Source organism: Hyla sarda, chromosome 6, assembly GCF_029499605.1.
Source record: "Hyla sarda isolate aHylSar1 chromosome 6, aHylSar1.hap1, whole genome shotgun sequence".
Taxonomy (NCBI): domain Eukaryota; kingdom Metazoa; phylum Chordata; class Amphibia; order Anura; family Hylidae; genus Hyla; species Hyla sarda.
This window is the reverse complement of record NC_079194.1, coordinates 148510137-148776105: the sequence shown is the minus strand read 5'-3', so window position 1 is coordinate 148776105 and position 265969 is coordinate 148510137. Positions and strand designations below refer to the sequence as shown.

At 44.2% G+C, this 265969-nt stretch overlaps 4 protein-coding genes and 1 long non-coding RNA gene across 13 annotated transcripts; 2 read left to right on the top strand and 3 right to left on the bottom strand.

Moving 5' to 3' along the window:
• Window positions 1-32985: 32985 nt before the first annotated feature.
• On the bottom strand, window positions 32986-44240 carry GINS2 (GINS complex subunit 2). Its single transcript, XM_056525514.1, has 5 exons — window positions 44050-44240; window positions 40305-40419; window positions 35570-35669; window positions 34503-34629; window positions 32986-34137 (listed from the first exon to the last, which is right to left on the bottom strand). The coding sequence occupies exons 1-5, from the start codon at window positions 44137-44139 to the stop codon at window positions 34012-34014; spliced, it is 558 nt and encodes a 185-aa protein (XP_056381489.1). The 5' UTR covers window positions 44140-44240; the 3' UTR covers window positions 32986-34011.
• A 50910-nt stretch (window positions 44241-95150) lies between these two features.
• On the bottom strand, window positions 95151-127484 carry LOC130276322 (uncharacterized). 3 transcript variants are annotated; one of them, XR_008845081.1, is made up of 4 exons: window positions 127389-127484; window positions 118356-118485; window positions 117585-117647; window positions 95151-95652 (listed from the first exon to the last, which is right to left on the bottom strand). It is a non-coding gene; the product is annotated as an uncharacterized LOC130276322 (long non-coding RNA). The 3 variants fall into 3 exon arrangements; XR_008845080.1 differs by lacking the exon at window positions 127389-127484 and having other exon boundaries at window positions 118356-118963; XR_008845082.1 differs by lacking the exon at window positions 127389-127484 and having other exon boundaries at window positions 95151-95649; window positions 118356-118963.
• A 14298-nt stretch (window positions 127485-141782) lies between these two features.
• Window positions 141783-151842, bottom strand: EMC8 (ER membrane protein complex subunit 8). Of its 2 annotated transcripts, none has more exons than XM_056525513.1 (6): window positions 151711-151842; window positions 150133-150345; window positions 146204-146280; window positions 145302-145371; window positions 143687-143781; window positions 141783-143070 (listed from the first exon to the last, which is right to left on the bottom strand). In XM_056525513.1, exons 2-6 carry the CDS (start codon window positions 150340-150342, stop codon window positions 142911-142913), a joined length of 612 nt encoding a protein of 203 aa, XP_056381488.1. In that variant the 5' UTR covers window positions 150343-150345; window positions 151711-151842; the 3' UTR covers window positions 141783-142910. The 2 variants fall into 2 exon arrangements, with proteins under 2 accessions (XP_056381488.1, XP_056381487.1); XM_056525512.1 differs by lacking the exon at window positions 151711-151842 and adding an exon at window positions 151279-151460.
• LOC130276319 (cytochrome c oxidase subunit 4 isoform 1, mitochondrial) lies at window positions 151753-179451 on the top strand. Of its 2 annotated transcripts, none has more exons than XM_056525510.1 (5): window positions 151753-151885; window positions 153990-154063; window positions 158173-158337; window positions 158686-158817; window positions 179167-179451. In XM_056525510.1, the coding sequence occupies exons 2-5, from the start codon at window positions 153991-153993 to the stop codon at window positions 179301-179303; spliced, it is 507 nt and encodes a 168-aa protein (XP_056381485.1). In that variant the 5' UTR covers window positions 151753-151885; window position 153990; the 3' UTR covers window positions 179304-179451. The 2 variants fall into 2 exon arrangements, with proteins under 2 accessions (XP_056381485.1, XP_056381486.1); XM_056525511.1 differs by lacking the exon at window positions 151753-151885 and adding an exon at window positions 151908-152048.
• A 3699-nt stretch (window positions 179452-183150) lies between these two features.
• LOC130276318 (dual specificity protein phosphatase 22-A-like) lies at window positions 183151-253077 on the top strand. 5 transcript variants are annotated; one of them, XM_056525504.1, is made up of 8 exons: window positions 183151-183177; window positions 183272-183321; window positions 192406-192439; window positions 192695-192777; window positions 210543-210592; window positions 233965-234039; window positions 235298-235469; window positions 251943-253077. In XM_056525504.1, the coding sequence occupies exons 2-8, from the start codon at window positions 183301-183303 to the stop codon at window positions 252135-252137; spliced, it is 630 nt and encodes a 209-aa protein (XP_056381479.1). In that variant the 5' UTR covers window positions 183151-183177; window positions 183272-183300; the 3' UTR covers window positions 252138-253077. The 5 variants fall into 5 exon arrangements, with proteins under 5 accessions (XP_056381479.1, XP_056381481.1, XP_056381484.1 ...); XM_056525506.1 differs by lacking the exons at window positions 183151-183177; window positions 183272-183321 and adding an exon at window positions 187301-187514; XM_056525509.1 differs by lacking the exons at window positions 183151-183177; window positions 183272-183321 and adding an exon at window positions 189573-189606.
• Window positions 253078-265969: the final 12892 nt, after the last annotated feature.

Genomic DNA, 265969 nt, shown 5'->3' with positions numbered 1-265969 from the left:
TTGCTGGTAAGTCAATGATAAAATAATCAGATGAAAATAAGCAGCAGATCAGCTGCAGAAAATCCGCACAAAAATCTTCTCATGTGAACGAGCCCTAAAAGTAAAATCATGAATTGCACTGACTGTTCTTTAAAAGAAATAGCTATTAAGAAAGTAATTTTCCAGATCAATATACAGATAAAGGTTTTAACAGAACTTTAGTTAGATTTACAAGATCATCATCCCAGTGAGGATGAAAGTTGGAAATTGCTTGGTTTAAAGTGGTTTTTCATGCCAAAAACTACTGATGTCGTACATAGGCCATCTATATTTTTGCCTGATAAATCTCTCCAAGCAAGAGGCTGTTTCATAAACCTTTTAATCCATCTGTGGCTAGCCAGATAAGAATCATAAAATGACAGAGATGAAACCTGAATCTAATCATTTTAGTCCACTTGTCAACCCTGCCTAGAGGTATTTGAGAATGTGAGATGTATTTGGGTTTGCCTGATGTTAATGTCAACAACAGGAAGAAAAGATTTTCCAGATTTTTAAATATATAATGTACAGACTTAGTCAGAAAGTTCCACAAGATGTATATTCGCCATGTTTGGGTGCAATGGGGTTAGAGGGTCTACAGATTGGTAAATGGACTGGATTGCCTACGGCCTGTTTTCATAAAACTGCAAAAAATATATTGAAGGAGGGATTTCAGAGCTCTCTATTAAAAAAAAAAAAAAAAAAAAAAAAAAAAAAAGACATTTATTATACTCTTCTTGACAACATGGCAGACCATACATAAAACTAAATCATCATAAGTTGGCAGTCCTTAGTATAGGTTATGCATGTACTTATATGGGCTTGAATGTCTTTAGTAGAGATGAGCGAAGTTACAGTAATTCGATTCGTCACACACTTCTCGGCTCGGCAGTTGCTGACTTTAGCCTGCATAAATGAGTTCAGCTTTCAGGTGCTCCGGTGGGCTGGAAAAGGTGGATGCAGTCCCAGGAGAGAGTCTCGGACTGTATCCACCTTTTCCAGCCCACCGGAGTACCTGAAAGCTGAACTAATTTATGCAGGAAAAGTCAGCAAACGAATCACTATTACTTCGCTCATCTATAGTCTTTAGTCTTGTCTCAACATCTTGGGCAGCCCCTGAAAGGGCCTGGTGACTTCATCCAGCATGGAGAATCCATCTTCTTAAAAACGGCGATTTATATATATATATATATATATATGTGTATATATATATAATTCTTTTTATTTATTAAATGACAGTTAAAAAAAAAAACAATCAACAGTATAATTTACATACAAAATGATCCCCTCTTATTATCCCACCCCCACCCATATATGCCTGCGTGGAGAGAAGAAAAAAAAAGGGTGCCTCCAGCTGTTGCTAAACTCCCAGCATGCCTGGACAGTCAGTGGCTGTCCGGAAATGCTGGGAGTTGTTGTTTTGCAACAGCTGGAGGCTCCGTTTTGGAAACACTGCCGTACGATCCGTTTTTCATTTTTATTGGGGGGGGGGGGGGACAGTGTAAGGGGGTGTATATGTAATGTTTTACCCTTTATTATGTGGTCTAGTGTAGTGTTTTTTCGGGTACAATCACACGGGCAGGTTTACGGTGAGTTTCCCGCTAGGAATTGGCGCTGCGGCGGAAAAATTTGCCACAGCTCAAACTTGAAGCAGGAAAGCTGTAAACCCGCCCGTGTGAATGTAACTAGTACATTCACATGGGGTGGGGTGGGGGGAACATGCTCGTGCATGCAGAGTGTGTGCCTCCAGCTGTTGCAAACGTACAACTCCCAGCATGCACGGTCTGTAAGTGCATGCTGGGAGTTGTAGTTTTGCAACGGCTGGAGGCACACTGGTTGGAAAATACTGAGTTAGGTAACAGAACGTGTGTGCCTCCAGCTGTTGCAAAACTATAACTCCCAGCATGTACTGATCGAAGGGCATGCTGGGAGATGTAGTTCTGCAACAGCTGGAGGTACATAACTACAACTCCCAGCATGGCGAGACAGCTGTTTGCGCATGCTGGGAGTTGTAGTTTTGCCAGATTTAGAGGGCCACGGCTTAGAAACCACTGCACAGTGATCTCCAAACTGTAGCCCTCCAGATGTTGCAAAACTATAAATCCCAGCATGCCCAGACATCAAACAGCTGTCTGGGAATGCTGGGAGTTGTAGTTTTGCAATATCTGGAGGGCTACAATTTGACGACCACTGTATAGTTTTCTCCAAACTGTAGCCCTCCAGATGTTTCTAGGCAACAACTCTTACAAACTTTAACCCCCCCCCCCTGCCCCTGATCTACTATTGGTTGGTCGCTTCTGACCGACCTAAAGCATGGATAGGAGGGGTTACCCCTGCCATCTCACTCCTATCCCTTCAGGGGGATCAGGGGTGTCTTGGACAACCCCGAACCCCCTTATTTTCCGGGTCACCGGAGACCCTGAATCGCCGGGGTTAGCAAGGAGTGCCTGCTGATAGATTTCAGCAGTAATCCCGGTCCAGCCAACACGAGACGGGGACCAAAATTCCCACGGGGGTTAATTAGACCTCTATATATATCCTTCTTAATGATTTAATTCGCCCTTGCGAAGCAGCTACAAAGGAGGTTAAATAATGTGAAGTATTAAAAAGTGCATCCTTATTAGAGGTGTTCCTAAAAGCCTCTCTGCTCTGTAAATACCAGAAATTTTTCCCAGTGTCTGTGAAATTCATTAGTAAGCAATTGAAACGTGATTAACTCCCAATTTCTACTAATTTGCCCATATATTTAATCCCCAACCGTACCCAAAAGCCTTTATTAAATTCCAAAAAGTTTGAGTTTCCCCATATTGAGGTAAACTCAAGACTATTTACCACTTACAAATTTGTTTAATTTTACTCCCTTCCTTATAATACAACCCAAAAAAGGACACAGATTTAAATATGTCTCTCCCTGGGTGCGCTTCCAGGACTTCTATTATCTCATCATATTTTCCTTCAAACAAGTTCAGCATCAGATAAATATGAGCAAAGTCCAAGCTCAGGATGTGCAATAAAACTTAACTTTTAATTATACAATATTAATAGAGTACTACAAAACAAGTGATGTGTAGTGATACGGTCAAAATAAATACTGGTCAGTCCTCGGGCTCTGCAGGGCCCAGCCAGCCCAGTCTGACCTATCACCTAGGGTGCAGCTATATGTCACACCACAGGGTGAGAAATTTCATATACCACAACGCGTTTCTACCTACTGGTATATAGCAGGTGTCATCAGGAGGTATCAAAAATAACAAATATAGAGACCAACATACTAGGACTTATAGTGTATAGTATCCTGTTAAGAAACAGACCTCTAATAAAATAAGTGACACAGTTTTTAGTGACCAAGGAGCCTGCAATTAAGAAAGCAGATAACTCTCCCTACATTAGTTGCTCAGTTTGAGCCAGTTCACAATGTAACATAGAGTTATAACCGTGAATCCTGTGGGAGAGAAAGGCTATCCCTGCTAATCACTAGTTATGTCACAAATGGTCTGTGGTAGATCTCAGCAGAGTTCCCGGTTTCCACCTGTGGAAAAAAGATATAGAAATACTGATGTTGAGATCTATACCTGTAGGGAAAGATTCAGTACTGTGCAGAGACAGACTGGGGGACTCACGGTTAGCTGATCTGTAAAGCGTGTAGACGCTTCCCCGTCTGTAGCAGGGTACCGGAGGTGTCCAGATATTCTCGCCTACTGCGGCGAGAGCTGGTGTCTGACGTCACTTCCGCCACCAGTGCTGCTTTATACAGCGCGGCGCGGCGCGCCCCCCATGATGCGATAGGGAGGCGTGCGTGTCAGTAAGTAAACAAATGCACGCACTGTCAGTGATACTTAGCATATGCTAGTACGGTGACGGTTTAAAGATATCGGCATTAGTTGCGACACAATGGTGAGTATTATAGACTATAGACTCTTCAACAGAGAACTGGACAACCTTATGCTTATGGGACTTATAGAATTGATGGAGTTACGATACTCACATCAATTCCTCAAGTCAGATTGGACCGGGATTGGTGTATTCCTGATCCTAAGTGTTCAGTTTAAGTGAAGGGTTCGCTGATTGGTCAGGGGTATGATCCCGACCAGGCAGAGAAGTGACGCTAGATAGAGATAAAACAGACATCCAGGCGGTCCTCAATATCCACCAACTCCAAAACAGGTGTATATTAGTGCAAATATGTAATGCATGCGACATGGCAATAGATTGTGACAGGGGGTAGGGGGTCCCTAATATGCGAGAGGGAGGGATGTAACATGGCCCTTGGGAGCCTACTCTATCCTTAATTGGCCCTATTATGGGGACCTATTGCCTAGGCGGGGTGGCCGCCCTAAAAAGGGCGGTCCCGCACAGGAACCTCCTAAGCTGGGCCTGTTATGCCCTGTCATAAAGTGGAGGTGATGATAGCTCCTAGCCGACCGACTAAGGTCGTCCCTGACTGCCTGTATAATCACCCGAGTATTATTGCCATGTCGCATTATAAAAAGCATGAAAATTGCAGCTGCTCATTTAGACCCCTAGGTGCAACGGAGTCTAAGAGGTAGATCCATCTACACTCTTTTTGTAGAAGGAGCCTATCTGTATTGCCCCTTCTATCTGTATTGCCCCTTCTATCTGTATTGCCCCTTCTTAGAACATATAGGCGATATACGCAACATGCGAGACACGTCAGTAGCAGTACATATTAACACAGTACATGGAGGGGCAATGAGTGAAATCAAATTTGTGGGGATAGAGAGAGTGATACCATCAGATAGAAGGGGCAATACAGATAGGCTCCTTCTACAAAAAGAGTATAGATGGATCTACCTCTTAGACTCCGTTACACCCAGGGGTCTAAATGAGCAGCTGCAATTTTCATGCTTTTTATAATGCGACATGGCAATAATACTCGGGGTGATTATACAGGCAGTCAGGGACGACCTTAGTCGGTCGGCTAGGAGCTATCATCACCTCCACCGTATGACAGGGCATAACAGGCCCAGCTTAGGAGGTTCCTGTGTGGGACCGCCCTTTTTAGGGCGGCCACCCCGCCTAGGCAATAGGTCCCCATAATAGGGCCAATTAGGGATAGAGTAGGCTCCCTAGGGCCATGTTACATCCCTCCCTCTCGCATATTAGGGACCCCCTCCCCCCTGTGTCAATCTATTGCCATGTCGCATGCATTACATATTTGCACTAATATACACCTGTCTTGGAGTTGGTGGATATTGAGGACCTGTAAAATATGTGTAGCTCACTTAGGATAAAAGAAATAATGTGCTTGAGGTTAAAGGTGTTGCCTTCACCCAAAAGGCCTAATGTAATATGTAGAAATTATAAAAAAAAAATATTTATGTGAACCAGTCCTCAAAAGCACAGGGGAGAGAAAAAGGAAAAGACTAGTGGAGATGGGATCCAAGAAATGGTCTTTATTATATAAAAAGGATATATATGACCAATCGCCTAGCAGGGCCCTTGCTAAAGGCGAATGGAATATACTGGGTAAAAAATAGATATAATAAAAAATACAGAATATAGTAGGATTAAAATGAAATAAATATGATGGGTAAGTAGCACCAAAGAAAATTCATTAATTAAATATCTGCTGTATATATCAGGAGAAAACGTTCTCAGTCCATATAATTCATAGGGATATTTCAATGAAAAATCCACAAGAAATGTCCAGAATGAAAAGTCACAATTAGTTTGGGTGTGTCCGGAGTAACGATATATGGTAGTGAGTGTAGCGACAATAGCTACAATAGGAAATTCATGGACAGGTAATGCAGACAATGTGGCAAACACTGTCAGCGATGAAGATGTCAAGTCTCGGTGCACAGCACCACTCACCCTCCTTTGGAGTCCTCAGGTCCGGGCTGGCACGGCTGAGTCCAGCACTCTGGATATCAATGCCCGCCTGGGTGGTATGCTGGGTGAATGGCTGAATCTCCGGGGGTCCGAGTGTCCTGGGCTGGCACGGGAGGCGTCCGGCCTTGAGGAGGATGATGTCCAGGAGTAACTCTGCCGACCGGGGCTGTGAGAGGATGCAGGTAACAGGTGGTGCGGATTGCACGTATGAATAAGGTGCTAACAGTGCGCATGCAGCAGTGGTCCCGGAATCGCGGACATCCAGCTGTTGCAATTGGAATATGGCAGATACAGTCTATTTGAAGTGATATACAATTATGGATAAGGTGCAGATAATGGGCTAGACGCGTTTCAAGGCCGCGGGCCTTTTCTTCGGTCTAAAGTAAAATTGACGAAAGGTCGATTCGGAAGACCAATCGGCTGCTAGCAGAAGGTCGTACAGTGAACCCCCTGAAGTAACCACTTTAGTGGCCATTGCCCCTCTAGCAGAGTGGGCGCCAAAGAGGGAAATATCGATCCCTGACATTTCCATCACGAACCGCACCCATCTGGCCAGAGTGGCCGAAGATACTGGGTGATGTGGCTGGACATACGAGACAAGCAATTGTGAGTAGTCTGAAGAGTGTAGAGTTGCTGTGCGCGATTCATATGCTTGCAGGCAGCGAACGACACAAAGTCGCGGATGTGATGGAAAAAAGGGATAGAAAACTGAGTGCAATCTCGTTTTGGTTCTATGAACCACTGAGAATTTAACCCCTTCCGGCGAAAATTGTCGCCTAGAAATATCTAGGGCTATCACATCTGATACCCTTTTAATGGAAACTAGACACAATAAAGCCGTGAGCTTGAGAGATAAAACCTTCAAGGAAAGGGAATCGTTATCTTCCCAAGAGGAGAACATCTGTAATACTTTGGAAACGTCCCAAGTTGTGTGATAACGTGGACGTGGGGGGGCGTTTAAATTTCACGCCGCGGAGAAGACGACACACCAATGGATGTTTGCCTACAGGGAAGGAGTCCACCGGACAATGGTATGCCGAGATGGCGGACCTGTATGTATTGAGTGAACTATATGATTTTCCCGACTCATTGGACCCCAAAGATCTTGTAATGCAAGATCCCGCGTCCAGTCGCTGTAATCGATCAGATAGCGGGAGTTCAAGTCTGCCAAGCAATTGGACACACCCGGAATATATTCCGCTATTGGGACAATGTCTCGAGAGAGGCAGAAATGCCAAAATTCCGACGCAATGTCCGCCAGTAGTTTGGCTCTGGAGCCCCTTAGGCGGATGTATTGCACCGCCCCAACATTGTCCATGCGTAATAACACGCAACAGTTGGACCTCTGAGGAACGAAGCTCTTGATGGCGAAGGACGCCGCCAGGAGTTCCAACGCATTGATATGGAGGGAAGATTCGTCTACGGAGCACGTCCCTCCTGTGGTGGACTGGCCACATCGAGCCCCCCAGCCTTGTCGGCTCGCATCTGATTTTAAGATGACATCCGGGCTGGAATTGAAGATCGTCTTGCCGTTCCATTCTACGGCATGACGAAGCCACCACCGCAACTCTTCCTCCGATTCCTGACAAAGATTGACTTTGTTCGCGTAGCGCAGACCTTGCCGTAAGTGGAGGGTTTTTAGGCGTTGCAGAGCCCGATAATGAAGGGGGGCTGGGAAGATTGCCTGAATTGAGGCCGATAGTAAGCCGACTATGCGTGAGATGACTCTCGGCGATACCCGGCCCTTCTTCAAAACCGCCCTGATTTCCTTGCGAATCGAGGCCAGTTTGGACTTGGGCAACCGAAGAACTGCTTGTCTGGTGTCCACTAAGAACCCCAAGAACTCCATTTCCTGAGCAGGGGAGAGAATTGACTTCTTGTGATTGATGAGGAAACCTAATTCCTCCAGCAATGTCACCGTCCATTGTTTGTGTAGATTGGCCTTTGTTCTGTAACTTGCCATGATTAGCAAGTCGTCCAGGTATATTATGAGGCGTACACCTCTACATCGTAAAGCGGCTACCACGGGCTTCATTATCTTGGTGAAGCACCATGGAGCTGATGATAGACCGAAAGGGAGGCAAGTAAATTGCCACATTCGGTCCCTCCATTGAAACCTTAGAAAACTTTGGGAAGAAGGATGTATGGGCACTGTTAGATATGCATCCTTTAGGTCTACTTTGACCAGCCAATCTCCCGGAATCAGAAGGTCTCACAGTAGATGGATCCCCTCCATTTTGAAGTGACTGTATGTCACGTGTTGGTTTAACTGCCTTAAATTTATCACCGGTCGATAACCCCCATCTTTCTTCTTGACTAAGAAGAGGTTGCTTACGAACCCGGTTGATAAGGGGTCGACCTCCACTACCGCCTGTTTTGATATCAGTTCTTCTAGTTCTATGTCTATGAGGCGTACATTCGGAGGTGAAAAATGAATGGGGTGTGGTCTGATGTTCATGACCGGCTTTGAGAAGAAATCTATGTGATAGCCCTCTACTGCCGCTAGTATCCAAGCGTCTGCTGTAATAGTGGACCAGACGTGGATAAAATGTCTCAGCCTGCCCCCCACAGGTATGTGTGAATGATAGTTTAGCAGGATACTCACCGGTGAGTTGACGAGATCGGGGGAAGCCTCTGCCACCTCGTCCTCTCCATGGGCGTCCTCGAGGAGGGAAAAATGGGTCCGGCTGTGCCACAGGAATGGAGTACTGCTGCTGCACGGGCGAGTATGGTTGAGCGGAAGGTTTAGGGTAGGCCCTGTAATAATTGCCCCGGCCGGCAGATCGGCCTCTTCCTCTGCCGGCCTTGTTAAAAACCTTGGTCCCTGTAGCGGACTTCTTCAGAGAGGACTGGGCCTTATCAAGGCTGTTAAAGGCTGTTATATTTTTCATCAAGTCATCGCCAAACAGGAGACCATCAGCTGAAGGTCCTGGTTCAGACTCCGCCAGATGTGAGAGTTGCGGGTCGAGTCTCATTAAAATTGACCTGCGTCGTTCAGTAGCACAGGTCGTGTTGGCTGATCCTAAGAGACAGATGGCACGTTGTGCCCATCCCCTTAATTGGATTAAATCCACTGGTTCTTCCGTGGCGGCTGCCTGCTCCGACAAGTTTAACATCTTGGTCAGCGGACCCAGTAGATCGAGAATACGATCTTGTATCGTTTTAAAAGATCGTTCAATGCCTTTTTTTTTTTTTTAGCATATTTTCCTAATTTTGTCAGATATTTAAGAAGTACTGGGTCAATTTCAGGTGTAGTGGCAACTTTTATTAGGAATGAATGGTCTGGGGCATTCCGCCCTCAATTTGTTCCTATTTGTTCTATCCAGTGTTCTCCTTGTCCAGTATTCGACATACTGGGACACTTGTGGGAGTGGAGCCCAGTCCCCTGATCTGGGATGGGAAATGGCATCTGGATTGAAAAATGGCTCCCCTAGGGAGTCCAAAATGGCCTCGGATGGTAAATCCGGGTTGGCTTCCTTACAGGTAGCCGTAAGCCCAGCCTCCTCATGCTCTGATTCAGAGTCAGTGTTTGCTACCACTTCGGACTCTTCAGATGATATGTCGTCCGACTCTTCATTGAAGGAGTCCGGCTTAGCCCGTCTGGCGGGTCTAAATCTCTTTTGGGGTATCTCCTTGGAATCCAAGGGTCGCTCAGTATCAGGATGGCTGGGGTGGCAGGCCGAGGAAGGTCCTGCCTCATGCATGGATTGTACTTCCCCTGCCGGGGAGTCGGAATAGGCATTCAGGTGCCTACGTTTATAAGGAGCTTTGCCCTTTTTGACAACCTCAGGCTGAGCAGCAGAAGGGTTAATGGAAGATACTAGAGCTGCTCGAACTGATCTGCTTATGAGATCTTGTATATGGGCAGCCGTGAGTAGTTGGGGAGTCTCAGGGGTTAATCCCGGACCTGTCATCTCACTGTGGGGAAGGTTAATGTTAGCTTCCTCTGCCCTATTAAATAATTCTGACCAGTAATACAGATGAGACTTAAATCAGTAGGACACAGATCACTCCGAAGTCTGTGAGTGCTCTGTGATCAGGCCCAATTAAGTGGAGTACAATATATATACAGTCTAAGAAAACCTACAGTATATCTAGAAGTATACCGCTCTCCTCACCGCTCGGCAGCAGACTGACGAGGAGGAGGTAACTATAAGCAGACTTGCGCCGTAATCTCGCGAGTATACCGATGCGAGTACTGTGATTGGTTAAGCGGCTGCGCCTAGTAGGAGGCACGCCCCTCTTCCGCCCACAGACGCGCGCGCTCGGACCGCGGCGGGAAAGATGGGAGGAGACGGAGAGTGAAAAGAAAATAGTAAGAAAATAGTAAGAAAAGAGGAAAAAACAGGAGGACAGCGCCGGGGAATAGCACCACGTTCCTGTGCGATATATATATACTAAGAATAGGTTACAGATAGAAGTGGATTGAAATTAAAGTAATAGGCAAGATGTGTAAACACATAAGGAAATAGAAAGAAAGAAAAGATGAAATTATGAATAAAGATAAGCGCTTATCTAACCAAAACGCGAATCTTCATAAAATTCTACCACAGTGTATACTTATAGATTACAATACTTATCGTATCTCTGCCAAGAGCAGAAAGAAAGAGGAGGGGTTTTATTAGAGAAGACCTTTATATAGGAGCCACTTGGTTAGGAGTGGCTACCAGAGTTGCAAGGACTGCTGGGAAATGTAGTCTTTTGAACCATTTACCAAAAGAAAATTATTTTCTGTTTGAATTGCATAAAAAATTTAGATAGTTTTCTGCTATGGGCATTAATAAAGAAAGATTAATGCATAAGATATGAGCCTCCTGTCTGATATATAACTCTATGTTACATTGTGAACTGGCTCAAACTGAGCAACTAATGTAGGGAGAGTTATCTGCTTTCTTAATTGCAGGCTCCTTGGTCACTAAAAACTGTGTCACTTATTTTATTAGAGGTCTGTTTCTTAACAGGATACTATTCTCACATAGGACTATACACTATAAGTCCTAGTATGTCGGTCTCTATATTTGTTATTTTTGATACCTCCTGATGACACCTGCTATATACCAGTAGGTAGAAACGCGTTGTGGTATATGAAATTGCTCACCCTGTGGTGTGACATATAGGTGCACCCTAGGTGATAGGTCAGACTGGGCTGGCTGGGCCCTGCAGAGCCCGAGGACTGACCAGTATTTATTTTGACCGTATCACTACACATCACTTGTTTTGTAGTACTCTATTAATATTGTATAATTAAAAGTTAAGTTTTATTGCACATCCTGAGCTTGGCCTTTGCTCATATTTATCTGAATTTGATGCTGGATGCCCTTTATAACCTGGGAGATGCGTGGACCCCAATACTAACTTCTTGCGCTATATTTAAACAAGTTCAGCATATAATTTAATATGGGGTTATTCTTCCCGTTCTTGATATTTTGTGCCTTAGCAGCTAAGAAATAGTTATAGAAATGCAGCAACCCCCATCCCCCCTCACCCTCTAAAAGGGTCATATTATTTCTATACTTTATTCGTACTCTCCCTTGCCCCCATATTAATTTATTTAACAGAGCTTCTACTCCTTTAAACCAGTTTCCCGGTATCCACATGGTCCCTCTGATGACATACAGAATCTGAGGCAAAAGAACCATTTTTAATAGTGCCACACTCTCTGCTTGATTCAATAACACCCATATATAAATTTTTGTCTTAATCTTAAAGAGCAAGGGCATTAAGTTTGTCTTTACAAATGAGTTTTTCCTGGCCGAGATATCGATTCCAAGATATTTCAACGTAGCCCCTTCTTTAAAAATCGTTATATTAGAGACTTTCGGTATGGTCCCATCACCGGGAGCAACGAGGATTTGGCCCAGTTCACTTTAAGGCCTGCAACTTCACCAACTCATTAACTATATTTATAATTTTAGGTAGCATCGTTTCCGGATTATTGAGGAAGAGTAAAAGATCATCTGCGTATAACAATACCTTATCATTCACTCCTAACCCAAACTCCGTTGATCTCCTCAATAGCTCTGCTAGGGGCTCTATATATAAGACAAAATAGGGGATAGGGGACACCATTGAAGCATGCCTCTAGAGAATGGAAAAGGGTCAGTTAACCTAGCCTACCATTGATGATGATGATACTGGCCTTTGGATCTCTATAAAGGAGTTGAATCCATTTACTCATTCCTTCACCAATATTATATTCCTCCAACAGTTTCCAGAGGAACCTCCATTTCACCCTGTCAAAGGCCTTCATTGCGCCCAATGACAGGATGGAACGGAGGGGCCCACCATCTACTTCCAGGTTGGCAAACACCCTTGCAATGTTTTCTTGAATTAACCTACCAAGAATAAATCATTATTGATTTGGGTGAATTAACTCCGGCATTACTTATTAGCCGACCTGCAAAAATTTTCCCTAATAATTTAACGTCACCATTTAAGAGATATATGGGTCTAAATACTGCTGGATCCCCTACATTATCCCCTGACTTTTTGGGTATAAGGGTTATATTTGCCTCTAACATTTAGGGGGATAGTGTTCCCATTTTCCAGGATTAATTTAGTACAACTAAAAGTTTAGCTAGAAGCACCTCCTCCCACTCTTTGTAAATAGTGAAGGACAGTCCGTCCGGGCCTGAGGCAGAGGACTCAGAACCTTCCTTTACTGATTTTTTTATTTTTTATTCCTCCATTGTTATAGGGCTATCCAGAAAAATCCCTTTGAGCCTGGGATATACTTGGAAGCACCATTTCCCCCATAAGTGCCTCGTACTTACTCTCCACAAACTGTAGTTCAGATTTATAAAAAGATGCATTAAAACAGAGACAAACCCGTCCCAAATTTCAGAAGAAGACGATGTCTCTCCATTTGGTTTAGCAACATTAGTTAACTCTATAGGACTATTTAAATTTGTTATATTTTTTGCCAACAAACTACCTGGCTTGTTACCTTCAATAATTTTTTTTGATTTGAAAAGTGAGCCTTATGTTGATTATTTTTTTTGAGTTTGTATGATAAATAAGCCTCATGACTTCCCTTCAAAGAGACATAATTTGCCTGAGATGGATCCTGCGCAAACTGAATTTCCCTCCGCTCCAGCCCTTCTAATACCTGAATTGCTTTTTCTTAACATTAAATTCTCTGAATAGTAGCCCCCTCAAGAAGGCCTTCAGACTATCCCAGAACATCAATATGCTAGCGGAGGAATAATTCAGTTCCCCAAATTCTTGGATTTGTAATTTAATTAGATCCTTCCTATCTAATAACGATATCCAATGAGAGTTAATTGCAAAGTTACGGAGTCTACCCAAAATAGATCCACCCATATCCATCTCAGTGACCACTAAACAGTGATCAGAAAGATGAGGGTGGTATTTGACCTTACTTTCATGTTCCTTCAAGATGGTAGCCTCAGTCTCCGCTTCAATCTTAAAGGAGTTCTATAATGCAACTTTTTTTTAGACCATAACGTTCCTCTCTGCTTTACCTTTATGCAGAATTGTCATCCCCCAAGCTCCCTTGCTTCTGTTTCCTGTCCCTCTGTGCCTCCCTCCTCATCCCCCCCTCCCCATTCATTTCAATAAACACACCCCTCCCTGCAGCACATGCCGCTAAAGCCGCTGTGAGGTGGTTTTTTGCGCCCCGCGAATCCTTGCCTCCGCTCCTCCCCCAGCTCTCCGAAGATTTCCAAAGCTAGAGCTGGGGGAGGGCAGAGCAAGGGGAGATAGAAGGTACACGCCCCCTCTCTTATCTCCCCGAGCTGAGGACGCAGATCTCCACGGGGGGAAGTACACGCCCCCTCTCTTATCTCCCCGAGCTGAGGACGCAGATCTCCACGGGGGGAAGTACACGCCCCCTCTCTTATCTCCCCGAGCTGAGGACGTAGATCTCCACGGGGAGAAGTACACGCCCCCTCTCTTATCTCCCCGAGCTGAGGACGTAGATCTCCACAGGGAGAAGTACAAGCCCCCTCTCTTATCTCCCCGAGATGAGGACGTAGATCTCCACGGGGAGAAGTACACGCCCCCTTCCTTATCTCCCCTGCCTGAGCTCTGACTGTGTTTACTGTACACAGGCTGGGGATTCATACACTTCAGGGACTGGGAATAAATCTCTGACTGGGGATGATTTCTATGTGAGGAGGAGGGGGGGGGTCCCTGTTATGTGTGTGTATGCTGGGAGTTGTAGTCCCTGTTATGTGTGTGTGTGTATGCTGGGAGTAGTAGTCCCTGTTATGTGTGTATGTATGCTGGGAGTTGTAGTCCCTGTTAGGTGTGTGTGTATGCTGGGAGTTGTAGTCCCTGTTAGGTGTGTGTGTGTATGCTGGGAGTTGTAGTCCCTGTTATGTGTGTATGCTGGGAGTTGTAGTCCCTGTTATGTGTGTATGTATGCTGGGAGTTGTAGTCCATGTTAGGTGTGTGTATGTATGTATGCTGGGAGTTGTAGTCCCTGTTGTGTGTGTGAATGCTGGGAGTTGTAGTCCCTGTTAGATGTGTGTGCGTATGCTGGGAGTTGTAGTTCCTGTTAGATGTGTGTGCGTATGCTGGGAGTTGTAGTCCCCGTTATGTGTGTATGTATGCTGGGAGTTGTAGTCCCTGTTAGGTGTATGTGTATGCTGGGAGTTGTAGTCCCTGTAAGGTGTGTGTATGCTGGGAGTTGTAGTCCCTGTTAGAAGTGTGTGTGTGTGTGTGTATGCTGGAAGTTGTAGTCCCTGTTATGTGTGTATGTACGCTGGGAGTTTTAGTCCCTGTTATGTGTGTGTATGTATGCTGGGAGTTGTAGTCCCTGTTAGGTGTGTGTGAAGGTATGCTGGGAATTGTAGTCCCTGTTAGGTGTGTGTGTGTGTGTGTATGCTGGGAGTTTAGTCCCTGTTAGGAGTGTGTGTGTGTATGCTGGGAGTTGTAGTCCCTGTTGTGTGTGTATGCTGGGAGTTGTAGTCCCTGTTAGGTGTGTATGTATGCTGGGAGTTGTAGTCCCTGTTAGGTGTGTGTGTGTATGCTGGGAGTTGTAGTCCCTGTTAGGTGTGTGTGTGTATGTATGCTGGGAGTTGTAGTCCCTGTTAGGAGTGTGTGTGTATGCTGGGAGCTGTAGTCCCTGTTAGGTGTGTGTGTGTGGTATCCTGGGAGTTGTAGTCCCTGTAAGGTGTGTGTATGCTGGGAGTTGTAGTCCCTGTTAGCTGTGCGTATGCCACTGGTTCCCAACCAGGGAATGCTGGGAGTTGTAGTCCTTGTTAGGTGTGTGTATGCTGGGAGTTGTAGTCCCTGTTAGGTGTATGTGTACGCTGGGAGTTGTAGTCCCTGTTAGGTGTGTATGCTGGGATTTGTAGTCCATGTTAGGTGTGTGTGTATGCTGGGAGTTGTAGTCCCTGTTAGGTGTGTATGCTGGGAGTTGTAGTCCCTGTTAGGTGTGTGTATGCTGGGAGTTGTAGTCCCTGTAAGGTGTGTGTGTGTGTGCGCTAGGAGTTGTAGTCCCTGTTAGGTGTGTGTATGCTGGGAGTTGTAGTCCCTGTTAGGTGTGTGTATGCCAGTGGTTCCTAACCAGGGAATGCTGGGAGTTGTAGTCCCTATTAGGTGTGTGTATGCTGGGAGTTGTAGTCCCTGTTAGGTGTGTGTATGCTGAGAGCTGTAGTCCTTGTTAGGTGTGTGTATGCTGGGAGTTGTAGTCCCTGTTAGGTGTGTGTGTGTGTGTATGCTGGGAGTTGTAGTCCCTGTTAGGTGTGTGCATGCCTGTGTTTCCCAACCAGGTAATGCTGGGAGTTGTAGATTTGCAACACCTGGAGGCACCCTGGTTGGGAAACACTGGTGTATGCCCTGTAGAGGTGTGGTGAACTACAACTCACAGGAGACTACAGAGGCAGCATGCTGGTGTTATACCACAGACTGAAGACTCCTGAATGACACATGCTGGGAGTTGTAGTCCCTTTTGTGTGTGTACACCAGTGTTTCCCAACCAGGGCTGAGTTATATTAGTAAACAAAGAAGGACGGTCCAGCCCAAGGTTGCAGGTAAAAGCAGTGTTTTCTTTATTGGGTAGTATTCAGACAGAACATCAGCCGACGCGTTTCGGACCTACACCCGGTCCTTAGTCATGGCATGCCATGCATGCGTCGGCTGATGTTCTGTCTGAATACTACCCAATAAAGAAAACACTGCTTTTACCTGCAACCTTGGGCTGGACCGTCCTTCTTTGTTTGCTGCTTACACGTGGTCAGGGACGCTGCTGATCAGGCCCGTGCACAGGTGCAGGTGGCGGAGGTGAGCTGTCGGTCAATCTACTCTGAGTTATATTAGTGTGCTGTGTATAACTCAGGTTTCCTCGGGCTGCAAGGGGGAGGACGAACTGCACGGGCTGGCTTCTGCTTTTTCATGGGGTGCTCATTAGCCCCTTAAAGAGGACATGGAAATGAATGGGGTTTGTACAGGACATGAACATCACTGTATGAACCCTCTGCATTTATATGTCAGCGTTCACACAGGAAAGCAGAGATGCACAGGGTTCATACAGGGAAGCAGAGATGCACAGTGTTCATAAAGGGAAGCAGAGATGCACGGGGTTCATACAGGGAAGCAGAGATGCATGGGGTTCATACAGGGAAGCAGAGATACACGGGGTTCATACAGGGAAGCAGAGATGCACGTGGTTCATACAGGGAAGCAGAGATGCACGGGGTTCGTACAGGGAAGTAGAGATACACGGGGTTCATACAGGGAAGCAGAGATGCACGAGGTTCGTACAGGGAAGCAGAGATGCACGAGGTTCGTACAGGGAAGCAGAGATGCACGGGGTTTGTCCAGGGAAGCAGAGATACACAGTGTTTATACAGGGAAGCAGAAATGCACGGGGTTCATACAGGGAAGCAAAGATGCACGGGGCTCATACAGGGAAGCAGAGATGCACGGGGTTCATACAGGGAAGCAGAGATGCACGGGGTTCATACAGGGAAGCAGAGATGCACGGGGTTCAAACAGGGAAGGAAGGGAAGCAGAGATACACAGGGTTCATACAGGGAAGCAGAGATGCACGGGGTTCATACAGGGAAGCAGAGATGCACGGGGTTCATACAGGGAAGCAGAGATGCACGGGGTTCAAACAGGGAAGGAAGGGAAGCAGAGATACACAGGGTTCATACAGGGAAGCAGAGATGCACAGGGTTCGTACAGGGAAGCAGAGATGCACGGGGTTCATACAGGGAAGCAGAGATGCACGGGGTTCATACAGGGAAGCAGAGATGCACGGGGTTCAAACAGGGAAGGAAGGGAAGCAGAGATACACAGGGTTCATACAGGGAAGCAGAGATGCACGGGGTTCATACAGGGAAGCAGAGATGCACGGGGTTCATACAGGGAAGCAGAGATGCACGGGGTTCAAACAGGGAAGGAAGGGAAGCAGAGATACACAGGGTTCATACAGGGAAGCAGAGATGCACAGGGTTCGTACAGGGAAGCAGAGATGCACGGGGCTCATACAGGGAAGCAGAGATGCACGGGGTTCATACAGGGAAGCAGAGATGCACGGGGTTCATACAGGGAAGCAGAGATGCACGGGGTTCATACAGGGAAGCAGAGATGCACGGGGTTCAAACAGGGAAGCAGAGATGCACGAGGTTCACACAGGGAAGCAGAGATGCACGAGGTTCACACAGGGAAGCAGAGATGCACGGGGTTTGTACAGGGAAGCAGAGATGCACGGGGTTTGTACAGGGAAGCAGAGATGCACGGGGTTTGTACAGGGAAGCAGAGATGCACTGGGTTTGTACAGGGAAGCAGAGATGCACGGGGTTTGTCCAGGGAAGCAGAGACACACAGTGTTCATACAGGGAAGCAGAAATGCACGGGGTTCATACAGGGAAGCAAAGATGCACGGGGCTCATACAGGGAAGCAGAGATGCACGGGGTTCATACAGGGAAGCAGAGATGCACGGGGTTCATACAGGGAAGCAGAGATGCACGGGGTTCAAACAGGGAAGGAAGGGAAGCAGAGATACACGGGGTTCATACAGGGATGCAGAGATGCACGGGGTTCATACAGGGAAGCAGAGATGCACGGGGTTCATACAGGGAAGCAGAGATGCACGGGGTTCCTACAGGGAAGCAGAGATGCACGGGGTTTGTCCAGGGAAGCAGAGATACACAGTGTTCATACAGGGAAGCAGAAATGCACAGGGTTCATACAGGGAAGCAAAGATGCACGGGGCTCATACAGGGAAGCAGAGATGCACGGGGTTCATACAGGGAAGCAGAGATGCACGGGGTTCATACAGGGAAGCAGAGATGCACGGGGTTCAAACAGGGAAGGAAGGGAAGCAGAGATACACGGGGTTCATACAGGGAAGCGGAGATGCACGGGGTTCATACAGGGAAGCAGAGATGCATAGGGTTCATACAGGGAAGCAGAGATGCACTGGGTTTTTACAGTGGTCTTCATGTCAGCATTTATTGTACTGCAGCTTTGAGAGAAAATCCATGTCAGGAGGGACGTACAGGAGAAATAACACTGTAGCACGTACAGCTTCATCCAGGGGAAATTGAGAAGGAGTAGAAAACGGATTTTGGCCCGGGTTTGTCCAGGGAAGCAGAGATACACAGTGTTCATACAGGGAAGCAGAGATGCACGGGGTTCATACAAGGAAGCAAAGATGCACAGGGTTCATACAGGGAAGCAGAGATGCACGGGGTTCATACAGGGAAGCAGAGATGCACGGGTTCCTACAGGGAAGCAGAGATTCACGGGGTTTGTACAGGGAAGCAGAGATGCACGGGGTTTGTACAAGGAAGCAGAGATACACGGGGTTCATACAGGGAAGCAGAGATGCACGGGTTCATACAGGGAAGCAGAGATGCACGGGGTTCATACAGGGAAGCAGAGATGCACGGGGTTCATACAGGGAAGCAGAGATGCACGGGGTTCATACAGGGAAGCAGAGATGGACGGGGTTCATACAGGGAAGCAGAGATGCACGGGGTTCACACAGGGAAGCAGAGATGCACTGGGTTTTTACAGTGGTCTTCATGTCAGCGTTTATTGTACTGCAGCTTTGAGAGAAAATCCATGTCAGGAGGGATGTACAGGAGAAATAACACTGTAGCACGTACAGCTTCATCCAGGGGAAATTGAGAAGGAGGAGAAAACGGATTTTGGTGGCAGCCGCCAATTGAAATCTACACTTGCAGAATTCTGCAAGTGGGGTTTTAGATTAAATCATTACGTGATAGCCTGGGGGAGTAGGGTATGGGGAGTGTAGCTGTGCGGTGACTAAAGGGTGTCTGGTTAACCCTTGCTATTTGTGACGCCAGGGTGAGGGCTCCTCTGTAATGCTTGTCCTACCGCCACCCTTCCAAAGAGCGATAGGGAGGTATAGAATAATTGAATGTCCACAACCGGAGAGTTTGCTGAAAACAGTTGGATCTGTTACTGAAGATTGTATGCAAACTTCACAACAGGAACAGTCTCTACAAATGCAAATTCTCTTGGAGATTGACAAAGGTTGGGACCTTAAGCAATTTAGAGTCTTTAGGATAATATCCGTTGTTCCACTGGATTTAGGGGATTTAGTTGCGGTCCAGTAGTCACGCTAGCTTTAGCGGGGAATAGTTTAGAACTCACGGTTTAGGTTCTGCTGAGGCCGTTAGGTTGTTAGGCCTAGAGTGTCTTTGAAAGTTGTGCAGATCCGTCCTGCTAGTCCGGCATCCACGAGAGCAGTAACCCAAGAGAGCGATCATTGGCTACAGCTCCCTTATATGGGCAGGGGCTGGACTAGTGCTAATTTGTCTATACTGATGTCAATCACCTTCACAGAGGATTATGGGTAACATGTTACCCAAGGAACTCCAAAGGTCCTCAAACATACCATAGAGGATTTAACATGGTCACATGAACGAAGGTCCTGCGACGCTAGCAAGGTAAGTATACTATACATTGTATTAAATATACATTATTACCAAATATGTCCACGTATAAACATTACAGAATTAGAGTAGAGGAGAGGCGACTAGGGGCTGTCCCACCTGGGGGACCCTACCTGAGCGTAGTTACTCTGACTTTAGGGACCACCATACAAGGTACGGTATGCAATACGGTTCCGGGACACCACAATTAACCTGTCTAGGACCAAGGGGCGTACCCGTACATTTGAAGCCAAAATTATTTTTTTTTATGATTCAAAGAACAGAGAACTTTATAGGAAGTTTTCATAATGGGCTAAAAAGCTCAAATCCATATTAACTGTGCTGTATTGTCTTCTCGCTGTATGTCCTGCTGTGTCACCATCTCCCCCCTACTTCCCCCCTCCCAGTCGCACCCTTATTTATGTAGTCTATAGTTCTGTAGCTGGATTGTCTTTTCTCCCCATGTCCAGCCTAATCACCACTCACCCCCCCCCCCCTTTTTCTTATCCCTATCTGTAGTCTATCGTCCTATATCTATACAATTTATGTCCCAACTTAGTGTGGATTCTTCACATATGTGGTTTTAACCCCTGCATATTTTTGTGAGATAGAACCTGTGTGTTTTCTTCTTGTGTGCTCAGAAATGCTTTTGGACTTGATAAAAGGGAGGAATCCCGAAAGCGTGTCTCTACAAAATACTGTTCGTCAAAAAAAAAAAAAAAAAAATACTGCAACATCCTATGATTTTGCATCCCTGGACTAATATGGCTACACCTTACTAGATATACATACACACATACATATATATATATATATATATATATACACACACACACACACACACACATACATATATTATATATGATCATAGTCAAAAAGAAATGAATGGGATTATATATGCAGATAAAAAGTCATATAATGAAAGAATTGGACCCTGTGATGACAGGGGGGTAGGACCAAATGAAGGGTCAGTCAGGGTGCTGGGTATATAGCCTGACACAGACCCTTTGATGTTCAATCCAAAAACCCAAAACAGTTCTAGATCCCTTGGATGCCAGAGAGCCGAACTCGAAATTTTTTCTAGATTTGGCTCGAGACATTTTGTCTATGACATTTTCTCCTCGCCAGTCTTTTTGTACTCCCTTAGGCTGGGTTCCCACTACGTTTTCTCCCATACGGGAGTGCATACGGCAGGGGAGAGCTAAAACCTTGCGCTTCCGTATGCGCTCCAGTATGTAATTCCTTTCAATGAGCCGACCGGAGTGAAACGTTCGGTCCGGTCAGCTCATTTTTGCGCCGTATGCGCTTTTACAACCGGACCTCAAACAGTGGTTGACCACAATTTTCACTCCGGCCGGCTCATTGAAATTAATTACATACGGGAGCGCATACGAATGCATACGGGAGCGCAAGGTTTTAGCTCTCCCCTGCCGTATGGGAGAAAACGTAGTGGGAACCCAGCATTACTCGGGCAATTCAAAACTTCGTTGATTTTATTTCAATGGTCCCTTTTTCAAAATTGGTGGTGGCTCTGCAATTTGGACATTGTCCACACCTAAAGAAGCCTTTTAAATCTAATAGTGTGGAAGTAGTTTTTGTGTTAGTGGTTCGTACTGTAGGGGCCACTTTTATACTTAAATTTGGGTCTCTAGTGTAAATGATGGGTGGTTTAGCAAGGAGATGTTCACTTTATCTTGACATAGTAAAGGCCAGTATTTGTTAATAGATTCTATTTTACGATATTGTGTGTTAAATGGGATAATACGTTTAGAATTGTCTTTGTTTGAAGGTACATATGTATCAGTATTTTTGGGTGTAAAGAAAGTTGATCCATCCAACCTCCGAACCTTCTCAAGGGATGGTAGAACATTTGCTGGAGGGTATTATTTCACCATGAATTGATTAGTTAGAGTAATGGCTTCTATTTCAAATTGATCATTGTTTGTACAGTTGCGTTTAAATCTACGGAATTGGCTGGTTGGAACATTAACCAGCCACTGTGGGAGATGACAACTACTGTGTAGCATGAAGCCATTTTTTTGCCACCTGTTTATGTGCTGCAGAATTCTACAGATGTTGGACTGATGTGAGGAGTAAATTTGAGGTTTCTGTTGGAATTGAGAGTATATAAAGCCATCTAAATCTTGTCTGGATCCACACAGGACAAAGGAGAGGTCATCGATGTAACGATGCCATGACACCAGGTCTCCGCCCAGCTGGGGAACAATGGTGGTACTTTCCCAATCAGCCGTGACCAAATTGGCATAGCTGGTGCCCATGGCAGTGCCGTTCAGCTGAAGATAGTGGTCAGGGCCAAACATGAAGTAGTTGTGAGTTAATATATAACTAACGCTATCCAATATAAATGTGATTTGGTCCAACAGGAGATCTGCATGTTTTATGAGTGTATTCTGAATAGCTTCTATTTCTTGTTGACGATTAAAGTTTTTCCAGTGGTGAAAAACTTATCCCCTATCTTAAGGATAGAGGATAAGTTTCAGATCGATGGGGGTCCGACCGCTGGGGCCCCCCGCGATCTCCTGTACAGGGCTCCGACAGCCCGCGGGAAGGGGGCGTGTTGACCGCAGCACGAAGCAGTGGCTGACACGCCCCCTCAATACAACTCTATGGGGGAGCCAGAGCGCTGCCTTCGGCAATCTCTGGCTCTGCCATAGCGATGTATTGAGGGGGCATGTCAGCCGCCACTTAGTGCGGTGGTCAACACGCACTATCTGGACAGCGAGTCTGGGCCCCATGCAGAGAGATCGCAGGGGGCCCCAGCGGTTGGACCCCCCCGCGTTCTGAAACTTAGCCTCTATCCTTAGGATAAGGGATAAGTTTTTCACCACTGGACTAACCCTTTAATGACTGTATAAAGTGAACTAACATCTCATGTGCCCAAAAACAAGATGGATCCCATTTTATTTATTCTTCAAACTGAATGATTTGGGTAGTGTTTCGTAGGTATGATCGAGTCAGTTTAACATCTGGTTGAAGAAGTTGGTCGATGTACTGAGGTAGACTGGCTAGCCTGGAGGTGGTTTGTGGATTTTGGGTATGGTATAAAAGACTGGCATACGCTTGTGTGTGCCAGTGATGAACTCAAATTCCTGTTTTGATAAAATACCTTTGTCTCGAGCTCTTGTGCATAATGGATCTAGCTCATCAAAATATTGTGAAGTGGGGTCACCTTTTAATTTCATATATGTAGAGTTGTCATTAAGTTGGGAAATGCATTCTGCTGTGTAGGAGGATGTGTCCATTACCACAATTCCTCCCCCTTAGTCTGCTGGTCTGATAGTTAGACGAGAGTTGTTTAATCGACTTGGTTTCACTTGGTGTAAAATTACCCCATGTGTGTCTATAGGTTTTGATTTTTCTAATATTTTCCACAGCTATTTTAACCCCTTAAGGACTCAGTTTTTCAGTACGTTAGTTTTTTCTCCTTACCCTTTAAAAATCATAACCCTTTCAATTTTGCACCTAAAATGACATATTATGGCTTATTTTTTGCACCACCAATTCTACTTTGCAGTGAAATTTGTAATTTTACCAAAAATACACGGCAAAATGGAAAAAAATATTAATTTCTACTTACGTTTCTACGCAGTGCATTTTTCAGTAAAAATTACACCTTTTCTTTATTCTGTAGGTCCATACGTTTAAAATGATACCCTACTTATATAGGTTTGATTTGGTCTTACTTCTGGAAAAAATGAATACGTTTAAAATGGTCATCTTTTGAACCCTATAACTTTATTTTTCCGCGCAGGGGCGGTATGAGGGCAAATTTTTTGCGCTGTGAGCTGAAGTTTTTAGCGGTACCATTTTTGTATTGATCTGACATTTTGATTGCTTTTTATAAGTTTTTTCATGATATAAAAAGTGACCAAAAATACACTATTTTGGACTTTTGAAGTTTATTTTTATTTACACTTTTTTTTTATGGGAAAAGGGGGATGATTCTTTTATTAGAAAAAAGGGTTAAACAATCTTTATTAACTTTTTTTCACACACTTTTTTTTTTTTTTTTTGCAGTGATATAGCCCCCTCTAGTGGCTATAATACTGCACACACTGATCTTCTTCACAGATCACTGCCATGCATTAACATGGCAATGGTCAGTGTTATCGGCGGTCGATTGCTGGATTTCAGGCTTGGAGCAATCAATTACTGATCAAATGCAACGGAGGCAGGTAACGGACCCTCCGTTCACGTTCTAGCTGATCGGAACATCACGATTTCACCACAATGGTCCCAATCAGCCCGACTGAGCTGCCGGGAGTGTATTATTGTATGGTTGGAACTTAATTGAACTGACTATGTTTTGATCGCTTTTTTTTAATGGTTGTTCCACCTCTTCTATGGCGTCCTCTACGAATTATTCGGTTTGCTATGGTGGGAGTGGTAGGACTAGTGGGGGGGGGGGGGGGGGGGCTGGGTGTATTTGTGCTACTGTTTCTATGGTCTGGATGATTTTGCATGGTGCTAATGTCTGTGTAAGTGTTGGTTGTGGTAAGTGAGTGTATTGATGTGTGTTGAATCTCGAGTGGTTGGGTGCATAATTCTTGTATGGGTGGTGAGAAGAATGGTAATGTCTCCATGCTGGTCTGCTTATTTGCTGTGGTACCTTTGACCACTAGCAGCAGTATTGTTTTAGTAATTTCTATTATTGTCCAAGCAGTGAACAGAGTGTTCAGCTCACCCTCAGCAGCCCCAATCGCACGGACTGTGCAAGGCAAGCACCACTTCAAAAAGGAGAAAAGAGAAATGTCCAGCGCAGATGGTCATGCAAGGATGAATGTTCTTTATTGAATAAAAGCCATGACAGAAGCAAAGTAACGTGTTTCAGGTGCGTTAGCACCCTTAGTCGTACATAAAATAAAACCACAAATGTCTGTATATTTATAGGGGAAATGATGTGGCTCACAGGGAAGGCAGCAGGTGAGATTAATCAAACAGCCGCCCTCCCTGAGCCCGTAACTTAACCCTTCACAATAATAGTAGATCTATACAAACTTAAAATCTCGATATAGAAGAAAATGTGCAATTTATGTGCAATTTATACAAGTAGAAAAAATATATAATAAATTCACCAAAATAGAACATACCGTGTTTCTCTGAAAATAAGAACGGGTCTTATATTAATTTTAGTCCCAACAAACACACTAGGGCTTATTTTCAGGGTAGGGCTTATTTATTTATGGGGGCTGCAGGAGTGTGGAAGATGGCTGGCTGTAGCAGTGTGGAGGATGCCGCACCCCCCATCTTCCACACTGCTACAGCCCCCCCATCCTCCACACTGCTACAGCCCCCCCAGTCACCCATTCCCCCGTCGTCCTCCACACTCCTACAGTGCCCCCCACCCCTCTGCCATAATAAACTACGGTACCTTACACATTTCATTCGGAGACCAGCACTTCCCCACTTTTGTCCGTACCGTAGCGTCCGCAACTTGTACTGTACGGGATCTCCTTCTGTTGCAGAGCAGCCGGGTGCAGGGACACGTCTGTGACGTCGGCCGTGCATACGCGTGCACTTTTTAAAGCGACAGCGTCCCTGCTCTGGGTCAATTATGGTAACTTGCCGCAAGGGGTCTGGTCTGCGGGCATTACTGGCGGCCGTGGTCCAGATCTGGACCGCGGTCCGCCAGTTGATTACCCCTGGCCTAGGTCTTATTTTTGGGGTAGGGATTATATTGCAGCCCACCCTGATAATCCTGCTAGGGCTTGCTTTTGGGGTAGGGTTTATTTTCGGGGAAACAGAGTAAGTGATTGCAAAAAAAACGCATATGTCACAATCGGTCTGTCTGAATATGTATCGAGCGAAAATAAGACATGTACCAAACAGATACATATTGACAGAACACCAGGATAAAGAAAAAATGTATATTAAATGTTAGGTGAGTGGTTACCAACATATCTGTATATCATTTAAGTTTAAAATGTATGCGTTTAAGTTATAAACCACAGACCCAACATATAGGGAAAGTCACTCTTACACAAGTCTCACGAATATAAAAAAAACATTAAAAAAGCAAATTACTCAGTATATTAAATGTGGAACTTGTAAAAAAAAAAAAAAAGTGACAATTGCTAATAATGTAAGATGACATCCTGTCGTTTATTAAGACCTTGAGGTGTTCTAGTTGCAAGTTTGATAATCCAGTATACCTCTCGGTTGAGTAATTTCTGTTTGATCACACCACGTATGGGCAAAAGTGCTTTTTCAATTGCAGATAAACGAATGGACAAGAAATCTCCACCATGGTGTTGAGCACAGTGAAGGGATACTGCAGATACGTTCCTGGAGTTAAAATGGGGAATGTCAGATAGATGTTTCCTAATACGTGTTTTGAGGCCATTAGTCGTGCATCCCACATACTGTAATTTACACGCCGTACACGACAGGAGATATACCACATATTTAGTATTATAATTGATGTATTGTTTAATATTATAGGTGGCTCCTGTCGCGTACGACGTGATAACAGATGTGGGAGACAGGATGTTACAACAGGTACATCATGTGTGTCCACACTTATATGTCCCCACAGTTTTTAACCAAGTAGAAGATGATGTATTGTGGGAAGAAAACAAAGAAGGTGAAAGGGTCTGACCAAGAGTGGGAGCACGCTTAGCTACATATCGAAAACCTGCACTCATTGTAGATTGTAGTGAAGATCAGATGTAATAAGTGGTATGTATTTTTTCAAGTAGTTGCATATTTGGGAATATTGAGCACTGTACTGAGTAGAAAAAGTTATAGTATTAGAGCTGACTTTAGCAGACTGTTTGACTTTAAGTAGATCATCTCTGGTCTTGGATATAGCAATTCTTTTAGCGCGGTCTAATGACCACTGGGGTACCCTCTGTGATGTAAGCGACGAGACAGTGTCTCCATCTCCATAGAAAAATCTTGAACGGTAGTGCAATTTTGTCTAGCTCTAATAGCCTCCCCTATGGGGAGATTATTGACCACATGTGAGGGATGACACAAGCATGCATGTAAAGTAGAATTTACTGCAGTGTCCTTGCGATAAGTTGTAGAAATTTTTTTTTTGCATTCTGTGTCACCCCTCAGAGTTAAGTCAAGATAGGACACTGTTTGAAAAAAAATGATTAATAGTAAAATGTAGATTACAAGTGTTTGAATTAAGACTGTTTTCAAACAAGTTAACATTTTTGACGTCATCACTCCATATAAATATCAGATCATCAATATATCTGCCATACCAAATAATGCATGGCTTGAAGACATTAGATGATGAAAACAAGTAGAGATGTTCCCAATATGACATATAGATATTTGCTATGGAGGGGGAGAAACAAGCACCCATAGATGCCCCGGTGGTCTGCAGGAAGAACTGATCATCAAACATAAAAAAATTGTGAGTGAGTAAATAATCCAAAACCATGATCATATATTCCTGCAGACCAGCGGGGTATTGGGAATACACAGACAAAAACCATGCCAATGCTGTTTTAGCATGGCTATGGGGGATAACAGAATAAAGTGAAGTAACGTCTGCGGTAATCCACGAAAACTGTTCAGACCACTCCAAATTCTCAACAGCTGATAAGAGGTTTAGTATCTTGAATAAAGCCAGGAATTGTTGGAATGAGTGGCTGAAGGAGGTTGTCCAACCAGGAGGATAGGTTCTCATTAAGAGAACCTATCCCGGCAACTATGGGTCTAACTGGTGGAGGAAAGCAATTCTTATGTATCTTGGGGAGTGAATGAAAAATTGCTGTTATAGGATCTTTAATTTTAATATAATCGGCCTGTGATTTAGTGATTTAGAAAAAATGCCATTCTGCTCCCCAAGATTCTTTAAATGTTGTTTGAATATGGAGCAAGGGTTGCTGGACAGTGGTCTGTATGTATTAGTGTCTGATAATTCAAAATTTAAATAAAGTGGAAAACAAGTTAAAGGATCGAGTGGGCGAAAAAGACAGTCCCTTTGACGTCACTGCCCAATGCATTCGGCCACTAGGAGGGCGACTCCTAGTGGCTGAATTTAAAAGTGATTTTAAACTGTTTTAAAATCACTTTTTTTTAATTAAAGTATATTAGAGATATGTTGTAGTACTTAAGTACTACAACATATCAATTTTTTGATTTCATGACAGTGCCCATTTAAGATTTCTTCCCATTCCACTTTGAATGCATCACAGTAAATTGTGGACGGAAATGTTCTTATTCTGAGACCTTTTGGGATCATTTTATCTTCGAGGTATTTACGTAATGTGGAAAGATCCCATGTGAGTCTCAGCTCTTGAATTAACGCTGATTCCAATTGTGACATATTTATGCGTAGGTCTACAACCTCCTGCTTATCTTGGCTGGCATTATTCAACAGTGTATTCATTTTTAATGCACGAACCTTTCGATCCTGTCCATTTAAGGAACTGTCCAGAGCAGCATATGTTTGCTATGGGGATTTTTTCCTGCTCTGGACAGTTCATAAATTGGACAGCAGAGGTCAGCAGAGAGAACTGTGGTCATGACATCAGAGGAAATGCATTTCTTTTTTGGATTTCTCTTTAGTATACAGCCCCTAAAAAGTACTAGAAGGATTAAGATTTTTTTAATAGAACATTTACAAATCTGTTTAACTTTCTGGCTCCAGTTGATTAAAATTTTTCTTATAAAAAATAAAGTTTTCCATGGGAGTACCCCTTTAACCCCTTAAGGACTGAGTGATTTCACGTTTTTGCATTTTCGTTTTTTCCTCCTTTCCTTTAGAAAATCATAACCCTTTCAATTTTGCACCTAAAAATCTGTATTATGGCTTATTTTTTGCGCCACCAATTGTTCTTTACAGTGACAGTAATTTTACCGAAAAATCCACGGCGAAACGGAAAAAAAATTCATTGTGCGACAAACTAGAAGAAAAAATGCCATTTTGTAAATTTTGGGGGCTTCCGTTTCTACGCAGTACATTTTTCTGTGAAAATGACGCCATATCTTTATTCTGTAGGTCCATACGGTTAAAACGATACCCTACTTATACAGGTTTGATTTTGTATTACTTCAGAAAAAAAATCATAAATACATGCAGGAAAATTTATACGTTTAAAATTGTGATATTCTGAGCCCTATAAACTTTTTTATTTTTATGTGTTCAGGGCCAGGGCCGGCCTTAGGTGTTCAGGCGCCCTGTGCAAGCTAACCTTGTGGCGCGTTCCCCCCCCCCCCCCCCAATTACCCCATAAACATACGCAAAGAGATACAAATATTTGTCACAAATATTTTTATATCTAATAAGTCCCCTGCCCCCTTAATCAGTCCCATGTACCCCTTCACCAGTCCCCTGCTCCCCTTAATCAGATGCAGTATAATTCCCCCACCACATTAGGTGCCATATAGTTCCCCCACCACATTAGGTGCCGTATAGTCCCCCACATTAGGTAGAAGCAGGTTCCCCCTCCCCCCAACGGACTCTCTCTCTCTCTCTCTCTCACACACACACACACACACACACTTACTTACCTGTCCTCCGCTACGCTTCTCTCCGGCGTCGGCCTGACGAGTGACGTCACTGACGTCCTCCTGTGCGGGTCTGCGGAGGTATGTCACATGTGCGACGTCCCTCTTCAGACTCGGGCCGGCTAGCCAACCAGAGAAGCAGAGGAGGGCGGGGTAAGTGAAACCTCCCTGTGTAATGAAGAAAACTGTGCCCTGAAGCGGAATGTGACCTTCCGCATAGGGACACAGTTGAGGGAGGGTAGTGGGAATGGAATGAGAGGGAGCGGCCTGCAAAGCAGAAAACTGTGTCCCTGTGCGGAGGGTCACATTCCGCTACAGGGCACAGTTTTCTTCATTACACCGGCATTTAGCGCTGCTTGCCCGAAGCAGCACTAAATGTCTGAAGAAGTTACCTGCCCGGCGCCAGGACTGCACGTCGGGCAATACAAATTACATATACCTGGTGCGAGCTGTGCCGGCCGCCCGGCGCCCCTGTTGCTACGGCGCCCTGTGCGGCCGCACAGCTCGCACACCCCTAAGGCCGGCCCTGTTCAGGGCGCTATGAGGGCTCATTTTTTGCGCCGTGATCTGATGTTTTTAGGGGTACCATTTTTGTTCTGATCAGACTTTTTGATCACTTTTTATTCACTTTTTTGTGGTATAAAAAGTGATCAAAAATGCGCTATTTTGGACTTTGGAATCTTTTTGCGCGTATGCCATTGAACGTGCGGTTTTAAAAGCAGTATATTGTTATAAATCGGACATTTCCGCACGCAGTGATACCACATATGTTTATTTTTATTTACACTGTTTTATTTTGTTGCTAGGAAATGCCGGGTGATTTAAACTTTTAATTCAGAAGGAAATAACTGAAAGGGTTAACTTTTATTTTATTTTTTTTTTACACTTTTTTTTTGCAAGCTCATAGCTCCTATAGGGACCTATGAGCTTGCAATGGCTGATTGCATACACAGATTGTTGCCTTGCCGTTGCATGGCAACAAGCTGTGTAATCGGCGGTTGATTGCTCCATGCCCGAGTTACAGGCTGGAGCAATCAGAGCCGGGACGCCGACGGAAGAAGGTAGGGACATTCTTCTCTCCAGGTAGCTGATCGGGGCATCGCGATTTTATCGCGATGACCCCGATCAGCCGGGAAGCATTTACTTTCACTTCGATGCGGCGCTCAGCTTTGATCGCCACATCGGAAGGGTTAATAGCGGGTGGCCGAACGATCGCGGCCGCGCGCTATTAGCCGTGGGTCCAGACTGTGAATAGGCTCCGGGACCATCCCACTATGACGCTCATACGTCCTAAGTCCTTAAGGGGTTAAGGACCAAGCCCTAGACCAAGACCAAGCATTTTGGCCTTAAAGGGGTACTCCACTGAAAACCTCTCAACGATAAGATGTTAGCTTGCACAATCTCCGCTGCAGCGACCCATCATTCGGTGCACAGAGCGAACTCCGCTCCGTGCCCAATGACTGGCGATGCAAGCCGCCATGCCCCCTCCATTCACGTCTATGGGAGAAGGGTATGTACAAGCAGTCAAGCTGAAAGCTTCCATGTTCTGGACGCAGCTGCCGGCCCGGATATCCCCGCGATTTAACATCTTATCCCCTATCCTTTGGATAGGGGATAGAGGTTTCCAAAGGAGTACCCCTTTAAGGACCGGGCCAATTTTCATTTTTGCATTTTAATTTTTTCCTCCTCTTAAAATCCATAACTCTTATTTTTTCACCTACAGACCCATATGAGGGCTTGTTTTTTTGAACAAACAATTGTGCTTTGTAATGACATCATTCATTTTACCATATAATGTACAGCGCAACAGTAAAAGTATTTGCGGGTGGAAATGTATAAGAAAACATCAAATTTTGCAACTTTGGGGTGGGCTTTGGTTTTTACGCAGTGCACTTTATGGTAAAAATGATTATATTTATTCTGTAGGTCAAAGCGATTAAATCAATACCCAATTCATATATTTTTTTCTATTATTGTACTATTTAAAAATGCTAACTTTTTAACAAAATTGGTATGCATAAAAGGTCATTTTCTGACCCCTATAACTTTATTTTTTCATATATGGGGATGTAGGAAGGCTAATTTTTTTGTGCTGTGATCTGTAGTTTTTATCTGTACCATTTTTGTTTTGATGGGACTTTTTGATCGATTGTTATAAATTTTGTTTCAAAAATATGATGTGGTTAAATAATCGGTATTTTTGGAGGTTAGGTACCGTATTTATCGGGGTAGACCACGCACCGGCCTATAACACGCACCCTCATTTTACCAAGGATATTTGGGTAAAAAAAGTTTACCCAAATATCCATGGTAAAATGAGGGTGCGTGTGTGCGCGTGTATACCCCGATATACCCCCAGGAAAGGCAGGGTGAGAGAGGACGTAGCTGCCCGCTTCTCTCCCCCTGCCTTTCCTGGGGTCTAGAGCCCTGCTGCCGGCCCTTCTCTCCCCCTGGTTATCGGCACCGCTGCCCGTTCTGTCCCCCTGACTATCGGTGCCGGCGCCGATAGCCAGGGGGAGAGAAGCGGCGCCGACAGCCAGGGGGAGAGAAGGGGCAGCGGCACCCATTGCCTCCCCCCATCCCCAGTGGCATAATTACCTGATGCCGGGGTCGGGTCCGCGCTGCTGCAGGCCTCCGGCGTGCGTCCCCTTCGTCGTTGCTATGCACGGCGCATGACGTCATGCGCCGCGCCGTGCAGCGCATAGCAACGACGCTGGGGACGCACGCCGGAGGCCTGCAGCAGCGCGGACCCGACCCCGGCATCAGGTAATTATGCCACCGGGGATGGGGGGACAGAACGGGCAGCGGCGCCGATAACCAGGGGGAGAGAAGGGCCGGCAGCAGGGCTCTAGACCCCAGGAAAGGCAGGGGGAGAGAAGCGGGCAGCGACGGCCTCTCTCCCCCTGCCTTTCCTGGGGGTGTATCGGCGTATAACACGCACAGACTTTACGCTAAAATTTTTAGCCTAAAAAGTGCGTGTTATACGCCGATAAATACGGTATTTTTTACGTTTACCTTGCGGGATCAGAAACATATTTTAAAAGTTGGACATTTACGCACTTGGAGATACCAAATGTGTTACGTTTTTTTTTTTCTTTTTTTGTAAAATGGGAAAATAACATTTTTTTACCCCCCTTATTAGGTTTTATATAATTTAATAAACTTTTTTTTTAATTTACACTTTAAGTTATATGCAATCATTAGATTACATTTACTGTATAATGCTATGCCTATTTTTCCATTAAACTTAAAGGGGTACAACAGTGGAAAACATTTCTTTTTAATCAACTGGTGCATGAAAGTTAAACAGATTTGTAAATTACTTTTATTTAAAAATCTTAAACCTTCCAGTACTTAGCTGCTGTATGCTCCACAGGAAGTAGTTTCATTTTTGTCTGTCCACAGTGCTCTCTGCTGACACCTCTTTCCTTATCAGGAACTGTCCAGAGCACGAGAGGTTTGCTATGGGGATTTTGCTCCTGCTCTCTAAAGTTCCTGAGATGGACAGAGCTGTCAGCAGAGAGCACTGTGGTCAGGCAGAGAAGAAATTCAAAACGAAAAGAACTTCCTGTGGAGCCTACAGCAGCTTATAAGTACTGAAAGGATTAAGATTTTTAAATAAATGTAATTTACAAATCTAAATAGTAAAGTAGGGATTCAGCTCACCTGTCCCAGCATGTGCAAGGACAGTCTCAAAGTTCAAAGTGAATACCATAGGAGAAGGTGGAGCCAGCACTGAGTAAAAACATTCCTTTAATCAAGTCATAGTTAAAAGTCCATATAAAAGGCAGGAAAACTGAGCACTAGGACAAAAGTGCATTAGGGCATAGAAGGAGCACCTCTGGAACCTGACGTGTTTCAGGCCAATTGGCCCTTAGTCATGGCATGACTATTCATTTTTCCCCTCAAAACACTAGATTTCCAACCACAAATTTACACAACGATCTTTCACACCATCAAAATTCTTTAAATTGGCCAAGTTATATGTAAATTTAGAGTAAGAGATCTTTTCTTGAGGTTCCTGGTACCAGTCTTAGGTCTAAAGAAATAATGTCAAAGGTTACTGACTGTTCTGTGCTGCCAGCCTAGGAGAAATGTTCCCAGAAGTAAGCTGGAGCTTCCACATAAATTTTTAAATGTAGTGACTTTTACTAGAGGATAATTAAATCATCACTTTAAAGGGGTTGTTGAACACAACTAAAGATTTTTTGTATGGGCTCAGTCTGACATTTTTGTGGTTCTTTAACAAAAAAAACAAACAAACAAAAAACTTTTAATCTGTAATAAATTAAGAATAAAGCTGCATGTGAGTAACAGAGGAAGGTAACTAGTATTTATTTTACATTTGTGAACAGGTCAGGTGGATGCAATGCTGAGATGCTTCCACAGACAGTAAATACTCAAACTGCAATTTCCACACTACAGTACATCACAGTTCCTATGTGCTTGAGCAATTATTCTTGTACGTGTAGCTGGTGTCTGGTGAGCGGACATTCACTGTGTCTACACTGTCCTGCAGCAGAAGTACATTTCAGTCTCACTTGAAGCAATAACAGCAGAATACAGGAGGTATACATAGCCTGTCATATTAGCAGGGCAGGGTAACAGCAGGTCTCTTTCACTCGTCTGCTGTAGTCCAGGAGCACAGATATCTGTATGTGCCAGGGAACTAAGCTTTGGCATGGAGAACATAATAGAAAGTCACAATGACCTCAGCAAGAATCTAATTCCATTCCACTTTTTAATTATTTTGGATCGGTGGGTGGGTCAGTATTCCTGGGACTGTCCATCCTCTGAGTACTGCAGGCTTGTTCGTAATTTATACATGTGGTTTAAAGACTCCGTGAAAAAAGTTCCAATGGTGTTAATTTCCATCAACGTCAAGTTATCCAGCTGGCAAATGAGAAAAGAGACTCGTGACAGCAGGGAGTGCACGGGCAGGTGGACAACTGCATGCATTTAAGCCGGATGCAAAATTATTTAGCCAAGTTGGATAAAGGCTCAAAGAACCACATTTATCTATTAGTTCCTAAAATGACAAAGGCACTTAAACTTTCCAAATCTGCACAATGGCTTTAACTCTCAGAACAGACACATTCTTAACCCCATGTCACTTTTTATTCTATGAGTAGCGTGAAAGCTCTGGATTGCCAGCAGTAACTAAATATTTACTTTCTTAATTTTATGTATATAAAACATCATTTACAAGAAAATTAAGAACAAAATCACCCATATCACAATTCTGACCCTGTCTGTACCTTGGCATGGGCTTCTTGTTCCCGCACAAAGCTGTCAGCTGACAACCGAAGCTTGGCAATTCGAGTATCCCATGTGTCCTTAACAAGCGTCCTGATCTCATCAGCCTTTGGGATGTTGTCGGAGGCACTAAGGAGAGCAAACAAATACAGTGGCCAAGATTAATCAGTCTGCCTGACCCAAAAATTGTGGTAATAATTTACACGAGATGTGACAATAACAACTAATATATGTGAATAATACATTTAAAGGAAATCACCTGCACTAACCTGTTGGTACAGACAGGTAGTGCAGGTTACACTGATGACAACCATAGTTACCCAATCCGTTCTTTGCTCCGGTTCTCCTGCTGGGGCCAACGGAGCATGGGTGGAGCTTCCTGACATCACCGCTGCTGTTTGCTAGCAGCAGGACCCAGCAGAGAAGCAGCAATGGCAATGAGAGGAACCTCCACCCATGCTCCAAATCAGACCAATAGATAGAGTGAAAAATATTAATTCTCTATATAACACTACTAAAACTTTATTATATAAAACATCTGTAACATCTATGAAAACGCTGCTGATCTATACAATAATATGTAAAGACAACAATCTAAGAAATTGGTGTAGACTAAATAATACTGATTTATCCATTTGACTGCAATGTAAAAGTAAAATAAAATCAAAGAACGAAAGCACTTCCAGCTCAACCAAACATGACGACCTGAGCACGGATTCAAATGCTGGACAGCATACCAGTGCAACAAAGACAAGAGGAATCCAGCTCTGTAGATGCAATAGAATCTTGGCTTTATTTCAAACCAGCACACATCATCTACGTCTTGTCCATGTGTGCTAGTTTGAAATAAAGCCAAGATTCTATTGCATGTACAGAGCTGGATTCCTCTCGTCTTTGATGTCAAGGTCAGTTATTTACGGTCTAGATTTATTTGAACAGAGTCAAGCCCAAATAATTTTTCAGATTATATATTTATCAGGAACCAAAGGAATCAGTCACATTTTCTTTTCTATCAGTTTCTATTTTCTTAGTTTACTTACATTATATATTTCATAGACCTTGTACTTACTGGTTTAATAATAATTTAGTAAGTTCCATGTAATGTGGATTAGGCATTGGTGTAAAGGTATCCTCTCTCCTTTCATTGTCTCTCATTTCCTCCAACTTTTCTAAAAGGTTTAAAATGTATAAACAATTAATTACTTAGATTTACATTACTACCACCCACAAAACCAGCCCAGTAACAGAAACCAAAATCTTTGTGTGTATTTAAGAAAGAAGGTCACAATATGAATTTTTACAGGAAAGCATTGGAGAAACTAGTACTCGTTTTTTCCTCCATGCCTTCTAAGTGCCATCATTTTTTTTTTTATATTTCTATCTTCAGACCCATATGAGGCCTTTTTTTTTTGGCACAACCAGTTGTACATTGTAATGACATCACTCCGCTTTACCATAAATTGTTTGGCAAAACCCAAAAAAATATTTGTGTGAGGAAATTAAAACCAAACTAAAAACAATTTTAAATTTTTTTTTTTTTTTTACAATATACCGTAAGTATGTTTAAAATTGCTCTATTACTTTCTCATCTTTCCGTATATGGGGCTGTATGAGGGCTAACTTTTTATGCCATGATCTGTTGGTACTACTTTTAAAGTATAATTGGTGATCTACTTCTCTGGTCCGCTAGAAGGAAGACCAGAAAAGAAGACCCATGAGAGACCGGAGGTAGGTGAGGGAACCTCCGTAGCCATCTCTGCTCATTTGATCTCCACGGTCGTGCCAAGGGTGATCTGATGAGCCATGCAAAGCCTGCTCATTTCCGCAATTGTTATATTATGTGCTCCGGCCGCACACGCTGGCCGGGAGCGCATGGTCCCGTTACCTGCTGCTGGAGGCAAGGCTGGGAATCTCATCTAGGGACGCGCCCGCATGCGAGCCCTAGTAAGTTACTCACTTGGTGGTTCTCCTGCCCCAGCCTCTGCTTCTCTGATCCGGCGCATGTGCACCGGAGCTTTAACATTTAAAAGGGCCAGTGCACTCAGTGTAATTCACCTGTGGCTCATTGATAAATTCCTCCACCCTCCTTACTTCCCTTCCAGATCTTTGTTGCCTTGTGTCTGAGAGAAAGCATTCCTGAGAGTTGCCTTACCGTGTATCTGATCCTTTGCTCTGTGACTTGACCTTGCTCCTCTGCCACCTGCCTACTGACCTCCTGCTACATCCTGACTACGCTACTTTGCCGCCTGCCTGAACCTTCTGCTATCCGGACTACAAGCTGCCTTATCCCTCCTGTGTCTCGCATCGCCTCAGCTGCCTGTGTGGTCGAGCCGTGCCAGGGGTAGCCACCTGGGTGCCGCCTACCGCAGCAAGTCCATCCCACTTTGCGGCGGGCTCTGGTGAAAACCAGCGGCACCTTAGACTCTGCTCCCTGGTACGGGTCGAGTCATCTGCCACACAGGTCCAGCGGATTCACATACACCGGAGTTCCTGTCTTCTGAAACGTGAGTGTTACAGTAATCAGTATTGATCACGGCATTTGAATAGTTAAATGGGCACTGTCAGATACAAAAAAGTTTTATATGTTGTACATCTTTGCAAAACATTAACCTTGCTAATATACTTCATAAGAAAATTGTATTTCCTTTTTATGGAAATCATGGCTTATAAAATCATAGCTTTGTCCAAGCTGAAGCACAGGCATGGAGAAAGTCCTATAAGTGGGGGTGGGGGCTAGTGGGCTAGTCTGATAGGACAAGAGAGCGCACAGAGGAGTGCTATCAGACAGAGAGAGCGCACAGAGGAGTGCTATCAGACAGGAGAGAGAGGGCACAGAGGAGTGCTATCAGACAGGAGAGAGAGCGCACAGAGGAGTGCTATCAGACAGGAGAGAGAGCGCACAGAGGAGTGCTATCAGACAGGAGAGAGAGCGCACAGAGGAGTGCTATCAGACAGGAGAGAGAGCGCACAGAGGAGTGCTATCAGACAGGAGAGAGAGCGCACAGAGGAGTGCTATCAGACAGGAGAGAGAGCGCACAGAGGAGTGCTATCAGACAGGAGAGAGAGCGCACAGAGGAGTGCTATCAGATAGAGGAGTGCTAGCCCACCCTCACTTACTGGACTTTGTCCATGCCTGTGCTTCAGCTTGGACAAAGCCATTATTTTAAGCCTCTTGGGCATGGAGTTTACCAGAACTTTACAGGTTGCAACTGAGTCCTCTTTCACTTCTCCATGACGACCTCACAGAGCTGGTGAACGTTAGAAACCTTGTTTGAGGATGCCCCACAGATGCTTAATAGGGTTTAGGTCTAGAGACATGCTTAGTCAGTCCCACACTATTCTGTACTTGTTTTGGTTTCATTTTTTCAATGTTTACTTTATTATGTGTGCCAGTGTGATTGCAACAAAAAATACAATTATATTTTAGCAAAAAACAACAAGACATTTTCCTTTAATGGCACCGTGTGCAGGCTTGATTATTGCGGCAACAGCTATTGATTTTATCGGTGAAAACCAAAAGGTGTACAGCATTCGAGAGAGCTTCGCTATGAAGCTAAAGATGGAGCTTCACTATGAAGGGGTGTTCTAGCAGTAGACACTGGGGGAGGTCACTAGGATACACCATGTCTGACTAATGATCTGAACTCAGGGAAACCCAGTGATCGCTAAAATGAAAGCGGCTAATTTTTTTTAATAAACCATACATGGCAAAGTAAAGTTGATGAAAGTAGACAATTTCGGCAAAAATAATCATTCGTCGGGAGAAATTTAACAATAACTGATTTAGCCGACCAATGACAGAATGTGATTGTCTGGTAAGTAGGCTGTGTTTAAAATCTTTTGTTCTCAAACGCTCAGAAACTAATATTTTAACCCCTTAATGACACAGGACGTATATTTACGTCCTGCGCCGGCTCCCGCGATATGAAGCGGGATCGCACTGCGATCCCGCATCATATCGCGTGGGTCCCGGCGCTAATCAACGGCCGGGACCCGCGGCTAATACCACACATCGCCAATCGCGGCGATGTGCGGTATTAACCCTTTAGAAGCTGACCGCCGCTTCTAAAGTGAAACTGAAAGTATCCCGGCTGCTCAGTCGGGCTGTTCGGGACCGCCGCGGTGAAATCGCGGCGTCCCGAACAGCTGATCGGACACCGGGAGGGCTCTTACCTGCCTCCTCGGTGTCCGATCGACGAATGACTGCTCCGTGCCTGAGATCCAGGCAGGAGCAGTCAAGCACCGATAATGCTGATCACAGGCGTGTTAATACACGCCTGTGATCAGGATGAGAGATCAGTGTGTGTAGTGTTATAGGTCCCTATGGGACCTATAACACTGCAAAAAAAAAAGTAAAAAAAAAGTGTTAATAAAGGTCATTTAACCCCTTCCCTAATAAAAGTTTGAATCACCCCCCTTTTCCCATAAAAAAAATAAAAGTGTAAAAAAAAAAAATAAATAAACATATGTGGTATCGCCGCGTGCGTAAATGTCCGAACTATAAAAATATATCATTAACTAAGCCGTACGGTCAATGGCGTAAGCGCAAAAAAATTCCAAAGTCCAAAAAAGCGTATTTTGGTAACTTTTTATAACATTAAAAAATGAATAAAAAGTGATCAAAAAGTCAGATCAAAACAAAAATCATACCAATAAAAACTTCAGATCACGGCGCAAAAAATGAGTCCTCATACCGCCCCGTACATGAAAAAATAAAAAAGTTATAGGGGTCAGAAGATGACCTTTTTAAACATATAAATTTTCCTGCATGTAGTTATGATTTTTTTCCAGAAGTGCGACAAAATCAAACCTATATAAGTAGGGTATCATTTTAACCGTATGGACCTACAGAATAATGATAAGGTGTAATTTTTACCGAAATATGCACTGCGTAGAAACGGAAGCCCCCAAAAGTTACAAAATGGTGTTTTTTTTTCGATTTTGTCGCACAATGATTTTTTTTCCGTTTAGCCGTGCATTTTTGGTTAAAATGACTAATGTCACTGCAAAGTAGAATTGGCGACGCAAAAAATAAGCCATAATATGGATTTTTAGGTGGAAAATTGAAAGGGTTATGATTTTTAAAAGGTAAGGAGGAAAAAACGAAAGTGCAAAAACGGAAAAACCCTGAGTCCTTAAGGGGTTAAAAGAGTTCCCAGAAAGGTAGTTCATCCTTCCTTGATCATGTATGGCCAAGTTTAAACAGCTGCAATGGCCAATGTGACCTAAAATGTGTATGGCAGCATGTGTAAAACAATTGTTTATTAGGCGATTGCCTTTTTAGAGGAGTACTCCCGGAGAGAAAAACTTACCCCTTATTCACAGGATAGGGGATAAGTTGCAGATCCGGGGGGTCCGACAAATGGGGCAGTATGCGGGAAGGGGGCGTTTTCTGTTACCAAGCGATCGCTCTACCCATTGAAGCAGACAGGCTCCCTGTCATCAGCTGACTAGTGAGTCAGGTCTCGGCAGCATTGCAAGCTGGAAAAAATCTGAGACAACAGTCATTTTGTATGCTGTTAAAAATATTGGGGTGAAAATAACAGAAGAATTGTGAGAAAACCGTCACACACAGGTACAGACACTATATTATCAACTACACTAACTTCACAGCCCCTGTAGCATAGTCAAATAAAAAAAAAATCCTGGAATACCTCTTTAAGGGACCAGTGGTGTTTTCCAAGGTCCAACTCTCAGACATTGATAGTATAGCCTAGCATCATGATATCACCATGATATGACCACACAATTCAGCCTTGGGTGATCCCTTTAGGCATACACAAACACAGAAGGGACTCTCTTACCAACATCCATCCACTCTGGAGGAACAATGCGGCATTTCTGACGTTGCTTCAGGTTAATGGCCAGCCACAAAGGCACGTGCACAGGGAGACCAGGGTTGAAAGGACCTATGTCACCCTGAAGAACAGAAAAATTAGGTAAGGGCACAAACATGTGGGATTCAGAATTTCATAAAAAAATTCAGTTTACCAAATATAAAACATAGGATCCACCCAAGTAGGAATCCTCCAGCCACCCCTGTGGTATACGCCCTGCCCTGTTAAGTGACCTTGAAGTGAGGGAAGGAGCTGCAGTCGCTTCATCACAGTGACAAGGGGGGGGGGGGGGGGGGGGGGGGGGGGGGAATAGAAATGGGGAGATGTGGAATGGGCGGTGGGCATAAAATAGGTGGATAGATGTGAAATGGAGGGGATTTCACCATTTATTATATCGAATTGCTTATCGAAATCGCAATATTTAGGCCCATAATTGCACATTTTCCCCATATAGTGCAGCCCTCATATTTATATATACACACACTAGCTGAGTACCCGGCGTTGCCCGGTTTTTCCTTCCTAATCCTTGTTGTGGAGTAAAATCAACAGAGGATGCTTTTGACTTCATATCCCATCCTCATATATTGTTGTCATATCCCAACCCCATATCCCGGCCCATAATATGTGTACCCCCCCCCCCCCCTCTCATCCCCTTTTGCACTTGTCCCTACCCCCCCCCCCCCCATCTTAATCCCCTGTGCCATTATTCCCCCCTACCTCTGATCCCCTTGTGCCATTATTTCCCCCCAGCCCCCCCCCCCCCCTCGGATCCCCTTTTGCCATATCGGATAATAATGGCACAAGGGGTTTAAGATGGAGGGGGAAATAATGGCAAAAGAGGATCAGAGGGAGTTGGGAATAATGGCACAAGGGGATTAAGTATCGCATTAGTATAAAGGTAAGCACACACCATTATGAAAATAAGTAATTTTATGACCGCGGACATACTTTCACCCTTTGGGGGTGCAGTCACTAAAAAAGGTTGAGAACCACTGACTTATCGCAAATTGAGAGGAGCGATAAACCAAGGTCTCTCAGTTCACTATGCTCATAGGCTTGAGATGTCAGCATAGTTTAACCTGTTGGGGATGGAGGGCGTACCTATTAGGGATCGACCGATATCGTTTTTTTAGGGCCGATACCGATAATCGGTGGAGGTTAGGGCCGATAACTTATACAGATATTCCGGTATACGTTATCGACTATCCCCCCGCGACACCGCTGCAGTTCATTGATTTAAAGCGGGCGCTTTAAATCAATGCACTGCAGTGGCTTTTGCGGTGCCATAGGCCGCCGCCACCCGCTTCTCTCCCCCTGCCTGTCCGGGGGTCCTGAGACCTATCACCGCCACCGCACCCCCGAACCGTGACCGACCCCCCCGCAACGCACCAGCCCCATTGCCTCCCCCATCCCCGGTTTTATAATTACCTGTTCCTGGGGTCCACTCCACATCTGGCTCCGGTGGAGTCCTCCTGAACTGTCACTGTGCGCACTGACTGTGACGTCACGTCACTCGTCACTGCGCACAGCGTAACGCAGGACGCAGCAGGAGCAATAAGTAGCGTGGGCTCCGGGAACAGGAAATTATAAAACCGGGGATGGGGAGGCAATGGGGCCAGGGCGATGGGGAGTGCGACGCGGTGCAGTGGGTCAGGGGGGCGGTCGCGGTGCTGTGGGGGCGGTGCGGCATTATCGGCATTGCCGATACCAATAATGCTCAAAATCGTGATTATCGGCCATACCGATAATTGGTCGATCCCTAGTGGTGACATTACAACTGACCATGTGACAGTTAAAATATAAAAGGCAGTGACATCACTGTTAATCCTGTTAACGACGCAGGCCATACATTTATGCCCTTGATGTCTATGACTTAACGCCCTGCCCTGTTAAGTGACCTTGAAGTGAGGGAAGGAGCTGCAGTCGCTTCACCACAGTGACAGTCAGTAACTGGACACTCACCGCTAGTGATGGCCAGCGGATATACAGGAGGTGACATCACTACCTTTCATGCAGTATACAGAAAGTGACATCACAACGTTCCATGCAGTATACAGAAGGTGACATCGCTACCTTCCATGCAGTATACAGGAGGTGACATCGCTACCTTCCTTGCAGTATACAGGAGGTGACATCGCTACCTTCCTTGCAGTATACAGAAGGTGACATCGCTACCTTCCTTGCAGTATACAGAAGGTGACATCGCTACCTTCCTTGCAGTATACAGAAGGTGACATCGCTACCTTCCTTGCAGTATACAGAAGGTGACATCGCTACCTTCCTTGCAGTATACAGAAGGTGACATCGCTACCTTCCTTGCAGTATACAGAAGGTGACATCGCTACCTTCCATGCAGTATACAGAAGGTGACATCGCTACCTTCCATGCAGTATACAGAAGGTGACATCGCTACCTTCCATGCAGTATACAGGAGGTGACATCGCTACCATTCATGCAGTATACAGGAGGTGACATCGCTACCTTCCATGCAGTATACAGAAGGTGACATCACTACCTTCCATACAGTATACAGAAGGTGACATCGCTACCTTCCATGCAGTATACAGGAGGTGACATCGCTACCATTCATGCAGTATACAGGAGGTGACATCGCTACCTTCCATGCAGTATACAGAAGGTGACATCGCTACCTTCCATACAGTATACAGAAGGTGACATCGCTACCTTCCATGCAGTATACAGGAGGTGACATCGCTACCATTCATGCAGTATACAGGAGGTGACATCGCTACCTTCCATGCAGTATACAGGAGGTGACATCGCTACCTTCCATGCAGTATACAGGAGGTGACATCGCTACCTTTCATGCAGTATACAGGAGGTGACATCGCTACCTTTCATGCAGTATACAGGAGGTGACATCGCTACCTTTCACGCAGTATACAGGAGGTGACATCGCTACCTTTCACGCAGTATACAGGAGGTGACATCGCTACCTTTCACGCAGTATACAGGAGGTGACATCGCTACCTTTCACGCAGTATACAGGAGGTGACATCGCTACCTTTCACGCAGTATACAGGAGGTGACATCGCTACCTTTCACGCAGTATACAGGAGGTGACATCGCTACCTTTCACGCAGTATACAGGAGGTGATATCACTACCTTCCATACAGAAATGATAATACACAGGCCGTGTGGCAGTTATAATACAGGAGGTGACATCACTACCTTCCATGCAGTATACAGAAGGTGACATCACTACCTTCCATGCAGTATACAGGAGGTGACATCGCTACCTTCCATGCAGTATACAGAAGGTGACATCGCTACCTTTCATGCAGTATACAGGAGGTGACATCGCTACCTTCCATGCAGTATACAGGAGGTGACATCGCTACCTTTCATGCAGTATACAGGAGGTGACATCGCTACCTTCCATACAGTATACAGGAGGTGACATCGCTACCTTCCATGCAGTATACAGGAGGTGACATCGCTACCTTCCATGCAGTATACAGGAGGTGACATCGCTACCTTCCATGCAGTATACAGAAGGTGACATCACTACCTTCCATACAGAAATGATAATACACAGGCCGTGTGGCAGTTATAATACAGGAGGTGAGGCTCCTGTACACGGCTCAGAATACGCTGTAATAAGTGTATAACTGGTACTTGTAGTTCCGTATCTGCTTAAACAGTATGGGACGACTTGCCAGGCTAACTGCAAGTGACGCACGTTCTCACCCCGATGAGGTACACCTTATCCAGGCTGAAGTTGGGGATAATGGACACCAGTTGCTTCTCAGCCAGAAATTCCACCTCAGAGGATTCCATCTCCGCTCTCCAGGTGCAGTCTGCCTCAGTCAACAGTTTTCCCGCGCTGCCGTCTTAACCAATCAGAGGCTAGAACCATTGTATGACGCGAATACTGTTCGCAGTCAAAGCCTCGTTCTGCAACTCATCAGGTAGTTACCGGGAGTGAGTCTTGGAACGCAGAAGCCGGAAGTGTCGCGCAGTGAGTCGTTATCCAAAATCTCATTACCTGTATGTGATGATTTCCTTTAAACTCCGAATTCTGAATAATCCACCAAGTGGTCACTCGGGTATAAAGCTTCCTTATATTATGGTTTCTTCTGGGCAGATTGGGACTGTCAAAATGCATTGTTATCCAACCAGTGTGTCTCCAGCTGGTTGGGAAACACTAGTGCAGTGTATTCTAAACAGCGTGTCTTCGGCTGTTGCAAAACAACAACAACTCCCACCATGCTGGGAGTTGTAGTTTTGCAGCAGCCGAAGACACGCTGTTTGGAAAACACTGCACTAGTCTAAAATAAAAACTGGCTTTGTTGCCCATGGCATCCAATTCGAGCTCCGCTTTCCTTTCTCAAACAGCAGTTTAACCCCTTCATGCCTGATGATATATATGTACAAGCCCCCTACATGACAGATATGTATGTAACCACAAGATTGCAGCAGAAGCACAGCTGTTTTACACAGCCAGGCTCTGCCAAAGCTGTAGGAATCAAAGTAAACATCAATCCCCACAGTTTAACCCCTTAACAACCAAGCCCATTTTGGCTTTAACCACTTAGGGACTCCCCATGTCGGCAATCGCCAGTGAATTCACACCAGCGATTCTGGTGATGTTGTAGAACACCCCCCCAATCACCTCCTGTATCTATGGGGAGGTGACGATTTCGTCAGATCCATCATCAAAAAAAAAAAAAACTGATAAGACCTCTGGGGGTATTTTTTCCAAAAATGGGTCACTGAGTCACTATCATCGGGGACTTTTTATGTTGCCTCAAATGTGCAGCACTCTCTCTCCATCTGAGCGGGTGCGCATTTGAGGTAACAGGTTAGGGACGAGCACACACATCACATTCGCAGAGTGATGATTCAGAGCATAGGGTTTGGGGTGGGCATATTTTTTAGTTTTGGCTATGCTCTGGGTCACCATTCTGGGAATATAACCTGTTTTATAATTTTATGTCCCACTGTACCCCAGTTATTTACCCCATGTAACGCTCCTTGAGGGCGGGGTCCCACTGTTCTGGCTCCATAGGCAGCTATGCAGAAGCTCAAGGCCCTTGACTGCGCTCCTGCTCTTCTGTGACCGGTGTGCACCCGCAGAGCTGCTAACGCCCAGATATGAGGTATGTCCTTACTCCAAAGAAATGTATTCACAAATTTATGGTGACATTTTCTCCTATTACCACTTGTGAAAATGAAAAATTTGGGGTAACCCCAGCATTTTTGTGTTTAAAAAAATAAATAAAAATAAATACAATTTTCCTTTTCACATCCCACTATAATGAACATTTATCAAACACCTGTGGGGTGTTAAGGCTCGCTGTACCCCTTGTTACGTGCCTTGAGGGGTGTAGTTTCCAAAATACTATGCCATGTATTTTTTTTTTTTTTTTTTTTTTTTGCTGTTCTGGTACCATAGGGGCTTCCTAAATGCTATATGCCCCCCCCATTTCAGCAAAATGTGCAAATGTGACTCCTTCTCTTCTGAGCATTGTAGTGCGCCCGCAGTGCACTTGATGTGTACACATTGGGTATTTCCATATTCAGAAGAGATGGGGGTTACACATTTTGGGGGCATTTTTTCCTTTTACCCCTTGTAAATACCGTATTTATCGGCGTATAACACGCACTTTTTTAGCCTAAAGTCTATGTGCGTGTTATACGCCGATACACCCGCAGGAAAGGCAGGGGGAGAGAGTCCGTCGCTGCCCTCTTCTCTCCCCCTGCCTTTCCTGGGGTCTAGAGCGCTGCTGCCGGCCCTTCTCTCCCCCTGGCTATCGGCGCCGCTGCCCGTTCTGCCCCCAGACTATCGGTACCGGCGCCCCATTGCCGGCACCGATAGCCAGGGGGAGAGAAGCGGCGCCGACAGCCAGGGGGAGAGAAAGGGCAGCGGCACCCATTGCTGGCGCCGCTCCCCCGTTGCCTTCCCCCATCCCCGGTGGCATAATTACCTGGGTTGGGTCCGCGCTGCTGCAGGCCTCAGGCGTGCGTCCCCGGCGTCGTTGCTATGCGCTGCACGGCGTGGCGCACTGACGTCATGCGCCGCGCCGTGCATAGCAACGACGCAGGGGACGCGCGCCGGAGGCCTGCAGCAGCGCGGACCCGACCCAGGTAATTATGCCACCGGGGATGGGGGGAGGCAACGGGGCAGCAGCGCCGGCAATGGGTGCCGCTGCCCCTTCTCTCCCCCTGGCTGTCGGCGCTGCTTCTCTCCCCCTGGCTATCTGCGCCGGCACCGATAGTCAGGGGGACAGAACGGGCAGCGGCGCCGATAGCCAGGGGGTGAGAAGGGCTGGCAGCAGGGGGAGAGAAGCGGGCAGCGACGGCCTCTCTCCCCCTGCCTTTCCTGGGGGTTTATCGGGGTATACACGCGCACACACGCACCCTCATTTTACCATGGATATTTGGGTAAAAAACTTTTTTTTACCCAAATATCCTTGGTAAAATGAGGGTGCGTGTTATAGGCCGGTGCGTGGTATACCCCGATAAATACGGTATGTAAAATGGGGAAAAACCAGCATTTATGAGAAATAATAATAATTTACACATCCAAAGTCGTCAAACACCTGTGGGGTGTTAAGGCTCAATGTACGCCTTGTTACGTTCCTTGAGGGGTGTAGTTTCCAAATAGTATGCCATGTGGTTTTTTATTTTTTTTTTTATTTTTTTTTTTTGCTGTTCTGGCACCATACGGGCTTCTTAAATGTGAGATGCCCCCCAAAAAAACAGTTCAGAAAAACTCACTCTCCAAAATCCCACATAGCACTTTATGTATGTATGAGGTATTTCCTTTTTTGAGAGAAATTGGGTTACAAATTATAGGAAGATTTCTCTCCTTATACCCAAACTTTTTCAATGTCATTTTGAATACATTGAGTGCTGCAGTTTTTGTAATGGGGTCGTTTATGGGGTATTTCTAATATGAAGGCCCTTCAAATCTACTTCAAAACTTAACTGGTCCCTTTTAAAAATTCGATTTTGAAAAATTTTGTGAAAAAATGGAAAATTGCTGCTGAACTTTGAAGCCCTCTGATGTCTTCCAAAAGTAAAAACATGGCAACTTTAGAATGCAATCATAAAGTAGACATATTGTATATGTGAATCAATATATAATTTATTTGGAATATCCATTTTCCTTATAAGCAGAGAGCTTCAAAGTAAAAGAAAATTTAAGATTTTCCATTTTTTTCATCAAATTTTGGAATTTTTCACCAAGAAATGATGCAAGTATTGATGGCATTTTTCCACTAACATAAATTAGAATATGTCACCAAAGATAGATAGATAGATAGATAGATAGATAGATATATATATATATATATATATATATATATATATATATATATATATATATATATATATATATATATAACCCTACATGTATAGTAGGTAAGGGTACGTATTTAAACCTCTAACACCAAAAAGAACCGTACCACAACAACAAAAAAGTAATAAGATTTAAAAGGTAAACTTTATTAGTGCAATATAATGAGGAAAATGATAAAAGATAAAATTAAAACAAAGAAGTAGTAACAATAAACAGGCACCAGTAAACATACAAAGATATAGGACAATGGTAGGACCCAAGTACATTAGAATATACAAGTATAAAAAGTAAATGCCAGAATAGCTGGTAAGGTACAAGAATGATACCTCCCAGAAGTACACAATTAAGGGTGCCAAACCATACCTACACCTGAACCCCAACGATCGTTTCGCTATTATGCCGCTTCTTCAGGGGGCGTGCACGCCCCCTGAAGAAGCGGCATAATAGCGAAACGATAGCGAAAAAATATCTTTGTATGTTTACTGGTGCCTGTTTATTGTTACTACTTCTTTGTTTTAATTTTATCTTTTATCATTTTCCTCATTATATTGCACTAATAAAGTTTACCTTTTAAATCTTATAACTTTTTTGTTGTTGTGGTACGGTTCTCTTTTTGGTGTTATAAATTAGAATATGTCACGAAAAAACATTCTCTGAATCAGAATGAAAGGTAAAAGCATCCTAGAGTTATTAATGCTTAAAGTGGCATTGGTCAGATGTGCAAAAAATTGGCCAGGTGAAAATGGGCAGGGTCCTTAAGGGGTTAAAGAGTACCTTTCATGATCTTGTTAAATTTTATAATGCTCCCCATTCACTGCAATCATGATGAACCCCCCCCCCCGCCTTTATTTTTATTTGTTAGTTCTCTACCTTGACATTGCTCTGTATTTTCTGCTCAGTCTCAGTCAGATTCACAGACTGGGGAGGGGTTTTACCCAGCAGGTGTGATATCATCTGAAGCCATTCAGGGGAGAACTTACTCCCTACCTCTGCTACACACAGCCCAGACCAGTTCAGGTGTGCAGCTGTCGGGTGTGTCCCTTTTTGTGGTCTACAGACTTCCAGACAGAGAAGCCCTGTTTTCCGTCAGCCTTTCCCAGGAGTGTGGCAGGCTCCTGGGGAGGGATTTCCTGCATGGAGCCCCAGGAGTCCCGGGCCTCCACTTCCCATTCTTCCAGGCTGGCGGGGGGTGGAGTGCAAACAGCAACAGCCATTATTCCGGCTGGAGGGAGAAGATCAAGCAGAGTCTGCAGCAATGCAGGCTCTGCTTCCCCCGCAACGGTTCAAAGCCAGAGATCCAGCAGTGGAAGAAAGGCAGGGAGAAAGAGCGTGGAGATGTGGGCTGAAAGAGGGCCCAAAGAGTCCAGCTCCACTTACTGCTCCCGCATGGCTGCACGGTTTGTGGAATATGACCGCTGCAGTAAGGAGCACAGGCTATCGAGAGAAGATCTGCATGAGGCTCAGAGTCTGGCAAACTCTGGGTCCAAGAGGAATAAGTCTAAGCCTGAGCAGCTGTCCGGGCATGCTGGGTGTTTGTAGTTTTTAAAATCATAGCCCTGAAAGATGAGATTGTGAACCTGGAGGAGCGAAGAGCAGAAATCCTGGAAGGGAGCGGTCTCTTCAGGGTGAAGCTGATGAACGAGGACTGGTTTGCCACCATGAAATCCCCAGGTAAGGAGAAGGTGGATGATAGGGAGAGTAGTGAGGATGGCGGTGAAGGTGTAAAGGAGGAGGAGGAGGGAATAGAAAGTGTACAGGAAGAAGCTGTAGCTACTCCATGTGATTTGCAGACAACCCAGGACAGCTACATAGAGCCAGCTTAGGTGGCGCTGCCATCAAGTGTGAGTGAGGAGGATGACCTGGAGAGTGAGACTGGGGGACTATTGAGGGTGATTACAATGCAGGAGTCCCCAACCCACCTCCAGCATTTTACCTTTGGTGATGTCCAGTGTGAGGATGTGGCAAAGAGGCGTAAAGTAAAGAAACAGAAGACCAAGTAGACAGTGCAGTATGTGGTTCTTCCTTTCCAGCAGTCAGGGCCAGCTGCAAAGCTGGTTCAGACTGCTGGGCCCCCCAGACTGCCAGACCCCATCTCTGAGGTGGAATGGAGCCAGCATGGGGGGGTATAGCATGGCGTCAGTAAAGGCTGCAGGTGCAATAGATTTGAAGCCCACCCATCCTGCTGGTAGGGAGGGGGAGGATGGGCTCATGGTGGGCAGCTCTGGCACTACAGGATGGCCCCAGGGTGGCAGGAGGCATGTCCAAGTGCCAGAGGTGATTTTTGCCGCCACGTGTTCAGGGGATGGTTCCCCGAGTACTTTGGGAATTACCGGCGCTGTGGGGCACTCCCCTGTGAGGTGGGGAGTGTCCGGGCGCCAGTGGCAGAGGGTGATGGATCTGTGTGCTCCCGGGGGGGGGGGGGGGGCGGTCCTCCGAGTATACCGGCGCTGCAGGGCACTCCTCTGTGAGTGGGGGGGGGGGGGGGGGGAGTGGCCGGGCACCGGAATCATCCTCAGATCCCGTGCGGTCGGGCAAAGCAGGTGCTGGCATTGTGGGAGGAGCTGGAGTGCTCCGGGTGGGGCAGCCCCAGACTCGGGTAATAACATCAGCCATGGAGGAGGAGCCATCGGCTTTGACCCCAGCAGCAGCTAAGCCAGAAAAAAAGACTTGATTTAAGCCAGCTGTACTAAAAGTCACAGCCAGCCCAGAATCTAGTAGTCAGAATAAGAGTGCAAGATGTGAGATTGATGGGTGTTGTGGATGAGAGGAGTGTATGTGGGAGTGTCAGTGGAGTGAATGTTGGTGGGAGTGGTAGTGGTATGAATGGGAAGTCTAGTATGGATGGAAATAAAGAGGATGAGAGTAGTGGTGTGAATGGTCGTATTAGTGGGTCTTGGTCTGATCCGGCTGCACCCCTATGCTGCATGAGCTATGCTAATGTTGCTGCTGGGGGTTCAGGGAGGGAAGGGATGGGGGGAAGGGATGGCCCGGGGGGTGAGGGAGAAAGAGTTTAAAGGGTTGTTTGTTTTTTTTTCTCTCCCCTACTTAAAAGATGACTCTTAAGTTAGTAGTCTGGAATGTACGAGGGATGGCGGACAGAATTAAAAAAATGTGCAATCTTTGACGCTATTCAGAATTGTCTGCCTGCTAGAGACACATAGGTCAAGGGAGGAGAGAATTGTGGAACGCAGGTGGTCCAAAGAGGAATATCACTCCGGATTCACCACATATTCCTCGGGAGTATCACTCTCTATCCATCGGAAGGTGCCCTTTGAAACCAAAAACGTTAAGGTAGATAAATATGGGAGGTATATTTTTTTTTATACGGAATGTGGGAGGTTAAGCTAATTATTCTGGCATTTGTTTATATTGTCGTCCCCCACCACCACCCTTTTTAGAACAGATATCTTGCGGGATCTCGTAAGATACTGTGAGAATAAAATCTATGTGGCCCTTTGGATTGTGGGGGATTTGAACAATGTGATGGACCCCAGTATTGATAGATTCAAATTAAGGAAAGTAGTTAGTGGGAAAGAAACTGCCCTAGCGAGATACTGCGGGGAAATGAACTGGGTAGATGTATGGCGCAGACTAAACCCAGGGAAAAGGCAATACTCATGTTTTTTAGTGCCTCATATAACGCGGCCTCTCACATAGATTTGTGTCTTTGTGATAGAGGTGCGATGGCCTGGACTAAACAGGTGACTTATAAATCTAAGACTGTCTCTGATCACTGTCCAGTGGTGGTTGAGATTGGGGGACCAAGTGAAAGGGGGAGGAAACCGGGGTTCCGCCTCAACCCCCACTGGATAGAGCTGATAGATGATCGGGAATGGTTTTTGAAGGAATTAGAATATTTTTTTTTTTGGGAAACTAACAGTAATTCTGCGAGTCCCCAAATAGTATGGGACTCTATGAAAGCTTACCTAAGGGGACTATACATAGGGAGAATTAAAATGGAAAAAAAAAAGCATTATGCTATAGTAGAAACGAGTTTGAGGGAAAAAGTCGCTGCATTGGAGTTGGGGGATTGGACCTCAGATGGAATACAGCTAGCAAAACTTAGGAAAGCCCAGGAAGAACTCAAGGAGTATCTCCTTGGAAAAGCACGAAATAAAATGAAATTCTTGGGACAACTTAATAATTTTGAGAAGGGAAAGCTGAATAAAATGCTCGCTAATTTGCTTAAGAACAGAGGGGATGATAGTGGTATTGTGGCTCTAAGGGGGGAGGATGGAAATGTAGTGAGCGATAAGAACGAGATAGCTTAGAGGGTTGTCGTTTATTTTTATTTTTTTTCTACACTTTATACGGGACGAAGTGTTGATAGGAAGGATCTGGTGGACTTCTTGAATAATATTAATATCCCTGTTTTATCTAATGAAATGAGTAGTGCTTTAGAACAACCCCTTACGTTTCAAGAAATTGAGGAGGCTTTAGCATCAATAAATGGGAACACATCCCCTGGCTCGGATGGCCTCCCTTTTCAAATATATAGAAGGTATTCAACTTTCCTGCTTCCGAAGTTGCTAGGGACAATTAATGAATCCTGGAAGGGGGGGGGGGGGGGTCTCCTGCCTAGATCTATGCGTGAAGCAAATATCACACTAATTAGGAAGAAAGATAAGGATCCTTTAGACCTGGGCTCATATCGTCCAATATCCCTGTTAAATACGGACGTAAAAATAATTGCAAAAGCTTTAGCAAGAAGATTAAGTAGTGTTATTGCATCAATGGTGGGTAAGGAACAGGGGGGATTTATGTCAGGGAGAACTGTGCATGATAATATACACCAGGTATATGAGGCAATTCAGTGTGATACCGGCGGCCCCCGCTCCATCCTGTCGTTGGATGCTACTAAAGCCTTCGACAGGGTGGAGTGGGGATTCCTATGGGAGGTTTTGAGGAGGATGGGGGTGGGCCCCATATTTCTGAGTTATGTACAGTTATTGTATACGAACCCGGAGGCCAGTGTAATACTGGACGGAATTCCATCTACCCCCTTTGAAATAAGTAGAGGTACGAGGCAGGGGTGCCCCCTTTCACCCTTTATCATTTATATAGAGTCCCTGGCAGCCAGGGCTGTGGAGTCGGACGAAATTTTGGGTACCTGGAGTCGGCAAACAATGCACCGACTCCTACTAAATTTAGATTTGAATTAAAAATTTTAAAAAAAGCAAGTTTAAATGTCCCATTTCACAAAAAGTTATAATTAATGAATTCTCTACTATAAGAATAAAGATCAATGCATGCAGTGCCTCATGTAACCGCAAAACAAACACATTAAGTGACTGTGAAGAAGCATGCTTTTCATGTGCTTTACTATATGGCACACAACGCACAATTAGGAGCGGCAATAGTTATACTTTCCATAGTGTTGTGTCCTGCTGTTACAGGAAACCCATGGGTAACTTAGCCTCTCACTGATAAGGGATTAAGGAAATATGTTTTTTGCAGGACTAGAGACACTTGCATAAGTGAAGAGAATGGAGGGTCAATAGTTCAAGACTGAAGCTGTAAACCATTGGAAAAACTGCTGCCATTCAGCTAAGGCTGTAAAAACTTGTAAACTCGATTGTTAGCTTAAAGGGGTACTCCGCCCCTAGACATCATGAGGGGCGGAGCCATGATGTAGTGATGCTCCGGCCCCTGTATCGCCCATCATTACGCACAGAGCGAACTCGCTCTGTGCAGTAATGAGAGCGCGGTGCCGCATCGGCAATCCCGGGGGTCCCCAGCAGCGGGACCCCGGCGATCTGACATCTTATCCCCTATCCTTTGGAAAGGGGATAAGATGCGGCACCGCGCGCTCATTACTGCACAGAGCGAGCGAGTATTGACGGGCGATACAGGAGCTGGAGCATCGTTGCATCACGGCTCCGCCCCCTCATGATGTCACGGCCCGCCCCCTCAATACAAGTTTTTGGGAAGGGGCGTGGGGGTCATCACGCCCCCTGCCATAGACTTGCATTAAGGGGGCGGGCCGTGATGTCACGAGGGGCGGAGCCATGATGTCGCGCTGCTCCATCCCCTGTATAGCCCATCATTATGCACAGAGCGAACTCTCTGTGTAGTAATGAAAGCGCGGTGCCGCAGTGGCGATCCCTGGGGTCCTCCTTTGGATAGGGGATAAGATGTCTAGGGGCGGAGTACCCCTTTAAACTTGACTATGGGATTCTACTAGGGAAATCATGTTTTATACGAAACCCCCTTCCTGGATCCTCCCACTGCCCTATCTTCAGCAGCAGATCAGCACACAAACTGTTCAATACAGTAGACTGTTGGCTTCCCAGCCAGTAGTCCTGTGGTAATGACATGTATGTTGCCTTTCTTTCCTTCAAGGAATGTATAAAATACATTCACATATTAATGCAGAGAAGTCGGGGAGTCGGAGTTGGAAGCACAGAAAACTCCGGAGTCGGAGTTGGAGTCGGAACATTTTATCTCCACAGCCCTGCTGCCAAAGGATAGGGGATAAGATGTCAGATCGCCGCGGTGTCGCTGCTGGGAATCCCCGCTGCGGCACTGCGCTATCATTACAGCACAGAGCGAGTTCACTCTGCACGTAATGACGTCACGGCCCACCCCTTTCAATACAAGTCTATGGGAGGGGGCGCGGCGGTCGTCACGCCCCCTGCCATAGACTTGCATTAAGGGTACGGGCCGTGATGTCACGAGGGGTGGAGCCATGACGTCACGCGGCTCGGTCCCCTGTATCGCCCGTCATTACGCACAGAGCGAACTCGCTCTGTGCTGTAATGATGGTGGGGTGCCGCAGCGGGGGTCCCCAGCACCGGCACCGTGGCGATCTGACATCTTATCCCCTATCCTTTGGATAGGGGATAAGATGTCTAGGGGCGGAGTACCCCTTTAAGTACTCGGCCGTTTTTTTGCAATTCTGACCACTGTCACTTTAAACATTAATATGAAATGCTCTGAAATGCTTTTACTTATCATTCTGATTCCGAGATTGTTTTTTTCGTGACATACTCTACTTTAACATAGTGGTAAATTTTTGTGGTAAATTGCATCCTTTCTTGGTGGGAAAAATCCCCAAATTTGATGAAGAAAATGAAAATTTTGCATTTTTCTAACTTTGAAGCACTCTGCTTGTAAGGAAAATGGATATTCAAAATTATTATTTTTTTTTTTGGGTTCACATATACAATATGTCTACTTTGTTTGCATCATAAAATTTGAGTTTTTACTTTTGGAAGACACCAGAGGGCTTCAAAGTTCATCAGCAATTTGCACATTTTTCACAAAATTTTCAAACTCACTATTTTTCAGTGACCAGTTCAGTTTTGAAGTGGATTCGAAGGGTATTCATATTAGAAATACCCCACAAAGTATTCAAAATGACATTCAGTAAGTGTTTTAACCCTTTAGGTGTTTCACAGGAATAGCAGCAAAGTGAAGGAGAAAATTCAAAATCTTCATTTTTTACACTCGCATGTTCTTGTAGACTCAATTTTTGAATTTTTGCAAGGGGTAAAAAGGCGAAAATTTTTACTTGTATTTGAAACCCAATTTCTCTCGAGTAAGTACATACCTCATATGTCTGTTAATTGTTCGGCGGGCGCAGTAGAGGGCTCAGAAGGGAAGTAGCGACAAATGGTTTTTGGGGGGCATGTCACCTTTAGGAAGCCCCTATGGTGCCAGAACAGCAAAATAAAAAAAAAAAACACATGTCATACCATTTTGGAAACTAGACCCCTCGGGGAACATAAGGGGTAAAGTGAACCTTAATACCCCACAGGTGATTCACGACTTTTGCATATGTAAAAAAAAAATATATATATATATATTTATTTTTTTGCCTAAAATGCTTGGTTTCCCAAAAATTTGACATTTTTAAAAAGGGTAATAGCAGAAAATACCCCAATATGTAACCCTAAACTGTTGCCTTGAAATACGACAGGGCCCCAAAGCGAAAGAGCGCCATGCGCATTTGAGGCCTACATGGAGGGGACTTGCATAGGGGTGAACATAGGGGTATTCTACGCCAGTGATTCCCAAACAGGGTGCCTCCAGCTGTTGTAAAACTCCCAGCATGCCTGGACAGTCAGTGGCTGTCTGGCAATACTGGGAGTAGTTGTTTTGCAACAGCTGGAGGCTCCATTTTGGAAACAGTGGCGTACCAGACGTTTTTCATTTTTAATGGGGAGGGGGGCTGTGTAGGGGTATGTGTATATGTAGTGTTTTTTACTTTTTCTTTTATTGTGCGGTAGTGTAGTGTAGTGTAGTGTTTTTAGGGAACAGTCACACAGGCGGGGGTTCACAGTAGTTTCTCGCTGGCAGCTCAAACTTGCAGGCGGATACTTACTGTAAACCTCCGCCCATGTGAGTGTACCCACATTGGGGGGGGGACATCCAGCTGTTGCAAAACTACAACTCCCAGCATGTACGGTCTATCACTGCATACTGGGAGTTGTAGTTTTGCAACAGCTGGAGGCACACTGGTTTGCTACTTAACTCAGTGTTTCACAACCAGTGTGCCTTCAGCTGTTGCAAAACTACAACTCTCAGCAGTCACCGACAGCCAACGGGCATGCTGCGAGTTGTAGTTATGCAACAAAGCAAATGCACCACTACAACTCCCAGCAGGCACTTTAACTGATTGTGCAAGCTGGGAGTTGTAGTTATACAACAGCTGAAGGTACACTTTTCCATAGAAAAAATGTGCCTCCAGCTGTTGCAAAACTATAAGTCCCAGCATGCCCATAAGGGAATGCTGGGAGTTGTGGTGGTCTGCCTCCTGCTGTTGCATAACTACAGCTCCCAGCATGCCCTTTTTTGCATGCTGGGAGCTGTTGCTAAGCAACAGGAGGCTGTCACTCTCCTCCAACTGCTGCTCCCGCACACATGGCAGTCCCTCGTCGGCACCCCAGCTGCCGGGGTCCTCTTCCCGCTCACGTCCTCCGGAAGATGGGCGGAGCGGGTTGCGGTAAACCGGCCGACGAATCAGGGCAATCGTGAGGTGGCATCAGTGCCACCTCACCCCTGCTGGCTATGGCTGTTCGGGGCCGTCCGACCCTGATCAGCCAGTAATTCCGGGTCACTGGAGACCCGATTGACCCGGAATCCGCCGCAGATCGCTGGGCTGAATTGTGCGGCCATCACCGACATGGGGGGGGGGGGGGGGGGGGGGGGTTCATCATGACCCCCCCTGGGCGATATGCCGCGATGCCTGCTGAACGATTTCAACAGGCACCGGCTCCGCTCCAGCTGGCTGCGGGGAGGGGCCGGGAAAGCTCATGATGTTCTCATACGTCATGAGTCCTTAACCCCTTAAGGACCACGGACGTATGAGTACGTCCCTGGGTCTTAAGGACCAGGGACGTACTCATACGTCCGTGAGAATTCCGGCCCCTGCCTCGCGCCGGGCGTGGGACCGGACCGGGGTGACTGCTGATATCTATCAGCAGGCACCCCGCGCAAATGTGAATTCACACTTGCGATTTGCGGCTATTCCAGGTGATACGGGTCTATAGTGACCTGGAAAATAAAGGGGATAGCGGATGTACTAGACACCCACGATTCCCTTGACGCAACACGAGTGAGGTGACAGAGGTGCCACCCCTCCTATCTCTAGACAAGACCACCAATAGCAGATCGGGGGCGGAGGGGTTTACTTTTGGTTTCCCCGTTATGCCCACCCACAATAGGCGGGGCAGGACGGGGAAACCGACAGGGACCGGCGCCGAAGATCCACTTACTGATCGGCGACGATCAGCGGCTGCAGCGGGCGACGATCGTCGGAAGAAGAGGACGGCGATGCAGCTCCCTGGATCCGACGGAAGTCGGGGAGTTACTTAGCAACATCTGGAGGGCTACAGTCTGAGACCACTATAGTGGTCTCTAAACTGTAACCCTCCAGATGTTGCAAAACTACAACTCCCAGCATGCCCAGAGAGCTGTTTAGGCATGCTGGTAGTTGCAGTTTTGCAACAGCTGGAGGTCTACAGTTTGAGACCACTGCACAGTGATCTCTATACTGTGCACCTCCAGATCTTGCAAAACTACAACTCCCAGCATGCCCACACAGCAGTTTGCTGTCTGGGCATGCTGGGAGTAGTAGTTTTGCAACATCTGGAGGTCCACAGTTTGGAGACCACTGTGCAGTGGTCTCTAAACTATAGCTCTCCAGATGTTGCAAAACTGCAAATCCCAGCATGCCTAAACAGCAAACTGCTGTCTCTGCATGCTGGGAGTTGTAGTTGTGTACCTCCAGCTGTTCCATAACTACATCTCCCAGCATGCCTTTCGGCGATCGCTAAATGCTGGGAGTTGAAGTTTTGCAACAGCTGCAGGCACACTGGTTGGAAAATGCTGAGTTAGGTAACAGAACCTAACTGAAGGTTTTCAAACCAGTGTGCCTCCAGCTGTTGCAAAAGTACAACTCCCAGCATGCACGGTCTGTCAGTACGTGCTGGGAGTTGTAGTTTTGAAACAGCTGGAGGTTTGCCCCCCCCCCCCCCCATGTGAACGTACAGGGTACATTTACACTGGTGGGTTTACAGTAAGTTTACTACTTCAAGTATAAGCTGCGGCAAATTTTTCGCCGCAGCGCAAACTCCTAGCGGTAAATTCACTGTAAACCTCTGCCAGTGTGAACGTACCCTAAAAAACACTACACTACACTAACACATAATAAAGGGTAAAACACTACATATACACCCCCTTACACTGTCCCCCCAATAAATAAAAAAAACGTATTGTACGGCAGTGTTTCCAAAACAGAGCCTCCAGCTGTTGCAAAACAACAACTCACAGCATTTCCGGACAGCCACTGACTGTCCAGGCATGCTTGGAGTTTAGCAACAGCTGGAGGCACTCTGTTAGGGGTATTCTACACCAGTGATTCCCTATGCAATCCCTAATTTAGTCCTCAAATGCGCATGGCGCTCTCTCACTTCAGAGCCCTGTCGTATTTCAAGGAAACAGTTTAGAGCCACATATGGGGTATCTCCGTACTCGGGAGAAATTGCACTACTAATTTTGGTGGCTTTTTTTCCTTTTACCCCTTATGAAAAAGAAAAGTTGACGTCTACACCAGCCTGTTAGTGTAAAAAAATTTTTTTTTTTTTACGCTAACAGGCTGGTGTTGTCCTTTTACTTTTTATTTTCACGAGAGGTAAAAGGGGGAAAAAAGACCCCCAAAATTTGTAAATTTCTCCTGAGTACGGAAATACCCCATATGTGGGAGTAAAATGTTCTGCGGACGGACAACACTATGTACATTTGAGGCCTAAATTGGTGATTTGCACAGGGGTGGCTGATTTTACAGCGGTTCTGACCTAAACCCCAAAAAAATAAATACCCACATGTGACCCCATTTTGGAAATGACACCCCTCAGGGAACGTAGCAAGGGGTATAGTGAGCCTGAACACCCCACAGGTGTTTGACAAATTTTCATTAACGTTGGATGGGAAAATGAGAAAAAAAAATGTTTTCACTAAAATTCTGGTGTCGCCCTAAATTTTTCATTTTCACAAGGGAAAATAGAAGAAATGGGGTTACAAATTTTGGGGGGCTTTTTTCCTGAGTAAGAACATACCCCATATGTGGATGTAAAGTGCTCTATGGGTGCACTACAATGCTCAGAAGAGGAGCGTCATTGGGATTTTGAAGAGAAAATTTGTCTGGAATTGAAGGCCACTTGTGTTTACAAAGCCCCCATGGTACCAGAACAATGGACACCCCCCACATGTGACCCCATTTTGGAAACTACACCCCTCATGTAATGTAATAAGGGGTACAGTGAGCATTTACGCCCCACAGGTGTCTGACAGATTTTTGGAACAGTGATCCGTGAAAATGAAAAATGTAATTTTCCATTTGCACAGCCCACTGTTCCAAAGATCTGTCAAATGCCAGTGGGGTGTAAATGCTCACTGCACCACTTATTAAATTCTGTGAGGGGTGTAGTTTCCAAAATAGGGTCACATGTGGGGGGGTCCACTGTTCTGGCACCACGGGGGGCTTTGTAAATGCACATGGCCCCTGACTACCATTCCAAACGAATTCCCTTTCCAAAAGCTCAATGGTGCTCCTCCTCTTCTGAGCATTGTAGTTCGCCCGTAGTGCACTTCAGGTCAACTTTTGGGGTACCTCCATACTCAGAAGAGATGGGGTTACAAATTTCGGGGGGGGGGGGGGGTTTATTTTCTGCTATTAACCCTTGCAAAACTGTGAAATTTGGGGGAAACACACATTTTAGTGAAAAAAATATATATTTTTTACATATGCAAAAGTTGTGAAACCCCTGTGGGGTATTAAGGCTCACTTTATTCCTTGTTATGTTCCTCAAGGGGTCTAGTTTCCAAAATGGTATGTCATGTGTGTTTTTTTTTTTTTTTTTGCTGTTCTGGCACCATAGGGGCTTCCTAAATGCTACATGCCCCCGAAGCAAAATTTGTTCTCAAAAAGCCAAATATCACTCCTTCTCTTCTGAGCATTGTAGTTCGCCCGTTGTGCACTTCAAGCCAACTTATGGGGTACCTCCATACTCATAAGAGATGGGGTTACAAATTTTGGGGGGTATTTTCTGCTATTAACCCTTGCAAAACTGTGAAATTTGGGGGAAACACACATTTTAGTGAAAAAAATATATATTTTTTACATATGCAAAAGTTGTGAAACCCCTGTGGGGTATTAAGGCTCACTTTATTCCTTGTTATGTTCCTCAAGGGGTCTAGTTTCCAAAATGGTATGTCATGTGTGTTTTTTTTTTTTTTTCTGTTCTGGCACCATAGGGGCTTCCTAAATGCAACATGCCCCCCAAAAAAACCATTTCAGAAAAACGTACTCTCCAAAATCCCCTTGTCGCTCCTTCGCTTCTGAGCCCTCTACTGCGCCCGCCGAACAATTTACATAGACATATGAGGTATGTCCTTACTCGAGAGAAATTGGGCTACAAATATAAGTATACATTTTCTCCTTTTACCCCTTATAAAAATTCAAAAATAAGGTTTACAAGAACATGCGAGTGTAAAAAAATTAAGATTGGGAATTTTCTCCTTCACTTTGCTGCTATTCCTGTGAAACACCTAAAGGGTTAAAACACCTACTAAATGTTATTTTGAATACTTTGGGGGGTGCAGTTTTTATAATGGGGTCATTTGTGGGGAATTTCTAAGATGAAGACCCTTCAAATCCACTTCAAACCTGAACTGGTCCCTGAAAAATAATGAGTTTGAAACTTTTGTGAAAAATTGCTGCTGAACTTTGAAGCCCTCTATGTTTGAATCATAAAATTGACGTGTTTTTACTTTTGGAAGACATCAAAGTGGACATATTGGAAATGTGAATTAAAAAAATTTTTTTTTTTTGAATATCCATTTTCCTTACAAGCAGAGAGCTTCAAAGTTAGAAAAATGCAAAATTTTCAAATTATTCATCAAATTTTGGTATTTTTCACCAAGAAAGGATGCAAGTTACCACAAAATTTTACCACTTTGTTAAAGTAGAATATGTAATGAAAAAACAATCTCTGAATCAGAATGATAACTAAAAGCATTCCAGAGTTATTAATGTTTAAAGTGACAGTGGTCAGATGTGCAAAAAACGCTCTGGTCCTTAAGGGGTTAAGGACTCTGAAATGAAGACGTATGAGAACGTCATGAGTCCTTAAGGGGTTAAAGAGCGAATTTTGCTGAAATGGTTTTTGGGGGGCATGTTGCATTTAGGAAGCCCCCATGGTTCTAGAACAGCACCATAGTATACTATTTTGGAAACTACACCCCTCAAGGAACGTAACAAGGGGTACAGTGAGCCTTAACACCCCACAGTGACAATTTTTCAATAAAGTTGGACCTGAAAAATTATTTATTTATTTATTTTACTAAAATGTTAGTCACCCCTCAAGGAACATAACAAGGGATGCAGTGACCATTTACACCCCACTGGCGTTTGACAGATGTTTGTAACAGTGGACTGTCCAAATGAAAAATTACATTCTTCATTTTCACGTACCACTTCCAAAAATCTGTCAGACACCTGTGGGGTGTAAATGCTCGCTGTACCCCTTGTTACGTTCCGTGAGGGGGGGGGGGGGTAGTTTCCAAAATGGGGTCTAATGTGGGTGTTTATTTTTTTTTTTGCATTTATGTCAGAATTGCTGTAACCAGCAGCCACCCCCTGTGCAAATCACCAGTTTAGGCCTCAAATGTACATGGCACTCTCACTCCTGAGCCTTGTTGTGCACCCGCAGAGCATTTTATGTCCACATATGGGATATTTCCGTACTTGGGAGAAAGTGTGTTACAAATTTTTATTTTTATTTTTTATTTTTTATTTTTTTTCCCCCCCATTTATCTTTTATGAAAATGAAAAGTATGGGGCAACACCAGCATGTTGGTGTAAAAAAAAAAAAAATAAAAAAAAAATTACACTAACATGCTGGTGTAGACCCCAACTTTACATTTTCATAAGTGGTAAAAGGAGAAAAAGCCACCAAAAATTTGTAGCGCAATTTCTCCCGAGTATGGAAATACCCCATATGTGGCCCTAAACTGCTTGAAATACAACAGGGCTCTGAAGTGAGGCCTAAATTATGGATTTTCATAGGGGTGTACCTGGATGCAAGCATTACACTTGCCTCCTCCACCAAAAATACTGTAGGTCAGTTTTCCCCAAACAGGGTGCCTCCAGCTGTTGCAAAACTTCCAACATTCCTGGACAGTCAATGGCTGTCCGGCAATACTGGGAGTTGTTTTGCAACAGCTGGAGGCTCCGTTTTGGAAAAACTGACGTACAAGATGTTTTTTATTTTTATTGTGGGGGGGGGGGGGGGGCAACAGTGTAAGGGTGTAGTGTATATGTAGTGCTTTACTCTTTATTTAGGGTTAGTGTAGTGTTTTTTTAGGGTACAGTGTGTTTCCCGCTGCAGAGGAAAATTTTCCGCATCTCAAACTTGAAGAGGGAAACTTGCTGTAAACACCCGCTCGTGTGAATGTACGTGGGGGAGGGGGTGGAACAAAACTACAACTCCCAGCATGCACTGACAGACCGTGCATGCTGGGAGTTGTAGTTATGCAACAGATGGAAGCACACTGGTTTGGATTGAGAAACACTGAGTTAGGTAACAGACTACCGCAGTGTTTCCGCACCACTGTCTGTTACCTAACTCAATGTTTCCCAACCCGTGTGCCTCAAGCTGTTGCAAAACTACAACTGACGGCATGCATGGTCTGTCAGTGCATTCTGGGAGTTATAGTTTTGCAACAGCAGGAGGCTCACAGGTTGGGAAACACTGAGTTAGGAAAAATACAATGTTTCCCAACCAGTGTGCCTCCAGTTGTTGCACTACTACACTCCCAGCATGCCCAGACAGCCGAAGGACATGTTGGGAGTTGTAGTTATGCAACAACTGGAGGAGAACAGTTTGGAGACCACTGTGTAGTGGTCTCCAAACTGTAGCCCTCCAGATGTTGCAAAACTTCAACTTCAGGCATGCTGGGAGCTGTAGTTCGGCAACATCTGAAGGGCCAGATGTTGCTGAACTACAACTCCCAGCATTCCTGGACAGTGTAGGCATGCTCTGAATTGACATCTGGAGCACTACAGTTTGGAGACCACTGTATAGTGGTCTCTAAACTGTACCCTTCCAGATGTTGCAAAACTACAACTCCCAGCATGCTGAGACTGTCCAGGCATGCTGGGAGTTGTAGTTATGCAACATCTGAAGGGCCAGATGTTACAGAACTACAACTCCCATTATGCCTGGACTGTCTGGGCATGCTGAGAGTTGTAGTTTTGCAACATCTGGAAGGACACAGTTTGGAGACCACTGCACAGTGGTCTCCAAACTGTGGCCCTGTCTGGGCATGCTGGGAATTGTACTTTTGAAACTCCTAGAAGCTGCAGTGAAGATCACTTTACGGCGATCTTCACTGCAGCATCTGACACCATTGCCGCACCAATTGCCTGCCGCCGAACCTGGTCCCCGTGTGACTGCCGCCGGTCCCCGCCACATACACGGCCCCCGCACCTCACCGTCATCTTTCCCCCCGCTCTGCCCTGACATGCAGGGGCGGGCAGAGCAGTGGAAATGAACGTTCACCCCTGCCCTGCGATTCACCGATTGACCGCTGGGTGGGAGGAGGTGGCACCCTGCCACCTCACTCCTATCCTCTAGGATGATTGGGGCTGTCTCCGATCATCCCTATTTTCCGGAATAGCCGCAAGTCGCCGATCTGAATTGATTGGCGATTTGCGGCGATTGCCAACATTTGCACAGGATGACTGCTGAATGCCTGTGTTCAACGACTTTGCGTTGAAGTTGGACGTGAAAATGGAAAATTTGATTTTTAACACTAAATTGATGGTGTTACCCCAAATTTTTCTTTTTCACAAGGGGTAATAGGAGAAAATGGACCCCATAATTTTAAGCCCAATTTCTCCCATGTAGTGCTGGTGCACTACAATGCTCAGAAGAGAAGGAGCAAAATTTGGCTTTTTGAAAGAGAATTTTGGTGAAATGGTTTTTGGGGGGTATGTTGCATTTAGAAAGTCCCCAGTCCCCAGAACAGCAAAAAAAAAAAAAAAATCCCACATTGCATACTATTTTGGAAACTACACCCCTCAAGGAATGTTACAAGGGGTATAGTGAGCCTTAACACCTCACAGGTGTTTGAAGACTTTGCGTTGAATTTGGACGTGAAAATGGAAAATTTGATTTTTAACACTAAATTGATGGGGTTACCCCACATTTTTCTTTTTTACAAGGGGTAATTGGAGAAAATGGACCACAAAATTTGAGGCCCAATCCTCACGATTAAGAAAATGCCCCATATGTGGATGTTCAGTGCTTTGCTGGCACACTACAGGTCTCAGAACAGAAGGAGCGTCGGGGGTCATGTGCATTTTCAAACCTCCCATGAAGCCAGAACAGCAAAAAAAAAAACCCACATGTGACACCATTTTGGAAACTAGACCCCCCCAGGAACGTAACAAGGGTAACAGTGAGTACTTACACCTCACAGGTTTTTGAAAAGTGGTCCGTAAACGTGAAAAATTTGATTTTTCATACTAAATTGCTGGTATTAGGCTGAGTTTCCACTTGTTTTTTTTCTGGCAGTTTTTGGAAAACTGCCACTGCAGTTTTTGAGCCAAAGTCAGAAGTGGATCCATAAGGAAGAAGTGTAAGTCCTTCCTTTATATTTTACATTCCTTTTGAATACACTTCTGGCTTTGGCTCAAAAACTGCACTGGCAGTTTTCCAAAAACTGCCAGAAAAAAACTAAGTGGAAACTTAGCCTAAGAGAATTATTTTTTTTGTTTCACAAGTAGTAAGAGGGAAAAAGCTCCACAAAATTTGAAGCCCAATTTCTCCAGAATAAGGATATACCCCATATATGGTGGTAAAGCACTATGCGGGTGCAAAACAGGAGTGAGACAGCACCGATGAGATTTGAGGCCTAAAGTGGTGATTTGCACTGCAATGGTTGAGGTTGACATAAAATCTAAAAAAAACAAAAAAAACGGGTTTTTTCAACAGTGGGCTGTAAAATGAAAAATTAGATTTTTTTTTTTTTTTTTTTTTTTTACACTAAAATGCTGGGGTTACCCAATTTTTAACCTTTTCACAAGGGGTAATTGGAGAAATTGAGTTACAAATTTTGGAGGGCTTTTTCTCTGACTATGGAAACACCTCAACATATGGGGTAACATGCTGGGCAGGCGCACAACAAGGCTCAGAAGTCATAGAGGTCTGTTTGCATTTGAGGCCTATGGCATATCCGTAGCTGACGGTTATATACATTCAGAGGAAAATACAAAAATGAAACGCCCACATGTGACACCATTACAGAAAGTACCCACCCTGAGGAATGGGTATACGGCTAAAGAGGACATTTTGAACGCACGGGTGTTTCCTAAATTTATTTTCCAGGAATGGATAAAGGGTAGCTTTTGAAAATTGCAATTTTCAACCTATACTCTGCTTCATCTTTCAGAGAACAACTAACATGTGACTCCGTATTGTCGCCTGGAGAACTCTTCTCATTTGAGGCCGATATTTCTTTTGGACATAACAGTTACATACATTCAGAGGAAAATACAAGAAAAGAACACCCACATGTGAGAATATTACAAACAGTGCACCCCCTAGGGAAGGTGTATAGGAGTGAAGTGGACATCTGGAACAGATGGGTGTTCCCTAAATTTATTTTCCAGGAATGGATGAAGTGTACTATGGGGGGGAGGGATGAAAATTGCAATTTTAATACTGATATGCCTATTCCTAGAATGATGACCCAGAGTATAGCTGAAAGTAAAAATGGTGCCCGCTCCAAACCCTATGCTCTGAATCATCATTCTAGGAATGTGAGGTGTGTGGCCGTCCCTATTCAGTTACCTTAAATGCGCACCCCGCTCAGGTGGGGAGAGACCACTGTGCATTTGAGACAATTGCAAACCCCCCAATGTGTCCCATGACCCATTATTTATTTATTTTTATTTTTTTGGGGGGGGGAGGTTTTGGGGATTTTTTTTTGGGAGGGGGGGGGATTGGTTTTATAAAATTTGGAAGACTATGTACTCTGGACTGGTACATTGGAGTCGAATTCTGGGGAATTAAAATTAGGGAAAAGGATTAAATATGTAGTGCTCCATGGAAGTGTGATACTCCCTGAAGCAGTTTTTAATGCAGAGGCCCGGATGATCGGGGCAAGTGTCACACTGAGTGGTGGTGTCCTTACGATTCCCCCTCCTGTGACACACTGCATTTTTCTGGGATCGTCCCTTCTTTCCAGTGTGGGGGACCTCACCTGGAAAGTGTTGGCCGGGGACGATCCAGGGGCCCACAGTTGCAGAGGTGCTCTGACCCACTCCTTGGCGGCCACCAAAGATGAGGGCCTTAGAACTTCCTCTTGAAACTTCAGGAACGTCCCTGTGTTGCCAGCGTACTGGGACAGTACAAAAGAGTTGTACATGGAAACCTGTACCATGTCCGTGTTTTCCGCATGGCATCATATGGCTTGGGGACTTGATCAGAAAGATCAACTCCCCCAATATACTGATTGTAGTCCAGAATACAATCGGGCTTGAGGACCGGTCCATAGGTACCTCCCACAGGGACAGGGGTGCTGCCGTTCCCATGAATTGTGGGGAGCATAAGGACATCCCTCTTGTTCTTCTATCTGACCAGCAACAGGTTTTCATGGGAAAAGGCACGGGACTCACCCCGGCGGATAGGAGCGTGCAGGGAATGGGGCGGAAGGCCTCTTTGATTCTTTCGGACTGTCCCACAAGCGACCGTGGATCTGGTGGCGAGGGATGTGAAGAGAGGGATATTAGTATAAAAGTTATCCACGTAAAGGTGGTAACCTTTATCTAGCAATGTGTGCAAAAGGCCCCAAACTATTACACCTTAAACTTGCCCCTCATACACCGTAAACTTGCAAGTGTACCCTGAGGTACTCTCGCAAAATGTATACATCTTCACACCATACCGCGCTAGCTGAGTCTCCCCTTAACCCCTTAACGACGCAGGACGTATATTTACGTCCTGCGCCGGCTCCCGCGATATGAAGCGGGATCGCGCCGTGATCCCGCATCATATCGCGTCGGTCCCGGCGCTAATCAACGGCCGGGACCCGCGGGCTAATACCACACATCGCCGATCGCGGCGATGTGCGGTATTAACCCTTTAGAAGCGGCGGTCAAAGCTTACCGCCGCTTCTAAAGTGAAACTGAAAGTGACCCGGCTGCTCAGTCGGGCTGTTCGGGACCGCCGCGGTGAAATCGCGGCGTCCCGAACAGCTAACCGGACACCGGGAGGTCCCTTACCTGCCTCCCCGGTATCCGATCGACGAATGACTGCTCCGTGCCTGAGATCCAGGCAGGAGCAGTCAAGCGCCGATAATGCTGATCACAGGCGTGTTAATACACGCCAGTGATCAGCATAGGAGATCAGTGTGTGCAGTGTTATAGGTCCCTATGGGACCTATAACACTGTAAAAAAAAAAAAAAAGTGTTAATAAAGGTCATTTAACCCCTTCCCTAATAAAAGTTTGAATCACCCCCCTTTTCCCATAAAAAAATAAGTGTAAAAAAATAAAATAAATAAACATATGTGGTATCGCTGCGTGCATAAATGTCCGAACTATAAAAATATATAATTAGTTAAGCCGTACGGTCAATGGCGTACGCGCACAAAAATTCCAAATTCCAAAAAAGCGTATTTTGGTCACTCTTTATAACATTAAAAAATTTATAAAAAGTGATCAAAAAGTCCGATCAAAACAAAAATCATACCGATAAAAACTTCAGATCACGGCGCAAAAAATGAGTCCTCATACCGCCCCGTACGTGGAAAAATAAAAAAGTTATAGGGGTCAGAAGATGACATTTTTAAACGTATAAATTTTCCTGCATGTAGTTATGATTTTTTCCAGAAGTGCGACAAAATCAAACCTATATAAGTAGGGTATCATTTTAACCGTATGGACCTACAGAATAATAAGGTGTAATTTTTACCGAAATATGCACTGCGTAGAAACGGAAGCCCCCAAAAGTTACAAAATGGTGTTTTTTTTTTTTCGATTTTGTTGCACAATGATTTTTTTTTCCCGTTTCGCCGTGCATTTTTGGGTAAAATGACTAATGTCACTGCAAAGTAGAATTGGCAACGCAAAAAATAAGCCATAATATGGATTTTTAGGTGGAAAATTGAAAGGGTTATGATTTTTAAAAGGTAAGGAGGAAAAAACGAAAGTGCAAAAATGGAAAAACCCTGAGTCCTTAAGGGGTTAAAGCTGATGAGAGACTCATCAATAGCGACCTCCCGCCCCGGGACATAGGCCTCCCAAAATTTGTCCCCGAAGTGATTGATGACCGGCCTGATTTTATACAGGCGGTCATACGCGGGATCAGTTCGGGGGGGGGGGGGGGGGGACATGCTGCATTATCAGCATAATGCAAACCTTTCCGAATGGCCTCAAACCGGGGACGTGCCATGGCCATACTGTAGAGCAGGGTCTGGTAAAGGATGTCCCCACTCAAGTATTGCCTGACACTAGGCTTTTTAACTAGACCCATATGCAGCACGAGGCCCCAAAAGGTCCTCATTTCGGCCGCATTGACTGGGTACCACTCATTGGGTCTAGCTAAAAATGAGCCCGGGTTTGCAGCGACGAACTGTTGGGTGTACAGATTCGTCTGGTCAACCATCAGATCGACAAGGTCGTCACTGAAAAAAAACCTGAAATAGTCCATTTCAGTAAACCCGACGATGTAAATCTTGATTCGTGAGTCGCCACCAAACTCAGGAATCACGGGCTCGTGGTCCGCTGGCCGAGTCCAGACAACTTCGCCGGAACGGGACACCAGTGAACTTGGTTGGGGGATTTGACTAGTATGAGCGCCAGGGGGACTCATACTAGCATGGGGCACAGGGTCAGGAGCAGAGGAGGTTTGCGGCCTCGCTTGGCGGCTCCTCATCAGAAGATGATGAGGACGAGTAAATAAGGAAGGTGGGGTCTTCCTCGTCCTCTGAGAGGAGGAAAGTATGGCATATGCCTCTTCCACTGAAAGCGCCCTGCGGGCCATTTCCCTACTCTAATGGGAGGTGAAGTGTATAAATGTGGGGGGAAAAACTTTATTGGTGCATGTGCTGCCTACAGTGTGGTGCGATAATACCTCTCTAACCCTCCCTAAGAACAAAAATATAAACATATAAAATAAAACAAAAATAAAAAGAAACTTTATATAAAAAAAAGACTTCTAATGCAAAAAAAACCTGCGCCCAAAAAAAAGTTCACCTAATCAGTGGTGTGCACACTGATTAGCCCTTGGTGGCAGCAGGGGGCGCAGAAGTCAGTGGAGGGTCTGGCCACTCAGCCCAGAACAGTGGCTGGTGGCACATACACAGACCCCCACACAAAAAACCCGAAAAATAAAAAGAAAACTATTAAAACTCGAAAAAAAGCACCCGCCTGAAAAAAAAAAAAAACGCTGATCAGTGATAAATCACTGACAGCGGTGGGGCAGGCCGCACGCACAGGTACGGTTCATCCACACAGCACAGGCCTGCTACTGGTGGCACGGACAAACTATAGGTGCAAAGAAAAAAGACTCGAAAAAGCACCTTCACCACAAAAAAAATCTGATCAGTAGTACGGGACTGATCAGTGGTGGGTGGGCTTTAGCTAACGGTGGCAGACCGCTCTTTTATAGCTAAGAGGGCCTGCCACACGTTTAGGAAAAAATGTCTGCGCCCCCCAAAAAAAACGCAGATCGCGTAGACCCTGTAGGGCCGGGGTCATGCAGCTAAATGTGCTACGGACCCACGGACACCTACAGACAGTATCTAATCTAATGGTTTCCCTGACTGCTTTCTGTGCCAAGGGGCCACAGAAAGGGGGCACTTTTTAAAAAACTTTTTTAGGACTGAGGGGGAGAGTGCAGCACGGAGCTCCGTCCTGCACACGAGATAAGAAGAAAATGGTGGGCAGAGCGGAGCTGCGTGCTGCTGCACCCACCTCCCCCTCCTCATACTGCAGGGATTGGTGCGGTAACTGCGGCCACCCAATCCCTGCTGTACTGGGGGGTGGCAACAGTGCTGCCCCTTAGTACTGTATGGATGATCGGTGGTGTATATTACACCACCGATCATCATCATTATCCGGGTCACATGTAACCCAGATGACCCGGAATCGCAGCAAATCTCCAGTCTGAATTGACCGGCGATTTGCTGCTATCGCCGATATGGGGGGACCTCGGGAACCCCTTGGGTGATATGCCGGGATGCCTGCTGAACGATATCGGCAGGCATCCTGGTCCGGTCCCTGCCCGGCGAGCGGCATGGACCGGAATTCCCACGGGCATATCCATACGCCCTCAGTCCTTAAGGACTTTAAGATGGGGGTGTATGGATGTACGCCCTGACACCTCAAGTGACTTTGAAGCGACCGCAGGAGCTGCGCTCACTTCAGGGCAATGAGTGCTGGCAACCATCAGTAGCCAGACACTCACTACTTATGCTGTGCAGTGGCTATTCCGCCGCTGCCCAGCATTCAACCCTTTAGACGTGTCACGTATCTAAAGTGAAAGTAAAAATCTGCAGTAGCTCAGAGGAGCGAATGCAATCTAATGATTGACACTTTTTAAGTCCCCATAGACTTTTATTTGCAAATTAAAAAAGTCTCAAATTATATATAACCCCTCCACTAATAAAAACAATAAATAAATAAATAAATAAAATCACCCTTTTCCCATTTTACAAAAAAATAAAAAAAAAGTAACATATTGGGTATCGATGCATGCGTAAATGTTCAAATTACAAAAAAAAAATAATGTTTATGGTCCCACATGGTAAACTGTGTAAACGTAAAAAAAATAAATACAAAACCCCAAAATACAGATTTTTGACCCCTTAGGGACCACAGTTTTTTATTTAATTTTTGCACTTTCATATTTTCCTCTTCACTTTCTAAAAATCATAACTATTTCAATTTTTCCGCCTACAGACCCATATATGAGGGCTTGTTTTTTTTTTTGCGCCACCAATTGTACTTTACAACAATGTCACCACAAAATCTACGGTAACACAAAAAATAAAAAATTTTTGGGGGCTTCCAATTCTGCAGTGCACTTTTCGGTAAAAATGACACATTACCTTTTATTCTGTAGGTCTATACGATTAAAATGATACCCTACTTATATGGGTTTTACTTTAAAAAAAAATTATAACTATTTGTACAAAAAAAATGTGCATGTTTAACCCCTTAAGGACACATGACGTTCTCATACGTCTCCATTTCCGAGTCCTTAAGGACACATGACGTATGAGAACGTCATGTGTTTTACCGGCCCCCCGCAACCATCTGGAGCGGAGTCGGTGCCCGATGCCTGCTGAAATCGTTCAGCAGGCATCGGGGCATATCGCCCAGGGGGGTCATTATGACCCCCCCATGTCGGCGATGGCTGCAGATCGCTGGACAATTCAGTCCAGCGATCTGCGGCGGATTCCGGGTCAATCGGGTCTCCAGTGACCCGGTGACCCGGAATTATTGGAGACGGCCCCGAACAGCCAGACCCAGCAGGGGTGAGGTGGCACTGGTGCCACCTCATGATCGCCCTGATTCGCCGGCCGGATTACCGGCCGACCAATCAGGGCGCCTGCTGCGGGTGTCACTCCCGCAACCCGCTCCGCCCCTCTTCCGGAGGACGTGAGCGGGTGCGGGAAGACGACCCCGGGTGCTGGGGACCCCGATCCCCGGCGTCAATGTTGGGATCGGGGCCCCAGGAGCAGCGGCGGCGACGACGAGGGACTGACCTGTGCGGCGAGGATCGTTGGAGGTGAGTGACAGCCTCCTGCTGTTGCTTAGCAACAGCTCCCAGCATGCAAAAAGGGCATGCTGGGAGCTGTAGTTATGCAACAGCAGGAGGCAGACCACCACAACTCCCAGCATTCCCGTATGGGCATGCTGGGACTTGTAGTTTTGCAACAGCTGGAGGCATATTCTTTCTATGGAAAAGTGTACCTTCAGCTGTTGCATAACTACAACTCCCAGCATGCCCGTTGGCTGTCGGTGACTGCTGAGAGTTGTAGTTTTGCAACAGCTGAAGGCACACTGAGTTAAGTAGCAAACCAGTGTGTCTCCAGCTGTTGCATAACTACAACACCCAGCATGCCCTTCCGCTGTCCATACATGCTTGGGGTTGTAGCTTTTGCAACAGCTGAAGGCACACTGGTTGCAAAACACTGAGTTTGTTACCAAACTCGGTGTTTCACAACCAGTGTGCCTCCAGCTGTTGCAAAACTACAACTCCCAGCATGCACTGATAGACCGTACATGCTGGGAGTTGTAGTTTTGCAACAGCTGGATGTTCCTCCTCCCAATGTGAATGTACAGGGTACACTCACACTCACATGGGCGGTGGATTACAGTAAGTATCCGGCTGCAAGTTTGAGGTGCGGCAAAACAGCTCAAACTGCCAGCGAGAAACTACTGTGAACCCCCGCCCGTGCGACTGTACCCTAAAAACACTACACTACACTAACACACAATAAAATAAAAAGTAAAAAACACTACGTATACACATACCCCTACACAGCCCCCCTCCCCAATAAAAATGAAAAACGTCTGGTACGCCACTGTTTCCAAAACGGAGCCTCCAGCTGTTGCAAAACTACAACTCCCAGTATTGCCAGATAGCCGTTGACTGTCTAGGCATGCTGGGAGTTTTACAACAGCTGGAGGCACCCTGTTTGGGAATCACTGGCGTAGAATACCCCTATGTCCACCCCTATGCAAGTCCCTAATTTAGGCCTCAAATGCGCATGGCGCTCTCACTTTGGAGCCCTGTCGTATTTCAAGGCAACAGTTTAGGACCACATATGGGGTATCGCCGTACTCGGGAGAAATTGCCTAACAAATTTTGGGGGGTATTTTCTGCTATTACCCTTTTAAAAAATTTAAAATTTTTGGGAAAACAAGCATTTTAGGTAAAAAAAATATATATATTTTTTTACATATGCAAAAGTCGTGAAACACCTGTAGGGTATTAAGGTTCAAATTACCCCTTGTTACGTTCCCCGAGGGGTCTAGTTTCCAAAATGGTATGCCATGTGTTTTTTTTTTTTTTTGCTGTTCTGGCACCATAGGGGCTTCCTAAATGCGGCATGCCCCCAGAGCAAAATTTGCTTTCAAAAACCAAATGTGACTCCTTCTCTTCTGAGACCTGTAGTGCGCCAGCAGAGCACTTTTCACCCCCATGCGAGGTGTTTTCTGTATCGGGAGAAATTGGGCTTCAAATTTTGGGGGGTATTTTCTGCTATTACCCTTTTTAAAAATGTAAAATTTTTGGGAAACCAAGCATTTTAGGTAAAAAAAAAATTTTTTTTACATATGCAAAAGTCGTGAATCACTTGTTACGTTCCCTGAGGGGTCTAGTTTCCAAAATGGTATGCCATGTGTTTTTTTTTTTTTTTGCTGTCCTGGCACCATAGGGGCTTCCTAAATGCGGCATGCCCCCCAAAAACCATTTGTCGCTCCTTCCCTTCTGAGCCCTATACTGCGCCCGCCGAACAATTAACATAGACATATGAGGTATGTGCTTACTCGAGAGAAATTGGGTTTCAAATACAAGTAAAAATTTTCTCCTTTTTACCCCTTGCAAAAATTCAAAAATTGGGTCTACAAGAACATGCGAGTGTAAAAGATGAAGATTTTGAATTTTCTCCTTCACTTTTCTGCTATTCCTGTGAAACACCTAAAGGGTTAATACACTTACTGAATGTCATTTTGAATACTTTGGGGGGTGTAGTTTTTATAATGGGGTCTTTTATGGGGTATTTCTAATATGAAGACCCTTCAAATCCACTTCAAAACTGAACTGGTCCCTGAAAAATAGTGAGTTTGAAAATTTTGTGAAAAATTTCAAAATTGCTGCTGAACTTTGAAGCCCTCTGGTGTCATCCAAAAGTAAAAACTCATAAATTTTATGATGCAAACATAAAGTAGACATATTGTATATGTGAACCCAAAAAATATATATTTTGAATATCCATTTTCCTTACAAGCAGAGAGCTTCAAAGTTAGAAAAATGCAAAATTTTCATTTTTTTCATCAAATTTTGGGATTTTTCACCAAGAAAGGATGCAAGTTACCATAAAATTTTACCACTAAGTTAAAGTAGAATATGTCACGAAAAAATAATCTCAGAATCAGAATGATAACTAAAAGCATTCTAGAGTTATTAATGTTTAAAGTGACAGTGGTCAGAATTGCAAAAAAACGCTCCGGTCCTTAAGATATAAAATGGCCTGGTCCTTAAGGGGTTAAAAATGTCCTTCTGACCGCTATAACTTTTTTATTAGTTTCATTTTTTGCGCCATGGTCTGTAGTTTTTATCGGTACCATTTTTGTTGGGAGTTTTTGATCGCTTTCTATCTTTTTTTTTTTTTTTTTTTTGGGTATACAAAGTGACAAAATATATGCAATTTTGGACTTTCTTTTTATACTTGTACAAAAAATTGTACGCACGCAGAGATGCCACATATGTTTATGTTAATATAGGGGACTATTTATATGTGATCCTTAGATTGCATACACTGAACAATGCTATGCCAAGAGTTATAGGGGTCCGGAAAGGACAATTTTATGCAAACCAAAGAGTTTTGTGATTAAAAACAAGCTGATAGTTCTGTTCTATCGTTAAGGCCTAATACACCTGTTGCATTAGTCTTGATTATCCATTCTGTTTCTATTTTTAGTAATTTCCTGTCTAGCCGCATGGACAGAACAGGGCATAAACCACCTGATCTGTCTTGCAAGTTATAAGGTCTTGGACTGTATGTGACACTGCTCCTAGCCGTATGTATTTAGCTTCCATGTTATATTTGCAAAAATTGCAAATTTTACATTTTTTTATTGCCTTAAGGTGCGGTGTCTCCTAACCAGTTTTTTTTTTTTTTTAGATTTTTTTTCTCCTTCTCTTTTCGTTGTTCATTTTCTCAGGATGCTCCCTATTGTTTTAGGTTTTTTTATAGGTTATTCTTGGTTTTTTTCAGAGCAATTTCTCTTAGATCTTCATCTGATTCTAAAATGAACCAGTTATTTCTTATAGCTCTTTCAGCTATTTTATTCACAGGATCGTTGTCCAATACAAACGTGAACCTTTTTTCTTTTTCTTTTGGATACGTTTTTTTTTATTTTTTTACAAATCTATTCTGTTCTTTTTTTCTGCTTTCTGCCTTGCTTGTGTTATTATTTTCTTTGGATAAGCTCGTTCTATAAGACGTTTTTCTAAATCATTTGCTTGTTTTGTATATGAATCTTCTTTTGTGTTGTTACGTTTTAGTCTTATAAATTGTCCATATGGTATGGCATTTTTTACAGCTATTTTATGTGAACTTTGGTAGTGTAATAAAGTATTTTTTGCAACTTGTTTGCGGTAACCTCCAGATATTATACGTCCTTCTTCTATAATTAAACATCTAGAAACTCTAGTTCTTGATCTCCATACTGATATGTAAATTCCATATTAAAGGTGTTTATTGTGTTTAGATGTATAACAAAATCTGTAAACTGTTCTTTGGTACCTGTCCATGTTATCAATATGTCGTCTACGTAGCGATTATATGTTTTTATATGTTTGACATATGGATTTGAACTGTTATAGATATAACAGTTTTCAAATATTGCCATGTATAAATTGGCGTATGTGCAGGAGACGGGGGTACCCATCGGGGTCCCCGTCTCCTACCTATACCACCTGTCACCTCATATGAAAGTGTTATTAGTAAGGACAAATCTCAAACCTTCACATACGAATTCCATCATTTCTGGTGATATACCCGTATCTTTTTAATGTATTCTCGTATAGCCTGTATACCCGTCTCGTGGGGAATACAGGTATACAGGCTTACCACGTCAATAGAGCATGTCGAATCTGCGGTCATTTTTGCATATAAGTGTTGAAAAAGGTCTACTTAGTCGGAAAACCGCAGAGAGACTGATCCCAGAAGTGCCAAAACCGGCATACTGGTATCACCTCCCTAAGGTTCACAAGTCGCTGAGCCGACCCCCAGGAAGGCCCATAGTGGCAGGGATCGGCTCAGCGACCGAGTTCCTATCCCAGTATTTGGATTGGATATTGAACCCCTTATTGGAGTCGATTCCATCCTATATAAAAGACACTAGTCATTTATTACAAATTGTAGACTGTGTCTATTGTGAAAAAGGAACCACTCTATGCTCTATTGACGTGGTAAGCCTGTATACCTGTATTCCCCATGAGACGGGTATACAGGCTATACGAGAATACATTAAAGATACGGGTATATCACCAGAAATGATGGAATTCGTATGTTAAGGTTTGAGATTTGTCCTTACTAATAACACTTTCATGTCAGGTGACAGGTGGTATAGGCAGGAGACGGGGACCCCGATGGGTACCCCCGTCTCCTGCACATACGCCAATTTATACATGGCAATATTTGAAAACTGTTATATCTATAACAGTTCAAATCCATATGTCAAACATATAAAAACATATAATCGCTACGTAGACGACATATTGATAACATGGACAGGTACCAAAGAACAGTTTACAGATTTCGTTATACATCTAAACACAATAAACACCTTTAATATGGAATTTACATATCAGTATGGAGATCAAGAACTAGAGTTTCTAGATGTTTAATTATAGAAGGACGTATTATATCTGAAGGTTACCGCAAACAAGTTGCAAAAAATACTTTATTACACTACCAAAGTTCACATAAAATAGCTGTAAAAAATGCCATACCATATGGACAATTTATAAGACTAAAACGTAACAACACAAAAGAAGATACATATACAAAACAAGCAAATGATTTAGAAAAACGTCTTATAGAACAAGCTTATCCAAAGAAAATAATAACACAAGCAAGGCAGAAAGCAGAAAAAAAGAACAGAATAGATTTGTAAAGAAATAATAAAAAAAAAACTTATCCAAAAAAAAAAGAAAAAAGGCTCACTTTTGTATTGGACAACGATCCTGTGAATAAAATAGCTGAAAGAGCTATAAGAAATAACTGATTCATTTTAGAATCAGATGAAGATCTAAGAGAAATTGCTCTGAGAAAACCAAGAATAACCTATAAAAAAACTAAAACAATAGGGAGCATCCTGAGAAAAAACGAACGAAAAGAGGAGAAAAAATCTAAAAAAAAACCTGGTTAGGAGACACCGCACCTAAAGGCAATAAAAAATGTAAAATTTGCAATTTTTGCAAATATAACATGGAAGCTAAATACATACGGCTAGGAGCAGTGTCACATACAGTCCAAGACCTTATAACTTGCAAGACAGATCAGGTGGTTTATGCCCTGTTCTGTCCATGCGGTTTTTATTACGTGGGGCAAACAAGCCGACAGCTCAGAGTGAGAATAAGAGAACACCTGTACGCTATACGTACAGGAAAACCAGGAGCTGCCAGACTAATGTCCCACGTAAGGGAAACGCATAATAATAATCCTGATATTTTAAAATTTGCAGGACTGGAAAGAATAACTGTCCTAAAAGGAGAAAGGCTAGACAGGAAATTACTAAAAATAGAAACAGAATGGATAATAAAGATAATAAATAAGGTGATTGGATAACAGGAAGGCTTACCTGGTATATAAAGGTGTACTGTTAGTCTAGAAGTCAGGGCCGGAGGAAGTGCATTCACCGCACGAAACGGAGCTTTTGTCGCCTTGTAACCCCCCCCCCCCCCCCCAACGTCTGTTCCCTACCCCTGAACACATGTGAAGCACAATAAAGCAAGAATTTTAAGAAGAATGGTGAGTGCCGGCTTTATTTTCATTATCTTCTGTACTGGACTACTGTGACTATCTATAAGCCAGAGCACCACAGTACACTCGCCAGCGTTTCCCAGTATACTGTAGAGATCCCTCCATGTCCTCAGTGCCGTATGCACATCTAAGAGTGATCTTTGAAAAAAAAATAAATAAATAAATAAATATATATAAATATATATATATATATATATATATATATATATATATATATATAATATTTTTTTACCACCTACCATACTTTAGGTGTCCACGGGTCCGCAGCACCTATACCCCTTAAGGACCGAGTACGTCCCTGCGCCCTGGGTCTTAAGGACCAGGCACGTACTCATATGTCCGGCGGGGACCGGACCGGGGTGACTGCTGATATCTATCAGCAGGCACCCCGCGCGCAAATGCCCAGGGGGGGTCATCAGACCGTACCCCCCCCCCCCCATGTCGGCGATCGGCGCAAATCGCAAGTGAATTCATACTTGCGATTTGCGCGATTACGGGTCTATGGTGACCCGGAATATAAGGGGGATCGCGGGTGTCTAAGACACCCACAATCCCCCTGAAGAGATAGGAGTGAGGTGGCAGGGGTTTCACCCCTTCTATCCCTGCTACTGGGATTTGTAGTTTTGCAGTGGTCTCTATACTGTAGCTCTCCAGATGTTGCAAAACTGCAGTTGTAGTTGCGATCCCTCCAGCTGTTGCATAACTACATCTCCCAGCATGCCCTTCAGTGATCAGTACATGCTGGGAGTTGTAGTTTTGCAACAGCTGGAGGCACACTGGTTGGAAAGTATTGAGTTAGATAACAGAACCTAACTGAAGATTTTCCAGCCAGTGTGCCTCCAGCTGTTGCAAAAGTACAACTCCCAGCCTGCATGGTATGTCAGTACATACTGGGAGTTGTAGTTTTGAAACAGCTGGAGGTTTGCTTCCCCCCCCCCCCCCCATGTGAACGTACAGGTTACATTCACACGGGCGGGTTTACAGTAAGTTTTCTGCTTCAAATATGAGCTGCGGCAAATTTTTCGCCGCAGCGCAAACTCCTAACAGGGAACTCACTGTAAACCTCCGCCAGTGTGAATGTACCCTAAAAACACTACACTAACACAAAATAAAGGGTAAAACACTACATATACACCCCCTTACACTGTCCCGCCCCCCCCCCCCCCCAATAAAAATTAAAAACGTATTGTACGGCAGTGTTTCCAAAACGGAGCCTCCAGCTGTTCCAAACAAATTCACTCTTCAAAAGCTCAATGGCGCTCCTCCTCTTCTGAGCATTGTAGTTTGACCGCAGGGCACTTGACGTCCACACCAGGGTATTTCCATACTCAGAAAAAATGGGGTTACAAATTTTGTGGGGTATTTTCTGCTATTAACCATTGCAAAAATGTGAAATTTGCGGGGGAAACACATTTTAGTGGAAAAAAATATATATATTTTTTTTACATATGCAAAAGTCGTGAAACCCCTGTGGGTTATTAAGGCTCACTTTATTCCTTGTTACATTTCTCAAGGGGTCTAGTTTCCAAAATGGTATGCCATGTGTTTTTTTTTTTTTTTGCTGTCCTGGCACCATAGGGGCTTCCTAAATGCGACATGCCCCCCAAATTTGCTCTCAAAAAGCCAAATATGACTCCTTCTCTTCTGAGCATTGTAGTTCGCCCGTAGTGCACTTCAGGTCAACTTATGGGGTACCTCCATACTCAGAAAAGATGGGGTTACAAATTTTGGGGGGTATTTTCTGCTATTAACCCTTGCAAAAATTTGAAATTTGCGGGGAAACACAATTTTTTGTGAAAAAAAAATATATTTTTTTTTATATATGCAAAAGTCGTGAAACCCCTGTGGGGTAATAAGGCTCACTTTATTCCTTGTTATGTTCCTCAAGGGGTCTAGTTTCCAAAATGGTTTGCCATGTGGGGGGGGGGGGGGGGTTTGCTGTTCTGGCACCATAGGGGCTTCCTAAATGCAACATGCCCCCCAAAAAACATTTCAGAAAAACGTACTCTCCAAAATCCCCTTGTTGCTCCTTCGCTTCTGAACCCTCTACTGCGCCCGCCGAACAATTTAAATAGACATATGAGGTATGTGCTTACTCAAGAGAAATTGGGCTACAAATACAAGTATACATTTTCTCCTTTTACCCCTACAAGAACATGCAAGTGTGAAAAATGAAGATTGTGAATTTTCTCCTTCACTTTTCTGCTATTCCTGTGAAACACCGAAAGGGTTAAAACGCTGACTGAATGTCATTTTGAATACTTTGGGGGTGCAGTTTTTATAATGGGGTCTTTTATGGGGTATTTCTAATATGACGACCCTTCAAATCCACTTCAAACCTGAACTGGTCCCTGAAAAATTGTGAGTTTGAAAATTTTGTGAAAAATTGGAAAAGTTCTGCTGAACTTTGAAGCCCTCTGATGTCTTCCAAAAGTATAAACTTGTCAATTTTATGATGCAAACATAAAGTAGACATATTGGAAATGTGAATTTAAAAAAAATGTATTTGGAATATCCATTTTCCTTACAAGCAGAGAGCTTCAAAGTTAGAAAAATGCTAAAGTTTCAATTTTTTCATCAAATTTTGGGATTTTTCACCAAGAAAAGATGCAAGTTACCACAAAAATTTACCACCATGTTAAAGTAGAATATGTCATGGAAAAAAACAATCTCTGAATCAGAATGATAACTAAAAGCATTCCAGAGTTATTAATGTTTAAAGTGACAGTGGTCAGATGTGCAAAAAATGCTCTGGTCCTAAGGTGTAAAATGGCCTGGTTCTTAAGGGGTTAAAGGGGTACTACCGTGGAAAACTTTTTTTTATTTTTTTATTTAACTGGTGCCAGAAAGTTAAACAGATTTGTTAATTACCGTATTTTTCGCCATATAGGATTCTCCGGCATATAAGACGCACCCAATTTTAAAGGAGGAAAATCTAGAATACAATGTAAAGTATAGGACAGTGATTATCAACCAGTGGACCTCCAGATCTTGCAAAACTACAACTCCCAGCATGCCCGGACAGCCGTTGGCTGTCAGAGTATGCAGGAATTGTAGTTTTGCAACATCTGGAGGTCCGCAGGTTGAAGACCACTGGTATAGGAGGTAATACTCGAGTGTCCCCGCCGCTCCGGACCAGTCACCGTTCGTCACCGCTACCCTGGATGTCACCCTCCATCACTGTCGCCGTGTCCCCGTCGCTCCGGAACATCTCTGCTGCCCTGTATCCTCGCTCTACGTCGCCGCCATCACGCCGCTACGCACGCCGCTCCTATTGGATGACGGGACGGCGTGCGCGACGACGTGATGCTGACGAAGGAGAGCGCTGGCCATGCAGGGGATCCCGGCACGGAGCAGACACAGAGGAGGCAGGTAAGGTCCCTCCCTATGCAGCCGGGTTAGTGTCACTTTCGCCTCAGACGTGGCGGTCAGCTTTGATCGCCGCGTCTGAAGGGTTAATACAGGGCATCACCGCGATCGGTGATGTCCTGTATTAGCCGCGGGTCCCGGCCGTTGATGGCCGCAGGGATCGCTGTGATAGAACAGGGTTTTAATGTGTAGTCGCTGTATAAGACGCACCAACTTTCCCCCCCCCCCCCTGGGGGAAGAAAAAGTGCGTCTTATACAGCGAAAAATACGGTACTTAATCTTAATCCTTCTAGTACTTTTTAGGGGCTGTATACTACAGAAGAAATGTTTCTTTTTGGATTTCTCTTATGTCATGACCACAGTGCTCTCTGCTGACCTCTGCTGTTCATTTTAGGAACTGTCCAGAGCAGGAGAAAATCCCCATAGCAAACATATGCTGCTCTGGACAGTTCCTAAAATGAACAGCAGAGGTCAGCACTGTGGTCGTAACGTAAGAGAAATCCAAAAACATAAACATTTCCTCTGTAATATACAGCCTCTAAAAAGTACTGGCAGGATTAAGATTTTTTAATAGAAGTAATTTACAAATCTGTTTAACTTTCTGGCACCAGTTGATAAAAAATAAATAAATAAATAGGTTTTCCACGGTAGTACCCCTTTAACCCCTTAAGGACCCAGCCCAAATGTACCTTAAGGACCCGGCCATTTTTTGAACATATGACCACTGTCACTTCAAGCATTAATAACTCTGGGATGCTTTTACCTTTTTCATTCTGATTCCGAGATTGTTTTTTCGTGACATATTCTACTTTATGTTAGTGGTAAAATTTGTTCGATACTTGCATCATTTCTTGGTGAAAAAATTAAAAATTTTATGAAAAAATTGAATATTTAGCTTTTTTTTTTTTTTTTACTTTGAAGCTCACTGCTTATAAGGAAAATGGATATGCCAAATAAATTTATACATTGATTCGCATATACAATATGTCTACTTTATGTTTGCTTCATAAAGTTTACATGTTTTTACTTTTGGAAGACATCAGAGGGCTTCAAAGTTCAGCAGCAATTTTCAAATTTTTCACAAAATTTTCAAAATCTGAATTTTTCAGGGACCAGTTCAGTTTTGAAGTGGATTTGAAGGGCCTTCATATTAGAAATACCCCATAAATGACCCCATTATAAAAACTGCACCCCTCAAAGTATTCAAAATGACATTCAGTAAGTGTGTTAACCCTTTAGGTGTTTCACAGGAATAGCAGCAAAGTGAAGGAGAAAATTCAAAATCTTCATTTTTTACACTTGCATGTTCTTGTAGACCCAGTTTTTTAATTTTTACAAGTGGTAATAGGAGAAAAAGCCCCCAAAATTTGTAACCCAATTTCTCTCGAGTAAGGAAATACCTCATATGTGCATGTCAAGTGTTCGGGGAGCGCAGTAGAGGGCACAGAAGGGAAGGAGCGACAATGGGATTTTGTAGAGTGAATTTTTCTGAAATAGTTTAGAAAGCCCCTATGGTGCCAGAACAGCAAAAAATACCCACATGGCATACTATTTTGGAAACTACACCCCTCAAGGAATGTAAAAAGGGGTCCGCTGAGCCTTAACACCCCACAGGTGTTTGACGACTTTTCGTTAAAGTTTGATGTGTAAATGAGAAAAATTTTTTTTTTTACTAAAATGCAGTTTTCCCCCTAAATTTTACATTTTTACAAGGGGTAATAGGAGAAAATGACCCCCAAAATTTGTAACCCCATTTCTTCTGAGTATGGAAATACCATGTTAGGACGTAAAATGCTCTGCTGGCGAACTACAATGCTCAGAAGAAGAGGAGCGCCATTGAGCTTTTGGAAAGAGAATTCGTTTGGAATGATAGTCAGGGGCCATGTGCGTTTACAAAGCCCCCCGTGGTGCCAGAACAGTGACCCCATTTTGGAAACTACACCCCTCACAGAATTTAATAAGGGGTGCAGTGAGTATTTACACCCCACAGATTTTTGGAACAGTGGGCTGTGCAAATGAAAAATTAAATTTTTCATTTTTACGGACCACTGTTCCAAAAATCTGTCAGACACCTGTGGGGCTTAAATGCTCAATGTACACCTTATTACATTATGTGAGGGGTGTAGTTACCAAAATGGGGACACATGTGTCGGGGGTCCATTGTTCTGGCACTATGGGGGCTTTGTAAACACATGTGGCCTTCAATTCCGGACAAATTTTCTCTACAAAATCCCAATAGCGATCCTTCTCTTCTGAGCATTGTAGTTCACCCACAGAGCACTTTAAATTCACATATTGGGTATGTTCTTACTCAGGAAAAAAGCCCCCCAAATTTGGAACCCCATTTCTTCTATTTTCCCTTGTGAAAATGAAAAATTTAGGGTAACACCAGCATTTTAGTGAAAAATATATATTTTTTCATTTTCCCATCCAACTTTAATGAAAATTCGTCAAACACCCGTGGGGTGTTCAGGCTCACTATACCCCTTGTCACGTTCCGTGAGGGGCGTAGTTTCCAAAATGGGGTCACATGTGGGTATTTTTTTTTTTTTTTGCGTTTGCCAGAACCGCTGTAAAATCAGCCACCCCTGTGCAGATCACCAAATTAGGCCTCAAATGTTCATAGTGCGCTCTCACTCCTGATCCTTGTTGTGCGTCCGCAGAGCATTTAACGCCCACATCTCGGGTATTTCCGTACTCAGGAGAAATTGCGTTACAAATTTGGGGTCTTTTTTCCTTTTACCGTTTGTGGAAATAAAAAGTATGGGGCAACACCAGCATGTTAGTGTTAAAAAATTTACACTAAATTTAAACTTTACTGTAAACCTGTCCGTGTGAATGTACCCTGTACATTCACATGGGGGGGCAAACCTCCAGCTGTTTCAAAACTACAACTCCCAGCATGTACTGACAGACCGTGCATGCTGGGAGTTGTACTTTTGCAACAGTTGGAGGCACACTGGTTGGAAAGCCTTCAGTTAGGTTCTGTTACCTAACTCAGTATTTTCCAACCAGTGTGCCTCCAGCTGTTGAAAAACTACAACTCCCAGCATGTACTAATCACCGAAGGGCATGCTGGGAGATGTAGTTATGCAACAGATGGAGGTACCCAACTACAACTCCCAGCATGCCGAGACAGCTGTTTGCTTTCTGGGCATGCTGGAATTTGCAGTTTTGCAACATCTGGAGAGCTACAGTTTTTAGACCAGTGCACAGTGATCTCCAAACTGTGGACCTCCAGATGTTGTAAAACTACAACTCCCAGCATGCCCAGACAACAAACAGCTATGTGGGCATGCTAGGAGTTGTAGTTTTGCAAGATCTGGAGGGATATAGTTTAGAGACCACTGTATAGTGGTCTCAAACTGCAGCCCTCCAGCTGTTGCAAAACTACATATTCCAGCATGCCCAAACAGCTGTCTGGGCATGCTGGGAGTTGTAGTTTTGCAACATCTGGAGGGCTACAGTTTAGAGACCACAGTCTCAGACTGTAGCCCTCCAGATCAACTTACCGGCTTCCGTAGGATCCTGGGAGCCGTCCTCTTCTGACGGCTCCCAGGATCGGGGAAAAGGATCGGCCCCCGGTCTGCTATTGGTCGTCGCCTCTGACGATCAATAGCAGACCAATAGCAGGGATAGGAGGGCTGGCACCCCTGCCACCTCACTCCTATGCCTACAGGGGGATCGGGGGTGTCTTGGACAACCGCGATCCCCCTTATATTCCGGGTCACCATAGACCCGTATGATCCGGAATCGGCGCAAATCGCAAGTGTGAATTCACTTGCGATTTGCGCCGATCGCCGACGGGGGGGGGGGGGGGGGATCTGAGGACATTTGCGCGGGGTGCCTGCTGATTGATATCAGCAGTCACCCCGGCCCAATCCCCGCCCGTCGTGCGGCGGGGACAGAAATTCCCACGGACGTATGGCTACGCCCTGGGTCCTTAAGTACCAGGACGTCAAGGCGTATCCATACGCCCTAGGTCCTTAAGTGGTTAAGCTGCGTGACCCGGGCCCTACTGGGTCGCTGCGGTCTGCCCCCAGCGTTTTTTGTTTTTTTGTTTTTTTTGGGGGGGGGGCGTTTTTTTCTGTGTGACCATCCCTCTTCCATATAAAAATAGTGGCTGGCTATTGTTAGCTAAATCCCACCCACCGCTGATCAGTCCCATAGTACTGATCAGCATTTAATTTTTTTATTTGCGGTGCAGGCACTTTTTCGAGTTATAGCAGCTTTTTTATCTGCACCTGTAGACGGTCCGTGCCACCAGTAGCAGGCCTGTGCTGTGTGGGATCAGTGTTTTTTATTTATTTTTGGGTTCAGGCGGGTGCTTTTTTTTTTTTTTTTTGGGTTGTAGCATTTTTATTATTTTTTTCATTTTTTTAGGGTTTTTTGTGTGGGTGTCTGTTTGTGCCACCAGCCACTGTTCTGAGCTGAATGGCCGGACCCCCACTGACTTCTGCGCCCCCTGCTGCACACCACTGATTAGGTAAACACTTTTATTTATTTATTTTCCTTTTTTAGTTTTATTTTTTATATTTTTGTTCTTAGGGCGGGTTAGTTAGTCAGTAGTTTAGGGCGGGTTAGGATAGGAAGTCTCGCCCCACACAGCACACACACCAATAAAGTTTTCCCCCCCACACATATATACACTTTACCCCCCATTAGAGTAGGGAAATGGCCCGTAGGGCATTTTCAGCGGAGGAGGCATATGCCATACTCTCCTCCGACACTGAAAGCACCACAGAGGACGAGGAAGGACCCCACCTTCCTCATTTCTTCCGCATCATCCACATCATCTTCTGATGATGAGCCACCAAGGCGGCGGAGACGCCGCTATGCTAGTATGAGTCCCCCTGGTGCTCATACTAGTCAAGCCTTCCACCAAGTTTACTGGTGCCTGGTACAGGTGAACTTGTCTGGACTCAGGAATCAATATAGACATTGTCGGGTTCACTGAAATGGCCTATTTTTTATTTTTTTTTCAGTGACTATTTTGTCAGTCTGATGGTTGACCAGACGAACCTGTACGCTCAACAGTTCGTCACCGCAAACCCGGGCTCCTTTTAAGCTAGGCCTAGTGACTGTCAGTTCCGGGTCAGTGCAGCCAAAATGAGGACCTTTGGGGCCTTGTGCTGCATATGGGCCTAGTTAAAAAACCAAAGGTCAGGCAGTACTGAAGGGGGGACGTCCTCTACCAGACCCAGATCTGCAGTATGGCCATGACCTGTCCCTGGCTCAAGACCATTTGGAAATGTTTGCATTATGCTGATAATGCGGCATGTCCCCCAAATTGATCCTGCGTATGACTGCCTGTATAAAATCACTTCGAGGCCAAATTTTGGGAGGCCTATGTCCCTGTCGCTTTAAGGGGAGACTTGGGTTCCCGGCAATACATCTCAACCAAGCGAGCGTGGTATGGCGTGAAGATGTATAAACTTTGCAAGAGTACCTCAGGGTACACTTTCAAGTTTAAAGTGTATGAGGGACGAGATTCCCATCTTGAACCCCCAGAATCTCCCCCCACTCTGGGTGTTAGTGCAAAAGACCCCAAATGATTTTCCCACTCATTGCTAGATAAAGGTTACCACCTTTTATATGGAAAACTTTTATACTAGTATCCCTCTCTTCACATCCCTGGCCACCAGATCCACGCTCGCTTGTGGGACAGTCCGTAAGAATCAAAGAGGCCTTCCTTCCTATCCCCTGCAGACTCCTATCCCCCGCGGTGAGTCCTGTGCCTTTTTCCATGAAAACCTGTTGCTGGTCAGGTATAAGGACAAGAGGGATGTGCTTATGCTCTCCACAATTAATGGGAACGGCAGCACCCCTGACTCTGTGCAAGGTACCCTGGGACCAGTCCTCAAGCCTGATTGTATTCTGGGCTACAATCAGTATATGGGGGAGTTGATCTTTCTGATCAAGTCCTCAAGGCAAATAATGCAATGCAGAAAACACGGACATGGTACAAAAAAGTTGCGGTCTACATGGTACCGGTTGCCATGTATAACTCTTTTGCACTGTCCCCGTACACTGGCAACACAGGGACATTCCTGCAGTTCCAAGAGGAAGTTCTAAAGGCCCTCATCTTTGGTGATCGCCAAAGAGCGGGTCAGAGCACCTCTGGAACTTCGATTCCCCTGGCCAACACCAGAAAAAAATGCAGTGTGTGTCACAGGAGGGGGATTCGGAAGGACACCACCACTCAATGTGACACTTGCCGCGATCATCCGGGCCTCTGAATTAAATACTGCTTCAGGGAGTATCACACTTTCATGGAGCATTCAATTTTAATCCTTTTCCCTAATCTTAATTTCCCAGAATTGGACTTCTATGTATCAGTCCAGATTACATATGTCTTCCAAATTTTAAAACCAAGCGGGGTGCACATTTGATGTATTACTTTCTGCTATACTCTGGGTCATCATTCTGGGAAAAAACACCTTATTTATCGGCGTATAACACGCACTTTTAAAACTTAAATTTAGGGCAAAAAGTCTGCCTGCGTGTTATACGCCGATAAGTCTTCTGGTCACTGATTTAAAGTGGCCGCAGCAGCGTCTGCCTGTTAAGTATTAACAGCACGGCCGCGGCCACTTTCAATCAGTGACCAGCGGCATCTCCTCCCCGCTCTGTCACTTGCTTTCTCCCGCACTATCCACAGGTACTGGTGTGGTGGATAGTGCGGGAGACGCTGATTAAGATGAGCCCTACCTTGTCCGGATCTGCCCGGCCTTTTAATCAGCGTCTCCCGCACAATCCACCAGTTCCTGTGGATCGTGCAGGAGACAAGTGAGTTTCACTTTTCATTTTCCCTCCCTCATCATTCCCCCTTTCCCAGCTTTTTATTGTTTTATCTTCCTTACCTGTCTGCACTTTGGCAGGTCAGGTGTGGGGGGGGGGAATGATGAGGGGGGGATGAGACAGCGGGAAATGATGGGGGGGGGGGGGAGAATGATGGGGGACATGATGATGAGATAGGGGGAAATAATGAGGGGGGAGAATGATGGGGGACATGATGAGACGGGGAAATGATGAGGGGGAATGATGAGGGACATGATGAGACAGGGTGGGGGGATGATGAGGGGGGAATGATGGGGGACATGATGAGACAGGGTGGGGGGATGATGAGGGGGGAATGATGGGGACATGATGAGACAGGGGGATATAATGGTGGGGGAGGCACTAAAGGCTTAATGTCTGTATGGCTAGTGGTGGTCTATGACAGGGGGAAATGATGAGACATGGGGGTGGCGATGAGAGCGGTAAATGTGGCACAGGGACTGATAAAAGGGAAGGAATTATGTGGCACTGGAGGGGACGGGACCAAACTGAGGTGCATAAGAAAACAAAGTTGGGGGGATGATGTGGCACTTAGTCAAAGTCATTTATTTAACATTTTATTTTTTTAACTTAAATTTCCCTGTTAAAATGGGGGTGCGTGTTATACGCCGATAAATACGGTAATTGGCATATCGGTACTAAAATAGCAATTTTCATTTTCCCCAAACTACACTTCATCCATTCCTGGAAAATAAATTTACGGAACACCCATCAGTACCAAATTTCCCCTTCACCCTTTTACACCTTCCCTAGGGGGTGTACTGTTTGTAATAGACTCACATGTGGGTGTTTCTTTCTTGTATTTTTCTCTGAATGTATGTAACTGTTAGGTCCGTAAGAAACATTGGCCTCAAACGCGAAGAGTTCTCGCCCATGAGCTCTGTCGTATTTCCAGGCGACAATTCGGAGTCACGTGTTATTTATTCCCAGGAGAAGGCAGAGCATAGGTTGAAAATTGCAATTTTCTAAAGCTACTCTTCATCCATTCCTGAAAAATAAATTTAGGAAACACCCATGCGTTCAAAATTTCCTCTTTACCCCTGATGAAAAACGGAGAACTCCAGCTCTGTGCAGATCAATATGCCATCTTTATTCACATGCTACATGGATCATAGGTACAACAGGATGTGACTCGTTTCGGCCAGGTGCTGGCCTTGGGGTGAGCTGGTTTATACCCCATGGGGTGAGCTGATATATACCCCTTTTGCTATTTTTGTTAATGGTATCACATGTTGGTGTTTTTTCCTTTTTGTATTTTCCTCTGAATGTATGCCTTTGAGGCCTATGGCATATCAGTAGCTCACGGTTACAAACAGACTTCTATGACTTGAGCGTTGTTGTGCGCCCGCCCAGCAGGTTACCCCATATGTGGATGTATTTCCATAGTCAGGAGAAAAAGCCCTCCAAAATCGGTAACCCAATTTCTCTTATTACCCCTTGTGAAAATGTAAAAAATTGGGTAACCCCAGCATTTTAGTGTGTAAAAATAAATAAATAAAAAATAAATAAATTAAAAAAATCTAATTTTTCAATTTACGGCTCACTGTTCAAAAAAACCTGTGAGGTGTAAGTACTCTCTGTACCACTTGTTACCTTCCTTGAGGGGTATAGTTTCAAAATTGTGGTCATTTGCCATGGTTTTATTTTATATATATTTTTTTTTCAATTTTATGTCAGAACCTCAACCATTGCAGTGCAAAGCACCACTTTAGGCTTCAAATCTCATCAGTGCTGTCTCACTCCTAAGCCCTGTTTGCACCCGCATAGTGCCTTACCGCCATATATGGGGTATTTCCTTATTCTTGAGAAATTGTTCTATAATTTTTGTGGAGCTTTTTTTCTCTTACTACTTGTGAAACTAAAATAATTTTGGTTGATACCAGCAATTCAGTGTTAAAAATCAATTCTTTAACTTTTACGGACCACTGTTCAAAAAAATGTGATATGTAAGTACTCACTATAACCCTTGTTATGTTCCCTGAGAGGTGTAGTTTCTAAAATGGTGTCGCCTGTGTGGGGTTGCTGCTGTTCTTGCACAATGGGGGCTTTGTAAACGCACATGGCCCTGACTTAAATTCCAACAAACTTTTCACTCCCAAAGCCCAATGGTGCTCCTTCTATTCTGAGCATTGCATTGCGCCCACGGAGCACTTTACATCCACATATGGGGTACTTTCTTTCTCAGGCGATATTACACTACAAATTTTGGGGGCCTTTTGCCCTATTACCCCATGGGAAATTGAAATATTTAGGGTAACACTAAAGTGCAAAAAAATCACATTTTTCACTTTTACGTCCCACTGTTCAAAAAAACCTGTGAGGTGTAAGTACTCACTGTAACCCTTGTTATGTTCCTGGTGGGGTGTAGTTTCCAAAATGGTGTCACATGTGGGGCATTTCTGCTGTTCTGGCTCCATGGGAGGTTTGTAAATGCACATGGCCCTGACTTCAATTTCAGTAAAATTCTCTCTCCAAAAGTCCAATGGCACTCCTTCTGTTCTGAGACTTGTAGTGCGCCAGAAGAGCAGTCAACGTCCACATATGGGACATTTTCTTAATCGGGAGAAATTGGGCTATTTGCTCTTCTGGCATCCTGGGGACTTCCTAAGTGCAACATGCCCCCCAAAAACCATTTCAGCAAAATTCTCTTTCAAAAAGCCAAATTTTGCTCCTTCTTCTCTTCTGGGCATTGTAGGGCACTAGCAGAGCACTTAACATCCACATATGGGATATTTCCATACTCAGAAGAAATGGTATTTTAAATTTTGGAGGGCATTTTCTCCTATTACCCCTTGTGAAAAATAAATTTGAGGTTACACCATCATTTTAGTGTTTAAAAATCTAATTTTCCATTTTTTTACGTCCAATTTCAACACAAAGTGGTCAATTACCTGTGAGGTGTTAAGGCTCCCTATACCCCTTGTTACGTTCCCTGAGGGGGTGTAGTTTCCAAAATACAGGGTGGGCCATTTATATGGATACACATTAATAAAATGAGAATGGTTGGTGATATTAACTTCCTGTTTGTGGCACATTAGTATATGTGAGGGGGGGGGGGGGGGACTTTTCAAGATGGGTGGTGACCATGGTGGCCATTTTGAATCCAACTTTAGTTTTTTCAATAGGAAGGGGGTCATGTGACACATCAAACTTATTGGGAATTTCACAAGAAAAACAATGATGTGCTCTGTTTTAACATAACTTTTATTCTTTCATGAGTTATTTACAAGTTTCTGACCACTTATAAAATGTGTTCAATGTGCTGCCCGTTGTGTTGGATTGTCAATGCAACCCTCTTCTCCCATTCTTCACACACTGATAGCAACACCGCAGGAGAAATGCTAGCACAGGCTTCCAGTATCCATAGTTTTAGGTGTTGCAGAATTGGCAAAACAAAAATTGGAACAGGACCCTCAGTTTACGCAGACGATTTTGTTCAGTGATGAGGCAAACTTTTATGTGAATAGTGAAGGTAACAAACAAAACTACCGCTATTGGTCTGACACTAACCCACATTGGATAGATCCCTCCAAGACTGTTGGAACAAAAAATTGATGGTATGGTGTGGTATATGGGGACTTTTATCTTTGGGGTCATCTAAAGGCAATTGTCTATGCTGTGAAGATACGAGATGTGCAGCACCTGAAACTACGGATACTGGAAGCCTGTGCTAGCATTTCTCCTGCAGTGTTGCTATCAGTGTGTGAAGAGTGGGAGAAGAGGGTTGCTTTGACAATCTAACACAATGGGCAGCACATTGAACACATTTTATAAGTAGTCAGAAACTTGTAAATAACTCATGAAAGAATAAAGTTACGTTAAAACCAAGCACATCATTGCTTTTCTTGTGAAATTCCCAATATGTTTGTGTCACATGACCCTCTTCCTATTGAAAAAACAAAAGTTGGATTCAAAATGGCCGATTTCAAAATGGCCGCCATAGTCACCACCCATCTTGAAAAGTTTCCCCCTCACATATACTAATGTGCCACAAACAGGAAGTTAATATCACCAACCATTCCCATTTTATTAAGGTGTATCCATATAAATGGCCCACCCTGTAGTATGCCATGTGTTTTTTTTTTTGTTTGTTTGTTTGTTTTTGCTCTTCTGGCACCATGGCCCCCAAAAACCATGACAGCAAAATTTTTTGTTTTAAAAAATACCACAGTTGCTCTTTCCCTCTTGAGCCATGTTGTGAGCCCGCAGAGCACTTTATATCAACATATAAGGTATTTCCATACTCGAGAGAACTTGGGCTACAAATTATGGGGGGCTTTTTCTCCATATACCACTTTTAGAAATGAAAAATATGGGGCTACAAGAACATGAAAAATGCAGATTTAGATTTTTCTCCTCCATTTTGCTGCTATTCTTGTGAAACACCTAAAGGGTTAACAAACTTTCTGAATGTCATTTTGAATACTTTGCAGGGTTAAGTTTCTATAATGGGGTATTTCTCACAGAAAGACCCCTCAAATCCACTTCAAACTTAAAGGGGTAGTCCAGTGGTGAAAAACGTATACCCTATCCCAGGGGTCGGCAACCCGTGGCTCCGGAGCTGCATGCGGCTCTTTTAAGCCTTTGCTGCGGCTCCGCGAGTCTGTCCCGGTCCCGGTCACCCTTACCTTTACGTTTACTCACCTGCCCTGGTGCCATCGGAGTGGAGGCTCTTCTTCCGGGGCCGCGCGGATCCTCACTGTCATGTGACAATGTAACGTCACATGACAGTGACGTCGCCGGCCTGCACGCTCAGTCGAGGAGCGCCGCCGGGAGAGGAAGACTCCTCGCGAGGAGCTGGTGAGTACCATTACTCACTTGCTTAACCCCTCACCCTGCGGCAACGTTAATGCTGCCGCGTGGTGAGGGGTTAACGCTACCGCTGCCATGGGGTGAGGGGTAACTTAACTCCTCACCCCATGGCAGCAGCAGCGATATCGCTGCCACGGGGTGAGAGGCCTACCGCTGCCATGTGGTAACGGGTAACTTAACCCCTCACCAGGCTCATCCCATGGCAGCGGCAGCGTTGACGGTTGGTTAACCCCTCACCCCGCGGCAGCATTAACCCCCCCCCCCCCGTCTCCCCAGCCCACCCCAGGCCTGGGCCTAAAAAAAGCCCACCCCAGGCCTGCATGCAGTAATTTTTCCGCCGCGATGTCCCGTCACTATATAATGCCTGTAATGAATTACGGGCATATGTGGGTGCAAACGGGCAGTTACAAAACCCCATAGGCTGCAATGCAACTTAGTCACGGCCGTCAGGGGTTTTGTAACGGCTGGGTTTCGCCGATAGTGACGGAACTTCTGGCGGAAGTTCCTAAACGGAACTATTTCACAGTGTGAAAGCAGCCTTAGAGTTATTAATGCATGAAGTGACAGTGGTCAGAATTGCAAAAATGGACTGAGTCCCTAAGGAGTTAAGGCCAAAATGGGCTGAGTTATTAAGGGGTTAAAGAAGCAATCTGGTTGCTATGAGCAATTGGTCAACTTTTCCTCTACATAAGTTTGGATTAATCTCCCTTATTGACCCTGATTTATCTAAATGTGTTAGAATAAACCTGGAGAGATTTTGCCAATAAAAAACAATCGCAGCTTAGCTTTCCTATCTTAACGAGCTCTGGAAAAGTGAAAGTTGAGCTGTGATTTGGTTGTTGTAGTCAAAATCTTTCCAATTTTTCTCTCACACATTTTGATAAATCAGTGGCATTGAGTCCATATCTCTATCACCATCTATATCTTGCCTGGCCTGAGTAGTGGTAGATGCAATGCATTCCAAAGGTCTTCAGACCCTTTTTAGCTTTTTTTCACATTTTGTTCTTTCTGGCCACTCTACCATAAAGCCCAGATTGGTGGAGTGATGCAGAGAAGGTTGACCTTCTGGAAGAAGCACACACATTTGGTCTTCTTCTCCAGATCCGTCTTACTCAGGCCTATCTCTGAGCTCTACAGGCAGTTCTTTCTATCTCATGGCCTGGTTTTTGCAGTGATACGTGAGACCTTATATAAACAGGGTTGTGTCTCTCCAGATCATGTCCAATCAACTGAATTTAGCACAGGTGACTCCAAGGTGTTGAAACATCTCAGAGATAATCGAGAAATGGGAGGAGCCAGAGCTACATTTCAAGTGTCATAACATACGGTCCGAATATTTATGTCCATAAGAAATTCTGTATTTTTGTTTATTTTATCAGAAGGCCTCAGCATTTGCAATATGAGAAATAAATGAAAGGGTCTGAATACTTTGAATGTGTAGACATTGATGTAGATGTTCAGTGCCTCACATGAATCCATGCGGGACCTGGTTTTTGGGTGTCACCCAGTTAGTGCTTTCTTGTACATATGTTTGTGTTATTTATATTGTTTTAGATTATTTTATCATGTTTTACACTCACTCAAATTGTATTTGTACCAGGTATGGCTAGGAGCAGAGTTGTTAATGTGCACACACATAGACTAAGCTGGGAACCTTCCAGAGGCAAGGGAGGAGCATGTTCTGAATCGGAGAGACAGGAAGTTAGCGGTAGTCTTAAGAGTAAAGAGAGACTTTGTCAGGAGACAGCTTGGGTCCTATACCTGAAAGGGAGCATGTGAAGAAGAAAGGATAAGAGCCTTGTGGATATGCTGCACAAAAGCCCACAGCAGGACACTTGGACCTCAGAAGGCCTCTGGCTAGGCCTAGAATTGTATAGCTGCCACGCCACCACTTATGCAGCTCCCTTGTCACTGTTGCAGTCCAGGAAGCATGGGAAAGCCACTGTGACCAGCTTGAGGACCACACACCTCAGCCATCCTTCCCTATTGCACCATATGCATTCTCTCTGGGCTACCACAAATGGTGATCTGAATCCACACAGGTCTCCACACCAACAACTGAGAAATGGAGTTACTGTCATTAGATTCTCTTAGTAGTACAGCCTCAGACATTAGCCCTGGAACATCCAGTGATCTGCTCTCCATAAGGAGGGAAGAGATAAAGACAGTTTTCACATTTTTATTGCTCACTAAAGCAGGTTGTAGAATTCTTTCTGGTTATTCTAGAGGCCCCGGAAACAGGGATGGACTGGAAGATAATGCTGCCTAAATCAGGGCCTTTAGGCCAGTATATGTCTCTTTTATCATGTATATAAAATGGGGACAGGGTCATTTATAACGTTTTTATACAAAATGTGTATGTGTCTCTGAACTTGCACGTTTTAGGTTTTATCCATTTGTATGTATGCAGTATTTCTTCTTTCTTAGTCTATGCAGTCTGTAGAAGATTTAGCGTTCTTTATTCCATCCCAAAATGTCTGTTTCAATGATGCCCTTCCCAATCAGCTGCTCTTCACGGGGAGGCTGGGTGGCCCTTTTGGACTACTGTCTTGGAATTCAAGGTTCCTGTGGGTGTGGGAGGTGTGATGATAATGTCAGGGACATTCAGGTGTTCCCTGGGAAAGTTTCTAGGAGCTTCTTCACTGGTATTACAGATCTGCAGCCCTGCTGATACAAGAGGAGACATTATGCACAATATAGTAATGATTATGACGTCATTATTGGGTACGTTCCACAACTTTCTAATAGACAATGGGGGAAATAAATAAAATGTGTCTAAAAGAAAAACTGTCTTAGTTGTCCATTGCAACCAAAACTCAGCTTTTTTCCAAAACTGCTCATAGAAAAAAGAAAGTTTAGCTCTGATTGGTTCAAAGACAGATTTATTATTGGACAGTTTAGATAAATGAGGACCAGAGAGTCTAATTTATCAAAACTGTCTAAAAGAAAAACTGTTGCCCATAGCAACTGTTACTGTTCTTTTAACTTGAAAGCTGCACTGTTATGGGCAACAAATGCTGTTTCTCTTTACAACAGTTTTGACAAATGTGTTTCAGTCCCTCACTATCTTCAAATCCTCTACTTGCTATAAGTAACTGCTAACTGAATGGCTGACAGCCTGTTCTGCCCTAAGGCTAGGACTCCACTGAGATTTTTTCCCAGCAGCAAAAACACCAGGAAAAACTGCCAGGAAAACTGCCACGAATTTTCCTTGCGTTTTGGCAGTTTTTCTGGCGTTTTCCCTGGTGTGTGGAAACAGCCAATTTTGTCCCTGTGGCAGTTTTTTCCCTGCCTTCAGGTACCACTCTGTGGGTCGGATGCTGAGCGCCCGGTCCAGAGAGTGTAAGGAGATGAGGAGTGATGTACAGCATCACTACTCACCTCCCCCGCAGTATAGTATACAGGGGGGCATAGTGTACCCGTGTATACTACAGGAGCCAGGAATCCCGTCACCAGACTGACAGGACTCCCTGCTCTTATAGCCGTTTGGGCAGTATACAGTATATACAGCTATTTAGCTGTATATAGTGTATAAAGAAGACGAGGTCCCCTTACCTTCCTCGCTGCCTGTCCACGCTGGTCCGTGTAGCTTCGCCCCCTAGTAATGACATCATTAGGGGCGGAGCTACACACGGAAACCAGGCTAGTCTGAAGCTCTGTTCACAATGTCCGTTTTGGATAATGTGAACAGACCCTTCTCGCACTGTCTACCCAGACAGGGAGACTCTAGATGTTGCCTGTGGCTGTCTAGGCATGCTGGGAGTTGTAGTTTTGCACCAATTGGTGACTCCCTGTTTAGGTAGACATTGCATTATGGGTGCTCTCCACAGCGGACAGCGCCAAAAATGTCATAACCAATTTTTTTATTTTTTTTCTCGTTTCAGATCCGTGTATGCAGAGGATTACGGCGGATTCGATGGATTACGGCGGATACATTTTTCTTTTCTTTTAATAAAATGGTTAACGAGGGCTGTGGAGGAGTGTTTTTTAAATAAAATAATTTTTCCAATGTGTTGTGTTTTTTTTAAATTGAATTTTCAGGCCTAGTAGTGGAAGCCGGTCTTATTGAAGAAATCCAAGACTAAGCCAGGGCTTAGCACTAACCCCCAGGGAAGAGTCTGTACCAACAGGCCCGGGTTCCGGGAAGAGCTGTTACCAACTGGCCCGGAGCGTCAAAAATGGCGGTCCTGGGCCTAGGCGGTAACAGGCTGGACAATGGTCCTCTCCCACCCTGGTAACGTCAGGCTGTTGCTGTTTGGTTGGTATTGTGCTGAGAATGAAAATTACGGGGAACTCTGTGTTTTTTTTATTTATTTATTTAAATTAAATAAAAAAACGTATAGGGTTCCCCGTATTTTCATTCTCAGCACAATACCAACCAAACAGCAACAGCCTTACGTTTCTAGGGTGGGCAAGGACCATTGTTACTAGGCCTCTCCAGCCTAAATAACGCCAGCCTGTTACCGCCGAGGCCCAGGAGCGCTGTTTTTGATGCTCCGGGCCTGTTGGTATCGGCTCTTCCAGGCACCCCTGTGGCGGTGGGTACCTGGGTAATAATTGGGGGTTAGCGCTAAGCCCTGGCTTAGTAATGGATTCTGTTAATAAGACTGGCTTCCACTACTAAGCCTGAAAATTCAATAAAAAAAAAAAAAACACAACACATTGGAAAAAAAATTTTATTTTAAAAAACACAGCCCTCGTTAACCATTTTATTAAAAGAAAATAAAAATGTATCCGCCGTAATCCATTGAATCCGCCGTAATCCTCTGCATACACGGATCTGAAATGAGAAGAAAAAAAAAAACACAAAAAATTGGTTATGACCTTTTTGGCGCTGTCCGCTGGGGAGAGCACCCATAATGTGTCTACCTAAACAGGGAGCCACCAATTGGTTCAAAACTACAACTCCCAGCATGCCCAGACAGCCTTTAGCTGTCTGGGCATGCTGGGAGTAGTAGTTTAGCAACAGCTGGAGTCTCCCTGTCTGGGTAGACAATGCCAGAAGGGTCTGTTCACATTATTCAAAATGGACAATGTGAACAGAGCTTCAGACTAGCCTGGTTCTCGTGTGTAGCTCTGCCCCTAATGATGTCATCACCAGTGGGCGGACTCGAGGGAAGAAAGCGTACTTCGTCTTCTGTATACACTATATACAGCTATCTATAGATAGCTGTATATAGTGTATACCACCCAAAGGGTTAACCTACACTGTCCAGCAATGTAAGTTAACTCTTTCCTTGCTGGGCTTGCGCATAGTGCACAGCTCAGCAAGGGGTTAAGTGAGCCAGCAATGTGTATACTGTATACACATTGCAGGCTCACTGTAAGTTCTTGCTGGGCAGTAGATATACGATGTATACCTACGGCTCAGCGTCAGCTGTTCTCCCGGCTCTGTAGCCCTGAGAACAGCTGATCCCGACATTCACATCAGGAGGATCGCAGCGGGTGTCAGGAGGAGTGACATCCGCTGGGATCTGTCCCTTACTGCAGGTACTACTACTCCGAACGTGGAGCACACTCTGCTCCATGCTGGGAGCTGTAATACCTGCATTAATAGACATATCGCAGCGAGTGTAACTTCTGATACCCGCTGCGATCTGTCTATTAAGCAGTTACTACAGCTCCCAGCATGGAGCAGAGTGTACTCAATGTTGGGAGAAGTAGTACTTGTAGTTAAGGAAAGATCACTGCGGGTATCACTCCTGACACCTGCGGTGATGCTCCTGTATAATGCATAGATGCAGCGGCCGGCGCTCTTCTATGGTCCACTGCACGCCGTATATATACACATTCTGTTTTCTCACAGAGAGCTGTGATTGGTCAGATGGTTCCAGCCAATCACAGCTCTCTGTGGGAAATATGAAAATGTGTATATATACACGTCAGTGCAGGGGACCATAGAAGAGCGGCTCACCGCATCTATACACTATACAGGAGGATCACAAGGGACCCCGGCGATCTGCCAATAAGTACAGGTAACTACTACTCCCATCATGGAACTGTGTGTTCCATGCTGGGAGTAGTAGTACTACCTAAAAAATGTTTTTAAAAAAAAAAGTGAAAAACACACACATTTTTATTATTGTCGGCTACATTTTTAGCGCTTTACCCGCTCACATAAATTGATCCCTGTTTAAAAATCTCCATAATTTTTTTGGATCGCTAAAGTCCAAAAAAGAATAAAAACAGCCTGCAAAAAACGCAAAATTTAAAACCAACATGGCGTTTTTCTTGGCGTTTTTGCTCTCCCATAGACTTCTATGGGATGAAAATGTCACGATTTCAGGGCAAAAAACGGCAAACTAGGTTTTGGCAGGTGTTTTGAAAATCCACCCTCTGAGCCTGAAATTGCTGAAAAACGCCAAAAGGATTAAAAAAACGCCAAACTGAAAAACGCCAAGTGAATCTGGCATTTTGCAGTTTACCATTGACTTGTAGCTAACATCTGGGCGCAGCGTTTTTTCACTGAAAAAACGCAGTGCCGGAAAATTGGCGTTTTTTGACGGCATTTTAGAAAAAAAAAAAAAACTGTGGAGTTCCTGCCTAACACTTCTTACAGCTGAGGCCCTGAGCCATATGAAGTCTGCATGTGAATTAGGGCTGCAACAATTTAATCAATATTATTGATTAAAATCGATAACAGGATTTGTAGTTGATGATTCCCGTCATCAATGAATCGTGCTCCAATTCGTTGTTAGGCCAAAAAAAATGAGTTACAAATGTTAGGATGCTGTCACTCCTCCAACTCCCCGGCCAGCTCCCAGCACAGGAATATGAAGTTACAGTTGGGATGTCATATTCCCCGCTGGGAGCTCTGTTTGGTTGGCACCGATTTGATTAATCAGAGCTCCCAGTAGGGAATATGGCGGCCGGCCGGAGGGCGAAGCACAGTGCCGCTCTCACCTCCCGTATGGGGTATGGAGGTGCAGGCACCATCAGTTAGGGCATAATGCGAAGTCTAGGTCCTTTTCTTTACTTTCACGAAGATGAAGAAAAAAAATGCAGCACTCACCATTTAAGAAGCTTGAAGGCTGTTCACACTTTATTCAGCATGTTGAACAGGTAATGTGCAGGAATGAATACACAAGACAGCAGGATGGAAGATGGCTGGGGGCAAGACTGACACCGGGGTGACATTGTTTTGCGCCTGCTTGCACTTTCTTAAGCCCCTTTTCCTTACTTTTGCTGGTCCCGCATGATTGAAATACAGGGCTCCATGCTGGGAGCGGGTTATGGCACGGAGGAGGCGTTCCACTGCGGGACTCTACCAGCCCCTCCGACTGTTCACTGGCTTTACAAGACAGCATGAATATAACTTCACAAACTGCGGGCAAAGTAAGGAAAAGGTCCTTCACTTAGATAGCATTATGCCCTAACTGATGGTGCCTACATCTCCCTTCCTCGTATGGAGGTGACTGTTTCACTTTAAATGCTAAGTTGGTGTTTCCCAACAGGGTGCCTCCAGCTGTCGCAAAACCACAACTCCCAGCATGCCTGGGCATGCTGGGAGTTGTAGTTTTGCAAAAGCTGCAGGCACAATAGGGGCGCTGGGGAAACCTAAAGAAGAAAACCTTGTTCATTTGTTTTTATATACCTACTGAACATATTTTTTTTTTTTTTTTGGGCCATTTTGCAGTTTTTTCTCGATTTAATCGATTACTTTATCAACAACTAATAGATTAGGCAGTTTATCGTTTGTGGCAGCCCTAATGTGAATGTAAACCAACTTTTCCCATTGTTACAAGCAGGGATAACAATAAACATTGAGCAAAACATGCTCCAACAGCTTATAGGTGACACCACCCAAGTCTTTAGCAACAGTCTTCAGGCGTGTGTATATTCAACATACATGGGTTGTATACAGATGCTTTATGACTGTAGATGTTCCACACAAAGCAGGCACTGAGATCTGCCAACCTTCCACAGGAAGTTGAGTGGAACAAACAAGAAAGAACCTGACTAGAAGTGAAACAACTGCTGAAGTTTCCTCTACATTAGTCACAATCTCCTCGCCCCCAGAATCATGGAGGGACACAGAGGCTTCTGAATTGTGGTCAGTCAAGCAATATGTATTTACCAATCTCTTTGTGTGAAAAGTATTACATCGTTTGCTTCCACATTTATTACAAGCCTACAGCACCATTAAAGGGGTGCTCAGGTGGTAAAAAAAAAATTCAAATAATCTGGTGCCAGAAAGTTAAGCGGATTTGTAAATTACTTCAATTTAAAAATCTTAACCCTTCCCATACTTATAAGCTTGTCAGGAACTGTCCAGAGCAGGAGAGGTTTGCTATGGAGATATGCTTCTAATCTGGACAGTTCCTGACACGGACAGAAGTGTCAGCAGAGAGCACTGTTGTCAGACTAGAAAGAACTACACAATTTTTTCTGTAGTATACAGCAGCTGATAAGTACTAGAAGGATTCAGATTTTGAAATAGAAGTAATTTACAAATCTGTTTAACTTTCTGGCACCAGTTAATTTGGAAACATTTGTTTTCCACTTGTTTTCAACAGAGTTCCCCTTTAAAAGGAGGTATGTGATCTCTCACTAGATCATCCCACTTCTCTTGGGAACCCAGCTCCTTCCATTATGTCCTTCTCATTCTGTGATCTTCCATCTCACATCATTCATTGGATCTGTTTAAAGGGGTACTGTCACGATCACACACTATCGGTCCAGCTAAGACGCTAGAAAGAGTGTGATGGTGCAAGGGTTAAGGCCGCCAGACCTCTGGGTATCCACTACAAGTCCCAGCAAGTCACCAAATTAACCCTTAGATAAACGTGTTTTACCAGAGCCTCCTTCAGAAAGGTGAACTCATATATTTAGAGATCAAAGACCACAGCTGATTAATTAAACATTTAATCTGATAAAAGGTATCACAGTGCTGACTATATAAAAATACAGAAACAAATGACATACAGTTACAAAAATGTATAAAAGAGTTTAGCAAGGCAAGTTCAGAAAACCAAAAGATGAAGTTCTTACAGCATGATGATATCGCAGTCCATGAGAGAGCTGTTCTTAGGATGGTCTTGTCAGCTTGTGGCCCAGCTTTTAACAACCAACTTTTAGTCTAGCATTGTTTAAATATATCTGCTTTCTTTGGAGGGAAACTCCATTCCCCCCTCCCCTCTGATCCCACCAGGTGGAGCATTTCTCTTCCTGACCCCATATCTGTTTGATTATATGATGGGACCAGAGTGCATGACTTCAAAAGAGCCTTTGACTTCAAAGGAGATGTAAACAAACAGCCAGACCCCCAATAAAATGCAGTACACAAAACACAGTCTGAATGACCTCTCACCCATGTCTTGGATAAGACATTACACAGGTACAATTATAATACACATATAGGATTTTAATATGGGGACAGAGAGATCTTGCCTATCCAGGCTGATAGATCTGTCTCCCTTAACCATCTATTTCTCTTCTTGACACCACAGGCCCGCATTCCCAGGCAAATATGGCACTGAAGGGGCCTATTTCCTCATTTAGCTGCCTTTTTCTTTCCTCTGAGAGCTGTGGATTGATCTCCACATCCTGAAGGGATCCCTGGCTCTTAGCTTCCTCCACTAGGTCCAGTAAGGGATCACTACCCAGCCCTTCCTCTGGTGCACTACATACACTGAGTACCACCTCCTCAGGGTCATAGTATGCCATATTAATGTGGTACTGTCTCTGCCTCTGACCTTTCTCATTAAGGGCAACTGCATATGTGGTGGGTTCTAGGCACTGCAGAATGGGGAAGGGACCCTCCCAGGCAGCCTGCAACTTATTCTGCCTGATGGGGTTCAGAACCATTACCTTCTGTCCCACTTCATAGACCCGGTCCCATGCATTGTGATCATACCAGTACTTCTGCCTGGACTGGGCTGCTGTGAGGTTGTCTTGTACCAGCCCAGTCAATGTCTGCATCCTGTCCCTGAATCTCAGAACATACGCCACCACAGAAGTCTCAGGGGCATGTAGCCCCCCCTTCCCATTCTCCCCTAACTAAATTTAGGGGTCCCCGCACTTTGCGACCATACAATAACTCAAAGGGCAAGAAACCTGTAGACTCTTGGGGTACCTCCCTGTAAGCAAATAACAGATGGGGTAAATACTTTTCCCAGTCTCCGCCCTCCGATTCTACAAATGTTTTTAGCATTTGTTTCAAGGTGCCATTGTTACCGGACACTCTGTCCAACCAATGTAGAGGGTTGTGATCAGTTATGACCGTAAAATCCCTGCCATACAGGTAGGGCTGTAATTTTTGCAAAGCCCAGACCACAGCTAGACATTCCTTCTCTATGACCGCATAGGCCACTCCCAACTGTCCTGCCAGGGGGGTCTCATGGGCCAACCTCAACAGCTCTTTCCTGTACTGCCTAGGAACCACTAACTGCCTTTCTCTCTCCTGGGCCCCTAGCATGCCTTTGGAAAGGGACTCCCAGTACAAGATATCATTTTCCCAATATACCCAATGTCCCTCTGTGTCAACATCTGTATGTTCAGCATGTTGTCTCAGCCCTTCAAGGGAAGGGTCACTGCGCAGAGCTTCCCGGAAATGCTCATTTCCCTCCCCCCCCCCCCCATCTTGTGGTATCAGGGAGCACATTTCCCCCAGGTGAACTAGCATCTCCACCTTCCTCTGCTGGGGCTTGCAAGTCACACAGCTTGCCCCTTGCATCACCATCCTCCCTTCCTTTTAAAGCTGCAGCCCTGGCATGCTGCTGATGCGTTACCACTGCCACCATTGGTATGCCTCCCTGGGGTTTACCTTCTTCCCCCTCAGTTCTAGACATAACAATACAGGCATCGTACACAGGGCTATCACTCCTTCCCTCCTCCTCCTTAGTCTCACAGGATTGGGACATATCACTCACTGCTGGTCCCTCATCCTTAAATGTCACCAGGGGCACACCAACCCCTCCCCCTAGCTCATCTCCACTAGGTGTTGGAATTGGCAATGCATTGTCACCACATGTCACAATACACCCCATTTCACTTTTGGAAAACATTACTGGTTCAGTCACAGGTAAACCTTTATCAATCCCCTGCACTCCCTCCCAGTTACCACGTTTCACAAAGTCTCGCACAGTACCTCAGAATGAACAGGGCTCTCTCCTAGCCCATCCGGTGTGCAGGTAGTGTCCTCTGGAGCATAATGACAGAGCATCCGACCCAAATCATTCCCCAGCAGAATATTAACAGGGATGTCCTCAGAGACCCCCACCTCCCGCAAACCTTTGCCTGTACCCCAATCCAGGTACACACGGGCCATGGGCACAGCAGGCCGCACACCTCCAATTCCTTTTAAAGCCATGGTTCTTCCAGGGATGATGTCCTCTGTATCCACCACTTCAGGCCGCACCAAGGTAAAGGAGGCTCCAGAATCCCGCAAACCCACTGTCACCCGGTCACCCACAGTTACACTCTGCAGGTTATCCCCTCTTTTCTCCACCGCTCCGGACACCAGAAAAACGGCTGTGTGTCCTCCAGCTACTGGTGGAGAATTCTTTTTGTTGGGGCAAGTGGCACTCAGGTGCCCAATATTGTTGCATCTGTAACATTGGCGGGTGTCCCCCTGACCCAATGTGGCTCCTGTTGCTTTTGGGAATGATGGCAAGAATTTCCTGGCTGACCTGGTGGTGCTTTGTGGTTGTGTGGCTCCCCTCCAGGTACTTGCTCCAGCTTGTGCAGATCCACACTTTACTGTTGGCACCCGGTTATTGGCAAAGTCATCTCCTAGTTCGGCTGCTTCCATTGCTGTCTTGGGCTTGCGGTCCAAAATCCACTCTCTGGCTTCAAAGCTCCGTGTTTGGAGAAACTGATCCAGGACCATCAAGTCCTCCAGAGCCTCATAGGTAGTGACTTGTAGGCCCCCAGTCCATTGCCTGAATGCAGTTCTTAGCTGACCTGCATGTTCAGAGCAGCTTTCTGTGGCGCTTTGTTGCAAAGTCCTAAATCTTTTCCGATAAGCCTCTGGAGTCAGATTAAAACTTTTTAGCAGGGCAGATTTTATTGCCTCATAGTTCTGGTCACTTTCAGAGGGAAGCGAAGCAAACACATCCAGAGCTTTCCCTCGCAACCGTGGGGTTAGATATCGTCCCCACTGTTCCTTATGTAGATGGAACTGCCGGCAAACCTTTTCAAATCCCATCAGGAACACATCCAGATCACCATCTTTCTCCATCATGGGGAAATGTTCCAAGCAGGGTTTGTGGTCTCCTTGATCCTGCACATCACTCCGTGCGGATGAAGCATCCCCTCTCAGCCTCAGAACCTCCAGTTCATGCCTCCGCTGGGTCTCTCTCTCTGCCGCCTCTCTCTCTGCGGCTCAAGCCTCTCTCTCTCTGCAGCTTGTATCTGTGCCTCTCTCTCACTGCCGCTCGTGCCTCTCTCTCTGCAGTTTGGTACTGGAGAAGCAGTTGGAGTTTCATATTGGCAAACAACAACAAAAAACGTGGTCTCAAATGGCTGGAGGTGCTCAACCCCAAATGCATTTGTGCATATATACTGGGGGAGCAGATCCTGCCCTTGTAGTCCGTTGCTAGGGGCGATCCCCAGCATAAAAATGCATACAATGGAGGATGCCTGCAGTGGACTACAAGTGCCACAATAGAATCCTACACCAGGTAAACGGTGTGGATGTGTAACAATTAGAATACAATACAGAAATGTAGGTGCACTACTGTGGTAGATGTATACAATGACATTGGCTAATCCCTCAACACTGATGTTAAAATTGAGACATTCGCCAGTGTATCCTTATATTAAGGACACACCAGAGCCCGCACACCAACGCCAAGGTTTCTCAGATGGCACGGGACCTAACGCTAACCTACCTGTGCGTATTAAGCATAAACCAGGGGCCAGTGGGCAATTACAGCAGCACTAGGTCGACATGTAGCCAGCTCCCAGTTCCCTCCAGCGTGACTAAGCACACATACAATGGAAGGGGGGAGAGAGGCTACAAGCCCCACCCAAGTTGGCTGATATAGGTGCATGGCCTCACAGGTGCAACCCTAATGCTGCCTGGAAACCTTGGCGTTGGTGTGCGGGCTCTGGTGTGTCCTTAATATAAGGATACACTGGCGAATGTCTCAATTTTAACATCGGTGTTGAGGGATTAGCCAATGTCATTGTATACATCTACCACAGTAGTGCACCTACATTTCTGTATTGTATTCTAATTGTTACACATCCACACCGTTTACCTGGTGTAGGATTCTATTGTGGCACTTGTAGTCCACTGCAGGCATCCTCCATTATATGCATTTTTATGCTGGGGATCGCCCCTAGCAACGGACTACAAGGGCAGGATCTGCTCCCCCAGTATATATGCACAACTGCATTTGGGGTTGAGCACCTCCAGCCATTTGAGACCACGTTTTTTGTTGTTGTTTGTAAATTTATACGTGGAGGTGTGTAAACTCCATATGTTAATGCGCCTTGAACATTTTCCAGGCAGCATTAGGGTTGCACCTGTGAGGCCATGCACCTATATCAGCCAACTTGGGTGGGGCTTGTAGCCTCTCTCCCCCCTTCCATTGTATGTGTGCTTAGTCACGCTGGAGGGAACTGGGAGCTGGCTACATGTCGACCTAGTGCTGCTGTAATTGCCCACTGGCCCCTGGTTTTTGCTTATTACGCACAGGTAGGTTAGCGTTAGGTCCCGTGCCATCTGAGAAACCTTGGCGTTGGTGTGCGGGCTCTGGTGTGTCCTTAATATAAGGATACACTGGCGAATGTCTCAATTTTAACATCAGTGTTGAGGGATTAGCCAATGTCATTGTATACATCTACCACAGTAGTGCACCTACATTTCTGTTTCATATTGGCATCCACATTCCCAAGGTGTTGTAAGGCAGTCCGCATATAAGAGTCCAAGACCTTATGTGGAGTACTGTCCTGATGGGGAGTATTGTTGTATTCCCCAGGAGGTATTAGTCCTTGGATGGCAGTTCCAGCTGTAGGACTTTGTCTCATGTCACTCAGCTCTTCTGCACGGGCATCATACTCCACAAGATCAGTAATAAGCTGTTCCTTGTTCTTTCCTGCATTAGGGATGTCCTTTTCTTGGCACATTAGCTCCAGTGCAGGCTTGGACTGTTTGCGATATGCCTCCATATTTCCGAGATGAGACAGAGGAGGTAAAACGGGAGATGGGGAGGACAGAACTGTCTTGCACTCTTTTTGTATGTCTTTTAAACCAGCACTGAGCTCTGTCTTTGGAATTTACACACAAGAAGATGTATGCAATTTCTTTTTAGTGCTAAGATTTCCTTACAGGTAAAATCCAGCAAGCACTAAAAATCTCTAAATATATCCCACCGCTGCCACGAGTTGTCACGATCACACCCTATCGGTCCAGCTAAGACACTAGAGAGAGTGTGATGGTGCAAGGGTTAAAGCCGCCAGACCTCTGGGTATCCACTACAAGTCCCAGCAAGTCACCAAATTAACCCTTAGATAAACGTGTTTTACCAGAGCCTCCTTCAGAAAGGTGAGCTCATATATTTAGAGATCAAAGACCAGAGCTGATTGATTAACCCGTACAGGACCTAGGGCGTACCTGTACCTGTATTGATCAGCAGGCACCCGTGCAAATGCCCAGGGGGGTCATCAGAACCCCCCCCCCCCCCATGTCGGCGATCGGCGCAAATCGCAAGTTAATTCACACTTGCGATTTGCGCCGATTCCGGGTCATTCGGGTCTATGGTGACCCGGTGACCCGGAATAGAAGGGGGATCGCGGTTGTCTAAGACACCCACGATCCCCCTGTAGCCATAGGAGTGAGGTGGCAGAGGTGCCACCCCTCCTATCTCTGCTATTGGTGGTCTAGACGCGACCACCAATAGCAGATTAGGGGCGGGGGGGGGGGGGGGTTTACTTTCATTTTCCCCGTTCTGCCCACCCACAATAGGCGGGGCAGGACGCCGAGGACCCACTTACCCGTCGGTGGAAGCTGCGGGACCGGATCGTCGGCGGTGATCGGCGCGGGCGGCGATGTCGTGCAGCAGAAGAGGACGGCTGCCTGGATCCGACGGAAGCCGGTAAGTTGCCTAGCAACATCTAGAGGGCTACAGTCTGAGACTGTAGCCCTCCAGATGTTGCAAAACTACAACTCCCAGCATGCCCACATAGCTGTTTGCTGTCTGTGCATGCTGGAATTTGTAGTTTTGCAACATCTGGAGGTCCACAGTTTGGAGATCACAGTGCAGTAGTCTCTATCTGTAGCCCTCCAGATGTTGCAAAAATGCAAATCCCAGCATGCCGAAACAGCTGTCTCTGCATGCTGGGAGTTGTATTTGCGATCCCTCCAGCTGTTGCATAACTAGATCTCCCAGCATGCCCTTCGGCGATCAGTACATGCTGGGAGTTGTAGTTTTGCAACAGCTATAGGCACACTGGTTGGAAAATTCTGAGTTAGGTAACAGAACCTAACTGAAGGTTTTCCAACCAGTGTGCCTCCAGCTGTTGCAAAACTACAACTCCCAGCATGCACGGTCTGTCAGTACATGCTGGGAGTTGTAGTTTTGAAACAGCTGGAGGTTTGCCCCCCCCCATGTGAACGTACAGGGTACATTCACACGGGCGGGTTTACAGTAAGTTTCCTGCTTCAAGTATGAGCTGCGGCAAACTTTTCGCCGCAGCGCAAATTTCTAGCGGGAAGCTCACTGTAACCCGCCAGTGTGACTGTACCCTAAAAACACTACACTAACACATAATAAAGGGTAAAACACTACACATACACCCCCTTACACTGTCCCCCCAATAAAAATGAAAAATGTATTGTACGGCAGTGTTTCCAAAACGGAGCCTCCAGCTGTTGCAAAACAACAACTCCCAGCATTTCCGGACAGCCACTGACTGTCCAGGCATGCTGGGAGTTTAGCAACAGCTGGTGACACCCTGTTTGGGAATCACTGGCGTAGAATACCCCTATGTCCACCCCTATGCAATCCCTAATTTAGTCCTCAAATGCACATGGCGTTCTCTCACTTCAGAGCCCTGTCGTATTTCAAGGAAACAGTTTAGGGCCACATATGGGGTATCTCCGTAATCGGGAGAAATTGCGTTACAAATTTTGGGGGGCTTTTTCTCCTTTTACCCCTTATGAAAAGGAAAAGTTGGGGGCTACACCAGCCTGTCAGTGTAAATAAAATTAAAATTTTCCACTAACATGCTGGTGTTGTCCTTTACTTTTTATTTTCACAAGTGTTAAAAGGAAAAAAAGCCCCCCCAAAATTTGTAACGCAATTTCTCCTGTACATTTGAGGCCTACATTGGTGATTTGCACAGGGGTGGCTGATTTTACAGCGGTTCTGACATAAACGCAAAAAAATAAATACCCACATGTGATCCCATTTTGGAAACTACACCCCTCACACAAAGTAAAAAGGGGTATAGTGAGCCTTTACACCCCACAGGTGTTTGACGAATTTGGATGGAAAAATGAAAAAAAAAACATTTCACAAAAATGCTGGTGTTACCCAAAATTTTTCATTTTCACAAGGAAACATAGGAAAAAAGCCCCTCAAAATGTGTAACCCCATTTTTTCTGAGTAAGAGCATACCCCATATGTGGATGTAAAGTGCTCGGCAGGCGAACTACAATGCTCAGAAGAGAAGGAGCACCATTGGGATTTTGAAGATAAAATTTGTCCGGAATTGAAGGCTACGTGTGTTTACAAAGCCCCCATAGAGCCAGAACAATGGAACCCCCCACATATCACCCAATTTTGGAAACTACACCCCTCACCTAATGTAATAAGGGGTACAGTGAGCATTTACGCCCCACAGGTGTCTGACAGATCTTTGGAACAGTGGGCTGTGCAAATTTTCACGGACCACTGTTCCAAAAATCTGTCAAACGCCAGTGGGGTGTAAATACTCACTGCACCCCTTATTAATTTCTGTGGGTGGTGTAGTTTCCAAAATGGGGTCACGTGGGGGGGGGTCCGCTGTTCTGGCACCACGGGGGGGGGGGGGGGCTTTGTAAACGCGCATGGCCCCCGACTTCTATTCCAACCAAATTCTGTCTTCAAAAGCTCAATGGCGCTCGTCCTCTTCTGAGCATTGTAGTGCGCCAGCAGATCACTTGATGTCCACACATTGGGTATTTCCATATTCAGAAGAAATGGGGTTACAAATTTTGCGGGTCATTTTCTCCTATTACCCCTTGTAAAAATATACAATGTGGGGGAAACCCAGCAATTTAGTGAAAAAAAATTTTTTTTTTTCATTTACACATCCGACTTTAGCAAAAAGTGGTCAAACACCTGTGAGGTTTTAAGGCTCACTGTACCCCTTGATGTGTTCCTTGAGGGGTGTAGTTTCCATGTGGTTTTTTTTTTTTTGCTGTTCTGGCACCATAGGGGCTTCCTAAATGCGACATGCCCCACAAAAACCATTTCAGAAAAACTCACTCTTCAAAATCCCATTGTCGCTCCTTCCCTTCTGAGCCCTCTACTGTGCCCGCCGTACACTTGACATACACATATGAGGTATTTCCTTACTCGAGAGAAATTGGGCTACACATTTTAGGAAGATTTCTCTCCTTTTACCCCTTGTAAAAATTCAAAAACTGGGTCTACAAGAACATGCCGTGTAAAAAATGAAGATTTTGAATTTTCTCCTTCAATTTGCTGCTATTCCTGTGAAACACCTAAAGGGATAACAAACCTTTTGAATGTCATTTTGAATACTTTGGGGGGTGCAGTTTTTATAATGGGGTCATTTTTGGGGTATTTCTAATAAGAAGGCCCTTCAAAATTTTTCAGGGACCAGTTCCGTTTTGAAGTGGATTTGATTTTGAAAATTTTGTGAAAAATTTGAAAATTGCTGCTGAACTTTGAAGCCCTCTGGTGTCTTCCAAAAGTAAAAACATGTCAACGTTATGATGCAATCATAAAGTAGACATGTTGTATATGTGAATCAATATATAATTTATTTGAAATATTAATTTTCCTTATAAGCAGAGAGCTTCAAAGTAAAAAAAAAATGCAAAATTTTCAATTTTTTCATCAAATTTGGGAATTTTTCACCAAGAAACGATGCAAGTATCGACAAAATTTTACCACTAACGTAAAGTAGAATATGTCATGAAAAAACAATCTCTGAATCAGAATGAAAGGTAAAAGCATTCCAGAGTTATTAATGCTTAAAGTGACAGTGGTCAGATGTGCAAAAAAGGGCCGGGTCCTACAGTGAAAATTGGCTGGGTCCTTAAAGGGTTAAACATTTAATCTGATAAAAGGTATCACAGTGCTGACTATATAAAAATAGTTACAAAAATGTATAAGAGTTTAGCAAGGCAAGTTCAGAAAACAAAAGATGAAGTTCTTACAGCATGATGATATAGCAGTCCATGTGAGAGCTGTTCTTAGGATGGTCTTGTCAGCTTGTGGCCCAGCTTTTAACAACCAACTTTTAGTCTAGCATTGTTTAAATATCATATCTGCTTTCTTTAGAGGGAAACTCCATTCCCCCCTCCCCTCTGATCCCACCAGGTGGGGCATTTCTCTTCCTGACCCCTTATCTGTTTTGATTATATGATGGGACCAGAGTGCATGACTTTAAAGGAGATGTAAACAAACAGCCAGACCCCCAATAAAATGCACAAATACACAAAACACAGTCTGAATGACCTCTCACCTATGTCTTGGATAAGACATTACACAGTTACAATTATAATACACATATAGGATTTTAATAATCAGGCCTTGGGCCTGACAGGTACTCCACTGGAAAACATTTTTTTTTTTTTTTAAAGTGCAACTGTCATGAACTCCAGGCTATTTAACCTACACACAGCCTTTGTACTGTGTGTAGATGGTGTGTATAGCACCGTTTTTACCTTATTTCTGCCGGCTTTTCTCAACCCACAAAATGCTTTTGATCGCAGCTACACACATTCGGATAGGTGTGGCGCGAGGTACGCTATGCCCTGCCACCACACCCACCTCCCCATAGTTCAGCGCTGGGACCGCTGTGTGATTGACACACAGGTCCCAGCGCATATGCCTTTCAGCTCAGCTAATGTGCGAGCCAAAAACAAGTTTATTCAGATGTGCACCTTTTATAATTTATGTACTGTACTCCGTGCCTGCTATCCTCTTGCTTCTTCTTTCTTCTCTCCTGCAAACGCACGCAGGAAAGTCCCCATTACTAGAGACAGAGAGGACCTGCGCTGTCTACCTCTAGCACTGCACAGGCGCACTGAGGAGGCAGGCGGTGGAAGTGAGTGCTTACCTGGATACCATACGCCGCAGCGCTTGTTAGCTGAGCTGAGGGGCGCATGCACTGGGACCTGTGTGTCAATCACACAGCGGTCCCAGTGCTAACGTACAGGGGTGGGCGTGGCGGCGGGGCATAGCGTACCTCGCTCCACGCCTATCCGAGTGTGGGTGGCTGCAATCAAAAGCATTTTTAGGGTGATAAAATCCAGAAGAAATAAGGTAAAAATGGTGCTGTACACACCATCTGCACACAGTACAAAGGCTGTGTGTTGGTTATATAGCCTGGAGTTCATGACAGTTATGCTTTAAATCAAATCAACTGGTGCCAGAAAGTTTTACAGATTTGATAATAAATAATCTTAATCCTTCCAGTACTTATCAGCTGCTGTTATGATTCAGAGGAATTTCTTTTCTTTTTGAATTTCCTTTCTGCCTGACCACAATGCTCTCTGCTGACACCACTGTCCATTTTAGGAACTGTCCAGAGCAGGATGGGTTTTCTATTGGGATTTGCTCCTACTCTGGACAGTTCCTAAAATGGACAGAGGAATCGGCAGAGAACACTGTGGTCCGGCAGAAAGGAAATTCAAAAAGAAAATAACTTCCTCTGTAGTAGCAGCTAATAAGTACTCGAAGGATTAAGATTTTTTTAATAGAACTAATTTACAAATCTGTTTAACTTTCTGGCACAAGTTGATTTACAAAATGTGTTTTTCCCAGTGGAGTACCCCTTTTTAAATGTAGCCCTGTCTTAACATCAATATTAGGACTGACTAATAAAAGAACATCTATATTTAAAGGCATAGTGGGAGATATATCATTAGGTGTCTATTGTAGACACAGATCTACCCCTTTACACTGCTTGTCTAATTTACACTCCTGCTCAAGATTTACAAAAGTTGTGCACTCCTTTGATTAATTTTGTGCAAATATAGAAACGTCCCCCTTGCTCTACCGTGCACTCCTTCTCTACTGCACACTTCACAGAGCTGTGCATTTTCCCACAGTACACTGCTCACATAGCTAGAACTGCTGGAGCAGCAGTGTGTGCCGAACAAAACTCTGCACCATAGTAAAATCATCATCATAAGTCTTTATCATCATCATCATAAGTCTTTATCATCATCATAAGTCTTTATAAAGTACACAGAGGGGAAGATTCTCAAAGAATTTTGCACCAAAAAACAAACAAACAATTTTGGCGCAAAAAGTATCGTGCCGAGGTTTACACTGTTCACGTCAGTTTTGTAAAAGTGGGCGTGTCCACGTCTATTGTCTGCTTTACATGATATTTACAAAGGGGTGAGAGTCCAGTTTACATAAATTTCTCACCAGCTTTTTTATTTTTTTTTCTCATTTTAGATACGTGAATGCGGATGACTACGTCAGATTCAGTGGATTGCGATGATCAACCTGTTGGTACCGGCTCTTCCCAGCACCCCTGTGGCGGTGGGTATCGGGGTAATAATTGGGGGTTAGCGCTAGCTGATTTTGGGGCTAACGCTAAGCCCCGGCTTAGTAAGGGATTTCGTCTATAAGACAGCTTCCACTACTAAGCCTGAAAATGTCATTATAAAAAACATGACACATTGAAAAAAAATTCTATTTAAAAAAAACACTCCCCCAAAGCCCTCGTTAACACTGGTCATAGTCGCAGTCCACCGAATCTGACGTAGTCCTCTGCATTCACGTATCTGAAATGAGAAGAAAAGAACAACAAGAAATATGGGTTAGTACATTTTTTGCGCTCTCCCCTGGGGACAGCGCACATAATGCAGCGTGTTCCTAAACAGGGAGCCTCCAATGATGAGGCCTGTAGTTAAGCAACAGCTGGAGTCAGGACTGGAGCAGGAGTCAGGACTGGATAGTGTAGCTCCGCCCCTAATGACGTCATCACTAGGGGGTGGAGCAGTAAAATTTGCAGGGGGTCTCAGGAGTGAGACCCCCTTTCGATCTGTCCCTCTGCCCTTGGACTACTACTCCCATCATGGGACAGAGTCTGTCCCATGATGGGAGTAGTTGTAGTACTGCAGCGCTGAGGGATGGCACTTGCACATCCCCCAGCTGCGGGACTTTTAGGACTACTACTGCCATCATGGACAGACTCCATCCATGATGGGAGTTATAGTCCAGGCGCTAAGGTGCAGATCGCAGCAGGTCATTCTGCTGAGACCCACTGCGATCCGCATTTATTAAGTTAACAAGCCGGTGGCACATGCGGCTCCACTGCTCTCCCCGCCGGGTTCCAGACAGAGAATACTGTATACACTGTCATAATTCATAATCCCCGCCGCCGGGAGACCGGAGCTCTGATTGGTGAATAGCTTTTCACCAATCAGAGCTCCCGTTTTCCGGCGGTGGGGATTATACAGGAGCCGGCGGGGAGCGTAGTGTAGCCACATGTGCCGCCAGCTTTTACAGTTAATAAATACTGATTGCAGTGGGTCTCAGCAGAATGACCTGCTGTGATCTGCACCTCAGCCCCTGGACTTTAATCCCCATCATGGATGGAGTCTGTCCATGATGGGAGTAGTAGTCCTAAAAGTCCCGCAGCCGGGGGATGTGCAAGTGCCATCCCTCAGCGCTGCGGTACTAAAACTACTCCCATCATGGACAGACTCTGTCCCATGATGGGAGTTATAGTACAGGGGCTGAGGGACAGATCGCAGTGGGTCATTCTGCTGAGACCCACTGCGATCCGCATTTATTAACTGTAAAAGTGTGATCGGACCCTCAGCCCCTGGACTAGAACTCCCATAATGGGCAGAGTCTTTCCGTAGTCCTAGTCCTAAAAATAGTTGTTATATTAAGTTTCAAAAATGCAAAGGGGAACACAAGTTTCACATTCTCAGATGCTTTCTGACACTTTGGTACGTGTCCTCCGAGGTGGTGTTTTTTTGCGCATTTTTTTTGCATTAAAAAAAAACAGTTAATAAATTCGATTCTACTGTAGAAAGTGCTCTATGGTAAACCGTAGACATGGCCATGAAGAATTCTATCAGATTTTGCGCAAAAAAACTCTTGCGTTAAAAAAATACACAAAAAAGAGCTCTAAATACAATGATAAATTCCGCTCATAATGCCTAAAAAATGTATCATCCAAAATCCACAGACCTAGGCTGTGTTTCCGCTTGGTAGTTTTTTTTTTTTTTTAATACATTTTTTTTTTTTTTAAACTACCAATGTGATTTTTTGCGCCAAAGCCAGAAGTGAATCCAGTAGGAAGGGGAAGTATAAGTCCTCTCTGTATTTTCCTATTCCATTTGAAAACGCTTCTGGCTTTGGCTCAAAAAGTGCAGTGGCAGATGCCCTTTAAAAACACCCTGACAAGTGGCAGACAATCCTTACACGAGATGTTGTGTTATTTTATTTGGACCTTTCTATAACAATTGGACTGCAATTGTGCAGAAAAGCAGATAGTTAGCATTATTATATGGCATCAACTAATGCTGTAGGGGTGCTGTAAGCCCTTGCTGCTTACTACAGCAATAGTTGCTGCTGTTACATAGTGCTAGTACTAGCTGTTTCCGTGCACATTTGTAATATGATTGTTTCAGTAAGGATCAAATAAAGGACCAAAACATCACATCTTTTATTATTATCCATTGTAGGAGTGGCTTTCTGTCTGTTTAACATGAAAGGGTATTCCAGAATTCTTTAAAATAAAATGTTGCTTGTGTTAGATTAAAATAGAAAAAACTGTACTTACCAACCCCTGGCCCCCTGCAGATCCTGTTCAGCTTTGTCTAGTCCCCCAATGTTCTTACATTAAACTTTAACGTGGTCATAGCAGGAGACACTCAACCCCAAGTGCAGTTGTGCACCTACGCTGGGGTGGAGGTCCTGCACTTGTGGTCCCTTGCCTAGGGGCGATCACCAGCATAATATGTATACAATGGAGGATGCACAATAGCATCCTACACCAGATAAATGTGTATGGGGATGCGTTTTACATAATTTAGACATTAAACAACTACATTAGCGTGGTCAAAAGTGATAGGAGGTGCTCAACCCCAAGTGCAGTTGTGCACCTAAGTTGGAGTGGAGGACCTGCACTTGTGGACCACAATATGGGTTCACTCCTGTGGTAGATGTAAACAATGACATTAGCTAACCCTCAAAACCGATGAGACATTAGCCAGTATATCCTTATATGAAGGACATACCTGAGCCCGCACACCACGCCAAGGTTTCTCAAGTGGTGCCGGACCCTAGCCTACCTGTGCCAGATGAGCAAAGCCAGGAGCCAAATTACAGCAGCCTTAGGTCCGACTTGTAGACTGCTCCCCAGGTTACCTCCAGTGTGACTAGACACACATACAGGGGGAGGGGGAAGACAGGATACAAGCCCCACCCTGGTTGGTTCATATATTGCCGGCCTCACAGGTAAAACCTTAATGCTACACAATATGCACCCTTTTATCATTAGTATAAGCTTTAAGCATCAGCTTTAAGCATCAAAGACGGCTTACATTAAACTTTAACGTGGTCATAGCAGGAGACACTCAACCCCAAGTGCACCACTCCCGCACCACTTGAGAAACCTTGGCGTGGTGTGCAGGCTCAGGTATGTCCTTCATATAAGGATATACTGGCTAATGTCTCAATTATACATCAGTTTTGAGGGTTAGCTAATCTAATTGTTTACATCTACCACAGGAGTGAACCCATATTGTGGTCCACAAGTGCAGGTCCTCCACTCCAACATAGGTGCACAACTGCACTTGGGGTTGAGCACCTCCTATCACTGTAGACCACGCTAATGTAGTTGTTTAATCCCCCGATGTTCTCTCTTCTTGTTTCTAAGATGAGTGCTTGGTGCAGGGCCTGCCGCCTCAGCCAATCACTGGCTGCAGTGGTTTCCCATCTAAGTCAGTGACTCGCTGGCTGGCATGTCCTGCACCAAGCGCTTGTCTCAGACACAGGAAGAAGAAAGAATTTAAAGAAAGTGGAGCCGATTCTACTGTAGTAATGGATTGACATGTCCAGCATGCTATAGTGTTGTACTCTCCTATCTCTATCGGCTTTCAGAGGGAATATGCACGAAGCGGGAGTGCGCATGCTCAAGCGGTCACTCCATTCTACAGTTGGGTTGCCCTTATCAAGATCACAGAGGGTTTTAGCAAGTATTCCTCCTATGTTCAGACACATCTCCTATCCTGTGAATATGGTAGTGTTTCCCACTATAAGGATACCACTTTGTGCATCAGTGTTGTCACCATCACCAGTTATGAAGTACTCACAAATGACCGCAGCCTAAGGAAAGGATTAACACAGGAAAATGTCTTCATAAACAGCTATCAGGGTGATGTGGCTTCTATAAATTGCATATGTATCGGCTGCTGTAAGAGCTGCGCCATTTCTTACCTTTTAGACAGGAGACATGGAGGCCCATGCTGTCATTCTTTCCTCATTTCTGTCCCAGAGACCCTGTAAAACACCAGCAGGTCAGACCACAAAAAGAGTAGTAAGCATGTGGCTGTGGTGACTTAAGACCCTGAACTGACTACAGAATCCTGAGGCACAGAGATACAAAGTGACAGAAAACCACAAATGATGTCAAAAATAAAAGTTACAGCCGAGAAACCTCAGAGCGCTGTCTTCATACAGATCCCCACTGCTGTGTGTTTTCTGCATACACATTGTCAGCTTCCTGTAACAGTTTAATGTCTTTTCATTTGCTGAATGTTTACTTAACAAGCAAAGGGCAACACAGGTGAGAACACAGGCTGGGGGACAAAGGGGCAGCACAGAGACACCCCCCCCAAAACTAAATGTTACAAGGAAGCTCACCAGATAACTAATGTATCAGATAATGTGAATCTGGAAAATATATAGAGCAATTGTACATGATGGGAACATACATTGGTTTCTGAAACAGTATCACACAATAAGATTAGATACATTGGCACAGTAAACGGTATCACACATAATAGTATGTCTTAAGTACAGGGCCACAACCGTATCCCACATAACAGGCTTAGCTATATGGCTCAGCAGACAGTATCACACACATGATAAGATAAGATACAGAGTATTACACATCATAGGTTTACATACAGGAGCTTAGCAGACAGTATTACACAACAGGCTTTGTATATTTGGGATAACAGTGAATAAAGTAAATGGGTCCCTCACCTGTGGTGTGGATTCTGCATGTCCTCCTCCCAGTCTGTTTGCTGGTCTTCACCTGACAGAGGAGGTTTAGTCCTCTGACTACACAACAGAGCAACCACCTCCAGACCAGTCAGCTGCTTATGAACCACAACTGTAGGGAGCACATGAAAGTTTTTTCCTTTTTCATTCAGCTGCAGTAATACCATTACGCCCCACTCCTGGATCCGCCTGTTTAGTCATTACTCATTCACTGCATTACAGGAAACTTGGCACTGAGATATATATACTTTACATTGTGAAATGCACTGTTAATGGGATGTATATGAGGAGAGCCAGCCTGATGGAACTGCAGGCAAGGATGAGCAGCACTAAACACCACTACATCTGTCAGCCTACCAGAAATAATGATGATGCAGGATTGTATGGGGATATAATGACATCAACCACCAATCATCACCCCCGAACCACACCCACATAAATGGCCCTTTGTGTCTCTGCTTTACTATTTCTAACAGCTGAGGTTTTGCTACAGTTGTAACTAGTCGTGACACACGACCCTTCTTTGGCTACATGAAAATGTTTGACTATAAGTTTTACTCCGTTCTATACTTGTGTCTATTATGAGACATTGGTCACCTGTCAATCATAATGTGCCATGCTGAGGTTTGTAGAAGTAATCTCCATCCTTTTCACTACTTTTCAATACTTCCTATATGTGTCAATAAACTTGCAAAAAATCTTAGGCTGTTTCACACAGTGTTACATACTTCCATTAAACCCATTTTTTTGAAAAATCTTACTATATATACATTTATTAGATGTCTTTAATGTATGCCATACAATGGTATCTATCACCTAGAGAGCCTCACTGTAAAAACCCTTGTACTGTGCAGTATATATTTCCTTTGTATGGAACAGCGCAGTCTGCTATGCTATTCCATACATAAAATGAACTCAAACTCCTGATGTATACCACATCGGCAGAGGCCAATATAATGCTTTTTTGGCCTTTGACAGTTAATGGGGGTCTTTGTATAAGTTTACCATATACACTGGGACATATGGTGCACATACACTACATATGAGGGATAAGGCTTAAAGACGGCAGAATAAGGGACAAGTAAAGACACTGGATTCATACGGTACACTGCAGTCAGTGTAGTCATGAATGTTTTTGCAATAACATTTTTTGTGCACCACTCAATATGTGAAGAGTCATGAGTCATGAGGTTGTCTAATGCCCCTTAGGGTAAATAGTGACAAATTCAATGATGAGCGCAGAAAGGTTTTTACAACAACGCCACCCCAGCTGCTGATTTATTTCTTGCACCATCTCACTCCTAGCACATAACTCTGGATATTGAGAGATAGGGGACAACATATTTGGTTAAAATTTAACAGCTCCGAAGGTCTTTAAAGGGTAAAGATTGTAACACAGCGACATCTGATAACATGTCCTTCAACGGACAGAAAACCGCAACGGGTCACACTGTAAATATATAACATTACAGTCATGGACCATAATCAAACAGGATGAAATCGTCAGATTCTTCTACATTACTGGGCCTTATGTTACGTCACTTTCATAAAAGTTGGGTTGTCCAGTCAGAACAGTATGTTGAGGCCCACTGATGCAATCTGTGTTAACCAGTTCCATAATACTGTATATCCTTTATAAGGGTCATAGCCCCATTATTGTATAGAGTTAGGGAATGTTCACAGGGCAAATAAAGAGGGTGAACTACACTGATGTATAGTGGATTACATGACATTTGATGCAGATTTTCATGCTCACCAAAAACATCACCAAATGAACACGAGTGAATTCTGCATTACTTTTTAAGTGGAATCTGTGCCGATACTCTCAGAAAAGTGACAAGTCTTATTTGCTATGCTGAAAAATCCGAGGCATGTGCATAGTAAAAACAATTTCCCATTTAAATTCGTCATAATAGGTGCTAATTTCAGGCACTGATTTAATGGAATACTGCAGTGTAGGACAACTTATCCCCTATCCAAATGATAGGGTATAAGTGTCTGATCACGGAAGGTCCAACCGCTGAGGCCTGAGCTGAGCTCTCCTGGTGCACGGAGTGATCTCTGCTCTGTGTAAGAAGATTGTTAACCCCCACACGAAGCGGTGATCAATATGCCCCCTCCATGTATGTTTATAGGAGAGCCGAATATACACGAATACTGTATCTCTGGCTCTCCAATAGGGATGCATTCAGTGTCCAAATCAGTGCAGATAATTGCTGTGTGCATGGGACCTTAAATAAAATTCTGTCTGACGACAGCCACCATTAGGGGGACCCCACTGCATATTGATTTGTACAGCCCTCAATAGAAAAAAAAATCTGTATGTAGTAATGTATCCTTTAGTGGTAGGTGCAGTCAGTCAGAATTTTCTCCTCTGAGTCTATGACCCTTTGGAAATCATGAGATTTGGAAATCTGTATAAAGAAAAATGACATTTAAGATGTGTCTCCCTTGGTAAATTTAGTGAATGGAGTGAAGTCGCAGAATCAGGAGGGGAAACATATAAGATAGTTGTACTCCATTCAGTTCCCTTGCTTATGTGATCAGTGCCTCCAGGTGAGAGCAGTGCAGTACATGAAGGTGTTGAGGATGGTTCATGTGAGGACTTCTATATGGAATCTGTCAGAACTGTGATACGTTACACCATGTAAAACCAACTATCTTTAGATGTGGGAACTTCTGCTTAGTAGCCAACCATATATGCAAATAAGCAGCAAGTGCCCCTAGGGGCGGATCAAATTGGCTCAAGTCTACATCATTTACACCCCCTATCACTGCTTGTTTCTGCAGTTACAGCACAAGATCTTTAAGAGGATCTAAACAGTTAGGGTATGTTCACACTGCGGAATTCCCACGGAATTCCGCGAGTGAAATTCCGCACAGTGAGCGCTAGCATCAGTGTGGACGGATCTTCCGCGAGACCCATTAACACTGCGGAATTTCAGTGGCGGACAATTCCACCGCTGAAATTATTCCACGCAAAGAAAGAAAATGTTCATTCTTTGCGCGGAAGTCCGGGAGCACTGCATAGCCATCAATGGTAACGGCTCAGTGCCGTGCGGTCCTACCGCGGCCGCCGGCTGCCAGGCTGAATCTTCACTCGCTGAATTCCATGAGCGGAGATTCAGCTACATATCCGTAGTGTGAACATACCCTTAGGGTGTATTCACACATACAGTATCCTGCGCATATTTGATGCACAGGTTTTAAAGCTGCAGATTTCAATGTAAACTAAATGACTGAACACAAATCATGCACATCAAATATGCACAGAATACTGTACGTGTAATTAGACCATTAAAAGTTATTTACCTGCTATATATTTTATTCAGTAGATGCTACTGCATCAGAATATATGACTTTAACTTATCTACTGCTGATTATCTACTGGAGACTGAAGTTCAGTGACATGTCTCCTTTTGATCAGATGCAGTGTAAAGCATGGAGAAATGACAATCTGGCAACTTCATAGATCAGCTGCGGTTTGTTATACACTGCGCTCCGGCTGGACATACCGGCAGTGAGCGCACCTCCCCATCCAGGACTGCCGCCGGCGGGGCTGGGATTCGCATCGTGAGACGCGCCCACATGTGAGTCCCAGCCCATCACTCATCTCTGTCCCCGGCCTCTGTTCCTCAGCTCCGGCGCACGTGCCCCCACCTCCTAGGGCGCGCGCGCCGGAGCTTTGAAATTTAAAGGGCCAGTGCAGCCGTAATAAGTTTGACACCTGTACATCTGTTATACGTTCCAGCTCCTCCCAATTGCCCTTGCTGGATCTTTGTTTGCCTTAGCGCCTTAGAGAAAGCAGTATTTCGTGTTCCTTGCCGTGTACCAGACCTTGCATTCTGTGACCTGACCGTGTTCCTAGCCGCCTGCCTATTGACCTTCTGCTACCCTACTGACTACGCTCCTGTGCTGCCTGCCCAGACCTCTTGCTAGCCTGACTACGTCCAGTCTATTTCCTTCTGTGCCACGCTTGACCTCAGCTGCCTGTGTGGTCAAGTCGTGCCAGGGGCACCTTAGACTCTGCTCCCTGGCATGGCCCGCGTCATCTGCCACACAGGTCCAGCGGATCCACTACATATCCTGCTCCAGACCACCGTGGTATTGCGGATCTGCTACCTCCCGAGTTCCAGTCGAATGTGGAGAGTCTTACAATAAGATCCGGCCATGGACCCCGCTGATGTACCTCTGACAGAGGATTCGATCTTCCTTCCGTTGTGGCCCGTCAGTCGCAACAGTTGGCCCATCAGGCACAGCAATTAAATCAACTGTCCGCCATGGTGCAGCTACTTCTGACCAGGCAACAGCATTCGCAACTTGCTCCAGCTTCTCCACCTGTTCCTTCAGTTCCTTTTGGATCAAAGCTTCATCTTCCCCTTCCCACAAAGTTTGACGGAGATCCTAAGCTGTGTAGAGGCTTTGGGACCCAGTGCTCCATGCACCTGGAGCTCATGGCAGATCTGTTTCCAACAGAGAGTGCTATGGTGGCATTTGTGGTTAGTCTCTTGTCTGGAAAGGCCCTGGCCTGGGCTACTCCTCTCTGGGATCGTAGTGATCCAATTACCTCTAACCTCATAGCCTTCTTAGCTGAATTCTGTAGCATTTTTTAAGAACTCGCACGTGCCTCCTCTGCCGAGACGGCTCTTCTTAACCTAAGACAAGGGACTACCTCAGTGGGAGACTATGATGTCCAGTTTCGCACCCTTGCTTCAGAATTGGCATGAAACGACGAGGCCTTATGTGCTACATTTAAAAAAGCACTCTCCAGTAGAATAAAGGACGCTCTTGCTGCGAGAGATCCTCCTAATAACCTGTGTGATCCAATTGGCCGCACTTATTAATGTGTGTTTTGCCGAAAGACAGGAGGAGCTTCATAATGAAAGTGAACCTACTGAAAAGGCTATGCAAGTGGATCGTACTCGCCTCACCCAGCAGGAAAGATCCCGACGACGCAGTGAGAATTTGTGTCTTTACTGTGCTAGTCCGGAGCACTTTCTTAAAGACTGTTCTTCCCATCCTCAGTGTCCGGGAAAATGTTCGCACCTAGGATATGTTGGAGAGGCATCCCTGGTAGTGAATACCATCTCTCCTCGTTTTAATATCTCTGTTCAAGTCCACGTTTCTGCTCAGACTTCTTTCTTCGCTTCTGCATTTTTGGACTCTGGCTCTGTTGGATACTTCATTGATGCCTCTCTCATGCATGAATATCGTCTTCCAGTAAGTCGCCTTGTCAAGCCTCTGTTCATCTCTTCCGTCACTGGACAAAATCTGGACTCTCGAGTGCTTTACCGCACAGAGTCTCTTCTCTTGCAGGTGGGAGTCTTGCATAAGGAAAGGATTGAATTCTATGTGCTCCAACATTGTACTTCACAGATACTACTTGGTCTTCCTTGGCTCCAGCGCCATTCCCCGCAGCTTGACTGGAAATGTGAGATCACCAGCTGGGGACAGTGCTGTCAAAATCTTTGTCTTGTGCCGGTCCAGCCTAAAATTGTTTCTTCCTTTCCTCCTATGCCTGGTCTGCCTTCCTCTTATCAAGATTTTTCTGATGTCTTTTGCGAAAAACAGGCCGAGACCTTACCTCCGCATTGCCCTTACGACTGCCCCATTGATTTACTGCCTGGGACTATGCCACCTTGTGGTAGAATCTATCCTTTGTCAGTCCCGGAGACTCAAGCCATGCAAAAATACATCCAAGAGAACCTCCAAAAAGGATTTATCCTAAAGTCCTCTTCACCTGCTGGAGCCGGGTTCTTCTTTGTGAGCAAGAAGGATGGTTCTCTCAACAAAATCACAGTCAAGAATCGTTATCCTCTTCCTTTGATCACTGAACTTTTTGATTGTCTTCAGGGGGCCAAAGTCTTCTCCAAACTGGATTTACGTGGAGCTTTTAATCTGATTCGAATTCGAGAGGGAGATGAATGGAAAACAGCTTTTAATACCCGAGATGGACATTTTGAGTATCTCGTGATGCCTTTTGGTCTTTGTAATGCTCCAGCTGTTTTTCAGGAATTTGTCAATGATATCTTCCGCGACCTCTATACCTGTGTAGTCGTGTATTTTGATGACATCTTGATCTATTCTTCCAATTTGAAGGAGCATCGTACTCATGTTCGTCTGGTCCTTCGACGCCTCCGGAGGAATCATCTCTATGCCAAACTGGAGAAATGCCTTTTTGAGAAATCCAGGCTCCCGTTTCTTGGTTATATTGTCTCTCATCAAGGTCTGCAAAAGGACCCAGTAAAACTTTCTGCGGTCTTGGATTGGCCTCGCCGTACCGGCCTTCGGGCTATTCAACATTTCCTGGGATTTGCCAATCGTCAGTTCATCCCACATTTCTCTTCTGTGGTAGATCCCATTGTAGCTCTCAACAGAAAGAACTCTAACCCTAAGTTGTGGCCTCCTGAGGCAGAAGGGGCTTTCTCCAGCCTAAAGTCTGCCTTTGCTTCAGCTCCCGTACTATCAAGACCTGATCCGGAAAAACCTTTTGCCTTGGAAGTTGACGCTTCGTCTGTAGGAGCGGGTGCCATTCTTATCCAGAAAAGCGCCAAGGGTAAAACTGTAACCTGTGGATTCTTTTCTCAAACCTTCTCGCCAGCGGAAAGGAACGACTCTATCGGAGATCGTGAACTACTTGCTATAAAACTCTCCTTAGAGGAGTGGCGACATTTGTTGGAGGGATCTCCTCATCCGATCAGTATCTATTCTGACCACAAGAATCTCCTGTACATTCAGTCTTCTCAATGTTTGAACCCTTATCAGACAAAGTGGTCATTGTTCTTTTCCAGATTACATTTTTTCATTAATTTCTGTCCAGCTAACAAGAATATCAGAGCTGATGCCCTCTCCAGATCTTCTGATGTTGTGGGTTTGGATCCTACACCAAGACATATTATCCCTCCTGATCGTCTGATTTCAGCAGCTCCTGCCGATCTTCTACAGGTACCTCCTGGTAAAACTTTTGTACCAGTCAGATTGAGACGCATAGTCCTGAACTGGGGTCATTCTTCTTTATTGGCTGGCCATCCTGGAGTACGCAAGACTCTTCTTCTAATCTCCCGGCACTATTGGTGGCCGTGTCTGGAACACAATGTCTCTGAATTTGTACGTTCCTGTGTCACTTGTGCTCGAGACAAGACCCCTCAACTGAGACCCGCAGGACTCTTGCAGCCGTTGCCCATTCCTGAGACTCCATTGCTATGGATTTTATTACCGATCTTCTGCCATCACATAATAACACAGTCATCTGGGTGGTGGTTGATCGGTTTTCTGAAATGGCTCATTTTATCCCACTCCCGGTCTCCCATCAGCTCCACAACTGGCAAGGAACTTCTTACTTCATATCTTCCGACTTCATGGTCTTCCAGAAAATATCGCCTCGGATCGCGGAGTTCAGTTTGTGTCCAAATTCTGGCTTGCTCTCTGTTCCTGCCTTGGCATCAGTTTGGATTTCTCCTCTGCCTACTACCCCAGTCCAATGGCCAGGTGGAGAGGGCAAATCAAATCTTGGTGACTTATTTACGTCATTTTGTTTCAGCTCGTCAGGACGACTGGGCTGATCTTCTTCCCTGGGCCGAATGTTCCTACAATCTTGAAGATTCCACGAAGACATCTCTGTTTTTTATTGTTTTTGGTCATCATCCCCCCGGTCTCCTGTTCCAGTTCCAGTTTCTTCCAGTGTCCCAGCTGTAGACAAACTTGTCCAATATTTCTCTTCCATTTGGCGACAGACTCGGCAGTAATTATCTCTAACCTCCTCCAGCATGAAAACCCAGGCAGACAAAAAAAGAACACTTCCTCCATCCTTCTCTCCTGTTGATAAAGTTTGGTTATCTTCTAAGTACATTCGGTTCAAAATCCCAAGTTACAAATGAGGAACTCGTTTCCTAGGACCGTTCGAGGTCATGCAAAAAATGAATCCAGTTGCTTACAAACTCAGTTTACCCCCTTCTCTACGCATTCCTAACTCCTTTCATGTATCTCTCCTCAAACCTCTGGTTATCAACCATTACTCTCAAAGAAAAGATTCTGCTCCCACTTCTGTCTCCGGTTCCTCAGATATTTTTCGGGTTAAAGAGATCCTGGCCTCTAAAATGGTACATGGCAGAATTTTTTTTGGGGTCGATTGGAGGGGATTTGGTCCTGAGGAGAGGTCCTGGGAACCCGAGGAGAACACTGCGCTCTGGCCGTACAATACCTGCCGTGAGCGCACCTCCCCGTCCAGGACTGCCAAAGGCAGGGCTGGGATTTGCATCGCGGGACGCGCCCGCATGCGAGTCCCAGCCCGTCACTCACCTCTGTCCCCGGCCTCTGTTCCTCAGCTCCGGTACAAGTGCTCCCACCTCCTAGGGTGCGCTCGCCCCGTAGTTTTGAAATTTAAAGGGCCAGTGTGCCCGTAATTAGTTTGACACCTGTACATCTGTTATAAGTTCCAGTTCCTCTCTATTACCCTTGCCGGATCTTTGTTTGCCTTAGCGCCTTAGAGAAAGCAGTATTTCGTGTTCCTTGCCGTGTACCAGAGCTTGCATTCCATGACCTGACCGTGTTCCTAGCCGCCTGCCTATTGACCTTCTGCCACTCTACTGACTATGCTACTGTGCCACCTGCCCAGACTTCTTGCTAGCCTGACTATGTCCAGTCTATTTCCTTCTGTGCCACGCTTGACCTCAGCCGCCTTTGTGGTCGAGGCCAGGGGTAGCCGTACCAGGGGTAGCCGCCTGCCGCAGCAAGTCCATCCCGTTTTGCGGCGGGCTATGGTGAAATCCAGCGGCACCTTAGACTCTGCTCCCTGGCATGGCCCGCGTCATCTGCCACACAGGTCCAGCGGATCCACTACATCTCCTGCTCCAGATCACCGTGGTATTGCGGATCTACTACCTCCTGAGTTCCAGTCGACTGCGGTGAGTCTTACACTGTGTTTAAGAGGAAGTGTGTGCATGGAGAGATGATACCTGTTATAGTAAGGGCAGATAATAAATGACAAGTAACTAAGTCTGCAGAGTGCTAATTTACCTCGATAAGCGGGCAGAGCCTGTAGAGTTGCATATCCACAATGAATTTCTGTAGTTTTCCTTAGTTTACTCCCTTGCAGACATGGAGATATTAACTTTGTAACTAATCTCAGTAGCAGCTTTAGAGAAATGCAGCGTCTGCCAGGAGATCACTTACTGGAAAATTAAATATACAGCAGATAAGATTCATGTGAGTGTTTCCTGCTGCAGTGTTAACACCAGGCCCAGCCAATTTCCTGATGTGCGTTACCATGAGAACAGCTCCAGCATCTACTGAGGGGGTGTCTACTTTATAACACATTATCAAAGGCAATATTAGGGAATTCTTAATAAACAGAGGGGGTCTCTCCCCAAGCAAGACCATCATCTATTGTTGTAGAAAATCTAGACTTGTAATAATTCGGGCTCAGTGGTGTCTGCCAGGATAACAAATTCGCTATAGTTGATTAAACACAGACAGACAGTCAGTGATCCAGCAACTGATTCCTTCCTCCAGCATAGCAAGAATCCCCTGGGGAGGTCAGTGTTCAGTTTATTTGTGTACACAACAAAGAGGGCGGGGTTACAGTAGCCACTCCCACATATACAGTATCAGGTGTCACACCTACAGCCACTGTCTTAAAGGCACTCCCACAGTGGACACAGACAAGTTACAATATGCTTACAACATTGTGCACTGAGGCCTGCACGTCACTGACCACCAACACATCTGCAGCTGTGCCAATAGCCAATAGCAACAAACCACACTGCACAACATTACACTCACCATGAAGGCAATGTGACAAACAAGAAAATATTCCCACGACACTATCAGAGAGCAGCTACACAGGCTATGGTCTGAGGAAGGACCCCCTTTATGTGCATGGTATGCGGATTGTCAATGGTTTTCACACAGTTTGGTGCCGAATACATGCCTAAACCCAGCACATGAGTGCACAATGACGGGAAAATCATTTCAATATGAAGTGCATAATATTCCATTTTGTCTGTGGTGGTGCTGCAAATGTGAACACTTGCTAGTGGATCCACCCAAATTACAGCTGATCACAGGTTGTGCTGCTGCTGGGACCCACAGTGATCAGGAAACCCTTCTAACAAAAGGGATTCTCTATTATGCATCATTTACCAGTTCCCTGCAATGTAAAGAATGGAGGTTTTCAGTCTGCTTGTCATGGCTACATTTATGCTTCTTTTTAGGCTGGATTAAATATGGATTACATAACCCCACCTAAAATTCACTGCAACTGATGCAAAAAGTGTCTCACTTGTTCAGATCCAGCATTTTTTGAGTGTGCATGACAGACAGGATGTGTTTCCCTGTGTGGGGCCCATGCACGTTTCTCAACTGGTGTCCACCGTGACCAGCACTAGGACTTAGAGACCAGCGACGATGAATATGCAAATACAGCTGACGGGGCCCCTCTCCAGCGCGCAATTCAGTGAAGATAGAAGAGGGTCTTTGGTGTGACATTACTCCTGACCTAAAGGTACATATGTTAGTAAGTGACCCCTTAACACAGTATTTTTCAAACGCGCTCCTAAAGTACCCACAACGGGTCATGTTTTCAGGATTTCCTTAGTCTTTGAAAGGTGATATAACTGTGGTGATTCCTGATTCACTAACCATAATTAAATCATCTGTGAAAGACTAAGGAAATCCTGAAAACATTACCTGTTAGGGGTACTTGAGGACCACGCTTGAGAAACACTGCCTTAACAGACTCTTGTTCATCCTAACTATAACATGGTGTATTGGGTTTAGGGTGTGTGAACAGGATGACTGTTTTCCTTTAACCCCTTAAGGACGCAGGGTTTTTCTGTTTTTGCATTTTCATTTTTTCCTCATCATCTTCTAAAAATCATAACGCTTTCAATTTTGCACCTAAAAATCCATATAATGACTTATTTTTTGCGCCACCAATTCTACTTTGCAGTGACATTAGTCATTTTACCCAAAAATCCACGGCGAAACGGAAAAAAATATATCAATGTGCGACAAAATTGAAGAAAAAAAATTCATTTTGTAACTTTTGGGGGTTTCCGTTTCTACGCAGTGCATTTTTCGGTAAAAATACCACCTTATCTTTATTCTGTAGGTCTATACGGTTAAAATGATACCCTACTTATATAGGTTGGATATTGTCGTACTTTGGAAAAAAATCATAACTACATGCAGGAAAATGTATATGTTAAAAATTATCATCTTCTAACCCCTATAACTTTTTTATTTTTCCTTGTATGGGCCGGTATTAGGACTCATTTTTTGCACCGTTTTCTGAAGTTTTTATCGGTACCATTTTTGTATTGATTGGACTTTTTGATCGCTTTTTATAAATTTTTTCATGATATAAAAAGTGACCAAAAATACACTATTTTGGACTGAATTTTTTTGCGCGCACGCCATTGACCGTGCAATTTAATTAACGATATATTTTTATAGTTCGGACATTTTCGCACGTGGCGATACCACATATGTTTATTTTTATTTACACAGTTTTTTTTTATGGGAAAGGGGGGGTGATTCAAACTTTTAATAGGGAAGGGGTTAAATGACCTTTGTTAACTTTTTTTTTTCCACTTTTTTTTTGCAGTGTTATAGCTCCCATAAGAAGCTATAGCACTGCACACACTGATCTCCTATGCTGATCCCTGCAAAGCCATAGCTTTGCAGGGATCAGTCAGATATGGGCTCGATTGCTCAAGGCTGTAGCTCAGGCTTGGAGCAATCAATCCCCGATCGGACGCCTTGGAGAGAGGTAAGGAGACCTCCGTCTGCGTCCCAGCTGATCGGAACATCGTGATTTTATCGCGATGTCCCAATCAGCCCGACTGAGCTGCCTGGAACCGTTTACTTTCGTTTTCAGACGCGGCGGTCAACTTTGATCGCCGCGTCTGAAGGGTTAACAGTGCGCGGCACAACGATCTATACCGCGCGCTGTTAGCCCAGGGTCCCGGCTATCGATAGCAGCCGGGACCGACCCTGTGTGATGCGGGGTCACGGCGTGACCCTGTTTTTCACACCATGCTTAGGTCCTTAAGAGGTTAAAGGGGTACTCCGGGGGAAAACTTTTTTTTTTTTTTTTTTTTTTTTTAATCAACCGGTGCCAGAAAGTTACCAGATTTGTAAATTACTTCTATTAAAAAATCTTAATCCTTCCTGTACTTATTAGCTGCTGAATACTACAGTGGAAATTCTTTTCCGTTTGAAACACAGAGCTGTTTGCTGACATCATGAGCACAGTGCTCTCTGCTGACATCTCTGTCCATTTTAGGAACTGTCCAGTGTAAAAGGAAATCCTCATAGCAAACATATGCTGTTCTGGACAGTTCATAAAATGGACAGAGATGTCAGCAGAGAGCACTGTGCTCATGATGTCAGCAGACCGCTTTGTGTTTCCAAAAGAAAATAATTTCTGCTGTAGTATTCAGCAGCTAATAAGTACAGGAAGGTTTAAGATTTTTTTAATAGAAGTAATTTACAAATCTGTTTAACTTTCTGGCACCAGTTGATTAAAAAAAAAAAGGTTTTCAACGGAGTACCCCTTTAATGCTGCTGTCTGCCCCTAATGCATTGCCAAATGGTGCAAGACAGGCAAGATTTATACTACTAAGGGGGAAGAGTTATAAAAACCTGTCCAGAGGAAAAGTTGCCCACAGCAACCAATCAGCTCGCTTCTTTCATTTTTAACAAGGCCTCTGCAAAATGAAAGAAGCAATCTGATTGGTTGCTATGAGCAACTTTTACTTTGCAAAGGTTTTGATAAATCTTCCCCTAAGTGCTTCTTTCTCACTGAACAACTTTCATCTAGAAAACGTATACACTCTGATATAACATAAATTAGTTGTTATGTATTTCATTTTTCAAGTCACTTTTGTTGCTCATTTACTATAGAAAATTGCAAATAACGGTACGGAACCTATATTGTTACTAGTGTCAAAACACAATACCCCTTAAAATATAACCTATTTATATTTACTTTGATCCTATAAAAATAGGTGTAAAATAATCACCTAAAGATATATCTAGGTCATACCATACTTAAAGTATCCAATACACCTTGCAAGATATAGGGGGAGAAAAAAGATGACAATATAATAGATACAATATTAATGCATATACAGTAATGAGCAATGGTCAGAATAAACACATATATATGTGCCACTTAAGAAACAAATAACATAAATGGTTACTTATAGTTTTGCAGGAAAGTGCAGGGCAGGTACATACAGTGGGGATCAAAAGTTTGGGCACCCCAGATAAAAATTTGTATTAATGTGCATAAATAATGGAAAAATCTCTAAAAGGCATCAAAATACAGATTCAACATTCTTATCATATGTCAATAAAAGTTAGATTTTATTTCCATCATTTACACTTTCAAAATGACAGAAAACAAAAAAAATGGCGTCTGCAAAAGTTTGGGTACCCTGTAGAATTTATAGCATGCACTGCCCCTTTGCAAAGCTGAGACCTGCCAGTGTCATGGATTGTTCTCAATCATCATCTGGGAAGACCAGGTGATGTCAGTCCCAAAGGTTTTAAATGCCCAGACCCATCTGACCTTGCCCCAACAATCAGCACCATGGTTCTTCTAAGCAGTTGTCTAGAAATCTGAAACTGAAAATAGTTGACACTCACAAAGCTGGAGAAGGCTATAAGAAGATAGCAAAACGTTTTCAGATGTCAATATCCTCTGTTTGGAATGTAATTAAGAAATGGCAGTCATCAGGAACAGTGGAAGTTAAAGCAAGATCTGGAAGACCAAGAAAAATATCAGACAGAACAGCTCGCAGGATTGTAAGAAAAACAATTCAAAACCCACGCTTGACTGCACAATCCCTCCAGAAAGATCTGGCAGACACTGGAGTTGTGGTGCACTATTCCACTATAAAGAGATACTTGTACAAATATGGTCTTCATGGAAGAGTCGTCAGAAGAAAACCTCTTCTACGTCCTCACCACAAAAATCAGCGTTTGAACTTTCCAAATGAACATATAGACAAGACAAGCCTGATGCATTTTGGAAACAAGTTCTGTGGACTGATGAGGTTAAAATTGAACTTTTTGGCCGGAATGAGCAAAGGTACGTTTGGAGAAGAAGGGGAACAGAATTTAATGAAAAGAACCTCTGTCCAACTGTTAAGCATGGGGGTGGATCAATCATGCTTTGGGGTTGTATTGCAGCCGGTGGCACAGAGAACATCTCACGAGTAGAAGGAAAAATGGATTCAATAAAATTTCAGCAAATTTTGGATGCTAACTTGATGCCATCTGTGAAAAAGCTGAAGTTAAAGCGAGGATGGCTTCTACAAATGGATAATGATCCTAAACACACCTCAAAATCCACGGGGGATTACATCAAGAGGTGTAAACTGAAGGTTTTGCCATGGCCTTCACAATCTCCTGACCTCAACATAATTGAAAATCTATGGATAGACCTTATAAGAGCAGTGCGTGACAGCCCAGAAATATCAAAGAACTGGAAGACTTTTGTAAGGAAGAATGGGCAAAAATACCTCAAACAAGAAATCCACAAGGGGATTACATCAAGATGCGTAAACTGAAGGTTTTGCCATGGCCTTCACAATCTCCTGACCTCAACATAATTGAAAATCTATGGATAGACCTTATAAGAGCAGTGCGTGACAGCCCAGAAATATCAAAGAACTGGAAGACTTTTGTAAGGAAGAATGGGCAAAAATACCTCAAACAAGAATTGAAAGACTCTTGGCTGGCTACAAAAAGCGTTCACAAGCTGTGATACTTGCCACAGGGGGCAGTACAAGATATTAACTCTGCAGGGTGCCCAAACTTTTGCAGATGCCATTTTTTTGTTTTCTGTTATTTTGAAAGTGTAAATGATGGAAATAAAATCTAACTTTTGTTGACATATTATAAGAATATCTAATCTGTAATTTGATGCCTTTTGGAGATTTTTCCACCTTTCCTTGGCTTCTTTATGCACATTAATACAAATTTTTACCTGGGGTGCCCAAACTTTTGATCCCCACTGTAATGCAACAGGAAACAGCGAAATAGCAGGTTCTGGTAGAAAACAGTACATATGATAAGCCAATTAGTTATATTAGCTGTCCCTAATATATTGTTCCCGCACTTACCCTGCCTGACCGTGGAGGATGAGCCCCCACTTCAATCGTTGACTGTCCACTATTGGAACCTAGATTGCCCTAGCTGACCATATAATAAAGGCCCTAATGATGATGCATCACCATTTACAAACTACAAATTGATAAAACAGTGCAATACAATTTGCTTAAAGGGGTACTCCGCCACTAGACATCTTATCCCCTATCCAAAGGATAGGGGATAAGATGTCAGATCGCCGCGGTCCCGCTGCTGGGGAGCCCCGGGACCGGTGCGGCACCGCGCTATCATTACTGCGCAGACCGAGTTCGCTCTGTGCGTAATGACGGGCAATACGGGGGGCGGAGCAGCGTGACGTCATGGCTCCACTCCTCGTGACATCATGGCCCGTCCCCTTAATGCAAGTCTATGGCAGGGGGCGTGACGACCACCACGCCCCCTCCCAAAGACTTGTGTTGAGGGGGGCGGGCCGTGACGTCACGAGGGGCGGAGCAGTGACGTAACGATGCTCCGGCCCCTGTATTGCCCGTCATTACTTGCAGAGCGAACTCGCTCTGCGCAGTAATGATAGCACGGTGCCCCCGGGGTTCCCCAGCAGCGGGACCGCTGCGATCTGACTTCTTATCCCCTATCCTTTGGATAGGGGATAAGATGTCTGGGGGCGGAGTACCCCTTTAAATAAAAATATACAAAATGACAATAAAAATTATTAGCTTCCTCAACGTGTTTCCCTCCCATAAATGATGGTATCGGGGTTCTTCAGGAGGGAGTCAGAAAGATAGAGAAGTATACGCTATGTAGGGAAAAATATATAACATATGATGTACAAGTATATTCCCATAGCCGAGATGCACATAGATGCCGTGCGTCCCTAGTTATGGGTGTATATCAGATCTCTTTTATACTCCTACTAGTGAACAGAGAGGGGAGGTTCCTGTAGAAAAATGATATTACACACCTGTCATATAGTATACTGGAGTCTCACACTGGCGCCGGTGAATCCACTTGGGGATGCCAAGTGTGCACCTCCGGTATCCCTGGATCATCTTCCGGAAGTGATGTATGCGCTCCACCAGTACTCAATGTGAAGCGCATAAACCGGAAGTGATGCGCGGGTTCACACGCCGTTGAGTCGGATATGATGTATGCGCATCATAGAACTAAGATTCCCATGCCGGAAATGATGTATGCGCTCCATTGGATTGGTGTGCATAATTATTCACACAATAGTATAAAACATGCACAAATTTAAATGCAACTAGTAGATGCATCGCATGTAATAATAACAAATCAATATAAAACTTATATCCACATTGGCTATAGATTAGATAAATTGTAGACATAGTATATGTTTACCAGCAATCCGGAAACTACAATATTAAATATACTTCATATGCAAGATATTAAATATGTACAGGTGTGCAGAACTCGTACAGCCAGGTCACTCCCCCTCTTTTTCACCATACAATATTTATAAATCATGGCATCTAGAGACAAATTCCCTAAATCAATGGTAGCATAGCCCCATTTAAATAGGTGGGTTTTGAAAAAGCTCATTGTATTATAATGAACAAAATTTTTCCCCAACCGTATATGGATATATCTCTCCCGGTCATTAGAGCCAGTGTGGAGTCGGGGTGTTGCAATGATGCTACAGGGTCTGGTGGTATTAACCCTTGGTTTATCGTGATGCCAGGATGCGGTTGTTCTGTATAGAAGGCCCTGCCGACAACCGGCCCAGAAACGGCAGGATAATAAACGGAATGTCCACAGCAGGATTTATGAGATAACTGGAACTTTTACTTAGCTTCTGGTGCAAACAGTCTTTACAATTAAACAGTTTCTCTTGAGGTAACTGCGATGCAGGTTCCTCCCAGGCTTGGCTGGGACTAATAGTCTTGAGCTTTAAGCAGGCCACTGTGCTACTAATTATAGGATTTGAGTTGAATAGTAGTCACAAAGAATTTGTAGATAGAGCTTTATAACTCACGGTTTTAATGGCTGCTGGTTCTTTAGGCTTTGGCCTAGGTAAGATGAATTGAGATATGCTGATTGTGCTTGCTTGAGTGTCAGAAACAAGAGAGCAGGAACAAGAGACAGAATTTAGTGACTGCAGCCCCTTATATACTAAGGAGGCTGGACCAATCCCATTTGTTGCAAAGCCTGTAGGTCCTGAACCCAGAGAACTCTGGGTACATCACACGACATTATCACATGACCCAGGGAGGTCCTATACATTTATACAACTTTGTACATAACTTTATACATAACGACCAATATACAATATACATTTATAATGCATTATACGAGGTGAGTAAAGGGTAAGCTCAGCAGGAGAGCCCTGTGGAATGGAGGGACTCTAACTGAGGGAACTTAAGACAGGGACAGGACAAGGTCCTGTACCGGGACACCACACCAGAATCCACCAATTTTCCAGAAACCGACAGAATTACCCGTGGAAAACAAAGGACACAAATTCAGAATTTATTCAATAAAACATTGGTATGATAATTGGTCATTAAGACCATGTGGTGTAACACAACCAAATCTAAATATCCACTTTTGGAGAATCTTTCTGTCCCAGTCACCCCATCTGGGACTTTTTCTAATTGCCTCAATTCCCTTAAATTCAAGAACTTTACTATCACCACCATGTACCTACCAGACATGTCTAGCCACTGAGGTATCCCTATGATGTCTGATGTCGCTAAGGTGTTCCCCGACTCTTCTCCTTAGTTCTCGTTTTGTCTTACCAATGTAGTTAAGTGGGCAAGTGCAAGTAATAAGGTATACGACCCCCTCTGCCCTACAGTTTAGGAAATCTCTAATCAAATAGGAGCATCCATTAAGGGCATTCCTAAAGGTCATCCCAGGACTAATGTAGGGGCATGCTACACAGCCTCTACATTTAAACATACCTATGGGTCTCCGCTCCAGCCACGTGCCTTCCCTAGGCGGTCCTGTATAGTGGCTGTGTATATTGCCATCTCCTATAGATCTGCCTCTTCTATAAGTAACAGATGGATACTTGGTAATGACACTGGAAATGTCGGGGTCAGCCCGTAGGATACCCCAGTGCCGTCAGAAAATAGACATGAATCTGTTGTTCTGATTATCAAACATGCCTATGAGACGGATGATGTCATCGTCGTCATCTTTGGGTTTTGATATGAGTAAAGATGTCCTGACTTGGGAGATAGCATGTTGATATGCCGCACTCAGTGGCTTCATGGGGTACCCCTTCTCAACAAACCGTTTTTTTTTTTTAGGTCAGAGGCTTGTTTCTTGAAATCCTCAAGGACGCTACTATTTGATTAGGGATTTTCTAAACTGTAGGACGGAGGGGGTCGTATACCTAATGACATGCACTTGCCCACTTAACTGCATTGGTAAGGACAAAACGAGAACTGAGGAGAAGAGTCAGGGAACACCTTAGCGACATCAGATGTCATAGGGATACCTCAGTGGCTAGACATTCTTCTTCTTGAATTTAAGGGAATTGAGGCAATTAGAAAAAGTCCCAGACGGGGTGACTGGGACAGAAAGATTCTACAAAAAGAGAACCAGTGGATCTTTAGATTTGGTTTTGTTACATCACCTGGTCTTAATGATCAATTATCATACCAATAATTTATAGAATAAATTCTGAATTTCTGTCCTTGGTTTTCCACGGGTAATTCTGTCGATTTCTGGAAAATTGGTGGATCCTGGCTCTAATGACCAAGAGAGATATATCCTTATACGGTTGGGGAAAAATTTTGTTCATTATATAACAATGAGCTTTTTCTAAACCCACCTATTTAAATGGGGCTATGCTACCATTAATTTAGGGAATTTGTCTCTAGATGCCATGATTTATAAATATTGTATGGTGAAAAAGAGGGGGAGTGACCTGGCTGTACGAGTTCTGCACACCTGTACATAATTAATATCTTGCATATGAAGTATATTTAATATTGTAGTTTCAGGATTGCTGGTAAACATATACTATGTCTACAATTTATCTAATCTATTGCTAATGTGGATATGTTTTATATTGATTTGTTATTATTACATGCGATGCATCTACTAGTCGCATTTAAATTTGTGCATGTTTTATACTATTGTGTGAATAATTATGCGCTCCAATCCAATCCGGCGTGGGAATCTTAGTTCTATGATGCGCATACATCATATCCGGCTCAACGGCGTGTGAATCCGCGCATCACTTCTGGTATATGCGCTCCACACTGAGTACTGGTGGAGCGCATACGTCACTTCCGGAAGATGATCCAGGGATACCGGAGGTGCACACTTGGCGTCCCCACGTGGATTATTCACCGGCGCCAGTGTGGGACTCCAGTATACTATATGACAGGTGTGTAGTATCATTTTTCTACAGGAACCTCCCCTCTCTGTTCACTAGTAGGAGTATAAAAGATCTGATATGCACCCATAACTAGGGACGCACAGCATCTATGTGCACCTCGGCGATGGGGATATACTTGTACATCATATGTTATATCTTTTTTTTTCCCTGCATAGCATATACTTCTGTATCTTTCTGACTCCCTTCTGAAGAACCCTGATGCCATCATTAATGGGGGAGACGCATTGAGGAAGCTAATAGTTTTTATCTTAATTTTGTCTATTTTTGTTTAAGCACATTGTATTGCACTGTTTTATCAATTTGTAGTTTGTAAATGGTGATGCATCATCATTAGGGTCTTTATTATATGGTCGGATAGGGCGATCTAGGGTCAGTGGGTCAGATCTAGTGGACAGCCGACGATTAAAGTGTGAGCTCATCCTCCACTGTCAGGCAGCATAAGAACAGGAGCATTATCTTAGGGACAGCTGACTAATTGGCTTATCATATGTACTCTTTTCTACCAGAAACTGATATTTTGCTGTTTCCTGTTGCATTATGTACCTGCCCTGCACTTTCCTGCAAAATCGTAAGTGACCATTAATGTTATTTGCTTCTTGTATATGTGTGGCACTTGTATTTGTGTTTATTCTGACCATTGCTCATTACTGTATATGCATTAATATTGTATCTACCGTATATACTAGAGTATAAGCCGACTCGAATATAAGCCGAGGCCCCTAATTTTACCCCAAAAACCCACAAAAAGTTATTGACTAAACTATAAGCCTAGGGTGGGAAATACATCATTCCCCCCTTCATCATCACCCCCTGTCAATCCCTTCATCAGTGGTCTTCAACCTGCCATTGGCTGTCCAGGCATGCTGGGAGTTATAGTTTTGAAACCGCTGGAGGTCCGCAGTTTGAAGATCACTACGGCCTTTGTCATCATCCAGCCCCCCCCCTTTTGTTTTGTACTCACCTACCCTCGGCGGGACGTTAGGGTGAGCTGGTCCGGGCCATCTATACTGCAGGGAACGTCCCGTGGGATGGTTAGTCGTTGCGGGCTGTCCATCTTCACCGGGGGGCCTCTTCTCCGCGCTTCGGCCCCGGAGTAGTGACGTTGCCTTGACGACGACACACAGGGACGTTGCGCATTAACTTCCCTTTGCGTCGTTGTCAAGGCAACATCACTACTCTGGGGCCGAGGCCTGGGCCAAAGCGCGGAGAAGAGGCCCCCTGGTGAAGATGGACAGCCCGCAACGACTTACCATCCCACCGGACGGTACCTGCAGCATACATGGCCCGGACCAGCTCTCCCTAACGTCCGCAGAGGGGAGGTGAGTACAAAACAAAAAGGGGGGGGGGGGTGTGGATGATGACGAAGGCCGCAGTGGTCTTCAACCTGCGGACCTCCAGAGGTTTCAAAACTACAACACCCAGCATGCCCAGACAGCCGATGGCTGTACGGGATTGCTGGGAGTTGTAGTTTAACATCTGGATGTCCGCAGGTTGAAGACCACTGATCAAGGGATTGACAGGCGGAGTTCACTCGAGTATAAGCCGAGGGGGGGCGTTTTCAGCACGAAAAATCGTGCTGAAAAACTCGGCTTATACTCTAGTATATACAGTATTATATAGTCCTCTTATTTCTCCCCCTATATCTTGAGAGGTGTATCGGATACTTTAAGTATGACCTAGGTATATCTTTAGGTGATTCTTTTACACCGAACAAGACGCATATACTTTTTGTATTTTTTTGTACACACCAAACTATTATTAATAGCCTCGTTACCACACATTGGTGTTTTTTTTCAATTTTAAATAGGATCAAAATAAAGGTTATAATGGGTATTGTATTTTGACACATCACTTTTGTTGCTTTTTTTTGGGCCGACTAGTGCATAATATAATTTATGATGTGTGATAAATAATATGCAATTCCACCAAAACTAACAAAATTATTTTACAATGCAATTTCTAACATTGTAAAGCAGGTGTCTAGAACAGTACTGAAGGTGGTCTATATTTGCAGGGTTTTTCTTTTTATCTTTATGATAAGTAAATGACCACTGCACGTCAGGTGGCCTACAAAGAAGTTTTCATATGTATGTTACAAATAAAAAAACAAAACGGCAAGACCTTGTCTTAAAAAAAAAAAACTAACAAAAAATTTAAAATAGACCGCTAACAATTGAAAAAAAAAAAAAAAAAAATGCATAAAGCCTCCCCCAGTGCTTCTTACTGGCACAAGAAGTCAGAGAACCTGGGTCCATGCACACTTAAAGGGGTACTCCTCTGCTCAGCAAACTGTTCCGAACACTGGTGCCGGGAGCTTGTGACGTCATGGCCCCACCCCTTTAATGCAAATCTATGGGAGGGGATGTGACAGCCATCACGCCCCCTCCCATAGACTTGCATTGAGGGGACAGGGCGTTACATCATGAGGGGACGGGGCTATGATGTCATGAGCTCCCGGTGCCGGCTCTAGTGTTCGGAACAGTTTGATTCAAACGCTGAGCAGCGGAGTACCCCTTTAAGAAATTCAGCAAGAACATAACTTAATTTCCTCTGTGAAATCTTTGTCTGTCCACACAGAATTCATGTCAGTTCTTGGAGCAGAAAATAATCCTGATCAAGTTCTTCTATTGACATCAATGGGCTTTGATCCCACCAGAATTCCCACATGGAAGTAGTTAAGAATTTCTGCTTTTTCCCATTCTTTTTTTTCTTTGCCATTTCCATAGCGTGAACAGACCAAGATTCCACAGAGGAAATTTAGTGAGAAATGTCCTCGCTGAATTTCTTTAGGGTTATTCAGTGATCTACTTTTTTTTTTTTTTGGCATTGTGCCTGTGCTGCTGTAATAAAAATAATGAACTTACCTTCCGCCACTTCCCTGGTATTGCTCTTCCGTCCGTTGGCCCCTTTTTCCTGCTTCTGGGGCCCAACGTGTCACTGCGCTCAGCTAATCTCTGGCCACAGCAATGTCCCACCTTGGTTGAAGATAGACTGAGTGACAGTATTATGTAACAGGAGCAGGCAATAGGAAGAAGCTCTATTTCACCCACTCTTCGCACTCTACTACTCGCTACACCCGGTTCTGACTTCACTAAACTGGGCAGAAAATTGATGAGGCAGGGGGGAGCTGTGCGAGCCGGCTCCCCGCCTCCATGTGCTTTGAAACTCAATGACAAAGTGCTTCCAATGGGCAGAGATATGGATATATCTAAGGTAAAACTAAGTGACCCTTCTTTGTACAGCCATTTACCCACACTATAACCCAATATATTATATTATTGTCTTTCCAGAAATTCTGTCTAATACTTTTGCTTTACTTCTGTACTAATGTTGAATTACTTAAATTCTTGAACACTAGTCAAATTCTGCCAAGTGTTACTTGGAACCCCTTAGCACTTTAGATAATTTTATATTGATACAGACTCAAAGCCTGTATTCTACAGCAGGCCTGTGCTGTGCATTTTCCACTGCAGACATTCCACAGCAGTAAATCTGCTGCAGGTAACCCACCTGTGAACGTACCGTAAGGAGGAGTGACCAAGTTGAATTTTAGTAGCGTGGTCTACCTCCCCCCTTCTTAGCTGCAGCATTTACAACAGCATATAGCAAAGGCTTTAAATAAAAAAAAATTTAAGATACTGAAAGGTTCCAAAAGCATGGCACCCATTCTGGCTTGAAAGGAGCCAACTAGTAGTTGGTCTAAGCTAGACAGTCTTCAGATATGTCAGACTGGTAGACAGTTTTAGTAAATTTGGTCTACTGATTAATTTTTTCTGCACCAAAATCCACCTGATTTGGTATGGATCCCCTATGTGGCTCCTAGACGTTATAAAAAAATCATACACGGCAGGCTGTATAATGATATGGAGACAATTACAATCTGAATTGTAAGCCAGAAGGTTGACACAAAACTGTGCATATTTTAGAATTGGAATTTTTTATTTATTATTTAATTTTCATGAAACAAATACCTGACCAGGAAATAAAACAATTAAAATATATATTTATTTACCTCTGAAATAACATGCAACGTCCTTGTCTCCAAGCAGAATAGAAAACGTGTAATACAGAATTGCCAAAATTTTCTTTTGTAAGAGGAAATCAGACTTTCAGTGTGAGATGATGCGTGAGGCCCAGAACTAGAGGTGAGCGAAGTAATAGTGATTTGATTAATCACAAAATTTGTGGCTCGGCAGTTGATGACTTTATCCTGCATATATATTAGTTCAGCTTTCAGGTGCTCCGGTGGGCTGGAAAAGGTGGATACAGTCCTAGGAGAGAGTCTCCTAGGACTGTATGCACCTTTTACAACTCACCGGAACACCTGAAAGCTGAACTAATATATGCAGGATAAAGTCATCAACTGCCGAGCCTCAAGGTTCGTGACTAATCAAATCACTATTACTTCGCTCACCTCTACTCAGAACATAACAGAACATACCCAGAAAAAGGAACAAATGTCTGTTCTGAAAATATACCAAAAAATAATATATATTTTTTTTTTATAATACATGTGTAGTGATGTGGTGGAGTGGTAATTCTGCTTGGGACCAACTCTTCAACTCACCTACAGGCAGCATGAAAGAAACCATAATCAAATATAAAAAAAAAAAACTATTACAGAGGATCACAGTATCCTTTTTATAGACATGTTATTGTCCATAGGATTTCTCCATCTTGTGTAAAACTTCATGTAGATTTTTTTTCTTGATAAAATGTCACATTATTAATTCTCTAATAAATTGCCTGGTCAAAAAACAAAAACACAAAGAGGGAGATTCTTCTCATAAATCTTCTCCCGCTTATAGAAAACGCATAATGCTCTGTAGAACAGTCTTCTTTTGCACCAGTTTCAGGGGCATGGACGGACATTACTTATGTGGACTCCCCACCAATAAGTCCTGTCTGTAATTTCAGAAGCGCCCCCATATTTAAACCATTAAAACAATGTACAAATCCCCGCCGGGCAGTAGAAATGGGTTTTCACTTGAGTTTCTACATTCGGCAGTCATCTTGCATAGCATGGGCCTGTGGTGGTTCCCCTGACCTTAGCATAGATGAATTATGGACTTATTAATTTCAGGGTTGGTCCAGTCATTACGCAAGTCATCTAGGTGGCTGTCAAAATCCACAAGGGTTTCGTAAGAACGGCTGTCCATGAGAGAAGCAGTGATCCTTTGCGCTTCTGGCCAGTCTTCAAAGACGTCTCTGGAAATGCAGAAAAGTATCTGAAAGTGCCTAGTACATGAACTCAACCCCCAAAATTATAATATTCCCATTAGATATCAATCCCTAGCCATCAGCTTCTGTTAACAGAAGTATTCCAAATTTGTTAAAATAAACAAATGACAGCTTGATAGGGCTATAAAAAAAAGAAAATAAAAGCATACTCCGCTTGTCAGGTCTAGAACTGGTGCCCTGGTCTTCCTTTTCCCTCGGTTTACTTACTGTAATAACTTACCGTCTCCACTCTCCTGTTATTGCAGCTAATCACTGAGGAATGGAAAGATAGCCATCAAGGTAAGTGAACAGAGTGACCAGGTGGTGGCAATGGACCAGGTGAGAAAAGTATGCTCCGATTGTTATTTTACAGCCCTAGCATGCTGTTGTGTGTTTTCAACTAATTCAGAATACATCCCTTCCCCTCTTTCCAGAATTTATACATAACTAGGCTGTTTTTGCCATCTGATACTCCAGGAAGCAGGGTGACAAGCATGGTGGGAGCTTTAACAGCAGTTTGTGGGCCACTTAGATTTTTAAGATGCAGATATCCACAGTGTGTAGGAGAGAGTAACATCATGCTAGAATCACTCTGCATACTTACTCGTGTGGGTCTCTTGCTTTCCACCTATTATCATGAAACTCATACAAATGGATGGAAGGGATTATGCAATCCATGGAGAATTTAGAGTTGTCCACCTATGAATAAAAACACAAAACAGAAGACTTAAATGGGCAGTCATTAAAATTAACTTTTAATATGTCACTCCTGTGTAAATAAAAATGTTCCTAATATATAAAAAAAATAAAAAAAAGTTGTTTTATGTGTTTTTTTTTTAACTTTGAAAAGCCGCCTACTAGGGGTCTCACTACTGGTCCAAACTGCATTGTCACCCCCTCTCACACACTCTCGCCAGGCAGAAATCCAAACTCAGGAAATGCAGACTGGACCAACTCTCCCCATAGCTCGCTCTCTGCATGTATACGAAACCTGAGGGAGAGAGAGCTCCGCGCACTTGCATAGCCCCACCCACCTGGTCTCTGCTTCCTGACACAATAAGCCCACAGCATGCAGGCATAGTGAGAGGAGGCATCACAGCACAGGACCTATAGAGAGGAGGAATCGCAGCACAGGACTGGTGAAGAATTTCATCTGAGCATTGTGAGTATTTCATAAATGTATTACTTATAACGTGCTGGGAGCTGACTCATTTATGCGCACTCCCAAGAGGGAGCACAGCACAGATAAAGAAGGGTGGAAGCGAGCCCTGGCAGGCTTCAGATGATGCCGTGCCTGCTGGGCCACGAGCCCTTCCTCCCTCACAGAGGCACCAGAGACTGAGCAGGCTGACAGACTAAGGGTGCCTGCACACCACGTTTTCAGGCTACGGCTGCCGGATCCAGCTGGGGGGGAGGGGGAAAACCGTGCACTCCTGTACCCTAACCGGACCAGTGCTGAAATCCATTGACTTTAATGAACCGACCGGAGTCCCCGTTTGACTCTGGTCGGCTCATTTCTGCCCCGTATCCGGTTTTGTGACTAGACCTAAAACCATAGTATACTACGGTTTTAGGTCTGGTCAGAAAACCAGATACGGGTCACAAATTAGTCGACCAGAATCAAACTGTGACTCCGGTCAGCTCATTAAAGTCAATTTCAGCGCTGGACACCCCACAGACAGACACTTATCCCCTATCCTGCGGATAGGGGGATAAGTGTTCTATGGCTGCAATACTCCTTTAATGAAAGTTAAATTTAAGCTGCACATGATACCTGTGGCCACAGGGGGGGAGAGCTTCACAGTGATAGCAAACATAGGAAGCTGTTTTCCACAAATGAAATAACCTAGCTGGTTGGTATTGCCCTGACTTAACCCCTGCTCCTGTTTAATTATCCATTTTTGGGGGGCAAAAAGGTGCTCTGCAGCCCACACCTTAGTTCTATACAACTGCAGTAACAATACAATTCTTCTAGTCCTGCAGGATTTACATATCAGATGCTGACACACCCTTCTGCCAAATATCTGAAGGCCAGCACCAGACAGTAGTGGAGTGAACAACTGATCCCCTCATATAATACTCCACCCACCTCAACAAACAAGCTGCTTTACTCTTCATTGAATACTCCATACTCCCCACCTTATACAACACTGCCGCTGACTGCATAGATAGACTGGTGACTAGGAAATAATATTGCTGGATAACATGAATTTCTGTACCATTATTAAAGCTGCGTCGCAGTACCCCTCTGCAATCCGTGATGCAATTTTCTCCCCAACAGGGTTAAGACTGAAACACAAATAAATATATAATCCAATCACAGAAGAAAATACAAACATGAAATAGAAGTAATGGACTGGTAACTTAAAATGAACATGCTACATCTGACAGGCAAGTGCCCATTCACAGTACAGATCTGTGTTTCCCAACCAGGATGCCTCCAGCTGCCCAGACATGCTGGGATTTGTAGTTTTGCTACACCTGGAGGGACCCAGGTTGCGAAACACTGGTATAGATATTTTGCTCAGTATTAATTCTGAACAGAATCAGTTTGTATCAGAATCCCATTGACCTCAATGGGATTCTGCTGTTCAGTGCACACTACTGAAGTTCTATAGCGAAACTTCTGACGTGGATCCAGATTTCACCAAAAATTCATTCTTTTGGAGAAACCCACATGGAAAAGTCCATTACTCAATGGGAGTTTGAATGACAGGGGTTACTTTCCACTGCAAATTCCATGCAAAAATAACCCTGATCCCAGGAAGCATGGATCCGCTGACGGAATTCAGCAAGGAAATTACTCGCTGAATTTCCGTAGCGTGCATGGGCCCCAAGAGGCGTAGTGTACATCCAAACTTTTTAATATATAAAGCTGTGCAATCATAGAAAGAAGGTTCATGTTCTACAGAAATGTCTGCTTCTATTGGATGCAGCCTGCAGTGTTAGGAATAGAGGCTTTTATGGCTACAGCTTAGGTCCTGTCCACAAGTATACATATCTATTCTATACTGGATATACTCAGATGCTATATTACATGTTACTATCCCTTTCATGTAATTGACAAATGTGGTTGTTATATTGCAGTCTTACTGTGAGAACAATATAGTGCAGCACTGACCTGTTGTCTTTGAGACGCTCGTTCCCTTGATAGTAGCCGGCTATTACATAACTGTTCTCTTTACACCACGTGTCAATCTGAGAAGAAATGTGACAACAGATTGTGTCAGCAAAAACCCTGCGTCAGGCAGTGCCCTGCGACTATTTATGATAGGTCATCTGATCCCACTCCAAAAAGCTTCATGTGCACAAGTGTCAGCATCAATGATCTGCCCATACTGAGCCTGCAGCTTGTTATTAAAGAAACCATTCCAGTTGCCCACAGCAAGAAAAGGCCTCTGGAAGAAATCTGATAGGTTGTTATGGACAACTGCACCATCATTTCCTTTACACAGGTTTTTATAAATCTCCCCATAAATATATAGAACCCCCCTTGATTTGTAATAGCATAGTTCCCCCCCAATGAAGTTAAAAGGGGGAGAAAAAAAAATTATGCAGTAAGTTAAAAATAAATAAATTTAAAAAAAAAGCACAACAACCGTAAGCTGCCAGAAACTTCATTATTCCTCTGCATTACTATCATGCAACTTTCTAACAGAAATTGTGCACCATTTCCATGATCTCTTCTGCCAGCTATTTCTAACACAGTCCTGCTCTAGCAGCGGAATAGCGATGCATTCACAGCCAGAAGGCCGTGCGGAGGAATGACCACACTGACACATGTTTCAGGCACAACTGTTGTCCAGGGTTGAAGTCCTCCCAGGAGGTTAAAGTATAATGTAAATATATTTATTACACACACAAAATATAGTATATCTATACACAAAAGAAGCATAATCACAGAACAAGCCTATTTAGAAAAAATACCTGTAGTCCTGGTGGCTGTAATGCAGGCACCTGCCCCCCTACAACTTTCAGGAATCGCCTCATGGGGGCTGGGCATATGACAAGTAATTTAGACAGGTTGCATAATTATTCACACCCAAGGATTGGCATATGCGCACCAGCCAGACACTCACACTGCCCATATGGTGAGTGGAGACAACCTAAACAAACACATACAACCAGTCGCTCATATCAAAGGGGCCCGACTGCCAAAGTAAATATATAAATACTTATCAATATAAAAATATCAATAAATGGAAGTTAAATAAATATTATAAAGTACATTAGTGTTTTATTAATTAATTAGTGTGGAGTTTGCATAATGGTATAAGAGTGAATGTAGAATATGAAGGGGAAAAAAATGGGTGATAAATGACAGTGTTTATGACTACATTGCCATGAGAACAAAGTGACAAAATAATAAATAAATAAAAAGGGAAAGCAAAAAAGTGAATTCCGTTGCATGATAGAATGTCTTGGAAGAATAAAACAGGACATTGGCACATAGGTGAATGCCATGTATGGCCATAACTGGTGACTGTAGTAATCTTGGTATGCAGGGTAGCAACAACAGCCAAGCGTGATGGACACTGGATCTGGTTGTTTGACTCTCTGGAGCCCCCTAGGGTTAAATATTATACTACCTCTTTGCCCCATGTCTTTGATCATTAGTTTTCTGGCAGGTTTTCAGGTCTTTTTCTGTTTGTGATTTGAATTTGTTTTATTTCTTCTAGAGATGGTCTTGTAAGTGGTGAATTTATGCATAGTGCCTGTTTGGTGTGGTTGACTGGGTTTCTGTGGTGATGGAAGAATGACTGTTTTATATACACTGGACAGTATGACTGATGGATAATGTAAGGCCTCTTTTTAAAGCTCTTGCCATTTACTGTCTTTTTCCATCATTATTTTGTGATCATGTGTGGCATACATGTTTCTCTTATGTAAAATACCCTTTGATTGCACGTATATAACCTTTTTCAGGGGTCACCACATATACTTGCGTTTTAATAATTTCTTTATTTTCCTGCATGTGTGTTTAATAATTTGTACCAATTTAATCCATACCTCAATTATGGCCTTTATATATATTTTTTATTACTCTTCAGTTTCTTCTTTTCATATGGCAGGTCTTCGATCATTTATCCGCACATTTTATGTGGGCTTATTGCTCTTTATCTGCCTGTGGCAGCATTTTTGTGCAAATGTGCATTATAATTTTTTTCCAGGACATTCTATCATACAACATAATTCACTTTAGTGCTCTGCTTCCTTTTTTGTCACCATTAGTACCTTGATCTCATGGCAGTGTATCCAACCACATTATAATTTATCACACAGCTCTGCTTTCTGTTAATGGTTCACTTACCTTTTATTTAATATTCACTCTGCCAATATGCAGACACCACACAGTTCTATTGAATTAAAAATGCTTATGTACTTTGATGTTCAATTATTTATTTCATTTCAATTTGTTGATGTAATAAGCATTTATCTTGCTGTCACTTTGGCTGCCGGGCTCCATTAACATAAGACACTGGTTGTATGTGATTAGGCTTAGCTCGCTGTATGGACAATGATAATTGTCGGGCAACCAGTGTAATACGGGGAATGGGAGGACTACAGTACCCAGAAAGATTATCAGAATTTGGGTTATTTAGTTTAGAAAAAAAGAAGGCTTAGGGGAGACCTAATAACTATGTATAAATATATCAGGGGGCAGTACAGAGATCTCTCCCATGATCTATTTATACCCAGGACTGTATCTATAACAAGGGGGCATCCTCTACATCTAGAGGAAAGAAGGTTTCTACACCAGCACAGACGGGGGTTCTTTACTGTAAGAGCAGTGAGACTGTGGAATTCTCTGCCTGAGGAGGTGGTCATGGGGAACTCTGTAAAAGAGTTCAAAGCGGGTCTGGATGCATTCTTGGAGAATAATAACATCGCTGGTTATGTATACTAGAATTATAGGGACAGAACGTTGATCCAGGGATTTATTCTGATGCCATATTTGGAGTCGGAAAGGAATTTTTACCTCTAGTATGAGGGTTATTTGCCTTCCTCTGGATCAACTCTGTAGGGACTCATTAGGGTTATAGGTTGAACTTGATGGACTCTGGTCTTTTTTCAATCTTATGAACTATGTAACTATAATGCCTTAGCTCTTAATGGAGACTAAAAGGGAGATTTATCAAAATCTGTTCAGAGGAAAAGTTGCTCATAGCAACCAATCAGATCACTTTATTTTTCAGAGGCCTTTTCAAAAATGAAAGAAGTGATCTGATTGGTTGCTATGGACAACTCAGCAACTTTTCCTCTGGACAGGTTTTGATAAATCTCACTCAGAGTTTGTGGCTGGTGCACATGCTCCAGTCCTGGTCTGCCACTCTCTCCAATGCGTGTCATTATCCATCGTGTCCGAGTGGGCAGCACACATGACGCAATGCTTGGAAGATCTGGGGTTGCGGTGCCCGCATTGCAGCCGTGGTGCTACAGGTTTCTCCACATATTTTTTCAGATTTTTTTTTTTATTAAAAGATTTTCTAAAGAAGTATACATAAATACAAACATCCAGGTATTTTCTAATAGGCTTCTCCTGTGATCACAATAGGATGAATACAGCACTACCTAGCCAGTCCTAATCATAGATGGTGCCAGCATCTGAAACCCGATCAGTCCACTGAAGATACCAATATAATGGTGCAGCAAAAGGATCCTCATTGGAACTTAAATGTTGAGCAAAATACATTTTTCACTCTCAAAGAGTTTGAGTGCTGAGCCACTGCATTGAGAACAGGGTAAGATCAATGCTCCACACTGAGTTTACTTGCCTTGGTCCTCAAGGTTCATAATAGGGACTATTCTGCAGCACATATTTATATATGTTTTGACCTTGGCTATTTTTCTAATTATGATTATTGTTTTATGTGCTAAAGTGAAGCCCAGTTGGGCAGGGCTTGCCATTGTACTATGGACGAAAAGAGGTGGCTGTATTATGTCTCTGTGAAACTGGCCTATGTGATAAACGTTTCTTATTATAAATAGCTGGGCCTTTGCCCCTTTAGCTCCACCAGATCATCAGCAGGGGGTCAGATCTCCTCTTACCAGCGTTAGCGCCACCTCCAACACTGGAGACAGAGCAATGGTACCATGGAAAAGTGGGATGCAGTCCACAAACAGGATCTGCTGCTGTGGAGCATCTTTACGCTTCTGCTTTTCGGCTACCAGGATGCCATTCACTGAGCAGGCTGGGTGCTTGGCGCTGTGCAGCATCATCTTGCAGTAAGCTTGTGTTGTTAACTTGAAGACAGGCATTTTCTATGCAGGAAAGAAAAGACATTTCTTATGGCTTGGGGGAACTCCTACACAGACATTATGAGCAGAAGACACTGGGGCTCAGTGTGCTCCATGCCCCTCACAGCAGTTATATTATGCAATGAGACAAGGTGGTGGAGCAAGGAATCTATCACCATAGGCCGATCATGGCTGTCTACAGTATGAATGAAATGATCAGTGGATGTGCAACAGATATTTTAATAAAGACCATTTTGTAAAAGCTACCCCTTTGTAAAGGGGTAGTCCGGTGATGAAGTTCTTGTCCCCTATCCAAAGGATAGGTGATGTCTCTAATCACAGGGGTCCAACCGCGATCTCCTGCCCACCATTCTGTCTCTCCTCGTGCACAGAGTAACCACTGCCCCCTCCATGCATCTCTATGGGAGAGCTGAAGATACTGCACTCATGTATTTCTGGCTCTCCGATAGAGATGCCTGGAGGGGATGTGTCAACCACTGCTTCATGCTGGAGGAAAGCTGGGGTGCAGGGCAGTAGATCTTGAGTGGTGGTCCCATTGGTTAGACCCCCCCTGTGATCAGAGACCCATCCTCCCCCACGATAGGGGATAAGAATTTCAGTACACCTTTAACGGTTTGTCAACTGACCGGAATGCAATCAAAGCGTGAAACATGATGGACAATAAAAGGTTTGGCACATAAGGGGTGCAGTGGATGTATACATATATATATGGGGGGATAAATGCGTGTACATGTGGATGGGTGGGATATATGCATGTACAAGGAGATGGATGGGGAAGATATGTATATATGGGGGATGCATGTATGTACTGGGGGTACATGGATGGGGTCTGTAAATATTTATGGGAGGGAGGAGGGCCTCAAGCAGTGTAAAGCTGACAGGTCATAGAATTCCTCTTCCCTCCCTCAGCGATCCCTCTACTTCCCCGTTCCTCACCTCAGGCTGCTCCCGGTGCGCTGTGCCGGGTATGAAGTGTTAGTCACCGCAAGCAGTCTACACAAAACCGTAAATCGAGCAGCCAGCAGTCGCACACACATTTACAGCAAAGACGTTAAGTACACGCAGATCACGTGCGCGGTAGTAAGCAGCTCGCTGGCGGCCATGTTTTGTAAGGGCGCCGCAATTTTTTTTTTGTTTCGCCCGACCAGGGTGCCTCCTGCTGTTGCAAAAGTACAACTTCCAGCATTTCCGGACAGCAAAAGCCTGTAGGGGCATGCTAGTAGTTGTAGGTTTGCAACAGCTGGAGGCACCCTGGTTGGAAAACACTGTGTTATATACAAATTCACTGCTGTGGCTCTGGGACTGTAGTTTCTCTGTGATAACCAGGGGTAGCAGCTCCGCTAGTATTTACATTTCCATTCTACATACCCTTCACCGAGACGTCAACAGCAGAGGCGGAGCCACAAGTCAACTGCGCGTGTAGAGTCCTCCGAGGCATCCCAGCGTGCAGTGCGGCAGTGGGTGGGGCTTCCTTTCTTTCCGCTAGTCGTCTCCTTACTAGTTCCGGTGTCCTTTCTGTACTTGGCAGGCGGCCGCGGTTGAGGTGAGTGCGGAGAGTAGAGTCCGGAGAGGACAGGCCGAGCCTGGGCGTGTAGTGTACCGGGAGCTGTGTCACTGAGCCGCTCTTTCTGTACACCTTGTATCTGCTGCACCGCCTAGTATACACGTGCAGCGAGTGCTCCTTGGACCTTTGCTCCAATCTGCAGGTATTATGTTCTATAGCAGTAGGATGCGAGCGGGTTAATGTATAGTGGAGAATGTTCCAGGATTGTCACTTATCCGTGTAAATATCTGCTCATTCTGGGATAAGTAGTCATGTGGGCAGTGCCGCTCAGTGATTGACAGTTCTCTCTATATCTCTCTCTCTATATCTCTCTATATCTCTCCCTCTCTATATCTCTCCCTCTCTATATCTCTCTCTCTCTCTCTATATATATCTCTCTCTATATATCTCTCTCTATATATCTCTCTCTATCTCTCTCTATATATCTCTCTCTATATATCTCTCTCTCTCTATATCTCTCTCTCTATCTCTCTCTCTCTCTATCTCTCTCTCTCTCTATCTCTCTCTCTCTCTATCTCTCTCTCTCTCTCTCTATCTCTCTCTCTCTCTCTCTCCACAGCTGCCAATTACTGATTAAGACCGCCCACATGACTACTTGGCCAGAATGAGCAAAGATTTACATGAATAAATGACAAGTTATGATGGAACATCTCCCACTAAAGTATATATCAATCTGCTCGGCTCCTACTGATCTATAACAATGCTGCGTACAGATTGAACTGCTTTATATGTGTCAGGTTTTCTTTTATAAAGGGGTAGGCTGCTCCCTTACTCCATATCTGGCAGTGCGGAGGCTGATTCAGCCAGGACACCATGACCTTCTATGTTAGGTCACCTTACTGGTTAGTGTGGAGTCTGGAACCTACTACACCTGTGGACAGTCTGGAGGTTCAGTAGCCCTTCACATTACTGGTAAGGATCCTCTATAGCAGTGGTCTCCAACCTGCGGACCTCCAGATGTTGCAAAACTACAACTCCCAGCATGCCCGGACAGCCAACGGCTGTCCGGGCATGCTGGGAGTTGTAGTTTTGCAACATCTGGAGGTCTGCAGGTTGGAGACCACTGCTCTATAGAATCATTGTACAGATGTCTGTCACTAGACACAAGGATAGCATTTTGTTACAAATGGTTGTGGATGGTTTTTAGGCTCTACTGGGTTGTTTCCTGATTTGTACAGCCAGCCCTCTTCAGGCATGTCACTTGTCACTTTTTTATATTTTTTTTATTTGGCTTCCTCTGGATTAACGCTGCATTTTCTATCTACAGTATGTTAACTGTATAAGTGCTGGAGTGCATGCTGCTTTTGTTGTAAGAATCCTTCAGCTCATGTATCTGGTGGGGCCTTTAGTCTTATTATATTGTAGCTGTTGGAATGAGAAAACACTCTCTAATCTGAAGTATATCACTAAGGAAGAGATTACACTATGGAATTTCCGACAGGAATTTAAATTGGAAATTCCGCTGCATTAACCTTAACATGCAGGTGAATTGGCGGTCCGTGAACTCATTCATACTACGGAATTTTCAGGTCTGAATTTCCATCAGAAAATTCCGATAAAAAAATTCCAGAAAAAAAAAAAAAAAAAAAAAAAGAAACTCAGAACATTGGGGGAGATTTATCAAAACCTGTGCAAAGGAAAAGTTGCCCATAGCAACAAATCAGATCATTCTTTAATTTTTAACAAGGCCTCTGCAAAATGAAAGAAGAGATCTGATTGGTTGCTATGGGCAACTGAGCAACTTTTCCTTTGTACAGGTTTTTATAAATGTTCTGGAGGAATCCCCTCCACAGAGAGTGCCATCTATGGGGACAGCAATGTCTGCGCGATCCTAGCGGCCAACTGACTCAGACACCTGAGAAAGCGAATCCGACCTAATAGTCCTGTTCTGGAGAAGCGCATACATATTAATATGCTTTCCCAGATTCTGCAGCTTCCTCAGATAAGTGAGTGCATGAGTCCAATTAGTTCAGGATCTTCAGTGATCTGGCAGATTGGGGAAGGCTAGATGGTTGGGATTTGATAAGATTTCTATATAATGTTTGTCTAGTATTTGTAGTAATTGACAGTTCTTCTCTTCCAGAATGATGTCTTCACGAGTGCTCAGCATGGTTGGACGGAGGGCTCTGTCTTCCTCTGCCTATCTGCAGGGTCATGGTACGTACTGTCTGTCACCTTCTGGTATTTGTTCTTGTCCGAATGTGTATGGTCTGGTTAATCTAATATGTAAATTCAGTGTAATTTACACTGATATTCTGATGCCTCCTCCACAATGTGACGGGGAGGGGGGAGAATGTGACGGAGGAGGGGGGGGGGAGAATGTGACGGAGGAGGGGGGGGGGAGAATGTGACGGAGGAGGGGGGGGGAGAATGTGACGGAGGAGGGGGGGGGGGGAGAATGTGACGGAGGAGGGGGGGGGGAGAATGTGACGGAGGAGGGGGGGGGGAGAATGTGACGGAGGAGGGGGGGGGGGAGAATGTGACGGAGGAGGGGGGGGGGAGAATGTGACGGAGGAGGGGGGGGGGAGAATGTGACGGAGGAGGGGGGGGGGAGAATGTGACGGAGGAGGGGGGGGAGGGGAGAATGTGACGGAGGAGGGGGGGGGGGAGAATGTGACGGAGGAGGGGGGGGGGAGAATGTGACGGAGGAGGTGGGGGGGGGGAGAATGTGACGGAGGAGGGGGGGGGGGGAGAATGTGACGGAGGAGGGGGGGGGGGGAGAATGTGACGGAGAGGAGGGGGGGGGGGAGAATGTGACGGAGGAGGGGGGGGGGGGAGAATGTGACGGAGGAGGGGGGGGGGGAGAATGTGACGGAGGAGGGGGGGGGGGAGAATGTGACGGAGGAGGGGGGGGGGGGAGAATGTGACGGAGGAGGGGGGGGGGGGAGAATGTGACGGAGGAGGGGGTGGGGGGGAGAATGTGACGGAGGAGGGGGGGGGGGAGAATGTGACGGAGGAGGGGGGGGGGAGAATGTGACGGAGGAGGGGGGGGGGGAGAATGTGACGGAGGAGGGGGGGGGGGAGAATGTGACGGAGGAGGGGGGGGGGGAGAATGTGACGGAGGAGGGGGGGGGGGGAGAATGTGACGGAGGAGGGGGGGGGGGGAGAATGTGACGGAGGAGGGGGGGGGGGAGAATGTGACGGAGGAGGGGGGGGGGGAGAATGTGACGGGAGGGGGGGGGGGGAGAGAATGTGACGGGAGGGGGGGGGGGAGGAGAATGTGACGGGGGGGGGGGGGGGGAGAGAATGTGACGGGGGGGGGGGGGAGAGAATGTGACGGGGGGGGGGGGGGGAGAGAATGTGACGGAGGGGGGGGGGGGAGAGAATGTGACGGAGGGGGGGGGGGGGGAGAGAATGTGACGGAGGGGGGGGGGGGGAGAGAATGTGACGGAGGGGGGGGGGGGAGAGAATGTGACGGAGGGGGGGGGGGAGAGAATGTGACGGAGGGGGGGGGGGGGAGAGAATGTGACGGAGGGGGGGGGGGGAGAGAATGTGACGGAGGGGGGGGGGGGGGGAGAGAGAATGTGACGGAGGGGGGGGGGGGGGAGAGAATGTGACGGAGGGGGGGGGGGGAGAGAATGTGACGGAGGGGGGGGGGGGAGAGAATGTGACGGAGGGGGGGGGGGGGAGAGAATGTGACGGAGGGGGGGGGGGGGGGGAGAGAGAATGTGACGGAGGGGGGGGGGGAGAGAATGTGACGGAGGGGGGGGGGGGGGAGAGAATGTGACGGAGGGGGGGGGGGGGGGAGAGAATGTGACGGAGGGGGGGGGGGGAGAGAATGTGACGGAGGGGGGGGGGGAGAGAATGTGACGGAGGGGGGGGGGGGGATTTGACGGAGGGGGGGGGGGGGGGGGGAGAATGTGACGGAGGGGGGGGGGGGAGAATGTGACGGGGGGGGGGGGGAGAATGTGACGGAGGGGGGGGGGGGGGGAGAATGTGACGGGAGGGGGGGGGGGGGGAGAATGTGACGGAGGGGGGGGGGGGGGGAGAATGTGACGGAGGGGGGGGGGGGGGGGGAGAATGTGACGGAGGGGGGGGGGGGGGAGAATGTGACGGAGGGGGGGGCGGGGGGGAGAATGTGACGGAGGGGGGGGGGGGGGAGAATGTGACGGAGGGGGGGGGGGGGGGGAGAATGTGACGGAGGGGGGGGGGGGGGGAGAATGTGACGGAGGGGGGGGGGGGGGAGAATGTGACGGGGGGGGAGAATGTGACGGGGGGGGAGAATGTGACGGGGGGGGAGAATGTGACGGGGGGGAGAATGTGACGGAGGGGGGGGGGGAGAATGTGACGGAGGGGGGGGGGGGGGGAGAATGTGACGGAGGGGGGGGGGGGGGGGGAGAATGTGACGGAGGGGGGGGGGGGAGAATGTGACGGAGGGGGGGGGGGGAGAATGTGACGGGGGGGAGAATGTGACGGGGGGGGGGAGAATGTGACGGGGGGGGAGAATGTGACGGGGGGGGGAGAATGTGACGGGGGGGGGGAGAATGTGACGGGGGGGGAGAATGTGACGGAGGGGGGGGGAGAGAATGTGACGGAGGGGGGGAGGGGGGAGAATGTGACGGAGGGGGGGGGGGAGAATGTGACGGAGGGGGGGGGGGAGAATGTGACGGAGGGGGGGGGGGGGGGAGAATGTGACGGGGGGGAGAATGTGACGGGGGGGGAGAATGTGACGGGGGGGAGAATGTGACGGAGGGGGGGGGGGGAGAATGTGACGGAGGGGGGGGGGGGGGAGAATGTGACGGAGGGGGGGGGGGGGAGAATGTGACGGAGGGGGGGGGGGGGGGGAGAATGTGACGGAGGGGGGGGGGGGGAGAATGTGACGGGGGGGAGAATGTGACGGGGGGGGAGAATGTGACGGGGGGGGAGAATGTGACGGGGGGGGAGAATGTGACGGAGGGGGGGGGGGTGAGAATGTGACGGAGGGGGGGGGGGGGGAGAATGTGACGGGGGGGAGAATGTGACGGAGGGGGGGGGGGGGAGAATGTGACGGAGGGGGGGGGGGGGAGAATGTGACGGAGGGGGGGGGGGGGGGGAGAATGTGACGGGGGGGGAGAATGTGACGGGGGGGGAGAATGTGACGGGAGGGGGGGGGGGGGAGAATGTGACGGAGGGGGGGGGGGGAGAATGTGACGGAGGGGGGGGGGGGGAGAATGTGACGGAGGGGGGGGGGGGGGAGAATGTGACGGAGGGGGGGGGGGGGAGAATGTGACGGAGGGGGGGGGGGGGGAGAATGTGACGGAGGGGGGGGGGGGGGGGAGAATGTGACGGAGGGGGGGGGGGGGGGGGAGAATGTGACGGAGGGGGGGGGGGGGGGGGAGAATGTGACGGAGGGGGGGGGGGGGAGAATGTGACGGAGGGGGGGGGGGAGAATGTGACGGAGGGGGGGGGGGGGAGAATGTGACGGGAGTAGAATGTGACAAAGGGGAGATGTGAAAGATCGGTTGGGCATAAAATGGGTGGATAGATGTGAAATGAAGGCGATTGGACATGAAATGGGGGGATTTCACAATTTTTTTTTTTTTTAATTATATCCACGCATATCGCAATCGCAATATTTAAGCCCAAAATCGCAATTGCACATTTTCCCCATATCGTACAGCACTAATAAAAACCTTCCTTTGTTTCCTTAAATGACCAATTGTACATATGTTGCCTCAGTTAACACAAACTTTCTCTTTAAAAAGTAGATCAGGACTGACTGCACACATATATGGGTTGGCATTGTTGGATTGTCCCTTACATGCCAAGGGATTAGAGCTCTAACCCAGACCTGCAGTATTTTAGCCCAATGCCACCTCTTTGTAGTTACTTGGTTATGGATTCCTATTCGACCAGATATTCAGTAAAATCTTGCCCCATCCCCCTGCCCTCTGCTGCTCACACTATACTTTTCTTGACCAGAATATATAATAGGTCCAAACGCTTGTTAACTGCATCATTTATGTCACCACTTCTTGCGGTCTTACTTAAAGGTTGGTTTTATATGAACATTATATGCAAGCAAGTCCCAGCCCTACCATGGGTCTAATGACCTGAACTGACGGCATCATAGATACTTATGATTTCAGTTTGGGTCTATAGATGTGTGGTTGGGCTGTGACTTAATGGCTCATTTTTTAATCTACTACCTCTCGTGAGACTTCTGAGAGAGAAAGCAGTCCTACACTCTGGTGTAATTGCTTTTCTCTGTTTTTTAAAACAGATGACTACAGAGATTTGCAGGTTTTGTTCTAAGTTTTAATGTTATGTGTACCTTGTATTTGCAGCCAGCATTGCCATTCCTGAATTCACTCTTCCTAAATACCATGACAATCGCAGTGTTCCTCTGCCTGAAGTTTCATTCTTGGGAGAACTTTCACCGGAGCTGAAGGCACTGAAAGAAAAGGAGAAGGGAGCATGGGCCTCTCTGAGTGCTCAGGAGAAGGTGGAATGTGAGTAGCAGCTGGGGTTTTCTGAGTAGATGAGTTTGTCTTCAATGGAATGGAGAAGCTAGGTCAATGGATACAGCACATGAATAGCCCTAGTTTCCTGAAGCTGAGCATTCTGGATGGACCTGCCTTTTTGACAATTTTCATCATGTGACCAGGCTTACATGGGTTATATGAAGTCTTTTGTCCATGGACTGAGCCTGTGTCTTCCTGATACATGGTCAAGAACTGTGAGGATATAAATCATCTGTTTTTATACATGTGGGGTAGTTTGTCTTGGTATGCTCAGAATCATTCTGTCATCTTCCTAGTTAATGTCAGTTTAAGATCATAATGTTTTTCTTCTTCTAGTGTACCGCATCAAGTTCAACCAGACTTATGCTGATATGAACAAGGGATCAAATGAGTGGAAGACAGTCTTCGGAGCCACACTCTTCATTGTTGGCTTCACTTCTTTAATTATCATTTGGCAAAGAAAATATGGTAAGCAAAGTGGAAGTGGGTAACGAGTATCGCTGCATCCCCCGCCTGCTTGGACACATATTAGTCCTGCTGTGTCCATGCATCATCACCTATGTCATTGACACACTTCCTTGAAAAGTCCTCCCAATGTCAGCTTGCGTCCCGCTACTGTCAGTGAGGAGAAGCTGGGAGTTAATGCTAGGGGAGATGTGAGCAGACAGCAAACTGAGGGAGGGGGCGGAGACCTGTACAATGAGGCCACGCCCCCTCCCTTTGAGAGGAATTCAGACTAGTGAGCTAAATTAAAAGTGTAATAAAAAATGAATGAATAAAGGTGCTAGACACCTAAAAATTAGATGTACATGGTCAGGATTAGGTACTGAGTGATATATTTAAAAAAACGTTTTTTGTTGGATCTGACGGGTACGCTTTAACCCGTTAAGGACCCAGGGCTTACCTGTACACCAATGAGAATTTCTGTCCCCGCCAGGCGGTGAGCGCTGATATCGATCAAGCACACCGCGCAAATGCCCATCAGACACCCCCATGTCTGAATTCACACCGGCGATTTCGGGTCTCCGTTGACTCAGAAAATATGGGGGATCGGGGTTGTCCAAGACACCCACGATCCCCCTGAAGGGATAGTAGTGAGGTGGCAGGGGTGCCACCCCTCCTATCCCTGCTATTGGTCATTAAGAAGCGACGACCAATAGCGGGGGGGGGGGTTAAAGTTTGGTTCCCCTGTTGTGCCCACCCACAGTAGGATGGGCAGAACGGGGAAACTGACAGGGACCCGCGCCAAAGTCCACTTATCCATTGGCGGCAGCGTAGGTGACAATCGGCGACGGTGATCGGTGGCAGCAGAGGACAGCTATGCGGCTTCCTGGATCCTATGGAAGCCGGTGAGTTGCATAGCAACATCTGGAGGGCTACAGTTTGGAGACCACTATTCAGTGGGCTCTAAACTGTAGCTCTCCACATGTTGCACAGCTACAACCCCCAGCCTGCCCAGACAGCAGTGGTGCAGTGGTCTCTAAACTGTAGCCCTCCAGATGTTGCAAAATTGCAAATCCCAGCATGCCCAAACAGCAAACGGCTGTTTCGGCATGCTGGGAGTTGTAGTTGTGCAACAGGTATGCAACTACATCTCCCAGCATGCCCTTCAGCGATTACTACATGCTGGGAGTTGTAGTTTTGGAACAGCTGGAGGCACACTGATTGGAAAATACTGAGTTTGGTTGGAAAACCTTCAGTTAGATTCTGTTACCTGTGTGCCTCCAGCTGTTGCAAAAGTACAACTCCCAGCATGCACGGTCTGTCAGTACATGCTGGGAGTTGTAGTTTTGAAACAGCTGGAGGTTTGTGCCCCCCCCCCATGTGAATGTACAGGGTACATTCACACGGGTGGGTGTACAGTAAGTTTCCATATATGCACCAAACTGGGGAATAGATCCCCTCAGGAATAACCCTGACTAAAGTACCCATATAGAAATAATGTAAAATGTAACTTTTATTTCATCAATGAAAACGTCTATGTACTTTTACTTTTTAGCCACTAGATGGCACTGTGCGCTCAATGTACTGAAATATTAGTGTCTGTATTCAGACTACTGTTAGATTGTTAGATGTAATAGCCTCCAATACCTTACTGCAGTTCAGCAACAGGAGCGCTCTAATTACAGAGAACTGGCACAGAGCGATATTAAAACATAACACCTCTTCACCTAATGTTTTGCCATAAATATATGGCTTTCTCAAAAGTGTGAGGCATGTCAGTACAGTGGGCTTACCGAATATTTAAAGACTAACCCAAACCCCCCATAGTGCCAGAACAATGGACCCCCCCACATGTGACCCCATTTTGGAAACTACACCCCTCATGTAATGTAATAAGGGGTACAGTGAGCATTTACACCCCACAGGTGTCTGACAGATTTTTGGAACAATGGTCCGTGAAAATGAAGAATGTAATTTTTCATTTGCACAGCCCACTGTTCCAAAGATCTGTCAAACACCAGTGGGGTGTAAATGCTCACTGCATCCCTTATTACATTCTGTGAGGGGTGTAGTTTCCAAAATGTGGGGTGGTCCATTGTTCTGGCACCACGGGGGGCTTTGTAAAAGCACATGGCCCCTGACATTCCAAACAAATTCTCTCTCCAAAAGCTCAATGGCACACCTCCTCTTCTGAGCATTGTAGTGCGCCAGCAGAGCACTTGATGTCCACACATGGGGTATTTCCATACTCAAAAGTGATGGGGTTACAAATTTTGTGGGGCATTTTCTCCTATTACCTCTTGTAAAAATTTGGGGGAAAGCTAGCATTTTAGTGGGAAAAAAAATTATAATAATTTACAGATCCAACTTTAACGAAAACTCATCAAACACCTGTGGGGTGTTAAGGCTCACTGGACCCCTTGTTACGTTCCTTGAGGGGTGTAGTTTCCAAAATAGTATGCCATGTTTTTTTTTTTTTTTTTTTTTTTTTTTCCCTTGCTCTTCTGGCAACTTAGGGGCTTCTTAAATGTGACCTGCCCCCCAAAAACCATTTCAGAAAACTCACTCTCTAAATACCCACTGTCGCTCCTTCCCTTCTGAGCCCTCTAGTGCACCCACAGAGAACTTGACATACACACATGAGGTATGTCCTTACTCGAGAGAAATTGGGTTACACATTTTAGGAAGACTTCTCTTCCAGTGTAAACATTTTTAATTTTCTCCTTCAATTTGCTTCAATTTAGAAAGCTAAACAGCAGGGTCCTGGTAGTAATGTGGATGGGAGACCCTGGTGTGGGTTCAATTCCCGGGTTGATATAGAGTGTTGGGATTATACTTTAATTAGGATAGACATATATGGGTCAGTTGATAGTTGTTTGAACTGTGGGAACTAGGTCAATTGGATACCATAAATGGGCAACTAGGTTAATTGAAACAGGGGGTAATGTGTGGTATCCAATTGACCTAGTTCCCACAGTTCAAAAAAATCATGTCTATCCTAATTAAAGTATAATCCCAACACTGTATATCAACCCGGGAATTGAACCTACACCAGGGTCTCCCATCCACGTTACTACCAGGACCCTGCTGTTTAGCTTTCTACCCTGTTTGCCGCAAGATCTCCTTAGATCACTATTGGGCAAAAAATCCCAATGTTATAGATCTAGCCCATTCATTCCTATACACCACCAATAGACCCTGGAGGCTGACGTCATACTCAGCCTCCAATGGCATTCAGACCCGGCAAACTTCAAATGTTTAATGGGTTAATGTATTCACTGAAATATGTATATATAAAATACTGTATCCACACACTGTAACTCGAACCTGAGGAAGGAGGGAGCCCCTCAGAAATGCGTAGTCCTACCATGTATTGCCACTTACTATGATTTTCAATAAAAAGCAATTACGAATCTATACCCGACTCCTGTGTCGCCCCGCCAGTGTAGCGCTCCATTGCCAAAGTCGGATATTCACTGGAAGGTCGAGGAAACCCCTGCTGGGATTCCCACCTCCCACATCTGTACTTCAAAGTAAAAATAAAAATAAAAAAAATGATGCAAGTATCGACAAAATTAACCCCTAACATAAAGTAGAATATGTCTCGGAATCAGAATGAAAAGTAAAAGCATCCCAGAGTTATTAATGCTTAAAGGGGTACTCCGGTGAAAACCTTTTTTCTTTTAAATCAACTGGTGGCAGAAAGTTAAACATATTTGTAAATTACTTCTATTAAAAAATCTTAATCCTTCCAGTACTTATTAGCTGCTGAATGCTACAGAGAAAATTCCTTTCTTTTTGGAACACTGATTACATCATGAGCACAGTGCTCTCTGCTGACATCTCTGTCCATTTTAGCAACCATGCATAGCAGATGTATGCTAAGGGCAGCATGGTGGCTCAGTGGTTAGCACTGCTGCCTTGCAGTGCTGGGGACTTGGGTTCAAATCAACAATAAATAAAGCGTTATTATTATAACGTCAGCAGAAAGAACTGTGCTCGTGATGTCATCAGAGAGTATTGCAAAAAGAAAAGAATTTCTTCTGTAGTATTCAGCAGCTAAGTACAGGAAGGATTAAGATTTTTTTTAATAGAAGTAATTTACAAATATGTTTTAACTTTCTGCCACCAGTTGATTTTAAAAGAAAAAAGGTTTTCACCAGAGTACCCCTTTAAAGTGACAGTGGTCGGATGTGCAAAAAATGGCCGGGTCCTACGGTGAAAATTGGCTGGGTCCTTAAGGGGTTAAAGCTATGTGCCCAGGCTTTCTGCTGTCTGTCGCAGCCTGTTATTGCAGCGGCAATATTCCACCACGCTGCACTTCCCAGAGCTGCAGGCGATTAGTCAAATTTGCCTCTGTCATTTACTGGCTGCAGCAGTGTCCCGCCTCAGCCAGTGACATATGAAAATGTGACGTATTGGTCATTTTCTGAATGCACATTGCCTTAACCCCTTAGGGACTCAGCCTATTTTCACCTTAAGGACTCAGCGTTTTTTCAGTTTTTGCATTTTCATTTTTTCCTTATCACCTTCTAAAAATCATAACTCTTTCAATTTTGAACATAAAATTCCATATTATGGCTTATTTTTTGCGCCACCAATACTACTTTGCAGTGACATTAGTCATTTTACCCAAAAATCCACGGCGAAACAGGAAAAATAAAAATTAATTGTGCGACAAAATTGAAGAAAACTTCATTTTGTAAATTTTGGGAGCTTCCGTTTCTACGCAGTGCATTTTTCGGTAAAAATAACACCTTATCTTTATTCTGTAGGTCCATACGGTTAAAATGATACCCTACTTATATAGGTTGGATATTGTCGTACTTTCGGAAAAAAATCATAACTTCATGCAGGTAAATTTCTGTTAAAAATTCTCATCTTCTAACCCCTATAACTTTTTATTTTTCCGCATACGGGCCGGTATGAGGGCAAATTTTTTGCGCCGTGTTCCGAAGTTTTTATCGGTACCATTTTTGTATTGATCGGACTTTTTGATCTTTTTATTAATTTTTTCATGATATAAAAAGTGACCAAAAATATGCTATTTTGGAATTTTTTTGTGCGTTGCGTTGACCGTGCGATTTAATTAACGATATATTTTTATAGTTCGGACATTTACGCACGCGGCAATACCACATATGTTTATTTAATTATTTATTTTTTTAATGTTAAAAGGGGGCGATTCAAACTTTTATTAAGGAAGGGGTTAAATGACCTTTGTGGGGAAAAAAAAAATGTTCACTTTTTTTTTGCAGTGCTATAGCTCCCATAGGGACCTATAGCACTGCAAACACTGATCTCCTATGCTGATCAGTGAGATAGGGGCTCGATTGCTCAAGCCTGTAGCTCAGGCTTGGAGCAATCAAACCCCGATAGGACGCCGCGGAGAGAGGTAAGGAGACCTCCGCCTGCTTACCAGCTGATCGGAACATCTCGATTTTATCGCGATGTCCCGATCAGCCCGATTGAGCTGCCGGGAAGCGTTTACTTTCACTTTCAGACGCGGCGGTCAACTTTGACCGCCACGTCTGAAGGGTTAATAGCGCGCGGCACAACGATCGGTGCTGCGCGCGGTTAGCCCAGGGTCCCGGCTATGACTAGCAGCCGGGACCGACCCGGTGTGACGCGGGGTCACGGCATCACCACGTTTTAAACACCTGTGCCGGGCTCAGGGCGTACAGGTACGCCCTGAGTCCTTAAGGACCGGGGATGCAGGGCGTATGCATACGCCCTGCATCCCCAAGAGGTTAAAATAAATTTTTTTATTTATTTATTTATTTTTTTTGTGTTGCTGTGTTCTGACAACCATAACTTTTATAAAAAAAAAATTCCAACCACATTGTGTGAGGGATTTTTTATTTTTTTTTGTGTTCGGCAAGTTCTACTTTTTTACTGGTACCGTTCTAGCTTTTTGATTTTTATTCCACTTTTTTTGACCAATTCTTGCATGGCATTTACCTGTGGGTTAAATAACATTTATTTTATAGCAATTTCTATTACTTTTGTTTTGTGATAATACAAACATATATTGGGAAAAGGGCATTTGTTTTATTAATACTTCTCCTTTTATTTAATTTTTTATGTTATACATCTGTACAGCAGTATAGTAATAACTGTCAGTAACTCACTGATGGTTTTTCAGTGATGCCTAGTTTATGGTTGGACCTCACAGGCTTCCATACTTGGCACTGTTTACCCGGTTGTCAGCAGCTTGATGAATTGGAACTGGATTATGTGGCAGTATACTGTTTACATAGTATTTACATATTGTGCTGCACTGTTATGTGCCAGGTGAATTGGTGAATATATCTACCTCCAGCACCATCACAACATTTTGTTTTCACTACATGAATGCTAGTCTCTCCCAGAGTGATATGTGTCTGTATCGCCCCGATCAGTGATATTCGGCATTAGCCATGGGTACCATCCCACTATTGCATGCGCTAAGCTCCATTTTGGTTTACAAATGCACAATGATGTAAGTTCTGTAATGCAGCCTACATTTCCCATGAATCCTCTGGCTTTGGCTGAGTCATTTCATGGTCATCTCATCAGACTGCTAGTGGTGAAGATCATTCAGGTCAGTTCATTAAACTTTTATAAGTGGGTTAGTGTCAGTTGACACTGTGCAGTTTTAGTGCGTTTTCCTACTCAGAGAATTAAAAATTGCCATGAGAAGACAGTAATTTGACCAATAATCACAATAGGGGTGTTTTATACAAATGATGCCCCTAGACCTTGTTCACACACTTAAATATTTTTACTTATCTTTTCACACCTTTTTAACATCAGTTTTTGCATCAATTTTCCAATATCTCAGTAAAATTTATGGGGGACATTTATCAAGGGATGTAGAGGTCCTTTTTTTTTTTTTTTTTTTTTTTTTTTTTTTTTTTTCTTCTTCTTACAAAAGTCGCACAAAAAATAGGCTGTAAGCAAAAAGCTACGAAAAGCTTACCAAAGTGAATGACATTTTTCACTTTGCAATGGTCAGGGAATTATCAAGTGCGAAAATCGCACAAAAAGTTGCATCCCCTCACCATAAATGTAAGCCAGCCGGGACCTGGCTTACAAAACTCCTTTTGGAGAGCAGGATTTCATATATGATATAACAACTGTACAACGGAGCCCGGGCTGGCATCACTCTGCAGCTGCCTGGGCTCCATCATATTCCATCCCCCCCCCTACCTTCACTTACAATGACGGGGACACTTCTTTACATTCCTCCCCCCACTTGTCTCCCACCCGCCCATGCTGCACACCTCCTATCTAACTCTTGAAAGGCTACAACTCCCAGCATGCCCTTACAGATTTGTAGTCTTGTAGCAGGCGTGAGATGTGCAGCTCAGGCTTGGGTGGGTGACAAGCAAGGGGATGTAAATCAGTGTGCCCGTCATAAGTGAGGGTAGGGGGATAGAATAAGTCCGGGCGGCTGCAGATTGATGCCTGCCTGGACTCCTTTTAATATACTATGGTGCTGGCGAGTTTCTTCCCTATGTAATTTCACATTTCCTGCTGGTTTCTGTGATTGGCTGGGACCGAGCAGCCAATGATGGGACCCAGCGGGAAATTTTATATTACAGTAGGGGATCCTATGTTAACTCCTTAAGGACCAGGCGAATTTTATTTTTGCATTTTCGTTTTTTCCTCCTCTCCTTCTAAAAATAACTTTTATATTTCCATCCACAGACCCATATGAGGACTTGTTTTTTTGCGTCACCAATTTTCCTTTTTAATGACATCACTTATTTTACCATAAAATGTACGGCGCAACCAAAATATTTATGTGGGAAAATTGAAAAGAAAACCACAATTTAGCAAATTTTGGAAGATTTTGTTTTCACGCTGTACACTTAACGGTAAAAATGACGTTTTCTTTAATCTACGGGTTAATATGATTAAAATGAAACCCATGTTATATGCTTTTCTATAATTGTACCGGTTCAAAAAATTGCAAACTATTTTAACAAAATTTGTATGTATGTTTGAAATTTCCCTATTTTGACCACCTATAACTTTCTAATTTTTCCGTATATGGGGCGGTATGAGGGCTCATTTTTTGCGCCGTAGTGTAGTTTTTATCGGTACAAAGTTTTCTTAGGTTTTACTCTTAAGTTTTTTATTTTTTTTTTTTATTTTTTTTTATAAAATGTGACAAAGCAGCAATTTTGGACTTAACCCCTTCCCGCTATTGGACGTATGCATACGTCCAGGCGAATTACACGTTCGCGCAAATGGACGTATGCATACGTCCAAGCGATCTCCTGCTCTGCCGCGGGCAGCGCAGGAGATCGCGGGTGGGACTCAGCTGTCAATCACAGCCGGAGTCCCACCGCAGCTGCCGGGGCTGCGATCGCGCCGGTCCCGGCAGCATTAACCCCATAGATGCCGTGATCAGTCTGATCACGGCATCTATGGTGTTTGCAGGGGGAGCGCTCTCCCCCTGCCCATCAACAGTGGCGCCGCGATAAAATGATCGCAATGATCCAGATGTTGCAAAACTACAACTCCCACCATGCCTTGACAGCTGTTTGCTGTGTTGGCATGCTGGGAGTTGTAGTTTTGCAAGATTTAGAGGGGTTCAGGCTGGAGATCACTGACAGTGGTCTCTAAACTGTAGCCCTCCAGATATTACAAAACTACAACTCCCAGCATGCTCAGACAGCAGTTTGCTGTCTTAGCATGCTGAGATTTGTAGTTTTGCAACATCTGGAGGGCCACAGTTTAGAGACCACTGTCAGTGATCTCCAGCCTGAACCCCTCTAAATCTTGCAAAACTACAACTCCCAGCATTCAGGAACAGCAAATGGCTGTCTCGGCATGCTGGGAGTTGTACTTGCGTGCCTCCAGCTGTTGCATAACTACATCTCCCAGCATTCCCTTTGGCAATCAGTACATGCTGAGAGTTGTAGTTCTGCAACAGCTGGAGGCACACTGGTTGGGAAATACCGAGTTAGGTAATAGGTTCTATTACCTAACTCAGTATTTTCCAACCAGTGTGCCTCCAGCTGTTGCAAAACTACAACTCCCAGCATGCACATTCTGTCAGTGCATGCTGGGAGTTGTAGTTTCCCCCCCCCCCTCCCATGTGAATGTACAGGTTACATTCACACTGGCGGCGGATTACAGTGAATTCCCTGCTTCAGGTTTGAGCTGCAGCAGCCGCAGCTCAAACTCCTAGCGGGAGACTCAGTGTAATCCGCCGTCAGTGTGAATGTAACCTAAAAACACTACACTAACATAAAATAAAGAGTAAAACACTACATATACACACACGTACACTGCCCCCCCCCCCCACCACCCCTTCCCCCCCCCAATAAAAATGAAAAACGTATCCTACAGCAGTGTTTCCAAAACGGAGCCTCCAGCTGTTGCAAAACAAAAACTCCCAGCATTTCCGGACAGCCATTGACTGTCCAAGCATGCTGGGAGTTTAGCAACAGCTGGAGGCACCCTGTTTGAGAATCACTGGTGTAAAATACCCCTATGTCCACCCCTATGCAAATCCCTAATTTAGGCCTCAAATGCGCATGGCGCTCTCACTTTGGAGCCCTGTCGTATTTCAAGGCAACAGTTTAGGGCCACATATGGGGTATCGCTGTACTCGGGAGAAATTGCCTAACAAATTTTGGGGGGGCTTTTTCTCCTTTTACCCCTTATGAAAAGGTAAAGTTGGGGTCTACACCAGCATGTTAGTGTAAAAAAACAAAACATTTTTGTACACTAACATACTGGTGTTGCCCCATACTTTAAAATTTCACAAGCGGTAAAAGAAAAAAAGCCTCCAAAATTTGTAACGCAATTTCTCCTGAGGACGGAGATACCCCATATGTGGGCGCAAAGTGTTCTGGGGACGCACAACAAGGCTCAGAAGGGAGAGTGCACCATGTAAATTTGAGGTCTAAATTGGTGATTTGCACAGGGGTGGCTGATTTTACAGCGGTTCTGACATAAGTGCAAAACAATAAATACCCACATGTGACCCCATTTTGGAAACTACACCCCTCACGGAATGTAACAAGGGGTACAGTGAGCATTTACGCCCCACAGGTGTCTGACAGATCTTTGAAACAGGGGTCTGTGAAAATGAAAAATAAAATTTTTAATTTGCACAGCCCACTGTTCCAAAGATCCGTCAAATGCCAGTGGGGTGTAAATTCTCCCTGCACCCCTTATTACCTTCCATGAGGGGTGTAGTTTTAAAAATGGGGTCACATGTGGGGGGTCCACTGTTCTGGCACCACGGGGGGCTTTGGAAATGCACATGGCCAAATTCTCTCTCCAAAAGCTCAATGATGCTCCTTTTCTTCTGAGCATTGTAGTTCGCCCCCAGTGCACTTCACGTCCACTTATTGGGTATTTCCATACTCAGAAGAGATGGGGTTACAAATTTTGGGGGGTATTTTCTGCTATTATCCCTTGTAAAAATGTAAAATTTGGGGGAAAACAAGCATTTTAGTGTAAAAAAAAAAAAAATTTTTTTTTACATATGCAAAAGTCGTGAAACACCTGTGGGGTATTAAGGTTCACTTTACCCCTTGTTACGTTCCCCAAGGGGTCTAGTTTCCAAAATGGTATGCCATGTGGGTTATTTTTTTCTGTCCTGGCACCATAGGTGCTTCCTAAATGCGGCATGCCCCCAGAGCAAAATTTGCTTCCAAAAAGCCAAATGTGACTCCTTCTCTTCTGAGCATTGTAGTTCGCCCATAATGCACTTCAGGTCAACTTATGGGGTACCTCCATACTCATAAGAGATGGGGTTACAAATTTTGGGGGGTATTTTCTGCTATTAACCCTTGCAAAAATGTGAAATTTGGGGGGAAACACACATTTTAGTGAAAAATGTTATTTATTTTTTTACATATGCAAAAGTCATGAAACACCTGTGGGGTATTAAGGCTCACTTAATTCCTTTTTACTTTCCTCAAGGGGTCTAGTTTCCAAAATGGTATGCCATGTTTTTTTTATTTGCTGTTTTGGCACCATAGGGGCTTCCTAAATGCAACATGCCCCCCAAAAAACCATTTCAGAAAAACGTACTCTCCAAAATCCCCTTGTCGCTCCTTCGCTTCTGAGCCCTCTACTGCGCCCGCCGAACAATTTACATAGACATATGAGTTATGTGCTTACTCGAGAGAAATTGGGCTACAAATTCAAGTATAAATTTTATCCTTTTACCCCTTGTAAAAATTAAAAAATTGGGTCTACAAGAACATGCAAGTGTAAAAAATGAAGATTGTGAATTTTCTCCTTCACTTTGCTGCTTTTCCTGTGAAACACCTAAAGGGTTAAAACACTTACTGAATGTCATTTTGAATACTTTGGGGGGTGCAGTTTTTGTAATGGGGTCATTTATGGGGTATTTCTAATATGAAGACCCTTCAAATCCACTTCAAACCTGAACTGGTCCATGAAAAATAGCAAGTTTGAAAATTTTGTGAAAAATTGTAAAATTGCTGCTGAACTTTGAAGCCCTCTGGTGTCTTCCAAAAGTAAACACTTGTCAATTTTATGATGAAAATATAAAGTAGACATATTGTATATGTGAATCCCAAAAAAATATTTGGAATATCCATTTTCCTTACAAACAGAGCTTCAAAGTTAGAAAAGTGCAAAATTTTCAATTTTTTCATCAAATTTTGGGATTTTTCACCAAGAAAGGATGCAAGTTACCACAAAAATTTACCACTATGTTAAAGTAGAATATGTCACGAAAAAACAATCTCGGAATCAGATTGATAAGTAAAAGCATCCCAGAGTTATTAATGTTTAAAGTGACAGTGGTCAGATGTGCAAAAAAGGGCTGCGTCCTAGAGGTGAAAATGGGCTGTGTCCTTAAGGGGTTAAAAAAAAAAAAAGTTTTCATGCTTAACCCCTTAAGGACGCAGGACGTAAATGTACGTCCTGGTGAGGTGGTACTTAACGCACCAGGGCGTACATTTACGTCCTAAGCATAACCGCGGGCATCGGAGCGATGCCCGTGTCATGCGCGGCTGATCCCGGCTGCTGATCGCAGCCAGGGACCCGCCGACGCCCGCGATCTCGCGGGCGTCCGCCATTAACCCCTCAGGTGCCGGGATCAATACAGATCCCGGCATCTGCGGCAGTTCGCCATTTAAATGAACGATCGGATCGCCCGCAGCGCTGCTGCGGGGATCCGATCAATCATAACGCCGCACGGAGGTCCCCTCTCCTTCCTCCGTGCGGCTCCCGGCGTCTCCTGCTCTGGTCTGTGATCGAGCAGACCAGAGCAGGAGATGACCGATAATACTGATCTGTTCGATGTCCTATACATAGAACAGATCAGTATTAGCAATCATGGTATTGCTATGAATAGTCCCCTATGGGGACTATTCAAGTGTAAAAAAAATGTAAAAAAATGTAAAAGTAAAAATAAAAAAAATGTGAAAAATCCCCTCCCCCAATAAAAAAGTAAAACGTCCGTTTTTTCCTATTTTACCCCCAAAAAGCGTAAAAAACATTTTTTATAGACATATTTGGTATCGCCGCGTGCGTAAATGTCCGAACGATTAAAATAAAATGTTAATGATCCCGTACGGTGAACGGCGTGAACGAGAAAAAAAAAAAAAAGTCCAAAATTCCTACTTTTTTAATACATTTTATTAAAAATAAAATTATAAAAAATGTATTAAAAGTTTTTTATATGCAAATGTGGTATCAAAAAAAAAGTACAGATCATGGCGCAAAAAATGAGCCCCCATACCGCCACTTATACGGAAAAATAAAAAAGTTAGAGGTCATCAAAATAAAGGGATTATAAACGTACTAATTTGGTTAAAAAGTTTGTGATTTTTTTTAAGCGCAACAATAATATAAAAGTATATAATAATGGGTATCATTTTAATCGTATTGACCCTCAGAATAAAGAACACATGTCATTTTTACCATAAATTGTACGGCGTGAAAACAAAACCTTCCAAAATTAGCAAAATTGCGTTTTTCGTTTTAATTTCCCCACAAAAATAGTGTTTTTTGGTTGCGCCATACATTTTATGATATAATGAGTGATGTCATTACAAAGGACAACTGGTCGCGCAAAAAACAAGCCCTCAGACTAGTCTGTGGATGAAAATATAAAAGAGTTATAATTTTTAGAAGGCGAGGAGGAAAAAATGAAAACGTAAATTAAATTGTCTGAGTCCTTAAGGCCAAAATGGGCTGAGTCCTTAAGGGGTTAAGTCGTTCACTATACGGGATAACATATTTTAATACTTCAGACTTTTACGCATGCGGCGATACCAAATATGTTTGTTTTTATGCTTTTTTTGGTGGAAATTTTATTTATTTATATTTTTCATTTGATTGCTAATACTGTTCAGTGCTGTCCATAGAGCATAGCACTGATCAGTGATATCGGCAATCTTCTGCTCTGGTCTGCTTGATCTCACACCAGAGCAGAAGACCCGTGGAGATGGACGGAAGCAGGTGAGGGGGACCTCCGTTTGCCATTATGGATGATCGGATGCCCGCTGCAAAGCTGCGGGCGATCCGATCATCCATTTAAAGTACCGCACTGCTGCAGATGCCGTGATCTGTATTGATCACAGCATGTGAGGGGTGCGTCCCTGGCTGCTGAGCGTAAATGTACGTCATGGTGCGTTAAGTACCACGGCACCATGATGTACATTTACGTCGATTGTCGTTAAGGGGTTAAAAGGAGTCCGTGCTTGCATCAGTCTGCAGCCGCCCGGGACTCCCGCAGACGGGCTGGGAGATGTGCAGGAACCGTCCCTGACATCCCTCATCCCCAGCGCTGCGGTACACACAGAGGGATGGAAGGGACGGCTCCTGCACATCGCCTGGCTGTGGGAGTCCCAGGTGGCTGCAGTGTTGCGTCAGCCCGGGCTCCCTTTGCTACGGCACCCAGGGGTGTGGAAATGTAATTTAAAAAAAAACTACTTGTCCACGGGACTAAAATGGAACAAAATCTACTTGTCCCTCATGGCGATCCACTAGTCCGGACCAATTTTCACTTTTACACTCTTGTTTTATTCTCCTCGTCGTATAATAGCCATAACTACCTACTATAATGATACCTTTTAATTTTTCAATAACATATTCTCCGAAACAAAAAATATATATATAATCGGTGAAGTGAAATTGAAATAGTAAAAGATAATTTAGAAAATTTGGTGGTTTTCTTTTCTACGCCATTTACCTTGTGGTTGAGCTAACATATTGTTTTGATACTTTAGGCGCCTGATTACAGCAATACCAGATTTGTATAGTTTCCGTAATGTTTTTTACAAATTTTTAAAAATTCAGAACTTTTTAGAATTTTTTTTTTAATAGCCATTTTTGACCCCTGTAGCTTTTGAAATGTATTTTTTCCCCACATACCAGGCTGTATGAGGGCAAATTTTTTTGCCCCATAATCTGTTTTTGTATCAGTACCATTTTGGTATTGATCTGACTTTTTAATCGCTTTTTTAACTTTTTTTTGTTTTTCTGGCATATTATAAATTTCAATTCTGTGGTTTGGTATATTTTAATTTTTTTACATTTATGTAATTTACCGTATGGGATACATAATGTTATATTTTAATAGTTCATGCAATTATGCACACAGTGATACTAAATGTTTATTATTGTGTTTACATTTTTTTTTATATAGGAAAAGGGGGTGATTTGAACTTTTAACGTGGAAGGGGTTAATGTGTGTCTTAAGCTTTTATTACATTTTTTTTACACTTTTTATTAGACTTTTAGGAGGAATCATTAGATTCCTCATACAGATCAATAGAGTTCTATTGAACTCCATTGATCTGTGTGCTCTGTGATCCATTGATAGAGCCTAGTCCAGCCAGGATCTATCAATGACAGAGCCACGGAAAGCAGAGAAGAGGTAAGCCCTACGGCTACCTCTATAGGGGATCTCCCCCCGTAATCGCGGGATGATCCACCTCACTAGCCCACCATCACATGTCCCTTTTAGATGCTGCTGTCAGCTTTGACAGCAGCGATCTAAAGGGTTAATAGCCAGCCGCGGTGTTCACCGCATGATGGCTATTAGCGGCGGTGTGAGTTGGAAATTTGGGGAGGGGCTGTCGCAAGTCTGCACTGGTCGCAAATTTCCACCTCCCAGCGGCCCCCGTGTACAGAGAACAGCCGGGGGCTGCATAGTATGGAGAAGGCAGGAGTCGGGAGCCCGCTCCATACAGACTGCTGAGCGCCGTGCTTGCAGGTCCGGCCCTGCTTGCCCGAAGCCGGGCTAAGGGCCCGAAAAATTCACCTGCCCGGCGCCCCGAACTGCATGTTTTGGGCGTCGGGCGATAGGAATTCCACATCCCTGGGCACCACAGGGTTTACTGTAATTTCAAATTTCTCGGTCGCTTCTTCATTGGGGGACACCTTACTGATGGGTATATGCTCTTGACACTAGGGGGGAAAAAAAGTCTGCTCCTCCCTGGCAGGGGATATACCCGCCCACATGCAGTGAGGTAATCAGTTTGTTGAATTTTTTTCTGCCGCCAAGCTGATGCCATCTCTCTGTTTCCACTAGATCGGTGGAGTATCTGTCAAGGCTCTTGTTTTTTTGCTGAGAGCATTCAACAGCGAATTTTACTGTCTAGGCTTGTGTCCTTACTGTCCACTATTACAGCCTGGCTCTCTTTCTGTTTTTTTGATTATCTACTGCTGCTCACGCAGCCATGGCTCTCTCCTCTGTTGGAGGAGTTTGTACAATCTCCCTGGAAGGGTGTGTTCTTCCATCCCTTTTGTCTGTGTCAGTTGTACTGCATTGACACCAAAGTCTTCTGGAGTCATCCTTCCTGTGCCCAAGACCCTGAGAATCCCAGCTCCGTTCTCATGTTTCCCTTCCGTTCCCATTCTGGCGGGATGTTTCTTCAGAGTGCTCTGGCCCGCTTGAACCACTGGGTCTATGACTGGTTGGTCTCCTTGGCTTGGACTCTGTCCTAGGATGCTGTGGCGTTCCTTCTTTTCAGGCGACTCTTCCTGTTCCTTGGACCTGGGTGATGTTTCAGGTCTGGGGCATGTGTAGGGATCCGGCCAAGACTCTTCCACGATCCCATTAGTCGGGGTGGTCTTTCTGTTTTGCACTCCTTCACTTTGTCTTTACATGGCAGTTTGTCACCCGGAGAGTTTTTGCGGGCGTCTGTTTTCCTTACTCATCAGGGGTTTGTCTTCCAGGTGAACTCTGTCTCCAGTTTACTTGTCGGTCTCTCCGGTATCCGGGATGTCCCCCTTTTTAGGGTGTTTGCTGCTCCTTTCCTCCTTTTTGATGTCTATGTCCTCCCGAGTTGGAGGGCATTTAGGTCATCTGCATTATGCCAGTACGGCTATTGTTGCCTACTGGGTGCTCCATGTTGGGCCCCTAGGTCAGGGGTTTTGGGTCTGCGGCTGTTCAGGTCTTGGTTCTCATGCACCAGACCTCTCCAGAGCTGAAGTTCATCTTTCTTTTTGTCCTGTGGTTTCTTGCCTCTCTATATGACCCGGGTGCCTTGGGTCTATACAGAGGACGGCCCTTCCTTGGCATCCTAGTCCATCTCCTTGGACGGGAGGTCTTCCGGGAGTTCTCTTTCTGGGCCCAGTGTGTGTCCGACATGGGGCTCGTCCGCAGACCTTGTGGACACGTGAGTTCACCTTGGGACTAATTCCTTTTCCCTGGTGGTTGTTTTTTCCCACCCTAGGGGACTGCTTTGGTACATCCCATCAGTAAGGTGTCCCCCCAATAAAGAAGCGACTGAGAAAAGGAGATTTTTTTTATGTACTCACCCTAAAATCTTTCTCGTAGCCTTCATTGGGGGAAACCGCACCCACCCTTTTTTTTTTTTTTTTTTTTTTTTCGGTTCTTGGGTTGTTATCCGGAATTCCTTTCTAGGGTCCTTCGGACGTATTTCTTTGTTGGCTTCTCCTACTGCTTTGTGACAAAACTGATTACCTCATTGCAGGTGGGCGGGTATATCCTGCCAGGGAGGAGCAGACTTTTTTTTTTTTTTTTCCTAGTGTCAGCGCCCCCTAGTGGCAAGAGCATATACCCATCAGTAAGGTGTCCCCAAATGAGAGATTTTACTGTGAGTACAAAAAATCCAGCCAAAAAAAAAGCCAGATACCAACCAAGCAGCAACAGCCTGACATTACCAGGGTGGGCGAGAACCATTGTTACTGGCCCTCCCCAGCCGAAGTAATGGCAGCCTGTTACCACCTAGGCCCGGAGCGCCAATTTTGATGCTCCGGGCTTGTTGGTCCCAGTTCTTCCCGGCACCCCTGTGGCAGTGGGTATTGGGGTAATAATTGGGGATTAGTGCTGGCTGGTTATGTGGCTAACGCTAAGCCCTGACTTAGTAGTGGATTCCGTCTATGAGATAGCTTCCACTACTAAGCCTGTCAAGTAAGTAAATTAAAAAAAAAACACGTAAAAAAATGTTCATTCCCCCCCCCAAAAAAAACACCCACAGGCCCTCGTTAACCATTTTATTAATGAAAACCGCTGGTCATTGTATTCCACAGGATACATGGATCTGAAATGAGCAGTAAAAAAAAAATTAAAAAATGGGTTAGTACATTTTGGGGGGGAGGGTGCAAGATTTGGAGAGTCAGACTTGTGATAACATGACAAAGTTAGAGTAATAAACGAAAAGTTGACCAGTTTTGACCAAAATAAGTGATCTGGTTGCTATGGGCAGATATATGACTCTTCTCCCCACCCCCTTTAGTAGAAGATAGTCGCAGCACTCCAAATTAGTGAAAAAAATATAAAGTGGCTTTATTCCATACAAAAACTTTTGGAATAAAGCCACTTTATATTTTTTTTTCCACAAATTTGGAGTGCTGCGACTATCTTCTACAATCTACCTGATTTGGGCCGTGACCTGGGCCAACTAGTTGCCTGCACCCGGTCATTTTTGCTCTTCTGCTCTTCTGTTATCTTCTCTTGCTTAACTCCAAAATGTGGTCCCCTTCATTTATCTTCCTTATTCTGGCGGCAGGCTTGGTGCATGGCAGGAGCACGCTTATGCCAACTCTGCTTGGGTGATGTCAGCGTGTTCCTGTCATGCACCAAGCCTGCCGCCAGACTAAAGAAGATAACAGACTAACTGGACCATGGATCTGGGGATAGGCAAGTATCGTTTTACCTTCCTGTATTAACAGGTTAGTATGGGTGACACTGACAGATTCCCTTTAACCCCTTTAGGACCAGGGGTTTTTCCACTTTAATTTTTTCCTCCTTACCTTTAAAAAATCATAACTTTCAATTTAGCACCTTTAAAATCCATATGATGGCTTCTTTTTTGTGCCACGAAGTCTGCTTTGTAATGACCTCAGTAATTTTACCCAAAAATCTACTACGAAACGAAAAAAAAAAATCATTGTGCGACAAAACACCATTTTGTAATTTTGGGGGCTTCAGTTTCTATGCAGTACATTTTTTGTAAAAAATTACACCTTCTCTTTATTCTGTAGGTCCATACGATTAAAATGATATCCTACTCATATAGGTTTGATTTTGTCGTACTTCTGGAAAAAATCATAACTACATGCAGGAAAATGTATACGTTTTAAAATTGTCATCTTCTGACCCCTATAATCTTTAGATTTTTCCGCGTATTGGGCAGTATGAGGGCTCATGTTTTGCGCCCTGATCTGAAGTTTAGTGGTACCATTTTTGTATTGATCGTACTTTTTGATCACTTTTTATAAATTTTGGACTTTGGAATTTTTTTTTTTGCGTACGCCATTGACCGTGCGATTTAATTAATGATATATTTTTATAATTTGGACATTTCCGCACGCGGCGATTCAGTTTTTTTTTTTATTTACACAGGTTTTTTTTTAAATGGGGAAAAGGGGGGTGATTCAAACTTTTATTAGGGAAGGGGTTAAATGATCTTTAACTTTGTTGTTTGTTTTTTCTGCTATGTTATAGCTCTCATAGTGGGTTATAACACTGCACACACTGATCTTTTACATTGATCAGTGGTTTCTCATAGGAAACCATTGATCAATGATTCTGCTGCTTGACTGCTCATGCCTGGATCTCGGGCACTGAGCAGTCATTCAGGGATTGGACACAAGGAGGCAAGGTAAGGGACCCTCTTGCTGTCCTACAATCAACTTTGAACGCTGCGTCTAAAGAGTTAATAGCGCGCTGCACCGCAATCAGTGCAGAGCGCCATTAGCCACGAGTCCCGACCGTTGCTAGGTGCCAGGCCCGACCCGCTATGACTCGGTGCCACACCATGGCGCCGCGTTATAGAAAGGGAGAGGACTCAGGACGTACCAGTACGTCCTTGGTCCTTAAGGGGTTGAGTCTTCTAGTACTATTCAAATGCTGTAAGCTCCAGAGAAAGTTGTGTTTCCATTCTGTCCACAGTTCTCTGTAAATTGCATATCTGTATAACTTTCCGGTACCAGTTGATCTAAAAAAACTTTTTTTTCCCCCTCTGGAGTACCCCTTTAAGTCCACTTTTTCTAATCAGGTAACCACCACTCTTTTTAAAGATACTGCTTAGCAAGAACTTGGTGAGCCTGCAATGTTTATATGTCGTATAGCTACTGCTTAGCAAGAACTTACAGTGAGCCTGTGATGTTTATACAGTATACACATTGCTGGTTCACTTAACCCCTTGATGAGCTGTTATGCACCAGCCTAGCAAGGAAAAAGTTAACTTACACAGCTAGACAGTGTGGGTTAACCCTTCGTGAGGTATACAGTATGTACAGCTATCTATAGATAGCTGTATATATAAGCAGACGTCCACTTACCACCCTGGCTCCGGGCCGGGTTAGACGGGAGTCAGGGTGGTAAGTCTGAGGCTCTGTTGCTGCTTGGTTGGTATCTGGCTGAAAATGAAAATACGGGGAACCATATGCATTTTTTTATATTTATAGTGTTTCCTATATTTTATTTTCGGCCAGATACAAACTAAGCGGCAGCAGCCTGATGTTACCAAGGTGGGCAAGGACCATTGTTACTGGCCCTCCCCAGCCTAAATAATGCCAGCCTGTTACCGCCTAGGCCCAGGGGCGCCATTGACACTCCACACTGTTACTGGCTCTTCCCAGTACCTCTGGGGGCGGTGGGTACTGGGGTAATATTTGTGGGTTAACACTAGCTGTTTTTGTGGCTAACGCTAAACCCCGACTTGGTAATTCCGTCTGTAAGACTGCTTCTACTACTAAGCCTGAAAATTGAATTAAAAAAAACATTTGTGAAAATTTTATTTAAAAAAACATATATGGCTAGTCAACATGTCAAAATGTTTGATTTTAATAATTTTTTTTCCCCCCAAAAGAAAGTAGTGACCATAGACAGTGTTACTCCCCGTGCATGCAACAACTTATTCTCAAAATACTAGTATGCTTTAACATTTTTCCCTCTTGTTCTAGTGTTTGGTGAACTTCCGCATACTCTGTCCGATGACTGGGTAGCCAAGCAGACCAAGAGAATGCTGGATATGAGGATCAACCCTATTGAAGGGTTTTCCGACAAATGGGACTATGAAAAGAATGAGTGGAAGAAATAAAATGTCTTATCAGGCCTGCTCCAGTTCTGCCGACCAGAACCTTGTTAATGTATTTTGCTGTGGTCCATTCACAATGATACCTCATTGCTTAAGTACTGGAATGTTTCTACTTAAGTTATGCAACCAATAAAGTGCTAGTTTTACTTGACTACAGTTTTCTTTGTTTATACCACTATGCTTGTTAAAGGGCTACTCCGGCCCTAAGCCATCTTATCCCCTCTCCAAAGTATAGGGGATAAGATGTCTGATCGTGGGGGTCCTGTCGCTGGGGATCCAATCACTTATTCCTTTTTAGTTGTTGCAAAACTAGAACTCCTATCATGCCTCAACAACTGGAGGCTATGAGGGTAAAATGGAAATTGTAGTTTTACAAAACCGGCTTTATATAACCCACAGTTTATTTAAGTGATGCATAGCACAAGCACTGTGGGGGAGATTAATCACTGAATTACCTGCTGTTTTGTGGCTGCGATTTGCGCAGTGAGTTTTGTTTGCGCAACAATTTTTCATTTAGAAGTTTTAACAAAATTTGACAGTAAAATCTAGTGACTCCTTTCTGACGTTGCAGTGCACCTTTTTGAAAAAGGTGCAGAAAAAGGCCAAAAACCCCACAAAAGAAAACTCATATCAGGTCTAAGTGGCATGCTACAGCAATGTTTGCCTATATAGGTAGAGGTAACCAAGAATTTGTGGAATAGCCTTTAATTCGTATATTAAGAGACCTAATTTAATAAAATGGCAGTAATGTTGGGTGATTGTACAATTAAAAAAAATTTGGATCATCAAAAATATATTAGAATGATGCTAGAAAAAAATGCTACAAAAATGCTTATTCACAACCACACAATGATAAATCTCCTACAACACCAATAAAGAGGCCTAAGTCTGAGGACATAACAGCACGATGCTATAAGTATGTGATACAGCACAGTCATACTGCGCACACACCAGCTGGACCGCGTACACACACACATTACCTTTGATGTCATGATTATATAATCGGTCACTTATATGGGCAGGTGCGTTAGTGTAGAAAGTGTCTGTACTGCTGGGTAGAATACAATGGTGGCGCTGTACTCTGCTGCTCTCCATAAAGAAGCACCTGTGTGCTGTGAGCTCAGTAAGAATACCTAATTTTTAAGCCATGCCCCCGATAGTTTGGGTACCATTTTTCATCCGATAATTGCTAAAATTTCGGTACATCCCTAATTTTTATGTGTAATTATGTGATCTGTTGCCTTGTGCATTTGCTATTCAGTTGACTACTGGTGTCTACATGGACCACTAATGGGAAGTGAATGTTCATTCCTCCAATCATTGACAAGGTGCCATCCAGTGAAGTGGGCTGTATCTTGAACCATACCTGCAGCGGAGTCTTTTCTAGTGTTAATAGGCATGGCAGTTTTAGGCCTCCTTTTAGATTCACAGCTTTATCCAGCTCTTTGGGGGAGTTTTATCAAAACCTGTGTAGAGGGAAAGTGGTTCAGTTGCCCATAGAAACCAATCAGATTGCTTTTTTTTATTAGCAAAAAGGCCTCTGAAAAATGAGTGATCTGATAGGTTGCTATGTGAAACCACACCACTTTCCCTCTGCACAAGTTTTGATAAACCTACCCCTGTACAGGGAATAAAAAATCCACAGTGAATCTGCAACAAAATCTGTATGTATTGCATGTGTTTTTTTTTTTTTTTTTTTCCGTTTTTTTTTTGGTGTGCATATTTGTGACAGATTTACATGAACAAAAATCCAAGACGTGGATTTCCTTTCAGTTATCCCTGGGATATAGTTACCTTTCCCATTCTGGAAACCATGTGGTGCTATGATCCCTCCTTCCCCCTCCTGCCCTGTTCCTCCTTTGTTGTCTTTCTTGTCATTCCCCTGATTCTTTTTTGTTTGTCTTTGCCGTTGTTTTTCAGGCAGTTTTGCTAGTTCAGGTGTTTTCGTGCTTCATACCCCCTTCATGTCTCTGCTGTATTTTTCAATTTTATTTGCTATTTTTTTTCACGTTTACTTCTGGGGATGCCTTGTTATTCCTAAGGCATCTTCCCTGTTGTTCCCTCAGGGCCGGCTCTGCCTATAGGCAAAATAGGCAGCTGCCTAGAGGGCCCTCTTGATTGGGGTGCCTCTCCGGCCGCAGCAGCACCTGTCCATCTGAAGCAACTGACCATAAAGCAAAACTAAGGTCCACTCCATACAACATCCTGACATTACGCGTGCCTCCATACATTGGGAGGAGTCAAGGGGCAGCAAAATTTGCTTTTGCCTAGGGTGGCACCAGGCCTGTGTTCCCTGTATATCTTTCTCACGTACCTGTATAACCTGTGGGCCGCGTTTGTATTGCCATGTTTGTTTCTTTGCTATCCTTGTGTGTTTTTAAAACTAATAACTTTAGAGTACTTGTCATCAAGCCATGTTTTCTAAACTAGCTCAGATTATATTCCCTAACTACTCCTAACGCCCCTCCTGCCCTTGAAAAAAAATTTCCGAGCTTTAAATAGCTCACATTGTGTGAGCTCCTAGCAGGAGAAAGTGGGCGTTCCCCAGCAGGCACGACATCACTGAAGCCTGCGAGAACTGTGCTTTTCCATGCCCCACACGCACTTCCTGAGTTTGGTCTCCTGCCAGGCCGGGAGGAGACCAAACTGTTTGACTTACAGCAGGGAACAAATAGAGCCACCTATTGGCTGTTTTTTCAATCACATTAAAAACCTAAAGGTTGAGAATTTTATCAGTAAGTAAATAGCAAAGTGTCCTATAATTACAAAAGGCACAATATATTAACAGTTTAGTTTGGTGACAGGTACTCTTTAAGGGCATGTTCCCTTTTGTCATATACACAGCGTATTTTACGCTGCGCAAAATCTACAGCAGCTGCGGGAAATTCGCTGCGTATCCCTCGCTCACCATACACACAAGGCTTTCCGGCGGCAGCCCTCTGTGTGCAGTGAGTTTTGGAGGTGGGGCCGTGTGCCTGTGTGACTGATGCGTGGCTCCGCCTCCAAAACTCAATGCACACACAGGGCTGCAGCCGGAAAGCCGTGTGTGTGTATGGTGAGAGAGGGATACGCAGCGTATTTCCTGAGGCAGATGTTGCGCAGCGGGAAATACGCTGCGTATACGCCAAGTGGCAACGTGCCCTAATCGAAAAAAAGAAAGACTTTAATGAGTAAATTTCAATTTTATTCTTCCTCCTTTTCACTGCATGCAAAACCAAAGGCTCTCTCCTTTTTAAGACACGCAGAACACTAAGGGAGTTTGTGCAGTGTAAATATGGTGGTCAGCGTGTTTGCCATTCTGTCACATGTTTGGTGCAATATGTTAGTAAATGTTGACAAATGTAGTCTCCAGATATTTTAGTATAGGTTTACAGACTGGATGAGCAGCCTAGGTTCTGCCTCAACTAGAGATGAGAGAACTTACAGTAAATTCGATTTGTCACGAACATCTCTGCTCGGCAGTTGATGACTTTTCCTGCATAAATTAGTTCAGCTTTCAGGTGCTCCGGTGGGCTGGAAAAGGTGGATACAGTCCTAGGAGACTCTTTCCTAGGACTGTATCCACCTTTTCCAGCCCACCAGAGCACTTGAAAGCTGAACTAATTTACGCAGGAAAAGTCATCAACTGCCGAGCCGAGAAGTTCGTGACGAATCGAATTTACTGTAAATTCGCTCATCTCTAGCCTCAACCACAAGTGGTACTGTAGGATTTGTCCCCTTACTAGTCAGAGCTGGTTATAATCTGTCCCTAGTCCCAACCCCCTTCCTGTCGCTTCACATTGGCTGTAAAGTGCAGAGTAATCTGATGCCTCAGTCCCGGTAATGAGTCCTGTGTTGTTTGTGACAACAGTGTCACTGTGCAGCGTCCTCCGTACCTGTAAGACCCTTCTCTCCTGATCTTCTTCTCTGTAGTCCCTGTCTGTGTGTTCATTGCTTCTCTGGTCATCCCCATGTTCTGTGTTTACTTTCAGATCCTGGAAACCGCTTTCCCCTGAAAGTCATGGGTGGAGGAATGAGCCAGGTACGAGGAGGGTTACAATACCAGATTTATATATAGACTGAACTGCTATTTTGGCTTTGATGTTTTTTTTTCGGTAAATGAAGGGGTTGGTGGCTGTATGTTCTTTTCCTAGCAAGAGTGATTGATTTATGTGCCATTAATATAGCCATATAGTTGTAATGTGCCACTATTATAGTCTCTTAAATATCAGAGCTGGTTTCTTATTCTGAAGCCCGTCCCTTGCATAAAGTGAGCAATGTATTTAGAGCAATCTCCATCATAAAGAAAAACATCCTGGAGGAAAACGTCCTGGAGGACATGCTGCCTTCACCTTGCCAGGTAATGTTGGCATGTTATATACGAACCGTACATATACGGATTACTGATAACCACAGAACCCCACCTGGGAAATTCTTGTGCCACCTTGGTTGCATTGTAAGTGCAGACTCTGGGAAATAGTCAGAAGGTAGTGCCAGTGCAGTTGGGTCTCTCTACATCAGTGGTCTCAAATAGAGATGAGCGAACTTACAGTAAATTCGATTCGTCACGAACTTCTCGGCTCGGCAGTTGATGACTTTTCCTGCATAAATTAGTTCAGCCTTCAGGTGCTCTGGTGGGCTGGAAAAGGTGGATACATTCCTAGGAAAGAGTCTCCTAGGACTGTATCCACCTTTTCCAGCCCACGGGAGCACCTGAAAGCTGAACTAATTTATGCAGGAAAAGACATCAACTGCCGAGCCGAGAAGTTCTTTACAAATCAAATTTACTGTAAGTTCGCACATCTCTAGTCTCAAAATGTGGCCCTCCAGATGTTGCAAAACTTCAACTCTCAGCATGCCCGAACAGCCAACGGCTGTCCGGGCATGCTCGGAGTTGAAGTTTTGCAGCATTTGGAGGGCCACAGTTTAAGACCACTGCTTTAGATATATATCCTTAGTTATATCAGCCTTCTCATCAGACCTACATAGTTAGTATGGTTGAAAAAAGACATATGTCCATCAAGTCCAACCAGGGAATTGAACTGAATGGTGTAAGGGGATAAGGGAATAGGGATGTAGTTTTATAATTCTGCATAAGCATTAATGTTATTTTGTTCCAGGAATGTATCTAACCCTGTTTTAAAGCTGTTAATTGTTCCTGCTGTGACCAGTTCCTGAGGTAGACTGTTCCATAAATTCACAGTTCTTACGGTAAAGAAGGCGTGTCGCCCCTTTAGACTAAACCTTTTCTTCTCCAGAAGGAGGGAGTGCCCCCTCGTCCTTTGGGGGGGGTTTAACCTGGAACAGTTTTTCTCCATATTTTTTGTATGGGCCATTTATATACTTATATACGTTTATCATATCCCCCTTTAAACGTCTCTTCTCAAGACTAAACAATTGTAACTCCTTTAATCGCTCCTCATAGCTAAGATGTTCCATGCCCCATATTAGTTTAGTCACGCGTCTCTGCACCCTTTCCAACTCCGCAGTGTCCCTTTTATGGACAGGTGCCCAAAACTGAACAGCATATTCCAGGTGAGGCCGTACCAATGCTTTATAAAGGGGGAGTATTATGTCCCTGTCCCTCGAGTCCATGCCTCTTGATGTTCTAATGATGTTCCTCTCTAGAAGATGACCAATGGTTTTGAGATGTGATCATACATTTACGTGAGCATCCAACTCCTGTCCACAGTTGGCTCAGTGTCGAATCACATGCCTCTGCTTCAGCAGCCATTTTCACGACTGGCCTACTTTGAAGTCCAAAGAAAAGCCTGTACTTATAGATGGACATTTATCAACGGGTTTAGTCAGGCTTTCTTTACTATAATTGTCGCAAAATTGTCGCAACTGCAACTACGTGTGTTCGTGCGACAATTTGCATGAAGAACAAGAAAAGCAAGAAAATTCAAACTTGCTTACATAGTCAATTTTTAAAAATGGATTTGCTTTAGTCAGGTATTTATCAACTGCGACAGCTGCAACTGCGCAAAAAAAAAGTCACAACAAGGTTAAAAATTGACTAAATTTACTCCAGCTCAAACATGGAGCAGAAAAAGCTACTACCAAAGTAAAAAAGGAAAAATTGCTTACGAGAAAGAAAATTCTCAACAGGCTGAAACCAGTTGATAAATAAGTCACACATAAGCAAAAAAAAGTAAGGAAAAAATTACAAAAAAAAAATACAAAAGCAAACATTGATAAATGTCCCTCATAGTTTGCACATAATCATGTTTTACTATATTTTCTATATAATATTTTTTATTACATTATAAATATGTTTTACACATAGATGTCATACAGCTTAGACACACAAAAAGTTAGACAATATGAATGAATCCACAGGTGACCATAGCACAACCAGATTTCACGCCTTTGGAAAATAAAAGTAACTACCCTCTTCACTTTTCTGTAGACCATCTTTTGTTATCCCCTTTGGGGTTAAATTCATTACTATTATAAGAATTCTCCTTGCTGTAAGTGAATAAAAACATTCTTCTTTACATCTGGAAGTGTTCCACCAGCACCCGGTGTCTAAATGGCATCCCTGATTGGATTTAGTAAATCTGGCATAGGATTTATGTATTTCGTTTGCTTGTGTGCGCCTTTTTGCTGGCAATGCATTAAAGGGGTACTCCGGTGAAAAACTTTTCTTTTTTTTTTTTTTTTTTTTTTTTAATCAACTGGTGCCAGAAAGTGAAACATATTTGTAAATTACTTCTATTAAAAAATCTTAATCCTTCCTGTACTTATTAGCTGCTGAATACTACAATGGAAATTCTTTTCTTTTTGAAACACAGAGCTGTCTGCTGACATCATGAGCACAGTGCTCTCTGCTGACATCTCTGTCCATTTTATGAACTGTCCAGAACAGCATATGTTTGCTATGGTGATTTCCTTTTACCCTGGACAGTTCCTAAAAATGGACAGAGATGTTAGCAGAGAGCACTGTGCTCATGATGTCAGCAGACAGCTCTGAGTTTCAAACGGAAATTAATTTCCACTGTAGTATTCAGCAGCTAATAAGTACAGGAAGGATTAAGATTTTTTAATAGAAGTAATTTACAAATCTGTTTAACTTTCTGGCACCAGTTGATTAAAAAAAAAATAAAATAAAAAAGTTTTTTTTACTGGAGTACCCCTTTAACGATGCAGGACGTATATTTACGTCCTGCGCCGGCTCCCGCAATATGAAGCGGGATCGCGCCGTGATCCTGCATCATATCGCATAGGTCCCAGCGCTCATCAACGGCCGGGACCCGCGGCGAATACCACACATCGCCTATCGCGGCGATGTGCGGTATTAACCCTTTAGAAGCGGCGGTCAAAGCTGACCGCCGCTTCTAAAGTGAAACTGAAAGTGACCCGGCTGCTCAGTCGGGCTGTTCGGGACCGCCGCGGTGAAATCGCGGCGTCTCGAACAGCTGATCGGACACCGGGAGGGCCCTTACCTGCCTCCTCGGTGTCCGATCGACGAATGACTGCTCCGTGCCTGAGATCCAGGCAGGAGCAGTCAAGCGCCGATAACGCTGATCACAGGCGTGTGGTAGATGCCCACTGGCCCCTGTTTTGCTTATCAAGCACAGGTAGGATTAGCGTTAGGTCTCGCACCAATTTGAGAAACCTTGGTGTTGGTGTGCGGGCTCTGGTGTGTCCTTCATATAAGGATACACTGGCGAATGTCTCAATTTTAACATCAGTGTTGAGGGATAGCCAATGTCATTGTAAACATCTACCACAGTAGTGCACCCATATTCCTGCATTGTATTATTCTAATTGTTACACATCCACACCGTTTATCTGGTGTAGGATTCTATTGTGGCACTTGTAGTCCGCTGCAGGCATCCTCCATTGTATGCATTTTTATGCTGGGGATCGCCCTTAGCAACGGACTACAAGGGCAGGATCTGCTCCCCCAGTATAAATGCACAACCGCATTTGGGGTTGAGCACCTCCAGCCATTTGAGACCACGTTTTTTGTTGTTTGTTTAAATTTTATATTTGGAGGTGTGTAAACTCCAAAATGAATGCGCCTTGAATATCTTCAAGGCAGCATTAAGGTAGCACCTGTGAGGCCAGGCACCCATATTAGCCAACTCAGGTGGGGCTTGCAGCTTGCCTCCCTCCTCCCATTGCATGTGTGCTCAGTCACGCTGGAGGGTATCTGGGAGGAAGTTGTGAGTCAACCGAATGCTGCCGTAATTGCCCACTGGCCCCTGTTTTGCTTATCAAGCACAGGTAGGATTAGCGTTAAGTCTCGCACAATCTTGAGAAACCTTGGCGTTGGTGTGCGGGCTCTGGTGTGTCCTTCATATAAGGATACACTGGCGAATGTCTCAATTTTAACATCAGTGTTGAGGGATAGCCAATGTATTGTTTACATAAGCGTGTTCAGCTAATATTAGGATACAGCCACACAGGATGGTAAATGTCACTTCTGGATAAATGGAGGAGCTGGAGTCCTGTTTTGTTTTTATCCGTATCATCCTGTGTATACAGCAGACATCCACTAGAGGACAGCAGGCTCTACTATATACAGTACTATCGACACCTGGCAGAGTAGAACCCATATAATGCGGTGAATATATTTCCTCTGGATTTCATAGTGCTGACATATTCCACGGTGTTGTATGCTGATTTTAATCACTCTTGTCATTCATATTCCCAGTGGGACCTGGTCACAACTTCTTTATGTATCATATTGTACAGAAAAACCACAAGTGTTAGGTCTCCACAAGTGTTAGGTCTCCACAATGTAGGCTTGGGGTTTTGGTCCATGTTACCACTTGTTACAATTTTTATGCTCAAGTAAAACCCAATGGGGGAGATTTATGTGGCCATCAGGTTCCTCACCTCCCTGCAAGAAACCCTTTGGTACTCCTGCATGGGCAGGGAATATATGTTGTTGTTTATGGGGTATATAATGCCTGATGTCTGCTATTTTGGTTAGCATGTTTCTGGTGACACTCCAACTTTCTTTTTGTAGAATGTATTCTATATACCGTATTTTTCGCCGTATAAGACGCACTTTTTCTTCCCCAAAACTGGGGGGGAAAAGTCGGTGCGTCTTATACGGCGAATACACCCCTATCGCGGCAGTCCCTGCGGCCATCAACGGCCGGGACCCGCGGCAAATACAGGACATCACCGATCGCGGTGATGCCCTGTATTAACCCTTCAGACGCGGCGATCAAAGCTGACTGCCGCGTCTGAAGGGAAAGTGACACTAACCCAGCTGTTCAGTTGGGCTGTTCGGGCCCGCCGCGATTTCACCGCAGCGGTCCCGATGAGTCCGACTGAATAGCCGGGTTAGTGCTTACAGGACACTGGGAAGGACCTTACCTGCCTCCTCGGTGTCTTCTCCGTTCAGGGATCCCCTGTATTGCCAGCGCTCTCCTTCCTCATCATCACGTCGTCACGTACGGCGACGGAGAGCGAGGATACCCGGCCGGCAGCAGAGACGTTCCGGAGCGACGGGGACATGGCGACAGCGATGGAGCGACATCCAGAGCAGCGGTGACGGGTCCGGAGTGAGTATTACCTCCTATGCAGTGGTCTTCAATCTGCGGATCTCCAGATGTTGCAAAACTACAACTCCCAGCATGCCCGGACAGCCAATGGCTGTCCGGGCATGCTGGGAGTTGTAGTTTTGCAACATCTGGAGGTCCGCAGGTTGAAGACCACTATTGGGTTCAAAATCTTAATTTTTTAAGATTTTGCACCTATAAATTGGATGCGTCTTATACGCCGGTGCGTCCTATAGGGCGAAAAATACGGTAAGTTTTATGGATACCCAATAAAGGTTTATATGTTAATACACGAGGTGTGTGTACATATAATTTTAATCAGATGATGAGTTATATCAGAACTATTAGATAGAGTTCCCATGCTGCGCTGATCAAATCTGGTTGAATTTATGGGGATAGTTATAGTTTATGTAGCAGATTTTGTAGAATAGGACACTGACCACCTTGGATATATGTGGATTTGCATGACATTATGACTATATTTCCAGCACAATATAATAAAGTATGAATAAAAGTTGTATCACACCTTGTAGACAGATTTGGGAGATAATACTAGAGATGAGCAAACTTACAGTAAATTCGATTCGTCACAAACTTCTCGGCTCGGCAGTTGATGCCTTTTCCTGCATTCAGCTTTCAGGTGCTCCCGTGGGCTGGAAAAGGTGGATACAGTCCTAGGAGACTCTTTCCTAGGAATGTATCCACCTTTTCCAGCCCACCGGAGCACCTGAAGGCTGAACTAATTTATGTAGGATAAGTCATCAACTGCCGAGCCGAGAAGTTCGTGACGAATTGAATTTACTGTAAGTTCGCTCATCTCTAGATAATACTGTGGGAAAGTTGAGATGCCGATTTAGTAACCTTAGGACTGAGGAACAGAAGGGGAACACCTTGAAGCAAAACCAAGCCGTATGAGGTAGTGTGCCCTGTTCTGTCTGGGATCTCCATCAATAGGTGACCCAGCTGGGGTGTAAATAGATTCTGTGGAAGAATTCATATAACATCCTGCAGTTTTATTGCAGTTTTCATGTGCTTGGTAAATGCAAGAAGAAATACAATTTAAAAATGACATGTGTTTTACAGTGATGTGAATTACTGTAGGTTTATGGTGTGTTTTCTAGATGCATTTTTCAAGTAGAATACTCCCCGACCCCTTTACTTGGTAAAAGTAGTATGAGAAGGGGGAGATTTATCAAAACCTGTCCAGAGGAAAAGTGCCTGAGTTGGCCATAGCAACCAATCAGATCACCTCTTTCATTTTTAACAAGGCCTCTGAAAAATGAAAGAAGGTATCTGGTTGCTATGGGCAACTCAGCAGCTTTTCCTCTGGACAGATTTTGATCAATCTTTCCTAGGACTGTATCCACCTTTTCAAGCCCACCGGAGCACCGGAAAGCTGAACTAATTTATGCAGGAAAAGTCAGCAACTGCCGAGCTGAGAAGTTTGTGACGAATCGAATTTACTGTAAGTTCGCTCATCTCTACTCCTGAACTCTAGGCTAAGCAGTGTTTTATTAATAGCTTCTCACTTGGATAAACAAGACATAAAAATAGCCAAAGTAAAGTGATTAGTATCTTCCCCCGCATGGATTAAACATAAGCGTGCGCTGTGTGTGGACACGAGACATTTATCAGGGTCTGGGTGGTCCAAGTGTTGTGCCTGACTGCTATAGTGACCAGATGACTCTACAGTCCATTTGTACAGTGTAAATGAGCTTCTACATGACACGCACACCTTTCTCAGAATACATGGATACAATATTACATTTTGTTATGTTGTAGCCTTGTGCTGAAAAAAAAATCAAGTTTTCCCCATCATTCTGCCTTTGATACCCCATAATGACAGTGAAAGCAGGAGGTTAAAAATCTTTGCTAATTTATTGAAAAGGAAAAACTAAAATATTGCTTTGATATAAGTATTCAGACCCTTTACACTTGGATTTGGAGATTGTTTTTGTCATTCCTCTCTGCAGATTCTCTAAAGATCTGTCAGGTTGGATGCGGACCCTGGTGGAAGTCATTAACAGGTCTTTACAAAGATGGGGCTCTGGCTGGGCCACTCAAGGACATTCACAGTTATATCTTAGCCAGTTGTGTCGTCTTGGCTTAGAGTCATTGTCATGTTCGAAGGGGAACCTTCGGCCCAGTCTGAGGTCCAATCTGTTTTCATCAGACCAGAGATATTTGTTTCTCACAGTCAGAGAGTCCTTTAGGAGCTTATTTGCAGCATCCAGGTGGGCTTATACTATACAGTATGTGTCTTATACACAGGATAGGCTTCTTTCTGCCATAAAGCCAAGATTGGTGGAGGCTGCAGTCATAGTTGACCTTCTGAAAGTTTCTCTTATCTGCACACAGGATCTTTGGAGCTAAGCCAGAGTGACCATTGGGTTCTTGGTCACCTTTCTTATCAGTGGTCTTCTCCCCAATTACTTAGTTTGGTGGAGAGGCCAGCTCTAGGAAGAGTCCTGGTTGTTCCAAACATCTTTCATTTAAGAATTATGGAGGCCACTTGGGTATTTATAGTGCAGCAGAATTTTTTTTGTACCTTCTCTAGATATGCGCCTCCAAACAATCTGTTTCTGAGCTCTATAGTCAGTTTTTCCCCCCATGGCTTGGTTTTTGCTCTGATATACATTGTCAGCTGTGAGACCTTATATAGACAGGGCTGTGTCTATCCCAATCCTGTCCAATCAAATGAATTTACCACAGGTGACGCCAGTCAAGGTGCAGAAACATCTCAGAGGTAATGAAGAGAAATGGGAGAAAACAGAGTTAAATTTCATGTGTTATAGCAAAGGGTCTGAATACTTATTTCAATGCAAAATTTCATTATTTTTTTTTTCTTTTCAAATAAATAGCAAAGTTTTTTTTTGTCACGTTTGTCATTGAATGTAAAATGATGATGGGAAACATAATTTTTGTGTGATATTAGTACAATGCTGCCTTTTTTCCAGAATACACTGTTTATTAATGCAGACAGAAATAAATATTTTATATGGGAATTATGCTGATTTAACAAAATGAAAATGTACATAAAAAAACTGTTGGAAATGAAAAAAAAAAAAAAATGGCACAACCTGATACCTGCATAAGGAAAGCATTACATGGCTTGAAAATATGGAACAAAGCGCAGTGAAATCCCTTTACAGGGGTTTTCTATTCATGCAAGGCTACCAATAGATCATTGTGGGGTCTGTTGACTTGGATGGACTGAGCTGCATGTACCTAGCACAGCTGCACTCTTATGTACTGCAACCTGACTGTACAGACAACGAATTGTTCTGATAACTGGTCGGTCAAACCCCCCAATGATCATGCATATCTAATGGATAGAACAATGAAAATCCCTTTAGGGTCTATTCAAACATACAGTATCCTGCACATATTTGATTCACAGGATTTAAAGGTGCAGATTTGAAGCTGTATTAAGTCATTTAGTTTACATTAAAATTTGCAGCATCAAATAATGATATGCGCAGGATAGTGTACATGTAAAAACAACCTTAATGCAGAATCCATGGAACCTGATAACCTGCATTGTCAGATGTTAAATTAAAGGAGTTTATGTTTAATCATGTAAAAATGTCTGTATCTTGCAGGTTCTGGATGGGCTATATCTGGGAAATATACGTGGTAAGTATTACCAGACAATGACAAAGTGAAATAGAAAAATATTCAAGTTCATTGTAATAGGAGATAAAATGGCAAAGCACTGTAAACTCCAATAAATAATCTATAAAATCTCTAAAAAAAAAAAAAAAAAAGTATATAGCATTTATACTGTACATAGTTTTGTACAATAATAACTCTTGCTCTATGTTAGTAAGGTGTAAGCCATGATTTCTGCATCCTGCACTTTATCTAATCAGGAGGCATTTCTTATTGTAGATGCTGAGGACAAAGCGACTTTGAGCAGACATGGCGTCACACACATTATGTCCATCCATAACAATGCTAAGCCTTTACTGCCGGTGGGTATCCAGAATTACTACTTAATGTTTGTACTAATTAGAGATGAGCGAACTTACAGTAAATTCGATTCGTCACGAACTTCTCGGCTCGGCAGTTGATGATTTTTCCTGCGTAAATTAGTTCAGCTTTCAGGTGCTCCGGTGGGCTGGAAAAGGTGGATACATTCCTAGGAGAGAGTCTCCAAGGACTGGATCCACCTTTTCCAGCCCACCGGAGCACCGGAAAGCTGAACTAATTTATGCAGGAAAAGACATCAACTGCCGAGCCGAGAAGTTCGTGACGAATCGAATTTACTGTAAGTTTGCTCATCTCTAATACTAATATATTTTTCCCATCATTCTTCTTCCAAGGAGCTAATCTCTCTATCTTACATATAATGCATGACTCCATCATAAGGTGGCCAATAATAGCTTTCAAACTTGCATTCAGTGTTGGATCCTATACTTTTGGGTGCCGTAGCCCTTTTGGCTGTCCCTCCTGTCGGTCTAGGGGAGTGGTGTGTGGCCATCAGGTCCCTCACCTCCCTGCAAAACCCAGACCTTCTCTGCATGGGCAGGATGCCATCTGTATACTGCTCCTGGGCTAATACATTGTTTAACGTCTAGGTCAGTGGTCTTCAACCTGCTGACCTCCAGATGTTTCAAAATTACAACTCCCAGCATGCCCGTACAGCCGATGGCTGTCCGGGCATGCTGGGAGTTGTAGTTTTGCAACATCTGGAGGTCCGCAGGTTAAAGACCACTGACCTAGGTGAATGCTGGGAGCACTTGCGGTCCCCTAATAGCTTCGGCAAAAAGGGACATTGAATCTGGAACCCTACAGTTGCCTTCTGACATGGGGGGAAGGGTAGGTTTGTTGGGGGGCCTCTCAATTTTCGGAGAAGGGCTTCCGATAGACCACCTCCTCATGCACTATTTTTGGTGTGACACATTTGCACTTTTTCTTGCACTTAGGTGATTGAGTACATTCTTTGGATCTTAAAATAATAAAAAAAAATTTTTTTAAATGAGCTCACTTCTTGAAAGCTGACCCTTAAGTGCCTCTTATTGGAGGTAACTACTATATAAGTAAGTGCTCAACTTCTCTCCCAAGTTTGCTTACAGAGGTTCATCTGGACACTAGAGGGCGGTGTCACTCTACCATGTTACTGCAGAATTTCATTAGAGGGTTGTATTACACTACTACATGACTGCCTCATCTGGACACTAGAGGGCGGTGTCACTCTACCATGTTACTGCAGAGTTTCATTAGAGGGTTGTATTACACTACTACATGACTGCCTCATCTGGACACTAGAGGGCGGTGTCACTCTACCATGTTACTGCAGAGTTTCATTAGAGGGTTGTATTACACTACTACATGACTGCCTCATCTGGACACTAGAGGGCGGTGTCACTCTACCATGTTACCGCAGAGTTTCAGAGGGTTGAATTACACTACTACATGACTGCCTCATCTGGACACTAGAGGGAGTTAATTCTCTGCAAAAATAGACTTGGAAAAGAATTTCATCTGAAATCTGTCTTTGCAGCCTACAGATAAGTCACTGTGTCCATACTTGGTGCAGCTGTAAAGGCCTAACTGTTTTTGCACTGAAGTTGCATTTGGAAGAATTATAATTTTAGATTAATGATTTAGGTTCTAGGTATTATGTAAAGTATCCTGTGCATATTTGATGCGCAGAATTTGAAGCTGTGCTCAGTCATTTGGTTTACATTGAAATCTGCAGCATAAAATAAAATCAGGTGAGCTCTCAAATTGTATTTTTATCTAATTGCTTCTTAGCATAAATTAAAAAACTAACGGTTGTTAGTATACATTTTGATCAAAAAGTACAAGCCCACTCGCCACGTCAAGGCCACCTATTTAGAGTGGGTCCCTAACGTCCCTAGCATAAAATGGCGTAGCACTAGGCGGTGACCACCACAACACCAGTGCCCACAAGGGGAATGACCCACTGGCAGAGCAGCCCCAATGCTTCTCAAACCAGTCCCAGGGCCGCACCTCCCCACAGACTCTGCTCCACAACAGCAATGGATGCCGTACAGCACCACACCAGTGTGAACAAGGTGTAAAAGCTCACTTACCATGCGCTCCCAGTCAGACTGGGAGGCTACCAGAAAAGAAAGGGCCCTGAGCAGTTTCCTGCTCATTTATATAGGGTTGGGCTGAGGGGGTGGGGCAGAGTGCAGACCAAGTAAAAACAACAAAAAAAGAAGGGGATAAATGACACAATGTGAATTCAAGTAGAGAAAACAGCGCTATGACATTTGATGCTAGGGACGTTAGGGACCCACTCTAAATAGGTGGCCTTGACGTGGCGAGTGGGCTTGTACCTTTTGATCAAAATGTATTCTAACAACCTGTTAGTTTTAGAATTTATGCTGAGAAGCAAGTAGATCAAAATACAAATTGTGGATGTGTGACCATGTCGGTTTTCTCTAATTGAATTGCTTTATTATTTCCTAATAAAGGCCCGTATAAGGAGAAATAAAAAAGTTATAGGGGTCAAAATAGTACAAAATCCCCCCCCCCCCGCATATATGTACTCTGTGATGTTACGAATAAATAATTATGCAAATTAGCATGGGCAGTATGTTTTTTGCAAGAAAGGTGGCAACCCTACTGTGAGTGCCCACTAACCTGTGCAGTGCATGGAGTTTGAAGGAGGTAGGTGCTTTGCCTCCAATGTGGCTGCCGCTGTTATTGGTTGACACCTTTAGGACTTATATTTTGGGGAAACTGTAGTTGTGATTGAATTGAGTCATTACTCATGATATCTGGCATTGTCCTGTGGTCTTCCCAGGAGCATCCCTTTTACATGAAGACCCTGCAGCTGTTTCCTTCCCTCCTGTCTCTGGGTAAAGCAGAAAGAGCAAAGACATCTGGAGAGGATACCAAGTCTCATCCTCGCGACCACGATGTTGCGGTCCCTGCCCTCAATCTCTGCTCGATGTGTTACTCAACCAGCCACCCCTTTCCTGTTCCTATTTCTCCCTGCCACACACAGGGGACATGATGTAATATGTGGAACCAGTGCAGCTCCAGGCAGTTTATTTTTATTTTAGCAGCAATCTCTGGGGGGCTGGGATGAACCGTCATTGTATTCTCTTAAACGGGTACTCCTGTGGAATTTGTTTATTTATTTAAATAACTGGTGCCAGAAAGTTAAAGTGGTATTCCAGGAATTTTTTCATTTGACAATGCTACAGGGGCTGTAAAGTTAGTGTAGTTCATAATATTAGTAACAAAATAGTATATACAGACCGCTAGGTATATAATATTTGAGATGTATTGGATATGAATGAGGAGGAGAAAAAGATTAAGAAAGGGTTTAGGCAATGTGATATAAGTTATGATAGGATAGGTGTAAATTGGTATTGTATGAATGAAAATGTACAGGCTAGTTATGCATAATCAATATTATTTATTTGTGGTAGCTTCATTATAGTAACAAATATAGATCCAGGGTCCTTGCTGGCAACTAACAACTTGTGTCAAACAATAATATGTAGGTTAAAACATATATTTAAAACATAATTAATTAGTCCATATACATGACTACCTGAGTATATAATAGTATTTAGCGCTGTAGGAGATAGCTCTATAGGTATATCTGAGCTAAGAGAATTGAATAGCAGGAATGAATGTATTCCAGATAGTAACGTTCCGCAAATGGTAACAAAGTAGCAATGTACAATGTTCCGCAAATGGTAATAAAGTAGCAATGTGCAATGTTCCGCAAATGGTAATAAAGTAGCAATGTACAATGTTCCGCAAATGGTAATAAAGTAGCAATGTGCAATGTTCCGCAAATGGTAATAAAGTAGCAATGTGCAATGTTCCGCAAATGGTAATAAAGTAGCAATGTGCAATGTTCCGCAAATGGTAATAAAGTAGCAATGTACAATGTTCCGCAAATGGTAATAAAGTAGCAATGTACAATGTTCCGCAAGTGGAAGTTAGCTGTGAACACAGCTAATTGAATTTGTGGGAGGAGTCTGGCACCACTATATCTACTAGGGCCCCGAGCAATAGGTTCCTCGTGGTGTCAACGGCGTTTGCTACAGTGCGCGTCACTTCCGGCAGGATTCGTCTCTGACTCACGTGTCAGGTAAGCGAACAGCTGGGCGGCTGAATGCCGTTCTTACCTTCCGGGGGTTGAAGTCTTCGTTCGCATCCAGGTACTAGGTGCGATCAGCGTTACTGTCCGGAGCGGGGCGCGCGCATGATCCCGCTCCCCTCAAATTATGCCCGCCGGCAGGACGGGGAGCGGGTTTGTGACGAGCATTTTTTGGCTTCGGGAGGTTCTCCGTGCGGGGTTGGGGAGGGGAAGGGGGGGTGGGGCTTGGGGGATATGTTGGTTGCAGGGGTATTGTACCTCCGGGCAGGTCCGCGGCTCGGGCTATGCAGCTCCTGGCTTGGGTGCGCTCTTGGTTCCTGCTGTTGCTATGGAGCCGGGGGAGGAGCATGTCGGGAGCTGCGTACACGCATCGTTAAGGCTGAACATCCAACAGTAGGGATCGTATCCCTTGGTCGGTGTCACAGCGTGTACTGTCATTAATAGTATATACACTAAGAGTATACATAGATTGGCTATGTATAGGATCCAGTCTGCACATGGAGACAACATTTAAAAAAAAAAAAAAAAAAAAAAAAAAAAAAAAAAGAAATGGTCGACTTCCCTGATGTATGGCAGGCCCGTTAACATCAGGGAATTGTCGCACTTAATCAGGTTGGGGTTACGCTGCCCCTTGGGTCACATGCAGTTACAGGTTTCCGACTGGGATGTTATCCTATAAAAAAAAAAGAGGGGGGGTTTATGTTGGGCACATGGTTACATTTGTTTATGTAGATTACTTGTTGTTTCAGCTACAAGCGGCGGCGAGCTCGGCTCATGTGGTGCTTTTGAGGCTATACCGTGATTAAAGCGAAGCTGGTTATCTAAAAAATATATAATAAGAGGGGATTTCTTTATTTGATTTGCTTAGCTACGGTTAGTTATATTTTGTTTTATTCACAAATGTTTTTAGCAGGATTGCAGTACGGGTGACGGCTTTTTATTAGGTGTTTCACAGGGTTCTCAGTTCAGCTACGTTAGGTCTCATGTTCTACTTACAATTTGGTTGCAGGTCCGCGAGACGTACCCTTGTGTTTTTCCCGTTGCATCCTCCCTTCCGTGACAATCGTGGTAGGGTATCATCTGCTTATGGCTATTCTACCGTTCCCAATTTATGATGTTGATGTTAGGTTAGCATGTTTATTTAAAAAAAAAAAAAAACCTCATACGTATTTTCTGATGTCTTTTTCTTAGGTGGTTCCTCGGTCATTCCTTCCTTTCCACCTACTTTCTCGTGTATATCTAAGGTAGCTTAATTTGTTTTTGCAGGGGTAGGCACATGGTTAAAACATGTTTTGCACATGAGTCACCTCTTTTTCTGCTGTTTTAGCTCACGGTTCACGAGTTGTTCAGGGTATTACTTTCTTGAAGGGGGGGGGGGGTCTCTGGTAGTTGCTGTATGGTAGTAGTTTTCGTCTTCCGATTTCTGAGGCGGATTATCGGATAATCCTCGACTCCTCAGCCTGTCTTGCCAGGGCGGGTACGTTAAAGGGCATGCTGGTAGAGGTGGGTTACCCTCGTCAATCCTCGCGCCTTGTAGTCCAGCTTAGGTTATATAGTTCAGTTCTCTTGTCTCCTAGAGACAGATTGTTCGTCAATCCACGCGCCTCCTGTTTGTTTCAGTGTCTTTCTTTTCTATGGGAGACAAGGGGCTATAGTCTGCCCTGATAGTTGTCATTGTCATTCTTAGGTGATGTCTCTGGTTTCATACAGCATGGGAGGGGCGGCCGCTCCCCCTTCGCCCGCCAGGTCATCTTCAGCGGGAAGCGTACAGTCACTTAGGACCTGGACCATTCCTAGGATAACAGCCGAACTACGTCGTCGGGGGATTCCTTTCCCTGCAACGGCTAGAAAGGCGGAGCTATATCGTATAATGTGCTCTCAAGGCACCCCGGGGTCTCGGGATCAGACAGATCAGGGGTCTGTTGCGCTGGTCCAGATCCATGCTATGCTCAACTCTCTTACTACATCTATGCAGAATGTACAGGACAGATTAACAACTTTGGAGGCTCGTCCTGCCCCCGTGGTTCCGGCTGTAGCTTCCGGGTCCGCTGCAACTTCAGCGCAGGACATTCCTGCGCAGGTGGCAGGCACGTCAGGGTCTGCGATCGGTCAGGCCTCTCTTGTTGTCACAGCACCAGCGGTCTCCTCTGTGCCTCCTGCCCCACAAGAGTCGGGCACGGCGTCATTAGGGGTCAACCCCGCGGCGGAGGTCGCAGGCACAGGTACGTCTGCTCCAGCTGTTACTCTAATTCTTGCACACTTCATACCGGAAGCCATCAGGAGGGATATCCTAGAAGGGAAAGACGTGAATTTGGTTTCCCTTCTGGTGGCTTCCGAGGACGTGCTTGATAATAAAACGTTTGCTTGCGGTGAAGTTTCCGTAGTGGTCAAGGCAAGGGATCCCAGGTTAAACCAGGAAATTAAATATTCCCGAGTTTGTACTGGCATTTGGCCTTTATAGAGATGTTGTGTGTGCGGCCAGTCCTAGCAAGAGAATTGAGCTTGACCAGTATCTCCATAAATTAGTCGATCTCGGGTACAAGTACGGAGGCTTCGCCTTCTATGACTATCACCGTTCATTTTCGGCACAAGCTGCAGCCACGCTGTTCCAGTTTCAACAAACCACCAACTGGGCGGTACTTGATACCGAGCTATTTTGCAGGCACTTCGCCGGACTTAGGGCACCACTTTGTGCGGTTTGTCAATCGTCCACACATGCGACAAATTGGTGCCCTAGTGCGGTTGCCAGTACTTCAGCCACCGAACCCACTGGCTTGCCTAAGACTCAGACGGGACCATCTGTGGATAAGTTGGGCAGACCTGTGCATTATCTTGGTAATGCACAGATTTGTAACAATTTTAACTTTTCTTCATGTCGCTTTAGTCAGTGTAGACTGTTACACGTCTGCTGTATTTGCCACCGTGCCCATCCTAAAAGCCAGTGTCCAAAGAAGGCAGGGGCAGATGCATGACTAAGCGGCATTGACACTCAAGTCCTCAGTGATTATCTGGTCGGTCATCCCCATCCGGATTTGGTCGATTTCCTATGTGAGGGTTTTGATCATGGCTTCAACACCGGCATGGTATGTCTCCCTCAGGAAACATACGAATGTAGGAACCTGCAGTCAGCCACAGTTAACCCGGAAACAGTGTCGGAACTCTTGAGGATTGAGGTCCTTAAGGGATTCGTTATTGGTCCTTTCCACATAGCTCCCTTCAATCAATGGAGGGTCAGCCCTATTGGAGTTGCTCGTGGGAAATTTTCTAATAAATTTCGCTTAATTTATGATTTGTCGGCTCCCCATTTGTCTACCATTCCTAGTATTAACTCATTAATACCAGCAGAAGAATTCTCATTGAAGTACACATCAGTGGACGAAGCTATTCAGCGCGTTCTGTTCTTTGGGCCTGGCACCTGGATGTCTAAAGCAGACATCTCAGATGCGTTCAAGCTGTTGCCAATCCGTCCCGACCTGTGGCAATGGCACGGCCTCAGGTGGTGTGGGCAGTATTATTTTGCCACCCGGCTCACCTTCGGGTCAAGAAGCAGCCCATGGTTGTTTAATACATTTGCAGCCGCACTTGAGTGGTCTTTGATCAATCATTGGTCCTGTACAAATGTATTACACTACCTAGATGACTTCCTGCTCCTGGAAAGTCCTGGCTGTCCACCTGGGGATCTGCAGACTTTGCTGTCAGTTTTCAGGAATCTCAATGTCCCAGTTGCTGATAAGAAAGTGGAGGGTCCGGTCACTTCCTTATCATTCCTAGGCATCATCTTGGATTCAGTTAGGATGGAAGCTCGTTTACCTCAAGAAAAGCTAGAGCGTATCAGGTCTACGATTCATAGTATGTCCCGTTCTCCAGTCTCCAATAGACAGCAATTACAGAGTCTGCTAGGTATGCTCAACTACGCCATGAGGATCATCCCACAGGGCCGGGCATTTGTCTCTAGGCTATTAGCCCTTCTGCCAGCAGCACCCGATGCCGATTCTCCAGTGGTCATGGACCAGGCAGCCAGGGCAGACTTAGCCATGTGGGACCATTTCTTGGCGGCATGGAATGGGATTTCCATGTTTATCCCTAGAGCAAGCCAGGACTCTCCAGTTTTGGTCACTGATGCGGCAGCCTCTACGGGTTTTGCCGCGATCTTTGCGCCTCACTGGTTCTCGTCAGCCAGGCCTTCCGAGATCTTACGGTTACCTGAATTCACTACCACTTCTGCTCTTTTCGAGATCATCCCCATCGTCGCAGCCGCTGTTACGTGGGGGCATCTGTGGAAAGGGAAGACAGTGGTCTTTTACACGGACAATACAGCGACACGAGACATAAACTGCAAGGGAAGGTCGAAATCTCTCAGTATCATGTCCTTCCTTCGCAGATTGACTCATACCGCATTGCAGGGGGAATTCCATGTTCAGTGTGTGTATATTGATGGAGTCAGGAATGTGGCGGCTGATGCCTTGTCCCGTTTCAAATTCCAGGTTTTACACGAAGCAATGCCAGAAGCAGATGCAGTGGCTACTCCAGTACCCCATGTCAGTTCTCTAACGATGGACTAAGTAAACTTTACTTAGGGGCCCTTGATTTGATTCATCACTCTTTGGCAGCCAATACTGTTAGGTCTTATAATTTAGCTTGGAACACTTTTCAAAAATTTCTAGATAGTCACCCCACACAATTTCCTTTTGATCTTCAGTACATTCTCACTTTTGTCATGTTTTGCCACTCATCTTTAAAACTATCCCACAACACTATACGTTTGTATTTAGCCGGGGTCCAACATTTCCGCTCCTTGAGCTGTCCTAATCTTCCATCTATTCTGTGCGCTCACCCGGTTAAGGCCGTTTTAAGAGGAATCCAGAAGACCGAAAGATCCAAGCCTCCTTCTAGGGTTCCTCTGTCTGCAGCTCAGTTTCAGCAGTTTAGTTGTCTGCTGGACAGAGAGCCTTTTGGAGCGGCGGCCAGTCTAGTGATCAAAGCAGCTGTTTACTTAAGCTATTATGGGTTCCTCAGACCAGGCGAATTTACAAAGACTTCCTATAGTGCTCACACACTTCTTCTTAAACATCTATCTCCGGCAGGCTCAGGGTTCACGTTAAAGTTAGAACATTCTAAAACTCAACAGGTTAGTGAAGCTATCCTCAATTACTATGCAACTAACAACCCCTGGTGTCCAATTACAGTGCTCCGGAAGTTATTGGCTCTTCTGCATGGTAAGAAGGCAGACTCACCTCTGCTCCCGTTTCCCGTGCAGCCACTGTCATCCAACGACTTCGTTAGACATGTTCGTATACTGGCACGAAACATAGGCATGGACCCCAGTACCATTTCCGGCCATTCCTTCAGGATGGGGGCAGCCTCCTCGGCTTCCAGGCATGCCATACCCGCCCATATCATTAAACGGTTAGGTCGTTGGAATTCGCCTTGCTTCCAGAGGTACATACCTGACCCACAGAGGGAAATAGCCAGCGCCTTCAACCAGCTGGCAAATGTTTAAACTTCTGTTATATGTATTAATAAATGATCTTCACTACATGTCGGTGTTTTGCCCCCTTCTTTTATAGGCTACCTCGGTCGGCCGGCCAGGCACACCTCAGGCTGGTACAGGTTAGGGAGTTATCCATGTCAGGTCTAACGTATTAACTTGACCACAAGTGGAAGTTAGCTGTGAACACAGCTAATTGAATTTGTGGGAGGAGTCTGGCACCACTATATCTACTAGGGCCCCGAGCAATAGGTTCCTTGTGGTGTCAGCGGCGTTTGCTCCCACCACTCCCGCCCCCTTTTTCTTTAAGGTTATTTATTTTATTTATTTTATTAAGGGTATTATAGGCTACCTCGGTCGGCCGGCCAGGCACACCTCAGGCTGGTACAGGTTAGGGAGTTATCCATGTCAGGTCTAACGTATTAACTTGACCACAAATGGTAATAAAGTAGCAATGTGCAATGTTCCGCAAATGGTGCCACAGTTGTTTGAATGCTGGTGCTTAAGCACCACTCACCCCTTTGTTGATGCTGGGATGGTAACCCCTGGTGTGCTGGGCTCCGTGTCGCTGACTGGTTTGGCAAAGCAGCCGGCCCGATGGTTCGTCTGCGTGAGTTCCCGGATTCTTCAGGGGGGCACAGCAGGGTGTCCAGCCATGGTGAAGAAAGTAAGGTGCGTGAGATGGTGCAGGCAAATTACAGCTGGTGCGCGGTATCCTTGTGTCCAAGTGCGAACATATGTGGCAGTGGTCCCAAGTGTAGGTGAGTGCAGCTGTTGAGAGGTATTGGCTGTTGTATCCTAGGAGGTGGTCTGTATAATGCAGGGTATCGCTTGACGCGTTTCTGGGAGACCCCTTTATCAATAGCTATTGATAAAGGGGTCTTCCCGAAACGTGTCTAGCGATACCCTGCATTATACAGACCACCTCCTAGGATACAACAGCCAATACCTCTCAACAGCTGCAATCACCCACAATTGGGACCACTGCCACATATGTGCGCACTTGGACACGAGGATACCGCGCACCATCTCACGCACCTTACTTTCTTCACCACGGCTGGACACCCTGCTGTGCCCCCCGGGAACTCACGCTGAAGAACCATCGGGCCAGCTGCTTAGCCGAACCAGTCAGTGACACGGAGCCAAGCACACCAGGGGCTACCATCCCAGCATCAACAAAGGGGTGTGAGTGGTGCTTAAGCACCAGCATTCAAACAACTGTGGCACTATTTGCGGAACATTGCACATTGCTACTTTATTACCATTTGCGGAACATTGTACATTGCTACTTTATTACCATTTGCGGAACATTGCACATTGCTACTGTATTACCATTTGCGGAACATTGCACATTGCTACTTTATTACCATTTGCGGAACATTGCACATTGCTACTTTATTACCATTTGCGGAACATTGTACATTGCTACTTTATTACCATTTGCGGAACATTGCACATTGCTACTTTATTACCATTTGCGGAACATTGTACATTGCTACTTTGTTACCATTTGCGGAACGTTACTATCTGGAATACATTCATTCCTGCTATTCAATTCTCTTAGCTCAGAGAATCTCCTACAGCGCTAAATACTATTATATACTCAGGTAGTCATGTATATGGACTAATTAATTATGTTTTAAATATATGTTTTAACCTACATATTATTGTTTGACACAAGTTGTTAGTTGCCAGCAAGGACCCTGGATCTATATTTGTTACTATAATGAAGCTACCACAAATAAATAATATTGATTATGCATAACTAGCCTGTACATTTTCATTCATACAATACCAATTTACACCTATCCTATCATAACTTATATCACATTGCCTAAACCCTTTCTTAATCTTTTTCTCCTCCTCATTCATATCCAATACATCTCAAATATTACATACCTAGAGGTCTGTATATACTATTTTGTTACTTTTGTTTCTTTTTGACACGTAGGGTTACGTGTATCACAGAAACCTTGGTATATAATACAGTGTGAGCCCCCCAACCTCTGTTTCATTAGTTCATAATATAGTGTCTGTACCTGTGTGTGATGGTTTTCTCACAATTCTTATGTGATTTTCACCCCAGTATTTATTTTTAACAGCATACAAAATGACTGTTGTCTCAAATTCTTCCCAGCTTGCAATGCGGCTGAGACCTGACTCACTAGTGTGCTGATGACAGGGAGCCTGTCTGCTTCAATGGGTGGAAGGATCACTTGGTGGGAGAGGGATTAATCTGAAACAGTTGTAGGCACCCTGATTGAAAACCACAGGTCTTTTGATGGATGCATCTCATTTATGTTTCAATTGGTGGGGTGGCTGATGTGGGGGAGGGAGGAAAATGGAATTGTGGGATTTGTAGTAAAAAAAAGAAAAATCAAACAGGAAATATCAGTTAACAAAAGGCTAGCCGCTGTGTTAAGGTAATATCACAACATAGCCATTTAGCCCCAAGACGAGCAGATCCTTCCTAAACATGTCCGTTATTGTCTGCCAGGTACATACTAAAATCACCTTATGGTGGATAACCCCTTTAAACAGATTTGTAAAATAATTTCTATTTAAAAATCATAATCCTTCCAGTACTTATCAGCTGCTGTATGCTCCAGAGGAAGTTGTGTAGGTCTTTCCAGTCTGACCACAGTGCTCTCTGCTAACCCCTCTGGCCATGTCAGGAACTGTCCAGAGTAGGATCAAAACCTGATAGCAAACCTATCCTGTTTTGGACAGTTCCAGTTCCTAACATGGACAGAGGGGTCAAAGAACTACACAACTTCTTCTGGAGCATACAGCAGCTGATAAGTACTGGAAGGATTAGGATTTTTTAATAGAAGTCATTTACAAATCTGTTTCACTTTCTGGAGCCAGCTGTTATGAAAAAAATAGTTTTCCTCCGGAGTACCCCTTTAACCCCTTAACGACATGTGCCATATATATACACGGCGCTGTTGTATGGCAGATCTATGAGGTGAGCACAGGAGCTGAGCTCGCTTCATAGCCGTTCGGTCCCGTGTGCTATCAGCAGCCAAGACCGGCGGCTAATGCCAGATACTGCAATCCAGCCGATGCCCGAAATTAACCTTTTAGACGTCACGATCAAAGTTGATCGCGACATCTAAAATGCCGAAAGTAGACTACCGACAGCTCAGCAGAGCTGATTTGGACATCACAATTTCCCTGCGATGATCCCAATCAGCTGAGAGGATGGCAGGAGGGCCCCTACTTGCCTCCTCGCCATCCAAACGGAGCTCTGATGCTCCAGCCACGCTCAGCAGGCTGGAGCAGCAGAGCATCGATAACACTGATTAATGCAATGCTATGGCATAGCAATGAACAGTGTATGTAATCTAATGATTGCATGCCATAATCCCCTATGGGGGGCTTAAAAAATAAAAATAAAAAAAAGGGTAAAAAAATTAAAGTTTGCATCACCCCCTTTTCCCATAAAAAAATGTAAAAAAAACAAACATAAAAATATGTGGTATCGCCACATGTGTAAATGTCTGAACTATAAAAATATAATGTTAATAAAACCGCAATGGCATACACGTAAAAAAAATACCAGAGTCCAAAATTGCGTATTTTTTATCACTTTGTATACCCTAAAAAAAATTATAAAGAGTGATCAAAAAGTCCCATCAAAACAAAAATGGTACCGATAAAAACTTCAGAACACGGCACAAAAAATGAACCCTCCTAATGCCCCGTATATGGAAAATTTAAAAAGTTATAGGGGTCAGAAGATGACAATTTTAAGCATACTAATTTTGGTGCATGTAGTTATAATTTTTTTAAAGTAGTAAAATAAAATAAAACCTATATAAATTACGTATCCTTGTAACTGTATGGACCTACAGAATAAAGATAAGTGTCATTTTACTGAAAAATGCACTGCGTAGAATTGGAAGCCCTCAAAAGTTACAAAATTGATTTTTTATTTTTTTTACGATTTTGCCCCACAAATATTTTTTTTCTGGTTTTGCTGTAGATTTTGTGGTGAAATGATTCATGTTATTACAAGTAAAATTGGTGGCGCAAAAACAAGCCCTTATATAGGTCTGTAGGTGGAAAATTGAAAGCGTTATGATTTATAGAAGGGGAGGTGGAAGAAACAAAAGTGCAAAAATGAAAAAAGCCTGCGTCCTTCTACACTGTGTAGAAACATAAGCCTTTAAATATTTCATTTGACAGTTTTTTTCTTTAATTTGGCCCCACAAAATTTTATTTTGAACAATTTGTGCTAAAATGAGTGAAGTCATTACAATGTACAATTGTAGGTGCGAAAAAACAAGCCCCATATCGGTAGGTGGGAAATTCAAAGCATCATGAGTATTAAAAGGCTAGGAGGAAAAAACTATAACTATAACTATAGTGCAAAAATAAAAAATACCTGCCTCTTTATAGGGGTACTCAGCTGCACACATCTTATCCCCTATACAAAAGGATAGGGGATAAGATGTTAGACCAATATCACCATTAACACCACCATTAACGCCACACTATGACTACTACCATATAATGACAGGATAATATTACCATACTGATACTGATTATACTCACTGTACAAAGATCAGAATCACCAATAAAACCACTATACACAGACCAGTATCGCCAATAATACCAATACAAGGGAAAAATAATACCGTCACAATATGACCACTACCATTACTACCATAAAATGTTGGGATAATATTACCATACTGATACTGAATAAAACCACTATGCACAGTTGTATCCCCCATACAGTAGTGACCACTGCTCTACAGACCATATAAGTGATTACAAACAGTTACACCAGGTAATGCTGTCTGTGATCTGAGTCGTTCTCTTTTTCTTCTCCATCTGGCCCAGACAATCATGCCGATTCTTCCATCCACAATTTGTCTCCACAAAACCTGCCAGACAAACCTTTTAGGATCCGTACTCTTTAAGCAACTATAGTGCTCCATACAGTTATAATAAACCCTTGGATCCTCGAACAGTAGATATGCAGATTGAGGAAAGTCTAGGTAGGTACCCCCATTTAGTAGATCCTTTCACATGGTTTCCCCCATTACCGAGGTGCCGCGTGTAGGTAGGTCCTCATGTAGATACCTGTTAGTAGCAGCCTCCTATAAGTAGAGGTTAGTCCCTGTAGGTAGGTCCCATTGTAGATGGTTGCCCCCCTTTAATAAAGGACAAATCTCAATTTACAAAACGTATCCCCTGTACAAAGGATAGGGGATAAGTTTTAGATTTTGGGGGGTCCGAGCGCTGGGGCCCCCCGCGATCTGCTGTTTGGAGCCCCTGTGATCTAGCACAGGAGCGTGCCACGACGCCCAACTGAAGCGGAGGCCGCCACGCCCCCTCCATATAGTTCTATGGGAGAGCCATTCGGCAATCTTTGGCTCTCCCATAGAGCTTTATGGATGGGGCGTGTTGGCCTCAGTTTCGGGCACGGGTCGTGACACGCTCCTGTACTAGAGCACAAGGGCTCCAAACAGCTGATCGCGGGGGTCCAAGCACTCGAACCCCCCCCCCGCAATCTAGAACTTATCCCCTAGGGGATCAGTTATGTAACATGAGACTTGTCCTTTTAAGTTGAAGTCCTCAGAATATAGTTGCAGCCCCCATATATACAGGGTGGGCCATTTATATGGATACACCTTAATAAAATGGGAATGGTTGGTAATATTAACTTCCTGGTTGTGGCACATTAGTATATGTGAGGGGGGAAACTTTTTAAGATGGGTGGTGACCATGGCGGCCATTTAGAAGTTGGCCATTTTGAACTTTTTTTCAATAGGAAGAGGGTCATGTGACACATCAAACTTATTGGGAATTTCACAAGAAAAACAATGATGTGCTTGATTTTAACGTAACTTTATTCTTTCATGAGTTATTTACAAGTTTCTGACCACTTATAAAATGTGTTCAATGTGCTGCCCATTGTGTTGGATTGTCAATGCAACCCTCTTCTCCCACTCTTCACACACACTGATAACAACACCGCAGGAGAAATGCTAGCACAGGCTTCCAGTATCCGTAGTTTCAGGTACTGCACATCTCGTATCTTCACAGCATAGACAATTGCCTTCAGATGACCCCCAAAAATAAAAGTCTAAGGGGGTCAGATTGGGAGACCTTGGGGGCCATTCAACTGGCCACGACGACCAATCCACTTTCTAGGAAACTGTTCATCTAGGAATGCTCGGACCTGACACCCATAATGTGGTGGTGCACCATCTTGCTGGAAAAACTCGGGGAACGTACCAGCTTCAGTGCATAAAGAGGGAAACACCTCATCATGTAGCAATTTCGCATATCCAGTGGCCTTGAGGTTTCCATTGATGAAGAATGGCCCCACTATCTTTGTACCCCATACACCACACCATACCATCAATTTTTGTGTTCCAACATTCTTGGAGCGATCTATCCAATGTGGGTTGGTGTCAGACCAATAGCGGTGGTTTTGTTTGTTAACTTCACCATTCACATAAAAGTTTGCCTCATCACTGAACAAAATCTTCTGCGTAAACTAAGGGTCCTGTTCAATTTTTGTTTTGCCCATTCTGCAGCACCTGAAACTACAGATACTGGAAGCCTGTGCTACTGGTATCCATATAAATGGCCCACCCTGTAGTTACCATAAACATGTCAATCCTAGTATGCGTAGAGTGGGGATGTGACAGGAATGTAAATTTCTTGTTTTTGGGATTTGAAATTCTCCATGACTCAAATACTTAAAAAAACGAATTGCAGGAGTTACTGAAACAAAATATGAGTACAGTAAAAATCTTCTGTACAGCATGGAGCAATAAAATTCAGCACCTTTATTTCACTCTGCTTCTGGTGTGCCCACTAACTTTGTGAATTTAATATCCTGTGGTTACGTCATAAATGCCTCAAATGGGAATATCCTTTAATAGTAAGTAAATCTATTGAAAACTATATGAAGCATATTAGAATAATGCAGAACTACAGATGAATGAAATAATACCATCTATAGCAATGTTACCTTCAGTACCCTCTGTACACAAACAGCTGGTAAAAGGGAATTCTCTGCACAGTGGATTCCCAGGGTGTTGGGAAACACAGTGATGGAGATGCAGTAGTACAACAGCATTGTGGCCACTTTAATTTTAGGATTATTGGGAGGCCCTAGTGATTCCATGTGTATAGACTTTTTTTTATTTTTATTATAGAAGTAGATATCAATAGCACAAGGTAAGGGGAACATATAGAAAGCAATATTATATGTTGTAATATATTCACCAGATTTGAATTTATAGCAGTGATAGGTGTATTGAGTGTTTTTCTCTGTATATCTTCTGTGTATCCATATATCAGGTATACATTATGGCTTTTCTGTACACTACATGACTAATTATAGTAGAGCAAAGTCAGAAATTTCCAGTCTGTACAAGTATCCTACAGTTGTGTTCTAAATGTCCAATATTAATAACCTGAGCCTGAACGCATGTACTAATCCATGAAGAATAACCTGCGTCCAATTATTCATAGTAGAGGAGCTTTGTCTATAGTCATAAGGCTGGTCTTGGAATACTAAGATCGATGAGGGGGCAGCATGCTATATACTGTTGACTGCTAAAACCTCCAACATGTTTCAAAGACAATAATCGTCTTCATTAGGGATTCAATAGTAATTGCATTTGTTTGTGAACAAAGAATACAGTATACAATATTTTTATTCATATTTATAAAATGTGAATTAGGGCTCTGTACAACCATTGAGCTGTAATGTAGTCACGCGCCTAAAGCTTTGCTGATGAAGAATCAGCACCTCTAATCAGGGATTTTACAGTTTTTAGCTTCATATTTTGTACATAAGAAGAACATTTTAAATAGTGTGACATAAACTGAAAGCAGGTCCATGAGACATTCACCTGATAATATCAGTCTTGCTGATGATCCAGAATCCACAATACTGAAAGCAATAGGCTGATTTAAGAGAATAGACTTCCTCCTATTTTCTCATACTTAGTTTATTTTGGGAGTTTATTTTGGGTCAAACATATTTTAGTATCCATCTACCTGGAGCATTAGGCAAATTGTATTCACATTTTTGGTGCTGGTGTTCATATAACTTTGTATAATATTGTAGGCTGTAGGGGGTGAATGAGTCTCTCACATTTGTCCTCTCTCGTTTGCAGGAAATGACCTATCTGTGTATAGCGGCCTCTGACTCAGAGCGACAGAATTTGTAAGAATCCTTCTGGTATTTTTATACATATACTAAGTTTCATTTCTTGAGTCTGCAGCAGATAATGGAACATATCACACATCTCGTGTAGTCGCTGGAGGTCCCCTTGTGTGGTTATGTCATTGCCCTGTCTCAGCTGTGAGGTGCAGCTGCTCACTGGCAGGAGGTTGTCAGTTTCAGTGGAAAACTTAATGTCCGATCTTCTGTATATGGGGGTTATTACCTCCTGTGTCAGAATTTAACACATAGTTACATAGTCTTATTTATTATTATAAAGTATTGGTATGACAGTGAGTGATGCTAGTCATTTTCTTGTCTTCATAGCTTGCAATCTAATAAAATGATAATGCAGCACAGTTCAGGAAATGACATATATAACAATCCCGGAGTATTCCAGTAACTAAGGAAGGCAGGAGCTGCCATTAGGACAAAGTATGCCAATGCTTAATATGTGCGCCATCCTGTAAACTATTGTACAGGTGTCACCTTGGCAGCCAGGTATAATGCACAGGCCAAGTCCAGACAGGCTAAACTCAGAGGCGGGGACACACCCCAGTTGCTACAGAAGCATACCCATTACCCTGTTGGTTGCCCCGTCCTTTTATTATATGTACAGTGATCCCTCAACTTACAATGGCCTCAACATACAATAGTTTCAACATACAATGTTCTATTCTTGACCATTGTAAGTTGAAACCAGACTCAACATACAATGTGCAGACAGTCCAGATCTGTGAAACGTGTCAATGAACTGACCAATCAGAATGGGCAATTTACTGGTAAAACCCCTGTATTACTGAAGTGTATGCACTGACTGGTGTCTGGTAGCGCCCCCTACAGTACAGAGAGGTATTACATGTTCTGTACTCTTCACCTGTACCAGGTTAGCTGCTCCTTTGGACACCAGGTGAGGGCGACTCCATGTTAATTTTTTTGGACACTTTTTATACTGTACAGGACCCCGAAGGAGCTCCTGTCCTCTACATAGACCAGTGTTTTCCCAAATAGGGTACCCCCAGCTGTTGCAAAACTACAACTCCCAGCATGCCCGGACAGCCAAAGGCTGTCCGGACATCATGGGAGTTGTAGTTTTGCAACAGCTGGAGGCTCCCTGCTTGGGAAACACTGACATAGACAGTGATTTACAGCTCCCAGCAGATTTTTCTTACTTTTATATGTAAGGATTTTCTTTATCTATATTAGTTATCTACTTATTTTTCTTTAATCCTCACTTTTTCCTATTTCTTGGATGACATTTTGGTGGCTTCAGAACCAATTACCAGTTTTCCATAGAGTTCTGGTCTCAACATACAATGGTTTCAACATACAATGGTCGTCCTGGAACCAATTAATATTGTAACTTGAGGGACCACTGTACATTACCGAGCAGGACATACTTAATAGAACAGTACTACTCTATGGCAGTGGCGGGCCTGGGCTACCACTGTCCATATCCATATTTGTATAGAAAAACTCAAATGCCATCTCCTAGGACTGAGATTTCAAGATATTACTGCCAGATAGATCTATGGGAACTGCAGTGGACAGTGACAGCTGATAAACAATTTGCCCAATAAGTGTTACTTCTTCCAAGAACTTTTGCTGTGAAGAAACACTTCCTTGCCTTTCCCCCGAACATGGTGCTCTCCAGCCTTGCTGTCTGACCCCTCCAACCACTTCCCTTTCTCCAAAAACATCCCCCATCTACAATCTGCAAATCTGGTATACATGCTGTGGTTCACTTTCTGAGGGGTAATTTTACATGTGTAAGTGTTTTCTGCAGACTATTACAAGGATGTCAGCTCTAGAGGTCTGCAGAACATTGATATGTCCCCTCTATCTCCTGACAGATATAGGGTAATATACTCAGCAGATTATTACACTACCAACCTCTTTAAAGATCCGCAGAACATTATTTTGTCTTCTCTACCTCCTGACAGATACAGGGGGATTTACTACAGATTATGACACCATTGACCTTTCGAGATCTGCACAACAATGCTGCGTTCTCTCTACCTCCTGACTGATATATAGCGATATAATGCATAGATTATGTATTTCTGTCCTTGTTACTCATTGTTGCTGCAGATCTACCACATGAGGGGAAAGCTTTATTTATTCATCTATATTGCTCTTTGGACAGTTGTTCATGATCCAGTCTGCTGAAAACATTGTTGCCATCTGAAGTTCAACTTAAAAAACTTTTCTATGAAATGAAACAAAACAATGATTTACAACGTGTTAAATTGGATATCATTTGTTTATTTTTTCTTGCATTATCTGATTTTTTTGCCTGTAGGTGGTGCTGTTGTTACTGCCGCCTCAGATGAAGTTTAGTCTTTATTATTACAATGTCTTGTGTTAAGTGAAAGGCATTTAACATGCCAGTTAAAAAGGTGTGAGCCCAGCCCAGTAAATTATCTCTAAAGTGGTGCTATTGCATCCGCAATACAAATCCATCTCCTGTCCTGATAGTTTGTACCAGTGTAGCAGTGCAGGTAAAATGTATCAGTCTTGTGTTTAGTCCTGCTTCTTTATGTGCACTGTGTTTAGGCTGTCACATACAAACAAGTGGCCTATAACAAGTGTGACATTTAGATCTCTACAATCTTGTGTTGCCTACATTCATTATAAGTAGTGCAGTGCACATTGTTCCACAACATCAGCGCTGCCTGTACAAGATGTCTGGTTAGCCTTCAAGGGTACCTCTCATCAAAAAAACTTTTGATATTTTATAGATTAATGTATGCAGAATAACTTCTATTTAATTTTCCACTTTGAAGAAATGACCACTAGGGGTCTCCCTACCAGTCCTGGCAGCAAGCATTTCAGACTCATGCTGGAGTCCTAAACACTACGAGCTGCCAGTCTGCTTTGTTCACAAAGGAGAACACTCAGAGCTGCCAGCCTGCTTTGTTCACAGCCTGTTTGGCTGTGAACAAAGCAGGCTGGCAGCTCTGAGTGTTTAAGACTCCAGCATGAGTCAGAAATGCTCGCTGACAGGACTGATCGGGAAAAATACAATAGAAAGAAGCATATTTTTCATTAACATGCTATTGGAAAGTTATTCAACATTCATTAATCTAAAATATATCAAAAGTTTATTTGATGAGAGGTACCCTTTAACTATCTTTCCTTTGGAGAGGCTGGAAAAGATATTGTGCTTTCCTTCTACAGTTTTATTGCCACAGTTCTGTCTTGTGACTAACCTTTTATCCCGAGCCAGTGTTCAGGGGATACCTATGACTACACAGTAAATCTTTTTCCTTTCCTGCCTCTGGAGATTTCCTGGAAATTCTTTGCATATTCTGGTATGTGCTGTCAGTCTGTAACATCTACACTACTGAGGTAAATTTTACTGCCGGTATATCGTCCATACTGCGGACCCTTGTGAAGGAAGTGGGTTTAACACTTAGCAGAGATGAAGCCTAGATCTTTAGTCATTTTTTTTAATACAGGAAATTAATTGATCTTAAAACCACTTAACATTAAGCAGAGCTTGTGTGTACAGTGTAAAACCAGTACAAGAATAGCAGGCGAAACAAGTAGGGGATTTATATGCTCATACCACAGTCATGGGAATTTATGCTGGTGTCAAGGCTGCTTTGTAATGAATAAAACATTAAATGAGTATAATACTATTTATAATTCAATACAGTCCCTGAGTATTGTCTACTGATCTGCATAACACAGGCCCTCACTCTGCTCCTGCTTATAATGAATTTAATGTGTCCCTGTCATTTAACTAAACTTTTGACATGTAACGATCTGTGAGATCAGACCTCCACAGATCATTAGATTAGCCTGGAGGAAGCATTCAACTGTGTCCTTTACTCCATGGCTAGGTGTGATCACCATTCAATAGACAAGTCTACAGGGCCGTCTCCTGCATCTGGACAGAAATCGCAGTGACCCAAAGAGTGAAAGTGAACCACACAAGATATATAAAGGTATGATGGTATTTTTATATTGTCATCTATGGAACAGTGTTCCCCCTTGTTATAGATACTGTTCCATAGATGACAATATAAAAATATCCTCGTACCTTTATATATCTGGTGTCTGGATATATATTGCCACAAAAATCACTGTATTATAGGGCATACAAGTGTCAAGGACGCATGGCCTTGGTCTGGTGTGTCCTAGGCACACAACGCCTTTGGGCTCTGAATCTCTGCCCTCTTGCATGTTGATAGGCAGTGCCCGGTTTATCCCTCCTCAAATGCAAATGTTGTGACAATATATCCAAGAAGACTGGAGGCTGTTATCCCTGCCAAAAGTGCTTCAACTAAGTATTGTGTAAAGAGTCTGAATACTTATGTTAATGTAATATTTTAGTTTTTCTTTTTCAATAAGTTAGCAAAGATTTCTAACATTCTGTTATCACTTTGTCATTATATAGTTACATAGTTCATAAGGTCTATCTATTTCAGTCTCTATTGTGTTTCTACTACACTGCTCAAAAAATAATAATAAAGGGAACACTAAGATAACACATCCTAGATCTGAATGAACTCCTGATGAGGTGGCGGAGGGTCTCCTGAGGGATGTCCTCCCAGACCTGGACTAAAGCGTCCGCCAACTCCTGAACAGTCTGTGGTGCAACGTGGCATTGGTGGATGGAGCGAGACATGATGTCCCAGATGTGCTCAATCGAATTTAGGTCTGGGGAACGGGTGGGCCAGTCCATAGCATCAATGCCTTCCGCTTACAGGAACTGCTGACACACTTCAGCCACATGAGGTCTAGCATTGTCTTGCATTAGGAGGAACCCAGGTCCAACCGCACCAGCATATGGTCTCACAAGGGGTCTGAGGATCTCATCTCGGTACCTAATGGCAGTCAGGCTACCTCTGGCAAGCACATGGAGGGCTGTGCGGCCCCCCCAAAGAAATACCACCCCACACCATTTCTGACCCACCGCCAAACTGGTCATGCTGGAGGATGTTGCAGGCAGCAGAACGTTCTCCACGGCGTCTCCAGACTCTCACATGGGCTCAGTGTGAACCTGCTTTCGTCTTTCAAGAGCACAGGGCACCAGTGGTGAATTTGCCAATCTTGGTGTTCTCTGGCAAATGCCAAACGTCCTGCACGGTATTGGGCTGTAAGCACAACCCTCAACTGTGGATGCCGGGCCCTCATACCACCCTCATGGAATATGTTTATGGCCGTTTGAGTGGACACATGCACATTTGTAGCCTGCTGGAGGTAATTTTGCAGGGCTCTGGTAGTGCTCCTCCTGCTCCTCCTTGCACAAAGGCGGAGGTAGCGGTCCTGCTACGGGGTTGTTGCTCCTCCTCACCTTCTGATGTACTGGCCTTTCTCCTTGTAGCGCCTCCATGCTCTGGACACTACACTGACAGACACAGCAAACCACCTCCCCACAGCTCGCATTGATGTGCCATCCTGGATGAGCTGCTCTACCTGAGCCACTTGTGTGGGTTCTAGACTCCGTCTCATGCTACCACTAGAGTGAAAGCACCACCAGCATTCAAAAGTGACCAAAACATCAGCCATGAAGGATAAGAACTGGGAAGTGGTCTGTGGTCACTACTTGCAGAACCACTCCTTTATTGAGGGTGTCTTGCTAATTGCCTATAATTTCCACCTGTTGTCTGTTCCATTTGCACGACAGCATGTGAAATTGATTGTCAATCAGTGTTGCTTTCTGAGTGAACAGTGGGATTTCACAGAAGTGTGATTGACTTGGAGTTACATTGTGTTGTTTAAGTGTTCCCTTTATTTTTTTGAGCAGTGTATGTTGATCCAGAGGAAGCCAAAAAACCCTTATGAGGTTGATGCCAATCATCCTATACCAGGGGGGAAAACTCCTTTCTGACTCCAAAAATGGCAATCAGAATAAAATCTGGAACCACATTCTGTCCCTATAAATCTAGTATCCATAACCTATAATGTTATTACCTTCCGTAAATGCATTCAGGCCTCTTTTGAACTCTTTCATTGAGTTTACCATAACCACTTCCTTTGGTAGAGAGTTCCATAGTCTTGCTGCTCTTACAGTAAAGAACCCCCGTCTGTGCTGGTGGAGAAACCTTCTTTGCTCCAGATGTAGAGGATGCCTCCTTGTTATAGATACAGTTTTGGGTATAAATTGGACATGGGAGATATCTGTGTGATGCTCTCTGATATATTTATGCATAGTTATTAGGTCATCCCTAAGCTGTCTTTTTCTAAACTAAATAACCCTAATTCTGAAAATCTTTCTGGGTACTGTAGTCCTCCTATTCCTCTAATTACTCTGATAGCCCATCACACACACACACACACACACACACACACACACACACACACACACACATATATATATATATATATATATATATATATATATCTACATATAGTCATGGCCGTAAATGTTGGCACCCCTGAAATTTTTCAAGAAAATGAAGTATTTCTAACAGAAAAGGATTGCAGTAACACATATTTTACTATACACATGTTTATTCCCTTTGGGTGTATTGGAACTAAACCAAAAAAGGAGGAAAAAAAGCTAATTGGACATAATGTCACCAAACTCCAAAAATAGGCTGGACAAAATTATTGGCACCCTTAACTTAATATTTGGTCACACACCCTTTGGAAAAAATAACTGAAATCAGTTGCTTCCTGTAACCATCAATAAGCTTCTTACACCTCTCAGCCGGAATGTTGGACCACTCTTCCTTTGCAAACTGCTCCAGGTGTCTCTTTTTGTAAGGGCGCCTTTTCCCAACAGCAATTTTAAGATCTCTCCACAGGTGTTCAATGGGATTTAGATCTGGACTCTTTGTTGCCATCTATTTCTGGGTTCTTTTTGACATATGTTTGGGGTCATTGTCCTGCTGAAAGACCCAAGATCTCGGACGTAAACCCAGCTTTCTGACACTGGGCTGTACAGTGCGACCCAAAATCCGTTGGTAATCCTCAGATTTCATGATGCCTTGCACACATTCAAGGCACCCAGTGCCAGAGGCAGCAAAAGAGCCCCAAAACCTCCACCATATTTCACTGTAGGTACTGTGTTCTTTTCATTGTAGGCCTCATTCTGTTTTCGGTAAACAGTAGAAGCATGTGCTTTACCAAAAAGCTCTATCTTGGTCTCATCTGTGCACAAGACTTTTTCCCAGAAGGATTTTGGCTTACTCAAGTTCATTTTGGCAAAATGTAGTCTTGCTTTTTTATGTCTCTGTGTCAGCAGTGGGGTCCTCCTGGGTCTCCTGCAATAGCGTTTCATTTCATTTAAAGGTTGACGGATAGTTTGCGCTGACACTGATGCTCCCTGACCCTGCAGGACAGCATGAATATCTTTGGAACTTGTTTGGGGCTGCTTATCCACCATCTGGACTATCCTGTGTTGACACTTTTCATCAATTTGTCTTTTACATCCACACCCAGGGAGATTAGCTACAGTGCCATGGGTTTCAAACTTCTTGATAATGTTGCGCACTGTGGACAAAGGCAAATCTAGATCTCTGGAGATGGACTTGTAACCTAGAGATTGTTGATATTTTCCCACAATTTTGGTACTCAAGTCCCCAGACAGTTCTCTTATCCTCTTTCTGTTGTCCATGCTTAGTGTGGCACACACACAGACACACAATGCAAAGACTAAGTGAACTTCTCTCCTTTTTATTTGCTTTCAGGTGTGATTTTTATATTGCCCACACCTGTTACTTGCCCCAGGTGAGTTTAAAGGAGCATCACATGCTTGAAACAATCTTATTTTTCCACAATTTTGAAAGGGTGCCAATAATTTTGTCCAGCTAATTTTTGGAGTTTGGTGAGACATTATGTCCAATTTGCTTTTTTTCCTCCCCTTTTTGGTTTAGTTCCAATACACACAATGGGAATAAACCTGTGTATAGCAAAACATGTGTTACTGCAATCCTTTTCTGTGAGAAATACTTCATTTTCTTGAAAAACTTCAGGGGTGCCAACATTTATGGCCGTGACTGTAAATATATATATATATATATATATATATATATATATATATATATATATTTACAAACAAAATCATCTGTAGTTGCAGTATCTTGTAATACCTTTTTTATTGGGCTAACAAGATTATGTAGAGACAAGCTTTCGAGTTTCCTCCCTTTATCAAGTCATAAGCATTTCTGAGCTCACAAGGAGAAAACACAGGTTCTATCTCACAAAATATGCAGGGGTTAAAACAACATATGTGGAGAATGGACATTAAGTTGGGCCATAAATTGTATAGCTATAGAATGATAGACTACAGATAAGGGTGGGGGGGGGGGGGGCTAATACGGCTACTCCTAACTACAATATATATATATATATATATATATATATATATATATATATATATTTCCCTCTTGAGAAAGGGAAACCGAAAAGATCGTAGGGGTCGGATCTTTGACTGCTATCCCACATGGGTGAGACTGATTAGTTTACCCTTTCTTTTTTTTATTATATTTGCTATCTATGCATTGATCTGGTTAACATCTACATTTACCTTTACCGCTGTACATGCTATGAGCATTATTGTTGCTATAGACATTCAATGTGTACCATTCACTCTTAAGGAGCAAATTTTATATGAAGGTACCCCTTATTTGTGAGTAGTAGATTTACCAGTGGTTATTGTATATGTTTACAACCTCAGCACTTTTTATTATTATATGCACTTTATACATTAGATAGCACATGGTTAATACCATATAGAAGTCCTTTTATAAGCCCCAATTTTTTGTCTTGGTTGACTTTTACAGTACTTCTCCACAATGCGCCTTATATGTTTTTTAAATATATCTACAATAAAATATTTGTGAATTTTATATCAGGTGTTGTTTGAACTCTTTTTCTAATATGTCTATTATGTTTGACTATTAGAGTTCCCCTGTGATATACAGGATTTTGTGTATCCCTTTAGGAGTGCCAATATAACACAAGGGAGATATTTTTGCATAATACTAGAACTTGTATATTAAAATATCTATATAGGAGCTGATAAATATACACAATTATGGGACAGCCATCCAGTGTCAAAAAAGCTCCAATACAATAGGTATTCACTAAATAGCTACAGCTGTATCTCTAAGGACACTAATATATCCCCACGAGAAGAAAAAACAGATTCTCCAAAATAATCACTAGAACCTTAGGGATTATTGGGTCTCAACGTGTTTCCCCCACGTACAAAACAGGATCATCAGGAGGAGAGTATTGCAGCCCATCAAACAAGAATCAAAGTCATGTTTATAGTAAAATAAAATGAAATAAGATACTAATGCTCATATGTTTAATTATGATACCAATCACATGCAATACAACTGACATGCAGTATGTGACAAAAGGACTTGCAGTTAGATATAAAGTATAAATCACAGTCACAGGATACTTATAAACATATGAGATTGCACAATGCATAGAAAGGGGGGGGGGTAGCTAACCTATGTTCTGGCCATTCTTTTTATGTATAGAACCATACAGTCACCATTGTACAGAGCTGCCTGAGCCATGATAGAGCCACTATCAATGAGTATAGAGTCATATAGATATCAATCTACTGTATATCCCGGGACATAAGGCAGCATCATAAGATCCACTCGGGGGTACTTTCTCTGCAAAAAAATTACTTTCTGTCTATTAGCTGTGTCCACTTCTCCACTTCACCTGCTGCACCACATTAGTTACTATAACTTAAACTACAACTCCCAGCCTGTGACTGCTAAAACTTGCTGAGAGCTGTAGGTTATGGACCAGTGACACCATTCTCCTAAAATTAAAGTTGAGTAAATGGCACATAGCAGGGGAGGGATCGTATATCCAATGTGTCATGGAATTCATCTTGACCTCTGCATGAACATGTCAGTGGAGCGGATAGGTTCCCACTTCTACCAGTGTCATTTCTAGGGTGGGCATCTCTGTCAGTGTGACTAGTCTATTGTTCTATAAGGGGTATAGTTAGCAATGTATCCTGGGGCCTCCTGTAGTGCTTCTAGTGGACAATGAATCCTTATTGGGGTAAAAATGCATTCTTAAAATAAAATCACTTTAAATTGTGCTTGATGTAATTTTTGAGGTGGGACACAATGTAAATACAGATTGACAGAACACAATGTTTCACTTAAGTGATGACAATTTCTCTACAATGACACTGAATATATTGGTGCCATGTAAACATAAAACTGTTCATGTAGAGCTTTACATCTCATTGTGCTTTTCATTTCCTGCCTCAAAGGGGTCTGCACAGTGTAATACCCAGCCACATCCTACTAAGCCCTGGTCCCATCTTAGGCCGACTGCAGTGAAATCACTGTGAATCATCTCAATTGCAGATATGAAATGTCAGCGTGTACACACAGATTCTATTCAGCATTTCACAGCCAGGACAACCGCCTTCTGCTCCTCGGTCATATGATCCAAAACCACAGAATCAGCAGAAATCTACATTTAATAAACCAAGAAACTAAATCTGAGAAAAAACTGAGCCTCCTGACACCATAGAACAATTTCTATATTGTTAGGATCACATCATCATGTTTACACATATGTTCAGAGTATATCGGCAAAAAGGTATGTCGACATATACTGTGGTGTGCCTGTAGTAGGCCCATTGAGTTTAATGGACCAAACTTAGCATATTGAGTCTATTTCCTAAATGTATAATGCTTCTGTGCTGTGCATGTAATCTGAGCCTCACACACAGGGGCGTAGGAAGCCCCACAAATCTGGGGGGGATAGCATTGTAACTGGGCGTGGCTTTGAAAAAAGGCGGATCCATAAAAGGGGAGGACTAAAAGGGGCATGGCCAATCGATTTTGCATGACAATACAGGCTCCTCATCACAGGTACCTTCAGGGACCAGTGAAGTCAAGAGATAGGGTTCTGTCAGGACTGTGGGAAGTAGGCTGTGTGTGTGAGGTCAGGACGAGGGGTTGGTGTAGGCACCATTGACACCTTGACAAAACATGGTGTACATGTATGCCTTGGTTGCAGTCTGGATGTATGAAATGCGCTTACAAGCTGAGCGCTCTTCATTTATTGCTAATGCCGAACATCAGTGATCACGTCCCTCCCCTAATAAAAGTGTAAACAAAAATAAACATAATTGGTATCGCCGCATGTGGAAATGACAGAACTATTAAAATATAACATTAATGAAACTGCATAGTGAATGGTGTAAACATAAAAAAAATACCTAAGTTCATAATTGCTGATTTCTGGTCTCTTCATATGCCAGAAAAAAAGTTTATTAAAAGTGATCAAAAAGTCCCATCAAAACAAAAATAACAATAAAAACTACAGACCACGGAGCAAAAAGTAAGTCCAATAAGTAAAAGTCTTATAGAAAAGGACAATTTTAAGCATTAAATCCAGTATACAAGGAGGAATAAAATCACTATGCATATTACCACCATACCATTACTGACCAAATCCTGAATACTAAGACCAATATTACCAAAAATATCAGTATACAAGGAAAAAATTATTTCAGTACACACAGACTGGGAAATACCGCCATACTGAGTAAAAATCACTATGTACAGACTAACAATACCAATAATACCAGAATATAAACAATAACAGGACCAAATAATACTTCCTCATCAGTAACACACTTTACATCACACAGTGACTGACTAATGCATCATACTGTTACTGAATAAAACCATTGTATACAGACCTGTATCTCCCTGTACAGTGACCATAAAGAAGTAGATACCAACAGTACACAGAATACAGAAAAGCAGTAGAAGACAGCACTGGATAAATCCATTGTCCCCGTAGTGATCCAAATAGAACAGATAAATGATAGCTCTTTTGCATATATCCAGAGTTTTCCATTTCTGGTGCTGTGGTCTTGGACTTTGTTGCATGTTTGGTATTCGTATGCCAAACATGCAACAAAGTCCAAGACCACAGCACCAGAAATGGAAAACTCTGGATATGTGCTAAAGAGCTATCATTTATCTGTTCCTCAAAAAAAGCGTTTGGGGAACCAGTAAACTACTGCTCTTTTGCACATATCCAGAGTTTTCAATTTTTGACACTGTGGTCTTGGACTTTGTTGCAGGACCTGTATACCATATAAGTGATTGTATACAGGACCATATAAAGGTAGATACCAGCTGTACACAGGATCTGTATACCATATACTGTAAGTGATTATAGCTACATCTAGGGACTCACAGGTATGGTCATTTCTGATCAGCAATGTCCTCTTTCTTTTTCTACTGCACCTGGATCAGACTGACATGTCAACTTCTTCCAGCCAAAACCATCTCTTTAGCATCTGCAGGAAAAACATGTTAGACTCTGCATTTTTCCAGTGCACTGCCCTCCCATAATTAGGATAGTAGGTCCCCCATTAAGTAGGCCTATCCCCCACTGTAGACCTCCCCAAGTATGTAAATACATCAGAAAGTAGGTAGGTTGTTAGCTAGGTAGATAGGCAGGTAAGTAGGTAGCTAGCTACATGCATAGGTTGCTGGCTATGTAGGTAGCTAGGTATGTTCAAAGTTAGGTTGGTTGTTAGCTAGATAGGTAGGTAAGTGGCTAGCTACAGATTCCTGTGAGAAATTATATTTCTCACAGGAATCATCACTCAGCTTTCCTTCTAGGAAAGCTGAGTAATGATTCCTGTGAGAAATATAATTGCAGCCATATTTTTTTTCACCCAACTTTCCTAGAATTCCGAACAGCAAAGTTTGCCTAAATATGTGGTAACACATAATATAATTGAAAAAATATAATTGCAGCCATATTTTTTTCATCCAGCTTTTCTAGACTTCAGAACAGCAAAGTTTGCCTATATATGTGTTACGCCGAGCGCTCCGGGTCCCCGCTCCTCCCCGGAGCGCTCACAGCGTTCTCCTGTTCGCAGCGCCCCGGTCAGACCTGCTGGGATGCGATTCGCAATGCGGGACGTGCCCGCTCGCGATGCGCATCTCGACCCGCTTACCAGACTCGTTCCCCGTCTGTGCAGTCCCGGCACGCGCGGCCCCGCTCCCTAGGGCACGCGCGCGCCGGGTCTTTGCGATTTAAAGGGCCGGTGCGCCACTGATTGGCGCATGGGTTTTAATCAGTACCTTCACCTGTGCACTTCCCTATTAATACCTCACTTCCCCTGCACTTCCTTGCCGGATCTTGTTGCCATTGTGCCAGTGAAAGCGTTTCCTTGTGTGTTCCTAGCCTGTGTTCCAGACCTTCTGCCGTTGCCCCTGACTACGATCCTTGCTGCCTGCCCTGACCTTCTGCTACGTCCGACCCGGCTCTTGTCTACTCCCTTGTACCGCGCCTATCTTCAGCAGTCATAGAGGTTGAGCCGTTGCCGGTGGATATGACCTGGTTGCTACCGCCGCTGCAAGACCACCCCGCTTTGCGGCGGGCTCTGGTGAAAACCAGTAGCAACTTAGAACCGGTCCACCGACACGGTCCACGCCAATCCCTCTCTGGCACAGAGGATCCACCTCCAGCCTGCCGAATCATGACAATATGTGGTAACAACATACACTCCCCTTGTATGAAGTGTTGTATGTGTTACCACATATTTAGGCAAACTTTGCTGTTCTGAAGTCTAGCAAAGCTGGGTGAAAAAAATATGGCTGCAATTATATTTCTCACAGGAATCATCACTCAGCTTTCCTAGTAGGAAAGCTGAATGATGATTCCTGTGAGAAATAACAGGAATCATCATTCAGCTTTCCTAGACTTCAGAACAGCAAAGTTTGCCTAAATATGTGGTAACACATATAATATAATTGCAGAAATATAATTGCAGCCATATTTTTTCACCCAGCTTTCCTAGACTTCGGAACAGCAAAGTATGCCTAAATATGTGGTAACACATATTCAGGCAAACTTTAGCTGTTCCGAAGTCTAGGAAAGCTGGGTGAAAAAAAATTCTGTAATTATATTTATCACAGGAAACATCACTCAGCTTTCCTAGTAGGTTACATATCCCATAGGTATATGCAGAGTTTTACACTCCCCCCTCTTTCCCATAGGTATACGCAGAGTTACCCCCCTCTCCCCCATAGGTATATGCAGAGTTACCCCCCTCCCCCTCTCCCCCATAGGTATATGCAGAGTTACCCCCCTTTTCCCAATAGGTATATGCAGAGTTAAAAAATAAAAAAAGTTATGCTCACCTGATGTCCCATACAGCGATCCACTCAGCAGCAGGGGCCTGCGTCTTCTCCCCTCCACAGTACAGGCGCCGATGAGTGACGTCATGGGTGCCTGTACTGCGTGCTGCGTGGGGGTGGAGGTCACGTTTCCTCTTTGTAAGCTGCAGCTAGACAGAGGAGACTCCTTCTCCTGTATGTGCGTGTATCGCACATACCAGAGAAGGCAGCTCAGCCTGCTGGGGATCTGGGATGTGTCCCCAGTAGCGGCGGCGGCAGCCTGTGCGGCGGGTGGGGGATCAAACCATTATCTGTCCCCCACCCTGAATTCCGGGGGGGATCCATCCCTCACCGTAACCCCCCCAGTCCACACAGTAACAGTGTATATTCACTACGAGACTATGAGGGAGATTCATCAGCTATGGGCAACTGGCACTCTCTTCCTCAGCACAGGCCTTGATTAATCTCCCCTGTGTTCCCTCCATTATTCTGAATTGACCTACTGCGGTATATAATAGTATACTTTTTGCAAATATGCTGACATATACCCTAAACGTACAAGTGAAACAAATAGCCCTTTATGGTGTTGGTCCAGTCTATAATTTTCTAAGAGACTCCCCCCCCCCCCCCCACACACAATTTCTTACCATTTTTAGAAACTCTGCTTGGTTTCAGTAAATGATGGCTTTTTTTTTAAACTGTAATTTTTTTTTATAAAAGTACAAGCTCCAAATATACAGGAAGCAGTAATGTAACATACCAGAGGAATCTGGAAAGCAGGGCAAATTAAATGGCAACAGGCTACTACGCGCCTGAACAAAATGCAAATACAGCCAAATACATCAACATGGCATGTGTACTCAGCCGCCGAAGCCATTGAATAGTAAAAAAGCCAGAGTAAAAAACAGAAAGCAGCTCTAAATGAAGCACAAAATGACAAGACAAAACACAGAGAAAAACTCTAGCTATCAGAAAACACATAGTTTAACGAAGGAAAGGGGAGGGAACACGGAGGAAAGGCAGGTAGATGGCTCAGGGAGTCTGCTGATCAGTAAAATTATCTCACAGGTCCCAAATAGATAGGAACAGTGGCACAGTATTGTTCAAAGAGACTGTCAGAGACTCAAGGGATCGAATCTCACGGACTCGGGGCCAACAACTCGTTCTCAGACGGAGAAACAGTCCGCTTTCAATATTTAGCAATCAGTGTCTTGGCTGCCAAAAGAATATGCATAAACAATTTAAACGGTTTCTTGTTTAAGCTTACAGGACCAGAAAATTTGAAAAGTACACCCAATCCCCACCCCGCAACGCCATCACTGCGGAAGGATAGAAGGATTCAGTCTGTTTAGGAGTTCAGTATGGTACCGACCCATAAGCAGTTTAAACTGTGTTTCTTTGTAAGCCGTACAAATCGAGGCCTTAGAGGCCCTCTCCCAAATCACCCGCAACTGAGGAATAGTAATACTGGTATTTTGAGCCTCCTCCAAGCGGCCCATGTAGCGATGTGCAGGGTCAGCACCACCCAAAGGAGAGTTGAGAATGGAATAAATAGCGGAAAGGAGACCCTTTGCCTGCGGTCCCTGACAGCATAATTGTTCAAACACCGTAGGCTGAGAGATAACCGTAGAACCCAGGGTAGAGGGCATAAAATGACTAAGCTGGAGATAATGGAAACGCTCGGAGGAGGGAAAACCATTCCTAGACACTAATTGATCAAACTGTAAAAGAGTATGGGAATGAAAATGCACTACATCTGCCAACAAAAGAGCCCTCTAGAGCCCCAAACACTCATCATACTAGAGGTCAGACCAGACAAGAAATCAGGATGGTACAAAAAGGAACGCATAGGGGAAGACAAGGACATTAGTTTAAACGTAACGGAACAATATCCCCAGACATATCGGGAAAAGCCATCGGACCCAAAGAGGGAAAGTCCAGAGGAGAGAGGATGAACAAGGGCCAGCCATAGCTTCTCAAGCTCCATCCATCCACTATATGCATGATACGAGGACCAAGTAGATAGGTGACGTAGATGAGCAGCCCAATAATACTTTGCCTCATCTGGTACAGCTGCACCCCCCCTTACCTGCCATCATAGCAAACAATGTCGTCTAGCATCCCATATAAAGCGAAAGATAGCAGATTGAAGGGAGGAAGAGCAGAGAGGGGGACCCGCACCGGAAGCCTCTCAAAGATATAACAATTTAGGAAGGACCGTCATTTAAACAGCCGCTATGCGACCAAAAAACAAGATTTATTGGGACCGCCACTTCTCTAGAAGACCCTGAAGCTCTCGAAAAAGAGAAAGTCAGCTAAATACAGGGAAGCATAAGAGGGAGTTTAGAGAAACCCAAGGTATTTAAGGGCAGAGGGAGACCACTTAAAAGAAAAGTCAGTCCGAAGAAGAGAGGATAGAGAGGAAAGGAGATTCAAAGGCATCGCCTCAGTCTTTGGAAGATTAACCTTATACCCCGAGACCATCCCATAGGAGTGCAAAATCCGATACAGGGCAGGAAGGGAGAGTAGAGGACGTGTGAGGTTCAAAAGGACATAATCCGCAAAAAGACAGATCTTAAAAGTCCCAATCATGTACAGTGGGGATCAAAAGTTTGGGCACCCCAGGTAAAAATTTGTATTAATGTGCATAAAGGCATCAAATTACAGATTAGACATTCTTATAATATGTCAACAAAAGTTAGATTTTATTTCCATCATTTCAAAATAACAGAAAATGAAAAAAATGGCATCTGCAAAAGTTTGGGCACCCTGCAGAGTTAATATCTTGTACTGCCCCCTTTGGCAAGTATCACAGCTTGTAATAGCTTTTTTTTAGCCAGCCAAGAGTCTTTCAATTCTTGTTTGAGGTATCTTTGCCCATTCTTCCTTACAAAAGTCTTCCAGTTCTTTGAGATTTCTGGGCTGTCACGCACTGCTCTTTTAAGGTCTATCCATAGATTTTCAATTATGTTGAGGTCAGGAGATTGTGAAGGCCATGGCAAAACCTTCAGTTTACGCCTCTTGATGTAATCCCCCATGGATTTCGAGGTGTTTTTAGGATCATTATCCATTTGTAGAAGCCATCCTCTCTTTAACTTCAGCATTTTCACAGATGGCATCAAGTTAGCATCCAAAATTTGCTGAAATTTTATTGAATCCATTTTTCCTTCTACTTGTGAGATATTCCCGGTGCCACTGGCTGCAATACAACCCCAAAGCATGATTGATCCACCCCCATGCTTAACAGTTGGACAGAGGTTATTTTCATTAAATTCTGTTCCCCTTTTTCTCCAAATGTACCTTTGCTCATTCCTGCCAAAAAGTTAAATTTTAACCTCATCGGTCCATGCATCAGGCTTGTCTATATGTTTATTTGCAAAGTTCAAACGCTGATTTTTGTGGTGAGGACGTAGAAGAGGTTTTCTTCTGATGACTCTTCCATGAAGACCATATTTGTACAAGTATCTCTTTATGGTGGAATAGTGTACCATAACTCCAGTGTCTGCCAGATCTTTCTGGAGGGATTGTGCAGTCAAACGTGGGTTTTTAATTTTTATTCCCCACAATCCTGCGAGCTGTTCTGTCTGATATTTTTCTTGGTCTTCCAGATCTTGCTTTAACTTCCACTGTTCCTGATGACTGCCATTTCTTAATTACATTCCAAACAGAGGATATTGACATCTGTAAACGTTTTGCTATCTTCTTATAGCCTTCTCCAGCTTTGTGAGCATCAACTATTTTCAGTTTCAGATTTCTAGACAACTGCTTAGAAAAAACCATGGTGCTGATTGTTGGGGCAAGGTCAGATGAGTCTGGGCATTTAAAACCTTTGAGATTGACATCACCTGGTCTTCCCAGATGATGATTGAGAACAATCCATGACACTGGTAGGTCTAAGCTTTGCAAAGGGGGCAGTGCATGCTATAAATTCTGCAGGGTGCCCAAACTTTTGCAGACGCCATTTTTTTGTTTTCTGTTATTTTGAAAGTGTAAATGATGGAAATAAAATCTAACTTTTGTTGACATATTATACGAATGTCTAATCTGTAATTTGATGCCTTTTGGAGATTTTCCATCTTTCCTTTGCTTCTTTATGCACATTAATACAAATTTTTACCTGGGGTGCCCAAACTTTTGATCCCCACAGTAACTGGACCCCAGAGACATCCGGGCCCCCCGAACCAGAGCAGCCAGAGGCTCTATACAAAGGGCAAAGATCAAGGGAGACAACGAACATCCCTGTTCGGTTCCATTATACAAGGGAAAACTCGGTGAAGTCACATGAGAAAGCTTAATAGAGGCAGTAGGGGAGGAGTAGAGGCCCTGTAAGGCAGTCAGAAAAGGCCCAGTAATCCCAAACTTCCGACGAGTAGCAAACATAAATGGCCAACTAAGCCTATCAAAGGCCTTTTCAGCATCAAGGCTAAGGACCAGGGCCTGTTCTGAGCGCCGGTTGATTAAATCTATCAGATCCACCCCCTTGGTGGCAGGCAATAAAGCCAACCTGATCTTCATGAATTTGGGAAGGGAGAAAGCCACAAAGGCATACTGCTAAGACTTTGGTAAACAGCTTTAGATCAGAGTTAAGAAGGACGATGGGCCTGTAGCTCGAACAACCATGGGGGTCCTTAACCCCCATGGGTATCAGAGTGATCAAGGAGTGTAGAAAAGATTGCGGCACTAGGTAGTTAGAGAGATACAAATGTCTTGTAGTATAGATAGGTAAAGCCGTGAGGACCGGGGGAGCGTCCACTAGGTAAGGATTTGATTACCTCAGCCAACTCCTCGTAGGTGATCAGAGCGTTTAAAACAGCTCGATCAGCAGCCGACAAGGCAAGTAAATCACATTGTGACAAAAAGGAACGCAAAGCAGCATCCCGGTCCCCCGGGTCAGACGGAAGCTGTGAAGGAAGAGAATACAGTTTAGATTAGTAATCCAGAAAGAGACGGGAAATAGTATCAGGATTATAGTGAAGAGCACCAGCGATATCTTTCAGGGCCTAGGGAGTGGGCAGCGGCCCGATCACATAAGCGCCTGGCTAGCATAGTATGGGCCTTATTGCCCTTCTCATAGAACCGCTGTGTAGCATAGAGAAGAAGGCGTTCAACCTTTTGAAGAGCCAGATCACCCAGGTGAGCTCAAGCTACCTATCGCCTCAACCGAAAGGGAAGGGGAAACCAAAAGAGAAGCTTCCAATTTAGAAATCTCAGCACGAAGCTCCTGGGAACAAACCAAGGCATCTCTCTTGAGACGGGATCCCAGGGCTATACAATGACCACGGACCACCGATTTATGTGCCTCCCATAGAATGGCCTGCAAAGCAACAGAGCCATCATTGGTAGTAAAATACTCAGAGATACAGGCCTGAATTGACTACCGGGAGGGCAAAGATTTGGGCAGAGAGTCATTGAGATGCCAATGACAGCGACGTGAAGAGGTAGATAGGGGAGAAAAGGAAAGAAGGACCTGACTATGGTCCGACCAAGAAATCTGCTCCAGGGATGTGTCGGCAAGCATGCACACCATAGGGAAATTCCCAAAGAAAAAGTCGATACGTGTGTGCAGCCGATGCAGGGGAGAGTAAAAAGTAAAAGACCGATCCGTCGGATGATTTATGCACCATAAGTCATACAAAGAGGAAGAACAAATCAGTTGACTAAAAAAAGGGATGCCAGACGAGTTTGAGCGGGGGAATGAGAGGAGCCCATCAGTGATTGATGATCCATAGAGGGCGAAATTTTTTTTATTAAAATCCCCACCCAAAAGCAGAAGGAGGATACTTGTGGAGCTTGGCTAGGACCCTGCGAAGGAAAGGAATTTGGGAATAGTTCAGAGCATAGACATTACAGAGAAGTAAAGGCTTACCTCCTAAGGAACCCTTGACTATAACAAACCCCCTAGGGTCTATAAAAGAAGAAGCTACCTCTAGAGGGCATGACCTAGAAATCAAGATAGCGACACCTGCAACCTTCCTATCAGATGTAGATGAGAAAACCTGAGGATATAAGTGATGTAGGAATTGGAAAGTGCTACTATGGTCAAAGTGTGTCTCCTGAACAAATGCCACATCAGCCTACAGCGCAGTCAACTCCCGCTGTAACAGGAACCTCTTAGGGGGGAGTTGAGACCCTTTACATTCAAAGTGACACACTTAACCATAATGGATAGCAAAGGGAGAAAAACTCACCAGAGCCCAGAAAGCAAAACCTAACGGTTCAGGGGAGAGGACACCCATAACTGAGTCCAAAAGGAAGAGATCCGATCCCAATGGTCCCAAGACCAGACAAACACAGACAAACAAAACATACAGAGAATACATAATAAACGAACCAATGACCGACTCCCCGCAGGAAGGGAGAGGTGGTGAATGAGCCGGAACTTATTCAGTTTCTTCTTGGGCACCAGACCCAACGGAGAAACCCTCAACCTGGAAATCGGGGCCCCGCCATCCTGCCCAACTCCACTTCTTTCAGCAACTTTTCCGCCACCAAGTCAGGGCGGAGCCGCACAGAAACCAAATTCCGCACAACCCCGTTTGACCCCCCCCCCCCCCCCCCCCGACTCGGAATCCTGAAACCTTGCGAAAACCCAACTTGCAACAATTCCACCGCCACCCTATTTTGGCACAGGTCTAGGAAAGGCGCCATCCTTTCCACCACTACCGGCGTCGCCCCTCTCGAGGTCAGAGTCTCCGGCCTTCCCACCACCCCGCCTAAAACAACAGGACAAGCCATGGGAACCCCCCCCGCACCCGGAGCACTTGGGCCGGAAACGGCACTCCGTCCCAAATTTGCAATTGCCCTCATTGAACTGCAAGCCCACCCCTTTGACCCTGCCCAGGTAGCACCGGAAAGGACTGCAGGCCACTCCGATGGGCGGCCATGAGCCGTATCCATAAGTCTATATCCTTGTTGTCCCACCGCAAGGAAGGACGCACCGCCATCCGTTGCCTAAACTGTTCATCATATCGCAACCATGCGGTTCCGCCATAGACGTCATACGCTTCCCCAATGGCCTCCATATAGCAGAAGAGGCCGGAGCAGTGCTCCAGCACCTTATCTCCCACAACGCTAGCCAGTATGGCGAACAACCGGAGCCAGTTAGAGAACGACTGCGGTATCAAATGATACTGCCGACGTTCCTCCTCCTTCAACTTCTTCTTACCGTCATTCGATTTAGCCCTATCAAGATTACATATCTCTATCTCTACATATTCACCCTTCCAGATCTTCTCCCGCACCTTGGCCTTAAGGTGGGAACCCAAAGGCCCCTCATAGCACATGCAAACCTCCCCCCTAGCATGGTCAGCCAACCTCACATCCCCCCAAATCCCCGAGGCAGACATCACCGCCGAAGGCCCCGCCACAGGACCGTCAGTCAGACCGCTTCCCCCGGTCAAGCCGGCCCCCGCAGCCGTAGCGGAAACATCTCCCCCGCAGCAGCCATTGCGGAAAGTGACCCCACTGCAAGCCAGCTGCTCCCCCAACCCCGGACAACCCCATTGACACGCCACCAGCTCCCCACACAGCAGACGGCGATCCCAGAGGTCCTAAACTCCCTCCCCGCACTAAAGCCTGCAAACCAGAAAGCAACATATGCAAACCCGCCAGACCCCCACCCGCAGCCCCCACCCCCCACAAATCCAGGGAGAAGGTGGAACACTCACCGGACCCGACTGTCGTAGGACCAGCGATCGTAGCTCCCGTCCAGGTGGGCACCCTGCCTGCACCGGAGGATCCCTGTAGGGCAGCTGCAGAGGCCATAGAGCCCGCAGAAGTCTCCACTGCAGCCGAAGCAGCCCCCGCCCGGGCAGTACCAGGAACTCCAGATCCTTGCGAGAGAGGGCGTACCTGCCCACCTTTCCTCCCATCCGACCTCCATGAGGCCCCTGCAGCAGCAGCAGCCATTGAGTCCTCCATGTGGTCCAGCAAGATCTCGTCCTCGCTGACGTCACTAGGAGCAGGGTCTGCGGCCCCCTCCCCACCCATGGACCTGTCTTCCTCTGGCAGAAAAGCAGCCTGCTCCTCCTCGACGCCGCTGGACCCAGCCGGGTCCGTCAATATGGGAGCCTGTGTAGGAACCAGACCAGCTATAGACCGCCTCCCCTCCAGGGGAGCGGGTGCAGCCGCAGCACAGCATGTAGATCCGTGCAGGCCCTGCCCCCCAACAGCAGCAAACTCCTGAGAACGGGCCGCTGCCTGCTCCTCCTGCCGCAGGGAGCCACCATGAGCACCATGCCAAACTCCCTGAGCCACCGCACCCGAGTGGCCTCCGGCAGCCCCCCCGGACCTGCCAAATGGGAAGCAGAGGGACCCGGCCAGGGACTGACCTTACGGCGCCAGGCACATGGCGAAGATGCTGGTGAAAGCCGTGCTGGTGGGCGGGAGCGCCGACCGCTGGACCGGACCCGCCAGCCAGCTGCAGTACCTCCTAGGACAACGCCGCAAACTGATCCTCCAGCCACTGGGGACCCCTCCGCAATGCATCTTCACTCAGCCTCCGGAGCACATCATCCACAGGGGACGCCATCACAGGTGGGAGCGCAGTGTCTTCAATCTTCTCCTCGCTGTGCAGACTGACTCCTTCTCTTCCTCCCTTACTCTATAAACCCCCTGTCCACTCCTCCACTTCCCCTTCCCCATAACTCCTCGCTCTGCATTACGCCTATATTGACCCTAACCCTGCCTGGCCATCATCCCCCTGTCATGTGCCCCCCCACTCCGATTCTCTCCTTTCCAGGGCTTACCTTATATGTGAGGGACACCTGATGGGGGCATTACATATATATGAGGGGCGCATGATGGGGGCAATATATATATATGAGGGGCGCACGATGGGGGCATTATATGTGAGGGGCGCATGATGGGGGCATTATATGTGAGGGGTGCATAATGGGGCCATTATATGTGAAGGTCGCATGTGGCCCAGCTTCACCCAGTCGCTACCTCCAGTGGCCCCCAGATAATTTGAGTTTGAGACCCCTGATATAGAGGCTGGTTGTCAGCAGTAATACGGTAAATGGAATTGATGTGACTGTAGTATAAGGTGTGTGGATCTCATGTCTGATCACAATGTAATTATAATTATATTATATCCAGTGATGTCAGTAATGGGGGTGGGGCTGTGATATCCTCTCAGACATGATATAGAGGATGATAATAGATTGAATAGCTATTATTGTACAATAAAGTCTCTGGATCTCATGTCTGAGCAAACTGTTATTTTATTACTATTAAATTCTCTTTAGTGATAATTTTTTCTTTCTTCTTTAGGATTCAGTTTTTTAAGGAGAGCATCAAGTTTATTCATGAATGTCGTCTAAATGGAGGCAGCTGCCTTGTACACTGGTGAGTTGCTCATTCCTAAACCAGTGTGCGATCACAGATATATCAGTGCTAGATTTTATAGTTCTAGTGAACTTTAGATCAATAGAAGGTTCTGAATAAATGGACATTTTAATATCCATGCAAATTGCAGGAAAAACAAGGGCTGGTGTGTGATTTTTTTTCTAAATAAAACTTTATAAAACTTTTAATTTTTGTGCTTCAGTTGCTTACTATTTCAAGATTTCTGTGTAACCCCATACAGTTTGAGTTCCATATGTATTGAATCTAGAAAATAAATGGAGGCTACATCAGCAGCACAATTCGTTCTCTTGTCAAGCAAAGATCTTAAAAATGGTGGGGAACTGGGACTCAGTCTTACTGAATCAAAACTCTTTGGTTTTGTCCTTAGTATAGCTCATGGGGAAGGATCGTAGTGCAGGCTATCTGGAAGTAGTAGTTCCTTAGGAATGTAGATAGTAATGCTATGTGGCAGAGTGCTGTAACTGGAAACTTTATCGAACCTTCTGTGCAGTATTTCTCGCACAGAGTGGAATGTACACTTTTGAGTGAAAACAGATGAGTGAAAACTTAGTCACTGTCCCTTTAAGAGTTTCTTTTCCAGCAGATGAAAAATCTTTGGTGAGCTTTTCACACGTGTAGGCTACTAGTGGAATGGATTAGTGGGATCCTAGTCCAGCTTTCCTGTCCACTACTGAAACTTTACAGCATGGACTGGAGATGACCTTTTGGCCATAATCCACCGCACTCTGTACAGTGCAGTGATCACAGCAGATCTGCCTGTTATTTGCTTGAAGTAGACTTCAGCTTGAACCGGATACAGAACAGGATAGGCTTGAAGTTAACTAAACCTGGGAGTAACACTCTGGACTAGGTGTAAGTCTATCTAGCAGTAACAGAGCTAGGAGATGTTGTTCTAGACCTAGACTAGAAACTAAACTGGTTTGGGTCTAGCCCTCTGGGGAGAGGGGTATGGACTAGGAACTCTTTCCACAGCCTTCTAGACATTTCTGAATAGAAATTAGCTTGAGAGCTTTATGTGACCAAAGCATCATTCATCAGACAAAAGACATATGCATTTAACCCTTACACTCACGTTATACCTCGGTGGTGTAAAGGCAACAAAATGTACAAAACAGCTATGCATGTTAACCTTCAAGTCACCAATCAGAAACAGACTATCACTCAATCTAGACTCTTTAGACTCATGGTTGTATCATGATGAACTGATGTCTTCATGTCTTCTGCTTCAAATATACAGCTTGGCAGGAGTATCTCGCAGCACCACCATCTTGATTGCCTATCTCATGACGGTGACATCATTCGGCTGGGAGGAATGCCTGTCTGCTGTAAAAGCTGTAAGGTCGTATGTGGGTCCGAACCTTGGATTTCAGCAGCAGCTGCAGGAATATGAAATGACGTTACTGAAAGAGGTAAAAGCCTAATAATATCATGGTACTCTTTAGCCAGGAACCTCAAACCTGCACATGTGCATCTCCAAGGACAAACCAACTTGTCTTCTCTCACCCGCTTGTTTTAGTTAATACTAAAAATGATTCTGCAGTATGTTTTCTTGTAGCTCTATGTTTTGCCATTTATCTGTTATCTTAACTAGAAATGGATGACTAAATTGCCAAATGGGTGTTACTAGTTGGGGGAGGCGTGTGTCTACATATTTCAGCACTGTCAGCTTTGATTTGATGGATTCAGGCAGTGTAGGGACATGCCTCCAGATAGTAACACCCAGTTGGTTTTATTCTTACATTTCTAGTAGATATATTAGAGGGACTGCACAAAACAACAACTCCAAGCTATAAGAAATAATGTTCCAGAATTGTTAATTCATGGGGAATACATGAATATACTAAAACAGACAGGTCAGAAGAGGCCATGGGTCCTCTTTAATAGCTGAACATTCTGTCATCATAAAACATACTTCAAACAAATGAAAGGAAATTGTTTTAATTGATGACATGTGTTTTTGCAGATCAAATTTAAAAAAAATTATGTTAAGGAAAATTATGAAATCATGGAAAATTCCGGCACAAGTCTAAAACTGCAAATTATTTGGGCCAGGTTTTCATGTAGCACAGTTCTAAAACTGACAGTGAGCCTGAAAGGTAAAATACATGGAAATTTAGAATTGGACTGTTTGCAGATGTCACATTTTAAACCACATTGCCTTGTATCACATTGTGGTTTCAGACACTATTTGAACACCCAGTCGTGTGAGCTGTTAGACTTGGCCAACTGCAAGAAAAACGTAACTCCAAAAGGAGAGAGATCAGCTGAAACAAAATAAAACACTTTTATAAGTAAAAAAAACTAAATGGGAAGACATTAAAATGCCAAAATAGAAAACTTCAGGCGGGAAATCTACGAGCAATCACACAGGTCTACCCAGTCATAGCAGAGTGAAATATACACTGTGGATGCGCTACGTGTTACCCTACCTTAAGTTGGAAAATGCACAAAACCAATGATAATAAAATGAAGACAAACGAGTCAATGTTTGTGACCAAACTGTCAGAAATTTGGTAAAGAAAATACGGTATATAGGGAAAAAGAATAAAAGGAACATCTAAAACAGGGCTACACTGGGCTAAAGAAAAGAGATCATGGTGTGTGGAGAATTGGATTAAAGGGGTACTCCATTGCCCCAGTGTTTGGAACATTTTTGATACAAGCTTGCATGTCAGGTAAAAAAAAAAACAGAAGACAATTAAAGGGGTTGTCCTGTGTAAAATTTTTTTAACAGTAATGTCTCCAGCCTGACTAATAAAATAATAAAAACTTTAAATCACCTTCCTCAGCTCCCTCGTAGCTTCGCTATCAGATGCTCTGTCTGTGGCTGGTGACACTGGTTTTCCCAAAGCTGCAAAGCATCTGTAGCAGGGGAAATTGACAATGCCACTCATCAATCACTGACTAAGGTGGGACACTACTGTGGCCAATGATTGGCTGAGCAGCGCTGTGATGTCACATATACAGCTTAGCCCGGCTCCGAGAGCAGACTGTCAGCGTATACCTGCAGGAGATGGGTTATCCTGATACCATAGCTATAAGGGAGCGGAAGAAGGTAAGTTAAAGTTTTGGGGACATTACTGGAAAAAGTTTTCTATCGGCCAACCCCTTTAATGACTCAGCAGTGAATGCACAGGTGGGCATAGAAATTTTGAACACTATCCTTATTCCTTTGATGGAAAACAGGTTCAGTGATGTTTAGTCATTTTTTCAGTATAGCGCCTCTTACCAAGTTAGAGCTTTTCTTTAGGAAAGGTATAACAACTCAATGGCCTAGTCATCATACAGTCCAGATTTCAATCCAAAGATTCATAGTACCAAGATATGAAAAGCTAATTATACATCTGCTCATTAAAAAAGTTGGAACTAGCTTGATGTATTTATTATTTTTTCACGGAAAAAAATATCTGTTATTAACAATTGTATATTCCATATTTTTTCCTCAACATGGAGGATTCTATAATTTATGCCTCTACTTGATCTGAAAAAACAAAACACATTCTATTAAATATATACAAGTAAAACAATGGGGCACAATTTGAATCTGAAGCAATGTGAGAAAATCTTATTTTACTGAAAGAGTGTGGTAGATACTTGAAACAAACTTCTGGCAGAAGGAGGTACCAAGAGGACCACAAAAAGGCTGGTACCAAGTGGACCACAAAAAGGCTGGTACCGAGAGGACCACAAAAAGGCTGGTACCAAGAGGACTACAAAAAAGGCTGGTACCAAGAGGACCACAGAAAAAGGCTGGTACCAAGAGGACCACAAAAGAGGATGGTATCAAGAGGACCACAAAAAGGCTGGTACCAAGAGGACCACAAAAAGGCTGGTACAGAGAGGACCACAAAAAGGCTGGTACCAAGAGGACTACAAAAAAGGCTGGTACCAAGAGGACCACAGAAAAAGGCTGGTACCAAGAGGACCACAAAAGAGGATGGTATCAAGAGGACCACAAAAAGGCTGGTACCAAGAGGACCACAAAAAGGCTGGTACAGAGAGGACCACAAAAAGGCTGGTACCAAGAGGACTACAAAAGAGGCTGGTACCAAGAGGACCACAGAAAAAGGCTGGTACCAAGAGGACCATAAAAGAGGCTGGTACCAAGAGGACCACAGAAAAAGGCTGGTACCAAGAGGACCACAAAAGAGGATGGTATCAAGAGGACCACAAAAAGGCTGGTACCAAAAGGTCCACAAAAAGGCTGGTACCAAGAGGAAAACAAAAGAGGATGATACCAATAGGACCACAAAAAAGGCCAGTACCAAGAGGACCACAAAAGAGGATGGTACCAAGAGGACAACAAAAAAGGCTGGTACCAAGTGGACCACAAAAGGATGGTACCAATAGGACCACAGAAAAGGCTGGTACCAAGGGGACCACAAAAAAGGCTGGTACCAAGAGGACAACAAAAAAAGGCTAGTACAAATGGGACCACAAATATGCTGGATTCTAAACATACATTTTCTCAGTATTGTCTGTAGTATAGCGAGAAATGGTTTGCAAAGAACCTACTACATTTTATGTATGCTGTGGGTACATGTCCCTCTTGCCCTTATCCAGGTTGCAGAAGTAAAGCTAGGGGATAATCAAGCTACTACCACCAGTGCTATTTATGGGGAAACTCTGCTCACACATACTGCTCTGTCACACACACCTCATAAACATTGTGGGTTTTACAGCCTGTGGGACTTGAAGGAAAGACAGTCAGTCTGAGTGGTGTTGAGTGATATTAGTCACTGTATTTATGTTGATCTGTATTTGTAGATTTACACAGTACACCCATAGCGGGGTGATGGGTCACAAGATTCTGACATTGCACTTTTTTCCTCTGCTCAATGGTTAGAAAACCATCGAGATATTCTCACAGGTCATGATCTCTCCATTAACAACATCACGTGTAGAAGTAACTGCTGATTTACATTGCAACACCAATTAACCCTTCCTGTTATTGTGACACTTGTGGATGTCCCCGCAGGCCACATACAGTACCTTCTCTGCATTACTTGTTACACAGTGTGAGAGCTGACTAGAGACTGTATCAGGATCGCCATGTCCTGTAACGTGTATGCTATTGCTAAACTACAAACTACAGGACAAATTTTATCTTGTGACCAAAGCAAATATCTTAACATATTGTTAGTGAAATACCACCAGGGAACCTGCAATTTTTAGAAAAATTTTGATTTGCCAAATGGAAAAGTCAAATTTCCACAAACTACATAAGTGTCCATCATTCCCTCCTATGCCAATGTGCTGTGTCGCGCAGCCTTGCTATGGTTAATACACCCCGGATTGTTTCCTTGTGAACTTATTGTTACACAAGTATTACCTCTAACCAGGCCTATGACATGAAGAGTTATCCAGAATCATGGTCATGGCCAAACAATACTTTCATCCAGCATTCATGCTTACATGAAACAGATACCTCCATCCATTCCTATGGATGGAGGTCACTGAATTTTTGATTCCGGAACAAATGTTCAATATGTCATGTGTTGGATGAAAATAAAGTGGCCACTTGTGGTTCTCTTGCTTTCAATGAAGCACAGTTATTGTAATATCGATAATAATAATTCATGGTCCGCCCCTAAAACGTTGTGCCATGACTAGTGAACATACTGAAAATGCTGCTGTTTTCCATTGATTACAATTTGATTACAATTTTCCATTTTCAAGAAACGTGAGTCATGTCTTGTAAAGTCGCTCACTTTATGAAAAAGATATAGTCGGCGTGCTATTAGCATTGTATTGCCCAACACATGTGTTAGATTAGCTACAGTGCCACGGGTTGCAAACTTCTTGATAATGTCGCGCACTGTGGACAAAGGCAAATCTAGATCTCTGGAGATGGACTTGTAACCTTGAGATTGTTGATATTTCTCCACAATTTTGGTTCTTAAGTCCTCAGACAGTTCTCATCTCCTCTTTCTTTTGTCCATGCTTTGTGTTGCCCACACAGACACACAATGCAAAGACTAAGTGAACTTCTCTCCTTTTTATATGCTTTCAGGTTTGATTTTTATATTGTCTATTTATTACAATAACCCTTTGGGACTAGCCCCCTTGGGGTAAAGAGGCCCTACAGGTTGGGCACCACTAAAATCAATTTTTATTGGCATGCATTAAAATATTGAATATACAAATAAGCAACCCAGAGATCCCAGTGTGACTTCTTACTGTTTTTAGGCTATGTGCCTTATCAGTGGCAATATAGTGGCTTCTACTTTCACAGTATCACAAGGGGAGGTTAATTTCCACCTCCCCTTAACCCCTTAAGGACGAGCGCCGTAAATGTACGGCGCTGCTAAGAAGTACTTAGTGCATAGCGCTGTACATTTATGGCGCAAATTTCCTGGATTACCGTGTCTCTGGACATGGTGATCGGAAGGGGATGACTGCTGATATCTATCAGCAGCCATCCCGGCATATCGCCCAGGCGGGTCCTGAGACCCCCATGTCGGCAATCGCGGCAAATCGCCGGTCAATTCAGACCAGCGATTTGCCGATATTCCGGGTCAATCGGGACTCTGGTGACCCAGTGACCCAGAAAAAAAGGGTGAATGAGGCTGTCCGAGACAGCCCCATTCAACCTTACCCAGAAGGAGTGAGGTGGCACGGGTGCCGCCTCACGATCACGTGATTGATCGGTAAGAACGACTGACCAATCACGGACCTGCTGGGCGGTTATCGGGACGGTGATCGGAGCGGAGATCAGTGCCGGCGGGGGTCTCCTACCTTGCCCTTGTCCGGCGGGGGTCCCCTCAGGATCGGTCCCAGCGGCAGGATACAGCGGTGGCGATCCCAGCAGCAGGATACAACAGGAGGTGAGGCCTGTTCACCTCCTACTGTTGCTTAGCAACAACTCGCAGCATGCAAAGCCAAAGGGCATGCTGAGAGTTGTAGTTTTGCAACAGCTGGAGTTCCAACTACAGCATGCCCTTTGGTAGTCTGTGCATGCTGGGGGTTTTAGTTATGCAACAACTGGAGGCAAATTTTTTCTATGAAAAAGTGTGCATTCAGCTGTTGCATAACTACAACTCCCAGCATGCACAGACTACCAAAGGGCATGCTGGGAGTTGTAGCAGTGTGCCTCCAGCTGTTGCAAAACTACAACTCTCAGCATGCCCTTCGACTGTCTATGCATGCTGTGAGTTGTAGTTTTGCAACAGCTGGAGGCACACTGGTTGTGAAACACTGAGTTAAGTAACAAATGCTCAGTGTTTGGCAACCAATGTGCCTCATGCTGTTGCATAACTACAACTCCCAGCATGTATGGTCTGTCAGTGCATGCTGGGAGTTGCAACAGCTGGAGGTTTGCCCCAGCAAGTTTTCTGCTGCAAGTTTGAGATGCGGCAAATTTTCAGCTGCAGCTCAAACTCACTGTAAACCCAACCATGTGAATGTATCCTAAAAACACTACACTACACTACACTACACGACACTACACCTACACAAAATAAAAAGTAAAACACTACATATATACAAACCCCTACACAGTCCACCCCCCCCCCCCCAATAAAAAAAAAACGTCTTGTACGGCACTGTTTCCAAAACGGAGCCTCCAGCTGTTGAAAAACAACAACTCCCAGTATTGCTGGACAGCCACTGACTGTCCAGGCATGCTGGGAGTTTTGCAACAGCTGGAGACACCCTGTTTGGGAAACACTGCCGTGGGGTATTTTTGTGGCGGATTCAAATCCCCAATTTAGGCCTCAAATGCGCATGGCGCTCTTTCACTTCTGAGCCCTATTGTATTTCAAGGAAACAGTTTAGGGCCACATATGGGCTATCTCCATTGAAATTGCGTTACAAATTTTGGGGGGCTTTTTCTCCTTTTACCCCTTATAAAAAGGTAAAGTTGGGGTCTGCACCAGCATGTTAGCGTAAAAAAAAAATATTTACACTAACATGCTGGTGTTGCCCTATACTTTTAATTTTAGAGGCAAAAGGAAAAAAAAAAGACCCACAAAAACACAATTTCTCCTGAATACGGAAATACCCCATATGTGGGCGTAAAATGTTCTGCAAACGCAGGAGAGCAAAGAGAAAGGGTCAGGAGAGCGCACTATGTACATTTGAGGTCTAAATTGGTGATTTGCACAGGGGTGGCTGATTTTACAGCAGTTCTGACATAAACGCAGAACAATAAATACCCAGATGTGACCCCATATTGGAAACTACACCCCTCACGGAATGTAACAAGGGGTATAGTGAGCCTTAACACCCCACAGGTGTTTGACACATTTTCGTTGAGCATTGTAGTACGCCCGCAGTGCACTTGACATCCACACATGGGGTATTTCCATACTCAGAAGAGATGGGGTTACAAATTTTGGGTGGCATTTTTTCTCCTATTACCCCTTGCAAAAATGTAAAATTTGGGGGAAAACCAGCATTTTAGTGAAAAAATAAAATTTATTTACACATCCGACTTCAAGGAAAAGTCATCAAACACCTGTGGGGGAAGGCTCACTGGACCCTTGTTACGTTCCTTGACGGGTGTAGTTTCCAAAATAGTATGCCATGTTGTTTTTTTTTTGCTGTTTTGGCACCATAGGGGCTTCCTAAATGTGACATGCCCCCCAAAAACCATTTCAGAAAAACGTACTCTCCAAAATCCCATTGTCGCTCCTTCCCTTCTGAGCCTTGTAGTGCACCCACAGAGCACTTGACATCCACCTATGAGGTATTTCCTTACTCGAGAGAAATTTGGTTACAAATTTTGGTGGCTTTTTCTCCTTTTACCCCTTGTAAAATTTCAAAAACTGGGTCTACAAGAACATGCCAGTGTAAAAAATTAAGATTTTGAATTTTCTCCTTTATTTTGCTGCTATTCCTATGAAACACCTAAAGGGTTAACACAGACTGAATGTCATTTTGAATACTTTGAGGGGTGCAGTTTTTATAATGGGGTCATTTATAGGGTATTTCTAATATGAAGACCCCTCAAATCCGCTTCAAAACTGAACTGGTCCCTGAAAAATTCAGATTTTTAAAATTTTTTGAAAAATTGGAAAATTGCTGCTATACTTTGAAGCCCTCTGATGTCTTCCAAAAGTAAAAACATGGCAATTTTATGATGCAAATATAAAGTAGACATATTGTATATGTGAATCAATATATAATTTATTTGGAATATCCATTTTCCTTACAAGCAGAGAGTTTCAAAGTTAGAAAAATGCTAAATTTTTTAAATTTTTCATGAAATTTTGGGATTTTTTACCAAGAAAGGATGCAAGTAACGACGAAAATTTACCACTGTGTTAAAGTAGAATATATAACGAAAAAACAATCTCGGAATCAGAAGAATTGGTAAAAGCATCCCAGAGTTCTTAATGCATAAAGTGATAGTGGTCAGAATTGCAAACAAGGGCTGCGTCCTTAAGGTGAAAAAGGGCTCAGTCCTTAAGGGGTTAAAGGGGTACTCTGGCCCCAAGACATCTTATCCTCTATCTAAAGGACAGGGGATAAGATGTCTGATCGCGGGGGTCCCGCCGCTGGGGACCCCCGCGATTCAGCATGCAGCACCCACCTGTAAGCACTGCAGGAAGCGCTGGAGGCTCTCAGTGTTATGCCTCCTGACCACGGAGAGGGAGTATTGTGACGTCACGACTCCGCCCCCATGTGATGTCATGCCCCACCCCCTCAATGCAATTCTATGGGAGGGGGCGTGATGGCCACAGTAGGTATGTTCACAGTGGGCATGCACATACTCGCATGTGAAAACGCAGTCCCGCGCGAGGATGTGCAGACGCATGCACAGGAGGAGCCAACCCACCTGATGGCTACAACGGATCACATGAAATGTATCATGTGACCGCACTCATGCGTCGTCTGACGTGGCTCCCCCTGATTGGTAGACAGGACCGGAAACACTCAGGGACGCCACAGGAAATGACATCACACTCTAAGATTATAAATAGCAGCGCATACGACGATATTGCCATTAGTCTCACTACCCTTGAAAAAGCCAGTTCTCTGGCGAAATGTCAGGGAGGCTGGCGTACTTTATTTTAGGCAGGGATCCTAAATGACTATCTACATAAAAGGAAAAATTTATATTAAGTGGTTACATAGTGGTCTTAATGAATACTGGTAAAGAGTATCCAGAGAAATGTATAATAGTGAGGAGATGCACAGCATCCTTTTCAAAGCATACAGCACTATACGAGTTTAAGAGGGGGGTGAGAGACCTCCCGATTGCTATATGTACATATAATCCACAGTATAGGTGGCATAGCATTAACATAGGAGGGTGTGAGAGACCCCCTATGATAAGCTAGCTAAGCACTCCTCCTTATGAAGAGCACAATATCTAGTAGAAGGGAGTATAATACTCCTTATAGAGATTTATGAGAAGGTGTGAGAGACCTCTCACAGTGCTGTAATAATACCAAATCTCCAGTACCAAGTAATCACATATACTATACAACAGATCTTAAAGGAGAACTCCAGAATATAAAAATTGTCGCCCATAGTGTCGGCAGTAAAAAAATAAAGATGTACATACCTTCCTCCGCTCCCCAGGGGCCTCTGGTAACCGGCTCCGGCCTCCTCCGTGATCCTCTTCCTGGTTGCCGGTGGTCGGAGAGTCTTACTGTGCTCAGCCAATCACCGGCCGCAGTGAAATCCTGACTCGGCCCGCGATAGGCTGAGTGGCAGTGTGACGTTTTCGGCCCCGGCCGAGGTGCCGGTGTAGTGAAGAATTTTGTGTCCTGAAGCATTTTCACACTGCCGCTCAGCCTATCGTCGGCCTGATTTCGCTGTGACTGGTGATTGGCTGAGCGCAGTATGATTCATCCGACCACCGGCAACCAGGAAGTGGATCGCAGCGGAGATCGGAGCCGGTTACTGGAGGCCCCGGGGGAGCGGAGGAAGGTATGTACATCTTTATTTTTTTTACTGCCGGCACTATGAGCGACAATTTTTATATTCCGGAGTTCTCCTTTAAGGGAAGGTGGAAATTAACCTCTCCTTGTGATACTGTGAAAGTAGAAGCCACTATATTGCCACTGATAAGGCACATAGCCTAAAAACAGTAAGAAGTCATACTGGGATCTCTGATATTTTTAAACCATTATCTGTGGCTTATTTGTATGTTCAATATTTTAATGCATACCAATAAAAATTGATTTTAGTGGTGCCCAATCTGTAGGGCCTCTTTTCCCCGAGGGGGGCCAGTCCTCCCAAAGGGTTATTGTAATAATTAATGAATGCCCTGGGATCCACACAGGATTTTTTAAATTCATTTTTATATTGCCCACACCTGTTACTTGCCCCAGGTGAGTTTAAAGGAGCATCACATGCTTGAAACAATCTTATTTTTCCACAATTTTGAAAGGGTCCCAATAATTTTGTCCAGACCATCTTTGGAATTTGATGTGACATTATGTCCAATTTGCTTTTTTCCCTCCCTTTTTTGGTTTAGTTCCAATACACACAAAGGGAATAAACATGTGTATAGCAAAACATATGTTACTGCAATCCTTTTCTGTGAGAAATACTTCATTTTCTTGCAAAATTTCAGGGGTGCCAACATTTATGGCCATGACTGTAAGTAAGAAGTATTGCCTGGAAAATCCCTGCTGCAGTTCACCAGTTTGTATGATCGAGACAAACAACCCATGATATACGTGACCATGACATTTCCTCCTCATCATATGTCTTTGTACATGTGTCCCAGGAATCCTGTGCTGCAGCTTTACTCAGTATTTACAAATGTCGCAATCTGGACAAAAAAAAGTGTTGGTTTTTGAATTTATATTTTTGTTTGGCTACCTGTATTTATTGTGTTTCAGGTCTGGCCAGTATCTGTTCCTCAATATTATGTTGTTGCTCATGTTTCTCCCCTGGAGAATGGATTGCAACAACGTAACAATTGAGAGAAAACAGAACAGCAAGGGCCCCATATTTACACTTACAAAGGTGGCCCCTGACTTCACTCTAGCCTAGCCAGTCTCCAGATCTCAACCCCATAGAAAACCTTTGGAGGGAGTGGAAAGTCTGTGTTGACCAGCGACAGCCCCAACACATGACTGTTCTAGAGGAGATCTACATGGAGGAATGGGCCAAAATACCAGCAACAGTGTGTGAAAACCTTGTGAAGACTTACAGAAAACATTTGACCTCTGTCATTGCCAACAAAGAATATATAACAAAGTATTGAGATGAACTTTTGTTATTGACCAAATACTTATTTTCCACCATAATTTGCAAGTAAATTCTTAAAAAATCAGACAATGTGATTTTAGGGATTTTTTTTTCTCATTCTGTCTCTTAGTTGAGGTATACCTATGATGAAAATTACAAGCCTCTCATCTTTTTAAGTGGGAGAACTTGCACAATTGGTGGCTGACTAAATACTTTTTTCCCCACTGTATTACACATATTTATCAGCTGGGCCATACATAAAACTGAATTGTAGGGTTTGTGTTTGGAAACACAGATATTGAGGTCTGCAGTTGTCTGCTATCTCCACCCATTGCTGGGAGAAGCATCGCGTGTCAGGAGCGAGTAGAGAGAATAACCAAAAAGAAGAAAGGCCATGTCTGTGGCTGAACTTGAAAAAGGCTAAGCTGAGCAGACAGGAAAAGAGAAAAAACTCAACAGTATATTGTGTCAAGAAAAGGTAGAAGGTGGGCGGTAACCATGTATTACACAATCATAGTCTGTAATATTGTACTGCATTTGTTTACATTAAAGGCTTTAGAGTCTATGAAAAAATACAGTGAAATGTATTGGGGAAAAATGCCACTTCCACCAGTTGGACCCATTGGACCCAGATTTTTTTGGGTGCCCCCGCAATTTATATATCTTTATAAGGAACACCCATAGTAATACAGAACACAGCCACTACTTCACATACAACAGCACCATATGTTGCACAGGAATATCATCAGCATATTGATCCTGGCAGTGTTCACTCAGGTAAATTTAAGTCCACATGTATACCATGGCAAAAAGTAAATCTGGAGTATTCATCGCTGATTGAACGTATTTTATAAGAAGCCAGTTAACTGGAGCAGACAGAGGGGACAGCCATTTCCCAGCACATACACTGCTTCATCCTCCATTAACTCCATATGGCCTAATAATGTATACAGATAGTCTCTGTGAATTGCTTGTGTCAGGCCCAAGGCCTGATTATTAAAATCCTATATGTGTATTATAAATTATAACTGTGTGTGATGTGTTATTCAAGACATGGGTGAGAGGTCATTCAGACGGTGTATCCTTTTGTGTATTGCATTTTATTGGGGGTCTGGCTGTTTGTTTGTATCTCCTTTGAAGTCAGAGGCTCTTTGAAGCAGCAGGATGTAAGGGGCACTCTGGTCCCATCATATAATCAACCAGATAAGAGGGCCAGGAACAGAGATGCCCCCCTGGTGGGATCAGAGGGGAGGTGGGAATGGAGTCTCCTTCCAAAAAGGCAGATATATAATATTTAACAATGCTAGACTCAGTGTGTTGGACTCAGAGCTGGACTCTCACTGACAAGGACTGCTATACCATCATGCTGTAAGAACTTCATTTTTGTTTTCTGAACTTGCCTTGCTAAACTCTTTCATATTTTTGTAACTGTATGTCATTTGTTTCTGTATTTTTATATAGTCAACACTGTGATACCTTTTATCAGATTAAATGTTTAATCAGCTCTGGTCTTTGATCTCTAAATATATGAGCTCACCTTTCTGAAGGCAGCTCTGGTGGAAACATATTTATCTAAGGGTTAATTTGGTGACTTGCTGGGACTAGTAGTATATACCCAGAGGTCTGGTAGTCTTAACCCTTGCACCATCACACTCTCTCTAGCATCTCAGCTGGACCGATAGGGTGTGATCGTGATAACTGGTGGCAGCGTCGGGATATATTTAGAGATTTTTAGTGCTTGCTGGATTTTACCTGTAAGGAAATCTTAGCACTAAAAAGAAATTGCATACATATTCTTGTGTGTAAATTTCAAAGACAGAGCTCAGTGCTGGTTTAAAAGACATACAAAAAGAGTGCAAGACAGTTCTGTCCTCCCCATCTCCTGTTTTACCTCCTCTGTCTCATCTCGGAAATATGGAGGCATATCACAAGCAGTCCAAGTCTGCACTGGAGCTAATGTGCCAAGAAAAGGACATCCCTACTGCAGGAAAGAACAAGGAACAGCTTATTGCTGATCTTGTGGAGTATGATGCCCATGCAGAAGAGCTGAGTGACATGAGACAAAGTCCTACAGCTGGAGCTACCATCCAAGGACTGATATCTCCTGGGGAATACAACATTACTCCCCATCAGGACAGTACTCCACATGAGGCCTTGGACTCTTATATGCGGACTGCCTTACAGCACCTTGGGAATGTGGATGCCAATATGAAACTCCAACTGCTTCTCCATTACCAAACTGCAGAGAGGGAGGCCCAGGCACGAGCCGCAGAGAGAGAGGCGGCAGAGAGAGAGGCCCAGTGGAGGCATGAACTGGAGGTTCTGAGGCTGAGAGGGGATGCTTTATCTGCATGCAGTGATGTGCAGGATCAAGGAGACCACAAACCTCGCTTGGAACATTTCCCCATGTTGGAGAAAGATGGTGTTCTGGATGTGTTCCTGAGGGGATTTGAAAAGGTTTGCCGGAAGTTCCATCTACCTAAGGAACAGTGGGGACGATCTGAAAAGGTTTTGATAAGTCTTCCCCTTTTGTGTTTAAATTTCTGCTAGATAAACACCTATCTATCTATTTATCTATCATCTATCTCCTATCTATCTATCTATCTATCTATCTAACCAAAGAATATGTTGTCCAGCACTATTGATTCCAAACTATTGTAAAGACCTGGCTTACAGGTGCAGGCTGCTGGGCTAAATATACAGCAACAGGAGAATACAGCAGCACACTGCTAGCACAAAGATATAGATACAACATGAGTATATAGATAAAACATGAGTATATAGATAGAACACAGCTGTAGTGCACTAGATGAAAATATGAAACTATGAAATTATGAGGTATTTAGCTTGCAAATTTGGCGGCCAAATAGCGTGGACCGTCCCACCACAGTAAGGTGACCTCATTCTGGGACGGACCCTACACTATGAATATGCCTCTGTGTGAACAGTACAGCAGGCATTGAAAGGTCTGAAACATCCAAGGCCCCTTATATACACCTAATAGAGGTGGGTGGGGGTGCAAGAGCCAACATGGAGGTAGCCACTCCCCCGTATGTGTAATACAACCAAAGAATAAGTTGGCCAGCACTATTGATTCCAAACTATTGTAAAGACCTGGCTTACAGGTGCAGGCTGCTGGGCTAAATTTACAGCAACAAGAGAATACAGCAGCACACTGCTAGCACAAAGATATAGATACAACATGAGTATATAGATAAAACATGAGTATATAGATAGAACATGAAAAGCCATACAGCTGTAGTGCAATAGATGAAAATATGAAACTATGAAATTATGAGGTACTTAGCTTGCAAATTTGGCGACCAAGTAAAGTGGACCGTCCCACCACGGTAAGGTGACCTCATTCTGGGATGGACCCTACACTATGAATATGCCTCTCTGTGAACAGTACAGCAGGCATTGAAAGGTCTGAAACATCCAAGGCACCTGTTGCTATCTATCTATCTATCTCATATCAATTTATCTATCTATCTATCTATCTAGACAAAGAATAAGTCAGCCAGCACTTTAGTTGATACCAAACTATTATATGGACCTGGCCTACAGGTGTACGCTACTAGGCTAGATATACAGCAACAGAAGAATGCAGCAGCACACTGCCAGCACAAGGATATAGGTGCAACATGAATATGTAGTTAAAACATGGAGAGCTATACAGCTATGGTGTAATAGATGCAAATGTGAAACTATGAAATAGTGAGGCACTTAGCTCGCAAATTTGTCTCCGCCGGCGGTCAAATAGCTTGGACCGTCCCACCGCGATAAGGTAGCCTCCTGGGACGGACCCTACACTGTGAATATGCCTCTGTGTGAACAGTTCAGTAAGCATGGCAGGATCTGGAACATCCAAGCCACCTTATATACACACCTGATAGAGGTGGGTGGGGTGCAAGGCCAACATGGAGGTAGCCACTCCCCCGTATGTGCAATACAGACAAAGAATAAGTCAGCCAGCACTTTAGTTGATACCAACTAAAGTGCTGGCTGACTTATTCTTTGTCTGTATTGCACATACGGGGGAGTGGCTACCTCCATGTTGGCCTTGCACCCCACCCACCTCTATCAGGTGTGTATATAAGGTGGCTTGGATGTTCCAGATCCTGCCATGCTTACTGAACTGTTCACACAGAGGCATATTCACAGTGTAGGGTCCGTCCCAGGAGGCTACCTTATCGCGGTGGGACGGTCCAAGCTATTTGACCGCCGGCGGAGACAAATTTGCGAGCTAAGTGCCTCACTATTTCATAGTTTCACATTTGCATCTATTACACCATAGCTGTATAGCTCTCATGTTTTAACTACATATTCATGTTGCACCTATATCCTTGTGCTGGCAGTGTGCTGCTGCATTCTTCTGTTGCTGTATATCTATCTATCTATCTATCTATCTAAATAAAGTGTCCCACAGCACTCCAGGATAGTGAATAAAATGGTGAAGTTTATTGCCTCATACAGCAGTGCAATGTTTCAACCAGCTCTCCTGGTCTATACCTACTTGATTTTATCTATCTATCTAACGTTTCTACCTCATATCTTTCATTTCTGCCAGATAAACTCCTATTATCTATCTATCTATCTATCTATCTATCTATCTATCTTTCTAACATTTCTACCTCATTCATATCTTTCATTTCTGCCAGATAAACACCTATCATCTATCTATTTATCTATCTATCTATTTTGCTATCTCATATCTCTCTATCTATCTATCTCATATCTATCTATCTATCTATCTATCTATCTATCATCCATTCTTTAGCCCTTCAACTTACAGCTACCACAATCTTTATTCTATGTCTAAATACATAGCTGTATGGTATTGACATATGACAGTAAATTGGGCAGCAGTGGTCATGGGGGAGATTTACTATCTACAGTGTTTTTGGTGCGACATTGCATATGTATTCTGTGTAATTTTTAATGTCTATCCACTGGCTAGAATACTATGAGAGATACACCTTTTAGTAAATTTAAGCCAATTGTAATGTGCGATATTCTGTTGCCATTTGGTGCACAAAACTATGCACCCGGTGTGCATGCTACACTTTCCAAAGAGAGAGAGTGAGTTATGGAAGAGAAACAATCAAAGCTAGTGAGATTATTTGCCTGTTTTAGCCGCCACGCCCCCTCCCATAGACATGAATGGAGGGGGCGTGGCAGGATGTCACGGACATGGAAGCCCTAGGCGTCTGTGTTCTGGACGCTGCCTCTGCTGGGCCGGAAATCGTGGAGGTCCCCAGAGGCAGGATCCCCGTGATCTGGCATCTTATTCTCTATCCTTTGGATAAAGGATAACATGTTTTCTGGCAGAGTACCCCTTTAAACCCCAGTGTTAAATTTGGAAACCACTGCAGTACCAGCATGGGACCCACACAAAAATAAAATGTATGTGTACAGGCGCAAATGCTTTAGTAAATGTCCCCCATAAGATTAGAAGACCTATATTCTATACTCAACAAGACTCAATGAAAAATTCAAATTAGGAACAGAGACACAAGCTAAGAATGAGACCCAAGGGAAGCTAACTTTTCTGCTTAGGGTTTCTTGGTACCAGTAGTGAGTTGAATGTAGCAAGTACAGTAGTAGCCCATTCAATAGTACCTCTTGCATCCCTTACCCAGAGCTGCCATGGCGGTATATTCTGAAGACACTTTGGTCTTTGTTATACAAAATGAACTCAGATTATGTTCCTGCTTTTACCCCTACAGCACAGAATGTGGCTGCGGCAGGAGTACGGAGGAAGCCCTTTCAAAGATCAAGAAAAAGTCATGAGATTATTGTCAGAACAAGAGCAGAAAGAGCAACTAAGGCAAACACAGAGCCATTGGATCAATCGGCCTGGAACAGACTATTCGCTGCCTTACAAAGCATATGGCTCCAGAAACAGGTGGAACAACATATAGGACATGTGGAAGGACATGCAATAACCAACAAGATGGCTTTTGTGCTTCACTCCCTTCAGTGGGGATCAGACATCAGCAGCTAGAAAGACTGACAATTCATCACAACATACTAAAAAGTCTGATATACTTTTCTGATACACTGATTTCTGCTCTCAGTGAATAGAAACATTTTGGTTTCTATTCAGAAACAAAAACATTTGTCCAGATCGAATACTTCTCACAGCTGAGGATTTGATTATGTGTATTAGGTCAGTTTAGGAGATCAGCAGCATATTACCGTCCTGGACTACAGACTGATATGTTTTAGGCTGCACTCACACTAAGTTTTGTCCATACGGGGACCGAATGCGGGAGGAGGATTTCATATCCCAGCCGGACCCGGCTCCGATCTCATTCATTTGAATGAGCCGACCGGAGTCAGATAGATAGACTCGTATTGTTTTTTTTGGCCGGACTGAAAACCGTGGTCTGCTGCGGTTTTCAGTCCAGCCAGAAAACAATATACGGGGCAAAAAAGAGCCGACCGGAGTCACTATCTGATGCCGGTCGGCTCATTCAAATGAATGAGAAGGGGGTCGGGTCCCCAAGCTGGATCCGGTCCCCGTATGGACAGAACGTAGTGTGAACCCAGCCTTACATCCGTCAATTAATTGTAACAACCCTGAGATAAGTGAGCAGGACTAAGCCAGGAACAGTTTTCAGCCTCCGAATGTATCTGTTCGCTGACAGCAAGTAGAGATCTGTGGTGATAATTTGAAGCACAATCAATTTTGGAAAGTTAAAAAACGTCTTATCGTGTAAAGAGGTACCTCAGTACTTTAAAACAGATTACTATCTACAGGACAGGGAATAACTGTCTGATCGATGCTGAGACACCCCACGATCTCCAAGATGGGGCTCTGACTTGCCTTGTGCATGGAGCGGTGGGGTCAGCACACTCTCCATGTTTTATCTCTGGCGCTTCCATAGACAAAGCATGGAGCGTCTGCCGACCCCACCACTCCATGCAGGGTTCAGACCCCCCGCAATAGGATACATTTAAAAGTACTGGAATACACCTTTAAGCTATATTGAGATAAAACCAGTTTGTTAGTTGTGTTGTTGGATCACTAAGCTGTTTATTGTTAATGTGTCCCAAAAACTTCTACACATATTGGGTAATATCTAGATTTCCTCGATGGAGAGGCCATTGAGCAGCAGTGTGTTGTCATCTGCACTGATGTGGTCTAAATATCAAGCATCAGACACTTTAAAAGGGTTGTCCTGGAATAAGAAAAAAGAGCACATTTCTTTCAAAAACAGAATCACACCTGTCCTCAGGTTGTGTGTGATATTACAACTTAGTTACATAGTTAGTATGGTTGAAAAAAGACATACGTCCATCAAGTCCAACCAGGGAGTTGAAGGGAAGGGTGTAAGGGGATAAGGGGAAGGGATGTAGTTTTATAATTCTGCATAAGCATTAATGTTATTTTGTTCCAGGAATGTATCTAACCCTGTTTTAAAGCTATTAATTGTTCCTGCTGTGACCAGTTCCTGAGGTAGACTGTTCCATAAATTCACAGTTCTTATGGTAAAGAAGGCGTGTCGCCCCTTTAGACTAAACCTTTTCTTCTCCAGACAGAGGGAGTGCCCCCTCGTCGTTTGGGGGGTTTAACCTGGAACAGTTTTTCTCCATATTTTTTGTATGGGCCATTAATATACTTATATACATTTATCATATCCCCCCTTAAACGTCTCTTCTCAAGACTAAACAATTGTAACTCCTTTAATCGCTCCTCATAGCTAAAATGTTCCATGCCCCATATTAGTTTAGTCGCACGTCTCTGCACCCTTTCCAGCTCCGCAGTGTCCCTTTTATGGACAGGCGACCAAAACTGAACAGCATATTCCAGGTGAGGCCGTACCAATGCTTTATAAAGGGGGAGTATTATGTCCCTGTCCCTTGAGTCCATGCCTCTTTTTATACATGACAATATCCTGCCGGCTTTGGAAGCAGCAGCCTGACATTGCATGCTATTCTGTAGTCTGTGATCTACAAGTACACCAAGATCCTTCTCTACCAGTGACTCTGCCAGTTTAATCCCCCCTAAGACATACGATGCATGCAGGTTATTAGTACCCAGATGCATAACTTTACATTTATCCACATTGAACCTCATTTGCCAAGTGGATGCCCAGACACTTAGTCTATCCAAGTTATCTTGTAACTTATGCACATCCTCTATAGACTGTACTGTGCTACAAAGCTTGGTGTCATCTGCAAAGATAGAAACAGAGCTGTTAATACCATCCTTTATATCATTGATAAATACATTAAATAACAGCGGGCCCAGTACTGAACCTTGGGGTACACCACTAATAACCGGGGACCAATCAGAGTACGAATCATTGACCACCACTCTCTGGGTACGATCCATGAGCCAGTGTTCAATCCAGTTACAAACTAAAGTTTCCAAGCCCAAAGACCTTAACTTACCTGTCAGACGTCTATGAGGGACAGTATCAAATGCTTTAGCAAAATCCAGAAACACTATATCCACAGCCATTCCTCTGTCAAGGCTTCTACTCACCTCTTCATAAAAGCAAATTAGATTGGTTTGTCAACGTCTATCCTTAGTAAACCCATGCTGGCTATCACTTATAATATTATTATCCCCTATGTATTCCTGTATGTAATCCCGTATAAGTCCTTCAAACAATTTACCCACAATGCACGTTAAACTTACCGGTCTATAATTGCCTGGCGAAGACCTAGAGCCCTTCTTGAAGATTGGCACCACATTCACCTTGCGCCAGTCCCTTGGCACAATACCAGACACCAGAGAACCTCTAAATATCATGAACAAGGGTACAGATATTACTGAACTTACCTCTCTAAGAACTCTTGGGTGTAGTCCATCCGGTCCTGGAGATTTGCTTACATTTACTTTACTTAACTTACCTTGTACCATCTCTACATTAAGCCAGTTCAGTACATTACATGATGTGTTACCAGCACTGACCTGTCCAATGTCAGCTCCTTCTTCCATAGTATATACAGAACTAAAGAACCCATTCAGTAGCTCCGCCTTCTCTTGATCGCCCATGACAACCTCCCCATTATCATTATTAAGGGGTCCTACATGCTCTGTCCTTGTTTTTTTTGTATTTATATATCTAAAAAAATATTTAGGATTAGTTTTGCTTTCTTTGGCCACTTGTCTCTCATTTTGAATTTTTGCTGTTTTTATTACATTTTTACAGATTTTATTAAGCTCTTTGTACTGTTTAAATGTTATAGCTGACCCATCAGATTTGAATTTTTTGAAGGCTATTTTTTTGTTGTTTATTGCTCTTTTAACATCATTTGTCAGCCATGTAGGATTTAGTTTTAATCGTTTATATTTGTTCCCCTTTGGTATATATTTAGCTGTATAGTTATTTAGAGTTGATTTAAGAATTTGCCATTTACCTTCTGTATCAGTATTTGACAACACCTCCCCCCCAGTCTATGTCCTGTAGTGCAGCTCTCAGCCCAGGGAAATTTGCCTTTTTAAAGTTATATGTTTTTGCCTTCCCCGTCTGTCTTTGTTTTCTACATTTTAAGTCAAAAGTAACTATATTGTGGTCGCTATTACCAAGGTTTTCCCGCACAGTTACATTACCAACCAGCTCTGCGTTGTTGGAAATGATCAGATCCAACAAGGCATCACTTCTTGTTGGGTCCTCCACAAACTGGCCCATAAAATTATCCTGCAATAAATTTAGGAATTTTCTCCCCTTTGTAGTTTTAGCCAACCCCTGACCCCAATCTATATCTGGATAGTTAAAATCTCCCATTATTACCACTGTACCTGCCTTGGCGGCCCTCTCTATTTGTTTATGCAGACGACCTTCTATCTCTTCAGTGATATTAGGGGGTCTGTAGATTACACCAAATATTATTTTTTCAGTATTTCCCTCCTTTTGTAATTCTACCCACAGTGATTCCACCTCCTCAGAATCATCACACACTATGGCATCGTTCACACTGACTTTCATACCACTTCTTACATACAGACAGACTCCACCACCTTTTCTGTTCATTCTATCCTTGCGAAACAATGTAAACCCCTGCAGATTAACAACAGCCCAGTCATGCGAGGAGTCCAGCCATGTCTCAGTGGCTCCAACTATATCAATATGTTCCTCCAGTATCAAGGCCTCAAGCTCCCCCATTTTATTTGCTAGGCTTCTGGCATTTGTGAACATACACTTTACATTTCCATTAAGTTTTACACATATAGTCTCACTAATGGGATTTTCTGAGTTATTGGGGTTAATGTTATTATTTGAGTTATAAGGGCTAATTGTACTATTTAAGTTATTGGGGCTAATGGGATTTTTTGAGTTATTGGGTCTAATGTTATTATTTAAGTTATTGGGGCTAATGGGATTTTTTGCGTTATTGGGTCTAACGTTATTATTTAAGTTATTGGGGCTAATTGGCTCCATTCAATGGACTAAATCAACTTAGGCTTTTTTATTTATTTCTTATACTGGATAACCCCGTAAATACTGGGTCAGTGACACCATCTCCATATTCTGAAATCTACTGTCCTCATTGTACTTCCCTTTTCTTGGAAATTACTTTAAGTTGGAGTGAAATGCCATACTATTCATACAAAAAATCTCTTTAAGTTTCAAATGTAAAAGTTGCATTTTTTTAAATTTTCTTTGGTAGTACGCTTTCTTTCCTTACCTTACAAGTTGTGTTGTATCTCTCTCCCAATACAGTGACCCCTCGACTTACGATGGCCCCGACATACGATAATTTCATCGCATGTTGAAGGCAGCATCAACATACAATGCTTTTTTATGTCGGGGCCATCGCATAAACGGCTATCCGGCAGCGCTGACTGTTTCAGCTGCCGCCGGATAGCCGTTTACGATGCCCCGTGAGCTCCGGTGATGGTCACTCACCTGTCCTCGGGGCTCCGGCGCGTCGTCTTCGGGATCCTCTGCTTCGTCGGCGCTCTCGATCGACGTCATCACGTCACTGCGCATGCCGTCCCGTCATCCAATAGGAGCGGCGTGCGTAGTGACGTGATGGCGGTGACGGTGAGCGCGGTTGCCAGGGAAGCAGAGTCCTTGCCGGAGCGTAGGAGACATCTCGGGGACGCGGAGACAGCGATGGACAGCGACATCCCAGGCAGCGGTGACGGTCCGGAGCGGCGGGGACAGGTGAGTACAACTTTCTCTAACAGTGGTCTACAACCTGCGGACCTCCAGATGTTGCAAAACTAGTTTTGCAACAGCTGGAGGTCCGCAGGTTGTAGACCACTATCCTATACTTTACATTGCACGGATCCCTCAACATACGATGGTTTCAACAAACGATGGTCCTTTTGGAACGGATTACCATTGTTTGTTGAGGGACCACTGTATAGCACAACCGGTGTATGATGAATGAGCCATGTGTGTGCTAGATGTTGCCTCTCCTGGCTCAACAGCACTGCAGGTTAATAGTTTGGACTAGCAGCAGAAGGTAGTCAATATTACTGTGTTCCAATACATTGTTTTCAGGTATGTTCACATTCAAGTTAGTAGCAGTTTTTTTTACACCCTTACTGCCTTAAATTTGTTGCTAACTTGCAGTGTGAGAACATACTTTCACACAGCATCAAATCCACGGAGTATATGGTACGTTAGAAGTGTACAATCTCCTCAGTAACTTATAGTTGTGCTTGGGGCTACAAGCATTGCTATACATCAGTATTATTAACATACAGACCTTACATACCAGTTGAAATGTGCCATAAGCAGACATTGCATAAATACCTGTATGACTGATAGTTGACCCTACCATAGCAGTTGAAGTGTGCCATAAACTGTGTCCGAGTGCACGCCTATAGAGTGCATACCCTATAGATAGTAAATGAGGGAGGGTTGGGTGCAGGGCTCAAGTCCTGCAGGAACTCATGGGAACTGAGTTCCTGCACTTTTTTCACAGCAGGTACACTGTTCCCATTACAGGAGTCCTGCAGGGCCATCCCTTGAGTGGAAATATTGGGTGAGTTCCCACACTTTTTTTTCCCAGGACTTGACCCCTGGTTGGGTGGGTTCCACAAAAAACGTACGCCCCGCCTACAGGTACAGGGGGAGTTATATAGCCCCATCTGGAGGTGCGGGGGGGGGGGGGGTGTTAAAGGAAAACTGCCAGTAAACTCCCCTTGCACTAAGGCCCCTTTCACACAATCCGTTTGAAGATCCGTTATAATGTTCCTTTATGTAAACCCTGAACATTATAGTCTAAGGGATTTTTATATTATCCGATTTAACCCGTCATAGCCCATTATTAATAACGGATGTTATTTTGTGACGGGAGAAAGTAACAGGAGAGAGAGAGCATGCACTATTTCTTCGGTTCTTTCTCCCTTCACAAAATAAAGTCCGTTATTAATAATGGGCTATGAGGGATTAAAACAGATAATGTAAAAATCGCAAAGACTATATTGGGATTTTGTAATGGAAGTATGGGATTTTGCAACGCCCGTTTAACGGCCAATTTTCTGGGTTTTCATAATGGAAAATTATAACGGATCTTTAAAACGGATGGATGTATAGTGTGAAGGGGGCCTAACCAGAGGTACTGGCTGGTAGTGCGGGGGACGCTGATCAATTTGCTGCCCACCATGGCCGCCATTCGCCTGTTATCTTCTTGCAGATATGCAAATGAGCTGCTAACTGGCACAGGCGGGATTACAAGGCATTTTGGGCACTCTGACGTTAGCGTTGCTCGTCCGCCGCACCGCCTGGCTTATGAATATTCATCCCCTCCCTCCTCAGTGGAGTCCAGTGCAGAGCGGGGAGGGGAGGAACAGTCTGAGGGAGGGGATGAATATTCATAAGCCAGGCGGTGCGGCGGCCCGTGCCAGTTAGCAGCTCATTTGCATATTCACAAATAGGAAGATAACGGGTGAATGGTGGGACGGATCCGGGCATGCTAGGCAGCAAATTGATCAGTGTCCCCCGCACTACCAGCCAGTACCTCTGGTTAGTGCGGGGGGGAATTTACTGACAGTCTTAACAGGCTTAATTCTTGTGCTTGGGGCTACAAGCATTGCTATGCATCAGTATTATTAACAAACAGACCTTATATAGCTGTTGAAATGTGCCATCAGCAGACATTGCATACGTACAATAGCGGTTGAAGTGTGCCATAAACCACATCAGAGGGCACGCCTATAGAGGGCAAAAAATGCAAACCAAGTAGGTAGGAAAACAAAGTTGATAAACAAATCACCATATCAAACCAAAGACTGAAAGCATCAGACATGTCCTTCCATAGACTAACTATAACTAAAAAGACAATGCAAGAATGATCAAACTGAACTCTGACCACCTAAGCAGACACCTGGGTTATGGAGCTGAGGATGCCGCACTGACATATCAACATAATTAGACAAACTTACCAGTGGCAAGCTCAGTAGAAGAGGAACCAAATGTCTGTAATACACAGGCATAACATCACCCGTACTTTGCAATAAAGGGCAAAAAATACAAATACTAGGGAAAATGCATAAGGACCGAAAAACGAAAACCTACAATCCAATGAATATCATTGACCAGCTCCTAAGTAAATATGACATAGCTATGACACCAGCCTAAAAGTACGATCTGTGGAGATGCCATTCAACCTGTGGATATCACTAAACATACACAGAACTAAACAAGGAAACAACAAAAACTTGCAGCAAATTTTTTTATATATGGTGTATATATATTTATAAAAAACTCCACCCCCAACGGCTATAAGAGCAGAAATGATGCAGATCTGAAGATGCGCCAGAGTAAATATCAGAGACACACTGACCTGAAATTTAAAAGTTTGACATAATAAAGCAATCTCATCTTGTTCTCCAGAAGGACATGATACTCAGGCAACCAGGTGGACGCCTGAGTACCGTTCCTTAGAAGAAAACTTCATCTGAGCCTGAGACCAGTGTGTACAGTTTGCCTGTGAAACATTCCTGTTACCTGAAACCCAACCTTACCTGTAACCTAAAAAAATACATTATAAGGCCAATACACCTGTAAACATGACAGATCCTACGTAACTGCCATGTCCATACATGAAACAGGTCTTAGAGTAATCATCATGCCTGTATAGGTGACATACCTTAGCGTAACCATCATGCCTGTAGACGTGACAGGACTTTGTGTAACCACTGTGCTACTTACAACCACCTGTGTGTCGAGATGTTATTGCTCTGAAGCCATGTCAGCAAACAATAACTGGAGTAGTGCATCCACCTGCAGGTGTGGCAGGTGTGACGGGCTTACAGCTACCTTTGTGTCATAATGTTATTGTTCTGAAAGTGGAAAGTGTGCCAGTAACAATAACTATTAAGTGAACCACCCTGTAGACATGGCAGGTATGACGGGTATACACTATCTATGTGTCAAATGAGGTTATTGCCCTGAAATACCTGTCAGCAAACAATAACTGGAGTAGTGCATCCCCCTGCAGACGTGGCAGGTGTGATGGGTATACAACTACCTATGTGTCATAATGTCATTGCTCTGAAAGCGAAAAGAGTGCCAGTATCAATTACTATGCAGTGAACCCCCCTGCAGACGTGGCAGGGTTTGACGGGTATATACCACCTATGTGTCAAACGAGGTTATTGCCCTGAAATACCTGTCAGCAAACAATAACTGGAGTAGTGCATCCCCCTGCAGACGTGGCAGGTGTGATGGGTATACAACTACCTATGTGTCATAATGTTATTGCTCTGAAAGCGAAAAGAGTGCCAATATCAATTACTATGCAGTGAACCCCCCTGCAGACGTGGCAGGGTATGACGGTTATATACCACCTATGTGTCAAACAAGGTTATTGCACTGAAATAGGTTTCAGCAAACAATAACTGCAGTAGTGCATCCCGCTGCAAACATGGCAGGTGTGATGGGTATACAACTACCTATGTGTCATAATGTTATTGCTCTGAAAGTGAAAAGCGTGCCATTAACAATTATTACGCAGTGCACCCCCCTGCAGACGTGGCAGGTATGACAGGTATACACAGCCTATGTGTCACAAGGTTATTGCTCTGAAAAATGTGTCAGCAAACAATAACTGCAGACCTATGTGTCATGAAGTTTTTGCTCTGAAAGAGTGTCAGTAACAACAACAACTACGCAGTGCATCCCCCCCTGCAGACATGGCAGGTATGATGGGTATACAACCACCCGTACATCGTAATATGACTGTTCTGAAAATGTGTCAGTAACAGTAAACAGCGTAGCGCATGTCCCTGCAAACGTGGCAGGCATGACAGGAATACACTTCCCATATATGCGTGTTTATGATACAACTCTAATATGTTCATGTTACCCAAATTGCTTGTGATATATGTATGGAACAAAACCTCTGTCAAGGTTACACGGCATCAATTAATGTAGTTTTAACAAATCGTGTACAAGCGTGAAATAACATATGGACGTAATGAACCACTGTAGCATGTGTATGGCAAAAAAAAATGAATCGCAACATATGGTCCAACCATGGTAGCAACAGCTTAGTTTAAACTCTATAACCCTGAAAACATGTAACAAAACGCTTAGCGTATGCATGAAGAGTGTGCTACAACTGACACAAAGCTATGAAAATATACTCTGAAGAAGTCTAGAAGATCCGTATGTTATAAACCAAGAAAAAACCTGCACCGCATATACATACTACAAAACGCGAGTACTGAAGCACCATGAATGCAAGTGTAGTACAAAAATTACCACCCACAAGCACTTACACACCACCTAGAAAAAATTAATAGCACGGCAAAGCAAAAACACAGAACAAATGCTAAGAAAGTATTTTAGCATGAAGCATATAACCGTAAACACTGTATAAATGCTATAACTGCACATACAGAGTAAACGCAGAGAGGCATACATATGGATAGTAGATAGTGAGACGGCACTGCTCGATCTGGCAATGTAATGGTTACCAGATCTGGAGGTAAAGTAGCTGTTTGAACAGAACTCTTATCCAATATTGAGTCGATGGAGGTGCTAGGATATAATGTGTAACGTGGAATCAATTCTCCTGATGACGTGAGAGCTGTGCGTCCCCAGAGAGCGCTCTGCGCATTCGCCGGTCCCTCTCTACAGAAGTCGGGAGTAGCAAAGGCCCGGCGCATGCGCAGTTACACTGCGCAGAGCACTCTCCAGGGAAACACAGCTCTCACGTCATCAAGACGTGACAGCTGCGTAAAATCTTCAGTGCATGGGCTCTGCATACAGAGCGCAGCGCTTAGGGGGTGTGTGACTCCACGTCACTAGGACGTGGATTTGAAGAAAATGCATATGTGAATAAGGGGGTGGGCTTAGGCTCCTTTCTCCGGGACCCAAAGTATGACTGCCGGCGGGGGACTCGCCTGCAGAGCGCAACTAAAGGGGATGAATTACCGGACTTTAATGGACGAAAACTCGATGGCAACCCAACAAAAAAATGTATGTGGCTCCTGTATGGACTCCTGTTCACCCACACTATAACGCAGTGTTTAAAGTTTTCCTTTAAGCTTAGATACCTTGGCTGTGCAGGCTGCCTCACAAGAGAGGATTAGATACACCAGCTGAGCAAAAGAAAATGTGGTAATGGCGGGGTGTGTGGTGCAGGGCAGGTGTTATTACCCTAGGGGCAGATGGCATTAACCCCTTGTGTTCATGACGCCAGGGCGTGGTTTAGCCTTAACCACCCGAAGGTGTGTTTTGGGCTAGGCATGGGGGCAATGAAGACACCAACACCAAGTTACGGAACAACGGCAATGGATTTACTGAGGGTAGACAGTTGTTACAGTCTATGCAATACAGACAGGGCCCAAGGAGGTGACCAGTGACACAGAGACCTCGCAGGATTGCTGGGACTTGTAGTGGACAGGAGAATTTAGTGCAGGCCATGCTGAATAGACAGAAGACTTGACTTGACTGACAGGGCTGTGACTTTAGCTTACTGTGCGCTTGACTTGTGGCTGCAGGACTTGACTTGAGGCCTCCACTGCTCTGGACACACACTACAGGCACAACTTGACTGAACTGGTCCTCAGCACAAAGAGGGTGGAAAAAGGAAAAGAAAGCAAGCTAGCTCCACCCAGGGTTTATATGGGGGAGATTAGCAGGGAAGCCATAGGTTACCTTTGAGGTCCGCTGGTCACTAGTACCTCCTGGGTAACAATCACATGGCACATTTTAATAAAGCTACATTACACAATAAAATACATAACATATGTACATGGGGAAAAACAACTGCAGGGGGCCCTGGGGACCCTGAGAGACACTGCCTGACAGGGCAGGAGAGTACAGGGAAACACCATCCCCTACTGGGCCACCGCACAATAGGCTGCGAGCTGCTGAGGAGGACTGGCAATTACACATCAAAGGCAACTGTGCCTGAGGAGGGAGAGAGGGCTACAAACCATAATATACAGCCTATACATACCTATATACTCCTACAGATTACCTCATAGTATACAGCCTATACATACCTATATACTCACTACAGATTATCCCATAGTATACAGCCTATAAATACCTATATACTTCTACAGATTACCTCAGCCACAGCAGGAGCAACCGTAGGCCAGCGCAACACACACTCACCAAATGCTCTCCCCTGTAGTGCCTGCCCGACCATCAAAATGGCGTGTGGCAGTCAGGTCTACGTCCTCAGCCTGCGAGACGGCCGCAGCGGTGCCCGATTCTGAACCTCCCAGCAACAGTGCACTAAAAACACTTCTCCACCGCAGGAGGTGGCTGGCTGAACATGCGACCGTGAGGCAGCCAGTGGAGCCACTTATTGACCCCACCACCTTATATAAGCTCCCGAGCCGCAACGCTCCGCTAAAATGAGCGGCCTGCCAGAGCGCCAAATAGTGGCAGGAGACTTAAACAGAGTACACCACCACCCTCCATGCCCCTGTTCCACAAAAACAGTATGCCCTGCCTACAGGTACAGGGGGAGTTATATAGCCCCACCTGGAGGACCCCTCGCACAAATACAGCCTTAACAGGCTTAGTATAACAGGCTAAATACTAGCTAAGTACTCTCCACTGTCTAGTCAACCTGCCTAGTCTTATGGGAGAAAACAACAATGATGCTCTTGTTCTTACATCCTGTCCCCCGCGCTAATTATTCTCTGCACCTGCTTGCTGGACAGTTAAATAATACTTTACCCTCATGTTGGTCCAGTGGCAGAATGTTTAAAAGTCCAAGACAAACGCTGACCAGTATGCATATTGTATGGGATGGAAAATAGACCAAACATCTAAATGTGACTCTCCTCCTAGTTTTGGTGCCACATTACCAACCCAAGTCAGCAGGGCTTGACAATTCTTTGCTCATTTCTTCTAAGAGATCAAGATAGCATGACATTAGGTCTGGTTCCCCTTACCTTTTTTAGTGTGGCAAAGGAGAGTCTCACATCTGACAAAAAACAAACAAACAAACAAACAACTGAGCTGAGGAACCTTTAACTTTATGGGCCCCATGTATGTGTTGTACATTCTAAAAATCTAGGGGGCACTTTGGAACCTGCAAGAAAACAATTGTTCAGTCAGATTCCCTTAAAGATGTGTCCTTTCCATTTACTTTAAAGGGGTACTCCGGTGCTAAGACATCTTATCCCCTATCCAAAGCATAGGGGATAAGATGCCTGATCGCAGGGGTCCCGCCGCTGGGGACCCCCCGTGATCTTGCACGCAGCACCCCGTTATAATCAGTCCCCGAAGCTGTCACGCCTCCTCCCATAGGCTTGCATCACACGGGGCGGGGCCGTGACATCACAATGCTCCGGCCCCCGTGATCACCAGTAATCAGACCTGGAGCGAACGTGCTCCGGGGACTGATTATAACACGGGGTGCTGCATGCAAGATCACGGGGATCCCCAGCGGCGGGACCCCCGCGATCAGGCATCTTATCCCCTATCCTTTGGATAGGGGATAAGATGTCTTAGCGCCGGAGTACCCCTTTAAGATCACAACGGAACATTGTACTGATATAATTGTTTGCACCTGTCTCCACCACGTGCCAAGGTAAAAATTGCTTTTGTGGCTTGGAGACCTGTCATAAAGAAACTGCAATAAAAGGATCCAAAGATGATGCAGGCTTCTCCTTCATACTTTCGAGTTTAGAATGGAGCAAAATTAGATCTGATGGTAGCAAGTACAAGATGAACTTCAAAAAATGTCTGCACTGAGGGGCTGCACACCCAACCTTAGTTTCGATGTGGTCAGTATAGGGATATACAGGTAGTGAAATGAAACAGTGAAGATATTTAGGTCTGTATAGAGGGGAAGTTGGCATATCCAGGACTAGTGCTGAGACACAGCTGTCTGTTTTCTTTTTTTGCAGAGCAAATTCCATGTATTTTACTTTCATGTAACTTCTCGTTTTCTTTTTCCCTAATATTTTGGCCCCCCTTTTTTTAAATGTTCTCATGCTCAGGTTCCGCAAGTTATTTGCAAAACAAACCTTAGGCATTGATAGCTGCAATGATATTTCTTATTCATATGATTTTATGTAACCATTGATCAGCTCTAAAAGTGTCATTAATCCTGCAGTCGCAACTTATAAAAGCAGGAGCAGGTGATATTAGTGTTATAGGGTACCTGCTTCTAAAGATAGGAAATTCAGATACCTTTACCTCCCGACACATTTAGACAGCTCAGGAAAATACCATCAAATAACAATGGGGGGAATTCATCAAGAGTGGTGTAGGTGCATGTCTTTTTACCCCATTAATTTATGCAGTTGAAACTGTGTACCAGCACCAAATGTATCACATGGTGCAGGGCATGTGATAAATAT

Excerpts from the sequence above, each read along its gene's own strand:
- GINS2 (XM_056525514.1), bottom strand. The coding sequence starts at position 44,139 with ATGGAATCCTCTGAGGTGGAATTTCTGGCTGAGAAGCAACTGGTGTCC. Across the intron at positions 40,420-44,049 it reads ATAAGGTGTACCTCATCGGG|GGTGACATAGGTCCTTTCAA; the intron begins GTGAGAACGTGC and ends TCTGTTCTTCAG. Across the intron at positions 34,138-34,502 it reads AACAAGAAGCCCATGCCAAG|CTGGATAACTTGACGTTGAT; the intron begins GTACAGACAGGG and ends CTCATTTGCCAG.
- EMC8 (XM_056525513.1), bottom strand. The coding sequence starts at position 150,342 with ATGCCTGTCTTCAAGTTAACAACACAAGCTTACTGCAAGATGATGCTG. Across the intron at positions 145,372-146,203 it reads GAGCGTCTCAAAGACAACAG|TCTTAACCCTGTTGGGGAGA; the intron begins GTCAGTGCTGCA and ends TTTGTGTTTCAG. Across the intron at positions 143,782-145,301 it reads GCGACGCAGCTTTAATAATG|GTGGACAACTCTAAATTCTC; the intron begins GTACAGAAATTC and ends TTTTATTCATAG.
- LOC130276319 (XM_056525510.1), top strand. The coding sequence starts at position 153,991 with ATGATGTCTTCACGAGTGCTCAGCATGGTTGGACGGAGGGCTCTGTCT. Across the intron at positions 158,338-158,685 it reads TGCTCAGGAGAAGGTGGAAT|TGTACCGCATCAAGTTCAAC; the intron begins GTGAGTAGCAGC and ends TTCTTCTTCTAG. Across the intron at positions 158,818-179,166 it reads CATTTGGCAAAGAAAATATG|TGTTTGGTGAACTTCCGCAT; the intron begins GTAAGCAAAGTG and ends CTCTTGTTCTAG.
- LOC130276318 (XM_056525504.1), top strand. The coding sequence starts at position 183,301 with ATGGGTGGAGGAATGAGCCAG. Across the intron at positions 192,778-210,542 it reads ATGCTAAGCCTTTACTGCCG|GAAATGACCTATCTGTGTAT; the intron begins GTGGGTATCCAG and ends TCTCGTTTGCAG. Across the intron at positions 210,593-233,964 it reads GACTCAGAGCGACAGAATTT|GATTCAGTTTTTTAAGGAGA; the intron begins GTAAGAATCCTT and ends TTTCTTCTTTAG.